The 252,751-nt window shown below is 32.1% G+C and overlaps 21 protein-coding genes, 3 long non-coding RNA genes, 1 other non-coding gene and 2 pseudogenes across 32 annotated transcripts; 6 read left to right on the top strand and 21 right to left on the bottom strand.

Moving 5' to 3' along the window:
• Positions 1–8,318: 8,318 nt before the first annotated feature.
• Positions 8,319–10,153, bottom strand: LOC146919966 (uncharacterized). The gene is made up of 4 exons (XR_015011639.1): positions 10,000–10,153; positions 9,861–9,907; positions 9,219–9,768; positions 8,319–8,771 (listed from the first exon to the last, which is right to left on the bottom strand). It is a non-coding gene; the product is annotated as an uncharacterized LOC146919966 (long non-coding RNA).
• Positions 10,154–15,934: 5,781 nt separating this feature from the next.
• LOC146919965 (uncharacterized) lies at positions 15,935–30,891 on the bottom strand. Its single transcript, XR_015011638.1, has 2 exons — positions 30,045–30,891; positions 15,935–19,546 (listed from the first exon to the last, which is right to left on the bottom strand). It is a non-coding gene; the product is annotated as an uncharacterized LOC146919965 (long non-coding RNA).
• Positions 30,892–43,737: 12,846 nt separating this feature from the next.
• Positions 43,738–45,429, top strand: LOC146919964 (late embryogenesis abundant protein). Its single transcript, XM_085713356.1, has 3 exons — positions 43,738–44,132; positions 44,672–44,796; positions 45,153–45,429. The coding sequence occupies exons 1-3, from the start codon at positions 43,951–43,953 to the stop codon at positions 45,224–45,226; spliced, it is 381 nt and encodes a 126-aa protein (XP_085569482.1). The 5' UTR covers positions 43,738–43,950; the 3' UTR covers positions 45,227–45,429.
• Positions 45,430–47,822: 2,393 nt separating this feature from the next.
• On the bottom strand, positions 47,823–56,184 carry LOC146919963 (succinate dehydrogenase [ubiquinone] flavoprotein subunit 1, mitochondrial). The gene is made up of 16 exons (XM_085713355.1): positions 56,002–56,184; positions 55,742–55,900; positions 54,306–54,393; positions 53,805–53,951; positions 53,578–53,718; positions 53,304–53,389; positions 53,125–53,217; positions 52,962–53,025; positions 52,699–52,842; positions 51,964–52,151; positions 51,061–51,235; positions 50,808–50,978; positions 50,643–50,712; positions 50,425–50,545; positions 50,303–50,340; positions 47,823–48,129 (listed from the first exon to the last, which is right to left on the bottom strand). The coding sequence occupies exons 1-16, from the start codon at positions 56,095–56,097 to the stop codon at positions 48,027–48,029; spliced, it is 1,884 nt and encodes a 627-aa protein (XP_085569481.1). The 5' UTR covers positions 56,098–56,184; the 3' UTR covers positions 47,823–48,026.
• A 5,665-nt stretch (positions 56,185–61,849) lies between these two features.
• Positions 61,850–67,708, top strand: LOC146919962 (uncharacterized). Its single transcript, XR_015011637.1, has 9 exons — positions 61,850–62,052; positions 62,263–62,411; positions 62,796–62,858; positions 63,215–64,161; positions 64,329–64,467; positions 65,613–65,752; positions 66,754–66,840; positions 66,953–66,968; positions 67,292–67,708. It is a non-coding gene; the product is annotated as an uncharacterized LOC146919962 (long non-coding RNA).
• Positions 67,709–73,950: 6,242 nt separating this feature from the next.
• LOC146919961 (cholesterol 22-monohydroxylase CYP90B51) lies at positions 73,951–79,726 on the bottom strand. 2 transcript variants are annotated; one of them, XR_015011634.1, is made up of 9 exons: positions 79,401–79,726; positions 78,988–79,312; positions 78,749–78,901; positions 78,293–78,544; positions 77,957–78,049; positions 77,655–77,733; positions 77,430–77,536; positions 74,120–74,831; positions 73,951–74,010 (listed from the first exon to the last, which is right to left on the bottom strand). XR_015011634.1 is itself a non-coding variant. In XM_085713347.1 (8 exons), exons 1-8 carry the CDS (start codon positions 79,610–79,612, stop codon positions 74,583–74,585), a joined length of 1,470 nt encoding a protein of 489 aa, XP_085569473.1. In that variant the 5' UTR covers positions 79,613–79,726; the 3' UTR covers positions 73,951–74,582. The 2 variants fall into 2 exon arrangements, 1 of the variants encoding a protein (XP_085569473.1); XM_085713347.1 differs by having other exon boundaries at positions 73,951–74,831.
• A 19,825-nt stretch (positions 79,727–99,551) lies between these two features.
• On the bottom strand, positions 99,552–106,662 carry CHR1 (chromatin remodeling 1). Of its 2 annotated transcripts, none has more exons than XM_085713354.1 (16): positions 106,644–106,662; positions 105,721–105,802; positions 105,349–105,585; positions 104,891–104,992; positions 104,279–104,625; positions 103,988–104,177; positions 103,697–103,872; positions 102,881–102,950; positions 102,605–102,794; positions 102,388–102,480; positions 102,101–102,195; positions 101,887–102,006; positions 101,086–101,205; positions 100,899–100,997; positions 100,691–100,801; positions 99,552–100,212 (listed from the first exon to the last, which is right to left on the bottom strand). In XM_085713354.1, the coding sequence occupies exons 2-16, from the start codon at positions 105,790–105,792 to the stop codon at positions 99,982–99,984; spliced, it is 2,253 nt and encodes a 750-aa protein (XP_085569480.1). In that variant the 5' UTR covers positions 105,793–105,802; positions 106,644–106,662; the 3' UTR covers positions 99,552–99,981. The 2 variants fall into 2 exon arrangements, with proteins under 2 accessions (XP_085569480.1, XP_085569479.1); XM_085713353.1 differs by lacking the exon at positions 106,644–106,662 and adding an exon at positions 105,903–105,966.
• A 4,482-nt stretch (positions 106,663–111,144) lies between these two features.
• On the bottom strand, positions 111,145–113,899 carry LOC146919959 (Transcriptional coactivator/pterin dehydratase). 2 transcript variants are annotated; one of them, XM_085713346.1, is made up of 6 exons: positions 113,741–113,899; positions 113,570–113,652; positions 113,391–113,476; positions 112,628–112,751; positions 112,481–112,549; positions 111,145–111,468 (listed from the first exon to the last, which is right to left on the bottom strand). In XM_085713346.1, the coding sequence occupies exons 1-6, from the start codon at positions 113,851–113,853 to the stop codon at positions 111,452–111,454; spliced, it is 492 nt and encodes a 163-aa protein (XP_085569472.1). In that variant the 5' UTR covers positions 113,854–113,899; the 3' UTR covers positions 111,145–111,451. The 2 variants fall into 2 exon arrangements, with proteins under 2 accessions (XP_085569472.1, XP_085569471.1); XM_085713345.1 differs by having other exon boundaries at positions 111,145–111,436.
• Positions 113,900–116,932: 3,033 nt separating this feature from the next.
• On the bottom strand, positions 116,933–121,164 carry LOC146919958 (sulfite exporter TauE/SafE family protein 3-like). Of its 2 annotated transcripts, none has more exons than XM_085713342.1 (12): positions 120,810–121,164; positions 120,537–120,696; positions 120,165–120,365; positions 119,708–119,772; positions 119,581–119,620; positions 119,240–119,289; positions 119,059–119,145; positions 118,725–118,775; positions 118,409–118,630; positions 117,700–117,793; positions 117,273–117,413; positions 116,933–117,163 (listed from the first exon to the last, which is right to left on the bottom strand). In XM_085713342.1, the coding sequence occupies exons 1-12, from the start codon at positions 121,011–121,013 to the stop codon at positions 117,084–117,086; spliced, it is 1,395 nt and encodes a 464-aa protein (XP_085569468.1). In that variant the 5' UTR covers positions 121,014–121,164; the 3' UTR covers positions 116,933–117,083. The 2 variants fall into 2 exon arrangements, with proteins under 2 accessions (XP_085569468.1, XP_085569469.1); XM_085713343.1 differs by having other exon boundaries at positions 119,240–119,286.
• Positions 121,165–123,116: 1,952 nt separating this feature from the next.
• Positions 123,117–128,873, bottom strand: LOC146919957 (proline-rich receptor-like protein kinase PERK15). Of its 3 annotated transcripts, none has more exons than XM_085713340.1 (8): positions 128,732–128,873; positions 126,357–126,989; positions 125,459–126,088; positions 125,295–125,365; positions 125,114–125,190; positions 124,855–124,999; positions 124,601–124,765; positions 123,117–123,676 (listed from the first exon to the last, which is right to left on the bottom strand). In XM_085713340.1, exons 2-8 carry the CDS (start codon positions 126,856–126,858, stop codon positions 123,434–123,436), a joined length of 1,833 nt encoding a protein of 610 aa, XP_085569466.1. In that variant the 5' UTR covers positions 126,859–126,989; positions 128,732–128,873; the 3' UTR covers positions 123,117–123,433. The 3 variants fall into 3 exon arrangements, with proteins under 3 accessions (XP_085569466.1, XP_085569464.1, XP_085569465.1); XM_085713338.1 differs by lacking the exon at positions 128,732–128,873 and adding an exon at positions 127,349–127,483; XM_085713339.1 differs by lacking the exon at positions 128,732–128,873 and adding an exon at positions 127,184–127,321.
• A 926-nt stretch (positions 128,874–129,799) lies between these two features.
• On the bottom strand, positions 129,800–130,513 carry LOC146919956 (anti-muellerian hormone type-2 receptor). Its single transcript, XM_085713344.1, has one exon. It carries the CDS (start codon positions 130,511–130,513, stop codon positions 130,007–130,009), a length of 507 nt encoding a protein of 168 aa, XP_085569470.1. The 3' UTR covers positions 129,800–130,006.
• On the bottom strand, positions 129,800–135,114 carry PBRP (plant-specific TFIIB-related protein). Its single transcript, XM_085713341.1, has 3 exons — positions 134,502–135,114; positions 132,693–132,851; positions 129,800–132,270 (listed from the first exon to the last, which is right to left on the bottom strand). The coding sequence occupies exons 1-3, from the start codon at positions 135,084–135,086 to the stop codon at positions 131,551–131,553; spliced, it is 1,464 nt and encodes a 487-aa protein (XP_085569467.1). The 5' UTR covers positions 135,087–135,114; the 3' UTR covers positions 129,800–131,550.
• A 1,080-nt stretch (positions 135,115–136,194) lies between these two features.
• LOC146919954 (uncharacterized) lies at positions 136,195–140,476 on the bottom strand. Its single transcript, XM_085713337.1, has 3 exons — positions 139,967–140,476; positions 139,641–139,856; positions 136,195–136,566 (listed from the first exon to the last, which is right to left on the bottom strand). Exons 1-3 carry the CDS (start codon positions 140,195–140,197, stop codon positions 136,498–136,500), a joined length of 516 nt encoding a protein of 171 aa, XP_085569463.1. The 5' UTR covers positions 140,198–140,476; the 3' UTR covers positions 136,195–136,497.
• Positions 140,477–144,356: 3,880 nt separating this feature from the next.
• Positions 144,357–147,761, bottom strand: LOC146919953 (spindle assembly abnormal protein (DUF620)). Its single transcript, XM_085713332.1, has 3 exons — positions 147,358–147,761; positions 145,581–145,922; positions 144,357–144,998 (listed from the first exon to the last, which is right to left on the bottom strand). The coding sequence occupies exons 1-3, from the start codon at positions 147,670–147,672 to the stop codon at positions 144,519–144,521; spliced, it is 1,137 nt and encodes a 378-aa protein (XP_085569458.1). The 5' UTR covers positions 147,673–147,761; the 3' UTR covers positions 144,357–144,518.
• Positions 147,762–149,444: 1,683 nt separating this feature from the next.
• On the bottom strand, positions 149,445–153,075 carry PMT6 (Major facilitator superfamily protein). The gene is made up of 2 exons (XM_085713336.1): positions 152,925–153,075; positions 149,445–151,261 (listed from the first exon to the last, which is right to left on the bottom strand). Exons 1-2 carry the CDS (start codon positions 153,052–153,054, stop codon positions 149,865–149,867), a joined length of 1,527 nt encoding a protein of 508 aa, XP_085569462.1. The 5' UTR covers positions 153,055–153,075; the 3' UTR covers positions 149,445–149,864.
• Positions 153,076–157,432: 4,357 nt separating this feature from the next.
• On the bottom strand, positions 157,433–159,180 carry LOC146919951 (uncharacterized). Of its 2 annotated transcripts, XM_085713331.1 has the most exons (3): positions 159,084–159,180; positions 158,441–158,909; positions 157,433–158,353 (listed from the first exon to the last, which is right to left on the bottom strand). In XM_085713331.1, the coding sequence occupies exons 2-3, from the start codon at positions 158,897–158,899 to the stop codon at positions 157,673–157,675; spliced, it is 1,140 nt and encodes a 379-aa protein (XP_085569457.1). In that variant the 5' UTR covers positions 158,900–158,909; positions 159,084–159,180; the 3' UTR covers positions 157,433–157,672. The 2 variants fall into 2 exon arrangements, with proteins under 2 accessions (XP_085569457.1, XP_085569456.1); XM_085713330.1 differs by having other exon boundaries at positions 157,433–158,909.
• Positions 159,181–162,511: 3,331 nt separating this feature from the next.
• Positions 162,512–162,707, bottom strand: LOC146919950 (U2 spliceosomal RNA). The gene has a single exon (XR_015013125.1). It is a non-coding gene; the product is annotated as a U2 spliceosomal RNA (small nuclear RNA).
• A 3,850-nt stretch (positions 162,708–166,557) lies between these two features.
• Positions 166,558–178,799, bottom strand: LOC146919949 (SIN-like family protein). Its single transcript, XM_085713329.1, has 14 exons — positions 178,701–178,799; positions 178,194–178,615; positions 177,532–177,600; positions 177,343–177,450; positions 175,856–175,924; positions 173,884–173,988; positions 172,621–172,698; positions 172,011–172,117; positions 171,857–171,925; positions 171,581–171,632; positions 170,138–170,766; positions 168,037–168,234; positions 167,780–167,900; positions 166,558–166,930 (listed from the first exon to the last, which is right to left on the bottom strand). The coding sequence occupies exons 2-14, from the start codon at positions 178,575–178,577 to the stop codon at positions 166,859–166,861; spliced, it is 2,061 nt and encodes a 686-aa protein (XP_085569455.1). The 5' UTR covers positions 178,578–178,615; positions 178,701–178,799; the 3' UTR covers positions 166,558–166,858.
• Positions 178,800–195,448: 16,649 nt separating this feature from the next.
• LOC146919948 (putative protein phosphatase 2C 80) lies at positions 195,449–198,964 on the top strand. The gene is made up of 5 exons (XM_085713335.1): positions 195,449–195,543; positions 195,712–196,413; positions 197,327–197,651; positions 198,164–198,316; positions 198,411–198,964. Exons 2-5 carry the CDS (start codon positions 195,836–195,838, stop codon positions 198,705–198,707), a joined length of 1,353 nt encoding a protein of 450 aa, XP_085569461.1. The 5' UTR covers positions 195,449–195,543; positions 195,712–195,835; the 3' UTR covers positions 198,708–198,964.
• Positions 198,965–199,539: 575 nt separating this feature from the next.
• Positions 199,540–204,334, bottom strand: LOC146919947 (RmlC-like cupins superfamily protein). The gene is made up of 5 exons (XM_085713334.1): positions 203,937–204,334; positions 202,095–202,270; positions 201,926–202,006; positions 201,359–201,643; positions 199,540–201,241 (listed from the first exon to the last, which is right to left on the bottom strand). Exons 1-5 carry the CDS (start codon positions 204,247–204,249, stop codon positions 199,853–199,855), a joined length of 2,244 nt encoding a protein of 747 aa, XP_085569460.1. The 5' UTR covers positions 204,250–204,334; the 3' UTR covers positions 199,540–199,852.
• A 4,202-nt stretch (positions 204,335–208,536) lies between these two features.
• Positions 208,537–209,514, bottom strand: LOC146919946 (uncharacterized). The gene is made up of 2 exons (XM_085711085.1): positions 209,400–209,514; positions 208,537–209,069 (listed from the first exon to the last, which is right to left on the bottom strand). The coding sequence occupies exons 1-2, from the start codon at positions 209,512–209,514 to the stop codon at positions 208,537–208,539; spliced, it is 648 nt and encodes a 215-aa protein (XP_085567211.1).
• Positions 209,515–217,774: 8,260 nt separating this feature from the next.
• Positions 217,775–221,891, top strand: HVA22K (HVA22-like protein K). The gene is made up of 8 exons (XM_085713328.1): positions 217,775–217,868; positions 218,103–218,161; positions 218,263–218,360; positions 219,224–219,275; positions 219,577–219,640; positions 220,956–221,051; positions 221,293–221,365; positions 221,457–221,891. The coding sequence occupies exons 1-8, from the start codon at positions 217,830–217,832 to the stop codon at positions 221,567–221,569; spliced, it is 594 nt and encodes a 197-aa protein (XP_085569454.1). The 5' UTR covers positions 217,775–217,829; the 3' UTR covers positions 221,570–221,891.
• Positions 221,892–223,868: 1,977 nt separating this feature from the next.
• Positions 223,869–228,084, bottom strand: LOC146919944 (serine/threonine-protein kinase STY17-like). The gene is made up of 6 exons (XM_085711084.1): positions 227,912–228,084; positions 226,034–226,169; positions 225,653–225,845; positions 225,405–225,526; positions 225,126–225,281; positions 223,869–224,652 (listed from the first exon to the last, which is right to left on the bottom strand). The coding sequence occupies exons 1-6, from the start codon at positions 228,082–228,084 to the stop codon at positions 224,185–224,187; spliced, it is 1,248 nt and encodes a 415-aa protein (XP_085567210.1). The 3' UTR covers positions 223,869–224,184.
• A 3,903-nt stretch (positions 228,085–231,987) lies between these two features.
• LOC146919943 (homeobox-leucine zipper protein ATHB-40-like) lies at positions 231,988–233,933 on the bottom strand. The gene is made up of 3 exons (XM_085713327.1): positions 233,757–233,933; positions 233,343–233,668; positions 231,988–232,425 (listed from the first exon to the last, which is right to left on the bottom strand). The coding sequence occupies exons 1-3, from the start codon at positions 233,833–233,835 to the stop codon at positions 232,198–232,200; spliced, it is 633 nt and encodes a 210-aa protein (XP_085569453.1). The 5' UTR covers positions 233,836–233,933; the 3' UTR covers positions 231,988–232,197.
• A 5,455-nt stretch (positions 233,934–239,388) lies between these two features.
• On the bottom strand, positions 239,389–241,484 carry LOC146919942 (uncharacterized; annotated as a pseudogene).
• A 3,382-nt stretch (positions 241,485–244,866) lies between these two features.
• On the top strand, positions 244,867–245,972 carry LOC146919941 (uncharacterized). Its single transcript, XM_085711082.1, has 4 exons — positions 244,867–244,915; positions 244,994–245,091; positions 245,174–245,365; positions 245,748–245,972. The coding sequence occupies exons 1-4, from the start codon at positions 244,867–244,869 to the stop codon at positions 245,970–245,972; spliced, it is 564 nt and encodes a 187-aa protein (XP_085567208.1).
• Positions 245,973–250,152: 4,180 nt separating this feature from the next.
• On the top strand, positions 250,153–252,544 carry LOC146919940 (uncharacterized; annotated as a pseudogene).
• Positions 252,545–252,751: the final 207 nt, after the last annotated feature.

Below are 252,751 nucleotides of genomic sequence, written 5' to 3'. Positions count from 1 at the left end.
AAGGAAGTGGAAGAAATAGAAGATTTTAAGAGGAGAAAGGTTTGAGGGATTCATTATTTTGTTTGTAGTACAAAATCTTGTTGATCTATGTTGTTATAATACTTTTAAAATAAAAAATATATTAATCATAAACATTAATTTATCATTCTCTAAACAAATACTCTTTCAAAAAATGTGAAAGATTTATCTTTCTTTTCTATGTTTCTCATCCCCCAAAGCACTCTCTTCTCCTCCAAACCGTCAAACAAAGCTTAAAGTGTTGGACCGTTGAAGTAAAAAACAAATGAATTGTTTCATTTATGTTGCAGTGCGAGCTCCCATGTCTATGATGATGTACCGTCATGCATCCAATCTTTGATTGATAATGAAATACAATCAATTTCTTCCTAAAAAAAATTATGTGGCAGTGCAGAGCTCAATTAAATCGTTTATAATGAGTTGTACTATTGGAAATGCATAAAGAAGTATACTCGCATTAGAGATTGTTACTTCTTCATTTTATATGAACTCGTGTATAAATAGGCCTATTATATTAATCAAGTTATCAATATATGTAGATTATTTTTTATACTTTTATCTCGTATATGTATGTATATGTCACAAATTAGTTATTACCAATCACAACTTTTATTCCTCTCATTTCTTATCTGAAAACGTATTTGATTTCCCTTTCATTGGTTATATTGCTACCACCTAACTACAAAATTAAAAGAATTGTTATCTAAAAGTGCTGAATGCAAAGGCACGCACTACCCCCAAATAATCTTCCTTAACTTGTCACGCAATATTTTCTTGACCATTGAATTATGCTAATGCGTAGAAAAGTCAAAAACATATCTCTAAGCAAATAAAACATGCATAGAGACAAACTAAAAAGAATAGACATCCAAAATTCTAAGTAGTATTTTATGTTTTTCCACATTCTTACGTCCTTCTCAATCAATCTCATCACGCATGATTTAACAAATTTAATTTAAAGTCATCAAAGACAGTTATTGAAAAATAATGTCTATATAGTAGTTGACCATCACTTCCTTCCTAATTTATAAAAAGAATATACTATACTATACTATAATATTATCATATCATTAACATTTCTTAACCAGCATTTTTAACAAAACATTTATCCTTGTTCTATTTATCTTGGTTGTTTCTAAATTTGAAGTTGATGGAATTTAGAAAAAGTGTTAGGTTGTCAAGATCAGAAGGTATATTACTATCATCAGAATCTGTAACTTCAGAATGTGCTAAAGTTGGTGGTTATGAAAGACTCTCACAAACCATGGAGATAAATGAAGAATATGAACACAAGAAGAATAAAAGGGGTATTGGATTTCTAAGTAAAGTCTTAAATTTAACGAGAATTTCCAGTCCCAACGAGGCGGAGGAGGTGGCGGTGAAGAAGGAGAAGAAACGTTCGTCTTGGCTTCCAGATCCACAAAAACGTTGGCCAGTTCAAGGGTGGTGACTGATTTTTTTGTTTTTTTATGTTGTGTTTCAATTTTCAAGTGACTAAATCCAAGATAAGAACGTGCTTGGGTTTTTGATCAAGTTGTTTTCTTAATTGTTTCTGGTTTTGTAATTAAATCGGTTTTGTTTAGATGTGAATATTCTTAAGATTGATGAACATTGAACTCTGATCTTGTTCAGAAAATTATCTACTAGAAGAATTTTGGTTGGCCTAATTCATTGTTATAAAATCAACTTGGTGAAGATGAATCTCACTTATAAATACATGATCGGAACATATCTCTATTTTATCAGAACTAGTTGTGTCTTTCTCAGTATTATTTAGGTTAACGCAATGGTATACCATCTAGTTTGATTGGGCATGTACCCCTCAATCAATCATTAAACATAATATCATATTTTTATATTAAATTATTTTAAAATAAATATAAATGTTAAACAAATTTTGCCTAGAGTTCTTTGAAAAGAGACTACTAGTCTTTTGTTGGCAATGTTTAATTTAGTGGCGCTTTTTTACTAAGTTTAAATTAGTAGTTGATGGATCACCAAAAGAAATTAGTAGTTAATGTATGTAAGGTTGTGTACAACTCATGATATGATATTAAAAACTATTCTCAACCTTTAAAAAAAAAAAAAAAAAACTTTATCCAAGTCGGTGGAATGACATGAACTGAGAAATAGGCACTTTTGTTTATTCTACCGAAGTTAAATATTCAATTTTCTCTCTTTTATGTAGTATTAGTTTTTTTAATAAGTGTTATTTGATTTTTATTCTTACAATTTAAGACGGAAGGAGTATATTGTAAAAAAAATTTAATTAAAATTAGTTTGTTATTCTTCATTTATGAAAACGTCATCATAAACACACAATATCATAAGAAAATAAAAAGTATTTGTTTTTTTTTTTAAGGAAAATAAAAAAGTACTTGTTATTCCCTAAAAAAACTACTCCCTACGTGTAACCATCCTTTGTTTTTTTCACATTTCTTAAGAAAAGCTGTCAGTGTAATTGTTATGTATGTTTTATGTGTTAATATTACCATATTGTCATTTGTTTGTATATTTATTAAATTTGACTTTTTAAATTTCAATATAAGTTAGTAGTATTAATTAGGGGTGTGTTTAGGAAAATAATAATAAATGCATCTAGTAATTTGAAAAGGGATTTAGATTTAGGGACAAAAATAAAGTCAAATGGGTGGTTAGATATAGGGACGGAGGGAGTATTTGTTAATTAATGGCATTACTATCATAGACTCTCAATTTCATGAGATTCTAAGCATTATTTTTTGGTTACCGAATTCCAAGTATTATTTGTAGCACAAGTTACCGATTCCTACACAAATTTAATCTAAAGCCATCTAAGACACAGTTATTGAATATTAATGTTCATATAGTAGTTGACTATCACTTCCTAAAGGGAATATGTCATGTAATGTGCTGTAACTACATAAATATATTATATTATCATTAACATTTCCGAACCAATAGAACCAGCATTCTTAACCAAACACGTATCCTTATACAGTTGTTCCATTTATCTTTGTTGTTTCTCACTTTGAAGCTGATGGAATTTAGAAGAAGTTTTAGATTATCAAGATCAGAACGCATATTACTTTCATCAGAATCTATAACTTCAGAATGTGATAAAATTTCTGGCTATGAAAGACTCTCACAATCCATGAGGCTAAGTGAAGAATATGAACACAAGAAGAATAATAAAAGAGGTATTGGATTTATAACTAAAGTCTTAAGTTTTAGAAGAATTTTTACTCCCCACGAAAGGAACGTGGTGGTGGAGATGGCGGCGAAGAAGGAGAAGAAACGTTCTTCTTGGCTTCCAGATCCAAACAAACGTTGGCCGATTCAAGGATGGTGATTGTTTTTATTTTTTCTGGTTTATGTGTTTGAATTTTCAAGTGACTAAATAGAAGACAAAAATGTGTTTGGGATTATGATCTACGTGTTCTCTTAAAAAAAATTATTATGTAAATTTGATTTTTTTTCTAAGATGTGAATATTCTTAAGATTGATGAATTAAAGGGTGATTCTAGTTCAGAAAATTATCTATTATGCTTTTGTGGTCGATTAATAACTATCAATGATTTGTGTTTTGATCAATTTTTTACTGACGGTTTTTTCAAAAGTTTGTTAATTCATGAACAATTTTACCCTGTCTTCTAATCCTCTTTAACTCGTATTTGTTTTCTTCGGGTAAGACTTTTTAACATGTTGTTATTTAGTTAACATGTAAAAAAAAATGACATTACTACAAAGAAGACTTGGATTGTTGCTTGAAAACTCATTTTCGAAATAAGGATTGTGCTCTATTTTGTCAAAAGGGCTAGAAAAGGTTCTTTCGAAGATAAACAAGGCAGTGTTGAAAGAAAATAATTTATGGCAATGCTCAAAAATGTAAATAACTCTCATTCAAAATAACTCTCATATCAAAAGTGTGTAGGAGAAGAAAATACAACTTCATCTCATAAGTGATCAAAGAGGTAGAGATTCAAAGACCAAGAAGAAATTTTAGAAGAAGTTTTTAGTTAGTTAAGAAGACGTGTGTCATAGATGTAAACTTAAGTTAGCTTCTTCTCTTTTCTATGAATAAGAGATTCATTTTTTCAGGTTAGAGAGTTCATTTCAGTTGTAAATTAGTCTATTACATTACACATCCATCCACCTAAGATAAAACATCTTATTGGTTTTTGATCAAACGACGTATGTAACTCAATCGTGTCTATAATTAAACCATTTTCGTTTACATTTATTCTTACTTTTTTGCACTTTTATGTTTTTATGATCTTTCTTTTGCATTGTTTACAACATTTGTCCACTATTATGTGTTTCTTACATTGTAAGTAAAGACTTGAGATATTAAACCTATCAACTAAGAGCCTTTATAAAATCTAACTTGAGTCTTCCATTAATCAAGAAATTTATTTGTAGAGAGAATATATTTTCCCATTAACAAATTGTTACGTCTAATAGAACATAATTTGAAATATTTTTTGTCAAAGTTTTTTTTGGAGTTCGAGTAAACCATGTAGGAACAAGTAATGATGGTTATATCATATATGCATGGATTCATGGGGAATAACATTTCTTCTCATATTACTAACACCATTTTGCAGTCATTCAGGTAGTAACTGGATGGTAGAAAGCATGAAATGATGAATATGATTACTCGCCAAATGGCAACAATCTTTAATTCAATCATTTAAAATAAAATTGTCTCATATCAGGCATTGGCGAAACAAATGAATCAAGTAACAAATGTATTCGAAACACCCAATGACGATAGTAATAACCATGAAGTAATAATAATGTGCTTAATTAATAACAAAAACATTTGTTTGGCTAATGTACAATATGTTTGAGTAACAGATAAAGATCCTCGAAATGAGACCTTAGTCAATCAAAACCAAAAGCAATTAACATGACGTACGAAATTAGACAAAATGTTAGGGGGCGTCATGTTAAAAACAAGGTAGAAATGACATCAAATATGATATACAAATAGACCATATATTGTATCTTCATTTTCTAATGTTGTATAACAATCCGAACTTCCCTGAGGGCATTATGACATGTCGCTAATGGTCCATATTTTCTAATGGTCAAATTTGTTGTTGAGTTTGGGAGTTAAGTTGGTCAAATTTGTTGGTGAGTTTGGGAGTCCATAGTGCAACATGTCGCTAGAACTTCCTCGATCATTCATTCAATGCAATTAACCACGATTTCCATGCGTTCAAATCTATCTATAAATTAAATATTGAGATCATTTTTTTTGTTACAATTAAATAATGACATCATTGTTAATAAAGTTTAAATTCATGATTAAAAAGCTAATGAATTATTCAATTATGAAGTGTGCATAATAACCACTTAGTAAAATGAAGAACTAATGACAGAGGTATACCCAAGAGCGTTTAGATGAGATGACGCAAATCTCTTTTAACTTAATCAAAATTGTTTGAATCCAACCTTAAACATGCAGCGACGTTAAAACTTTTAATGAGTTTTGAGTTTGGACTTAGACTAGCATGCGCAAGCTTGATATGTTGTGTACCGTGCATTATGACATATTGGCCAAGCTCACACTACACTTACTTGTACCAACATCTTTCATGTTCGTCACAACTTCTTTCATGTTCGTCACAGCTTCATTTTTCGACCGCCGCGTCCCACCGTCCATTCGACACTATTTCTGATTGCCTTTGTCGACACAACTCATCCCCATCTCTCTTTCCATATGTATTCTTCCATCTTGAAACAACAACATTTCTTTAATTCATCATCAAATCATCAATGAAAATATCACCACTCTCTTCTCAATTCACCTACCATTGCATGTTACTCGTCGTAAACATTCATTGCAAGATCGAACCCATTGACCCGTTTCACCGTCGACGCCACAATTGTTCTTTCTCAAGTTTATTTCTGTTCCAAAAGATGGTTGTTTTCGTTGCTTCCACTTCAATCTTTCTCGTACCATTGTCGTCCACGTTTAAGGTTGGATTTGATTAATGGTGGTGGGTACGGCACCGGCGTTGATACCAGTCTCGATGTGGCAGTGAGTGTGGTATCAATTTGTCATTCAGGTGATGAGACGAATTCAACTTGGAATCAAAATACATATCCTCCGCAATGATTGACTACCCTATATTTTCAACAAACCCACCACTTCACAATCTACATCTTGAAAAGGAGAGATATTTGTTGACTTCAATAAAACATTGATTCCATGAAGAATTAAAAAAATGAAAACTTTTTACAATCTCTCCTGGGTTCTTCCCGTGCATGATTCTTTGACGATGGGAAAGAGAGATTAGTGCAAGAGAACCAAAAGCAGTTGAAAGAGGGCGTGATAAGGGGCGTAAGCACTATGTTATCATAGAAGAGTATTTGATCTATGACTAAAAAAACATACTCATGCACCGCGCGATTCGCAAGTAGAAGACAGAAACATTCTCATGCACCGTGCAAACATACTCATGCACCGTGCGATTCGCACAGTAGAAGACAGAAACATTCTCATGCACCGTGCAAGACATGTCACGGTAGAAGGCATCTTAAGTTTGCAACGCAAAGAAGATACCTGATTTACTTGAAAAAAAATACAAAAAAGATAAAGATAAAAAATGATAACGCTAAAATATCACTCCCCGTGTTATCCCGTGTCATCTGCTTTTACATCCATCTCAACAACAATGTACATAAAACTAAAAAGATACAATACAAAGAATGATATACATAAAATTAATCTCAACAATGTACATAAAATATAACTTGGATAAAAAATACAACTGGAAAGAACTGAAATTTACTCCATCAGTTATAACAAAAGAAAGGAAGACAAACAAATTGCAGATCTGGGTGGATTCGAACCACCACATCTCAGACATTTTGACAAAATGCACTGAGCGCTCTTCCATTTGAGCTACAGATCTTTCATGTGAATTGAGAGAAGAGTTGACAAAACAACTTTAGCCTCATTTTGAGGGATCGAAAACGGAATGTTATTAAGAAACGTTTGTGTTCCAAAAATCGTAGAAAATTTTTATTTCGATAAATCCACTCAACAAAATTAAAAGCAATATTGCAATACTGAACACAGCGACATTCTGAATATAGTTGCAAACAGAGAGGCATGGAATCATCATGCAAGAGTACAATTGTTGCTCAAGCAGTACATAAATCACCTATAAATCACCTATATCTGACATTTTGGTTTTAGTCCATGTAAAAATATTATTTTGGTTTTAGTCTCCACAAATATAAAAAGTTTTGGTCCTTGGTATTTTGTTTTAGTCCTTGTAAAATTGATTCATATTGGATTTGTTTCTTGTAATATGTAGAATATTTGATTTTCGTCGAACAAAACGAGGACTGAAATGAATATTATAGGAACCAAACGAGGACTGAAATGAATATTATAGGAACCAATTTCAATATTTTACAAGGATTAAAACAAAATACCAAGAACGAAAACATTCTATATTTGCAGGGACTAAAACCAAAAAAATATTTTTAGAGACTAAAAACAAAAACGTCAGATTTTTGCAGGGACCATTTCCATATTTAAGCCTAAAGTTTATAAATAAAAGCCTAAGCCTAAAGTTTATAAATAAAAGCCTATGATAGCATAAACATTTGAATAAACCACCATCGGCAAAATTCTGAATTATTATTGGATAAAGAAGTTATAAAATTCAGAAAAACTGATTAAAATTCCAATAAACATGTGATAGCATAAACATTTATATTAGGGGTATCAGCAAATTCCAAATTTAAGTTATAAAATTTATAAACAGCATAGAAAATTATAAAAATAGAGACAGCAAATTTATGAAACAATTTTTGAAAAGCATAGCTTAGAAAGAGCATCCAAGTGTTAACATAAAAAAAAAAACATCAAAATAGTATCTAAATGCCATTTCAATGTCATTAAAAAAAAAGACGAGTAAATAATCATACGAACTTGTTATTTCTTTCAAAAATAATCGTTTTGATAAGACAAATCCATTAGTAAATCAATCAAACTACAAACGAAAAAATAAAAATAAATTTTCTGTCTCTATTTTTGCTGTCTCTATTTTAACATATTACACCTGAACTAAATTTAAAAACTAAACTAAGTACCGCTTGTGTATTTGTTCAACATGCAAATACAGGCTTTATTCTCCGGTAAAACATAGAATGCATTCAAATTCAAAAATTCAATCCCTCAAACTTCAATCCACAAAAAAAAAAAAAAACATGTAATCAAGGGAGGGGACCATACACACTATGAATAAAGAATATGTGTATAATAACAGCATCCATGTGCATAATAACAGCAATACTGAATAAAAAACTGAATAGACATTAATTCCTTAACTTGAACCAAGTGAAAAAAACCTAGTCATCTTCTCCTCAATGGATGAAGAGGATGACTCAATTGATGACATAACAACAACATCAAATAAAAACTTAAATAATTATGAATTGCGTATGATGTAAATAAATTGCTGAATAATAAACTGAATAAATTTCATTAAATTTGCTTAACATATGAGACCCGAAGTCATCTTCACCTTAGTATTAATCACAATAATGATTGAAGAGGATGGCACAGTAAAACAGAGAATCCCAGAATTGCTTCATTGCACTCTCTCCATTCCTCCCATTGGTGCTAGTCGATAAATCAATGCACTCAATTCTTAGCAACAATCTAGTTACAGTCCAAGTCCCTTGATGAATTTACAGAGCTATAATCCTGATATATGATCTACATATTTCTTGGCATAGAACTATAACTGCATTTACAAAGTACAACAGCCAAAGCAGAAACCATAGCTTACATTTGACAAGCATTTATGAACAAAAGGCAGCCATTAAGAATGATAGTGTACAAAGAATAAGCAATCCCCGATTACAACTTCTGCTTTAGATTCAATATACATAGTAAACTGACTAATAGTTCAAATTAGATTCAATATAATTTGGAAACGAACTACTAGTTCAAATTCAAGTGATTAAAATAACAGCGACCAAAGAAGAGTTTCTGAGATAATTTTCTGTGTAAACAAAACAATTTGATATTGATACTGCACTTAATTAGAACCACGATTCCTTATTAAAAAATATTGCAAAATAAATTAGATTTTAAGTTAATTTGTGACTTATTTTTATTATTTAATTAATAAAATATAAATTAAACTTGTTACTGAAAATTAATTCGACTGAAACATGATAGATAATACCTTGTTATTGAGTCTTGAGATTAGCTTCGATGAATCCGTCCGCGGGGCTATTGTGAGTAGAGCGAGATGCGTGGTAATAAATAAAAAGAATAAGGAAAGGAACAAGGCAAGGCAAGGCAACACCACACACACGAGAGAAGATCCCGGGCAAAAACCCCGTGCGATCTCTCTCAAAACCAACAAAACTTTTTTTATTATTATTTTTTGACCTGCCAAGCAAGCGCACCTGACATGGCAAAGGTCGGATGACAAGATCACTCTCTGGATTTAATCCTTCATACGCTCAGCGCATCAAGGCACTTAAATCCTAAAGTTATATCCTACATCCATTATATCCCACCCCCAAAGAACTTCCAATCTTCATCATATAAACATAATTACAATATCCGAGATCTGAAACATCTGAATCTGTACAACGAGAATCATCTGCCATAATTCACCGCTGAGATCTACAAATCGGAAGCTGATGCATCAATAATCATCATCAACAGTTGAATCGCCATGATTCAACACCGGATCTACGATCTTCCTCAAGGATCCACCACCATACCTGCAAAATATACCTCCAGAGCCTTGACTTAGGAAAAATCGAATGAATTATCTACGAAAGGGATCCAGAAACCAAGACGAACAAGTTCACACCTCTGGATCGTAGATCTGATGCACGAAGATTCAGATCTGTGAAATTTCTACAAGAAAACATCAAAAAAACAGAATCACTAACAATTCACGAATCAAAATCAACACATAACAAGAAAATATGATCGAAAACAGGTCATACCTGAACAAAACCACCATCAGCATGTAGATCTCCATCGGATCTATACGGATCTTGTATCAATCGAGGTTGGAAGGAGAAGTTTCAGACGAGATCTGAGATTGAAGGAAAGGAGGAAGAAGGGAATCGTGAAACCCTAGAAACGGTTGAACGATATGAATTGGTTTATCACAACCCTTTCTTTTATAATGGATTTGGGTAGAATGGACGGCTGAGATTAGTTGTGTTAACGGTGTGGATGATTTGGTGACGTGTAATGTTAGGTGCGCCATATTTAAGGGCATTATCTGCCACGTTTAATTTAAAATAATAAAAGGGACAATTTTGTCAAATTGTTGCGTCATGGCGGTTTGGTGTGTAGCACTACAAATAAGGCATTCATGCGCTGGCTATAGAACAATTCAACTTTTCGTGCTCTTCACGTGAATTGCATCCAAAGTTTCTTCTAGAATAGGGACCGTAATTGACTGCAGTTGATAATTTGCCTCATTAGTGCGTAGACTCATCCTCGGCCGTAGGATCAGTAATAGATGATCTGATTTAAGATCAATATTTTTGGAATATAAGATATTACCTCCGTCCCAATTTAATTGACACAATTTTGTTTTTCACACATATTAAGAAAAATGTATAAATAAAGGGGAAAGTGGAATATATTGTATTGAGAATGATAAAAGTAGTATTATTTAGTGTTATATTGTATTGGGAATGATGAAAGTTGTATTGAAAATTGAAATGGGTCAGTTATTTTGGGACACTTTTTTTTTAGAAAATGGGTCAGCTATTCCGGGACGGAGGGAGTATCAACTAAGCATGTGTCTTCATATAGTGGGTCAGTTATTTTGGGACACTTTACAAATTAGGTTTACTTTATTTTAGTCGTTTGATTAAGATCGGACGGCATATAATGTATTACCGCATTACGGCATTAAAGAAATGACTACATCAACTCTAATTTTATCTCTTTGTTTTTTTTTTTTTGTCTTGTTAGGCACAAATTAAGGAATCCAAAATTAGAAATTTTTTATAGAAAGGAACAAAACTTATACTTTAATAAATTGAATAAAGTTGAACATTCAACTTTTAAGACAATTATTTTTATTTTAAATTCTTTAACATATGTCCTTGAGGCATATGTCAACATTTGTCTTATTTTATCCTTCAAAAAAAAACATTTGTCTTATTTTAAGATGAAAGATGTTGTGCATATAAGATAATTGTCAAATTTCCCCGTCTTAGCTCAATTTTATTTTATTTTTTATCGGATGTAATTTTAATTTTATCATATTTCTGTTTTGTTCCCCGTTCAAAATCATAATTTGGTGCATTGTTTTGTTTAGAGCCCGTTTGTTATAGTTTTTTTTTAGGAAAAAATCACTTCTTTTTTTTAAAATAATCACTTTTAAAAATTTTGCACGTGTTTGTTACAGCTTTTTTTTTAAAAAAATCAGAATCTAAAAAAAATCTAAAAACAGCTTCAAATGAGAATCTGTTAAGAACAGCTTCTCAAAAAATATATTTTTTTTAGAGGAGAGAGAAAGGGCCCGTTTGTTACGGATTAAAATAAAAGTGATTTTCACATAAAATAATATAGAGATTATATTTTAGAGATTTTGTGAAAAATCAGAATCTATTTTATGTTTGTTTACCGTAACAAAAATCATTTTTTTTTAAACGAATAATCTAGTTTGTTTGGATACAACTATATAAAAGGGATTTTTTGTTACAAAATTAATTCAATCTTTTAAGGGCCCGTTTGTTACGGATTAAAATAAAAAGCGATTTTGATATAAAATAATTTAGAGATTATATTTTATAGATTATGGGTCCGTTTGTTACGGATTAAAATAAAAGTGATTTTGGCATAAAATAATTTAGAGATTATATTTTAGAGATTTTATGAAAAATCAGAATCTATTTTGTGTTTGTTTACTAACAAAAATCACTTTTTTTAAACAAATAATCTAGTTTGTTTGGATACAACTATATAAAAGGAATTTTTTGTTACAAAATTAGTTCAATCTTTTAAATCATATTTTCTCTCTCCTCTAAAAAAAATCTATTTTTTGAGAAGCTGCTCTTAACAGCTTCTCATTTCAAGCTGTTTTTAGATTTTTTTTAGATTCTATTTTTTTAAAAATCTGTAACAAACGGATGCAAAACTCTTAAAAGTGATTATTTGTTTAAAAAAAGTGATTTTTTTCTTAAAAAAGCTATAACAAACGGGCCCTATATGAAAAATCAGAATCTATTTTGCATTTGTTTACCGTAATAAAAATCACTTTTTTTAAAAAATAATTTAGTTTGTTTGGATACAGCTATATAAAAGCGATTTTTTTGTTACAAAATTAGTTCAATCTTTAAATTCATATTTTCTCGCTCATCTAAAAAAAATCTATTTTTTGAGAAGCTGCTCTCAACAGCTTCTCATTTGAAATTGTTTTTAGATTTTTTTTTAGATTTTAATTTTTTTAAAAATCTGTAACAAATTAAAAGTGATTATTTTCTTAAAAAAAGTGATTTTTTCGTAAAAAAATCTATAACAAACGGGCTCTTACAGTTTTTTAAAAAAATCAGAATCTAAAAATAATCTAAAAACAGCTTCAAATGAGAAGTTGTTAAGGGCCCGTTTGGTACGGATTAAAATAAAAGTGATTTTGACATAAAATAATTTAGAGATTATATTTTAGAGATTTTATGAAAAATCAGAATCTATTTTGCGTTTGTGTACTGTAATAAAAATCACTTTTTTTAAACAAATAATCTAGTTTGTTTGGATACAACTATATAAAAGGGATTTTTTTGTTACAAAATTAGTTCAATCTTTTAAATTATATTTTCTCTCTCCTCTAAAAAAAATCTATTTTATTTTAAGCTGCTCCTAACAGCTTCTCATTTGAAGTTGTTTTTAGATTATTTTTAGATTCTGATTTTTTTTAAAGGGCCCGTTTTTTACGGATTAAAATAAAAGTGATTTTGATATAAAATAATTTAGAGATTATATTTTAGAGATTATATGAAAAATTAGAATCTATTTTGTGTTTGTTTACTGTAGTAAAAATCACTTTTTTTAAACAAATAATCTAGTTTGTTTGGATACAACTATATAAAAGGAATTTTTTTGTTACAAAATTAGTTCAATCTTTTAAATTATATTTTCTCTCTCCTCTAAAAAAAATCTATTTTATTTTAAGCTGCTCCTAACAGCTTCTCATTTGAAGCTGTTTTTAGATTATTTTTAGATTCTGATTTTTTTAAAAATCTATAACAAACAGATACAATACTCTTAAAAGTGATTTTTTTTTTTAAAATAAGTGATTTTTTTCTTAAAAAAGCTATAACAAACAGGCTCAAAATCTGTAACAAACGGATACAATACTCTTAAAAATAATTATTTTTTAAAAATAAGTGATTTTTATCTTAAAAAAGCTATAACAAACGCGTCCTAGAACAAACGGATGCAAAACTCTTAAAAGTGATTATTTACTTAAAAAAAGTGATTATTTTCTTAAAAAAGCTATAACAAACGGGCTCATAATCTCTAAATTATTTTATGTCAAAATCACTTTTATTTTAATCTGTAACAAACGGGACCTTATTCTTATATGGATAAATACTTTTTTTTCATCATCATGTTTTTTAATACTTTTATTTTTTATAGAGTAACCATCCTCTCATCTAAAAATCTAATGCTCGTCCTCGTGAGCTTAGCTCAGTTGGCTGGACAATGCATAAAAATATGCAAGGTCCAGGGTTCAAACCCCGGCCACTACAAAAAAAAATCTAATACTCATTTTCTATGTCGTTTTCAATAATTTTATTAAGGGTTAATATATGTTTATCCCCTATAGTATTAGCAGTTTCTCAAAAAATATATTTTTTTTAGAGGAGAGAGAAAATATGGTTTAAAAGATTGAACTATTTTTGTAACAAAAAATCCCTTTTATATAGTTGTATCCAAACAAACTAAATTATTTGTTTTGAAAAAGTGATTTTTATTACGGCAAACTAGATTCTGATTTTTCAAAAAATCTCTAAAATATAGGGCCTGTTTGTTACGGGTTAAAATAAAAGTGATTTTGATATAAAACAATTTAGAGATTATATTTTAGAGATTATATGAAAAATCAGAATCTATTTTACGTTTGTTTACTGTAATAAAAATCACTTTTTTAAAACAAATAATCTAGTTTGTTTGATACAACTATATAAAAGGGATTTTTTGTTACAAAATTAGTTCAATCTTTTAAATTATATTTTCTCTCTTTTCTAAAAAAAATCTATTTTATTTTAAGCTGCTCCTAACAGCTTCTCATTTGAAACTGTTTTTAGATTATTTTTAGATTTTGATTTTTTTTTTTTAAATCTGTAACAAACGGATACAATACTCTTAAAAGTGATTATTATTTTAAAATAAGTGATTTTTTTCTTAAAAAAGCTATAACAAACGGGCTCATAATCTCTAAATTATTTTATGTCAAAATCACTTTTATTTTAATCTGTAACAAACGAGCTCTTATTCTTTTATGGATAAATACTTTTTTTTCATCAGCACGTTTTTTAATACTTTTATTTTTTTATAAAGTAACCATCCTCTCGTTTAAAAATCTAATACTCATTTTCTATGTCGTTTTCAATAATTTTATTAAGGGTTAATATATGTTTATCCCCTATAGTATTAGCAGTTTCTCATTTACTCCTTGTAAAAAAATAGATTTCAACCCTCTAATTTGAAGACTTTTGGTTTTGGATTTTCATGGTATTAAATTTCAAGATTTAAGGTATTTTTGCTCCCTGTGGTTTGGGCAAATTTTGGTTTAACCTCTACCATATCGTCGATTTTGTACAATCAAAATTCATAAAGGCCTAAAACCAAAGAATCTCCAAATTACAGAGTTGGAATCTAAAAAAAGTATATATTAACAAGGGGTAACCAGAAACCCCTAATAGACGAATTACCTGTTGGACGAATACATCATGGACTTTTCTCTCGAGAGATGGGCCCTTTTATTAATATTAAAACATAGTCGTGATCATTCCCCAAATATGTAAGACCAAACATCAACACCCAACTACTTAACTTTCTTCATCGATATAACTTGGATTCATGGTTGATCATTGTTGTTGTGTTTTGCATCATTCACGACGTTGCTATGTTTTGATCTCAGTTCGATCTTGTTGGTTGTTGTTCGATATTGTCGGTTTTTATTTGATCTTGTTGATAGAAATTTCATCCCTCTAGGTATAATTGTCAAAAATAGTATAGATGTATTGAACAATTCCAAAAAAAAACCATGGTTTTACCACATGAACTAGCCTTATCACACAACGCCAAATTAAGATAGTAAAAACAATTACAATTCTCCCACATAAAGAAAATTTCCTCTTTGAAGTTAAGAGGCTATTAGTTGCCGGTAACTAATAGGTACCCAATTTTTTCTTCCTCCGATGAGGGTACTTGATAGGTTGAAGTCTTTATCAAGTAAATGACTCACTATTGGAGATGCTCAATGGTAGTAAACTAAAAAGAGTCTATGTACACGTCATTTATTAATAATTTTTTTAAAAAAGTACCTATTAAGGATCCAATGACTTCAATGATACTAATCTAAAAATAGTCTTTAAATAAATCCACTACTATGTACTTTAACATTTGCATTTAAAAATATAAATAAAAAAATTGAAAAAAAGAAAGAATCGCATGAATTTGAGATGGTGTGACCAACTTTTATTTACTTTCTTTCCTATTGTAATCATGGAACCCATTAGTTGCAAGAGAGAGAGATAATCATTATATATTAGCCGACGACTAATAGAAACCCACTTTTTTCTTCCTCCAATGGAGGTCCTTAATAGGTTGAGATCTTTGTTAAGCGGGTACACCCGGACAAATGAGAAAAAACTAATCTACCAATTAACTACTAACATCTGAAAGGAAAAAAAAAAAAAACAAAAGGTGCTCTCCCCGTAAACTTTCCAGGTCTTTCTACAAGGAATATTTCTTGAGTGGGGCTAGCCGACTCAAGGTCTTTGTACAAGTTATATCCTACAAGGAATGCTCTCCATATCACTTGGCAATAAATTGTGAAGCTTACTGGGATAATCTCGTCTTACAACCAATCAAATACCAAATCAGACATTCCAAACAAATACGGATTACCTTGTAATTAGTTCTGTACCTCCCATCAACAGGTAAAGTCCTTGATCCTGTTAACAACCTATAAACATAAAGTTCTTGAATTATATACAGTGAATGTCATTTGCAAGCGCTAGATTGTGAAAGTAGATGTTATATGGTAACCTAGGAAGGCCATACAAAACAAGTCACTTCACATCCACGGGTCAGTCTATAAGGCTTGGTTACCATGTCTGCGACTCCCTATACTTGGTTTTCTTAAAATCTGGCATCACATTAAATATATAAAACTGTTAATAATACACGCATCTTTTATATCATAATTAAAAGTGTGTAAAGACTCGAATTTGGAAGCAGCCAATCCTTACGGTGGTTACAGTTTGTTTTTCTGACAAGCAGAATCCTCTAGTTTCAGGTAAACGGTGATGACCCTACATTCGATAGTAAAGCAAAGTAGCAACTCTAAGTTAGGATAACAGAAAGACAGGAGGGAAGGAAGTAACAGTACTCTGCAAATGAAAGTTTGACATATACATCCTCCATGGCCTCATTTAGTGCATAGGAACTTGCTGCTCCGCTTTCATATTTAAACCTTCATAAAATTATAGTATTTCAAGGTAGAGAGGTTGGCATTCATGACCGTCCATAATTGCTGAGTCTAGGCACTCAAAACATAGCTTTCCACTAGCGTCAAGCAAAAGATATGAAAAGACAAAAACTCTTTCTTAATTAGTAACAACAGGATGGAATGTTTTGGGGGATGATATAAGTATAACTGACCTCCATTCTTTCGCAGCTACAACATCGAGGAATGCTGTCGAGCTCATGTGTTCGATAGTATTTTTGTATCCAGAAATGATGAACTCTAAACTCAATGAAGCCAGCTGAATTAACAGGGATCTTTAATAATGTATGAATAAAAAATTGTCATTCACCATACACAACATATTGAATTATTGCCTGAAATTTTTTTCATCTATAAAGAAAGACCTAGTTTTTTTCTCCAATAAGGGGGAAAATGAGCATCACATCTTCAACCCAATGACTTGTGATGTTTTCACTTATACACTTGTGATATTTGTCATAAATAGCTGACCCATAATTTGTCATAAAGACTCAAAAACAGTTCAGCAGAACATATGAGTATTGTTCTGAATTCTGACCTTTCTGATAAATGAGAACAGCTCAATATCATTACTAGCCAAAGCATATGTACATTGTATCGAAATTTCAAATGCATGTCCATGATAAGAGGAAACTTTGATAGTAAAATGACTAACTCTAATGACAAATGCAAGTTAAAGACTCCTGCCGAGATACTTACAAAATTCTTGCAAACATCGCATCTTTGGTGATGCTTCTCCCTAAAGCAGGACTTATGGTAAGGACTATTGCTAGAAGTGGAAAACCGAAATGGAAAGAATGGATGTCAAAGTATTATTCATAATCATATTGGGATAGACTAAGAAACAACATAAATAATATTATTCATAATCATATTGTGATAAACTAAGAAACAACATAAATAATTCGACGACATTAACTTACGATTTTCTGAATAAAGTTTCAACTAGTTTTGATTAAACTCAGTTTTGTCGAGCAAACAGCATAGAAAAAGAAATTCTGATCTCACAATCAGTTATTGGCAGATGGCAAGCATCACAGACGAAGCATTGTGAATGCCAAACACCTCCCATGCAACTTAAAAATCTTCCATAGTCAATCTCAATATTACATTCACACATATTCTGCATACAAATTTTCCAGAACTACGTCATTTATTCTTTACCATATGCTCTTGATTGCAAATCAGGATGGATTCGAACCATCGCCTCTCAAAGATTCCAATAGGATATAACTCTGAGTGCTCTACCGAGTTGAGCTACAAATCTTTCATGGAGATGAGGTCAAAAATAATTATGTATCAAACCAGTCAAGATATCAGGAAATTTTCATTCCCCTAAACCAACTCAATCACATTTCAACTAGGTACACTTATGCGATTATCAATATTACATCCTGAACAAAGTTGCATCAGTTTATAGCCTTGAGGCATCAACAGAATGATGATTGGTGAGAACCACTAACTATTATTATGTGAAAAGGGTTTGTTTTTGCATTATTATACATGAAAAAAAAATTATATGGTATATTTACATAAAAATTATCCGTTCAGCACCCGGAGCTTTTGTAAAAGTTCAGTTTTTCAAAAAAGATGGGAAAACATGCCCAGATGAAATTTAAATTCTTTCAAAAAGCTCTTCTCTTTTTTTTTTTTTGGTACAAAAGAGGGCCAAAGGCCCCAAAAAGCTCTTCTCTAATGCAAGTAAAAAGGAGTTAAGAACTTCAAATAGTGGTGGCAACAAATGAATAAAGTTTTTTTTTTTTTGGACAAGAAATGAATGAAGTTATGTTTGCCACTACTTCAGCATATCCGTGTAACATAAAAAACTATAAAGTACAGCTTGAGATAGTCACGGATGACTAACAATTCATATAAAGTCCATTTTGGAGCATCTACAAAATACACTGCCTCCATAAATTTATCAAAATCAAAATTATCCTTAATCCAAACATTCACTAAAAAGCCATACTAGAACTAATAATGAATTCTAAAACATACTTTCCAGTTCAAAATTATCCTTAATCAAAATTATTTCCTAGTTTCCACGTCGTTTCCTTAAACAACGTGGAAACTAATGAAACATATAAAGATTTAATGAAACATATAAAAATGCACTACTGAACCATTGTGGAAACTAGGAAACAATGTCGTTTAGCTATATAACTTAACTACTGTTAAAGGATTGCATTGCCAAAGAAATAAGATACTAGGATATATTACATTGTTAACATGGGCAAAGGAACTTTAGTCATCTTCACCTTGATAATGAAGAGGAAGAGCATGAACGGAAACTTCTTAAATCAACAACACATTTTATTCAACTGTTGATGTTGCTTCATGTTCTCTCGATGCAACCACAACCCCCAAATTAGTATTGGTTGTTGTTAATTTGTAAATGAACAGCATCCAGCAAATCCAAGAATCCAATAAGATTGAAGTATTTACAAAGCACAATTCTTGACAGTAGATGCTTTAAAATTCTTGGCAAATGATCTATCATTACACATCATAAATGCCGACAGATGATGATGAATAACTCGTTTACCATCTCCAGTTTTGAATCAAGTTGAGTGAATAGAGACATGAAACAAGTTCAATATCTCCAAAGGTATACAACAGAACATAGCTACAGAATGTACATAAATAATCTAACTCAATAATTCTCTATCCAATTCAATACTTCAAATGAGATTAAAGAATATCAAATCTATTTTATTATAATTCAACACTTATTTATCCCAGCTTTGATGATAATTATATAGCACGAAATCATCTCCATGACGCAATTACTGCCATAAATATTAACAAAAATTTGATTAAATCTATGTTAAATTAAATCATAACTAGCATGGACACCCGTGCCAAGCACGGGCTAGAATTCCGTCAAACTTAAGGGAGATAATATTGTGATGTAGCAGAAGTCCGTTAAAGTTCAACATTAGATGAAAGAGTGCAGGTTGAACATCAAAAGAGTGAAAAACTCATACTTAAGCCTTAACGTTTTGGATGAAACTGTAGTCTCATTTTCACTGTGTTGTTGCCCTTTCTCCGATGTGTTGATCCACATTATTGTTGGCTCCACCAAAAAGTTCAACTGTGGTATGATATCCTGGTTCAATGTTGTAGGGGAGAGGGAGTGTTCTAGGTGGTGGATCACGAACACGGAGAATCTGAAACTTAATGGAGAGATGTTAATGTGTTAAGTGTAAGTTAAAATTTTATATTGTATGCAAGAGTAGATGTGAACAACATATAAATAATATGATCCATGTTGTAATGCCTTGAGACTTTGGATGAAGGTTTGATGTTAATCACACTCGTGTGATTGCTCTTAGCCTAATGTAAGGGTGTTCAAAACTGAACCAATCCAATACAAAAACCACAAACAGAACCAATCCAAACCGAAACTGCAAAAAACTGCATTTGATTTGGATGTATTCGGATCACTTTTTTACTCAACCACATGGTTTGGTTTGGTTTGCGGTTTTCATTTTACCAACCGAACCAAACCAAACCAAACTGCAACATAATAAAAACACTAATTAAAATCTATGTCACCTAGACCAATACTCATAGAAACTCAATGAAAACTTTTATAAATGACATATTTTTTCTCTTGTTAAGTTTCTTCTTTGCTTTTTTATTTCAAAAATGTATTTATGTTCTACTTGAACTTTTAGAGAATGATAAAATATAAGTATTTTACATTTTTTACATAATAGAATTAATTTTTGTCCACATTTTTAATTTGGTTTATGTTGTTTGGTGAAAATGAAAATTTAATGTGGAATGAAATTAAAAACATTGTCGGAACCTTGCTGAAAATATATTGTGTTACCTTTTTAACTCGATTTTAATGTTGTAAACAAAAAATTGTATTGTCTCAAAAAAACCGCACCAACCGATCCAACTCAAACCGTATTTGTTTGGTTTGGTTTGGTTCGGATTGTGCTTTAAAAGCCAACCGAACCAAACCAAACCACATGCTTTTTTATCTTGCGGTTCAGATGACTTTTAGCCTCAAAACCGAACCAAACTGCACCGCGAACACCCTAGCCTAATGTGATCATACAACTCAACTCAGACTCTCACAGAAGTTCCAACGTTGTGATAATTTTATTTGTTAGTTTTTGAATGTCGTTTTGTTTAATTTTTTATCTTAAATTTTAGTTTTCAAATGTCAAAAAATTATTCAACCTCTGTTATATTTGATTCATTCACTTTTGATCTTTGATAAGATCTGACAATAGTAAAATGTAGATGTATCTTGCTGACATAAAAAATACATACATGTTTATTAGACATTTTAAATTGTCGTGGCATTTTTTTTATGAGTCTAATATTTTGGTAAATTAATTGAACATTAATTCTTATCTCCTTCAATAATGTATAAAAGTACCAGTAACTCGTTATATACTTTATACTCTTAGAGAAAAACAATAACTCCTTACTTGTTTCTCTTTTCATTTCTCTCATGTTCAAATTCCTTTTTCGTCTTCTTTCTTTTTCTAATATACTTTCTTTTTTCTCATGAAAGAAAGGAACAAAAATATTTCTCTATAAAACCACTACCAACCCACATTTTTTAACATGTTATGCCTTTGATCTTTTTTGGCTCTCTCGCCAGATCAGAAATACGGATTGTCTCACACATAATAGTGATATGTTTATGTGTCATGTGTGAGTTAAACTTCTACATTCAAAGCAAAAGTATATATTGAGAAACATGAATGTGAGATGACCAATATATATAATGTCTTTCAGGTTTTGGTGAAGATGTAGTGTCAATCTCATTTTTGGGGTTTCTGTTAGTTAAATGTGATGATCAATCCATTATAAGCTCACTCAAAACTCCAAACACTATGATGAACTATTTTTTTAGTTTTTGGATTTCATTAGTTTAATTTTGTTATATTAAATATAAGTTTTTCAATGTTCACTTTCATGAAAGAAAAAAATTATCCAATCTCCACTATTTTAAATACCTTCACTTTTGGTTTTTGGTGGGATCTAGTAATAGAAAAATGTAGACGTGTTATGTTAAATTAACAAATTACATATTTATCAGACATTTAAAAATGATGTGATATTTTTTTAATTGATTCTCTTTTTGGGTGAAATAATTACTGATAAATCTTCAACTCCTTCAACTGTCCCATAAAATTATCAGTAACTCGCTCTATTCCTAACACTTCAATGGACAAAACACACACTACTTTTTTCCCTTATCATTTCTATTATCTTTAAATTTCTTTTTTATATTCTTTCTTTTTCTAATTTTCTTTCTCTTTTTTTATGAAAGATGATCATAAACCTCCATCCATCAAACCACTATCAACCCACATTTTTTACCATGTTGTGCCTCTGGTTGACCTTATTTGGCTATGTCACCAGACCTCATACGCAAGAGTCTCACACTTATGGGAGATATGTTAAAGTGTCAATTGTGACTTAAAGTTCCACAATAGATGCAAGTAGATCTTGAAAAACATATAAGTGAGATGACCAATATACATAATATTTTAAAGTTTTGGGTGATGATGTGGTGTCAATCTCAGTTGTGTGCTTTGTGATGATCTAACTCATTGTTGGCGGCCTTGAAACTCTAAACATTTTGATGAATTATTTCGTTCGTTTTTTCAACGTTGTTTGTATAATTTTTATATTAAATTGAAGTTTTTTGATGTTGTTCGCTTTCATGCAATATTTTATAATATCAATCTCTATTATTTCAACTTCCTTCAGTTTTGGTCTTCGTTGGGATTTCACGATAGAAAAACGTTGACGTGTTATGTTGAGTTAACAAAATACATCTTTATTGAACATTTTTAAATGTTGTGGCATATTTTTAATTGAGTTTAATTTTTTGGTAAATTAATTACCCAAATATCTCAAACTCCTTCAATAAACCGATAAAATTACTATAAAATCACTCTATTTGTTATAACCTTATGGACAAAACACACAATTCTTATTTTTTTTACCACTATCATATCTCTTAATCTGAAATTTATTTTTCATGATCTTCTTTCTTTTTTTAATTTTTCTATCTCTATTCTCATGAAAGATAGGAACATAAACCCCAATCCATTAAATTACATCAATCCACCTTTTTGACCATGTTGTGCCTCCGTGTGACCTTGTTTGACTATGTAGTATGTCACATAATTATGGACACATAGTCGCACATTGGAGAGAGAGAGAGAGAGAGAGAGAGAGAGAGAGAGTTAAAATTTTACATTAGATGGAAGAGTAGATGATGAATAACATAGAAGTGAAATGACTCATATACATGTATCTAAAGATTTTAGATAAAAATGTGGTGTCAATCTCATTTGTGAGGTTTCTCTTAGACAAATGTAATGATCCAATTCATTGTAGGCTTCCTCATAGCTCTGAACTCTATGATGTATTCTTTTGATTGTGGAGATATTCATTATCATTTTTCTCATGTTTAGATTTTTTTTTATCATCTTTCATTTCCTAATTTACTTTCTCTTTACTCATGAAAGAAATGAACATAAAGCTTCATCCATTAAATCACACTAAATAGAGTGATGTTAATGTGTCATATGTGAGTTAAAGTTCCATATTGAATGCATCAGTAGATGAAGAGAAACATATAAATGAGATGATCCATATATCTTATGTCTTAAGGATTTTGACGAAGATGTAGTGTCAATTAATGTGGTTGTTTTTAACCTAATGTGATTATACAACTTAGTTCATGTTAGCTCTTTTCTTGGATTCAATTTATGTCCCTAATTTTTTATCAGATTAGGTTTACGTCTTCTAGTTTTTTTTTTTTTGTTTTTTCTCCATAAAATTTTATCTTAAGAATAGTTATTAGAAACGATCCTTAAAATATCAATTATTTTCTATTTTTAATTTAAAAAATGTCTAGAATACTATTTAAAATGAAAGACATGAGATTTTATTGATCATCATAGGTTAAAAGTTATATATTTAATGTATTTAATTAAGAAAAAAGATATCCTATTTAACAAAGGCTTTTTTAATGGCAAATTTAATAATTAGTTGTTAGATTAATTTTTATTTCTTTCTCAAAACAAAATAAATTTTTTTCTTCTTCATCCGAGTTTGTACCAAGAACCTCTAACATCATCGGAAAAACACAATCAAGGAAAATCAATAAATACATTCAATTAGATAATTGATATTTCATTAAATGCTAAGATGATTTTGCATCTTTTGTAGAAAAAAAAATGATACTGTTCGTAACATTATAATTAAATCAACCATATAATCTGACATATTTTTAGGATCCGTTTTTTTTATCAAACAAATTGACCAAAAATAATTTGAATTAAATCAATTTTATAAGCAATTCAAAGGTCCTTGCAATGACATACACTCATACTCTCACCCATGTTTATTTCTATTTATCAGGTATAAGTAATTTTCAAAGTATCATCAGAGGCCGGATCACAGTAGAGTCTAGTTTAGGGTCTCATTATCCGCTATATTTTAAAAGGTGTCTTTTATGTAAATGTAAATATTTTGTAAATCTTTCTTCTAAATAAAGTTATTCAAAGTCATTTTTATGATGTTTTAAGTTCAAATCTTAAAGTAAAACTCCATTTGAGTTGAAAAGGTTTTAAATTCTTAATACTTAAACTGCGATGTTACACATACTTGTTATGTTATATCATATACTCGTACTCATTGGTCCTTGCATTTCAGAAGCAATTCAATGGTCCTTGTAATGACATCAATGATATGTTTCATGTTTGAGAAACGAAAAAAAAAAAAGGAAAAATTAAAGCCCAATAAAAAATGTCACGTCAACATGCTAGATGAAAGTTGAAGATTTTGCTTGTTAGTAAGTTATATTTGTTGTACCTACACACACACACACACACACACACACACACACACACACACACACACACACACACAACTTGTTAACAAATTCGTGTATGATTGAAACCTATGATGATTTAGTTACTCTAATTGGTAGAAAGTTAAGGCAAAGAGTACATGACTACATTTGATTGGTTGAGAAATCAAACAATGATGATAATTTGATGGTTGCCTTTGAAACATGATTAATAAGTGATAAAAAATTCAATTATTCTTTTGTCATTATAAGACTTTTACAGCTTTCTGCTTATAAATAAGGTAATTAATAAAAATATTAATGCATGTTTACATAGACACATTGTCTTGTCAAATAAATCACATGTGTAAACTTTTTTATGAGGTGAATTAGACTTTAACGGTCTTTAGAATATGAAGATGCAATGTGTACTTTCGATTTTTAGATGAGGTGAATTAGACTTTAATGGTCTTTAGAATATGAAGATGCAATGTGTACTTTTGATTTTTAGGAAGACATTTGTATATAATAGAGATGTCCTTATAGTACAAATAAAGAAATTAAACACATTAATGAAATCTTGGAAGTTGTGTATTTTTTAGTTTGAAAGTTCAAAATTTTATTTTTCAATACAAATTTAATTTTTTTAATTATAATTTTACCTTCTTAGCCCGTGTCTTCAAGGCACAATTTAGCAAGAACCTTATTCTTAGTTTCTTAAAAAGACATGTTCAAGTATATTTCTTTCTAAATATCATTTTTAAACAATTTTGTCGAACCATTGGTGTATGCTTTACACCTTGAAATGTGATCATCTCAAGGTATCAAATTTGAATCCTCTTATGCAAATTTGAGTAGGCTAGCCTGTACAGAGTTTGATTTGCCTTTAAATGGCCCCCTCTAGCGGATATGAGAATGGTTACCAGAATTAATCGGTCATGGGTCAGATACCGAATTTTTTAAAAAAATCATTTAGACACTTTCCTAATTTAATCTAGAGATTTAATTGAAAAAAATGAAGCTATTTTTTTATTTGTTTACAATAGTGAAATTTGCATCTAGCAATTTTTTTTTTAAGAAAAACAATTAAAAAAACTTTATATTTTGGTGTGTCTCACACAGATTCAATCCAAACGTGATTGTTACCATTTTTGGTAAATTTTTGTTTTTTTAGCAGAGTAAACTTGGTAATATTATACAAACAATAATCAACTCATAAATATTTTTTTCTTCACAATTTTTTTTTTTGGTAATATATGGGTATTTGTTTTTTTAGGAAATGGATCCTTAATCGGCTGTAAAGGGTTAACATCGTTTTTTTTACTATCTTAGTGAAATTAAAAATGAAAAAAGATTTGCATAGGTACCATTGCAATTATAAAATTATAAAATTTACACCGTAAAAAAGGACAATTGCTTTGGCACGTGAAAATCTTCTCATTCTCGATTTGATTTTGAATGTTCATAAAAATTAAAAATTACTACATTAATATGAGTAAGTAATAATAACAAAAAAGAAGTAATTAAAAATGAAAATTTAATCTTGCTAAATCACATTGGCTTTTTTTAAGGAAAATCACATTGGTTTTTTTTTTTTTTGAAGTAAGAAAATCACATTAGCTATTAATTAATGTTTTGCACTTCTTTTGATATTCACCATTTCGTTCACGCTTTTCTTTCGCCAGGCCTTTGGGATATGCTTGTTGCTGATGCAATATGAACCTTCTTGAGATTGTAGTCATTTTTTTTTCATTTCCTAGCCTTGCAAACAAAAAATCACATTAGTTTTTTTGAAGTAGGGAATAGTGACATACTTTTTTTTATCAAATAAATACCCTCAATCAATATATAAAAATGGGTTAGGATTAAATGACATTAAAGTGTCAAAGTTAATTTGATGCCAAATTTTAGCCATTGATTGATTTTAATCCAATGATAATATTGATTAAGTTAGTTAAAGGTGTCAATGTTAGTCTAAGTTTTGGTCTCCCTGTGGTATTTCCTCTTTCTCTCATATGCTCCCATATCCATGAGTTAGTGTGTTTTCGATTTGACCTTCCATATCCTCATTTATCTAAAAAAAAAAAATGAAGGTTATAGATTTGCTACTTGCTTAGTTTTTTAGGTACTATGTTCCAACATAGGTATATTGATATACGAAACATGGATTCCTCAAGTTCAAGGCATGATGTTTGGAAAAAGGTAAAAACTTTATGTTATACATGACCTTGATCATAGCTTTATAACAATAAAATATCAACAATCAATAAAATTGATAAACATCATTTCCAAAAACAAATACTACATAAAAATAAATACTTCATATATATTTTAATTGATATGTGATGCATTTCTTCTTTTCTCTTGATTGGCTTCCAAGTCCAAAATAAGAATCCGGTAAAAGACAAAGAACATATAAACACCAATTTTGAATAAGAAATCACAATATTCTTCACACACACAAAATCACAATAAAAAGTAACATAAGAATAAGAAATGTTAATCAAACAATAAAAAAAATAGGAAATAAACAAATAAAAGAAAAGATAATGTGGTTGAAAGTGGTTTTTTTTTTATGAGAGGAAGAGGTAGATGAAAATAATGAAAAACAATTTGTCTATATATAAGAAAAAAATCATGTCATGATCAATTTTGATTGGCTAATGAAAAATAAATGAGTCATGATCCATTTTGATTGGCTAATAAAAAATAAATGAGTCATGATCCATTTTGATTGGTTGATAAAAAAAATTAAATGAGATGAGAAATTTGAAGATGCCATGTGTACTTTTCAAAAAAATTAAGGCAAATGTTTATAATAGAGATAGAGATTCAAAATTTACAATATAAAGTTAATTTTAAAATGAATATATTAAAACATTAAAAAAAATTGGCTCACTCCCTTAAAAAAGAATTTGCTAACTGAGTAGAGTAAGTTTTTTATTTTTCTTGAATGACAATAAACTATTAAACGATTCTGACTTTTTAGCATTTATTAATTGAGATTTTTAATGATAGAATAAAAAAATAGTTAAATAAGAGTGTTTTAGCATTTATTAAATGTGCATAATTGTAATTAAGAAAATGCTTGTGACATTTTTTTATTTTTTTTTGGTAGTTCTTCTTTTTTTTTGGTAGTGGGCGGGGTTTGAACCCTGGATGGTAGTGGCCGGGGTTTGGACCCTGGACCTTGCATATTTTATGCATTGTCCCAACAGACTGAGCTAAGCGACATTTAATTATTCATAATGAGTTACAGACCTTTATGTTCACTTTATTCATTTGGCAGGCTTACCACAATGTACTCATTATTATCTTAAGGTCATTTGGTTGGCTTGTTGTTGGGTAATTTGGAAGGAAAGAAACAACTGTGTCTTCAAAAATGCGGTATTTGATCCTTCTAGTATTGTTGATAAAGTGAAGCAAACTTCCTTTTTGTGGCTTTCTTCGCATCTGGTACCTATTGCGTTTGGTTTTCATGATTGGTGGAGATACCCACTACTTTGTATGGGTGTCATGTAATTATTCTTTGTATTTCTTTTTTAGATGGTGACTTTCTTGTTAGGTGATTGTGGTTTGTAACAGACTTTGGGTGTTTCATCACTTTAGCACACCTTGTGCGGGGTGATTCACTCTCTTTTGAGCAATATATTCCATTTTGATTTGTTAAAAAAAAAAATTATTCATAATGAGTGTTTTAAATCATATATATTTTGGACGAAATTAATTCATATATTTTATTATTAGAGAATAACGACATTCGCAGGGTCCTAAAACATGTCATGTCAGTCGGTCTTGTTAGGATGTTTGAGAGAAGTTAAATCAGTCCTTAATATGCAATTTATTATAATGCTTTGAAAAAAAAAACGGAAGTCAGAAAATTAGAAGAACAGATGCGAGAAAAAATAAATATTATTCAAATCCTTTAACACATGCCTTAGGTAGAAATTTCAAATTGAAATGCATTCCTTATTTTTGAATGTATGAGCCTTCTACATATATTTGTATATTGTAAAAAGATAGTGCAATAACAATAAAAGACTTTATCAATGAAATGAATAATAAATTTTCACGAATTTCATAATAAGAAACGATGTATATATGACATACATTCAAATCTTGCTTAAATTCTTGAAAAACAGTGTCAATTTCACGTCACTCGCATCAATCATTTATAGTCTTTCTTCACATGAAATAATTGAACATCTGAAAAAAGGCAAAATAAATTGATTCAATACACACAAAAAATTGAACGAAAATATAAGAGAGAAAGAAATATATGGACTTAAGAATCAAGCACAACATGAAGCAAAACAAACATAAGAAGCTGATATGTGGTTGCAGTAAGATGAAGAAAGAAGAATATAAGAGAGAAAGAAATATATGGACTTAAGAATCAAGCACAACATGAAGCAAAACAAACATAAGAAGCTGATATGTGGTTGCAGTAAGATGAAGAAAGAAGAAAGCAGATGAAAGAGTCGAATAAAACATCTGATATATATAGTCTAAGAGCTTAAATATAATATTATTTGAAGCAATATGAAGAAAAAAAATATATGACACAATAAAACCAAAATCAAGCAATATGATTGGTTCAACAAAACAAAATTGACACATGTTAAACCACCATTGGAGAAACTCTTTTTAATGACGTGATTAACACCTTTAGTCAATTAGAAAGTTGTTGTATCATCACTTTTTCAGGTACATAAATATTACATTGGCTTAGAATCTTCTTAATAAAGGCAAATTAATACTTTCGATTACATGAATCATATCGTAGCTTAGAAATTTCCATGATTAGACAAATTAATCCTTTTTTTAAAAGATAGACAAATTCATACATGATTAGCGAAAATGAGTGCGGCAAATAATCAACTCTTCAGTTAAGGTAATAAAATTGTTCGTGGTAGAGTAAAAAAAATACATTTTGCGTAGTTAAACTTTGTTGACCAAATAAAATTAAAGATTGATCATTTCATACCTTTTTTTGGAAAAACAAAATTTGGAATATAAAAAAAGTATAAACAAAATTTGAAGCACTAAAAAACCAAAAAATAAGATGTAACAATGATGCGATATAATTGGCTCAACAACATAATAATGACACATGTTAAAATATCATTCGATATAAAATTTTAACTGATGTATTGAGAAATAATTTAGAAATTTGACTACTAACTATAATTATTCAATAACAAAACAATAAATTTTTAAACTAATTTTAGGCTACTAATTTTCGCTTACCAACTAATTAAGCATATATAACATTAAATGATATCACATTAAATGATTCTTAGAATAGAGAGGTGACATGTGTACTTTAGAAAAAAAATAACGCAAATATATATAATAGAGATTATAATAACCAGTTTATTGCATCGACTATCAACTAGTATTTGAGAACTGAAACCAGTTTAGACCGAAAATTGATTAGACAATACCTTTTTACCGAGTAAGAGAATTCCTTCGATGAATACGTCTTATGCTATGGAGAGTAGAGCGAAATAATAAAGAGGAATAAGGAAAAGGAACAAGGCAAGGCAACACCACGCACGAGAGAAGATCCCGGGTAAAAACCCTGTGCGATCTCTCTCAAAAACCAATAATTGTTTTTTTATTATTATTTTTGACCTGCCAAGCAAGCGCACCTGACATGGCAAAGGTCGGATGACAAGATCACTCTCAGAATTCAATCCTCAACACGCTCAGCGCATTAAGGTACATAAATCCTGAAGATACATCCTACATCCAATTATATTTCCCTCTCATATACATAATTACAATATCTGCAATCTGCTACATATTTGTATTTGATCAAACTTCACAACAACAAAGGTGATAGCATCAACGCAATAATTCAGAACTGGATTTGAGATCTGCACGACGATTGATCGTCATACCTGCAAAAAATCACCTCGACCGCCTTGATTTCTGACGGAACATGTACTTCTCTATGAAGTGTTCCAGATACCGAATCGAAAGTGAAGATCACACCCATCCACCGTAAATCTGAGACTAGAAGATTCAGATCTGTATAAAAAAAAGAACAGCATACATGAATAATGCAATCACCATCGGCATACATGAATAATGCAATCACCATCGGCGTGTAGATCTCCATCGGATCTATACAATTCCGGTATCGATCAACGTAATAGAGATGTAGGAGAAGGACAGTATCGGAAATTGAAGGAGGATTGAAGCACCAAAAACGTGTGAAATTCTAGAAGCGGTTGAACGATATAATATAAGTTAGTTTCAACCTTTTTGTGTGACGGGTAGATTGGGTGACGTGTAATGTTTGGCGCGACATGTTTAACGGTAGGTAGGTATCGATTATGAAAATTGCTCTTGACACATTGCATAAGGCTGTGACACACATGTAAAAGACGGTTTTGCCTCCTCGGCAGTTAACTGTCGAGGAATTCAAAATCCAGCTGCAGTTAACTGCCGAGGAAAACATTAATGCAGGCAGCAGGTTCTGCATAAATGCTAATCACTTCCAAGCCATTTTTTGACCAGTTTTTACCTGTAATTAAACCAGAGCATTTCCAAAGGCAATACAAATCATACAACATTGAAACTCGATCATGAACAAGAAAAATACAATATCTTTTACAATTGTCGATAATTAAATCAAACCGATATTTGGTTCAAACTACACAAAAGTTTAAAATTCATCAAAACGGTACAAAGTGTCTATAATTAAACAACACATTACAACTCATTACACATCATTAAATTAACTCCTTACTTACATTCATCACAATTGCATATGGAACGAACATACATATATAATATATCATTTTCCACCATATTCCGAAACATAAATCCGACGTCGCTATCCTCTTTAATAAGCCAAGGCATATATCTTGCCGTTTTCCATGCGAATTCATCTCTATCTTCTCCTAGGTCTATGCATGGCATTAGAGCAGACAAGTGACGTGTATATTGATTTTCACCAAGATGCTCAAAATAAGTGTTAAGTTGTGTCTTCAAATCATCAAGACGGTTCGTCGGCGTTATCATAACCTTAACCATCTTTTTAAACGCGGAGTACCTAACACGCCCTTCAATTCTTGCAACCTCAGACATGTTTCACTTGACAAAAGCTTTAACAAAATAATCATAGATTAGAACAAAATTAAATGGAATGTAATAACGAATAAATCAAATGCGTAAAAATTAATAAGCTATAAATAAGTATTGCACTAGTTTCAAGTAAATAAAAGTCATATTATCATATATATCAATATAAATTACATAATGTTACTTATATATTGGCCACAAAAAATTGGCATTACAATTTGGACCCCAAAATATACGTCGGTGTAATTTCTACAAAAAAAAGGACTAACACCGACAAAAAAATCACTCGTTAAAGGCCAAGTGATTGGAGAAGATCAAGTGACATAAAATCTTCCTCATCTTCCGCAATAACTTCAAATTGTTGCTTTGGTTTTTCGGAAGTGTCCAACAAAATAGGCGCCGCTTTGTTTGACTCCTTTTGTGGTTTCGGCGGTTTGTTTCCATTTTCAATAGCCATGAGCTTTCGGAACAACTCATGTTGATCCAAATACCCATCTTCCCAAGTCACGGCATCTTGTTTCTTGTGATTGTGCCACTCCGTAGATGATGGAGGTAGTGGTGATGTTGTTGGTGATGGCGACGGTTGACTTTCCGAATTTTGAGAATCAACAACCTCCTAAGAAGAAGGGATCCGACTAGTCGATGTAATTTTTCCTTTAGACCTCGCAATGGCCACTTTTTTCTTGGCTACCTTGGTTGTTGCTTTTTGTGGTGGTGGAGACATCATGGTGGTTTCAGGAAATGCCAATTGCCGCAAAGCCTCTTTGACTTCAAGCTTCATTTGGAAAGGGAGTTTCTTGAGACGTTCTACAATACCCTTCAACTCATCATCGACAGAAAAACCAACTTCATTACTTTCTTCGCCCATGCGTAACCTTTGCCAATGGTGGTGTATCTCATCCAATAAAATTGGCTTTTGTTCACGGAGTTCAGTAGCAATTTCGCATGCACATGGTAGGTCGTAAGATGTCCTTTGAACACAACCACAAATTTCCTTGTCCATGCACAATGTTTCCCTACAACGTGACTCTTCCATAGCAATGTTGTCCAAAGCATATCTAGACACATGACCACCTAAGCCGGAGTACAAAGTGACATCTTTGAATCTATGTTCCAACACGGTAACGCTCTGACCAAAGGTTGTTTGTATTGCAGTGAATTGAAGCAACAACATGTCATGTATTTTCTCCCAACAAGTACCCAAATCACCCACACTATTGTCCAAATATTTCTTCACCAAAGCATAAGCCGATTCTACCCTATTGGTGGATCTACAACCAAGATGCAACACACAGTCTGTCCATGCCCTCACTATTTTCTCCTTCACTTCATTCAAGGTGGTCATGGCATAGGCTAGGAAAGGTGGGAAATCACTACAAGCATCTTGGAACTCCACTAATGCATTTGCATATAACTCTTGAGTGGGCGATTCAACCATAGCTTTCCATGCCCTCATGATCTTCTTGACAACATCGCGATTACTCACCTCTTTCCCATCCTTTTTTCCCAAAGGATATTTACAATCTAAGACGCACCTTTGTTTAACATTTGCTTGCACATGAAAGTAATAATTCATTGCATAACTTTCCGGGAAAACAATTCCAACCGCTTTCATCAAAGACCCATCCCTGTCGGTAACAATCACCTTAGGCATATTCATCTTTGACGTAAGAAGTTTACGCAACATTTTTAAAACCCAAACAAAGTTTTCCTCTTTCTCATGCATCAAGAATCCAAACCCAACCGAATATGTCAAATCGATCGAAGTTACCCCAACTACCTCAAACATTGGCATCTTATACATGTTGGTTTTGTAGGTGGAGTCCATAACCAAAACCGTTGGAAAATTGTTAAACAACTTAACGGATGTTGGATGAGCCCAAAAGATATCTTCGATTGTAGTACTTTCAATACGTGTTCTTGAGTAATAAGTATAGTTGTGCTCCTCCAACTTCGAGATTAAATATTGCAACAGCTTCTTGTCACCTCTATTTGCCTTCCACATTTTTTGACGTTCATTGTACACTTGCTTCACATTTGTCATGCAATGTGGTCTTTTGTTCTTCAAGTGTATCAAAATATTTCTTGGAAGCATCTTGCTCTTGGTCAAGTCACGTACAATCTTCTTGTCGTCCTCCTTTAATCTACCGGCAAGAATGTGTCCTTCTAAAGCCGGCTCCATCGCATGGTTGTGAACTCCATTAAGAATGTTCAATCCCCATTCCTTTGTTTGCGTACTTTGATATCCACTAATCATGAACAAACACCCGCATTTTCTTGAGCCTGTTGTCGCATGCTTCGGTTTTTTTTAGGCACTTTGTGAGCTCCATTCCTTTCACACACTAGGCGCAACATTGGATGGATCAAGCTTAATCTTTGTGTAACAATTGTAAATCCTGTCTTATTTGCTTGACAACGTACCCACCCAAGCAATTCTTCTCTATCTTGAAACTTAACGTCGTCAGAAAAAAACCTAGTCGTGTCAGCTTCGTGGGCTTGAAGTGGGAGGACATCGGGGCTAACATATTTAGAAGCTTCAACATGGACGGAAGCTCCATCAATGTTTGGTTTGGCTTCAACCTTAGGCGGTTTGACATCTCCGGAAATTTGGACAAAATTTCGTTTTGTCTCTCCCGGAACATCTTCCGCGTTCTCGACCATTACTATAATTAAACAACACAAAAATATAAATTAACAACTAACTAATGCATAAACATCAATGCCATAATGAACTAAAATAAAAAAAACAAAGAAAAAAACAAAGAAAATTTTTTTGAAAAAATGGCAGTAGCTGCCATTTTTTCGTTGTGGAAATTTTTCCCAAGTATTCCTCGGCAGTAAGGTACCGAGGTTTTCCTCGGCAGTAAACTACCGAGATTCCCCATGACAGGGTTCTACGTAACTGACGTAGAAACCCATTACATAACCAAAAAATCAACCGAAAAAATGCACAATACCTGTTTTTTTACGTCAAAAGTGTGTTGATACATCCTATGTTTGATGCTTGAATCATTTTGGAGCAATATTTGATAAAATTTTTTTTTTAAGATTTAGGGGGGATTGGATGAAGTTTATGGAAGTTGATGAGAAAATAATGTGTAGGGGGAGCAGGTGACTGTTTCATCTGATGAAACATATTTTCTCGGCAGTTAACTACCGAGGAAATCCTCGGCAGTTAACTGCAGCCAGATTTTGAATTCCTCGGCAGTTAACTGTCGAGGGGGCAAAACCGTCTTTTACATATGTGCCACAGCCTTATGCAATGTATCAACATCAATTTTCATCGATTATTATATGTCCCCTTTTAAACGATATAAAAGGATACTTTGGTAAAATGGTATTGTTATAGTGGTTTGGTGGGTACAGCTACAAATTTGTTAGTTTGATGCGGTAGGTATGACCAGACTTTTTTAAAACAGAGAAGGCCTATACTTTTTTAGAAGTTTATTTAGCTTAAAAAGTCAAGTCATAAGCTATTTAAAAAACCTCTTAGGCATATTAGATCGGTCTATTTAAGTAAATATGAATAATATTATTTATTATTATATTATATTTTAGTACTTTGAATTAAAATAAAAATTTGTTAACTTTTTTAGTAATGTATTTTTTTTTAGTAATGTATTATTATAAACTAATTTTTTTTGCACATTATGCCTCTTAATTTTTTGCATATTTAAATGTATTATTATTATAAACTAGAATTGAAATATGGTACAATATATAGTCAACTTCTCTAAAAACTCATGTTGATTATCAAAAAAGAGTTTAATCTAATTGATGTATTAGTTGGCTATCCAAAACCGCATATTTATGTATCTTGCAGTTCGGATAACTTTTAGCTTGAAAATCGAACCAAACCGCATTGCAAACACCCCTAATTGACATGCCTTATCCTCTTTTTTTTTCTTCTTGTGGTGTCCGGGGTTCGAGCTCCAGACCTTGCATATATTATGCATTGTCCTTACCAACCGAGTTAAGCTCACGGGACACATGCCTTATACTCTATCCGATCACTATTATATGCAAAAATTCATTTTTATAGGTTTATTTAATAAATGACGTATTTGGTCAATAATATAGACCAAATACATCATTCATATCAACCTAAAAAATTGATTTTTCTTATAATAACGATGGGGGAAGTTTATTTTAAGGATTTAGTTTCTTCTAAATTTAAACTCTTTATATCTTTTAAGAATTTAAATTTTCACATTATTTTTTCTCATATTTTTTTCAACATGAAAGATCTTGATCGTGCTACACGAGTTTAAGAGTTCGTTTGACCTGTTTTCTTTTTTTCTTTTCAACTTGTCATCTGCTCCCAAGCAATATTGAGAAAAAGTTCTTTAAACAAAAAGTTAGTTATTTTATTAGAAATGATATTTGTACAATTTTTAGATAACTTTTTCTCTCATTTTTATTTTCTCTCCCCCTTGTTATCTTTTCATTGTTTTATTTTTTTTCTCTTTCTTTTTTTCCCTCTGCTGTTTTTGATCAATAAAAAGAGAAAATATAAAGTTTGTCTCAAAATTGTCATAAAATGGTTATACAAATATTCTTACTCTACCTTTTTCGACAAAGAAAAACACCGTTAAATGAGCTTCTTTCAAAGTTGTTGAAATAAACTTTATGACAACTTTTTCGGATGTACTCTATTAGATTCTCATTTGATACATTATATTATTATTTTACTATGAGTTTTTCTTTCATGAACAAATTTGCATGACAAGATAAAATATATTGAAAGAAATCGACATTTCATCAAAGAGAAGCTAAATAGTGGATTGATAACTGCTATCTAAATTTCTTTTGGGTATCAGCTGGTGTGTTAACAAAGAGTTTATCAATAGAACTATTCAACCAACTTACTTGTAAAAGAATGATTGAAATTTCTTTATTAGCTTGAGGGGGAATGTAAGAAATAGATAGCAAATAGTAACATTTGTAACTACTTTTTAGTCCGTTAAGTAAGCTCGTTAGGCCTAGATTTTTCTCAAATAGAATAATTGTCGCATTCCAATTTGTATCATTGAAATATACTAGACTATTCACCCGTGCTGCCGCACGGGTCATAGAAATTGAAGATGTAGTAGGCAAAAGCAAATTTAAACATGTCATTAATATATTAAGGTGTTCATTGCATTTACTTTGGTGCATAAATACATATGAGATTTTAGCATACTATAAATTACGGAAAACTTCTTTAAACACGACATTAGACGTAGTATCAATGCACATACTATCTTCATCCAATAGCAAGATTTTTAGACCATCACTTGAAGTAACTCTCGATATGGCGACATAAAGTTGTCCATGCGAGAAAACCGGTTGTGGAAGATATATGCCAACTTTTTTGAGTGATTGTCCCTGACTTTTGTTAATAGTCATCGCAAAACATACAAATATAGGAAATTGTCTGTGTTGAAATTTGAATGGAATTCTTGGATCTGATCGTTCTAATGATAGTCGAGGTATGTACACCTTATCTCCAATGTTGTTGCCTGTTATGACCTATCCTTCAATTAAGGCATGAGAAATTTTTTTTGGCATCTGCAACTAAAGCCGAGATAGTTCCAAGTAGATCATTGGAAAGACAACATTAGATATTTAATGAGACAGTTAAACATTAATGTAAGCCACATCACTACGGTGCTCAATGTAGTTTGTGTTTTCCACCATTTATATGTCCAAACCACTGGGAACTGGTTATCATTAATTACACATATATCCTACCAAATAGCTATTTTATTCTCACTCATGGCCAACTCCGTATGCAAATCGATATTGATTTTATGGTGCCCTCTTCCAAGTGTGTATTACAATATTTTCAAAAAATTTAACAGTGCAGGTAATTTTAAAAGGGTTATGATAGAAGACACCTTTTGTGAAGGTGTCTTTTATCAAGTTACTCTATGAGCATTTGTTAAAAGACACCAACTACTTTTTATGAAGGTGTCTTTTATCAAAGTTATAACTAAAAAAGTGAAAATCACACCTTGAGGTGTGACTTGATAAAAGACACCACACTACTTTTTATGAAGGTGTCTTGTAACATAACCCATTTTAAAATTACCAACTACTTGTTCTTTTAAAATTACCATCAATTTGTTAGATTATTAGTAACTTTTTTGGCGTAAACAAAATTTTCAAAAATTTTCAAAATTCTCCAACATTCTAAAGATGAAGCCTATTAGACAATTACCAAGTACTTATTCCATTATGTCTCATACCATTATTAATAAAAAAAGTGGGCAACAAAAATTGTCCAATATCACTAACATGAGACAGACGACATCTTTTACATCATTAGTAATATACTTAGCATCATGAACTTGCAATTTATTTTAAAATTACCAACTAAGGTATCCTTTATCTCTTAGACCATTTGTAAAGGATTTGGCATAAACAAAAAGTTACAATGTTCTAAAATTACTCCCAACATTTTAAACGTGAATGCCTTGGACAATTACCAAGTTTATTCCATTCTCTATTATGCCATTGGTAATAAAAATGTGTGATGTAAAACTGTCCAATATCACTAACATGAGACTGATACCTCTTAGACCAATTAGTAATAGACTTGGCATAATAAAACTTTTCCAACAAATTCTCTCAAGAAAAAAAAAATTCCAACAAATAAAATCCATGAAAATATATAATTTGAAACAAAAAATTAAACTGATGTTAGACCAGTTGGTAATCAAAATTATAGTGAATAGACATTCCCAAAAAAGATATCCTTAGCAAATGCCACAAAGAACAACCAAGCAGAAAATAAATTAGAGTACTTCACACCGATAAACTGGATACTAAGGGTGTGTTTGGGAAGAGGGTTTAGGAGGGGAAGGGAGGGGAGGGCTCACTTTTATTTTTTAAATTACGAACAATGTAAAATGTCTTTTTAAGATAAATTAAGTGTTTTTGAAGTATTATATGATCATTTATCATGTTGTTAATTCAATTTTTTAAAAATCATTTTATAATGTCTTTACATTAAAAAAGAAATGTAAGCCCTCCCCTCCCTTCCCCTCCTAAACCCTCTTCCCAAACACACCCTAAGACAAAGCTTAAAATTTGATCAAAATTTTAAAGTGATATAATAATAAATTGTTTCCACCACTCGGTGCCCCAATCATTATCCTGAACCAACAGCCAGTCCCCTAGCACGTGCATATTGTTGCCATCCACCGCCTATCCTGTACTGTTTGTCTTTTTGATCAACAAAGGTATTGGTGCACTTCCAAATATGACATGTATCATTGGTCTGATAAAACTCGAATAGGGTCTTGGTATAATGGACTCCATGAATCAATGGTATGAAAATGTCTGAGACATAAAACAAATACAAAAAAAATATATAAGATGTACGTTGATCAGTCTGATAGAATCAATTATATTTAACTAAAAAACTTCAATATTTATATGCAGTTCATTACCAAAAACCCACTGTTAACATCGGCCAGATCCAACAACTTGGCTGCACACGAAATATGAAGTTCCTTTCTATTAGAATATAGAGAAGATAACTAGGAGAGCAAGTTATCTAGATAGCTTGGAGAGCAAGCAAGTTAGTTAGGAGTTAGTTCTATAAATAAGCCTCAACTATTGTACTCTCAATATCTTTTGATCAAATATTTCTCTGTAATCTTTCTCAATCAAAGCCTTATGGCTCTTTTTCATTCCAATTCTCCAAATTCTCAGAAATCCAACATGGTATCAGAGCGATACCATTCGCCTCAGTTGCGATCTTCGAGATATCTTTTTTCTTCCGCTGCCGCATCGGAAATTTTTACCGTTCTTTTCGATCCTCCGTCGTTTCTAATGACATACTCCATTGTTTGTCATCTATGGAAGATATCAAAGGCTGAAAAGAAGTTTTCGCCATTACCGCCACTTCGGAAATCACCGCAAGAATCTGCAGTTTTATCATCCGAAGCTGTTTCTTTCAATTTTGGCAGTTTTAATTCAGAAATTGTTCCTATCAAGCCGATCGAATCTGTTGCACCACCGATTGAAGGTTGCAGCATCAAGATTGGTGACATCTCATGTGTTTTGAATGATCCTGTTTCTGCATCATCAGTATTGAATGCAAGTGATTCTTCTAATTCGTTCGATTTCGTATTTGAATCTGTAGCGAATTCAACAAAGATTGTTACGGAAGATCAAGAACCACAGAGATTTCGAGATCCTTCCGCTGTTTTCAGTTTCGTCATCGTAAATCAATTCTGCGGTGATAATTTCTCCAAGGCTCTAATTAATCTTTTCATGAAGTTTGTTAACATTTTCAGAATTGTAATTTCAGCACTGCCTTGGTTCGCCGGTGGTGATGGTTATTCTCCATTGATTTTCGATCCCGATGGAAGTGTTGGCTCGTGTTCGGTTTTCTCTGTTTTCGCAATTCTCCGTCAAATTCGTTTCCGGTTGTGGTGGATACCGAGGGATCGAGGCAAGAAAGTTTTGTCTTCATTCAAATAAATACACGCCATTACAGAATCTCGCTTCTTCTTCTTCCGTAATTTTGCATCTTGTTGCTTCTGTAAATTGCAAAATTGCTTCCATAAATTGCAAATTGCTTCCATAAATTGCAAATTGCTTCCGTAATTGCAATTTTCCTCTGTTTCAAGAATCACGTTTTGAGTTTTACATGTTTGGAATCACATTTACAACAAGCTTTTCTGTTTGAAGAAAGTGCATTCCAGAAGCGCGTTTCGAAATAAGTTGCTTTGCAAAGGCACTTATTGAGTGACTGATTGAAGAAGTTGTTTTGAATCAGATTCTGCAAAAGTGTTTTTTTGAAGAACTGGTTTGGTATAATATGTGCTGGTTATGTTCAGAGTCTTTTCCTTACAAACGCGTGGTGGAGAAGTGTTTTTGGAAAAGCGCTTATTGAAAAGCATGTTTGGTACCAGCTATTTTGCAGCACGCTTCAGCAGTTACAATACTCCAAGGAAGAAAACTGGTGTGTCCAGATTCTTCTCCTTAGAATTGGGAGTCCTCATTTGGACATGGGCCTGATCACTTTGTTGGACTACATTCTGGGCTTGCTTATCATTTTCTACCAATTTTATTTTACTTAGTTTACTCCTAGTTTTCTTAGTTAATCTAGTATGAATAATCATTGTACTTTCCTTGTATTTCAAACTCAAATTGGTAAAATTCCCACTTTGAGTTTGAGGGGGACTATTAGAATATAGTGAGAAGATAACTTGGAGAGCAAGTTATCTAGATAGCTTGGAGAGCAAGCAAATTAGTTAGGAGTTAGTTCTATAAATAAGTCTCAACTACTGTACTCTCAATATCTTTTGATCAAATATTTCTCTGTAATCTTTCTCAATCAAAGCCTTATGGCTCTTTTTCATTCCAATTCTCCAAATTCTCAGAAATCCAACACTTTCGTCATGCTTGTAAGGAATTGAGCAGTTAATAATGAATTTTGAACCAATTTGAGGTGGAAAGAGATCTTGGTTCAGCTGCATGAACAATGGAGGTGAATGTCTTGGATACTTAATTTCGTCACCGTAACGGTCCTTCACCTGAATAACCCACCTAGTTGGCTGAACGTTAATCATCGTAACAGAAGCACCATGTGTCAATTTATATGCAGTATTTAATTCAAGTCATCCATGAGAGAAGCACATGTACTCGCCTTTCTTCTCAACCAACACCTCAAATTGGTTGTGCGCAGGATCATTGAGAATAGCAAACCTTCTTAACTCACTCCCTAATGTGTGACCAAAAGAGTGGGAAGAATCACGACATTCTTATGCAAATCACAAATAACAAAATTAGTGTCTGACGGTTTTGCTCCAAACAATTGTTACTGAATATAAAAACATCATCAATTCATAAGATGTATACCTGTTTAACTGTTTTGGATTAAACTTAATGGTGAATGTATGCCATTTAAGCCGAGCAACTTTAAGGAGGCTGTCATCGTCAAAAAGGTTTAACCAATCAATATTGGCTGCACACAACAAAAACAAAAACAAAAGAACAATGTTATGGTATGAAAAATAAAACCATGGAGCGTTTGGAGTAACCATGGAAACAACTAACTAAAGTAATAAAATATCAAAGAAGTTGTCAAGCTTTCGAGAGCAGATGCAGTATTGCGCACCATGTCGTATTCCATTGCAGCTGGAACGAAACTTGAGTATTCTCTTTCGAGAGCAGACTTACTTGAGAGATTTGTGATATGAATAAAGCTGAGCCATAATGTAGTATATATACACAAAACTGATACGTAGAAATGCTGAAACTGCATGGGTAGTTGTTGTGTATAGGGAATAACACATAATTTATTACAGCATGGGATTGTGCACTTGGGGGATTGGAAGAGTTTGGAGGGAAAAAATTTGAATTTCTTCCTATGTCTAACAATAAGGTTAACTACACGTAGGTTAGCATTTATTATGGATTAGTGGCGCCATTAGGTTTAGAATTAGGTTAAGGAATTAAGTTAGCAAATGTACCTTAGGATTAGATATAAAGTAGATTATAACTTTTTTCCGCACTTATGTTGTTTAATTTCAACTGTGTCAGTTAAATATTAATTTAGATTTTTTAAATTAATGGAAATATTTTGCGAACGCTTAACATAACAACGGTATTTATCTTAGTGGATATCTACTGATCCACTGCTAAACTGCATATGCAGCGCAAGTAAAAATGGAACTAGTGTGGAAGGGGAGACATTATGGTAAAGAAAAATGTGATTTGGACATCCATATATACAAACTATATATTTTGAGAGAGGAAAAATAGTGTGATGTTTTTGATGTGAGATGATACGTTAAAAATAGAGATAGAGAAGAATTGGTGTTGAATAAATATTACTTCCTTGATCTCAAAATGACCGACATTATTTGATTTTGTGTACTATTTATACAAAATATTTTGGTCATTTTTTCGTCTAATATATACAAAAATGATAGCATATAAAATGTAGTTAAATTTATTTCGGTGAATATCTTCAAAATATCAACTTTTACAATTTTTTTTTACTAATAAATAATTAAAGATATTCAAGATTAAATTTATGCACAGTTTAGTTATTTTGGGGTAGAAAAGAAATTAGAAGTGTCCGTACATGACTGATGGAACACAAATGTTTGATTCGGTATCAACAAAACTGTGAGATACCGGAGAGGGGAAAAGTAGGAGATGGAGTGCACTAGACTCAATTGGTTTTATATTTAGAGACCCACCGGCACTAAACTTTAATCTCATCCCTTCAAGACAAGTACGTGGCAATGGTTGGGTTGTTCCAGCACAAGCATAAATGTGCCTTCAAGGTTGAATTGAATGAATAAATAAATAGAAAAGAATTGTTAACAAGCAACACTCTCTCAAACACTTATTTTGTTTATTGAATGAATTCATTGTGGGTCTTACCATTTATAGGGTCATACCTACTTCCAAATTTTTGTTTTTAAGTGGATTAATGACTATTGGGTTAAGCCAAATATAAAGAAGGCTAAAATATGGTTTTAGTCCCTGCAAATATGCCTCGTTTTGATTTTAGTCCCTGCAAAAAAAAAAATTGTTTTTGGTCCCTGCAAAATTTTTTGTTTTTGAAAATAGTCCCTACAGGGACTATTTTCAAAAACAAAAAATTTTGCAGGGACCTTTTTAAAAAACAAAATATTTTGCAGGGACCAAAAACTACAAAATGGGTTCACTCATCATGTGACACGTATGCAAATCATCACAAAAATGGGGTCAGGGACTATTTTCAAAAACAAAAAATTTTGCAGGGACCAAAAACAAAACTTTTTTTTTGCAGGGACTAAAACCAAAACGAGGCATATTTGCAGGGACTAAAACCATATTTTAGCCTATAAAGAAAGTATTGATTGAGCCCGAGCGAGTGTCCGGATTCGCTAGGTGGTGGCTCCGCCCCTGGTCACACCGTTTATATAAGACTTATTTTTAAAGTATAAGACGTTTAAATTTCATTCGATTAGAGTACCAATATTAAAAGAGAACGTTGTTAGCATTATTCGATTACCTATTATTTTATGTTCAATAGCCTTGATGTGTGACACGCACGGTTTTATGAGAAGGACACGAGTCGCATGAACATGTACTAGATTGTCCTAAGCATGTTAACAAGTGACCCGTGGAATAAGATGTCAATATGTAGTTGTATTATTACAGATCCTAATTAACCTCTGTTGTTTCCTTAGCGATATTGTAGGAGTCCCACTGATCTGACTCTAGCTATAAGTTTGCAACATCTTAACATAGAAAAAAAAGATGCTTCACACAATAAAGACTGTTTTAACCTCTCCACAAGCTTCATTTCCACGTTCACTATCTTCAAACCTTTGTCGGGAAACTTCCACCGTTAAATTTTGCTCCAAAGCTGATTCTGCACATAAGATGGACAAGGCTCAACAAAAGCCTAGTAGTGAGAAAAAGGAAACTACTGAACATGAGTGAGCTCAAATCACGTAACTTATAATCTTCATGTGATTGATTTATCTGTTTACTATCCTATTAGGGAATGATTTATCGTGTTTGTTTTTAGCTTCTTCCATTTCTCTATTCAAAAATAAAATCTTCAATTTTGATTAATTAATTTTTTTTTTTGTCTTGAATAAGAATCAAATTTGAGTTATATCTTAGTTGATAGAGATATTCTATTTAGTTGATAGAAATATTGTATATATATAATATCCAAGGGAGTTGGGTTATCCCCACTTAAATGAGTTTAGAGATGAAATTCTACAAAGACTACTTGATAAAAAAAATCAAATTTGCTATCATGATTTACAACACTTATACACGAACTATTTGTGCTAGGCATCAACGATAAATAAATTAACTGATGTGTTATTTTTAATTTAATCGAAGTAGCCAACTTATTGATTCATATGATCATTTCTATGTTTTTGTAATTAATTTTACTTTTAATTTTTTTTTCTTTCAATTTCTATGTGTTCTGATACGGGTTAATATATACAATATTGTGAAGGGATGTGATGTCTCATTCCTTTGGAGAGGGGTATGCTACGAGATCTGATGATGAAGGATTTGGAGGGATATATAGTGGAAACCAATCCCTTCAGAAAGACAAGTCCGTCCATGAAAATCACCCAGGTTATAATTAATTAATTTGCTTATGATCATACATGGACCATTAGCTTGTTTTTTTATTTTTTTTATTTTTTATTTCTGATTTTTTTGTCAAAATCTTACAGCAAACTCACAATTAAAGTCAAACATTTTAATGATCTACTTCTCCTATAAACAATATATTTTAGTTTTTAGATTTATTGAATTGAATAAATGATACATACATGTAGTCTAATGATCGTAAGATGTAAAACTTCTTTACACCGAAGTTTAAAACATTTTCCACCGTCATTTTCCACCAAAAGTTTAAACTTCTTTACTTTTGTAGAGGAAATTAATTATCGAGCCTAATGAAGACTTGTTTGTTTTTGTGCATGAAGATTATGACAAGACGCAGGGAAGCGAGGTGAAAGAGAAGGAAAAATCTAGGCACCAGAGCAGCGCCAATGCTTAGGTTTTTCTTGTTTAATGTAGTGGTTTATGCAATAAACACATGTATTTGCAGTTAGAGTTTCTTTTTAATAGTCATCGTCGTTTAGTTTTTCCTTCTTGGTTTTAAATTTTTACTCTTGAGTGATAAAATGGACAATTATTATGTATAAGTATTATGAGGTTACCGATTTAATAATCAATACTACAGTAGGGAATCCACTTTAAGATGCTGCCGAAATTTTGCACCAAATAATAGAGTTGACCTTGTTCCAACGGATGATTATCCCAGGATCATACTTTTCCCACATTATAATGATAATAACCATGGAACAACAAGAATATTCTTTGTAAATCAATGACAATACAAAAATTGTTATTACAATCTCAAATAAAAATGGTTAAACACTTTTGGTTTTTTTCGCTCAGATGATTATAGAAATGAACAACACAAGGAATAATTTATAGCCAATTCATGCAAAAATAGGTGGGTATATGATATAAGAAGAAATTTTCTCTTTTTCCTTCCATAAGTTCACTAAAAATTCTCCGTACTTTAATTTCATTCGCTATTTGTTATAGTGTTTACTCGTTCTTTTTTTCTCCTTCGAAAGAGGAAAACCTATCGATATGTACTTTCAAAGTGATATATAATGAGTATGTGACGTGACAAATGCATGTTTAAATAAGAAATATTCATTTTTTATTGTCTCTTATTTGTATAAGATTAGTTTTAGGTGAACACTCCAATTTGTATAAGAATAGTTTGGTTGAGTTTGATCCATCATTCTATTATTCAATCTCGTGCCATGTTTATATTAATTTATTTTAAAATAAATTTAAATTTTGAATGACTTTTGCATACAAATATGTATATCTAACCAAATTTCAACGCAGTTAATGTTGGTGATTTCCAAAATAATGGAATCACTTTAAATCAAAAGTTGTAACTCTTCATGGGAATCATTCATATACATTGGAACTTTTCGCAAAGAGATGCTTAATGAACATTTGCATTGATTCAAATGTATATGATTATAACCTTTGGCAAAAGGGTGCTTAATGAACATTTGCATTGATTCAAGTGTATATGATTATAACCTTTGACAAAGGGATGTTTAATGAACCATAACATTGTTTCAAGTCAAAGTGGTGTCTTCTCTCATGTGAAGAGTCATATAATGCACTATAAATGTTTGGCATTTGGGCATTAGTTGAATAGAGAGAAAGAACAACAACACACAACTTTGGACAGAATTTTGTTGCATTAACAACATAGTTCTCCCTCATTCTCTTACTCTAAATCATCCATCAATTCTCTAATGCATGAGTGAATTGCTGGAACCATAAATCTGTAAAATACTGTTAGGAGATACGCTTGGTGTGGTTGTGCAATACACGTCAAGGAACTCATAGTATCCTGAAGGGGATTCGCGTGTCATTCCTTATTGCATCCAATATACAGTTATTGGTGGGGGCGAATCGAACCTAAAGGTTAGTATGGCAACCCCATACGCTTTGAGTTTGCATGCATAACCATTAATCTTTTCAGGTTTCAAGTACATCAGCATCTTCCCAACAATCAAGATATACAACAAATCTTTGGAATTTATGTGCACACTTCATCATAGTCATCTTCATCATCTTCTTGGTCAAGTTATTGCAGCAGACCCCCAACACAAGTTCCAACAGTTAATAATTTCTCTTAATTTTTAATTGAGAGGAACATATGACAAAAAAATGCCGAACACATTATTTCAAATTGAATAGCCAAAGTAGCCAACTGTACCTTGTTACGTATGCAAAGTTTGAGGGAGTATTCGATAGTCACGAACATGTTGAGCTTGAGAAAGATATGCCTAATGAGGTAACATGATCATTGCAACCAAGTTTTTGAATTCAATTTATACTAATCCCTCCAATTTTGAGCTGATTAATTTGGATTCAAATCCTGCCGATGAGATTATTGTCGTGGTGATATACCACATGCAGTTAATAACACTCCTTTTGTAAATTTTCAAGATGATAGCTTCCGCTTTAAAGCAAAATCAACTTGTTTGCAGAGTTTGAGGGACTATCTGATGGTCAAAGATATGAGTCTAAGCAAGATATATATCTAATGTAAGTGACACGTGCCTTACAACCAAGTTTGTGAATTCAATTCCATTCGATACTAACCACTGAATTTTGAGCTGATTAATTTGAAACTAAATCTTAATGCCATTCATTATATAAAATACTGGTCAAATTATTTCAAGGTAGGAATGAGATTAATTTAGATGACACTATTTCAATTCAAGACAATACTGCGGAAGATGAGTTTACTATCTGCTGAAGATGTGTTTACTATGATTACATCTGAAAAACGGGTACACAATGAAGAAACACAACTTTATCTAGAAGTTGGGTAATACATCGCCAGTGATCTTAAATCTATTTGGCATGAATAATTGTCCCCATATTTGTGTTATTTTGTTCCGATTCTTTTTCAACCTTTTCAATTGGTAACTTCTATTTTGGTTGTGGAAAAAAACATCGATCCCACTTGAAATGAGACGAATCAATCCTGAACATACAGTGTAAAATAACTACAAGTAACAATTTACCAACATACAAACCGATGAAAAAATTGTTTTGCTATTATTCTCTGCTGCAAAGACAGAGTATTATTTGAAGATGCTATGAACATTCGTTAACATTGATGACGAATGCAACAATTATCATCAAATCAAAATCATATATCTAAGACATTTTATTGTGTCTTTTCCCACTTGTGCACAAGTGGAAACAATATGCCCGAGCCGTCGATAAGTAACTATATCACATTAATACACACGAGCCTTAGGAGGGAATGATTCAACCTCATCATCCAATGTATTCAAATGCACAGGCCTGTAATCCAATCGGACCTTCTCGTTCTCCCAGAATCTGCAAATTAACACACAAAAGCTCAGCTAATACATTCAACTTGCACAACTATTATCTCATCAATTGAGTCATTGAAACACCTCAGTCAAATTCATGTTTTTTGTGTTAACACCACAACAGATTAACCATCTTAATGATTGGAACAGTTGGCTTCTTTATGTTGAATCAAAGCCTATATGGGTCAAGCTTATTGAAGACCTGTAAGCATATTTATAATAATTGGCTGCTGAAATGTATATCAAGCTTATTGTGGGAAATACAAACGAAGTATCTCCCTCTCGCCAAATGATGGAGCTAAGCTTTTCAACATTTGCTTATAGGTCCAAATCAGCCATCATCTGTTATGATATACTAGTGATATGAAAAGTGAATTGCAAGGACAAGTAAACAAGTCACAAGAGGCAGACCACATCAGCAAGGAAATGAGGGCAAAGTTATATCATAATGGAGTTTAGGAAAATGGGTGTGAAGAATTATGATGATGCTCTGACTTCTCCCTCTGAAATTTCTTCTCAACCACTGCTTCTGATATCAGTAGTAGTACTACCATTCCTCTCCAAATGGACTAGTTCCATAAGTTGCCTTTTCCCCCATTTGCTTAAGCAATTATCTTGTACTATTTCATTGAAGTCAATAAAACAACAACCAAACCTTATCCCTCTAAGTGGAGTCGCCTAACATGGATCAAAAGACACCAACCAATACAAAGAGAGATTTTCTCCGTTCATATTTTTGCGCATTCAACTGTTACAAAGGGTTTAGGGATAAACCCTTACATTGTCATTGAGTAAAGTATCAGTGTCAAATTGCAGAAACAATATTGGTAATTTGCCAAACAAAGAACTTGTGTTTCATGATTTTTTTTTTTTTTTGGTGGTGTCCAGGGTTCGAACCCCGGACCTTGCATATATTATGCATTGTCCTTACCAACTAAGCTAAGCTCACGGGGACTTGTGTTTCATGATTTCATCACACCACTTGAAAATTCGGTGGTGATAACTAGAAAACTGCAGAAAGCAAGAACTACACAAAGACTCATGTCTCTTACTGAATAAATTCAAGCAAGGAGTGGTTGGACGGACCAAATCACTGAATGTGATCTTGATAGAAAAATATGAGAAATATCTTATGTGATCTCGATTATATCTCGGAATAATTCAGTGCAACTTAGATTATTTCTTAGGATAGGTTTTCATATTTCCTTCCATAACAAGATTTGTTACCTTATTTCCATACTTCTGGATTAAACAGTAGCAGATAAGTAAATATTAGTGTTTTAACTTTTGTAACAATATCTAACACATCCTTCACAGCAATATCGAAATATTATCTTTATTCTGACTATTCGTTTCCCAGGACATGCCATGGCTGAGTTTTAACTTTATAGCATCATCAGACAATGTCAATATGCTTTTCTTCATTAGCACAGTAACTTGAGAAGCAATAGGCTTACATACACTAAAGCTCATGCTTGGTAAGATGGAAGGGAGAGGGAAAGGGAGAGGGAAAGGGAATAGGCCATTTCCTTCCATGTTTGGTAGATGATTGCAGATGGAAACTTGGAATGAGCATTTCTAAGGGTATGAGCATTCTTACAATTTTGAGAATAGTTATTCTATCAAAAATATAATAAAATGAGAATCCATATTCCATTTCCCCAATCCATTATTTCAGCTTCAAAGTTGTGTTTTTTAGTTACAACCTGCACCAATTCAGGCTCCTCTGAGACCAGCCAAAACATTGGTTGGCACAAAATTGGGTCAAACCATAACTATTTAATCTTAAAATAAAAAACCTGGTAAGAGTAACCATTTCATCTATCTACACCAAACGAAAAATAGTTATGAGAACATTCATTATCATTTCATTCCTACTTCCATATTCCATTCAATCAAACAAAACCAGGACCTAAAGGGGTCAATTTTCTCGCTAGAAATAAGCAACTCAATTTCAGCACAACACTTAAGTGACTACTTTTGTAAAAGGAAGAGGATATAAAGTTAGCTTGGTGGTTGGAATGGAGGAGTTAAGGAGTGGAGTGATAACAAAGTCAAAGGTTCGATCTCCACACCCAGGATAATACTAACTATACCAATATTTGTCATTAAAAAAAAGGAAATTTATAATAGGCAAACTTGAAAAGTAGTAACTGTATTATTTGAACATGACTTACCCCAAAGTGTGTTTCATCCACTTCTCATCATCTCTTGTCTGTAGCATCAACACAGCATATTCAATAACCTTGTTCGAATAAAAGGTATGAAATTTGCACATTAAGGGGCAGTAAAAACTAACCGTGAAGTCCTCACGGGCATGAGCTCCTCTACTCTCTTTCCTAGCTTCTGCAGAGTGCATTGTGACGCAGGCATTTATCAAAAGATTTTCCAACTCAATAGTCTCGATCAAGTCGGAGTTCCTGTAAATATACATATTAATGCCAATACACTTTTAAAATGAACAAGCAGATTCCTTCAAATATTAGGGACATTCAACAATTGTTAAAAGGGATTTACCATATCAAACTTCTGTCTTCAACCTTGACATCATGGAAACTCTCCCACGTTTTATCAATTAATTGACAACCTGTTACAAATCAGCAAAGGTAAAACAAACACACACCTAGTAACAGAAAAGCACATGGTTGCAAAGTAAAGTAATATTGGCAAAAAATAGATTACCTTCTTCTAATGTTTCTTGTGTACGGAATACAGCAGCATTACTTTGCATTACTTTTTGCATATTCAACCGAATTTTTGAAGTAGGCAATGAACCATTTGAATTTCTCAATTTGTCCAGCCATGCAATCGTTTTCTGGCCAGCATCCTTCTCTAAAGGCTTTTGTTTCTCTCCTATAACATGGATAATAGAAGCATTTTTATCGCACTAATTTCAGTGGTAACAGTCCATTTCATTAACTGGAAAGAATCTTGCCTGGCTTATGAATTTCTGCAACTCTATTTGCACAAGCTCTACCGAAAACAACAATATCCAAAAGTGAATTTGCACCAAGTCTGTTGGCACCATGAACTGATGCACAGGCTGCTTCCCCAGCAGCCATCAATCCAGGAACTAATGCATCTGGATCGTCTCCTTTAATGGTAACCACCTGCATAACGATGCACATTAGTTCATAGTTTTTTTTTGTTTTTTCCCAATGAAAAATGAAAAAAAAGTATATAAAGAACAAGATTGCAATTTCTGCGTTTACTGAAACATTACAGGATAAAACTTCCAACCAATTAATCCAAAAAACTAGTCATATTTTTGCTATTTGTGATGTGATGTGTATGATTACAGAGAACATCCATTTCCAATGATGCTGTAAATTTGGGGCAGTAACTGACACTACCACCAACTTATATTTGCAGCTTACTGACACAAAATTCTTTTCTAGTTAAAATCCAAAATGTGCCCATGTCTTGTCATCATGGTAAATTTGTTTGTAGAGTAATATTAAATAATATTCGATGATCGTATAAACAAATTCAATCTAGTTTAGCTCCATATTATTCATATAGGGGTGCCAGTGTGCAACTGCAAAATGAAATGACTATTTTGGTTTGAAAACAAACCCAAAAAATTACTATTGCTGATGTTTGCTCATATATTATGCATGTCAGAGCTGTGCAGTGCAATAGAGATGAGTAAAAAGTAAGCGTAAAGCACTAATTCATCAAATGATCAATAGCAGTGAACGTTTTGATATAAGAAAATTTATCTTGCACAGATGGTGTGATTAATCATACTAGGTTTTTGTTCTTATTTGCTTCATTACTTTATATTTTTTTTTTCAATTGGAAGCTTTACTTCAGAGTGCATGTTTAAACTTGATACCTCTCCATGATGATTTGTGGGAATGCCACCCATGTTATAATGCACAGTTGGCAAAACAGGAATGGGTTCCTTTGTAACATCCACACCAGCAAAAATAGCAGCAGTTTCAGAGATACCAGGAAGTCTCTCCTTGAGCACATCTGGGGGTAGATGATTCAAGTGTAGATAGATGTGATCTTTCTCAGGTCCTGTGAATGATACCCACTTAATAACAGCTTACATAAAAATAAAGAGTGGGAAAACAGTATTTTTATTTATTTCCAATGTACAAAATATGGTTTATGGTAGAACACTAAGGCGTAATTTGATCCATGTAGCCGATCCCACTTAGTGGAATAAGGCTCGGTTGTTGTCGTCGTCGTTGTTGTACAAAATAGACAGTTCATCACTCTCAACGACAACAACAACAAGCATCAAAGTTTTTCCTTCCCTCCAGGGGTGCACACTACCATATGAACAAAATGACTATCATAAATCAAGTACCATTTAATTCCAAAACCTTCTTAAACGACGCCATATCTTTAAGATTGGAAGAAACACTCATTTTTAGGATTAAAAAAATAATCAAGATCTCTATAAAAGAAAACTTGAAAATACAAGTTACATAACTTAAACGCCGGTCTACCATTAAGCAATTCTGCAACAATTACCAACAATCTAGTAGCATTCTAACTTCTTATACATACACTTTTTATTCATACTTGGATTGGATAGATCAATGAAAAGCCCACATACCTACACCACGTCCTTCCCGGATCTCCATAGTCATCGATCTTGAAACTACATCTCGGGATGCAAGATCCTTTGCTGTAGGAGCATATCGTTCCATAAACCGCTCCCCCTCGCTATTCCTAAGAATTCCACCTTCACCACGAGAACCTAAAAGGTCCAAAATAGAAATGAGAAAAACATTATATTCCAATTTTACTAGACAAAGCGCCTTGTGAGGTGCAACCAAAGGCAAGGCTAGATTTGCAAATAAAACTTAAACTACCAACCTTCTGTTATAAGGCAACCTGCTCCATATATACCCGTTGGGTGAAATTGCACAAACTCTAAATCCTACATAATTTACGATAACAGCATGTAAATATAAAAGGCTCACTCCATAGGATATCATCTTGTTATTAAAAAAGCACCAAACTTCAAAGAATAGAAAACCTCAAGTCCGATCCCAGCACGGGCAGCCATGGCATTGCCATCTCCAGTGCATGTATGTGCTGAGGTTGCTGAGAAGTACGCTCTACCATAACCCTGGTGCAGAATAAAAGATCTCACTAATCCATAAAGGAAGTACAAGAAAAACTTCAATGACAAACATCCACAGAAAATCAAGTTACCCCAGTGGCCAAAATTGTTGAAGCAGCTTGGAAACGATGCAGGGTTCCATCCTCCATGTTTAAGGCAATCACTCCTTGGCAACTACCTACACATCCAGTATGGAAATTAGTTAACATAATCATTATCTATGACACAAAAATATGTCTTTTCCTCTTTTTCACCACTGTAACATGTTTGATAAAGCAATTGGCATACAAAAAACTGAGACCCTGTTAAGAGTAGTAACATATTGCAAATTAAGTGAAAGCAGGTTGTTTTGTGCAACTTACTTACCATCACTATTCATTATAAGATCTAAGGCAAAATATTCCACAAAAAACTGTGTATTGTGTCTCATAGCCTGGCCATAGAGAGTGTGCAATAAAGCATGCCCAGTTCGATCAGCAGCGCATGCGCAACGGTAAGCTTGACCACCTGTATTGTAGCCACAAATGGAGATCCAGATCAGAACTCTTCTCAAAAGAAAAAACAGACAACCCTACTCCAAAACCTGGATATACCTTTTCCAAAGTTTAAGCTCTGACCACCAAATGCACGCTGATATATTCTTCCATCCTCTGTTCGAGAAAAAGGCAATCCATAATTCTCTAGTTCAATAACCGCTTTTGGTGCTTCCCTACACATATATTGGATGGCATCCTGGTCTCCTGTAGATTATAGAGCATGCATCAAGAACATGAAAGACAAAAACATTCCAAAAGAAAATCCTAGTTCATATGTGCTCAACTGCTCAAGGTTTCACAAGCACCAAAAGATTTTTTAGATTCTCGATGAATAATCAAAGTATCAATTCAGATAGAAAAGTGACATGCGGTATTTTTATTTTTAGGTAAACAACCACCATCCACCGGTCATATTTTGTTTGTTGGAGGTAAATAATTTTAAAGGAAAACAAATCTCTACATGCAAGGATATTTGTAACAATGAACACTTTACTTACAATTAATTAGTATTGTTGGATATATAATGAAAAATAATTCAAAAATTGACTGAGTTCATACCTAGCCAATCACTTCCTTTGACAGTGTCGTACATGTGCCACCTCCAGTCATCTTCAGTCATATTTCCCAATGCAGCATTTATGCCACCCTATACAGAATTTTGATTCTCATGAGTGTGCTTTGCCAGAATATTCACCCTCACGAAAAGAAGAAAGTTTAACTCATTATGTCTACTTAATATAATTTACTTTTTATATCACAACTAACGGTATGAACAGACAAAAACTAGAGTCTATAGGAGAATATCTGGCTTAATATTTGTTCAAAACATAAAGTCGACAGCGAGTTGATTAAATCCTTATCTTCATATCTCACAAAGTGATGGAATGTCAAACAAGGATGAGTGATGAGGTAAATTCGAGCCTAAGATGGTGTCAAGGGAACCCAAGTCTGAATTGATAGGATATTTGGGGCCCAGCTTTATTCACCCCATGTTTCTTAAAAAGCACACTTGATTCCGGAAAGACACTTTTAAATGAAGGGAAAACCATATTTTTGTCCAGAACTACACATCCAAACGGGAGAAAAGTGTTATTTCTGGATGTATACTTCTAAAGTACTTGTTAGGAGTGGCAAAAGCTGGGCCCGATATTTGCACCAACAACCAAATCCTTTTCCCGTAAGATGGGATCTTTGTTTATACGTTTGTCTACTGCAACAAAACAAAGACTCCTATATATTATAAACTTTAAAACAAAACCTAGGTTTTTTCCAAAATAATAAAAATGTACTGAATAGCATCAGCAGAGAGAAAAATTGAAAAAAAATATTGACAGCTCAACTAGATAATTTATCTCTATACAATCATACTAAAAGAATACATAAAAGCAACCAAAAGAAAACATAACAAACATCCAAAAGAATACATAACAAACATCCATATTGCAAAAGTACCAATTCAGTTATCCATAATTGATTCCGGATGTGTAAAATAGATTTTGACATGTTTGATTGCACTCAAAGTTAAAATTGATTTTGTCTCCAAAATTGACTTTAGCTTGAAATTACAATTTATAGCATTTGAGTTTAAACATGATTTTTACACTGAAGTTTACTATTCATCTCACTTTCACCCAAATATATCCAAACATAAACCACTTTACATTTAACTCGCATTTAAGCAAAATCAACTTTACAAAATCAATTCATTCAAGACTTAATTATTCAAAAGATCCTGCAAATAGGGGTCACTTGAATTTTAGTCCCTGTAACTCCAAATTAAAAGTGATTAGAAATTGCAGTGTCAAATTAATTTGGAATTACAAGGACTGAAATTCAAGCTACCCCTCTTTACAGAGAGCATTTGCATAATTAAGCCTTGGTTCAAAATCAATTTTTGTCACCGCAAAACCAAACATGCACATAGTTTTGAGTTTTCCTATACGCATGCATAAGAAACAAACCAAAAAAATGTTAAATTCTAATATCTTGTATACCTGAGCTGCAACAGTGTGTGAACGAGTTGGGAAAAGCTTGGTAATACAAGCAGTATTGAATCCATGTTCAGAAAGTCCAATAGCAGCTCTTAATCCAGCACCACCAGCACCTACCACAACTGCATCATATTTATGATCCACGACGGTGTAAGACTCGCTCTGCACAACAACACCAAAAACGATTTGGCATCAACAAAATCGATTCAATTCAAATAAATCAAATTCAATTCAACGAATCGGATTCAAGAAAAGAGGCTTACGGAGAAGAATCTAGAAAGATGAGATCCGAGAGAGTTATTGGAGGATCTGTTAGAAGAACGTGGAACGCGAAGTCCACGAGCGACGCAACGCCACATTTTTGCACACAAGGTAGGTGTTTGATGAAATGTTTCTTTGAGCTAGTTTTTCTGTGTTTTGATTTTGGTGAACGGTGAATCAAAACTCTTTTTTGTGTGTGTGCGTTCTTTTTATTTATGTTGTGAGGGTTGGTATCGTGGCTTCGGGAAAATGGAAGGGAAATGATGGTTTAATTCGAAACACGTCACTAGGAGTATATAATTTCACTTTGATTTAATTAATGGTTGGTTAATAATGATGGTTTAAACAGCATTTTATTTTGACGGGTTGTTAATCACTCACTCCATTTTGTATGCTTGGATGGACATTTCTCCACCATTGAGAGGTTAAACAATTTTCTCAACTTACTAAAAGGCAGCATATTTTGCGTCCAAACATGCTTTTCGTGAAGGGAAAAAAAAACTTTTTGAACATGAGAAAAGGAAAATGGAGACTTTGAACCAATGATGTATGAAGTGAATTTTGTTTCCCAACAAGCCTCTCATGTCTTATAGTTGACCATTTTATCCCGTTTGAAATCTAAAATCCGAACCGAGTTTTGTGATTTCGGATTCTAGAAACTAAATTCTTCATGTATATAATTTCAATGTGTCCACCTCAAAAAAAGAAGATTAATACATGAGGTGCACAAAAAATGGATGGTGTTGGACGACACGGATCATTTTGAACGTTGAACTGAGTGTTCACCATCTTTGTCTAAGTGTGTTAACTTTTTGCGTCTAGATACGGGTTTCACAATCTAAGTCATCATGTTCAAATAGAAGGGCTGAGAATGTGTGTCTAAGTTATTAGTCTCGTAATCCTCCTTCAGTTCAACGTGACTTCCCTGACATGAAACAATTGCCTCTGCTCATGCATGATTTTTTTTAAGATATTGTGGATGTCGTTGGTGATGGTCATTGTGGATCCCATATGGTTTCTAAGCTACTTGGGCGATCTATTGAGTCTTACTCCATTGTCTATATTGATCTTACAGTAAACGTAAACAATAAGTACGAGGGTTATATTCTGTTGTTTGGGTCTGAAAGACAATTCACACATGTCAAATACTTTGACTCTTGATGGATTCAGCTGAACTCATAGGGTAAATGATTGATTATGTTAGACGCAACATTTTTTATTGGACAAAATTGGAAGCATGCAATAGTTCAACTGATAAAAAATGGGATCTCAAACATTTTTTCCTTTGCATGGTGCACCACCTGAAAGTAACTGACCCATGCCCCTTAGATATGTGGATGGAAATCATTTTACGCGAGTACAATTTTCTCTGTTTTTAGTTTGTAGTTAATGTTATTGTTGTTTGTGTGAATCATAACCTATATTGCAAGTATACATGAAGGACAGGTGTTCAATACCTCCCATGTATCAACTACGAGAACGACGGTGTCAGTATGATGCATTAAACTGAGAGTCTGGGTATTTTTTTAGAATAGTTAGTTATATTGAACACACTCGTACACAAGGTGATGTGATAAGTGAGAATGATGAGAATCCACAACATGATGTGACAAGTGAAGACCTTGAAAAGGATGAAGATTATAAAAAAGTTAAAGATTCTAAGAAGGTTGAAGATGATAATAAGGTCGAAGATGTTGCGAAATTTAAAATAGATAGTCTTGACAATGTTGATCATGATACCGTAGATCTTGCCCATGATTAGTTAAAAAGTACATCATTAAAGAACTACACATTTCTTGTATATAAATGATTTTTTGTTGTAATTATTGATTTTTTTAAAACATAAGAGTGTGCAAATGTTTTTTAGTTAGATGATTTCTCAATTTACTCTGTTATATGTTCAAATATATCAAAAAGGTACTATTAGAAGAATTCTTCTGGTAAGTTATGAGACCAAATTGAGACATCGTATTTATATATGTACATGTTCCTGTATAAAATGAGGAAGTATTTGTGTATGCGTAATGATATTTATACAATTATTTTGTGACAACTTTTGAAACAAATAGAGGATACGGATACAATGTGAGTATGTGAGAGATTTCTTTTCAAAACTTATCACAGAATGGTTTGTACAAATATCATTTCTTGTGTATCACAGAGGGGTGTCATTACAAATCATTATTAGGTGTAGGTAACAACTTCTCTCTGCTTCAAACTAAATTTAGAAGCCCAAGGAGTTTTAAAAGGAAACCAGGCTTTGTAAGGTGTCGCCCATGATGCTAAGTTATGGTTGTCCAAAAGTAATTTTGTAGGATGCTAAGTCATACCCCATACTCTCACTCAGTTTTACCAAATTATCTCAACTTCTTCACCTTATACATATCTCAAGTTTCATGGAATACTAGTAAGGGGCTAAGTTTATTTTCAATTTATTTACTATTATCAACGTAGTATCTAGAATTAAATAATTTTTCCCCCATTCAATTTTGGTTTAAATCTGTCATTAATCCCTGCAGTTTCACCATATTTTGGTATTGGTCCCTGCACTTTTTTTTGTTTGGTTTCAGTCCCTGCACTTTGTAAAAGAATTGACATTGGTCCCTCTGTTAACTTTCTGTTAAAAAAAAAAAAGCAAAACTAACGGAGTGCCACGTGGACCAATCATTTCATGCCACGTGGCACACAAAAAACATAATTTCATAATTAAAATAAATCAAATAAAAGAATTGATTTTTAATTAGTTTTATTAATAAAACGCCAGTTTTAAGAAACAGATTTTCGTGATTCAACTTGAACTCTAACATTGCGATCAGATTTCAACTTTCATCCATCACGTTTCGATTTTGTCTTTCATCAATAAAATTGATTTCGACCTCCATCATTCAACTCATGTTTAGTTTTTGTTTCCGTTTCCATTACCGTTCGCGATTTCTATCTCTGATGTAGCCTTCATTTTTGTTTTGAGCTGCGTTTCCATCATCGATGGAAAAGCATTACAACCACTGAATTGTCGTTTTTGCAAAAAAAATCGTTTTTGTTCTTCTTTTGTTATTTAATGTTTCAATTTATGTTTGTTTTTTGTATCTGTAGTTGTAACTTTCACCTTTCTGCTATTTCAATTTTTGTTCTGTTAAATGTTTTAATTTTTGTTCTGGTTTGGAAGCATTCCTACCACTGAATTTTCCGATTTAGAAGAAAGGGAACAAAAGAAAGGTGAAACCTACAATTGAACCATTAACTCAGGTGACACAACCATGCTTGGTTAGATTCGAATAAGAAGAAATTACAATAGTGAAATCTATAAATACCTAACAGTTTATGAAGAAGAAGAATGTGAAATTGGAGATGGGTATTGATGGAGATCGGTGAAGAAGAAGAATAGAAATGGTCTTAACGGTGGTGATGATGGGTTTTAGAGGAAGATGTCTCACGAGCAATCATTCTTTGTAGTGGATTTTTATTAATTAAATAATGATAATATCAATAAAACTAATTAATAATTATTTATTTATTTTAATTCTGAAATTTTGTTTTTTATGTGCCACGTGGCGTGAAATGATTGGGCCACGTGGCATTCCGTTAGTTTTGCTTCTTTTTTTTTTAACAGAAAGTTAACAGAAGGACCAATGTCAATATCTTTACAAAGTGCAGGGACTGAAACCAAACAAAAAAAAATGCATGGACCAATATCAAAATATGGTAAAAGTGCAGGGACCAATAACACATTTAAGCCTTCAATTTTTTCATCATTAATTTGAAATAGAATGATATATATATATATATATATTATCGAAAATTGCACATGAGCCGAAGACAAATGGGTAAAAACTTGCCCTGTTAGTCTTTTTATTTAGCAAAATCAATCGTTTTAAACACACAATTTCCATAGACCTAGAATTTAATACTTTTTAGCAAACCGATTCCTCATCCCAGTAACAAACCTCATCCTTCTATACATGCATGTAGGACGTGTGATGTTGCCTAACTAGTAGCTTTTCGAAAGGAAGATAAACAACACCAAGCATCACAAGGAGCCTCTTGATGAGACATCATTTCCTAGAGGATCGTATGACCCATCATTATTTTGCCATCACATTACTACTAGGCTTTTGTTTAATTAGTATTCAAGATCTACATTGTATAAGAATTACACCCTCCGGTCACTATTATAAACAAAAATTAATATTTTAGATTCATTCATTAAATGATGTATGTAGTCTATAATTAAAACTACATACATCATTAATTGAATAAATGTATATGATTTTTATCATAGAACTCAAAAGCAAAGTAATAGAATGACCTATGATACATGTTAAAGCACAACACTTTTCATTTGTTAATTGTTTGTGGTCAATAAGATACAATAATTTTGAAGAGAAAACGAGAAGAGAGGATGTAAGTGCGTGTACATGGATAGGAATAAAATGAGTATGGGCATAAAAATGAAGAAAATATCAATTAGGTCTTTTCAGTTTTATATATTGTGCGAATAAAACCTTTAGATACGACTTCATAAATATAGCTCAGTCAATAGAGAAATTCATTATTATATACAAGGATCGGGGTTTGAACCCGAAACATCCCACTTATTCACATCAAAAATTGAATTTTAGTCACTAGGATGTCTGACAAAAAAAAAACCTTTGGATAACAAATATTAGAATCTTGTATTTTTTCTTAAAAAAAAAAAAAAACATAGGATCAAACTCCTCTAATACGAGCAACGTAACTCACCACCTTATAGAATAAAATGAACAATATTAGCCATTGAGAAACAAATTAATGATTGATATTACTTACACATACATAACCACTTTGAGTGATTAAAATATAGAATAAAATGAACAATATTAGCCATTGAGAAACAAATTAATGATTGATATTACTTACACATACATAACCACTTTGAGTGATTAAAATGTCGATGCTTATTTAACACTTTATTTTCTCTCTCACCTTTTAAAAAATACTTTATTGTCTCTCTATATCTATTCTTATCACATTACCAATATATCACACCTCTCACACTACTATGTCTATTTCGTTATCTTTTATGGTTCGATTGAGGTGTTTCGATGTCCACCAAACACATCTATTAAAGCGTTAAATAAGTTTTTCGTCTCTATATAGATATCAAATTTTGATTTTAGTCCCTAAAAAATAAAATGAGATGTTTTCATCCTCACAATTTTTTTTCCTTGATGGATATAATTTTGACATATTTTTGAACATAATATGAATATATAAAGGTTGAACATAATAAACAGATATTAAAAAAAAATAAACAGACATGAGGTGACTATAATTTGAACATAAAAGAGTTATAATCTTGACATGTACATGAACATAAAGTGGCCATTAAGGACCAATAACAAAATAATTTTTTTTTGTGAGGATGAAAACATTTAGTTTAAATTTTTAAGGACTAAAATCAAAATTCGTTATATTTATAAGGACGAAAAACTTATTTAAACTTTTTTAAAAATATCAATGTTTGATTTTCTTAGGTTACTAACTACCAAAAAAAAACTACTCTCATAACAGGAGCCAAATCCCCAAACATTAAAATGTTTATTCTTAATTTTTTAAATCAAATATAAATAAATAATTATATTGTTCAATAGTATTTAATTTTTAACAAATTAGACTCACCCAAAATTAACGTCAGTTTGGCTACAATTGACTTTGTGGGCGATTTGATTTTTCCTATTCTAAGTTTCAAGAATCAACCAATAGAAGTATATCTATCTATCTATATATATCTATATATAAAAGCTAACCCATGCCAATTTTGAAGCCCTAATTTTTCCTAAGCCCTAATCAATATAATTACTGTTTTACCCTAACCAAAACAATTAAACCGATAAACATAATAAAAAAAAACCGCATAACACACAACACAAACGCCATTCTTCTTCTTCTTCAACGCGATTCTTCTTCTTTTTCACGTGATTCTTCTTCTTCTTCCCCTAAAAAAGTCGCTGAACTGTGCTTTCTCTCAAACAATCTCCTCCTCACAATTTCATCTTCTTCTCGATCTCACCACTGTTAGTCTTCAACTCCTATTCTCTAACCCTAATTTCTCTTCTATCCCTAATTTGATTCCGAATATATGCATGCTATTCACATAATCGATTATTTTTCTTCTTTTCGTTTTAATCGATTGAGATTTCTGTTCTGTTATTGTTGCCGAATCGGTTTTGATTTTTTTTTTCTTTGATTGATAATTTTTTTCTTGCTCAATCGGTTTATCGCAGGTAGTTGCCGATAAACAGATACTATGGCCGATCCACAGCCGGTGTTGATTCCGCCGCAGCCAGTTCTGATTCCAACCCCAACCCTTTCTTCTTGCCGATAAACAGATACTATGCACCTTTCATTGACATTTATGCCTCTTTGATGAAGGGTAAATCCTACCTCCGTATTTTTGGTGCGCCATGACAATTTTAAGTTTTCAAATGTGTTTTCAATTGCAAATATTGTTCATATTGTTTCTGCCTTAGTGACTAATCACAATTGATGCATAGCTTCAATTGGGATATGTAGGGTGTGATTTTCATTTGTACACTTTACAGATACATACTCTCTTCTCTATCAATGATTTATTAGTTGGGATTGTTCCAATAATATTATTTTTTCTACCCTGTCAAATGTTTTTAGTTTATGAACTTTGATTTTGCGCGATTGATGTACTCAATTTTATAATTTTACCATTCAATTTTTTGGTCTTTTTTTTATGTTAATTTTATTGTAACTTGGTTTATTTATGTTTTTGGTTTATTTGACTTAGAAGTGCAATAAATTGGAAGCTGCTGTGGTGATTGATCAATTGTTATAAACAGACTTTTAACCGGTGAGACGTGTGAAATGCATTTTCTAATTAAGTGAATGAAAATTTGTTATTGATGTTCTAATTTAAGGGTATGACAATTAGGGTTTGAGTTTTTAGCTTCCATGTCTTGAAAATAGTTTATAAATGTTTTATCAAATCAATATATTCCATTCTTTCAAAAAAAAATCAATATATTTCATGCTCAGAAGTTATAACTGACTGATCCTCTTCAAAAACATAAATAGTTATAACAGACTGATCAACGTTATTCTAACAGGTCCAAATCATATATAGATATCATTTGTGTTTTTTTCTATACATGATATCAGCTAATCGATTGTCCGTTTTCTACTTCAATACTTTTACCCTATATAAAGGTCGCAGACATTGGTCGTGGCAAAATAGAGGCCTTATATAAAGGTTTTTTTGTCCTCTTAATTATGGACTGGCTGGGTAAGTTTATCGATTTTCATGTTTATTTTTGTCCATTTAATTATTGACTGGATGGAAATGTGATATTTTTTTTGTTAGAAAAATAAACCCACCCGCAAATTAGCCAACTCTCCATTGGCGCTGCCTCCATCACTCCCATCTTGCCACAAATTTTTTCGGAGGCAAGGCAGTAGCATAGAAGGAGAGAATTGGAAGTTTTGTTGTTCTTGCCGTACAAAATTGACGAGAGTGGCACCGACGTTCGTGAGTGAAACGCGCGAATGATTATGAATTTGTGGTTTTGAAATTAACTCACTATTTTGGAGTTTCAATTTAGATTTTGATTTGATTTCGATTTGGCTTTCAATCATGTACTTCTGTTTTTCTTTCCAATGCCGCAATTATTGCATAAATCATTCTCCATTGTTGTTGCTATAGTTTTATTTTCTTTTTCATGTTTTTATTGCAATCTCACAAAGTAAATAAAAGAATCATGTTTGGTTAGTTCTTTGGTAGTCAATGAGGATGCTCTATAAGCTATAAAGCAGTGCAAATTTATAGCAATTAGGTAGCTTAAAAGTCAAAATTTACTTTGATATGCAATTTAAAAAGTCGTTTAATCGTTTTTTTTTATGTTGATTTGGTACATTTGGTTCTTATAATGAATGATTGTTGTCCATTTTGAGGAATTGGATGGAATCAGACTTGATTCTCTTCTGCTCTTTATTTGTTGTGTTTATGTCTTCCCTCTATAAGTCCCCTCTCAATTTTTTATCAGTTTGTGTTTTTGAGATTTTCTAATTGAGGCTTTTGATTTTACCACTTCTGATTGCAAGTTTGGAAGATAGTGCAGAAAATTGTGTATACCTAGATGGTAGAGATTCATGTCAAGGTATTTGGTGTTAGATGATTTTTTTTTTTGTATGTGGGTTTATCTTACTATAATTGACTCATAACTCTCAATATTAATAATCATTCCAAATCTTATAGTTTTCACATTTGTTACATGAGAGGTCAAACTCTCTTTTCGTAATTGTCATGTTTTGTTTTGTTATGTAGGGCTCAAATTCACATTGAAAGTGGAAATTACGCTACGTGAATGGGACCAACAAGAATTATTTATGCAGGTCTTTGTTGCAAAAGAGACATTTTGATGAAGTGGCTTAAGAAAAACAAGTGGAGCATGATTAAGAATGAGGTATGCTTAATCAAAATATAAGTACTGTAAATGGTTTTTAAGCATATTTATTTTTATGTCTATTTTGTGGAAGTGAATGGTTCATGAGGAAATTTCTGCATAAGTGTTTTATATTTTATCATTGGTGCTATGGTTATGACATTAGATATTTGTATCTTTTGTGACATGTCTAATAAAATAGTGTAAAAGATATTGCTGCTTTTTGGGGTTTATAAGCATCAGTATGTTTAACTTTCAACTTATATGAAGTAAGCATTCATGTTTCTCTACTATTTGCATTTTAATAAAACTTTAATTTGTGTTTCACTTAAAATGTGGAGTGTTCAACTTGATCCAAAAGAATAGATAATTTATCAAGAAAAGAATGTTCAACTTAAGAATGTTTTAAATTTTTATCTTTTTCTTTTTGTAGAAGTCTATTTTGACTCATTGTTGCTATATTGATGTGAGAATTGAATACATATTCCATGCGAAAGATTTGTTTTGGTAATTAAGCGCTTTGATTTGGTCATGTTGTGAGCTCTGATATGTGATGGCCGATTCTGTAAAGTATTTTAAAACTCAAGTGTTCATATAAAAGTTTTCAGTTAAAGATCTTTAGAAATGGACATTGACTAACTTCTAACATTTTAATGAATAAAAAAATCTGTTCACTTTCAAAATATTAGGTTGTTGATTATCTACTCTTTAAATGCTTATGACTCTCGATTCCCCACTTTATCGTTTGGTGTAGTCCTCTTCATTTACATTTATGGGGAAACTACAATCATTCATGCTTTGCTTCTCACAATTTTCTTCAATTTCTTTTTTCATTGAACTATTTTGGAATTGTTACTATCATAATTTATGGGCAGGTATAGTTATGATAAGTCATTATGATCTTTTACTCCATTGAATTAATTTTAAGTTAGTTCCAATATGTACTCTTGGTGAAAGTATGATATTTGATAAGCCTCCTTCCCACATGCTAACAAATGTTTTCTGAATGTAGTGCATTACTAATGTGTTAGGATTCATTCATATTCATATTGCTCTCTGCTTTTAAAGATATGCATCACCTAAAAGTTTTGAAAGTGTGCATCTGTTTTATATCCTGTCCTAATTCACCAAAAAATTGAAGAAGTCTTTTGTTTTCTTTTGTTCAGTATCTATTTATGGAAAGTCATGTTTCTTCATCAATATGGCAGAGGCACAAAAATGCACGATGGAGGTTGTCCTGTAGCATCACTATCACATGTGGAGCTTAGTAAGTGGTGCTGCTATAGAGCCATAACTTGCAATCATGGTAATTTTCGTGATGTGTGTGGTAATTTTCTTCAAGTTAAATCTATTAGACTCCGATCCAAAATAAGTGTAACAAAAGGGGAAGCATATGGTTTATACTATGCTATAAAGCAGATTCATGAGTTGAATACTGATAACATCATTTTGGAGTTAGATTTTACGATAGTAGATGATCATGTTAATTCCACGTCCCACAACACCTGATTTATCTGAGTTGAACTGTATTTACAAACTCTGTGGTAGAGCTTACTAGGAGGCAAGTTGATGGAGTGGCTTGAGTGGATACACAACTAATCCTCAAGTTTATGAGATTGTACCAAATTGTATTCATGATTTTATTCTTAATGAAATGATGAGTTTTCTTGCCTAAAAAATAAATATTCAATTTCTCCAAGTAGCATAAATCTCTATTCTTACTTCATATTCAATACTTCTCTTACATTCATGAACACATCTTATATCATTCCGATAGAGTCTATAGAAGAAATTGAATATATCTTTAATTTGATCCAAAACATAAAAAAATGACTCCTACCATCATATCATTGATGTGGATCAATGCTTTTTTTTTTTGTAATACAAGAAAGGATGTGGATTATTTCAAAAAAAAAAGACGTGGATCAATGTTTATCATGTTATTTTTATTAAAGTGAATCTTCTATTATCTTTATATTATCATGTTGGTATTTATAATTACATCAAGAAACAGACTGAAAATTATATTGATTGATGAAGAGGGTAATTACATCAACACTACATCAAATGTGGTATATACAGAAGTTTTCTGCAATGTGTAATTTTAGTGTGAAATTAAATCAGTTTTGCTGTTGTGGCTGAGATCCTACTTTTGCATGGAGACAGGTAAAGTGTGACTTGAGATTTAACAAAATTGTATATAGTATAATGATATTGTATTGTGAGTGATTCCTTTGTTTGTTCCTGTATTTGTGCCGGAGAATTCAGTCTGTGTGTGATGTTATTAGCCATGTACGCTTCGTACAGATGAAACCAGGTGACATTGTAGACCCACTGATCTGCGATACATGCTGCTCAATCCGTTTGTTCACTTGAAAGACATAACGTTTATTGGTATGTTCGAGTTTAATAGGCATATTCCAGGATGGAACATTTAAATGTTTACTTATATATGTTAATATAAACACTCATGCTTCTCAAATTGTATTTTTTTGAATGTTGGCAGGTGAATTGGGAGCTAGGTGAGCAGATTTTGATGCCATTATTGTTTCAAGACCCATCGGTCAATATATGCATTGGAAGTCAATCTAATGACATTGTAAATGCATTATGTTATATTCTTCAGTGTGAAAGGCATACATTTAGTATTACTAAGTGCCTTATTGAGATAATGTATTTCTAAGGTACCCTATTAAAAAACTGTGTATCCAATCCTATGGCGGAGTCAACGTAATTTTTCAAACTCACATTAACTCAATTGTATTGTTTTTTCAAAGAATTTGTGGGTATTTTATATCTATTCAAGTTATGTTTTAAACAAATTTTTTTACGCAAATGTCTGCAGGATGTACAGGAGGTTGAAGACTCATGCAGCAATACCTCTGTGATTGACACACCAACCAGCAAGACAAGTCTTAAGAGGTCCTCTGATGGCATTAACTCTGTGGCTGTTGAACATGGTGAAGCTGGTCAGGCATCGGTTACAAAACCTATCAGGGTTGTTCGTGTCAAGATTGAGCCTACCGACACTAAAGCTGTTTAACTTGCTCGAATGATGGGACTATCTGCTTTGTTATCGAATTTCTTCAATCTCCATGAATCAGACATTTAGGATTCAGTGTTTTTCCTTTCTGTAACAGGGTCGATGCCATGGAAATTGTTTAATATGGTACATTAAAAACGTTTGTGGCAATTTATTTTATGAGTTGAATTATACTATTTTTCCGATTCAAGGTAAGTATTTACTTTCATATTTGCACTATATTTGTTCTTTTGTATGACCCGTGCGTTAGCACGGGTCGATGGTCTAGTTTTGATGAAATGTTCCAGGTTAGGTCAAAACACGTGACATAGGAGTAATTTATAAAGACAAACTTATTTTGTTCAAGTTTGGAGCATTCACTTCATCTCCCGATTCAGGTATCCTTTGTAGGCACCGTATCTAGATTTTGTTTGTGTCATCGTCATAATATAGATCAATAATGCTCTAGAATTCAATTTTGTTGGGGCCAGGCCAGGTGTCCCCTTAAAGTATATGAAGTCCATGAAATATTTGAAAAAATACTACAACTTTACTACAACTTGTTCCATGTCAATTCATTAATGTTTATTCGGATTTGAGTAGAATCAAACATGCTTATCCGAAAAAAAAAAAAAAAAAAAAAAAACATGCTTATCCGGTCATGTCTTGCAATTGCATTATTATGGACCTTTGTCCTTGCTTTATTTCTTTCTTCTCTCATGTCAATAATTTCATTCAGTTTGCAGTAAATGTAGGAATGTGTTGTTATTTACTCCCTCCGTTTCAAAATGAGTGTCGTTTTAGCCAATTACACACAAATTAAGGAATGAAATAAAGTAGTCAAATGTCATAGCAATTTTACCAAATTATCCTAATCAACTATTAGTTTGTTTTTCATTAAAGAAAAAAATAATACTTTGGAAGTAGTGTAACATAATATTAATTGAAGGGTACAATTGAAAAGAAAAAGTTATTATTGCATTGGAAATCGAAAACGACATTCATTTTGAAACATTTTTTTTGGCTAAAACGACATTCATTTTGAAACGGATGGAGTATAATAGAAGTGATATAGGCTAAAATTGTACGCAAATCACTACTAAATCAACAAACAAATTGCATAAATTGTGAGCAATACGAGTTGGTTTCAATTGGTTGCAACTAAGTAATCCAACTTATAAATTATAACAATATGTCAATAGACTCATAAACCTAGCCAACTGAAAATAACTAATTCATAACTAATAGAAAATGCAAGCATGTGTCCTAATGATAATAAATTAATATATTAAATATAAATTTTAAGAGACAACTAATTGAATATTTTTTTTAATTCAACTAGCTGAATACGGTTCCGGATTTCATTCACTAAACATACTTGATCGCCTCAAGCCCATGTCGCACACGCATACCATACCATGGAGTTGCCCTAAATTCGTTAGATCAAGGTTGCATAAGCAGACTCGACTTTTGGGGAGTGCAAACAACTCAATCAAGCCGGGCCTCCAAAAGGCATGGACCTATAAAAAAAAAAATTATAGCCTAATACCCCCACCTCTCACTCAAATAAAAAAACATGTTTTTTCTTGTTATTTTTTCAGTACGCGTCTGAGTTTCTTCTTCTCACTCAACACCTCTCTTTCTCTTAATTTTTTTATTTCATTTCATGTTTAGAAGTTCTTCTTATTCTGATTTTTTAATGAAGTTTAACTACACGAATTTTGTTACACGTTGCATAACATATAAGAAAAAAAAGCAATTATATCTTATATTATTCATATTTATTTATTTATCTCGAATCTTGAGGTTGAATATGTCGGTTCCATTTTTGTTTGATTAGAGCGAAGCTGTGGCCGTTTTCCATCAATAATTGACTCATCCCCATCCTCATTCTTGTTAGGTTGGATATTTTGTAAACCTTGTAAAAATTCAGTTGGCATTGTCGATCTTTTCTGAACATGACTCGACAATGAAAAACTATAACACAGACCCACCAAATATCACACTAATATTGATGTATTAACATCAGCAATGATTAAAAAATGAAAATAATTGAATATAATTATAATTTATATCGTATCGTATGATCATATGATTCGTGCGATCAATATAACGCGTGTTGGATACCAGACACACTTTCAATCGGGGTAGGATTGAAGCAAGAATCAGCCAAGATTAGGATTTGTTGTGATTGAAGAGAACGCACGTACTGTTAGTGCTGTCCTAATAAAGTCCTAGACCTACTTTTAGGGCTGGGCAAAATTAACGGTTAACCGAACCGAACCGAACCATATCAAAATTAACTGAACCATTTCACAAATTTATGAACTGAACCATTATTTTGATAACAGTTAATTAACCGAACCGAACCATTAATAACCACAGTTATCCAAACCGAACCGAACCATTAAGCATATCTATTTAAAACCAACTTATTTTAAAAAAAAAAAAACTTATTTTAAAAAAACTTATTTTATGCAAAACAACTTATTTTAAAATCAACTTATTCAAAACAGCTTATTTATGCAAAACAGCTTATTAGGATCTCATTTTTCAAAATAACTTATTCAAAATAGCTTATTTATGTAAAACAGCTTATTAGGATCTCTTTTTTCAAAATAACTTATTCAAAACAGCTTATTTATACAAAACGGCTTATCAAGATCTCTTTTTTCAAAACTACTTATTCAAAATAGCTTATTTATGCAAAACAGATTATTAGGATCTCATTTTTCAAAATAACTTATTCAAAACAACTTATTTATACGAAACACCTTATTAGGATCTCATTTTAAAAAAAACTTATTCAAAACTGCTTATTTATACAAAACGGCTTATCAAGATCTCTTTTTTCAAAACTACTTATTCAAAACAGCTTATTTATGCAAAACAGCTTATTAGGATCTCTTTTTTCAAAATAACTTGTTCAAAATAGCTTATTTATGTAAAACAGCTTTTTAGGATCTCTTTTTTCAAAATAACTTATTCAAAACAGCTTATTTATACAAAACAGCTTATCAAGATCTCTTTTTTCAAAACTACTTATTCAAAACAGCTTATTTATGCAAAACAACTTATTAGGATATCTTTTTTCGAAATAACTTATTCAAAATCGCTTATTTATGTAAAACAACTTATTAGGATCTCTTTTTTCAAAATAACTTATTCAAAACAGCTTATTTATACAAAACGACTTATCAAGATCTCTTTTTTCAAAACTACTTATTCAAAACAACTTATTTATGCAAAATAACTTATTCAAAAGAGCTTATTTATGCAAAACAACTTATTAGGATCTCTTTTTTTTCAAAATAACCTATTCAAAACAGCTTATTTATGCAAAACAGCTTATTAGGATCTATTTTTTCAAAATAACTTATTCAAAACAACTTATTTATGCAAATAAGTAATTTTGAAAAATGAGATCCTAATAAGTTGTTTTGCATAAATAAGTTGTTTCAAATATAAAAAAAGAGATCTTAATAATTTTTTGCATAAATAAGTTGTTTTGAATAAGTTATTTCGAAAAAATAGATCCTAAAAAGTTGTTTTGCATAAATAAGCTGTTTTGAATAAGTTATTTTGAAAAAAGAGATCTTAATAAGCTGTTTTGCATAAATAAGTTGTTTCAAATAAATTATTTTGAAAAATGAGATCCTAATAAGCTGTTTTGCATAAATAAGTTGTTTCGAATATAAAAAAAGAGATCTTAATAATTTTTTTGCATAAATAAGTTGTTTTGAATAAGATATTTTGAAAAAATAGATCCTAATAAGCTATTTTGCATAAATAAGCTGTTTTGAATAAGTTATTTTGAAAAAAGAAATCCTAATAAGCTGTTTTGCATAAATAAGTTGTTTTGAATAAGTTATTTTGAAAAAAGAGATCCTAATAAGCTGTTTTGCATAATTAAGCTGTTTTGAATAAGTTGTTTTTAAAAAGAGATCCTAATAAGCTATTTCGTATAAATAAGTTGTTTTGAATAAGTTATTTTGAAAAAAGAGATCCTAATAAGCTGTTTTGCATAAATAAGCTGTTTTGAATAAGTAGTTTTGAAAAAAGAGATCTTGATAAGCCGTTTTGTATAAATAAGTTGTTTTGAATAAGTTGTTTCTTAAAAAGAGATCCTAATAAGTTGTTTCGTATAAATAAGTTGTTTTGAATAAGTTATTTTGAAAAATGAGATCCTAATAAGCTGTTTTGCATAAATAAGCTGTTTTGAATAAGTTGATTTTAAAATAAGTTGTTTTGCATAAAATAAGTTATTTTTTTTTTAAAATAAGTTGGTTTTAAATAGATATGCTTAATGGTTTGGTTCGATTCGGTTAATAGGCAAGCAAACGGTTAACCGAACCATAATTTTGGTTCGGTTCAGTTACTTCCAAAACTTAAACGGTTCGGTTATTCCGAACCATTTCACCAATTCGGTTCGATTCGGTTCGGTTAATATGGATAACCGAACCATGCCCAGCCCTACCTACCTTACACAAACGTGCGTCTATGTAGACCATAGATATTGAGAGGACGAAGGAGCATCAAAAGGAATACAAAGAAGATCAGAAAGTGAAAGTTAGCCTAACAAGGAAGCTAGCTATATAAATGGCAAATATAAGCTGACAAAAATTTCATGATCCGGCGCTATTCACGGTTCAAGCATGCATATATTTGCCAAATCAGTAAATATACTTTTGTACGCAACTTATATGTTAATCTCATCTATATATATATATATACGACTTTAACGTTGACATCAATAATTGATATTTTTTGACTAAGCTTCAATAATTGAAATTTATTCAATTCAGAATACGTATATACTGTATGCATGGCCACAGCCACTGCCCACTGTATATATATAGCTATCAAATGAAAACAACACTTAACAAACTAGTACTATTTGACTATTTTAGTTGATATGTTTATGCAAAATTTAAACGGAAATTAATTATGCACATGTGCTGAATAATATCATGTGTACTTGCAAATTAAGCCGAAAGGATTCGTGAATATCCTCATCCATGTGAACATAAACAAATTTAAATATTGTATTTTAGGTTTCACATATAAGCCTGCCAAAATTAATAAATTAAATTTAGATGTGTATAATTAGTTTTGACATTTTAGGATGTTTTATCGTAGCATTATATTGATTCCGTATTGGAATTGATTCTGACTTAAAACTAAAACTTTTTATGGGATAAATTGATATATCGGGCATCCAGCCCACCAAGCAAAACCTGTAGTTTCTTGGTCACGGACAATTAAAGCTAAAGTTCTATTAAAGAGTGTTTCCACGTGGTAGAACCTCCTCAGGGAATATAAGATTTTCACGAGACTGATCTTGAGCCGCCATCCACGCATGAATACCTTCATTTAAGAGAATATTTTTAGTGTAGAAAGTCTCAAATCCAGGATCTTAATTTTTTATTCTAAAAGTCGTTTTTACATACATCATTATTGCGAAGAGATTCCGGGCTTCCAGATTGATCAACAATGTGTCTATAAAAAACTACAAGAACAAATTTTTAGGTCAGTAAGGGACGCAAATGATAACAACAATCGTATAGTAGCAAATATAAGTTGTCTCAAGTTACGAAATTATAACAGCAAATATCAATTTTTTTTTTTAGGAAAGCAAATATCAATGTTAAAATTGGAGTTATATATATATATATATATTTAATTTACATTTTACCATCAACGTAGTCAGTGGCGAAGCCAGGATTTATATAGAGCCTGGGCGAAAATTTTATCGCAAATTTTACCTCGGATTATTGGACTATCTTCCATTCGGTCTAACCACCTTATGCTACTTCTATACATGGACTAACTACCTTATGCTACTTTTATTTAGTTTTTTCATCCTTTTTTTTTATTAATTGACAATAAAATTATAAGATTAACATAACTTTGCCCTTTTTTTATGAACCAAACATGTACTTCAGCTGAAACATCTAGCATTTTCCTTAAAAATACACAACTTTGCCCTTTTTTTAAAAAAAAAAAAATAGGAATTGGGCTATTGGATTGGGCTGTTAGGAAGCAAGGTAGTGGCAGAGCCCGGGCACCAGCCCAGGCTAGCTGGGGGGTGCTGTCGCCACTGAACGTAGTGATCAACATTTACCCAAATAAATTGGGTTAGGATGAAGGGTAATTTTTATTTTTATTTTATAAACAGGACGAAGTTTCTTATATATAATCGAATCCACACATTCACACTCATGTGAGTCTGTTTCTGATTTCATGGTTTTAGGGATTGAAAAACCAATTAATTCATGTGCACTTGTTCATTCTTGAGCTGCCTTCAGTTAACCAAAAATCTTATGGGCATGTTCAATGATTTACTTCCAGAATACTATGAAGAGTGTTGAGTTTGTGAAGTAATAAGTGTCGTAATAGCTGTTTCTGACTGAATAAATCATTAATAGAACGCAGTATATATTGTACACATGATTATACCCAAAAAAAAAAAAAAAAAAAGATTGTACACAATAGATAACTGGATTATTACATATAGTAATAGTAGATTACAGTCCTGGGATGTACCAAAAAAAAAAAAAAAAAAAAAAAGATTACAGTCCTGGGATAATAATACAAATGAATAAAATATTCACTCGTCGTCCTAGCCTTTTGGAAATGCAGTACTGGGATAATAATACAAATAAATATATAAAATGTACAATGTGGGTGGGGTAGTGGACATTGAAATCTAATAGAGCCTAGAGGGAGAAGAAAACGGATAATGAAAGTGGTCCTATTGACATGCCCTTGTACTTCAATTGATTGGTTCATATGTGATGCCCTAAAAGTATCTTCAAATCATACCCGAATCGTTTTCCTAAAAAACATATGCGGTTACACCCAATTTTGAATTTTGGCTGCTAATCGGATTTGAAATTGTTGATTACACAATCAATAGCTTAATTATAGACAATCGATCAGGAAAATTGATTTGAGATCAGACGACACATCTAGTATAACATGAAATCCAAAATCCCTCGTAATTCAACACGAAAGGCTATATATATAGCTAGTAGGTAGCATGGCATGCGGTCTTTTTCTTAGTTATAAGAATGGGAGATCTAACTAATTGGACTTTTAATTGATGATATGATCATATTATAGAGTGGGCTTGAACTCTTATTTGTAGGCCTTTAGGAAAATCAACAAAAGGATATGCAAAAGCTTGATCGTTATTATCAGTTAATTCCCAATTGTAGTTGAGAATGAGATGATGAATGAAAACAGCCATTTCAAGCTTTGCTAATTCTGATCCTGCGCATAATCTTGGTCCTCCTCCAAACGGTAAGAAAATATTACTATTGCCAGATGCACTTGAGTTTGGTCCATTATTACCATTGTTCTGCACCACCAACCCAACATTAACATCAATATAATATTCAAATGGTAGTTAGCATATACTATTTATTTGAAAACAAAAATGTTATGCAATCTTGAGCATAACATATGTATGCAGTCTTGAGCATTTCCGACCATCCGATCAAAAGCAAACACTTCAGATTTTAGTATAGGTTTTTAAAATTTAATAAAAAAAAAGAATAAAAATGATTGAAATCAAAATCATCCGATCTTAATTAGACAACCAAGATTACTCCAACTATAAAACCCGATGTGGTTTTTACTGCATGAGATATGGAACCTTCCCTAACATTATTATTAGAATGTATAGATACAACATCCAATCATGACACATGAAGGCGTGACTACATATGACAACTCGAGGCTAAGGATAAATAATAGTATTAAGATTGATGATTTCTGGTGCTGGAGTGGACTATGATACTTTGTCACACTCATAATTGTGTTATCTAGAAACTTATCACTTTTCCCACTTGGCTACATATGTACATGTTCGATATTCCGCACTAATCTTATGTAATCAAGTGATACTCCTAATAAATAAATGTGTGTGAGAAGTGAGTTTTTATGTTAGGGGAGTCTAAAATATCAGTAGAAGATATCATATTAGAGCACAAAGTGGTTAGTGCGGAAAATCAATCAACATATTCAAATAATCTCACCTAATTAACTGACTTAAACTCATTTATGATATCAAAATCTCAAATACTACTAAATTCACACTTGACACGTATTGACCAAGTTAGGACCATGATGGAAAAAATAAAAGAGAAAAGGTAGATATGCACGTGCAAGTGAGAGGCCCACTTTCCACATGGGCATTAATTAATGACCTGGAAACTCAGGGCCTGCTGCCCACACGTTCACACAAGGGCCATGCTTGCTCATCATCATAATAACATCTTTTGGGACCTACATACATCCGTAGTACTACTGTTCACAACATACCCATCGTTGATTATGACACTTCATCATCATCTCTGAAGGCCAATGCAATGCCTGCTAACCACTAAAGATCCTATCTACATGCGCATGTTTCAAATTAGGGTAAATTTGATAAAATTACAATGCCAAAGTTACACTATTCATTGTAATTTTAACAAACTTACTATAAATACAAATGATAGCTTTGTTATTTTGCCATTTTTATACTTTAACTGTTATTGTAAATGTTCGCTTTTCATACTTTTTTGTAACTTAGTTTCATGTCCGTACACAAGCTTGTTGGGTTGCACGTTAATGAATTTTTGTTAGGATAGATTAGAGTTGATCCATCTAGACTGATTTAACACAATATATTTCTCTTTGGGTTATTCCCGAGTCAAGTCCATTCTCATTATTTGTATCCCTTTATTTTTTATATAATTTTTCTTTGCTTAAAAAAAAATAGCTTTGTACGCCCCAGGTATTGTAAAAGAGGGTTTAATTTTTGGGTTGAGTTACAATTAAATCCAAAAATCTCGATTGAGATATAGACTTGTGTAAGCTTCAACTTTTGAACTAATTTTTGTAGTTAAGTTAAGCCTAATAGTAATAACCCAGATTCTAAATTGAAACTTTGGCACATGCATGGAAAGGGATGGACGGACCCATGTACTTGATCCTCTATTGTGAGATATAGTTGACTTCTAACCTAGTCACTAATTACTATCACTAAATGAAAATTAAATATTAATTCATAGAACAATAAAATAATTTATTCTATATCAATATTTTTAAAGCATATCGTATTTAAATTGCAAAAGATTAATAATTGAAGAAAATTATTATATACTTTAATCATTCCTTGAGCCATAAGCATTGGTTGAGAGAGATGTATTAAATTAATTACTTTAACTAACCAAATGAATGTTGACCCAACACTGAATAATTTATAGTTAGCTAGGGGACTACCACTAAAGATTTAGAGCTTTAGAGCATGTGCATTGGTGATGAATAAAAGTGTGGTATAGCTATAGGACCAAGTCAACATTAACAGTAATCAAATATCAAAAGCATTCGTTCAAAAAAAAAAAAAAATATCAAAAGCATTGTTTTTTCAATTTTTTGTTAATATTTTGTCAAAGCCGTGCAGCGTGTGTACGTTATGTTTGGTCTGATTCTGAATCGCCAAACGTAAAAACTTGTTGTGTTCTTTCAAAGTAGGAAGATAATAACTCAAGAAGCTAAATGACCCTATACGAAGTTACATTTTTGGCAAAAATCTCAACCCTTAAAAGTGAACCAAATTTTGTTCACAACCACACCTTCAAAGGAAAGCCCAAGTAGGGATCCACACCACAATAACAAATTTAAGTGCTTGGGGACCCCTATTACTTATTATTTTTATTCTTTTCCCCCCTTTTCCTAATAATTACATAATGTTTATTAATATTTCAAAGACATGCTTTAGAATCAAAATAATTATCTACATTCACATAGTCGACACATCAGTGATTCTTGAATCAAAATCAAATGATTCATATTCCAATATCAAAATCAAAATATGGGACGTCTGACTTTAATCGAACGATCACCAATGTATCGGTTTGCGCGCTTTATATCTAGACTAGATGTTACTTATCAAGTAGAAAGGACTAACCTGCCATCTCCATGGATTAAAGTGTTGAGGTTGGTCAAAAAGTAAAGGATCCAAATGCACGGCTGCAATGACCGGAAGGACTTTCCACCCACATGGAATATCATAACCTTTCACAAACACAAAAAGAATTTCCCCTTTACTATAACTATTCTCTATTTCCTTTTTCTCACAAAAGAGATTTTGATCTTACTACTAAAAAAGAATTTATTTATAGTACTAATGTACCTTTGTACCGAACATCTTTAAGAGCCTTCCTATGAAGGAACCTCACAACATTACCCAGCCTAAGTGTCTCGTTCACAACCTGTACAAATATGAGCAACTAATAATGTTATGCATAAAATATAATATACTTTACGTAAAGATTATAGATTTTTCTTCTTTGTTTAAACAAATAATTATGTTCTGTTGTGAACACTTTAAAGGGCATTTGTCATCTAATATAATAATGCATATGCTTATTTATATTTTATATTAAAAAAAAGGACAAGAAGACCCCTCCAATTTATTTATCATTTATGACTTACACAGTGAGTAAATTCCATTTTTTTGTAGTCTTCCCAAGTCAGTTCTGTTTCCCCTGCCAGTTTTTTGGCTCTGGCGATTTCTCTGTGTTCTTCCTATTGTTTTTCCACAGTAAAAAACAAAACATAATTATTACTACAGTAAAATTCTCAATATTTTATAAGCTAGAAGCTGAAGTGAGAAAGAACGTGTATATATTCTATAGAAAACCGAAGCACAACATCGACAAATATAATTAGTGGTGTTGACGTGTCGGTGTTGGTGTCTGTGTCGTGTCTGGTGTTTGTGTCTGTGTTCATACTTCATGGAATAATAATAGCATCACTAAAATTGCTTACCCTCAATTGTAGTATAGCTTGAGGACAACCAGGAAGAAAGTAAATAGCTAGAGCTATGGAAACAGATGAAGTTTCATGACCAGCAAAGAGCAAGCTGAGAATCAAGTCAAGAATTTGCTCTGTTGAAAGATTTGAATGTTTCAAAACCCAGTTCAAAAGATCATTTTCCTCCGAATTTTCATTTCCCTCTTGCATTCTTTTGATTCTTTCTTCCATTTTTCCCTCTATGAACTTCAATATTGTGCATCTTGACTGTAAAATACAAACAAACATATGTCAGAATCACCGTAGGTTATCGTAATTCTGACATATCTACCGTGATAGCAAACATAGACCCAAGCTCTTTTGCTAAAATCATGGCAACTCAGCCATGTAATTAAACATGCACTAAATATAATAACAAAATGGGGTTATCTAGATTAAATAAAAAAATATATTCATCATTATCATCAATACCTTTAATGCTCTCCAGTAAGCAGTTCCAGGAAAATTCAATGGTGCTGATACAACACCTTTCATAAAAGTAACATACTCTTTCTTTAAGTTCTCTGTCTCTATTTTCCCAGGTTGAAGACTCATAATGTGTTCTGCCATCAAATTAAATGTGAACTGCAATTTAAACCAAACAAACTTTAGTTTATCTTTATCTATTAAATATAAAAAAAATATTCCATTAAAATATAAAATCATGTTACCTTTTTAGCTTCATCTTGAGCAGCAAATGTGGTTTTTTCCTTCCAAGAGCTTATAACAAGACGGCTATGTTTCTCAACCTCTTTCAATAGATGTGTTCTAAGTCTAGCATGACACAAAAAATTGAGGGATATATTACGCATGTCTCTATGCATGTCACCAACCAAAACCAACATAGACCATTTCCCAAGTATTCCACCAATGCTACTTGGATAACTACACTCAAATAATTTCCCTTCATTTTGTAATATGAACCTATTCAATCCTGCATCTGCTGAAACTATTGTTGGTCCACCAAACAAATTTGATTTGTAAATTTTACCATACCTGCATATAATTTTGTAGTTAGATTAAAAGGGTCATTTTTGTTTCTCTAAAAAATTATTTATTTATTTATTTATTATAAATTTTTTACCTTGCTATGTGTTGTTCCATGAATTTTCCTATAGTTGTAGCAGAATAAGGCTTCAAGTAACCAATAGTTTCACCAATGAAAGGCCAGCCCATTCTTCCTGGTGGAAGATTAAACTTGGGTTTGGCTTGTTTTGTTTTGATGAGAAAGAAAATGAAGATGAGAAGAGAAAGAATTGAAGAAAGAAAATAGAAAGTTATATCTGAGTCAGACATGGTGCTTAACCTTAAAAATTGTCTGGTCTTAATTTATGTTTGTACTTTGTTGTTCAAAGCAAAACAAAAAAATGGTAATTGTTATGTGAAATCAATGATGCATGTGATTTCAATGAATGTGTGAAGCCAATAGGGTGTGCTTTTATAAGCTTCTGTTCTGCCTTTAAAGTGAAAAAAACCGAAAAGTAGCAGCGAAATTGGCTTTACACTATGGAAAAACAGTGCGCTTTGCGAAATAAAATTTAATTTATGCTTAAAAATAAATTAACTAACTTTTCTTTTTTATTTTAATTTTATTTACCTCAAATGATTAATAAATACCCACGAATAGTTTTGAAGAACACAAGTTTAATATTTGAATGAAACAATTTTTTGTTAGATTTATGAGAATTGTTAACATGTGTCTAGTGTCTTAGAACACATGTTACAATACTAAAGATGAAAATTATACAATACATCGAAATTGTACTAATTTATTTCTTAAACTTTTGATTATTACTTTTTTTCTCCAATAAATACTAACTATATTTTGAAATCTTATCATGTGTCCTTATGAAAGACACATGTTAACATAACCTTAGATTTATTTATCTTTGATCGAACTCTAGATTAGAAGGTTTTTCCCTTAAAATAGTTAACAAAAAAAAATCTATGTGGTGTACACTTTTTCTGTTTCCCCTGTTCTGATCTTCATAGAGCAGTTCAATTATATTCAACGCATGCAAAGATTAATATGAGACACTTTGTCACTTTCTTTATGTATATTTCTTTCTTACTTCGTTTAATTGGTGTTTTTTCTTTTCTTCTTTCTGAAATGACCTAGTGAATGGATATAATTAGACAATTAGAAAGTGATATATATGGAACTAAGTTTACATGTTTGTGGAATGAAGGCAGAAAATATCGCCGCCCTTTTGGAGATATCCACACAAGGATCCAAATGGCTATAATCAAATCTTCAATTTTATCTAGTTTCTAAAAACTTCATATAATTGATTGAAAGTGATGGAATTAAGATTTAACTTATTAAAAATATTAAAAATATTATTTTTCTATTGTTTGTTTTATATATTAATCTCTTTGAGAATCTAACGTGTATTTAGAAGTTGCTATTTTAATCCTTGTGAGCTTAGCTCAGTTGGTATGGGACAACGCATGATAATATACAAGGTCTGGGGTTCAAACCCCGGCCACCACCAAAAAAAGAAGTTGCTATTTTTAAATAGTGAACTTTTATTGAGTAGAGTTTTTCTTCGTTTTTCTTCTTAGTTCCCGTGAAAATATCATTAATCTTTTGAGAGAAAAAAAATGAAACGAGCCATTTTTATGAAATCTTTAAATAGCTAAGTTGGAGGTAGTCTAAGAGGAAAATTCATATTAACATCTTCTGAAGCCAACTTAGGAATCTTAAGTGGCATGTATAACCATGTTGTCAACTTGAGTTGTTCCTTTGCAACCAAAGATACAAGTGGTTTGGATTTCTTTTTTCTTTCATTGAATTCATTGGGTGCCAGAATGCTAACATATTTTTAACTTCATCCTTCACAAAAGTGTAAGTATTGACATGACACTTGTATAAGGCGTGAATATCATAATGCCAATGTCTCACAAATGCAAGTAATTGATTATAGCCTTATTTGTCTAGTTCATATGACTAGAAAAATCCAAAGGTATTATAGTCGTTTTAATTCTTGTTGAAGTGTCTCGTATCGGATAAAAGATGGTCTAGAAATGTGTTAATAAGTAGGGGTAATTCTCAACTCGCAAATCAATTTTGCGTGGCTATGTATGTTTCAACCACGATTTCAAAGATGGCATGAGAGTCTCCATTAATATCCATTGAATCACATGTTATCAAGTTTCTGCTATCGGGTCATCCACCATTTATGCTTACAAACCAAGTCCAATTGTGTTGGTCGTGAGGGAGTGTGTTAAATAGTCTTACATCATATAAGTTGAGGCAATCCTCACTTAAGACCGATTGTGTTAGGTTGGGTTAGGTTCTACCACTATTTAGTAATATTTCTTGAAAGTTGAATGATATTTTTCATTACTTGAATCGTGTCATTCTTCGTCACTTTATATAGACTAACAAATTAGTTATGGAACTAACTACTAATTTCTAAATATTTTTTTTAAGGAAATTTCTAAATAATTATACTTCTAACAATTTTTTGTAAAAAAAATATTTATCTCTATTAAATATTATTCTATTTATTCAATCTATTCCACTATTACTTAGTAAAATTTAGTTTTTTGTCTTCTTCTAACGATTGTAAAGTTTAGTTTATCATCCAATCTATTCCACTATTTATAGAAATAAAAATTATTTTTTTGTTTACAAGGCTGAGCTGAAGAGTAAAAAAGGACAGAAAAAGCCGAGAGATTATTCTCTCAATTTTATTTTATTTTTAGAGAAAATAAATATTTAGTTATAAGCACATATATTTAGTTATACACACATTTTTTTTATAAGCCATTATCTTTACACTAAATTGAATGTGTAAAAGCACATGATCATTGATATCAATGAACATCTGAGAATAAAATGCCGTGTTCGTATGGTGATCACTTCTTGTGCTTGCAAACTTATAGATGTTGCACAGTAGCTTTCAAATATAATTTCTTTAACTTAATCAGAAATTAAATTACCACTACATCTTGCTCCTTTCTCATGACGATAAACTCTGTGTAAACTCATTCATAAGTTCAACGGAAGAGAGAAGTATGAGAAATTTTAATGGAGAGGGGAGGAAAAGGGAGAGAATGGGAGGACAAATATTTTAATTAAATATATATTTGGTTTAAATGAGGGGAGAGAATAAATCTAAAGGTGAGAAAAACATAGGAGTTGAATTGTGTTAGTTTTTTCTTCTTTTTAACTAAGTTCGGAGTTCAGCTTCTCATAAAGTTCAGAACCTGAAGCAATGTTCAGAGTTAAGTGCAGAGGATAACAAAGAGACAGAAAGAGACACAAATAATTATCATGGATCCTTCCACAAGCTAGAAGTAGCTAGACCCCTTGTCACTTACAATAGATTTTTCACTATAATCACACATGATTACATTTGTTCAAGCACACAAGCAATAAATTTCTAACAAACAAGAATTACAAAGAAACAATTGTTTGGTTGAACACTTGATATACAATCAGATGTATTCACAAATACAAAACAGTTCAGACTGTAGACTTAAGAATTTCTAAGATATGAAAGTTTATAAGAAATTCAAAGTGATTGATGCATAATGATTTTGACAGAGTTTTGACACTTGTAAAATATTGCAGAGTCTTGTAAATTCTTCAAATCTTCAATTCTTTATATAGAGGTAGAAAAGAGACGTTAAAGCGTGCCAACACATCAAAGATTCATTTGAGAAGCTTGATCATTCAACATTGATTTGTTGCTTCATTTGTGTAATGTCCTATAAATGAATGAATCTGAATCATTTCCTTGATGAGGAATTAACCGTTCTTGTAGTTTTGTACAATGCACATGAGAATGTTGGAGGTAGTGGAGTAGTGGGCGTACACTGTTATCCTTCATGTACCTTCACTAAAAATGACATCCATTGGCCATTTGATAGCTTTAGAACCATTGTGCATGATATTCATAATAATTCAGGCTTGATCTTCAAAGCTTCAGCTACTTTATCCTTTAGCTTGTCCAGATCCTGATCCTCAGAGTCTGACTGCTTCCAGATTTTGACTTTCTTTAGAGTCTGACTTGCAACGTAGCTTCTCATGAAAATATTTGCTCTTCAATTTGTTCTTCCAAAACCAATACTTTGATTAAGACGTAATAAATTTTAGTCTATGGTCCTGCACACTTGAACAAATATTAGCATATCCAATTGAAATTTTAATACATTGCTATCATCAAAACTTAAGAGGCATTGTTTAAATCTATTTTGTTCCAACAAAATCTTAGTTAAATATATGTTTGGTTCAAAAGGGGGTGAGAGAGATTTTAAAACTATTTTATACTTTTACCTTTAAAATCCTAAAACACTCATGAAAACAAAACATAAGACGCGAAAAATGTTATGCAAGACAGATGCAGGTATGACACGATACAAATACTCAGATATGCAAAAGTTTTAAAATTTAAGAAACGATACAGTTAAGATATGTTTTAAAAAATTATACTATTACATGCATGTAAAATACTTGAAAAAAATGAGCATTAATTACACTTCATTAATAAATAATTACAACAGCATAAATTTACGAAAAATAATACGTGTAATCAAAATAAAAAATGTAAATTTTTCATATAAATTATACTATATTTTCATTCTTATGATATGATATCAACAAAAGTATCATTACACGAACTCGAAACCAATTTTGCCTAATGTTGATTGATTGAATATCCTCTTTCGTTACCTTCATCTACTAAACACATATTTTTTAAGTGGGTAACCGAGAAACAATTATAGTGATTTATATCTTAAATTGAATCATATAAATCCCTACTAAATTTTCACAGCACTGTTGCACATTTTTACCCTTAATCTTTTATGAGATATGTATATGTGAAGTATCTTACCTATAAGTCTATGTGTGTATCTCGAGTGTGTCATAAAAGTATCCGATAAAATACTTTTTTTAAATTAAAATAATAAATTTTGATACTTCGTGATACTTATGTGCGAGTATCAACAGAGTATCGGTATCTGATACGGTTACGACTCCTTGTTTGGAGTATTTGGACTTCATAGAGAGCAAATACGCAAAAAACATAAGAGAAGGAAAAAAATGAATCGTAGTACAAAACAGGAAAAATGATTTGGATATGATGTAGTCTATGTTGTAGGCTCTTATCGATTGGGTAGACCTATTTTCACCCTTATACATAGGAAACCCGAAGAGGGAGGAGGCATCTTTAGAAAAATTAAATAAAATAAATTATCAATTACACTTTTTTCTTCTGAAAAATGATATTTGTACAACTATTCTATAATAACTTTTGGGACAACCTTATTTTTCCAGCAACTATAGTATGTGTATTTTAAAAAAGAGAATGTTAATGAGTGTCTTTGGGACATTGGTTAAAGTATTAAAATAAATAACTTTGCTAGAATTATTTAATTACTCTTAAGACAAAAGTAAAAATTTATATTTTTAAGATAAAGTTTCTATTAATGAATTCCTTAACTAATTCCCTTAAAACACCAATTAGCAAACGAGTTTAGAAAATTATGGTGAGTTAAGAGGTCAGGGGTGGAAGAAGAAAATGGGTGGTGTATATGACATAGTCCATTTTTATTTTCAATGATGAAAATAAACAAGTAATGAGAATAAAAGGCCCATAAGCATAATAAACGACCATCCACTCGTGCGGGTGGCCAGCATGGCCAATCATTGCTACCACGAGGCTATCATAAAGAATCAACATGGCGGGACCGCACGTGTGAATGATGTGACGTTTACGAATACGAATACAATCTTATTTAATTTTGCCAACCAACCATTGATTTCCTTCAAAAAAAACCATTGATTAATGTGTAGGCCTTAGTTTCATTTACAGCAAGCACGATTTGATTTGAAGACTGGATTTTGCTAAGAAACATCCACAAAAGCCAAATAAATCATCTCCAATTCTATACAAGAAATAATATTTATACAATTATTTTGTGGCTATTTTTAAAACAATTTTTAATGTTTTTGTTGTGTACTTCCCTTTTTTTTATTTGTTTTGATTTTTATATCAATATCTATATTTTTTATCTTTATTGTTTTTTGACAAAATCTATATTTTTTATCTTTAATTGTTTTGTAAGTTTTTCAAAAATAGTTTATCAAATAATGAGCAATGCTATATATCAAGAAAGATTTTATCAAGAAATATTCAAGAATGACATGGCAGAATAATCACCCTTAGATTTTATCAAGAAATTGTCCCGAAATTAATGTTAGCCAATAAAATTTCTGTCTGGCCGGAAATCATGAGGTGGTGGGTGTTATGTATTTTTTCTTTTATGAAAGGTTAATAAATAATACTGAAATCTAAGGGTGATTATTCTGCCGTCATTCTTGAATCTTTGTTGATAAAATCATTCTTGATATCTAACATTTTCCTCTAATAATTTATCTTATTTCACTTAGGTCCCAAGTTTACCACAGTAAACATTAAATAACATATATTATTTTATAAACTATTTTTGGGATAATAACTTATATGATCATCCTTTCAAAGAAAAACTTATATGATTAGAACGATAAATCCAACTCATTTTGACATACTCATAAAAATACACATTGACCAAATATTTTCAATGATATTAATAATAAATTAAATTATTTTTATATATTTATTTACGAATGAATTTGTGGTCTTGACCGCACAACAAGCATCACTCCTAGACATCACATTTCCGTTTTCATCATTCCACGTATTTGGTTCCACTTTCAATTCAACGTGTGTTGTTACTAATGGATAATTGAATTACTAATGGATAAAACTCTTAAATTTTATTATACAAAAAAAAAAAAAACTTAGATGCTCATTTGATGATATTTTTAGTCCAACAACGAAACTCAAAACGTATCGTGTAGAGACAAATTATTGGTTCAAACTCAAAGTCCTGATCCAATGTATTGAAAGTTATCACTTAGAAGTAATCTTATTCAAAATACCGTTGAATAATGATATTAACATCTCTTTGTATCTGATTCAAATAATAATTCATCTTGTTGTGAAAGTCTAACTCTTTCTATTAGGCTTAACCCATAAAATTCTAATCTTTCTATTTTTAATCATGTTTCTTTGCGTCTCACTCAACCAATTAACTTTCACATCTACTTGATTTGCCACATTTTGAGATTTTGTTATTCTTTAACATTACTATTATCTTTAGGGAAATGTTAACCAGTGCCCCGGGGAACTGGTTAAGGGAGCAAATATAGTAATTTTTGCATTGAAAGTTGTGTAATCAATGCATTAAAAGCTTAAAAAGCCTCTTTTTAGACTTGCAATTTCTTCTTTTGGCTTCCTTAACGAGTGCCCCGGGGTACTGGTTAACATAACCCTTATCTTTAAAACCTAAATTTAGTCTATAATCTTGAGGCGGGTATCTTGAGTTTTGTTTTTTTTATTGAGCATTAAATTGACTAACTTATAACTTCGTCTAAAATTTTTGAGTAACTGATAAATGTGCAAAGCAAAATGAAATTCAATTTTCAACAAAAATGTACTCCCTCCGTCCCTTAATGTCACCCCCTTTGCTTTTTTCACATTTCTTAAGAAAAGTTATCCGTGTAATTAATGTGTCTGTTTTGTGTATTAATATTACCAAATTGTCCTTTGTTTGTATGTGTAATAAATTTGACTATTCATATTTCAAGACAAATTAGTAGTATTAATTAGGTGTATGTTTAGGAAAAAAGTAATAAATGCATCTAGTAATTTGAAAATGAGTTTACATTTAAGGACAAAAATAAAATCAAACTAGTATGGACACCCGTGCCAAGCACGGGCTAGAACTTCGTCGTACTTGAGAGAGAGAGAGAGAGAGAGAGAGAGAGAGAGAGAGAGAGAGAGAGAGAGAGAGAGAGAGAGAGAGAGAATATTATGATATATAAAGTGTTAGCTAAAATTACGAAGGTGGGTAAAACATAAGAAGGTGGTTTGAATTGTGTTGCTTTTTTCTGGTTTCTTTTTCTTGGTGTTAAAAACCTGATTAGAATATGAGGTATGCAAATTTTGACTTAGAGTCTGAATGCAGCAGATAAATACAGAACACAAAGATAGAGAGAGAGAGAGAGAGAGAGAGAGAGAGAGAGAGAGAGAGAGAGAGGAGACACAAAGCAATTTTATATTGGTTCTTCTCATAACACAGGAGTAGTCCAGTCCCCTTGCAATTCCAAGAGATTTCACTATAATCACTCTGGATTACAAATTGCTCAAGGACCCTTCCAAGAGACTTCCTTGTTCAAGCACAACTGCTCAAGGATTCCTTGCTCTAGGACACTATCTAAAGACTTTTTTGCTCTAGGACACTACCTAAAGACTTTTTTGCTCAAGGACAACTCCAAGAGACTTCCTAGTTGCTCAAGGTTTCACCAAGAGACTTATTTGCTCAAGCACGTAGGCAAGAGACTTTCTAAATGTTTACAATAGTAAACAAATCAATTTGTTCTTATATTGGATTTAACAATGGTAGTGTAAACTGAACAAATGAACAAACTCTTTAAGATTTCTAAGATATGAAATTGAATACAAAAATCCTAAGTATTTTGTGTTATTTGATTTAACAGAGTAATTGCACAGTAAAATAGCAGAGTCTTGTTAATTCTTCATTAGATCTTCAGCTCCTTATATATGCAGTCATTTGAGAGATGTTGAAGAAGAGTGTCAGTGTAAATAGAGTCTTTGAGAAGCTTCAATCAAGAATGTTGGGCCTTTGTCTGATATGAATAATTCTGTTAAATAGTCCTGTGAATTTTCTTTGCTGAAAGTAGAATTATCTTTTGCATTCCTTTTGTTCTTGAGGTCCTTTGTCCGTTTGTACACGTAGACAGAAGAAGACAAAAGAATTGCTCTATCAGATACTATGATAGGGACAATTCACAAAAGAAGACAAAACCTACGTGGATTCTAAGTCACTTAGGATTTTATCAAATCTGAGGGTCATCCAAGTTTGGTCGTCAGCTTCTGAGTCTGATGACCTTCACATAATCTATTGAGGTAACTCTCAAGCTTCTATGAGGTATCCTTTTTCTAAGGACATTGACTTATGGTTGATCTTTGTTTAGATCTTCTACCATAGTCTTCTAGGCTTCTCTTGGTCCTTCTGATGCTCTTCATATGTTCATCCTTCAATGATAAATTCATTCTTTGATTCTGTACACTTGAATATATGTTAGTATTACAATTGTTCTTTAATACTTTGTTATCATCAAAACCCTAGAGGAATTATATGAACCACTCTTGTTTCAACAAATTAAATGTTGGATAAAATAGCAGAGGTTGAACAACAAATAAGAGGAAAAAAAAATTCATCTTTAAGCCTTCAAATTTTAGAAGAAGATGTGATATCATTCTTATTAGCGTGGTTGTTTTTTCTCCAATGTGTTGATCCACACCACTATTGACACCCAAAGGCCTCAATGATGGCATCTTGTCCCAATTCAATATTGTGGGAGAGCAGTTCTTGATGGTGGATCACATACATATGTTATGACACTTAACGAAGAGATGTTAATTTGTCAAGTATGATTAAAAATTTGATTATTCATATTTCAAGACAAATTAGTAGTATTAATTAGGTGTATGTTTAGGAAAAAAGTAATAAATGCATCTAGTAATTTGAAAATGAGTTTACATTTAAGGACAAAAATAAAATCAAATGGGTGTTTAGATATAGGGACGGATGGAGTATTTGATAAATAAAGTTTAAGAAACCTATGTTTGCTTTAAATTTTGGCACATGACAGAAACAATAATTGATTTCTCAAGGTCACAGAGAGTAAGAAGACCATTTCAAGTATCAATAGTAACACGACCCCGTTGTTTTCTTACCCTTCTTGCATTTTTCTCTCTTTAGGCTTTTACCACACAAAAAAATAAAATAATTTCTTTATATGTTTTACCTCATCGATCAAAATGTCTTAAAAATCACTCATGTGATCGAGATAGAATTCACTCCTTGTACTTCGGATTATGAAGCTACTCAACAAGAACAATTTACTATTTTCGTACTTCGGATTATGAAGCTACTCAACAAGAACAATTTACTATTTTCTAATTTAGAAACATACAAGAACTCTATATCTTCCAACAAACTTTTGTGTTTTTCTTACTAACAACATGATTGTTAACATTATCCTCTACATACCGCCGAACAAAACCCTACGTTTTTTTATGTTCAAACTCTCATTCTTCATTAGACCTAGAATTTGGCTTTTTGGTACTCTTTATATTTGTATTAACCAACATCATTCAAACAAGTCAAACGCCTCCTAATCAAGAGCTATGATCAATGTCACTATGATGAAGAATAGATATTATAAACAAAATAACAAAAAATATGCAATAGGGAAAGAAAAAAAAACCCCCCCAACCATTTACCCTCCATTTTGTCGTTTTTAAATTAAATATCATACAACTGGAATTGTGATATCTAATCATTGATTTTTTCGCAAATCAAACGCTCATTAAAGAATAATAGATAGAAGAACAAGTTTTGGCAAATATTTTTAAAATCGAAATGAATTAGACGATTCAACTGATTGAGAATCCTAACCAGCATTGTCTATCATTAAGTTATTTGAACAATTTAACCATGGTTTTATCATGATTTGAGTCGTTTAAATCCCCGAATATCCCATGAGATCAATGTCCAGTTCAGGTTTTAAAACATTGAATTTGGCTGCATTGTAAGAATCTAGGAGGAGTATATTGCATAAGGCTGTATAATAGGAGTAGCTATTTGAATAGAATAATTTGAAGGCAGTAGCTAGCATGCAGGACAGAAAGAAGGAAAGAAACCCATATCTCACACAGTGCAGGCACAGTATTTTGATTGTAATCTACCATGGGATGCTTAAACTCCAATAATAACAATCTGGTCCACAAGCTACATATGCACAGCACAGCTAGCAACACCAACCAACTACCAACTTTTTTATGAGTCTTTGACACAAACGAGGTGTGTTGTTGTACTTCCTCCGGTCTCAAATATAAGAAAATATTCCCTTTTTAGGTTCATTGAGTAGTTAATGTATCTGGACTACATTGTAAAGCAGATACATTAATTATTCAATGAATCTAAAAAAGGAATCTTTTCTTATATTTGAGACCGGAGGGAGTATGTTATGTACTGACACAAAGAGTGGTATATATTCAATTGAAAGAACAAAACAAAAACAAACAAATTAACCTTCAAAGTTCAGAATTCAAAGTGCAGTAAGTGATACACTGATACTGCATACTATATGTTGGGAACAGTTGCATGCAGGTGAGTTAGGTTCATTTGAATGTGTAAAAATAGTTGAGTTCATAAATCCTTAAATAAAAAATTCAATGGAAAAAAGGGTCGTATGCATGATTGAGTTGAGAAAATCAATTAAGAGGGGCCCTCAATCATTGCCCACGCGCGGTTCTGAATGAAAACATGGCCGCACGATGCTCCAAGTATGTCTGTTACCTCTATTAATCATAGCTTTCCAAGGGCACTGTTTTATAAGTCTATACCTTTGACCAATTCAACTCAATGTGACCACAGTATGTGCAAGTGCATTTTGTTTCGGTCTCATAAATCAGAATTTTATTTTTAATACTCATATTGTATTTTTATTTTTTTTCTCTATTGTTTTAATTTGTATGTTAGTACTTACGACCTCCGGTCACTATTATAAGCAAAAATTAACATTTTGAATTTATTTATTAAATGATGTATATGATCACAAACATCATTTAATGAATAGTGACAATGTGTATCTTTTTTTTTTTTTATAAATATATTTTTTGATTGTCACGCAAATTGTTTAATAAAATGGTTGGTCAAATAACTTTTCTCACCTCAAGTTATCCTGTGATTTTTGTTCTTCCAATTTTTTTAGGATCTATTATATATTTAATTTAAAGAAAATGCTAACATGTGTCCTTGAAACATAAGTTAAGAAATTAAATGTGGAAGTTTTTTTTTTAAATTGTACATTCAATGCCTTAAAGGTTTCAAAAGTTATATTTTTAATATAAAATTTATTACTTAATTCTATTTTAAGTTCCTTAACTTGTGTCCTAAGGGTTTAGGTTATCAAAATAATTAGTTACAAGACCACTTTTTATATTTGTAGTTTCTTAATACTTCCGCAGTTCTTAAATACAGTTCACATTTTTACGATGTACAATATTCATATAAATTAGTTTGACTGTACTTAAATGTATAAATACAAATATTAACATGTAAAATGTTGTTAGATTTGTCTCAATGAATACTTTCTATATATCAGGTTTTTATATTAAACGTATTAATGTGGTTGACTACGACATATATTTAAGAATGAAAGGAGCATTATAAAGTTATTTTCAAACATTCACATGTATAAATGACTTATTTACAAAGATACCCCTATTATAGTTAGGGAAATGATAACAAGTGCTTTCGTGACATTCTTTAAAAACATTTACAAAAACCTTGAAGTTTTTATGAAAATAGTAAAGTTTTTTATTAAAATAGGTGTATTCAATGCACTTGTATTTGTAATATTTGATTTATAAAAAAAAAAATCTAAACTTAAGTTTCTAAAAGAGTACCTCTAAAAACACTAGTTAGTACAAAAACTACATGTATACTTTTTACATGATCAAACCATGTTAGTCGGGTTTCCACCATCTTTTCTATGATATACACCATCCTCTCTCTCTCTCTCTCTCTCTCTCTCTCTCTCTCTCTCTCTCTCTCTCTCTCTCTCTCTCTCTCTCTCTCTCTCTCTCTCTCTCTCTCTCTCGTGTTGTCATTTCTAATTCTTCCATGTCTAGTCTTACCATACATCCAACACAACATTTGCATCACTACTACATTTATTTTATTCTCGTTATTTCTTTATCGTCCAACACCCCTTCCAATACAAACATCGTCAGTCTTATAGTTGTAAGATAAAAATTTCCCTCTATTTGAGTGATACTTTTGCATCACATATAATACTCGGGACACTACTTCATTTCAATCACTCCATTGAATTTGATGGTTTACATATCTTTTTATTTCTTGGTCGATTTAAATTATCGATCCAAAATATTTAAATTGTGTAATTTATGGTATGACATGATCTACAACTATATATCATCTGTAAGGTAGAAATGTTTCGGCTTTTGCTAAAACTCAATTACATATAATTTATCTTGATTCTACTCACGTGGAAGTCGCACTCTTCTAATGATTGTCTTTGAGTCTCCAACTTCTCATTTAATTATACCTCGACTCTCTAAGACTATATAATTTGTGAAAAACATGCATCTCGATGATGGGTCTTTGATGTGTTCCTTAAGTACGTTCAAAACTAAAGTAAAAATATAAGAGCTTAGAGTTCGCGCTTGGTGTAGTCCTATTGTCATGGGAAATCTTATTTGACCCCATGGTGTGTCCTAACACTAGTCAAAGCCTCCCTCATACATATCATTGATGGCTCAAATGTCCTGCTTGGTTTTTTTTTCTTCTAGGAATTTCCATAAAATATCTCTAGAGACTCTATAACACACGTTCTCTAAATGAATGAAAAGTAAGTGCAAATGCTTTTTAACTATCTAATATTGTTCAATCACAAGTCGTAGTAAGTAGATATCATCCATGGTTGATCTCCCAAACATAAAATAAAATTGATTTTTGAGTCTCTTTTCTTAGTCTCACACTTCCTCATAACTTTATGTTATGACTCATAAATTTAACCACTTATAATTTGCGCAATTTGGTAGGTTTCTCTTGTACTTATGAAATGGAATTTGTGTTTCTTCTCTACTTGTCCGTCATTTTCTTTCGCCTCATATTCTCTTTAAAAATCTTTCTGTGCCATCCCTTTGTCTCCAAGATTTTCCCATACCTCAGTAGGAGTGTTGTCTCACCAAACTGCCTTATCATTACCCATCTTTGTTACAGTTTTTTGACCTTTTGTTCTTTGATCCGACGATAGAATCAATGAGTGTATTGATTTATGTGATAAATATTAAAGCACTCTAATTAACTTAAACGAGTACGTTTTAAATAAAAGGAAAATATTGAAGTGGTGAAAAATGATGAATTTAACTTTTTAAAAATTAAAAAATTTATTTTTCTGAATGCAAAATTACTACTTTTTTTTAAGCGAAACGAAAATATATTAAATAAAAGTGATTTCCTTAACAAGTGATTTTAAGACACTTAGACCATCCACAATGGTGGGTGCTTCACCTGTTTAGCACCACATTAAATAAGCACCCCCATTGTGGAGTATAATATATGGGTGACTATGGACAAGGGTGGTTATGGAAGCACCCTCTCTCTCTTCATTTTTCACGGGTCCCATTTAATAAATCTTAATAAAATAATTAAGTTTTGTTGAAATGTAATGATATAAAATTATTTGTGGGACCTATTTAATAATTTATTTTAAGGTGCTGGATTGGAGAAAATTGATGTTTATTAAGTATTAAGGTAAAATGAGTGATGTGGGCATATGAATTCAATTTAAACACCAAATTTAGGGTCCTCTGTTGTGGATGGTCTTATAATCTTATTAACATGACCCAAAATTAAAATAATATATTAATGAGAAAATTTAAGTCTTATTGAACGTTAAAAACAAGTACGTATATATTTCAAATCTCTCTCCGGTCACATTTATAAGCAAAAAACAACTTTTTAGATACATTGAATAGTTAATGTATCAAGTCACATTTATATTCAATGTATCTAAAAAGTTGTTTTTTTTCTTATAAATGACAACTCGTAATTATTAACCTTTGAAATTGGAAGACATCCCTTTTTCTATGAAGTACCCAATGTTGCCATAACAAAGGACGACATGTTTAAACACCGTAATTACTTACGTGCACCGATTGGATTCAAATTAGACATGCAACAAAAAGATAAAGAAAGGAATGATACAAGATTACCCATCGTAGTAGTTAAGACAAGACAAGACTTAACGGCCTTATTTTCACTTTGCCAAACACCTTTTAATCATGCAATGTTTTCATTCTTTCATATTACTCCTACTGCTTCGGTTGAGACACCATAATATGCAGACAAGTAGACAAAGTTTTTATGATAGAAAAAAGAAAAGCACATAACACATTAAACTATGGAAATTCAACTCATACTTTAATTACAACAATTAATGGTGCCGGCAGTGGCATTGACTATAGTGTGAATTGTTAGGCATGAAAACATGCATGGTCATCTAATTTGTGGTCCATACTACTCAACTCTTCGGTTATTTCTATTTTAATCTAGTGAGTACCTCTACAAGTGCATGGTCCCTTTTTGTTTATAAAGAACAATTTTGATGAACAATTTAAAAACAACCTTAGACTTAATTCCTGTTTTGGTTCCCCTATTTTCACCCTTCCGCAGAATTGGTCCCCTATTTTAAAATTCGACAGTTTTGGTTCCTCCATCATATTTTTGAACTATAAAAATGTGATGTGATAAATTTTATATGTCGTGGAATATGATCTGAAGATGGAAAAAGATTAACATCGATTAAATAGTAACAAAATTCCTTTGAAAACTTCTTTAAAAACATATCATATTTAAATATTGGGTCTTGTTAACCAGTGCCCCCGAGGCACTGGTTAAGGAATCCAAAAGTAGAAAAATTGTCTTGGAAATATAAACTGTTACTTTTGACTAACTAATTATTACATCACTTTTTAATAAAATCTTACCTCTTTTAACTGCTTAACCAATGCCCCGGGGGCACTGGTTAACATTCTCCTTAAATATTTTAGACAAAATATATGATAGAGGGACCAAAACTATAGAATTTTAAAATAGGGGGACCAATTCTGCAGAATGGTGAAAATAGGGAGATCAAAACTGTAATTAAGCCAAAAATTTATATTGTTAATATATACTCTATCCGGTCACATTTATAAGCAATTTTTTTTTAAGTCATTGAATACCTAATGTATTCAATCTATATTACATATCAAATACATTAGGTATTCAATGAACCATAAAAGTAGCTTTTTGCTTATAAATGTGATCGAATTGAGTAGATCACAAATGATCGTATATATGACTTTTAAATTAAATATGATGAAAGACGATTTTTTTTTCAAATGCCCGAACAGTTTTGATTAATCGATTGTGTGAATAAGAATTACATTGCGTATAAATTTAATTTTTGTTTATATATAGGCATGTTTGGTGCAAATATGCAAATTAAAGGGTCAATGTTTGTTGCATAATATAAAGGCCTAATATGTGTGCATGCAAATAGAAATTAGGTATACTGGCTTTCCTTCCCTCAAAAAGTATACCAGCTTTCCTTTATTTTTCTTAATTTCTTCAACCGATATTTTTTTTTTGACGTTTTCTTCAACCGATATTTACCACAAAAAAAAAAAGACATAATTAACGAAGTTCCAGTCCAAATGATTCTTTTTAACACAATTTCACTCCAAATGATAAACCATAATTTTTTTTTGATGAACAATATGGTCACTTTTTGTTTATAGAGAACAATTTTGATGAACATAAAAAAAGAAAAAAATATTGTCAATGAATCACTAGCAATCATATGTACATATAACTTTTAAATTAGATATGATGAAAGACGAACTTGTAAATGGTTGAGCGGTTGTGATTAACTTATTGTGTAAAAATAAAACCTTGTTCAAAAAAACTTATTGTGTAAAAAACAATTACACTGCATATAAATTAAATTTTTGTTTATACATTGGTATGCTTGATGCAAACCTATATGCAAATTAAAGGGTTAATTGAATGTTTGTTGGCCTGATATTTGTGCATGAAAACAGAATTTAGTATACTAGCTTTCCTTTATTTTACTTATTAATTTCTTAAACCGATAACTATATACTTGGTCCGATCACTGGTAGAAACAGTACCATGTTTACCTAAAAAAAGACAAATAATTTGATGACATGTATAACACACTAATAAGTTTCGATCTAATTGTGCGGTATCATGTACATCAGCAACTTACTTGTCATGCTATAATAAATGTGATAGGTTGATGATGTGATAGAAAAATAAAGATGGAGATAAAATGAAATGTTAAATCGGTGTATAAAAAGATAAAAGTGTTCAAATACCATCATCCATCAATATATTGTCAAAATCCTACTAAAACTAAAAACCAACTTTCAATTTCATTGATTAGAGAACACTAACTAGGTAAAAATATATATGGTGTCAGTTATTGAAGATATTTGCTTCTTCCAGTACACTTAATTACATTTCGGTTTACATTTCACCAATCATATGTAGCTAGTTAGTGGAGATACTTCCCTCTCATACCTCTAAGTTTTATTGGTTATAAATTTTAAATTAATTTTGAGTTTATGGTAAAGAACCCACCTATTTTTATGGATATATACTAAAGAATTATTTCTCTTTTATATATTATGATCCATCCTAACTCCAAACATTGTTTTAAAAGAAAGGAAGATGGCATGAAAGTAGAGAGCAGACCATAAAATATAGTATATTTTTTGGATTTTGGGTCAACAACAAAAGTACACACACGTGAATCATGGTATAAACACCAAACCCGCATGCAACTTATGAACTATATTGAAGGTTGGATTTCAGCCTCAAGAAGAATATATTCAAATTGGATTCGTAAACAAGCATGATATGACAAAAAAAAATTGAGGGCGGATCCGACCTTTCAAAAAGAAAAGAATTGTAAATGAAAAAACAAAGCTTCCATTATTTATGTTATTATGTGTGAATTGTAAACAGATCATAACTCTCAATATCCACTTTTGCTTTCGGCCACGTCTCATCAAATATATAGTCCCCACTCATGCATTCATACCTCAATCTAATATTTCCAATACATATGTATATTGAAAATAATAAAATGTATATTTTTTTAAACTAATCATTTTGAATTTGTTTAAACTTAAACCTTAGTGGGATTGCAAGTTGGCCAAGAATTTCGCCTTAAATTAATCCTTTGATTTCATCACTCAAAAGCAAGCATAAAGAATTAATATGGCCAATTATCCCATGAATATGACATGATTCCATTTTTATTTTTGAATTTGCACTCACAATGACCGATTAAATTGAAAGAGACTTGAACTATCTCTCATTCAAACGTTTTCTGGGATAAGAAGAAAGCTATTTTGATTTAACCATCCTCAATTCTTGTTGCTTTAAGTATAATATCATTTTTTTTATAAACAAAATTACATGGACTAGATTTAAAATGAGTAAATCAAACATATTATATATTTCAATCATAAGCGTGAAAATTCTTAGAATTTGAGTTGGACATAAATTCAATTATACTAAACTGTCTTGTAAAGTCAGGACTACGCGTCACTTATAAATATATTTGAAGCCATATCTCATTTAATATAAGATTTTTAACATACAACTTCATAATTTGGAGATCTAAATTGTGGTTCGATAATAGTAACTTGATAGGAGATGACCTAACATATCTTAAATATGCTTTAATACCATTTTAAAATTTTAGTTTGACTAATTTGACCCTTACGAAACAGTCTAGTAAAATATTGAGGACTACCTATCAATTATAAACATATTTTCAGATCATGTGTTATCAAATGAAGAACTCTTAACAACAATCACTATTAATTAATTTATGTATTTCACAACAAATCCATACCACTGTTACGAGCATAAAAAACATGTTCCAGAGGTAGGAACAACATAAAAAATGAGGTGTCATGCACATAGAACAAAATTATATTTTACACTAACACCAGTAGCATACAGGCAGGATTCTTCCCCCTTTAACCTACTTTCCCTAAACAAACAGTAACTCTGTTACAGTATCTCAAACATAGATCTCAAATGCGCATATTTGACAAAACACCACTTGTAGATTCTGTTACAGTATCTTAATTTATCAGGTTGAATCAAAGATTAAAAGAAAATATATGCAATGGGTGTGACTTTAAATTATTATAAGTTATATGCAATGAAATAATTCTCTATCCCCTCCCCCAAATGTGGCCTAAAGAAAAGAATCACTGTGATTAAGCTATGATAATTTTTTTTTTTTGAGAGAAAATTAAGCTATGATAATTGTTGAGCATATTGTTTATACTTATCTAAAAGGAGGCCTGAAGCACATTTGGAAGACCTCATGGAGGGCCACTTATATACTCATTATTTAAGATTAATAATAATGTCACCTTTTGAGCCACCTCACACAACCAGCTTTAATGATATTTTCATTAATTGTTCTTCTCTTGCTGATAATATTCGATACCATGCGCAATGTCTTAAAGGTATCACGAGAAGTTGGAGCTATGGGGGACCATGACAGCATTTAGCAACTTAAAATCCATGAAAATGCATTAATTCAACAACCATGGATTCATTTACTTTAGATTTTGCTATGTTGGCCAACACCTTTTTTATTTTACAAGGAATGTTGGCCAGCACCCACTTCAAGAATTTATTCAACCAACTGAATTTATTTTATTATAAAAAATTATTATTTTAAGAGATGTAAAATTAGCAATGCAACAAATAGAGAATAAGTAGACCAAGTAATGAGAATTAGAGCCAACTTGATGAAATGGATAACACATTTGAGGACCATTACGAAGCAACAGTGGACTCAACTCCACATGTACATGCCAAAGGGATAAGAGTATCTCGCTCTTCTCCCATATGGTTTTGCTCATTCCCGTTAAATAGCCAAGCGTGAGTTAACTCATGCATGTATATTTTCAGCGTGAGGTAACTCATGTAAGGCAGGAATAAGCAAAACATACGGGAGAAGAGCAATTCTCAAGGGATAAAAGTTAGGCCCGATTGAATGAATGATTTTGGACTATTTATTTTCCCACCCTATAAGTTTTCGCGCGTCATATACAATTCAAATTGTAGAATCCAAACGGCATTAACACCTTATAAAAACCTCCAAAAACACGTTGAAATATTTCAGATTTTAGAATCCGTACAGGACACGAGAAGATTTTGTGAACCCAAAGATATTTGCCATATCCCCTTTCATACATTGAAATTAATAGAATATAATGCATAATATCCTATTTCACAGCAGTACTTTCTGTTTTGGTTCTCAATTTGTTAGAATGAGTCCCAGCTTCTAGCCTAGTTTGTAAGTTATATATAAAATGCATTAAGAATTAACATCAGTTCCAGCAAATATAAGTAATCATGCTTACCATGGGAAAAATCCATCAAGCAAATAGATTGAACGGAGATGATTAGGTAGAATCCCTGTAAATCAACAGTTTAAAATACTCCAGCAGACTGCATAGCAAGGTCTTAAGTGCTTTTTCATTTATAGATCAATAAGATGATCTTTTTAATATGCCAGAATATGATGATTTACTAAACCAGCGGCCACAAAAATCAAAACATAGCCTTTGAATCAATGCAGTCCCACCATATCCAACAAACTAAGGAGCAGCTTAGTAACAAGCAAATATGAATTGAGTGGATACCACACACTGGATTTGTGAATAGTTCCAAAAAAAAACATGACCACAAGTTGCTTCATTTCTACATCTAGTTCCGTTAGTAGGCTTTACAAAAATGAATGCCCTCCAGGACATTACCTCTGACAATTGACATCACTGGCTGAGATAGTCTCAAAATTAAAGTCAATTACATCTCAAACCACAAAAGGCAAATTTTTTAAAATATCCAGCCCTCAAAAAGTTCTGTTGCAGATTGGGAAATTAGCTGTTGAGAGTGGAAAGCATGCCCCCTGCCGCAGTTGGCATCACCACTTCCCATCCAGGCCCTTTAAGAGAAAAGGTACTAACTGCAGCTTTATCATCAGTTGAGCTATTGATAACAAGATCGCTGCGATCCAAGAGCTTCTCCAGGTCTTCATCACTAATATCTTTCTGTATCATTTTGTCCTCAGCGGTTTCTTCATCTCGAAGCAATGCCAAAACATCCTCTTCCTAATATCACAAATAAGGCACAAACTCCATGTTAAAACATGGTAAAAAATGTAACTCTCAACCAAATCTCAATAATCAAAATTATGTTAGTGCAACTTTGGATTGTCCTCTTCGTATTTCAGTAAATCTTGGAGTTAGGCTGATCCATTCACCCTAAATAAATAAAAATACAATACTATCTTACAAATTGACAATGACCATACCAGCTAATCCTCCATAGAATTTTAACAATTTGTAGTATGAGGTGTATAAGCTTTGAATATGAGACTAATTAAGGATTAAAAGGATTGCCTGTTCATCTAGTTAAGCCAATCCAAAACAGTTAGGCAAAATTTCTAGGCAAGTTAAAAATTATCTGGCCATGTAAATAACCAAAACAACACTTTCCCCACCAATGGCATGTTGGAACATTTTGAAACAAATCCATTCATAAAAAACACAGAAGAGAAGGAAAAAAAAAATCAATTACAATACAAACCTCCATTTCATCCATAAGGGAAGGCTTTGTGCGCTCCTGATGAAATTGTCCTTTCTCTATCACCACATGCTCAAGCTTCAACTTGCTGAAAGCTCTTTTCAACATCCGACCCTGTAAAAGGACCATATCATGTTCATCTAAGTATAACATGCCCCCAGTCACATGTTGTACAAATTATACTTACTATAAAATATTGCCAAGTACGTACCTCTACTGATTGTGCAGTAGCGAGCCTGTAAACATGAACAGGCTTTGTTTGACCGATTCTGTGACATCTATCCATGGCCTGTAAATCCATTTGAGGATTCTGGAGTACAACGAAGTCATAGGCAGATTGTAAGTCAAATACTGTAAATCAATAGATAAACGCCCAGCAGGAAAAAGTCAAAACATACCCAGTCACTGTCATAAAGAATACAAGTGTCAGCTGCAGTGAGGTTTATTCCCAACCCACCAGCCCTGGTGGAAAGAAGAAAGATTCTGCAGTTGCTGGTTGTATCATTGAAGTCCTGGATCTGCTCGTTGGCGGAATAATAACCAACAAAAAAACCTCAATTTAGCCTCTTCAATTTGTGACATGTGACAGAGATCGACTAACTCAAAGAGAACAACTAATCATAACAGAAGAGTGTTGCAACACAAATCCATGGTTTAAACAGAGATATGGCTTTTAAAACCAGAGTTTGTCTACATATATTATGCTACATATAATTAGAGCTTCCCCCCGCCAATTGCCACTAATGCTTCAGTTTCAATGGAATAATTTAATGCATAGAGGAAGAAGACAGCAAAAACTATCACGCATAGCTTTAAGGTATCAAGAATTGCAAACTACTACAAAAATCTCCTCTTAGCCTTTAGGTGTTGTACAAGCTTCAAAAAAAGTACTTTTAGGATATAGTTTCTTGGTCAAGCAACTTGTAAACATGCTTCAGGGGATTTTTCAGAAACCTTATCAAATTATCATAAAAACCTTTGAGCATTTTTAATAACAGAATACCATTTTTGAATTTTCTTTAAAAAAAAAACACAACCAAACAGATCCGTAAATTATCATTTATGACAGAATTCTTAATAATGAAGATCATGAAAGGTTGTGCATTATTGATTTCATATTAGAAACCAACAAAACATATTAACAAAAGTAATTTGAGGTGTATGATTAAAAGTTGTGTTATACAAGCATTGGTACAGACCTGCCGTTTCCTATCATCCAGCTTCACCGAACCATCAATCCTGCAAACTTCGAAACCCTTTTCACTAAAATAATAATCCATTATATCTAGCACTTTGGTCCACTGACTGAAGATCAGAACCTGATAGCAATTAGCAAAGGCAAGTGCACATGAGTAGCAGCTTGGCCACAAAAAAGGAAGTAGAAAGGCACAAGCACAGAACTCTAAAGCATACCTTGTGATTCCGTGCAAATAGCCGCTCCAGCAATCGGTCGAGCAATTGAAATTTTCCACATTTTTCAATTATCTCATTCACAGGAGGATAAAAATCTATACGAAAGCAAAATATAGCTCAGTTTAAGTATAACTGATAATGAAATTAGCTAAACCATCCAATCGGACATTACTTACATGAACCATCAAAGACTGATTCTAAGACTAAGAGGTCAGGATGGTTACAGACTTTTTTTAAGTATAACTGATAATGAAATTAGCTAAACCATCCAATCGGACATTACTTACATGAACCATCAAAGACTGATTCTAAGAGGTCAGGATGGTTACAGACTTTTCTTAGCTGAATAACCAAATTATTAAGACTTGTTGGAGCACGTCCTGCATCAAATCGGCACAGTACATAATACAATTTCTTAGAAACCCACATAGCTGACAGTGAGCGCGTAAGTTGCAAGAGCACTTTCCCTTTCTTTCAAATGAAAAATTGAGAAAAAAGAATTACCAACTGATCGTTTCTTGTCCAAATATTTCTCCAGTGTCTCATTAATTAAATGATCCTGCAAGTTCTTCTGATGCTCAGTCATGTTGGCATAAACAATGATCTCTTTTTTCCGTGGCAACATTAGCTCAACATCAGACTTCATCCTACGCAACAGAAATGGCCTAAGAATTGAATGAAGCTTGGCCACAACCTGCATGAGACAGTCATTTAGCCTTCTAGTTCATTTGAAGAATGGGCAACTAGCATAAAATCAATCATCAATCAAAGAACACATACTTGGGTTCTTCTTTTCTCTTCCAACTCTTCCATTGTTGCTCCAGTAGTGCTCTTTCCCGACAGGTTAAACCTACAAAAAAAATTGAATGCATAAAATAAGAAAAATAAAGGCACACATGGTTTTCCCTTTTGTATTAAACCGATCAATATTGCCAAAAGATGTACATAACAAAAGGGAAAAGGGATCAATATCTTATGAGCATAACCTGGTTGTTGCTTGTACCTTGTTAGAATATAAACCATGAACAACCATTGACCATGTTAGAAGAGCACATAACAAGGTACAAGCAACAACCAGGTTTGAAAGAAACTGACCTTGTATATGAAGAATTGATACAATGGGGGAGGGGGGAGGGGGGAGGATTGAGGGTGGGGGGGACGCCACAGATTCAAATGAAAAGGAAATTAAAGTTGAAGACACATTTAACAATCTTTGAAAAATTAAGTTTCATTTAAGTAAATTCATTGGCTAAATTTAAAAAACATTTATTGAAATGTAATGACAATGGGCCAAATAGCTTCCCTTTGATATGATAAAAGACATTGATTCAGATCACACCATAACAAAGCACTACATTGTTCTCTATGTTATCTACTTTGTTAATTAGGTCAAGTTACTTGTTAATTAGGTCTATAATCATCCTTTTTTGGAAATTGCACTAATAATTTATCTTGCCGAACAATATAGTAGGAAATAATCAAAAGAACAGCACATCACACAATCCAAGACATTATATTTCAAACAGTCACATATCACCACATGACAGTAGAAAGAAGAAAAGTGTGATCAATAACCAATAGGAAAAGAACACTAACCATGACTCAAATTCTTCAAGAGATGAGAATATATCAGGTAAGATGAAGTGCAGCAGTGACCATAGCTCAGCCAAGTTATTCTGGAGCGGTGTACCAGTCAAAAGAAGCTTATTTTCAACACTGATGTATTTCAACATCCTCACTAATTTGCAGTTGGCATTTTTCAGCCTGTGTCCCTGAGGTTACAAAAAATAAAATTAGAACAAGATAAACAAACAAACTTAATTATGTAAGTATCACTGACTGTTGAGTAAACACGTACAACATCGAAACATAGAATGATTTATGTACCTCATCAACAACAAGATACTTCCAACTGTATGACCTTAAACACTTCTTAGCATCATTCATAGCAATCTCATAAGAAGTTATTACTAGAGGGAATTTTGGGCCAACTGTTCTAGGCATATGTTTCCTTCTGATTTCATCTCTCTGATATTTGTTACCATGGTAGATAACAGCAGGGAGCGTTGGTGTAAACCTATTTACATTTATTAAGGAAATAATTATCACAATGAAGAAGCACAGCACAGCAATATAATACTTATAAATATTCAAAAAAAAAAAAAACATTAAATCTACCTATTAATCTCATTCATCCAATTGGAGAGGGTTGATAGAGGAGCAATTATCATATATGGCCCATCCAATCCTTTTGATTTTAGATGAGAAAGAAACCCAATTGTTTGGATTGTCTTCCCAAGACCCATTTGATCAGCAAGAATCCCATTCAATCCATTTTGCCACAAGGAAATCAACCACTTAACACCCTTCAGTTGATAAGATTTCAATTTTCCACCAGTTAGTAAAGGCATCAGCTCCCTCTGCTCTTTCTCAGTTCTTTCTTCCTCGGTCAAATCCACATCCTCAGTCTTCACATTTTCTTTAGATCTTGTAATCATGGCTTCAACTGCCTTTTTGGCTTTTCCCTGAAGCAATTTCAAACATAATCACAAACTACTGATTAAAACAACTCAAACTACATGCAAGCATAACAAATTCACAGGAGTTAGGAAAAAATACATAAAATGTGCAAGCTTATAATCAAATTACGTGTACACTAACATATGAGAATATGTGCCTCAAACTTACATCTTTCACTAATTGCAACAAAAAAAAAAAAAAGCTTTACAATGTTGTTATTTCTGTAACAACTCCTAGACAAAATAATACGGTACACAGCAATGTACTCACAGTATTGCATTGTGAGGCTGCCTTTCTTTTTGATCCACGGCCCTTCTTTTTTGCAACCAGTTTACTCTCTTCTTCATCCGGTTTCTCTTGTTCACCCGCAGCCTAGCAAAACAATGATAACAAACAATATAACAAAACCAACAACCTAAGGACCCCTTTACTTTCTGAAAAATTTTCTATTTTCATTTCCAAAAATTGGTGTTATTTTAAGTTATTAACAATGAAAAACGAGACACTGGAAGGCAGAAGCGAACAATTGCCTTGCATTTCCAGAAACACATGGATCAAATTACGTCATTATGTCCTGTCATAAACTATATTTTAGTCCAACTCATGAATTTCGAAATCATTCCTAATAGTTTCTCTGAGAGCTTTTCTAATATTCCAAAAACATGTATAATATTCCGGAAAAAAGTAAAAACAAAACAAAAACACAAAAGGGTTAAAAGGGAATATACCATTGTAATATCATCCATTTTCTCCAAAAGAAACTCTGAGTAGAGTTTAGTCTGTGTCAAAAGCTCATCCAACTTATTAAACTGTGAATCATTCAGATTCGGCGCAACTTCAATCTTTTCCTCTTCTTCCTTTGCACGAGCTTTCAGCAACTTCTCTTCTTCCTCAGCCATTGTTTTCGGTACAAGCGATGACACATCATCTGCAATCACCTCTTCCTCCGATTTCACCTCCACTTCCTTCACATACACATTATTCCCATTTTAGAAACACATCAAAATCAACATAAACAAAAAAAAAATCGCAAAAATCATTAAAAAAATACAAAAATCACAAAAAATAATCGAACAAGAACAATAGAAAATCACAGATACCTCTTCTTCTAGGACTGAAGTTGGTGATTCCACTGCAGGATCGTCGTTCTTCACATTGTTCTTGGAATCCATTTTTCAAACCCTAAAAATGATAAAAAAAATAAAAAAATTAGCAGAAAAATTAAAACAGATTAAAAATATAAAGAACATTTTTAGGGTTTTGAAGTTGCAATGAAACTTACGAAGAAGAGAAAATGAGATTCTGGAAGAGAAGATGAAAGGAGCGCGAAAAAAAATGAGAATGTTAATAGTGTTGTGTGAGTGGAGAAATAGATATAAAAGAAAAATGTACGATTTTTATTTATTTTAATTTATTTAATATTTATTACATGATGGAGGAGGATGTGATTGGGCGGGAAAGTATGTGATTACATATTGCCCTTGGATGAAGATTTATTTACAGAAAAGCTTTGATGTTGATGTGAGTTTGAAGAATAGAGTGAGGGTATCTGTGGAACTACGCTTGTACGGACGTGACTGTTTGACTGGACAGCGAGTGTGTATCAAACGCCGGGATTTCAGGATGGTGTTCTGTTCATTCCCATTTATCAATGTAATTTTTTTATTTTTTTTAACAACGGTGATGTATTTCATAGTAGGTGGAGCATCGGGCGGGTTCGATCGATTTCGGACCAAAAATCTTAAAACTGAACAAAACCGATGAGGAGAATACCTCAATCATTCTCGACCGTTTATAGTATCGGATCGGTCAGGTGGCGGTTGGCGGTTTTTACGGGCGGTTTTGCACGGTTGGTGGCAAGTAATAAAAAATAATCAACAAAATTGAAAAGCAAACTGAGAACAAGTGAAAAAGAAATCGAAAAGCAAATCCAAACAAAATGAGACAATATTCGATTCTAGAACAATAAAATCGAACAATAACTTATGCGTAAAAACATAAGCAAAAAAAAAAAAAAACATACCTAGTAAAATGAGACAGAATCTTGTGACAGCAAAGCCATCCTAATATGGGATGAATCTTCAGTAGAACTTGTGAGCAAATCCAAAGCAAACCTAGAATTTGATTGTCTTTTTAGTAGATCAAAATAAATAGTAAAATAAGATGAAATATTTGCAAGAGGTAGAAATTGTAGTGTTCTTTATTTCCATAAATGAATGAAGGGAGGACGAAAAGGATTTTGATCTGGGTTTGATTGAGTAGAAATCGATGGAGATCGGAGGTTTTGGTGATTTAGTAAGTCTCGTGAATGGAGAAAGAGAGAGTAGAGAATGAGAACAATGATGGAGTGGAGCGGCGGTTAGGAGTGATTTAGGGTTTGATTGATTTTGAGAGAAGAGATTAATATTAGGCTAATAACTTGGGCTTTGTATGAAGCTAGTGTATATATGTTATTGGGCCTGATTCTAAAACCAATGTAATAAGTAATGTATAACGGGCAGGTTCGGATAAGCCGGGTGTTTTATTTCGAAAATTGGGCCCGACCGTGATAACCCACACAAACCCAATTCTTCCTCTTTTTTCACCCGAGACACGTTTGAATCTGCCCGATGGACCCACAGGTGACTCGGTTTTTTCGGGTGCTGGGCGGGTTCGGGTTTCATGTTCACCCATATTTCATAGACGTTTGTGGTGTGGTTTGATTCAATTTTAAGCATAAAAGTATGTAATTGCGAGATAAAAAACATGCGGTTTAGTTTAGTTTGGTTGGCTTTTAAAAAGTCATCCGAACCAAACCAAGCCAATGCGACTTGGATTGGTTCGGTTTGTGCGGTTATTTTTGAGACAATATAATTTTTTGTTTTCAACAATAAAATAAGTTTTTTTTTGAAGAGGCTAAAATGAAATTGCATTACCACTTCTAAAAGATCTTCCTAGCACAAGATGTGCTAAGGAAGAGCCACCAAAATCCAGAAAGTAACAAGAATTGCGGAAGAAAGCTAAAAAGAAACTAACAATTAACCAATGCCTAGAGTGGTGAACGGACTAAGCCACCAACCATGATAATTGAGGGGAAGATTGATGTATTTTCCTTTCAACCACATGAACGTTGTCGACTTAATCTTGTCAACCACCTGTTGTATTGAACATTTTTTTATCATTGAAGACCCTGTTGTTTCTTTCTTTCCAAATTTCCCACACAGTTGCAAACCAAATAGCCTGTAAAATATATTGCTTTGACTTGGAAGCACCACCAATAAAACTAAACTGATTAAAATGACTTGATACTTTAGAAGCCATAACGGAAAAAATACCTAACCACTTGAGAATAAAATTCCAAACAGATCCAAAGAAATCACAGTGTAAAAATAGATGGGAAGATGTTTCCATTTCCCCACACTCTCCAACGCAAGACTGAGCATCTAAAGCAATAACATGTCGACGGAAAAGGTTGTTTTTAGTAGGAAGCCTATCTCGAAACAACCGCCAAGCAAAAACCACCACTTTCAAAGGAACATTCTTGTGCCACAGAGAAGACACAAAATAAGTTAAAAGTTAAAACACAACATATTTTCAACAATGTTTTATATTTCATCCGACAATAAAATTTCATTTTCACCCAACAAAATAGACCAAATTTAAAACATGGATAAAAAATATTCATATTATGTAAGAAATGTAAAAGACTAAGATTTTATAAAGGGCACGGTGCACTAAAGCTCCCACGTACGCAGGGTCCGGGAAGGAGTTTCACTATTTGGTGTATTGTAAAAGACTAAGATTTTATCATTATCTAAAAGTTCAAGTAACACATAAATACATTTTTGAAATAAAAAACAAAGAAGAAACTTAACAAGAAAAAACATCTCATGTTTTTGATGTTTCCATTGAATTTCCATGAGTATTTGTATGGGACATATATTTAATTAGTATTTTTTTTAAGTTGCGGTTTGGTTCGGTTGGTAAAAAAAATGCAAACCAAACCATATAGTTGAGAAAAAAAATGATCAGAGTATATCCAAACCAAATGTAGTTTTTTGCGGTTTCGGTTTAGGTTTGTTTGGTTTGCAGTTTTTCTATTGGATTGATTCGGTTTTGAACACCCCTTTCATTCATAAAGTACAAAGTATGTGGTACATTATGAAAAGGGAAATGGTAACAAGTGTGTCACAAAGACATTCGATAAAAGTCTAATAGAGAAATTTTATTTTAGAAATTGTATATTTATTACATTGAAACTTTAAAAAAATTACTTTTATTTCATTAAACTCATCAATTATTTTTATTTTAGTCTCCTTATTAAATGTCCCAAAGACACTCGTTAACGTAACCCTTATAAAAAAATACATAGGTTAGTATGAGATAAGAACACTTGAGATGTGTTGTGAGCGGCCATAATTGTTGTGTCCCACAAAGTTACAAAAGCACATACCCTAATCCACCATGGTGTTAATATTGATGGTTGTTAAATGTTTACATTTGTAATAAACTGAGGATATAAAACAAATTGATTGTAAAATTAATGTTGGTTGAAACAAATAGATTGCAAAATTAATTATTTTTATTTTTTAACCTAAACGTGCAAGATTGTAATTTTGTTATGAGTAAACATATACTCACGAGTAGAATTTCGTTTCCTATTTTTATAAGAATATTCGCCATGAAATTTTAAAGTTTTTAAACGAGAGATGAATTAATTATGAATTGATTAAGAAATTCATAATTATGGGAACGAAAATTCACTGATTTTCTATAAACCGGGCCATTACTTGGGAGATTCTCATCTACTTTTGTAGTCCTTTATCATGTAGGTGGGATTCTCAACGTTGAAGTTGTAGCACATATTGGTGTCATATAATATGCATTCCTCATTGTTCGGAGGTGAACTTGAATACAATTTTACATGTTAAAAAGAAAGCTGCAACCATTGCGATTTCCAAAATCATCTTTCCATTGGTGATGGACTAGCTTTATACACTTTACATCAAAATTTTATGGCAATGGTGATGGACCTAAATTGAAGAAAGTATAATGAATGCTTATGTATTACTGACTTTCGTTCTCGCTGTGACAGGTTTTCCAATTTATAGCTCACACCCTTTATGGGCTCATACTTGACTATACTGATCTTGGTAAGACTGCATTAACAGTAACTATGATCACTAACGTACATATGCTTGGATTTTATTCACATTATTTCTTCCATTTTCAATTAATCATATAAAAGGAGTTTACTCAGTGTTAATCGTCATTATATTTATTTTAATTTGCATCTTTGTTTTTTTTTTTTTGAAGAAAAAAAAAGAGATTAATGGAATGATAACCAATCTCTCTTTGTAGTCATGGGGATTTTTTATCGCTCCCACATAACATATATTATCGGCACACGTAACATTGTTGGTGGTTTTGTGTACGGGTTGATTTTACCACACGGTAATTTGCTGACATTGTCACGTCAATGACCGATGATTTTGGTGGTGTGTTTCTAGTGCCATTTTAGTGGCAACAAAATGCGACTCTTGGTGACTACCATTTTCGACCAGTCAAATTGGCATGTTACATCTATTGTTATAGTCTTATTGTATGTTCAAAAGATTCTAAACACTTTGTTTGCCATTTTCTTTTTTGGCGTGCGTGTTCAAGATGGTTTTGCTTTAGGCTTGCTTCTTAATACTAAAGGTGTCGCTGCGGTGATAATGCTCAACATTGATTGGGATAGAACAATATTTGTCCATTATTGTTTACTCTACTAATTTTTTAATTACTCAAATCAAAATCATAGTTGCCTGTAATGGTATAGATAGCTCCATTTGTATCTTATAACATGAAAATAATATGGCTTCTATGGTGAGGGCTCTAATAAGTCCCTCACCAGTAGACCATTATGAACACATATCAAGAGACATTTGATTGATCAAACTCACACTTCTTATTATACATCATATACACTAGATCACACATTTGATGGTTCACGTGAGAAAAATACACCTTTTATTTATTTATTTCATATAGATCTTCGATTATCTTTTAAAAAGATCTGATGGCGTATAAAAGCGGTCCACCGATGAACCATCCATTTGATGGTTCACCCTAGACACTACTTGAAAAGAAAAACATACCTGTTTGATTTGAAAAATATATATTTGTTTAAGAGTGGTAAAGTTCTCTCTTCAATAAGAATGTATATATAAATTAAACTTAATTACAATTTTGGTCTTCTTATTTTTACCTCCAATTCATAGATTGGCCTCTCTTTTTAAAATCCCCCAGGTCCAGTCCCTTCCTGATACTTTTTGACTAAAAAACTGTGATGTGACATTAATTAAATTACAAAAGGATTTTTTAGGGGGTTTTCTTGCTAAGCAATTTAAAACATACCACATCACAATTTTTTAGTTCAGAAAGCTAGAGGATTGGCATTTCTCGTGTCAATCCTATATGCGGAGAGCTAGGTTTTTTACAATTTTGCTGTGCTCAAACTTGTGAGCATTGGGTACTAGGGTTTTATCAAACAATAAAAAAAATAAGCGGAAGAATCTTTCATTTTAAACCATTTTCACATGAAAAATACATTTGTATAGTTCAACTAGGATGGAAAAAAAAGTGAAAAACAATATAATTGGAACTAAAGATAATAATTCTAGACGATACTTGTTTTATAAATGAAAAGATGGAGGAAAAAACTTGCTAACTAGAATATTTACACTTTCCTCTTCATATTGATGATTCAGTCATTAGCTTTCCTTCTTAGTAAGCCATGCACATTGAGCTCATTGATCTTAGCAGCAAGTATGAAGTCATTCTCAGTCAGCCCACCTACATGCACATGGATCACTTCAAATGATGCCCTATTGTGGATATAATAATATATACAAATGAAATATCAGGTTTGACCAAAAAAGAACAAGTATTCGGTAGAAAAACTAGAAAAATACATTAAATAACAACAAAGGAATTCCTGGGTAGAATTTAAGCAAAGAGTTGGAAAGACTGTCAAGGCTGAATCAACCAGAAAATCACCATTAATCACAAATGGTTAACCTATATTAATAAAATGTAATATATACTATAATACTACAACTATTACCAGTGCAATTAAGTTTAATACGTAGCTAAGTTCGCATTTTGTAAGATAAGCTCATAGAAACCGGATCAAGACACTGTAAATTGGGTATACAATGTATTATTCTTCAAAAAATATTGTTGTTTCTAATTATTAGCATGTAGTGCCAATGTGGTAGATTTACATGTAATGATAATGTCTGAAATTGAAAAAGATAACTGAGAGTATTCAAGAGACCCTTCACTCCCCCTTACTATCCTCTATCGTTTCCCCATCTCCTTTCTATAACCAAAATGGAACAACTTTATCTCCTGAGACCCCCTTTTATTTCCTTCACATAAATAACTCAAATTCCCTTGATTGCTTCACAGCAATCTGTTCCATCAGTTTATTCAGTTTTCCTTGATTTCCTCTATCCCATTCCTAGTACAGACTTTAGTAATAGGTGGTTTCATAACATAATCGTGTGTGTGTGTGTGTGTGTGTGTAAGATACAAAAAAAGATATTGCAATAGCTATGGCATGAAGCAACAATATGACTATGTGGTTAAAACAAAACCTACACACAGCTTCTTTCCTAGTAGTTTCCCTCAAGTAAACCATATTTTCATAAATGAAAAGATGATGACTAAGACAATCATTCCTATTATGCATTCCTTTTCTTTGCAGTACTAATACCACAAAGTAGTGTTCATAAGAAAACTTCAAAATCTAATAGAAACTCATGATATTTTTAAATTTTTAATAGAGCAACATCAGATAAAATAACTTGAATGTGAAAAATGAATAATACATACCAACAGAATGAGTCCAAATCTCTATAGTAACATTATTCCAGCCAACAAGGTGAAGATCAGGATGATGACCTGCATCATAATATTTTCTAATGTTCACTGTAATATCAAATCAATACATAGAGGAATAACAAAAGAGCATAAAAATACCTTCAGCTTCAGCAAGATCAGCTATAATTCTGAAAAATTCCAATCCTTTGTTAAAAGATTTAACTTTCCATGACCTGCTCAATTTCAAAGTACCACCTTCGTTTACCAAATTCCAGTCGGAAACCTGATCACTTAATGTCAACATCAAATAACAAAAATAATGATACTCATTGTCATTGACAACAATACTATTTCATGGACACCCACTTTTTGTACACCCGTGTAACGCCTTGTTAATCATGTTAAAAATTATAGTTAATTCATTTGAATAGATGATTAATTTAATTCAGGCTTAAATATGCAAATGATCTCTGCAAATATCAAGCGTTCTGGTTTTAGTCCTTGCAAATATCTATTTTTTTTTTTTTTTTTTGCTTTTGATCCTTGTCGTTTTGTTTTAGACTTTCGGCCTTGCAAAATTGATTCATATTGGGATTGGTCCTTATAATATGTAGAATATTGATTTTAGTCTCTCAAAGTGTGGACTAAAACGAATATTATAAGGATTAATTTTCAATATGAATAGATTTTACCGGTGCTAAAACCAAAATGTTTGATATTTGCGGGGATCATTTGCATATTTAAGTCTTCTTTCAGTTTACCTTTAAAACTGTGGTTAATTAACCACACTTTTCAACTCGGATTAAATTAACAATCTACTCAACCAAATTAACCACATTTTTACACTTGATTAACCTGTTATGGCATGTGTACGAAAATTGAACGTCTGTGAAACATTTTTATTATTGATAGTAACAAGAACCTGTGAAATCAAAGCATTGGCTGCATCTTGGGTCATAGGTTGCAAATCCTTTGCATTACAAGGTACACATGTCTTTGTTGAAAGATCTAAATAAACAAAATCAAAAGAAAAGAAAACAAGAAAAGTGATGTCAATTACAAGTGTTGTGGTTTGTGAAAGAAAGAAAAAGCAAAACGCACCGTTTGAATCTTGGTTGGAAGTGGAAAATGTTGTAAGTGATGAAACTGGGATTTGATTGTGATGCGTATTGGAATCCATGAATCTGAAATGTGATACAGAAAATGGATGGGGTTTAGAGAACAGTGATGAATGAAAAGCGGAGAAAGAAAGAGAATTTGAAGAAATTTTACCGTTTTGGTGGGAATTGGGAAAAGAGTGATGGTGATGGAAGTGTGGTTGAGAGGGGAAGTAGAGGGTGGCGAAGATTGTGAAGAATTCGATTCATTGCTTTGAAGCTGCGCATGTTTATTTCTCTCTTCTATCTCCCATAAATAAATTTGGCTTATAAATTGTGTTTGTAATTTCATTTTTTATTTTTTTTTGTTTATTTGTAATTTCATTTTGCAGAATAAAAAATTTCATCAGCATTTTTAATCTTTGTAATAAATTTTCGTCAATATTTTTTAGACTCTTTCTAGTCTAGTCCCATCTAATCCTAGTTACACCCAAATTTATTTAAAATCTTACAATAATACAAAAATTGTTCTCTTCTAAAAACTCTTCTTTCATTATCATACTGAACCTTTACCCTCTTTCATCCACAAATCACCATAGATGTGCAACCAAGATCAAAGATTGAATCAACATCTTTTTCATTAATGTGTACTCTATTCATAAATGTTAGTGAATTTCATGAATTTAATTTTCTAAGAGTTTCTATTTGTTTATTGTTTATTTTGGTATGAGATATGTCTCTGTTAACGGTAATTTGAATTACGTATGTATATAAGAGGTTATTGTAAACTCAATTTACGTAGTTAATGTAAATTCAGTTTACGTATGTATATAAGAGGTTAGTGTCAACTCAGTTTACGTAGTTAATGTAAATTCAGTTTACGTATGTATATAAAAGGTTAGTGTAACTCAGTTTACGTAGTTAATGTAAATTCAGTTTACGAATGTATATAAAAGGTTTACGTAAAATGAGTTTAGGTATGTATATGAGGGAGTTTAGGTATGTATATGAGGGATTGGTGTAAATTCAGTTTTTTTTTGGGTAGTGGCCAGGGTTTGAACCCCGGACCTTGCATATTTTATGCATTGTCCCAACCAACTGAGCTAAGTTCACCAGGACGGTGTAAATTCAGTTTACGTATGTATATAAGAGGTTAGGTTAGTGTAAACTCAGTTTACGTAATTAATGTAAATTTAGTTTACGTATGTATATAAGAGGTTAGTGTAAACTCAGTTTAAGTTAATGTAAACTCAATTTACGTATGTATATAAGAGGTTAGTGTAAACTCAATTTACGTAAGTACAATTAGGTTATTGTAAATTCAGTTTACATATATAAGAGGTTACTGTAAATTTAGTTAACGTATGTATATAAGAGAATGTTAAAGGATGTGTTAGTCATTCTGGGGTGTAACTTGAGTTTTTTGGGGTGTGAGTAGTATCTGTCTATTTTTTATCCCTAAAATACTAAAGAAAAATGTCACAAAGATTAACAAATGTGATTTTATTTTGTAGGTACTAAAGACAAAATTCTGAATATTTATAACGATCATTTACTTAATTAACCCTAATGTTTATACTTTCTCTTATTCTTTATTAAAAACATAAGTATTTGCGACGCGGTTTGGATCAGTTTTGAGGTAAAAACTCATTCAATCTAAAGATAAACTTATATGCGGTTAGATTCGGTTTTGGATGATTAGTTTAAAAAAACTGATCCGATATGATCCAATTTAATGTGGTTTAATTTGGATCGGTTTTTAGATATCCAAAATACAAATTTTAATTTTTTTTATTAATAAAAATCAATAGTACGGAATAACAATGATTGATTATCTTTGAAAAATAAACTAAAAAGTAGTATTAAAATAATTAAAAAGAAAAAAAATAAACATATGCGGTTGGGTTTGATTTGATTTGGTTTTGAAAAATCAATCCAAAATATGTCCAATATGAGCCGTTTTCATAAAATTGCATCCAAACAAATCTAACAATATTCGATTTTTTTTTTTGAATAAATCTAACAATATTCGATTTTGCGCGGTTTTCAGTTTAATTGGACTGTTTTGCGAATTTAATTTGGAACGGTTTAGATTTAAACACCCCCTAATCAAAAACATATTCCTCTTTATATTTGTTGAATAACCGATATATTTGGTCTATATTATAAACCATATTTATCAATTATTCATACATCACATACATCATTTTTTTTTACACATACATCAGTTATTTGATGAATTTAAGAAAAAAAATAAATTGTTTCCTGTAATAAGAATCGGAGGAAATATTTGTTTCACGAACTTAATTTGCTCCAACTCAGACTCAATTTAATCTCAAAAATATTATCTAAATTGATCATTGACATTTTTATATGGAAGACGAATTAGGCGTACTGTTTATTTTAACTTTTTATTATATTTTTGTTTATTTTAACTTTTTATTATATTTTTTTTTGTTTTTTGTTTTTGAATAAATTATATTTTTTTTGTTGGTAAACAACTTTTAAATAGTCACATATTCAAAGCAATACTAGTATAATCGAAGGCGAAATATATACAAGCAGGTTGTGGTGGTCTTGTACATGGAGATAATGGAGAGTGGATAAGTGTTTTTATTTTATTTTAAGGAAATTGTTGCTTACAACGAAAAGCAATACACGAAACTTTCACGAGCCCGTATTTAAGTTGATATTTGCCCTAAATTACATCCATGCTATCCCTTATTTTCCGGCCAGGAAGCACTTGTATTGGCTAAATGATTGATCGTGATCTGCTTGAGACAAATTCCCTCGGGATAAATAGCATTGTTCTTTTTTAAATTCTTGGAAAACTGCAATGTTTATTTGGTGAAGCTTTCAGGGTTTATAAAGGTTTGAAGTATGTGTGGAATTAGCTGGAAGTTGATTTCTTGGCGGTGTCTAATGTACTTGGCAAGGGAGGAATAAATTGTTGGAAAATTGCAATATTTATTTGGTGAAACTTTCGGGGTTTATGAAGGTTTGAAGTATGTGTGGAATTTCGGTGTGAGGTGGTTAAGCTGCAAGTTTATTCCTTGGTGGTGTTTAATGTTTACTTAATTCAACGAAGATGTCGTTTGCTCGAAATGGATTGAAAAGTGAAGGCAAACAATTGAGAGGATGTTTTTACTAATATTGTAATTTGGGCTCTCAATCGATTATTTACGAGTTGTGTTCGGCTCAAATTACATGTTTATTGTTAGCTTAAACGAGGGGTTTCACCACTCGTTTGATTTCGTTGTAGTTCTTTTTCTTTGGGATAAGGAAGAAAAACATGATTTGTCCTTAGTATTCAAAGTGAAAATTTTAACATAAATTGAGATGCGAAACAATATATTGCAGCCAGCCATTGCAAAATATAAAATAAATTAAGGAATACAATACTTAACACAATCTTTTCAAATTTGCTTGAATGAAAATGGAATAGGTGACCATATCACAAATGTTTGAAAAATGTTATTATCTCAATCGTGATAGAGCTCATAATAACACACCTAAGCTTATTGAGTGCAAAGATTTTCAAACCCCATATACTCATGATTTTCCAACTTCACAATCATGTTCTCTATTCCTACTCCACCTGTGATACACAAAAGAAAGAAAAAATACCTCAAATAATTATATTTCAAAGTAACAAAAATAATAAAACAGAATGTTATACATTTCCAATTAAAAATCATAGAAAGTACCTAAACTGATTGCACTTATGAAGATGGTCGATGCTAGTATGAAGATAATAATTGATGCACGACCAAGGATTGCAATTATCCTTCTCACCACATGCTGGCCAGCAAATGCAGCTATGGTTGCAACCAAAACAAAGTATGAAGCTGCAACAAAGTGTCAAAATAAAATATCAATAGCCAATAGTAACAAGTTTTACAATTGTTGATGTCAAATTAACATCAAGAGGAGTGTTATAGACACCTTTTTTTTTTTTTTTTTTTTTTAACATTATCTCTTATTAGGTAAAACGCATCTGGGTCTCGCACTTTGAAAACATATCTTATGTAAAGTGATGAAACTCATGAATTTTTACCTAATAAGAAAATGAGTGCTAGAAAGAGAGTGTTACTAACATTTCTCTTAGTCACAAATAATTAGAAAACTACTTACCATAAGGTACGGGGAAGCGATCTAAATAGTAATATTGGACTACTGACATGGAGGATGAAAAAAGCATGGAAAATGTTGATGTAGCACTTGCTACCTGCAGCAGAGAACAAATTTGTTATTAGTTATTAGAATTTGAATTTTGACTTAACTCAACCCCAAAAGCTAAAGCTCTATGAGGTGATAATTATCCTTAATAAATTTTGAAAGTTTTGAAATAAAAGTTTAAATATATAATGAAAATTGATCTAAAATGAGAAATTTTAAAGTTTTGGATCGAATTTGTAGTTTCAAAAAGTTGAAGGCTAATCTTTAAATTTTTAAAATTTAAGGAGCAATTTGCAAATTATGAAAAAATAATTAAGGGCTACTTTACAGATTTAAAAATACAGGGACCAATTTGAAAAAAAGGAAAGATAAATTTAGACTAATGTGTAATTTTTGAAACTTGTAGCAACCAATTTGTGATTAACATTTTACAGAGTAGAAGAAATTTCGAATCCTAAATTTATAGGTGGTATTTAAAACCCCTTAAAATTAGTGTTGACAATTTTTTTGTTTAAGTTCATTCGTTGTAAAAAAAGTCATTAAGTTTATCATCGAGACGATGAAATATTAAAATTTACACTAAAGAAGTTTGAATTACTATCTAAAACTACATTATTTCGTAAAATTCTCTAATCCGAACACACAAGAGATATGAAGAGTGTACCTGCGGAGGAATTCCCATTTCTAGAAACAGTGGCCCCAAAATGAAGCCACCTCCTAGACCAAGCAACCCTCCAACCATACCAGCCATTACTCCACATAAACAATATAGCAATATTTGATAAATCTTCCAATTTTTAACTTCCTTTCCCTTTGATTTAATCACTCTTGTTCCTTTGTATATGCATACAGCTTCAAAAACTGTAACAGAGATAGCAATAGGAACCTAGAATTGGAAAATCATATGCCATTAGATAATTCAAAAACTAATTAAACATGTGCTTGGTAAGGATATTCAAATATGTTAGAAATTACTTTACCTGCAAGAAATTAAGAATCCAATACTCAATGGAGCAAGTCTTAGTGTATGTCTGCATAGTAACACATAAAAGGCATATATAAAAAATTTAAAAAATGGAAAATTCAAACATTGAATGATTAATTGATTATAATGAACCGAACAATCAGGCTAAGTGGTTAATGAGCTCCACCTAAAACGAATTGTTAAGGCAAACCTGAGTTCGATTTCTAGATTGAACAATTTTTTGTCAGACTTTATTTACTTTTCAACTGAACTTCGGATTATAAGGACCCCTTTCCCCAAAGAATCGAAAGGTTAATACATTTTTTTTTTATTATAGTGTAATATATTACCTTAACAATCTGAACAATTAGAAAGGCCACCCAAACATAGACAAGAAGTGATAATTCTTTCCAATAAATGTTCTTTAGCAAAGGCACCTGCATGGATAAGTGATACATTTTAATAGTTGATAAAGCAAGATAAATTAGTAATAAAATATTAAAATTGATTTTGAAAAACTGTTGCCATTACCACTTCATCTTGTATTTCACCTGGACCCTTTGGTAGGGGCTTGTAGTCTTCTGCATAAGCATCTCAAATAATTGTTATAACTTGAAGCAATACAGTTCTAAGTTCCAACAATAAATATTGGAGATGTTTTCTATAATATACCGATGTGTATCAAAGAATTTATTTACCGGCTTACAACTTATTTTAGCTTATATTATAACAAATATGTCAACATTCGAGACAACTTATGAAAATATCTTATGACACGTCTATAAATTGTTTTTCATGTATAAGTTACGATGTATATGAATCCTTTCACTCTATTTTCCTAAGGTGTTTTTAATTTGCTTATAAGGACTTACCACCAGTTTTTGGTTCTTCTTCCAACTGCTTGGCTGCTTCCTGCATGTCAAAGTAGCTTTCTCATCACCAGAGGATGAAGGAATGAGACTCAACTTCAAAAAATTTAGGTGTCTAAGGTAAATTTACCTTTTTCAACATTGTTTCCTTTTTCCATGTATTTATGCCTTTGAATAATGCTTTTGTTGATGTACCTATAACCAATTAATTATTTCATGTTAACAAACCAACACAATAATAGATAAGCCAAACCATAATAGGTTATCACTTCATCTACAACATCGTTGATCTAGATCGACTGCAGGCACTGCAAGTCGAGCCGTTAGATAAAAGATCAAACAGTTTGTGTTTCAACTTTTAAAATCTGATTTACAATACAACTTAAAATCGTAAGTATCTGATCTTGAACATATGACCGAGAATAAAACTCCAGGAAATTTTAACAGCACGCTATTCATTTTCGATCATTTTTTTTCTTTTAGAATTAAGGTTCGGCCTAACTCAATTAGCTCACAACCGTCAAACACTTGTAACTACTAATTTGGCGATATCACTGGTCGGCGTGGAATCTCAACATTAATATTACCTATGAATAAGATGATGAGTAAAACTGTGACCATCCAATCAGCAAACATGACATTACAAACAACTCCAATACTTATTCCAAGCATCAGCATAGGCTGGAAAAGCAAAGCCAAATCGTAATCTATAAGTGGCATGTCTAGTGTTGGGTTTCTAAGCCTCATATTGTAGTAAACAGTTGATAATGCTGCACCCATAATCATACCTGCAATTATCAAATCAAAGATATATATGATTATTAATCAAGAATATAAGCAGGACTAACGCAATTAGTTGGTGAGCAGCGTCAGTGTGAGTGTTGTAAATTCTGGAGTATCGAGTTCAGATTCCTACCGATAAAAAAGCATAATAATAATATACACACAAACACACTTACACTTGGAAATGGCTGTAGAAGACTTGGGATCAAAGCCAATGATCAAAGCAAGCATAGGGACAAAAATTCCACCACCTCCTACACCTCCAACACTTCCCAAAGCTGCTCCCAAGAATCCAACGATTGATCCCACTATAATTTTCCAATCAAATTTCATTTCCTGCTCAGCCAGCCAGTAAATATAATGCATTTCAGATATATATACTATAAAAAGAAATACCAATTAACCAAAACACATAATATGAAAATTAATGCATAATATTATGAACTCACAGGCCAAACAGGTTCATAAGAAGACTTTCCACTTTCCCATAAGAAATCAACCATTGCTTTTAGAAATCCTTTCGTTTGTTTCTCAACAAACTTTGCCGGTTCTTTTTCTTTCAAAACTCTTTCAGCTAAACTGACATTGCAGATCACAACAAGGATACACATGATCAGCCATGTTGCTGCAGTAACCAAAGATTTTGTTGCCATGTGTGGAATGTGAGAAACTAGGGATGGAAATCTAGGATAAATGTTATGATGATTTAAGAACAATGTTGTATTCCACTTTCCTCAACTTTTTTTTTTATTGTTTTTATTTGCTTCTACGAAGTATATAGTCGAGGAAGGAAATCATGAAACTGAGAAGTGCATTTCTAACCTACATCTTGTTTTTATATAACTCTTAGCAAATAATAACAAATGCACACTTCTTAATCAATCCATCTCCACTATTAAGATAGCATATAAGGTTAGTAACACATTCTTTAACACACATATTGGTTAAAATATGGCCTCTAATATGGTCGTGGTCCCAATGGTGGACCTCATGAAATGACTTGCTACAACAGGTTTTGTTTGTGTTGTTACCAGTTTACAATGATAATAAAAAAGTTGGATTAACTTGCTATACCAAGTTAACCTCAAATGTCCACCTTTAAACTCGTTTCATTAAACCACATTAATTTGTGAGATCAATTTGAATTTCAACCAAAATAAGATGTTGTGATGTTGACACTCTTCCAATTCAAATTTGGCTTCTACTCTCAAAATCCATAGCAAGGAATGGCACCTCCAACTGCACAACATTATCTTTTTTTTAGGGGAATTGCACAAAATTTATAAACATTAGTATCAATTTTCACACCATTTCTTATCGAATATACACGAGACCGGCAACATTTTTTTTTGTCATGAAATGACAAACCACCTAAAACTCACATATACAAACTGCAATATTCTAGGTTTGAATCTAAGTAAAGACATTCAACCTAACAATATCGACATTGTCAATTGAGCTGTGTCTTATTTACTAAAATAAATGTTTTTCTTACAAAACTATCAACAATGACGTTATTTCCTATAGAAAAAGAATATATTTATTTTCTAAATGAAATAGTATTAGATTAATTTAAGGGTGCTAATTAGTCTCTTATAACCACAATTATTGCTTCAAATGCTGTTTCAAAGCTTTATTTTTGTTTTAACATAGTATCCATTTCAGATGTTTCCTACTGGTGTTTGCATGTACTTCTAACCGTTACTTATAAGAAACTCATGGCTAGTGTCAAGAAAAAGCCAACGGTTCTGGAGGAAGTTTCATGGAAGAAGCATTTTGCATTTTTATGGCAATGTCGTCGTTTACACTATTTTGGAATGATGGAATCTGGTAAGGATATGAAATGCAACTATATACTCCTACATCCCTTAAAATAGAGTGACTCATTAGTAAAAGTAAAATTGTGTATTAATTTCCTTTTTCAAAGAAATATTAATTATTTTTTCAATTATATCATTTAACGACTATTATTTGCATCACTCTCAAGTTATATATTATTAAAGATAAATATTTAATGTCAATGTTTTATATACACACGAACTTTATAATCGAGGTGGGAAGCTTCATGGTAATTGCATTTGTTTCTGTCTTTTCTCCATCTCAAATTTTAGGAAAGTTTCATGCTGCATGTACTTTTTTTCTCCCCTTCTTTATTTGGATTTGTGCAAAATGAATCTTTCTGTAAGCTGTGTATGTTTGCATTTTATTTAAGTCATTTTCACAAGTGAAAGTTCCTCAAATTAACAAAAAAAAAAAAAAAAAACTACTCAAGTATTAATAAAAAATAAAGTAACCATTTTTTACTGTTGATTGGATATAAGTTAGCAATGAAACAAAAATTTACTTTGCTGTTCAAAAATAAATCATTAAATCAAAAACCAAGTAGTTAATCAGCATTGCGGATTCAAGTTTTAGTTAATAACGAAAATATCCTCTTCAATAAAGTTGTACATTCTTTAACTAAGGCATGACATATCGTTAAATTATACTACATTTTTTTTTTATATGAATCATACATCAAACTCAACATAAAATGCGCAAAGATATAGGAAAAAAATATTCAACAATGATACATGTACACTCCTTATTTTCAAACATTAATTCAACACTTCATTTTCTCTCTATCTCTCTCTTCCTATCATATCATCAACCTATCAAATGACTCCCTCTACCTCTATGGGTGTCCACCAAACATTTTTCAAGAAAATACCCTAACTTCAAGACCTTTTTCACTAGTGAAAGAAACACAAAATACGTATAGAAAGAAACTTGATTCAATAATACAGAGTAGTTAATCATGTCTATGCACTCCATTCCAAGGTATGCCTATGAATATCTGAGCACACATGTATAATCATTATTACATTACATAATAACCAATGAACAAATTAAAGAAACAAGTCACGTTGGCATAAACTTACACCTCAAATACACCCCGAAACAGAGCCTCAAACTCAAATTCTCCACAGAATGATATATTACTTCCCATCACAAGGAAACAATAAACATCAAACAAAAGCAACCCCTTTGAATTTTTGTCCCTCTAATCCCTTCCACATGTATGATTCACAGCTTAAGGCAATTGTTGTGGAGACTTCAGTTTTGGTGGAGTTTGGCCCATCTCGCCACTACTGGAGAAGCTGCTGGTGTTAGATTCATGGCTGGAAAACACCGTCTTTCTGATCTTCGGCATATCACTGTTGTACTGCACTGTGTCATACTCGCTACCAGATGAGGTATTAACAGTGGCGTGCCCTGGCTTAATTCCCTCCTTCAAGTCATCCAGTGAGACATCTCCTTCCAATGTTCTTACAATCTACATATGAAGTCATAAACAAAAATTTAGGAAGAACTTACACTATATGTCATACTAGCATGTAGACAGGCACTGATGGATGTGTCCGTAGTATTTAAGCTTGAAGTTATTGACGGAATTCTATCATTTGGCATTGTTATTTATATTTAAATTTAAATTACTATATTTTTAATCCCATTTTGAATCAGAATTATTTTAGAATTTGATTTACTATGATTGATTTAAGGATTAGATAAGATTTGATCATAAGTTAAAATTAAGATTAGATCATATATTATTTGATTTTAATTTGATCATAAGTTAAATTAAGATTTTATTTAAAAATTAAATTAATATTAGATCAAATATTAATTGATTAGGTAAAGAAGGATAAAATTGTAAATAAAAGAGTTTAAATGAAAGGTAAAATTGGAAGAACAAAGTTAGACAAAATTTTGATATTTCCTTTATATACAGGTATAGATGTATAAATATTTATGCAAGTGTTTGAAAGAGCTTGTGATAATAGTGGATGATAAGTCGATAAACTACTTTTAACTTACTTTTCCATGCTCAGTTAACAGAGAAATAAATTATGTAAAATTTATATGTAGAGTTTCACTTCATTCTCATTTTAATTATTAATAACATCTTGCATCACCTATACCATAAGTGCTTAATACATAAACGCTTAATTAAATAGGCATAAGCATGAAATTAAATTATGTATCTTAAACATTGACGTTGATTGATAAGACTTGGTCTTTATATGAATCATACGTTAATAAGCCTTGATTAATAAGCATATGCATTCAGTATATATTTGGTTCCTTGCGGGAGGGACACAAGAGTTGGAGTGATAAAGAAGTCACAGTTTGAACTTTGAGTCCCTCCATTAACATATCAGGTAAACTATTAATATTTGCTCTTTAAAAATATACATACCTGACTCATTTTAGAACGCTTCCTGGCAGAGTGACGAATGCTAGCAGCAGCGCAAGCTGCCATTCTTGCGAGTTCTTGAGGATCATAGTTTCCTTCCAAAAATGGATCCACCAACTCGCTAAAGTTTCCATCCTCCTCGAGTCCACGAGTCAATAGTGGTCGAGCCTGCTCATATCACAGTTAAGTAATTCCCAAAAATTAATTGAGAAAAAGAAGTCATAAGATAAGTGATAGACTTAAAATCAAATACCAACCCAGTCGACTAAGCTATCGTCCATGGTAATTGTGGCATCCACAGGTCGCTTCCCAGTTATAAGTTCCAATAGCATGACCCCAAATGAGAAAACGTCAGACTTCTCTGTCAATTTTCCACTTGATGCATATTCAGGGGCTAGATACCTAAGTTAACATGAAAAAAAATACATATTAATTGGTATATATGAAGCAAACCATATTATACATATATAAGTTTACACAATTAATAACAAAAAAAGTGGAAAAAACAAAAATTACCCGAAAGTTCCCATTACACGAGTTGATACGTGAGTATTATTATCAGATGTCAACTTAGCCAATCCAAAATCAGCAACCTACATTTCAAAATGCAATTAATAAGTAATAAAACTTCTTTAACATGAAGGGTAAAAATTAAATAGTTGAGATAGATAAAAATAAATAAGTAAATAGGAAGAACCTTTGCTTCAAAGCTATCATCAATAAGGACATTTGCAGCTTTTATATCACGATGGATAATGCGTGGATGACCTGAATGCATATACAAATATATATAATGAGAGAAGAAATAAATATAAATATAAAGACAGAGATTATATTAATTAAGGGAAGCAAGAATCTCACAATCCTCATGAAGATAAGCAAGCCCTTTAGCAGAACCAATTGCAATCCTCATTCTCGTTGGCCAATCCATGGTAGGACGACCCTTTCCGTGGAGATGATACTCCAATGTGTTATTGGAAATAAATTCATAGACCAACATTCTTTGGCCACCAGAAATACAATATCCAACAAGTGAAACAAGATGGCGATGATGAACACGACTAATGATGTCAATCTCAGCTTGGAACTCCCGTTCTCCTTGTCCGCTACCCGATTTTAAACTCTTGACAGCTATTTCCTTTCCACTCGGCAACACACCCTTATGGACATAGCCAAAACCACCTTGTCCTATCAAATTTGAATCAATGAATCCGTCGGTTGCAGCTGCCAATTCCTCATAAGTGAATGTGCCTTTAAGCCCTAAAGCAAGGCTTGGTGAGGGAGGAGGAAGAGGTGGTGGTCCGCCTGAATAATTCGAGCTCATGTCTGTACTGTTCATTCCCATAGGAGGAGGTGGTGGTGCACCCCATCCACCACCACCACCACCACCACCATTTGGACCCATTCCATTTTGAACCCTAACAACATGTTCCCCATGCGGATCTCCATAGTAATTTGAGTGATGCCCACTAGTGTAATAGTTACTTTTCCCTGCATTATATATTGAAATGTTAAAAGTAGAAGAGAGAAAAGGGATATTAGTGATACAAATTAACTTCTATTAGAAAGAAAAAAAAAATTGAGCGTGTATTATAATTTATAAATTCAATGGTAAGAGTTTGACTTGTAATCTCAAGGGGCATAGTTCAAGTCTCCCAAGGGAGGTTGCGAAATGGCAGTGCCACTTCAATTAATAATAAATATATACAACACCTATATATAAAGAAAAAGGGCATTACGAAGGTTATGATTTTGGCACCTTTTCCAGGAGGTGGACGTTCTCCATAATAGTACATTTCCTTTCTTTTCTTCTTCCTGCAGCAGACAAAGCAAGCGATGACCAAAATGATAAGAGCAACTGCCACCCCAATCACTACTCCAACTATTGCCTTAGTGGCATCATCATTGTTATTGTTATTGTTATTGTTGTTGTGATTACCATTTGAGTGTCCGGTTGGTGGTAATTTGTGTGGAGGTGATTGTGAATTTCCGGATCTATTGGCGGCTGGTGGAGGACGTCCCGCTACCGGAGTTGGTGAATTTCCGGATCCATTGGGGGATGGTGGGGATGGTTTGTTTGATGTAGGTGGTGGAGGAGAAGGTTGTGATTGTGAAGGTGGCGGCGGTGGCGGTGGCGGTGATTCTGAAGGAGATGGTTGGGAATCTGAAGGCGGTGATGGTGGTGGTGATTGTGGTGACTCTTCTGGTGGAGAATCTGAAGGCGTCGAAGAAGAGTTATCAGCATCAGGAGGGGAAGACATTGTTCCTATTCCTTTATTTTCTTCTCACAAATACATGTATGAATAAGATCCTTTAGGGTTCCGGCCAAAAGTTCTATGTCCAGAATGAACACGCCGCCGGAAACACCGCTTTTGATCAATGGTTGGGACCCCTGAAAATAAAAACATATGCATGTAAATGCATGTTATGGTAAACATCAAGTGTCAAATAAAGGGGCATGCATTTGCAATCAACCTACGTACTAAACTTAAAACATAAAATCTAAATACCAAGTTACTAATCTTCTATGATACTTTTTTTATTAAGATCATCAAGTTCATCATCATTAGTATACATTCTCCCCACCTTCTATGAAGGGTTGAAGAAGATGTCCAATGATTGAGAAATTTGGTAATTTCTTCTTAGATGTTGGTAATTAAGTGTTTGTTTTGATGTTGTAAAGGAAATTGAAAGCAAGAGAAATGTTTTTTTAATTTATTTTTTGATTGATGATGAATGGAGAAAAGATACCTGAGATGACGGATAACAGGGGTTCTCAACAAAAAGAAAAGGAAAACATGGTCAGACTAAAAAGTACGTAATACCAAAGGAACCAATTGTTGTCTTTCCTCAATGATCTCCTACAAAGGAGGACCTCTATCTTTCTCAATCAATGCCTTTGTTTCTGCCACCTTTTACTTCGTTTTAGTTTGTTATAGTTTTTACCATTTTTTGACAGGATATAATTAGATCATCTATTGTTTGGCCATAGTTTACTACAAGTTAAATTATTCTAGCACACAACACATATTACCTGAAATAGGAATACCAACCAAAACTTACACACAAATTTTAGCTAAAAATAACACATTAAAAACTTCATTTAAAAGGCTTTATTTTCAATGAGATGAAATATAATTCTGTACTGGTTTTTCACAAGAACAGCTCATTTTGTCTAATAATTTCTGGAAACTTACATGATTATACACAATAATTCTTAATTTAAAAACAAAAGATGATAATGAATCGAGCTAAAATCAAATATCACACAATCTCGTGCATAGCTAGGTAAATATAGTTTATGCCAATTCTTTATCATATTATATAGAAATGAATGGAGCGTACAGAAAGAGTTATGAAGTACAATTTGAAATAATTTAAACTATTATGTAAATAGTATATTGATAGCAAACCCTAATAGGAATGAAAGATAAACTTGATGTCTAACAACTACAAACAAGAAATTAGTTTAACAACTCTATTTTCACCCACTAGGAGTTCTATGTTTGAAAAACTAAGACACTCCATGTTTCCAAATCAGTGTTGTTAAATAGAGGCCAAGATGCCGCAATGGTGGAATGCTGCGGCGGATTTTTTGACAACAGACATATGGATTTTGTTAAGGGATGTCTGCCATTCGGCGCCATAAGCCGCAATAGCATGTTTGATATGGCGACGGATTTTTGGCATTCCACCATAAACAACAATGTTTCAAAAGCGACCTTTTTGCTAGTCATAAGTTTACCAAAATAAAAGAGTGCTACTACAATTCAAATTGCAATATAAACATAAAGATGTTGAGTTTGGTGAACTCAAAAGGGGCCAACTGATAATTAGTGACACAATGAGTAGAAAAGGAAGTTCAGTGTGTTACTTAAGTCATGAATGAGACCCTCCCACCTAAACTAATGGATTGGTCTTTTAGATTGAGTTCTCCTCGTTGAGAGCTTAAGCCATGATGAGGCGACATGTCGCGCTAAACTGGGGATTTGCTTCCCCCAAAATGCCAAAATTTGTCTTTTAATTAATTATCAATCAACCCCATCCCATCATTGCATAATTGTCATTGACATTGTAACCCATAGGCATGCATCATGCAAGAGCGAAAATGCAAATAAACTTGTACATACATACCATGGCGGGATGAGCATGCAGTGGAATCGGGGTTAGTTGGATAGGGAGGTTGAGAACCCCTTGCTTGGTAAACAGCGAAAACTCCTTCATCTGTTGCCAATAATATTCGTTGGGGTTTGTGACTTGTGTGCGACTCGTTGAGCTGGTGAAGAAAATTTAGAGTAAAAACAAAATATATATTTAATGTTTTTTCTTTTTTTTTTTTTAAAAAATCGTATTACATAGAATCATTTAATCCTTCGTCCTAAATTATAATTCACTTTGATAATTTCACAGTTATTAGATTAGATAATATAATTGATTTTTGTATGAAAAATTATAAATTATTTCATAAAATTACTTTTTATTAATTATATGATAAAGATAAATTAAAAGAATTGAAAGGAAAATAAACTCTAATGTGTTATTTTATTGTAAAATGATTTATAATTTAAAACAATTTATTTTATAAATCAACTTATAATTTAGAACGGCGGAGGCATTTTTTTTTGTTTTTTGTTTTTTATAGTTTTCAATATGAAAATAACGAATGTCTTGAAACAACAAAAAATTAAACATCATTTTCCCTCAAAAAAAAAAAATTAAACATCATTTGTTGGTGGATGCGGCTTGGAGAAAAGTGTTAATCATCTTTTTCTAAGTTGTAAGTGTTAATCAAATTCCTCGTCTAGTTGGTTTATAACAACCTTGTCTCTTCTGAACCATCGGAATCTTGCAACTTATGCCCTCATTGCTTTTTATTTTATTTAAGGAATCCTTTCAACATTGCATTAGAGACCGCATAACCTCAACTCATTTATGGCACGCTTTGTGCTTCACCTCTGTTTTGTTTTTCTCCGATCTTGATGTGCTCACCTGACTCAAAAAAGGTCTCACTTCTGATAATGCCAACATCTTCGCCGTTGGGGTGTGGCTGTGTTGGAAAAATCGAAACTATAGTTGTTTTTCTAATACTACGACCCCCAACATATCGACTGATCTCACTTAAACTGATGAATCAATGAATCATGCTAAAACCATTGAATGTGATCTCAATTAAATTGGACATACCACAAATTAAAACTAATGTAGACACAGAATAAATTTCCATTTACCATCACAACATTTTACACACAAAATATGTTAATCACTCTATATAATAACAACAAGAGGCAGTGGAAAATGATAGTACTAAGATACATGCATGGAGCAACCACGTCCACAAGTGCGCAATGATAGAACAGTAGTGGCTCATATCACATTATCCTAATGAAAATTTAAGGAAAAACAGAAAATCTATCCAAAACACTGATCAGCAGGGAGAGGACCAGGAATGTAACCTTGTTGAAAATACTGCAAACCAAAAACAACAACAATAGCAACCAATGCCAAATATGACAACCCTTCAACAGCACCTAATAACCCAAAAGGACCATTAGGAAGACCAGAACCAGTTTTATTTTTGGTATATAAAGACCAAGCAACAATTCCCACAACTACAAGATAACTTACACCTTCTAATGCACCAATTGATCCACCTGGTCCTGGTGGAAGACCACAACCAGTTGTTTTGAGAGTGTAGAGAGACCAACCTATAACAGGAATTGAGATTAACCCACCTGCTATTGCTGCTATCTCTGTTGGGCTGGTGTTAGTGTCGCTTCCTTCCTTTGCCATGTTTGTTATCTTGAGTTTGAGTCTCACATGATGAGATTTTTGCTTTCTAAGTGGTTTTTTTGAATGGTTTGTGAATGTCTTTGGTGTTGATATTGGGGAGAATAGTAAGATCTTTGAGGCTTCCATGGTTAGAGAACTTGCTATGAGAGTGAGAGCTTTTGAGAGTGTGCTTTGAGAGGTGGTGGTTGTCGTTTTACAGTGAGGATAAGATATTCGCAAATAGATAATTTTAGAATAAATAATTGATTTATATTTGGTGTATATTTTGTAAGAAATTGAATTTTACAAAGTTATATTATAGTTTTAAATGTCAATGTTATAGTCAAGTCAATTATCAATTGATGTGCTAAGAGACACGGGAAGAGTTCAAACTCTAGATACTAACATAAAGTGTCCAAGAATAATAAGAATAATTTATGCTATTGTTTATGTACCCCAAGTATGATTGATAAAAAGTTGTAGCAACATTTGATGTATTGAGCCGTGAGTACAAATTTCCAATTCTCTACTTTTCAACACTTGTGTATGTTTGTTTCGTCGCTAGACTCTTGAGATAAAAAATGTATTGCTAATTTTAAACTCAATTTGGGCATCAAAATGTGGTTAAATCCTACTCCAAATAATTAGTCCCTGCATATAATGCAGAGTAAAATAACATAATGAATTACTTTTTAAAACTAAAAGTTTTTTCACAATTGAATGAAGAGTAACTTTTGCCTTGTGTAAAATAGGTTATTTTTTGACACAATCTAAAATACACTTTAAAAACTTAAACATACAGATCAAAAGTGAAATGTTTTATTTACCGTTAATTCTGCAAACTTGCACTCATAATTACAAATGTGAAAGACATGCAAAAACCAAATATGACTAAACTAATTTCAGAAAAATAAAAAAAATAAAACAATGTTCCAACATTCAGAACAAATCTTCCTTAAAAAAAAAAAGTACATTCAGAACAAATCTATCTACCTTGAGTTGAATAATGAAATCCAATGCAATATGAAACAAGTTAGTGTTACGTAAAAATTCCAGCAGTCAACAAAATTCACACCCAAGAAACAAGCCAAATGACACAATACATATATACAATAGTATACTCCTTAAGAAACCTACTGATTTCATTTATCTGAGTGATGTTAGTAACATACAAGGAATTCATTTCAGTATTCTGGAAAACCAGGCATTGTCTTAGACGATTGCAAGTGTCGAATATTTGGAGGAGCAGATGAAGGAGGAGCCGAAAGCGACCTCATAACAGAGCTTGAACTTGAAGCAGGAGGACTGTAAAGTTGGTTGGAGTTTAGAGAACTACCGATACCAGCACCATTTGTGACCTCTACCATGGGTTCAGGTTGTTGGTGGTTGCGCTGCAACCCATCAATATCCATTGAATCTAAAACATTCGGATTTTGATGATTTTGGGTCGCACTGGGAAGTTGGGATTGCCAAAACGTTGACTGCTGAATAGCCGATGATTGGCTTGCACGAGCATTACTTTTACCTTCGGCCTCATTAGGTTTGTTTGGTTTAAATTCCGGCAAATTTTCTGAATCCAAAGAAGAAGTAACCTCTATAGCATCAACCTTAGTTGTTGAAGAACGTCCAGAAGCAATTAAGGTTGTGGGAAATGCCCGCTCCGGAGGAACAGCTGGGGTGTAATTAGAGGGAAGTAAATCATCCCAATTCTCCAGTAATTCTTTATACACTTTACGGAGAGTGACTTCAGTTAGACCAGTTACTTTGCAAATTTCGGCCTGGGTTTTGCGTTTGTCTTCTAGTTGGCAAGCCAAATATATGGCGGCAGCTGAGATGCTAATTGGATTCCTGCGAGTGCAGAAGCATTTGTTGATCACAACGTCTCCTATGTGAGTAGCCAGTTCCTGAAATGCAATGTAGGAGCCATTCTCAGACTTTTGTATTTGTAATATAAAGGAACAGAGTAAAAGAAAGCACCCTAAGAAAAGTTATTTTAGGGAGAATATATTGCAAATTCACTACCACAAAGTGATCATTGGACATCCAGCCAGCCAGGTCTAACTGATTGTCCATTACACAACCCTTTGGTTGAGAAAAGAACAAAGACAGCAATAGAAAATTCAGAACCTTGTAAAAGCAGAGCAGATATGCGGTGCCCCAATAGAAAAATCATAGAGAAGTGTTTATACAAAATCTATTACTAATTGTATCATGGCATGATTCACAGATTCTGTTTTTACTTTATGGACACATTGCAACCGTTTCAAGATTTTCAAACAAAATAAGGTTAACTCTAGAAGTCACATTTTGGTGCAATTCCAGGTACCTGAGCAGATTTATTGAGCTGAAGAAGGGTGCAAAATCTTGGCATATGAACTGATATAGAATTGCTGTTAATAGGTTGACTTAGCTGCAAAGCTTCTCCCAGTATCTTGATGTATTTCCCGATTTCCTTTTGTGCCACATTGGCGGCAATTGAAATTTCCTGTCATTTCACAAGAGTTACAAATACGGTAGTCAATATCGAGATTTTACTTGGGATCACAAAGGGGAGAAAAGCCTGTAAATTTTGGGATCCTAACATGAATTGTAAGATCCAAAGTATTATCAATAGCAAATTGTGGAAATCAGCAGAATGCCAAAAATCTGCTATATGAAATAGCAGATAGTGGTGCGGGCAAATAACAGAAGCCGCATAGCAATTGAAATAAGACAATTATACTAAAAAAAAAAAAATGCTGAATATAAATAATAGAGGAAATGAAGGCAGAGCATAGGTTATATAAATCATTGGATTGTAATTAGTGTATATATAAATCCATACATGTGCATAAAAAAGAAGAAAAAAAAATCCATCACAAAAAACACTTCAGCAAACTGAAATTCAAAATCCTTAAGGTCATACACAACTCATAATTAAGAACTTAAGCTAAAGTAGTAACAAACAAGTACAACAACTGTAAAACTAAGCAGCGATAAATAGGTAAATAGAAAGGCAGATATGCATGTCAGAGAGAACACCAAGTAGGAGAAGAGAAAAGGGAGAGTGTGTAAGATAAAGGAAATGCGTGCAACAGAGGAGGCTTAGAATCAAGAGAGAGATGCATGAGAAGGGAGACAGCAAGGAGAAATATGTTTGGTTGAATGAATGCTCATAATTCGGCAAGGGATTCCATTTTCATAGACAAAAATAAGCTTTTTAGTAACTGGGTCGCAAAACCTAATCCAAGAAACCGAGTGGTGATCGAGCCCTAGGATTGCCGAAAAATTGTCCAATATTAACGATTCTACGTGCAGACACTGTGATCCAACTAAATCACTTACAAGACTGAGATATGGATTGCAAGGGGCTACAAAGATCATAAAATAATATGATCTTATTAGTAAATAAGATCACAATTTTGAAAGCCATTTGCAATATTAGACTATTAGAAACGATCCATGATATGGTAATGGTATTTTACTATTTTTATAAACTACGCGCAGATTTAGTTTCAAATGCTGCTCGTCTACATAGTTGGGGTAGATGATACTTCATAAATCCCTAGAAGTGGACCACAGAAGAATGAGTTCACATTTATTCTATGAAGCACCAATGCTTACATCATATCAAATACATTCCTCTTTGTCAAAAAAAAATTAAATACATTCCTCGTATCTAATGCCGATACTTTGGATGCTTCCCTGATACTTATTATAGGTATCCAATTCAGCTTTTAACAAAAAAAAGTTGCCCAGTCCTGATGTTTAAAGATAAGTTCAATGTGGCTTGCCTAAGATCTAAACACACTACTCTTTGAATCCTTTGGCTTGAGAGTTACAAGTTCAACTCACAACTCTTCATCTTTTGCGCTCTACTCAAGTGTTAATGTGAACACAGCATTTTCATTTCAATCAATCACATTTATCATCTTTAGGTTGTTTACATATTCGTAGCTTTAAAGTTTGCTGCATATTTTCCTAACGAAAATCACATACTAGCTAATATGTTCGGCTTAATTCTACAAGCTAGACAGGTGTTTATGAAAACAGCTTATAACTTATATGATAAATGTTTATGCTATATGCGTTTAATTAAGCTATTTATCCTAAGTTTAACCAATTGAAAGGAGGAAAAAAAAGGTTAGAATATAACCTGAAGGGTTCTAGGTTCTTGAGCTTCACGAATAGCCTGAACAAGAGCAGCAGTAGCAAGAGCTTCAACACTCCGATTTCTCAAACAAGTAGCAGAACAACAATCCCTAAACAACTGAAAAGCATGATCAGAAATATCACAATCCAATCCAAGTATCGACGAAACATCTATAATCTGCATATAAGCCCTAAGATTATCAACAACAACACTCGATGAAGAATTCGTAGAAGATGATTCAAGAGTACGTTCAAGTTCCGCAAGGTATCCCGAAAAGGAGAGGGAAGATTGAAGGTAAAGCGGGCTGGGCTCTAAGGACCATGTTGAGAAAGCGGTTATGAAGCCCGTGGGCTCGAATGGGTCTTCTTCTTCGTTGGTTTCGGTGTTGGTTTGGGTGAGAGTGGGGGGAGGGAGATCTGGTGTGACGAGACATAGGGGATTATCTTGGGCGCGCAGGTGGAAGATGTGGTGAGGATGGGATTGTCTTTCTTCTACGACGCGGCCGCATGATGTGCATTCTGTGATTGATTTTCCGGTGGTTGTTGTTGTGCAACGGCCTTGCGCCGCTGAACAGTATGGGCACTTCATTTTTTTTCTTTTGTTTCTCTGTACTTGTGTTCTCAATGGTGTTTGTTAAACTCTACTTAAAATGCTGAAAAGTCAATACATACTTCTTAGGCAAAATTATGTCCATATCTTTTTATTCATTTTATGTCGATGAATAAACTAGTTTAACGGTTTATTTGATGCTATTAATCATTAGTTATAAGTTCCTCCTATGCTATAAAATAGTTTATGAATTACACTATACATTGTATTTATTACCAAATAGAGTCTTAAAAAAGAGGTGGAGAAGGAGATAAATGAACTTAACATGTCTAAATGCGTGTTTGGTAGTGCGGCACGTCAAGAGGAATCGCAGCAAAGAACAACGTTAATGTAGAAGCTACTATTTATAGTTTCTAACTTTTCACATCGATATCACTTCAGGACGCGAAATTGAAGCTCCAACTGCCGATCCAAACAAGTGTTAAGTGAGTTTTTTCAAATATTAAAATGTTGCGCGTGCAAACATAGTGTGACATAAGTGATAGATACTTGGATCTCTTAACCATTTGATCCATTGTTTGATTCAGTGCGTATGGAAAAACATTTGTTGGAAGAGGACACTATTTTAAATGGATCTCGACACTTTGAGAGGATTAGTCTCCGCAATTGTATGTAGAAAATACCTTTAGTTTACTTAAAAAAAATGTTGTGCGTGTTTTTTTTAATGGAACTTGGCAGAAATAAGCTAGTAGTGAAACAGTGTAACACAAAGGATCAATTTAGTCAAATAAAAAGTTAAAAAACTAAATCGGGGAAATCATCAAACCTAAAGAACCACAAACATGGTGTTTGATTAAAGGACTTCAAATTTTTCTTCTAGAGTTATAATATTGTTGCATTCTCGTAGTTTGATTCAAATTAAAAAAACCTCTAGTTTAGTACATACTTTTTTTTAGACCTCTAGTTTAGTAGACTCTATATAATTAAAACTCTATATAAACTATGGTATATATGTTTGATTTTATTCCTTAAAAAAAATGTTTGATTTTTATTCATAAGGTTCTATATGGGGTTTGGAGGAGAAGAGATGACATTTATTTATATATGTAAACCACACATAAATTCAATTTATACACCCAATAAAATATTTGTTTACCAAATAATAATTAAAATATAATTAAATAAACTTGTGCATTTAGCATAGTTGGATGTGCCTACAAGAACATATAGTCAGTTGAATTTGTACGACAACAAACGTGGTTTTAATTTACTACTGCTTTTGAACTTGACTGCAAAATTTGAAAGAACCACAACCTATTAAAATACATAATCATCTTGCTTATGGAAGCATGAAAATCTGAGTAGGGCTTTGCCCACCACTGTTTCTTCGCAATCTTTTGATAGCACTTCCAAGCACAAGCCAGACCCTTGACTGCTCCTAGAGTGGTCTTTAAGCACGCCGCATCGCTTCTTTTCCTTTGTCAGCTTGCTTAAGGCTTTTACTAAATTCCTGTGCTCTCTGAAATATGATGCAGTAAATACATCAGGCCATAATATATACTCTAGTATGAACATATTTGAATTTAAGACTGAGCTAAGGCTTCTTCGCATATGTTACTGGCAATATATTTGTCAACCAACTCGTTTTTTTCACATAAGAAAAACATGTTGAATATATAAACCCTTCAAATAATTGAGCTTAGAAAATGTTGATCAGATTATATAAATAAACTATCATGATATGCAAGCTACCTACATTTCTTTTTTGACAAAAAAGCTACTCTACATTTAAAACTACTATTGCCTCTCTACTTTCGCTAAATTCCCTTGAGAGTCAAGTGATTATCTTTTAATCTAAATTAACTGAGAATGGCACAAAATTGAAAGACTAATTAAAACAACAGGAATGCAAATGTGAAGAGGCTCAGATGCGGCACCCGGCAACACTAGGTCTAGGACCAATAACATCTCTTTCTACTTTTTGACAGTTGTCCCTTAAAATGTTTCCAAAATGATGACAAAGTGGACACATGCTTGATGAGTGACATTAGACATCATCATCAAAAACTTAATTTTAAAATGAATGTTTGAATAGAGGACTCAGGTGTCCCAGTTTATTTTTCTTGAAGACTAGATGTTTAGTTTTGTTTTCTAAGGGACCAAACTGGTTCCCAGGTTTTTTTCTCAAGGAGCAGAATATATTTTCACTTCAATGAAGTAAATCAGCCAATACAAAAATGCCAAGTTTAGAAACTATTCTCAAGGACCAGAATAGGTCTTGAACACCAGTTCTCCAAGGTCCTTCAATAACGTCCAGGACGAAGAAAGGCGTTTCAGGAAGAAGATGCAATCTAGGAATTTAAAGGAACAATTTTTTTATTTTTATTTTTAATAAAGGGAACAAAATGTCAGTCTGTAGTCATTGTCAGGTCCCTTAAAATCATTGACATAAACATAAAATGTTGAATAACATTACACATCAGCACAAAAAATCAATTTTAGATGGAGGTTGGGAGAGGGACTAAATGTCCTAGTTTATTTGTTGCGAGGACTAAAAGTTGAGCCTTTTTTAGGGACCAAACTAGAACCTGTATTTTCTTCCTCAGTGACCATAATGGATCTTCACCAATTATTATTTAACTTTTAAAGACCTCCTAACCACACTATTTCTGCATTATCGGTTCAACAATCTACCAGACAGACAGCTTTGCTTCATTCAAGTATATACAGTGTAGAGCACAACAATAACAAATCCATACTTATGACTTGACATGACTAAATTTTTTATCCATCTAATTCGTCACAAGTTTGATTATGAACTGTTAGCTTCGTCTTGGATCAATTAAAGGATAGAACCTTAAAAGTATAGTTAGAGAGGGTAGTTCGTAAGTTGAATTTCCTGTACTAAATAGAGGAAACCTTCTAATTCTTGTTCACTTAAGTTCAATTATGACCTTAGCATCTTGGATCAATTAAAGGACACTCTGGGATTCTCTTCTTCTTTCCTTGAATCTTTGGGTGATTGTAGCCACCAGGAACTTCCAGTTAAACTATCAAATATGAAGAACATTGCAACAGGGCCTTTTATCTAACTAACAATATCTATAACTAACGAGAATCTGTCAACATGTGACAATTTCTTTTAACAAAACATAATTTTCAACCATCTTCCTAAAAGTTTATGCAAATTGGATCCTCTCTGTTTGCTGACACAGCCATTATTTCTACCATGTAATTGAGTCGTGTCATCACGAGTTAGTAAAGGTGACAAGTCAAACAAGAGAACCAACAGTGTAAGTAAATAGACAAAAAAGGAAAAAGTTTATAAGTGTGTGTAGGCAACTAATCTCCAATTCAACTTTAAAAGTGATGTGGATGCATAAAGAGGGACACCTTTCAAAGAAAACAAGATCTCAGTTTGAGCATAACTCAAAGCAAACAAGATCTCAGTTTGAGCATAATAGAGTAAATTGACAAACAGAGTTGTCAACACCTTGTAATGTAAACTGATTTCAAACTGATCTGACCGTATTATGCAAACAACAAAGATATTTAGTACAAAAAACTTGTACCAAAAAACATACAAATTGTAAACCAACGAATCTCGGGAAGCATGACAAAAAAAATGAGCGATATAAAGTAAAAGATATTTTCCTACATAAGTCTCACAGGCGAATTTATATGAGTTTCGTTTCAAACTGTTTATATACATAATTGCATGAGACTTCTTACCCAGGAAATGCTTTAAATAATGCTATGATAAGTTATCCCCAACCAAACAACCCCATTTGCAAATTGCAAACATAGAATTAAACGCTTTGACAGATACCACATTCAAAATAAAACCAATCAACAAGACTCAGGTTGGATTAGCTTCTAGTTTATGAAAGCTTCTCAATTAAAATATGTTTGTTTCTTTGTTTAAAAAAATAAATAAATCTTTATATGTTTATAGGTGTTTATGGAGAAGCCAAACGAAACAACATTTAAAAAATAAAAACACAGACTAATTTCAACTAATACGGAAAACTTTTGTTTAACAAACTCATAATGTTAATTACAAAAACAAAAATCTTTTAATATTTATTTTTTGTCAAGTCTTTTTGTGGAGAAATTTAACTCATGTTTGGATAAAAGACTTAATTGAACGCTTATGGCATAAGCACTGTTATATAAGTGTGCTTGCGTAAAAGCTATTTTTAGAACAAAAGATAAATTAAAGTGGTTTCATAAGCTATCTCAGAGAGCTTACGAAAATAAGCTGAAAACAGCTTACAAACATTTCCATAAGCTCTCTCAAAGAGTCTCACAAGTAGTTAGTTATGTCAGTGGATAAGCTCGTATAACCCAATCCAAACAGGACCATTGAGTTTGATCAGCAATATGAACTTGTCTTTTTTAAAAAGTTGTAGACTTTAAACAAAATAGTGATCCAAATTTCTAGTGCAATATTATGAAGTTGAAACATTGAAGCAATATTCCAGACCAATAACAAATTAACAATGAGTTCCGAGCTTCATCATTTCAAGTAAGTATGAAAACAGTAATATAACATTAACTAACAAAACCATGGATCGAGAAAGGAAAACGAACCGTGGATTGGATAGGAGGTGGATCATAATTAACAGAACGCACAGACATCTTAGCGATCTCAGTAATAGCATCATCTCTAACACCAGGAACATCACTTGTCAATTCTTCATAAGCAGCCTCAAAAGCCTCTTGCCAAAACCTCGGCAACCTGATCCTACGGCTGTTGGTGTACACATCCCACATATGCCTCACCACTTTCTCCCTCTCCTCCATTTCCTACACACACAAATTACATCTAACATCATAAATATTTAAGTAATATCTTGGATCAAAATCTAGAATGTTACATTTAAATATGAATGAGATTAAAGGAAAATGGAACTTACGAGAACATCGAGATCGTCGTGAATCGGAGTATCGAGGTCACTGGATAAGGTATTAAGATTACCAGACCAACGAAGAGAAACGGTACCAGTAAACATGGACCAAAAAGCGAGAAGCAAAATCGCAGCTAATGCCCAAAATTTGTACCTTCCTTTCCCAAACAAACCTGAATCCATGTTTTCCTTTTTGTTAATCGCCGCCGTCGTCGTTGGAAGCCCATCGTCATCCTTCATTTCCGATCTAATAATCTACAATAATCGACGTGCGTGTTTCAATTCTTCTTCTTCACACACAATCAATCAAAATAAAAGATTATAGATAATGTGAATGAATCTAATCTATTATTATTGTTGTGGTAGATGAACAGGTTTTAATTTCATCGTTTTTCCGATCCGATTGTGTAAATGAAGGAATGTGAATGTGAATGTGAGACACCACCGGCACCGCGTTATTGATTTATTATCAGATACAAGACACTCTGCTGTGATGCAAAATGAAGATGGTGAAATGACGGATTTGGTGTTTGTGGGGTATTGCCTATTTAATATTTTTACTTGACTTTGGTCTAATATTATGTGGCATTATCGTCACCGTCAATTATGCTTGACTATTTGTTGTGTTTTTTTGTGTATGCTCAAATCTATTGTTTGAGCCAACCGACACTCAACGACACCGTTTTCGATGCCTTTTAGAATAAATGATTGGGAAAAATCGTCTACTTATGTGCATAGTAGTGATGCGATACAAAGAAAGATGTAAATAGAAAATTAGACGTTGATTGAAGGTAAAAAAATTAAATGTGTCTAAATATTATAAGTACTCCATTCAAAATAAAATATAAATAAAAACTTTAGTTTTTTTTTTAAAACAAAATAAAAATACTAGTTGTAAAGTTAATGTATATAAACTAAATTTTAAGCACAACATCAAATTTTCAACTTATTCAACTACAAGTAGATTTCCTAAAAAAATGGAAAAATATAGATAAACACCCTTTTTCCTATACCACTCTCGTCCACACTTTATGTGGGAGGGTATTTTGGTGATGTGCAAGTGCAACAAATGGTATGTGGTTATTTTGGACCCACATTGCCACATGTTGCATTTATGTATGGGGTTTAAGAGGTGTATGCCACGTAAGTGTGTCTATGTATAAGCACTCGTAAACAAAAACTACAAATAGATGAAGTACTTTTTTTTTTTAATACATTGGCTTAAAAAACTTATTGATACAAGCAAGTTAACTTAATTTAGTGTGTGTCATATTGATACCCTCAATTGATTTCGTAAAGTTTGTTTTGATCAAAAGTGTTTAAATGTGGAGTGATTTATGTCTGCAATTATTTATATAAAAATGATTGAGTAATAAACTCGAGTATAAAAATCACTTATACAAACAAAAACTTTAATTTATAGCTTCAATCTACTTTAAAACAATGTAAAATGTCAATCAATTTTGACTCATCTAAAAGTGGAATCAAAGTTGCACTTAGTAACTTGTTACTAAATAGGTCATTTATTTAATTTTCATGTCAAGTTTTTTTTTTTTTTTTTACCAAAACAAATTTAATTGATGTAATTAATCGGTTAGAATTCAATACATGGAGGGGAAATATAGAAACAACAATGCTATATTTTCTGAGGAAAAAAATTCACGAATTGGTTGCGAAACACCATTCAACTAGTTAAATTTGTTCCTTTTCATAAATCACGAGAGGTCTTGTTTTAATTATTTTTGGTTAAGAAGCGGTCTCTCAAATAAATGTCAAATCCAAAGGATATTGTAATGTCACTCGAAAAACCTTCACGATGCAAGGTTTTGCTATGATAAACATTTTCGTATAGAAAATATGGTGTCTAGCTCAAGAAATTATCATCCATGTAAAGATATGAGCAAACCATATTTAAATGTCGTTTAACAAAAAATTAACCTCAAAGTCAGAAAAAGAAGACATACAAGATAAAATATTAGAAATTAAGGTAGTACTAAATTTTGAAACACCAGTTGATAATGGACGACTTCCACTAGGACTTGTGAGACACATTCAAAAAGCAGATTGTCGTATCCCCTTTGGCTCACCAACTGAACTGTCGCGAGTAAAGTTGCAGCTTCACCTTCAATTATAGACATTCGAGCATGTTTCCACCTCGTTTGGGCAACTACGAAATTTCTTCTACTATCACGAACAAAGAGTGTTGCACTTGTGATGCCTGCACGATCATGGAATCATGCGTTGACATTGCACTTTATCCACACTTGTCTCAGTTTCTCTCATCTAGCCTTATACAATTTGTTCTTGTTACTATTGTTCCGGGTCTATAGTTAATTCACAGTATCCCAGTCCTTACACATATTTGCCATAGATATACAAAAGAAAGTCCACTATTGATTGAAAATTTTGCAGTAGTGGTTGAATTACTTATGCAGGTTCGTTGTCCTCCAACAGTCAATAAATGTCTGCCTCTCATCCTCAATTTCATCGGAACATAATCGTAAATCACCGAGCATTGAATGTTACATTGAAGAAATCTCTTCCGAGTTGGAACATTGTCCCTTTAACCCGACTATTAACATTATGTGGCAAATTCTATATTTCTATTATAACCGAATTTCATCAAATAGCTTTTGGTCGTCTTGCCAAATTAATTTATACTCATGCATGGACCGAATCAAATAAAGGGAAAACCAAGATTGCTTTAGCTTGGTTTTAAAAGATAGAATCCATTTACTGAATCGATGCATACACGCTAGAAAACTTTTTCAAGACATTTTCAAAGAGGTGAATCGATTTACTTGGTACGGTGAATCAATAACTTTATGCAAAAACTTAAAACATGAATGTTTGAAAGATTTCTTGGGTGAAAAGGATATGACTATTGAGGGATACTTATATACATTCAATTTAAATTAATCCTAGCTAGTTTTGACATCTAATCAAAACCACCTAACCAATCTCTCAAAAAGGTTCACATGCACTTACATATGCATCACCACAGCAGACCTAAGCAAATTCGTGCAACTCATCATCACCACATGAATGATATCAAACGATGACAAATAAATCATGCAGGGAGTCTCACAACAAGTTTTCAGCTGATTCTCTTATGCTCTCATCTATAAATAAGCACTTACACCAAGAGATAAGTTCAAGTTCTTACGGCCTTTTAGCTTGCATTTGAAATTTCTCAAATTTTGTTTTGACACAATACTTCATGATATCTCTTCATTTTGAAATTATCTAAATTTAACATCAAAGTAGTGGAATTTTTAATACCTTACCTTATTATTTCATCCAAACACACTTTTAGTGTATAGCTAATTTTTTTATTTAAAAATGGTGTATAACTAACTAATTTATATTTACACTTACACTTTAGGAGCATATCATTTAAATCTGCTACTAAATGTGTAAACCCTTCTATATAATATGAACTATTTCATTTCTCAAATCATCGAAAGCATAGTCTCTTGTATACGTGTTAGGGCATCATTGCTAAACAAAGTAGAAATGATAAACCTTTAGATTAGCGGCAATAAAAAAAAGTGAGGATTTTCTCCATTTTTTAAGAAATGAAGGTTTTTATTAATACAATTTTTAGTCTATGAAAGATGAATAAATATTGCTATTATTGTATTAAACCCCCCTTTTTTTTAAAAATAGAGAGAGAAACTCTTTCATAAAAAAATCACACATTCATATGAAATCGTATTTTTAGTTTCTTAGACGAAGTGACAAACACCATCTAAAATTGACACTCACAATATCAAACTCATGTGAAGGTGTCTAACCTATCAATATCGACAATGTCGGGAGAGACATGCCTTGGATATGATTTCTTCATCTTGGGTTCCTTCTTTTATCAATGAAGATTTTTTGTCTAAATCTATTTTGATTATCCGTTTGAAGTTTATCACCATTTGCCTACTAGGCAAGTCAACTAAAACTCAATTCTTGTTTTTTTCTTTCAAGAAACTGTATATCTTCATTAATTTCTTCTAACCAATTTTGACATGAAGTGTCTCAATATTCTCATAATGTTATCGGATCTCTCTAATCTTTTCACGATGTAGAGAGTTTACTTAGACATGTTTCACTTCGCATCCCTAAAAAAATGTTTCACTTCTGCATTCCTTAGATTTCTAAGATTACCTACAATATCTGATATATTTTATTTATAGATCTCTAAATACAAACAACAAAAGTCAAAAACATAATTAACAAAAGTATGTTACATTTGTAACATATTTTGAGGCGCTTCAACATATAGTACATATAAAATATACAATTTCCTCTATCATAAGTGGAATAATAATAATAATAAAAAGTCCTAAATAAATACTATTTTGTTTTGGAAAAAATAAATAAGCACTTTGAAAAATACAAGGGTGTATGTGCACATTTCAAAAATTAGTACCCTTACAGTCATATTCTTTACCATTGTATCAAATATTAAGTTTGTGCTCTTCATTACAAAATAAATATCTGATGCTTATTACTATCTTTTTTTTTTGTTGGAAAAATACATAATATGAGTCTATTACAAAGTATTTTTTTATGTCTTTCCTAAATTTGATGGAGGCAAAAAGCTTTCAGCAGTCAAACCCCATATATTAAAATCTACCTCTTCAAGCTTCCATCTTTCTTCCAATTCCCTTTTATGGTTTGCAGATTGTTCTCCATATCTAGAAACAGTAACTCGAGTTGTGCCACTGTGTGACACATTTATTCCATCTACATATTTATAATCATCAATTACTGACTCTAGACTTGTTTCCCAAAAAATGTCATTATCATCTTTGGTTCGCATTGTTAGTAATCTAGAATCTTCAAATTGAACTAGGAGACCTGATCTTTGGCTGAAATATCCCCATATGGTATGGTGAATGACCTCAAAATTTGGACCACTTTGCAACTCACGAATGGCTGGACTTGTTTCTAATTTTAGTATGAAACATTCTTCATCGTTGATTATTTTCTCTCCTATACATGCAGCATCTAAAAATAAGTTTGCTGTAGCCCTAGGATCCAATCCCTGTCAAAGAAATTGTTTAGTCGCATTCAATAACAAGAACAAGTAAAAACAACTTTTTTTAATATAAAAATAAAAGCATATCAAAATATGTTACTACTATCATGTATCTATATATCATCCAAGCACCAAGTGAAAAATAGAACATTTTCTTCAATTTAAGTTACATATTTTTTTGTAGATGAGTTTAAATTATTTTTTCCTCATACTTTATTTAAAGAGTTTAGGGTTTAGGGTCTTGTTCAAAAAAATGAGTAGGGTTTAGGGTTCATAACTTATGTCATTCCGGGTTTGAGTTTTGTTTTTGTTTTCGGGCTGCCACTTCCTTTTTGCTTTGTGAGTGGCAGTCGAGATTTTTCGTCTATATATGGTTTTAATAATATTTGTTGTTTAAGAATATAAGGAGTGTTACATTGCATGTCTTATAAATGAAAAATAACTATAATTTGCAAAATTACTAGCTTGTTTAACAACATATTTAGGTTGATTTTTTATCTTTGAATTTGAATGCAAACACAATTATATGAATTAATCAAAAATTTATATTTTATGCAAATATGAAAGTTACACGTGAACTAATTATACCTGAAGAAATCGACGAAGAGGTCTAGGAGCACCTTTAGCAATAGGTGATTGTTGATTAGAAGAATGACGCCACGAAACCTTACCATTGCTACCACAACTAACCTTGCAACCAGACACAATGAGTTCTAAACACCACAAATCTGGATCCTTTTGCCATAAAACAAATCCTCCACTCTCTTCAGAGGTTTTTTTCACCTCAATGGTTTCACCAGTATGATGAAAATCTGAAGCAGTAATTTTGACTTGCCCCATTACACACATACTTTCAACCACATTCAATGCTGGTTGTCCTCCTGTTGCTGCTATATATTGTTGCACTATATACTTGGCCGTTGATGCTTCCTACCATACAATCAACCATCATTTTAGTCATAATCAAAATAAAATCAATGGAAAAAATCCAAGAACACGACAAAGTTTTAAATAAAGTTCGCAATCACAATTTCGTATGAAACGAGCACTACTAGAAAAAGCAAAATTAGAGAGGGAAATTAGTGACGAAATTTGAGAGGGATTTCGTGTTTTCCCTCACTAATTTTTGTTTTTTTAGTAGTGGAGTGACGTATAAATTTTTTTTACTAGTGGTGGCAAAGAGCATATACTATAATTTTTTATATCAATATACATCAATGAATAGACAATAAAATAACGTCGTCGTTATAAATAAGCAAAAACTGGTATAAGTGAGTAAAAAAATAAAAAACATACAATTATCTATTTCTCTACGAATCTAATCAACAAACTTACCAATTCATTGAATACGGTGGGACATTTGATTCTTGATCAAATTCATCGGAGATAATCTACTTTCAACCGATAGTTGTCAAAAGCAAATCAAAACTAGCTTCAAAAGTAAATATATCATTGGTTACACAATATTTTTGAAAAAACGTTAATTTAGTGGGGATAACATTTAATATATAATTTTTAGTAGAACTCAGGATTACTCATGTGTATCATTCAAAATTTTGAATTTTCTTTGCACTCATGTTTTGGTAAAAAATAAATAAATTTTTTGGGAGAGATTCTTCTAATATTTTTAATATTCGTGCAAAAATCATTCAAAAATCTAAAGAGTACACATGAGTTAATTTAAAAGAAGATCTCAAAAGTGATGACGAAAAATATTTGGAGTACCAAAAATTGAAGAAAATATTTTGAGGGAGTAAAAGCAAAATTTAAAAATTTGATAGGGACCAAAAACTTATTTAATCCTAATTATAGTTACTCCCTCTATAGACTATACTTAATTATAACTCTCATCGAAAAAAAAAAGACCCTCAATAGAAGCATCTTTGCATGTTATTAGCTCCATTTTTTTAAAACATACCACTTATTAAAACTATTAATTCATCATCATAAAATATAAAAAAAATTGTTCAAAAAAAAATCATAAAATATAAAAAAGATAAATTTAGATACATTAATACGTAGGTAGTACGTATTTTTCTTACATCTTCACACAAAATAGACATATTAAATTCATAGTTTAAATTTTTTAACATATGTGAAAATAAATATATAGCACCCATAATTTAATTACACATGAGACTCAAAGATTAAAAAGGATAAATTTTTTTAATCACATTTTATAATATATTTTGTGTTTTTCTCTTATGAGAGTATGATATGTGAAGATAATATTCCTTGTATGCTTGTCTAATAAGAGAATAACACAACAACAACATAACAACTGTGCTCTCAAAAAAAAAAAAAAAAACATAACAATTGCTAATAAATTTGTAAACAAAAAAAAAAAACATGTATATGTTCTTACAATTGAGGAATCTCTGACAGGACGATGAACGGAATGTCCTAATTGAACTTGAAGAGGGATAAGAGGAGAGCCAACAAGGTAAAGCAAAAATCGAAGTTCATTTAAACGTGCTGAAACTGTAGGGGAAGACAATTTATCCTCAGTTTGAGCCTTCATCCATGTTAACATATTTTGCCATCTTAATGTCACATTACTTCCCATATTTGAAAACATTTCTTCAGGTATAGGTATTTCAAGAACAGTTTCCAATCCATCTTCTTTATCTATGTTTGGACATAACCTCCTTAATGATGATTTTGCAGCAGGTTGTTTCATTTGATTAGTGTGAGATTGAGACAAGTGAAGAATTTGATGAGAGAAAATTAAGGAAGAGGGTTATAGTCAAAAGGCTAAATCATCTTTAATTAATGTATGAACATTGAGAGGGTGAGGTTAACTAGAAGGTTGTCCTTGTTTATAGGTGTTGTGTGGGCACAAATTATGGGTTGTTATGTTTTATTGTTTAAGTTTCTATTTAAAGATTTAAATTTCAATCCATGATTTTTTCTTATAGCTAGTATATGCTCTGACCCGAGTTTGCATTTAGGCATATTTCTTTTGCTATATTTTGCAATTTTAAGATTCTCTTGATGTAAAAAGAGAAATTTATAAGCTTGACAATGGCAATTGGTATAAGATTGTGCGTGTCCATTAACAATTAGCTTTATGTAACAATATAATAATTAAGCATGCACATGAGAATTTTATATAACTAATTTATTTGTCAATCAATGTATATCATAGTGATTTATTTGTTGGGTTGATTTTGGATCATCTTGATTTTGTAAAATTTATTTGTCAATCAAAGTTATTTTGACAATTTAAAAGTTGTCCGACATAGTATTTTTTTTTAGGGTTATCAATTTAATAATAGTTTTGTTTTTCTTCTTCAATCAAACTAACACTTTTACTCCACATGCATTTTTTTTTAGACAAAATGACAACTCAAACATACAAAGTGAAAGTGTGGGGGTTAGAACCCTCGTCATGACGTCCGGCTAATAATTTCGGTATTTTTGTCACTTAAGTTATGGCTTATGAGACTCCATGTGTATTTTTGTACCACGTCCCAAAATTCATCATGTTATGTTTGTTCGAATATCATTGCTATTGAAATGTGAATTTCAAACTTAATAAATGTTATTGGACCATTAATATAAGCATGTTTATCATAAACAAAATAGCAAAGAAATATTAATATGTACTTTTGAGTTACAGGGAGACACTTGTGTATACAATTGATTAATCAACATCATAGCATGTATTTTAGTGTTTTATAAAGTTTTGATGTTTTTTATTTTAGGTTTTTATAGAGGATTAGAGCAAGTTATTGATAGTTTGAGAAGAAAAATGTAATGTTTTGAATTGAGTCATTGTGTATCTTATAATTTCCTAATCATGAAACTTTATAGGGTGTCATAGCCTTTTGGTGTATGTCATTTAATTTATCCGATCAGAAGACATCTCTTAGAAGTTGTGCAAGCATGAAGACCAATCACAAAATCTAAACAACTTGAGGAAATTTTGTCCCATGTCCCAAACACATTTAAGAGATGAAAAATTCATTAAGAGTGAAAAATGTCATGGTTCGCACACCTCACGCACAAACTACGAGTCCCACGTGGCTTGAAGGGTGAAAGTTGGAGAATCACACTTGGAGAATCACACTGTCGTGTGCGCCCACACACACTGACCGAAAAACAATGCCATATGTTTAAAAGAAGCATGTGGGCATGCGTAGACCCCTACACGGCACACATAAAATAACATAAAAAAATACATATTTAAGTGATTTTGCATCCAGAAGTAAGGGTTCGAAATCCTAACGGTCAAGAGACATAAGGGTGTGATCCCAATATATCAAATAAGTCATTTTTTTAAAAGGATCACATAAGTCTCTTATACATAAAAAAAAAAAATTAAAAATGATTTTTTTTTTTTATATTTTTTACAAAATTATTAAAAGTGAGGTTAAGCCAACAGTCTTTATGTTTACAACATACATGATTAACTTGACCAAAAACAAAATAAAAAGGACTAACAACAAATTAAGATAAAAAAGATTGGAACTGCAAATTTTCATTTTGTAACATTGATTTTCTTTGAATGCAAAAAAATCCTTTTGGTTTGGGTAAGTTTGTCAAACAAGCACCCAAAAAACAAGATTTTAATACTTCAAACTAAACCAAGTGTTAAACTGTTTGCACTTATTTTCTTCAAAGCTAAGCTAAATATATACAAAGAACCCTTAATTATCTCAATAACTCAAAGGAGTTAGCCCAGTAGAGAATGATTTGGTTTGTATTCAACATGAAGCTAAGTTCCCATTAGTTATTATATACAGTGAGGTAAATGTAATTTTCTTCGTAAGTACTCACTGAGTCCCAAGGTTTTTTCTGCCTTGGACCGGAGCAATATCCCTTCACCTTAATTTTTTATTTAAAAGGAAAAAGTGTGATTATCCAAAACTATGCATTGTTGCTTCCATACTTCATTGGTACCTCAGAGTTGGAATCTTTACCAAAGATAGTCTCCATATCTTCTAATGATCTTCCTTTAGTTTCAGGCAAGAAAGAATAGTAAAACCACCAACCTAAAACATTTGTACCAACAAATAAAAAGAAAGTCCCACCCAATGTTATGGTTTTATAAATTGAAATAAAACTAGTAACCACTGCCACATTGGTAATTCTATTCATAATCACACAAACCCCAAGTCCTTGTGCTCTCAACCTTAGTGGAAATATCTCTGTGCTATAAACCCATGTCACAGCCCCAATTCCAATAGCATTAAAACCTGCCATAATGTATATAACAATAATAGTAAATATTATGGCCCATAATGGTTCTTCTCCTAATTTAGAATTCTCCACTATAGCTGAACAAACACATAACCCTAACATAGAAAAAATCACACCTCCTGAACTGACCAATAATAGAATCCTTCTCCCAATTTTATCCAACAAAAAACATGATAATAATGTGAATAAAGTTTGGCTTATCCCAATACCAACTGTAGCTAAAAGAAGTGTACCCTTATCGGTGATTCCCATTCTTGCAAATATTCTTGGACTATATAAAAATATACCCTCAACTCCACAAATATTTTGAAACATATGAACACCAATAGCTGCAATAAGTATCCTATATACATGTGGTGAAGGTTTATAAAACATTTCTTTTAAAGCTCCTCCACCACTACGAGTTTTCTTTGAAACATGAACAATGTTTTGGGTGCAATTTTCATCAATTCCAACAGCATTTTTTATTTCCTTCATCCTTTGTTCAGCTTCTTGTTTTGAATTAGAGATTAATAATAGAACTTTCTTAGCATCACCTAATCTTCCTTGCATTACTAACCATCTTGGTGACTCTACCAATTGCAACATTAATATTACCAAACCAATTGAAGGTATTGAAGGAATAGCTAGCATTATTCTCCATCCAAGTCTTAAAGATAATTTTCCAAGGAAAAAATTTGAGACATAACCAAGTAAGAAACCTATGTTAATGGAAAGATCTGGTAGAGAAGTTAGAAAACCTCTATAAGAAGGAGATGAAATTTCTGCACTGTAAACAGATACTATGATAAGTGCAAAACCAACACCAAATCCTGCAATGCATCTTCCAAACATTAAGATTGGAAAAGATGAACCATACCCCATTAAAATTGAACCTAAGAAGAAGAATATCGACGATAACATGATTGTGTAGCGTCGACCTATGTAATCGGATAATCTTCCTGCAATCATGCATGCTGGTAATGCACATGCATTTAAGATTCCTGCTAGAAGCTGCACTTGCATGTCACTGATTTCAAGTTCTTCCTTTATGAATAAGAGTGCTCCAGCCATCACTGTTGTAACTAAAAAAATATATTTACTTGTTAGTTAATTTTGCATAGCTTTTTTATGCTAAAAATTCTACATTGGTTAATTTGCACTAATTCTTTAGTACACATCCGATAAATGTAAGCTCTGACTTTGTAATTTTAAAGATCGAAGATTAAATTCCTTGTAAAATGACAATTTTTTTTTTGACAAATTGTAAAATGACAATTATCATGTCACTTTAATTAATGTTAATTTCCACATTTCCCAATTTATTTAAAAAAATAGTATATCATCAATTAGAAAATAACACACCAATTAATAAATCTAGTTAATTTTGTTGATTTTATTAAAAATTATATCAAAATAACCCCCCATTAATGTTCCGACAAGCTTTGCTCTAGCTTGAAGGGAAACATTATTCTTGTATTTTGTGTTTATATACTCTCTTCGTCTCAAAATATAAGAAAAAATTGTTCAATAAAAATTAATGTATTTGGTTCAAAATTTGTACCAAATACACGAATTTAAGTTGACCCATCTTCACTTATATTTTGGAACGGAGAGAGTACACGATTAAAAAGTCTGTTAATGAATAACTTTTTACTACAGATTGCTGGTAAGGTAGAATAATTTTTTTTTTTCAAATCAAACATGAAATCGATATTTTCATCATCTCTTGTACTTATATTTTATTTTTGCAAACTAGACGAACTCTGTATTTCATGAATTTTTTTTGTTATTAGCACTCTCTATTTTCCCTTTCTCCCTTTTGTGAGCCGTCACAAAAACCCTAACTCGTTTTTCTCTTTCCCTTAAATTGAAATAAGTGATTTTCATATCTATTTCGTTTTTTATGTTGTGATTTCGTCGTCTTAATTTGACGTTGGTTTGTTCGTAGTCTTTGTGAGGCATTATCTTTCTTTTTTTCTTTCTTTCGTTCAGATATTTGTTCGGTTCAGATTGTCAGATCAACTTCGATCTACTGCAGATCCAATCAATGACTTTGACGCCGTCCACGTTGCAGATATGGAGATATGAGTATTCCAGAGTATAGTTATATGTGTAGGTTTTTGTACTTTATCGTTTTATACGATTAACAAAGATGTTTTAGTTTGTTCGCATATTCTTCATTTTGTTTTTAACGAATTTGCAGTGTATGATGTCCTCTGTCAATTTGTAAAAAAAAGAAGATGTATTTCATGAAAAGACAACCGTAAAAATTGCATTTTAGACATATCATATCAGACTTTGTATTGAAAATTATAATTTTCCAACATTTTCAACAATTTAAGTATGTTAATCTACAAAAACTTTTTGCAAACTATAATTGAAATATGATATCCTATTAAGTCATATTATCTACAATATCATGTTAAATATCAAAATAAAGGACAATTTCGTTAGTCTATTAATTCATTAGTCTATTTAAGGATATATCATATTACTTATTTAAAGAATTTGTTAGTTTTAAAAAGGTATGGTCTATTAATTCATTAGTCTATTTAAGGATATATCATATTACTTATTTAAAGAATTTGTTAGTTTTAAAAATGTAAGATGCAAATCTAAAAATAAGTCTATGATAGATTTTTTCTGACAATATAAGTCTATGATAGATAACATGTCAGGTTATGAGACAGTAGAAAATAAAATATAAGTAAAAAAAGACAGTAAAAAAAATAGAAAGTCACTCACCATAACCAAATATGGCAGAGATAATAGTGGCAGCTAACACACAAGCACAGGCATGCTTGTTGAGATGGTTTACATCCCCACTAGTGCTTTCCAGGTTGTGCCCATTTGTTTCTTTTCCACTGGACAACATTCTTTAACCCAACTTGTATATGATTTTTAAAGAATTTAGTGATGTCCTTTATATATAGAAAGAGTGAGTCTTTATTTTGTAAACAGTCAATACACTATTCCAACATGTAGCATTCATCAATTTATATAATTTAAATTTGTTGACTGTTGAAGTGAGCAAATGTTGTTTAACTTATAGAATTAAATTGTCTCTACCGTCACTTCAAAAAAAAAAGAAATTATAAGATACTTAAACATATATTTTTTCATTTCAACATAAAGCCTCTATAACCGTAGTTTTTTTAAATACTCATTAGAAAATAGAAATTACCTTTTGGATTAATGTATAGATAATTAATTAGTATATACATATTTCTTTTATGCTAAATTAATTTGCAAACTCTATCAACCATCCATTTAATAAAAACTAATCCATGTACACTATAGTTATCTTCCAAACCGAAAGTGAAATATTTGTCTTATGTCTTACGTGTTTTACTCTTGTTATGTACGATGGAATTTAAGGATTATAAAATTGAGGAATAATAACATCAAAGGTTTTTCCCTTTAAGTAATAAAAACATCAAAATTAGTTTACCAACTGAGGTCCCCTTCTTCGATGGCTATGTCATGAATAGTCTCCGTTCGATTCGCCACAAACAAGGCTGCATGCATATACGTATAGGCATGGCAATGGGTTTTTCACCTTAATAATAATATAATAATGTGCATAAAACTTATTACTCAAAACCCCAATAAATTTTGTCAAGAAACCCTAATAAAATTTAAGAATATTGACAAATTTTATAGGTGGTTCTATTACTCGAAATATTTTAACAAAGAACGATATCACCCAAGTATAAGTTCACAATCAGCCTTGCTCTTTTAAGAAATATTTGTTTCCCCCGTTTTCTTCGAACTTACAACAATTATGTCATCGGCTCACCCATTAAAACGAAATAATCATAAACTTATACTTCTGATAAATATCGTAAGTCGTCGTTGAAGTTTCACATAATATTCACATGTTTATCATCTATGAACCAGAACCACATATCAATAGAATTTGCATATCTTTATACTCTATCAGTTTTAAAATAAGTATCGTTTAAGGTTATTTTCCATTAAGAAAAACAATAAATAAATTAGCATGTGTAACAATTTTTTAAAATTATCATCGTTAACTATTGACAATTAAAGTAACAATTGTTATAAATGCATAGTGAGATATAAGGACTTGAAGATGATGAACACTGTATTAATTTGGAGGTATACAATAGAAACTCTTTAATTTAATACTCGGTAAATTAATAAACCCTCTAAAATAATAAATGTGTCCGGTCCCGACATGGGCCAATGTAAAAAATTGAAAAACTCAATAAAATAATAAGATAATAATTTTTCGGAAGATCCCTTTATAATTTTCGGTCCCAAGAAAAATCATAAATTAATAATTCATAGAAACTGAAAAAAATATATTAAGAATACATTGAACACATTTGTTCCTCTTGTTTACATTTACTGTACTTCAAAAGTCATTATTGATTTCCAATGCATATGAACACAGTAGTTACTAATTTACGTTGAGTCTCAAGGTTCGCTGCAACGTAATTCTAAGAGGCATAAACTAATTTGCCTTTTTGTTTGGTATGTACAATATAATTACTTAAAAACTCTTTAAATTAATAATTATTATTTATCGATAAATTAATAACTCTCTAAATTAATAAATTTCTCCGGTCCTGACATTATTAATTTATAGAGTTTTAACTGTAATTGAAATAAATTAATTAATGTTGCATTGATAAAATACAATGACACTTATTTTGGATTTTTTGCGCAAAAACGACAATTGTTTTAGAATTAGTGGAGTAATATTAGTTGAAAAGAGATTTTTATGTTGTCTTAACTTTCTAATTCTCATAGGAAAGAATGAGAAATATTATAGACCGTTTCTAAAACATAAAACACTTTGATAAATGGACTATAGCAAAACAATACTTAAAATTACTTAATATTATCAACAACAGTTCATATTGCAACTTCATCGTGTCGGTTCAATAAAAACAAAGATCAATGAATTAGGAGTTGCATTTTGAGGTATTCATATTGGTTTTCTCTTATTTATTTTAATCTCACACCAATTATGTCACCATCTCACTCTTTAGGGTGAAATGATCATAAACTTCCACTTCTAACCAATACTGGAAGCCATTGGTCGAGTTTCACTTAATTTTCGAGTGTTAATGAACTGTGGACCACATATAAACACAATTTGCATTTTGTACTCTGTGTTTTAAAATAAGTGTCATTTAAGGTTATTTCACCTAAATTAATATAAACAATAGAAAAATAGATGTAATCATTTAATAAAACTGCCTCAATTAACTATTGACTATTAGCAATTGTCATATGCATAGTCAAATATAATGTCATTAAAATGATGGACAAAACATAAATTTGGGGTAAAATTGGAATAAATTAACTAACGTTGTATTATTTTTTTAGATGTTGCATTAAGAAAGTAAAATGACACGTATTTAAAGAAAAAATGTTTTGCTGAATTGACACTCATTTTAAAGCAAATGGAGTAATATAAAAGTTGAGAAGAAATATTTTTGTCTTAGCCCTCTCATTCTCAAAGGCTGGGCGAACCAATTTAGGTAGGGGTTGAATGTATTGACTTTTAGGTTAGTTGAGGACTTGAGGCTTAAAAGAAAATGAACTTCAAAGGTAGTTCATTAAATTCAACTTAATCAAACAATCAAAGGTAGTTCAACTTAAAATTCAATGATTGGTGGCGACATCCACTCCTTTGTATGGGTGTCATGTAATCTTTTTATTTATATTTGGTTGGAGGCGACCTCTTGGTAGGTACCATGACATTGTAACAGAGTTTGTGTGATTTCACCACTTTTAGCACACCTTGTGCAGGGTGAATCACTTTCCGTTTGAGCAATATATTTCATTTTGATTTGTTAAAAAAAAAAATCAAACAATCATTACACAAGCAATAAACTTAAGAGTTTTATTGGTATGTAAAGCGAAAATATGTTAATGGCTGCAGAAAATATATAATCGACCCAATAAATAAACAATTAAAAAAAAGAAAGATTTTTTATATTGACCCAACAAGACGGTACATAACGACAAATGGTAGGATCCAAAACCTCAACTCGTTCAATTTCTCAAACTTTCTGTTTGTTTCTTTGAAGTTTCTCAATGACAACTGTAAAAATTTCTAATTCTTCAATGAAAAAGAATAACCAGATCAATGAGAAAAATTAAAAGACTAAGACTAAAATTTCATTTTATGATGATTTAGAAATCCTATAGCAACATCAAATGAGTAGATGCAAAATGATGGAATGGAAATGTGGTAATGTACATCAACTATTTTTGAAACTAAACAAGTGGGGAGAAGTTTATTAAAACTTCAGAGAACTATACTTTTTTGTTAGTTGTGCAAGTACACTACCAGAAGGAATTCACAAAGTCCAAGATCAGAGATTATGCATGAAAATGAATATACATCATACCTCTGGATCCAGAAAAATGAATATACATCATAACCAGAACAGCGAGAGAAATTAAAGGACCAAGACAAAGACTAAGACCAATGAACAGAGTGTAATTAGCCATCCCTTGTTCCATATAAATAAGTGGCATCTGAGACTATTGCTTGTAATTGGTTCCATCAAACAACTAGATCTTGGAAATGGTTAAGTAGCATTGCTTTGTTGAGTAAGACAGAATCAACATATTTATGCTTTTAAGTTGTTTGAGTAGAAGAAAGAATTCAATGATTGTGTCATAGATAGTCCAAAATCTCAAAAGCCTAAATTCTGGAAAGTGTTTTTGTGAATTTAGGAGAGAAAATTATAAAAGATAAGAGAAAAATATAGTAGAATTTGGAGACCGGATTTGCAATTTGCATTCTAAATAGTGTGCTCAATTGGATAATATACACAAACATCTAACTGCTAAAACAACTGTCATAACTACCTTACCCATATACCCAACAAGCTTAATAAACTGTAAAGCAGGGGTGGCCTCAGGTATGAATAAAAAATCAAGCAACCCAAACCAATTCAATTTGAAAAAAGATTATATTGGTTTTGGTAATTAATTCAGTTTGATCTGCATTTTTCCAAACTCAGATGTAATCGGTTATTACTCAATGAACTTCAACCAACCCGAATGTTATGTGTAATTCTAATTTTTACACTGAAATATCCTATGAAGTTTTAGGGTACAAGCTTTAAAGTTCTAAACAAAGTTAACCATTACAATTTCATGTTGTGCACTTCTAAGACAAACACTAAATAATTTGGGAGCAGTACATTTAAAAACGAAAACAAGGCTTGTATCAGCAAGTAAACAGCAAACTAGTCAGAGGATTTAAACGAGTTGAATGAATTAAAGAACCGAGGTTCAAACTCTTATGAAGGAGACAATACTAACATAACAACTAATATCATTTGCCTATTTAAAAAGCAGGCAAACTAGTTGGACCTTCTTTAGAAAATTTAAATAGGTGCACCTATAGTAATCATACATTACACAATGACATAAAAATAGTCTGGCAAAAGAGTACACGAATCAAGAAGAAGAAAAACTTACATAGTCTGCAAATATATTTAAAATGGCCTCTGTGGAGCTTTCTTCCCAAAGATGGCCTCCCAAATGGAGGGTGAAAATGGTGCTTTCTTGTCCAAAAACACCCTAACAGCTTTCTCATCAAAAGCAAAACCCTTTCCTGTTAATGTCTTGATAACACCTTTTGCTTCTTCAATACCATTTTCCTTGCAGAAACCATCTACCAAGCCAACGAAAGTCGTCACATTTGGAGAATGACCTGCTTCTAACATCTCTACACAAAATTCAACAGCATCGTGTAATCTGCTACATTTGTACAGTCCTTGTATAAGAACAGTGTAACTAAAAGCATTTGGTGAAATGCCATTACTCTGCATTTTCCTGAAAATCCTTATAGCATCATCAGCCTTGTGTGCCTTTGTGTATCCGTCCACTACAGCAGTGTAAATGACAATATCCGGAATCGTTCCCTTTTCCCGCATCAAACCAAAAAGCTTCAAAGCTTCTTGAAAATTACCATCTTTACATAAACCATCAAGCATAGCCACTGCATTTGGGATAAGACCAGTTTCCTTCATCTTCTTGAAAATCGTATCAGCATCTTGAGGCATAGACTCTTGTGCTGGTTGGTTGAAATTTGACGAATTCAATGTCCTCGCTTCTTCCAATTGGCTGCTTCCTTCAACATCTGATTGACTCCCTGTTTTATCATCAAAATCAAACTTAAACTTATCAAGGAAACTATCTCCTGATTGACCACCATCTCTACCAGTTTCATCAACATGTTTGCCCTGAAATCCAAGATCAACTTGTGAAGATTTATTGCCACGATGACCACCATCTCTACCAGTTTCATCGGCATTTCTACCCTGAAATCCAATATCAATTTGCGAAGATTTATTTCCACGATTTCCATCAAATCTCGGACGACGGTCACTTCGATTAAATTCCTGGGAATTCAAATGAGGTTGATTAATTGGCTTCTGACCTCTTAAAACCCTAGCTTGACTCAATTCCTCCCAACGCTGTCGAACATCAAACTCTTCCTCATTTCTATTGCCACCATTCTCATTCGTGTCACCCCGATGACGAAAAAATTCATCGTCAGATTCTCCGGAGGCTGCTTGTTTGATGTTAGCGACGCGGCGATTATCATTAAAGCTAAAATGGCGCATAGCAATAAGCCATGGTGGTAAAAATAGTTTAGAATTTAAAAGGGAAACCAACCCTTCAATTTTATTAACCCTACGCCCTAACAATGGTGTCATGTGGATGAACCTGTTAATCAGTTGCATCAAGCAAACATAAAATCAACAATTTATCTCAAAATCAAAAGAATACAAAAAAATTACCAAAAGAAAAGAAAATGAAGCAGGATTAATTATGAGAGAATAATCAATTAAGAAATTATTTAACCAGCAAAAGAAAGGAAAAGATGAAAGAGTTTCTTACCGTTTCTGGTTGCCGGCGACGAAGGCCGTTTGCGTTATCCGGCGAGGTTTAGCTTTTTCCGGGCTGTTGAGCAAAGGGTTTTATTTGATGGAGCTCTGAGTTTTGTTGGTTTAGGGTTTTAATTTTTTTTTTTTTTTTTTTTTTTACATAGGAAGATAAATGATTTTTTTACTTGAGTATTTTACCCACCAGAAATTACATACTCCGTAGTGGTAACTTTCGAATTGAAATTCTTAAAAAAAAAAGAAAAAAAAACTTTCGAATTGAAACAATTTTTTTTTTCTCGTGTCAAAAAAAAAAACAATTTTTTTCTCTCATATTTTTCGTTGTGATCTTACTTTTTTTTTTTCTTCTTTCTATTGTTTTAGTTTTTATATCAATATATTTCTTTGTGTATTTTTTGTTGTTCCGTAAATTGTTATTAAAATAATTGCTTAAATAACATACCTCTTTAATAACTAAGCCAATTTGCCCTTAAAATTCTAAAGGTGGGAAATTTACACTCTAGAATTTGTGAATAAACAAAAAGATTTCGATTTTGAATTATATCAAGTGATTTTGTCATTCTATTAGTTATATATATTTCAAATTCAAAATTGGAACAACAGAACCTGCAAAATTTTTACATCTTAAATTATATCACTCACTAACAAATTATTCTCTAAATTATATCCTTATATAACTCATGTGATCATCAACTCACTTATATATATATATATATATATATATATATATATATATATATATATGGGTTATGATAGAAGACACCTTTTATGAAGGTGTCTTTTATCAAGTTACTCTATGAGCATTTGCGAAAAGACACCAACTTACTTTTATGAAGGTGTCTTTTAGCAAAGTTATAACTAAAAAGTGAAAATCACACCTTAAGGTGTGACTTGTTAAAAGACACCACCAAAGGGTGGCTTGTAACAAAACCCTATATATATATATATTTTCAATACTGATTGTGTCACCTTCTAAATGGATTCCATTTGTGTGACATTGTGGTGGGAATGTCATGTGACATTGCTCAATTACAATGTGATACGTGAATTTTTTTTCATTTTTAAATAAAACAAAAAATGTCTTGTAAAAGAGAGAGAAGAAAACTAAAAAAAAAAAAAAAAAAAAAAAAAAAAAAAAAAAAACATATGTCTCACAGTGTGGTTGGACAATGTCATGTGGCATTTCCATCACAATGTCACATAAGTGGGATCCCTAAATTAAAGGACTGTGAAAGAATAACACTTCATCGTTTCAATATATCTTATCAATTATACCAAACGTTACTTAAGAAAATTGTAGAAATAACACTCACCTTATTCATATTTTTAATTAATGGACATTAAATATTTAAACTTAACATTTGGAAATACTTAGAACCTGTCTCTTTATTATTTGTTGCGACAATGTATAACAGGGATCCACGTCGAGCCATCCTGACGGACGAGCAGCATCAATTGAATCGGCAGACACAAAGACGAAGACAGAGACGAGCTAACATGTAAAGTAGTGGAATGGAAAAGGATGGTAGCCCACCCAGAACAGCACATAGAGTAAGGTTCATCTTGCATACAATTTATGGGGGTCCCAGGTCCTGCATCCACCAATAACATTTCTTCCCCTAAGCGTAAAACTTCAGATTGTAAGGCCTTTCCACTACATTCCAAATTCAAGAATACGACCGATACGATTGATTGGTCTGTGTGCCTCTCTTATTACTTTTTTGTATTCCCCTGTTCCTCGGATACAATTCGATCCTTCTACGGCCAAATCTCAATTTGTGGAAAGCCTTCGATGGCTTCCTTATGAATTTCATTTGGGTATAGACGGTCTCTCTTTTTTCTTCGTGATATTGACCACATTCTGATCTCTATTTGTTACTCTATTTACTCTTTATTATTTGTTGCAACAATGTATACACTTGCACATGTATTGAAAAATTTACAACTATTTTCGGAGCATCAGATACCAAAATATCTCAATTTCATGGTGTATTAAGCCACTTTGTAAAACAATGGCTTAATTCAATATTTGGTCCCCTAACTAATTTGATGTTTTCATTTTGGTCCCATAAGTTCTAAAATGAACGATTTGGTCCTTCAATTTTTGCTTCAGTTTTCAAAAAGGTCTTTTCCGTCCAAAAAGTAACAGCCGTTACTATTTCCGTCAAATTCCATTTTTCTTATTTTCAAAATAAATAAAATAATAATAATAATAATAATAATAATAATAGTAATAATAAATTGTTCTTCTTCTCTCCTCAAACACCACCACCCATGCCAGCCACCACCACCAGATTCCACCACCGCCACCCTCAACGGCACCATCACACCGGATCATAACCCAGAACCACCGCCACCATCATTTGTGCTTCCTTGAATGATTTTCGTCCAGAGTGACACTCAATTTCTGGATTTCCCGTCGCGACTGCAACAACAACACCGAGGGGGAAATCAACGATGGTAATGGTAATTACAATGATGGCTGCAAGAACGGCGACGACAACCGCAACGATGGCGACAACAAGTTCAGATCTGGCATAGAGACAGAGATGTGAGCAACAGAGGGAGAGAAGTGCGGTGGCGGAGGAGAGAAAAGCGGCGGTGATACTGAATGTAACTATTGGTACTGACAACCCTAAAAGCTTTTACATCTTCATTTTGCGGTTCTGTTCCTCAATTCCAGAATTGATGGTGATTCCTGCATCTAATTTGTTGATAGTAATTGAAGTTAAAAAGTTTCATTTTTAGATGAAAGAATAAAAAGAGAAAAATTTAATGAGTTCTTTGGGTGCTTTGATTTGAGACAATGACAAAATTTGATGTCCAGATGAAAGAAAAAGGGGAAAAGTTTGAATTTAGGTTTAATATGAGTTTTAATCTGAAGAAGATAATGAAGATAGTGGAAAATGAGAGGATTTTAATTTATTTTTTCTGGTTTTTTTTTCCTTCTTCTGGGTAAGTTTGAGGTTTTTATGAATATGAAATATGAAGGTGATGAAAAAGGGAAGGAAGAAGATGAAGAAAGAGGGAATTTTTTTTTGGTGATGGTGGTCCACCGTTACATAAAATGGACCAGCAATCTAATGCCTGAAATCTAACTGTCCTCTTTTAAAAAAAATCAAACGGTTTAAATTTAAAAATTAATAGGATCTATGGTGGACCAACATTGTTTGTGTTCCACTTTAGACATTTAAAGTTAAAGTTAACGGTCCGGGACCTTTTTGAAAACTGAAGCAAAAATTGAAGGACCAAATCGTTCATTTTAGAACTTATGGGACCAAAATGAAAACATCAAATTAGTTAGGGGACCAAATATTGAATTAAGCCTAAAACAATCTATGGGTGGGGATTACATCAATCAACTTAATATTTCTCTTAGAGTGAAAGAAAATATTAAAAATTAGAAAAATTAAACTAGAATTGGTGGGGTGCGCCTAGCCCATGCAATAGTGCAACGCATGAGCGACACATGAAAAGCCTAGTAGCAAGCTACTGAGGTGGCCTCTCCCCCTCAAAAAAGTAATTTAATATCGTGTGATCCATTGGACCACATATCAGATATTAAACTGATAAGAACAGATACTACACTTGATCTTAGCCAAAAGGCCGAGAAAGGTATGAATTGTACTGAAGCCTTGCATTGCTTTTATATCCACTGTCTACTCAATTCTTTTCTTTATTACCCGATGTGGGACTTTTACGCAGTACCACCTTACACACCACTTTCGTTTATCTGCTGCTAAGTTTCGTTTCCCTTAAATTTTTAACGTGATGCCTCCAGTATCAAAATGGTAAATAAATATCATATCTAAAATTAAAATCAATCATACAAATTATGAGGCCACACACACAATTTTAAAAACTATGCAATCAATCATATCTCAGAAGTTGAAGGCTATGTTCACAATCAGGTAACACTTGATAACTTATGACTCTTCCCAAGCATTATCATCAGAAGGATTTTCACCTGTTACCAATTCAGATATTATTACTTCAAAGCTACAAACACTGCCCTAAATATGATGAAGATCACCCCTTAATTCAGGTAAGAGGAACTGAGTTTTGCTTCCACCAATATCAGCTATTGTGTCTATGCAATATCTTATAACTGTTGGGAACAAATATCTTACAACTATTGTTTCAAATTGCTCTCCACAACCACGCAACATAACAATTATAGAGGTTTTTGCAACAGTATTTTTTAATATTGGCCGCATCACTGCATAGTAAGAAAAACCTTGGCCCTTAAGACAAGAAATTAATTTAGTATATATATATATATATATATATATATATATATATATATATATATATATATATATATATATATATATATATATATATATTTAGAGTCAGGATCCGTTGACACCAGGTGTCAACGGATTTGTTAACACCAAATCTCAACCGTCGATTTCATTTAATCTAAGGTTAATAATAGTGTCACGTTTTCATTTATTGTGTATCCTTTTTTTCAATCATACACTATTATTGTTTTTTTCTCTATCTATTTAATGCAGTAAAGGCAATCACAATTACAGACCTGGATTTTTTTCTTGTACACATAAGCAATTCGAACTCTCAATTGTTTGTGTTCAACTGTTCATCCCTCAGTTGAATCTTCATATGTGGTTGTGTTTAACCTCTCTCATGAATCTTTTATTTGCTCTCTCTCATGAATCTTTGTATAGAATTAGGATCCTCTGTACAGCTCAATTGATCGATGGACACAAACAATCATTATGATATTGATGCAACGCCACAAATTTGATCAAACTCGAGACTCACAAATTTCCACTTGATTTATAATTTCATCACATGATTAAAGGTTCACCATTACGATTATGATTACGGCAAAAAAAAAAAAATCTCAACAAAGTCACCGCAAACGTAGGAGAAGAGATCATAGAGGGAATTGCATTTAACAACTAATATTTCCAATAATTCCTATTTTAATTATTTAGTTATGGAGTATTTTAATTTTACAGACAAGGGAATAAGAAGAATTATGATATGATCATGTTTCCAATTTGGGTTTTGTAATCATTAAAAACAATAATAGTGTGTGATTGAAAAAAAGGATACACAATAAATGAAAATGTGACACTGTTATTAACCTTTGATTAAATGAAATCGACGGTTGAGATTTGGTGTCAACGAATCCGTTGACACCTGGTGTTAACGGATCCTGACTCATATATTTATATATATATAATGAACATGGAAGCTTAATTAATTTCATGTAATGCCAACTAAGATGAAATCAAACTGTTTAATATGGACTTTTGGGAATTTATCAATGAAAATAAAAGTGTTAGCAAATTCGTAGATTCTTTTCCAAGAAACTGATAAAATGATAGATATATACGTTTTGTTGTGAACTTTGGTACAAAAGGTCAGGATGATGTATTTACTCTGCTGTGAACAAGTTCAACACTTTCAATTCTTAAAAAACAAAGTCAAGGGATCTCAAGTTCAGCAAATCAACTAAAGCATGCTGATTACAGATGCCAAAAGTACATGTAATTAAGATTAAGATGCAATAATTAACAACAAAAAAACAAGTAATTAATTTCTAGTTTCTTGAATCATGACACATAGTAAGAAAAAACCTTGGCCCTTAAGACAAGAAATTAATTTCCTCTATCTTGAATACACTATTAGTAGTAGTTGGTGTTCTATCCACCTCTAATTCTCTATATCTCATGTGTAAGGTTGATATCCTTTTGCTTGATCAGTTATTAATTGATTTAAAATAATTTTATTGTTCTTGGTTTTGTCTGGAATTATGTCTGTGTGGTTGAAAAATGACTTTCTCATTGTTCTTTTAAGTTGCATATATACTATTCTTCTTGGTAATGCAATTTGGTAATGTAATTTTGAACAACTTTAGCTAATTGATATATTGCATATATGCCACCACATTAGCATGATAATGCAATTTGGTTAAAAATATGCAGCCATTAAAAGGAATTTCATTTCAATTGTCTTTGTTATTACCGTAAAAACTTCTTAATGGCTGAAGACTTTTAGAGTTGCTGGTTTTGTGTCTTTTTCTACCATGTCAAGAGTAATTTTTTCTCCATTTTTCCGGCGAGGTGCCCATTTCACCACATCTAACAAGTTAGGAAGTGGATCTAAAGGAAGATGATTTTGATACCCAAAGAGTCGAAATTGGCTAGGAAGAGTTAGAGAAATAGGACATGATAAACTTACGTCCACTCAACGCGCAGGTCTATATCTAGTTGTATACTTTATTTTCTTTTCTAACAACAAACAATAGCCGTTGTACCACACAAGTCAAACCACTGTTCCCTCATATCCTTCCTCATGGAAGAACCAGGGTGCCACGGGGACTGGATCCTTTCATGTGACTGGAGAGTACAGTGTAATCATAATCATTAAATAATAAATACAAGTGAGGAATTAAATATCAAAATGAAGAGAGATTGTGTACGTAATGGTTTAGATTTTAAACTGTCTGGAGAAAGTTTTCACAGGAGGGAATGCACTCCTAGTGCCAAGCATACATACAACAATGAAGAGTGGGAAGGCTGCCACAAAGTTACAACAATCAAACGTGACATATAATACTTAGTTTTAATTCATATGGACAGACAGTGTAAAGATATTTTACATTGTTAGTTAATTACAATCGTTTGATCAATAAAAACATTTGATTTTTTACCTTAGCCACTTCTAAAATTATACATGTATATGATTGGTTATGATGGACCGATAGTGTAAAACTTTTTAAACTAACATTGCATAGAAATTTTACTCATTATTCAATGTAATTTGGTCTTGTAAAAATTATTTATATGAAATAGTTTTAACATAAAGTGTGTTTAGATAATATTAACAAAAATTTAGATGTGAAATATTGATATAATTGTACAACCATATTTTTTTGGTCAACTTTTTAAAGTGAATAAGTGAAGAATCCGCAATTCAATTTCCAACCCCTGGAATATATGATGCCCCTATCAATTGAATTATGCTTATAGACATTTATCCCTCTCGCATGTGTTTATTTGAGTATGCGTCAATAGCAAAATAAAATAATTTTTTTATTATACTAAAATAAAAATTTAATATGTGTGTAAATATTGAAGTTTAATATAAATCAATTTAATTTAAATCAATTAATTTTATTTTATTTTACATAAATTTTACAAGACCAAATCACACAAATAATACGCTTAGTTTGAACAATCCAATACAATAAAATCGCATGACAATGATAATTACAACGACCAAACTTTAGCCTACTAAATAAAGTTAGCTGCAAAGACCACAATGTTCCACAATATATATACACACTCTTGTTAATTGATCAATATTAAATTTCTTCTCAAAACGAAAACAAACTCGTGCAATTGCCAACGTTCCTTGGTGGAATTCGGCGTCCTCCGTAATTTTTGTCTTAAAGGAACTACACAACAATGAAAGAAAAAGATACACAGTTCACATGACTAATTAGCATATATGATTTCGATTAGATGTTAACAAGTTTGTTGAAAGAGTAGATAACAAAGGACACCCTTGCGTTTTATGCGGGACAGTACGTGTTTGGAAAAGCTTATTTTTTCTAAAAAAATAAATAAATAAATAACTCTTTAAAAATTAAAAAAAAAAAAAAAAAAATCACACCAAAGGCTAAGAAAATTTCCTTATCAAACAAAATGAGTCAATCCAACAGAAATTTAGAACACCCACAAAATTTTGTTAGTACGATAATTAAAGTTATGCTGAAGCAAGTTGGCCTTTGTATCATTGCTTACTTCCATCCCCGCTTTTCAAGACCCAGAAAGAACCTTTTGAGACACATAACTCGCTCACAGCCTGAAAATTTGTTCAGAACAAGAAAAGCAAAACAAATATTAGCATGATAAGCAATATTTCTTGACACAAGGGAGAAAAATGATACAACTGATGAATGATTTTGAAACATTTATTTGTGCTTGCTGTGTTAAAATCATTTATCGGACATTTCACTTTATATGGCTTTGCAGGGCAACATTCATTTAATTTTACTTTAGCAATTGATCAATTCATGAAGCAACTGCTACTTTTGGTTGTTTTTATTTAATTTAGTTAAACCGTTTTGGATACTATTGGTTAGTTAATTTAGTTAAACCATTTTGGTTGTGCACCGTCATTTGTATCTATACTTTCCTAACATCATTTCCATGTTAGAGTACACAATCTTTCAATGTTAACGAATAAGCCATAAAGAAAAAAAATTCACACACCTAGTCACCACCAGCCAAAGCGAACTAGAGAAGCCGTTTACAAACACGTTATAGTACACATACATGGATAAAACTTGTTAGTTTTATACATGCCAGTGACTTATTTGTTAGATTTTTATAAGCGACGAAAAGCCTATAACGTTATAATCATGCTACTCAAGTACATAGTTTTATTTCTCCTGTTTTGGCTGCTGAAATATTAAATTCAACTTTATCAACAGCGCATACTAAAGAAATAATTGAGCAGATATTCAGCATAAAAGAATGTCATTATATGAGCTATTAGTCTAATGAGGAATTTGTAAAACAGAACATTCGATGGGAAGTCATATGTCCCTAGTGTAAAACCATTGAGACCACAAAATGTTAATATCCTATGACTTCAACAGTGTCAAGATGCCTTGATAAAAGAATCTTGTTAAACTAGAAGAAAGCTAACCTTGATATATTCATTGTTGGGGACATCCCTACCGAGTTTTCTCCTTGCAGCTTCAAGTATCTCAGCCTTCTTTAGCTTGCCATTGGGTCCACTTCCACGAAGCATATCAATTACAACATCTCTGCAAGTGTTGTGAACAAATGGAATGTGTTACTTTTCTGAAAACCATTTGAACTCTTGTAGAGATAGTTATTTTTATTTTCCTTCTGGAGAGAGAGAGAGAGAGAGAGAGAGAGAGAGAGAGAGAGAGAGAGAACCTGAATGGATCATTTTGTGCTGATTTTAACACATAACAACCATGGATATCACATGCAACTTCACCCAAGATAGCCTTCAGCTCGTCTTGTGGAACATCAAGACTATTAGCTGCATCGACAGACATTTTAGAACCTCCCTTTGGGAGCATAGTTTGGGCAAGTGCCAATCCACGCAATTCTTGGCATATCAATTGGAAGCTGCAGATATATAAATAAAAGCTACATGAGACAACAGCCAGCCAAACAAGAAAATAAAAAATATAGAACTTCTGCAAAGCCAAATTAAATTTAAAACAGCTAGTAGAGATTTTCCCCATATGTGATTGTCGTTACCCAGACCAAGAGTTATAAATTGGTTGGAAAATGCATATCCCTGAGATAAATTTCCAAGGATTGGCATTCCCACTCATCCCAATCTAACTAAACTAGACTCAATCCAAAAAAGCCCTATTCTGCCAATCTCTTCAGATCTCCCTCACATGACCACATGAAGTCCCTCGTTAAATTCTCTGATTCTCTCTCTCATGAGACAAACTCTTCACACCTCAAATTTCAACAGTGTCACAGTATGGGTTTTTGACAGGTCAGCCGAGCTTTCCACGTCAAACAACAATGATATTTGCTTGTTGGAAATTGAAGAAGCCCCACACAGGAGGGATTAAGAAAAGGGGTTTATGAGTGGTGGAGAGTTTGAGTCCATTGGTTCAAACTTTTGGATCATGGGCCTCCATACTATGAACGCAAATTATGCCACACTTGACACTCCAATTGGGCCTGTGCCATAGTGCAACCCATGGGCGCTGCAGCGCCAGTGAGAGAATCAAGGAAGAAAGAGGCTGCTACTCGACTACACAATACCGCCAGTGCAGTTCATGAGATATGATGGGCAAGATGGGAACTAAAATAATGAGATATGATAGGCAAGATGGGAACTAAAATAATAAATTTCTAGTATCGTGGGCCAAGCTTGTTTCAGCAAAAACAAAAGTAAAGGAATAACGGATGGGTTCAAGGATGTTAAACTCTCGAGTTAACTCTTGAACTCTTATAAGTTTATGATGTTAAGCCATGAAACGAGTCAACTCACATATAAACAATATTTTTAGTGAACTCTTATGAGTTCACAAAAACTTGATAAAATTGGTAAGCTATCGGTTTTACTAGTGGTTAACGAGTTTACGATTCTACATTAGTTTAGTATTAAAACATAAAATTTTGGTAAATATTAGCCAATATTTGATTTAATTATTTGTGTTTCAATAACTATTGGTTTTAGAAAGTAAATTTACGTTTGTAGTGTTGTTGTGAGGGACAACTACCATGCCTCCATATGAGTTTGTTGTTTTTCTAGCATTTCATTTGTTTTATTTCACCATTTCTTTTTGGTCTATCATAAATATTTATCTATTTAAAATTATTTTTGCTTTATTATAGAAATGAAATGTTAAATTATTATTATTTTAATGGTATTATATTATCTATGTATGTTATTTTAATATTAGGTAATCACTTGCAAGTTTAAAGAGGCTACACGAGTTTACCTAGACTCTCGAGTTTGACAACCTTGGATAGGTTCCCTCGAAAGCGGCACGATCTTTCAACAAGTTTAAAGAGGCTACACGAGTTTACCTAGACTCTCGAGTTTGACAACCTTGGATAGGTTCCCTCGAAAGCGGCACGATCTTTCAAAACACAAGAATTGGGGAAAGAGGAATAGCCTCATAGGTGTGCGCCCACCAAGCACCGCCAATTTTCATACCCATCGTTGTTCATCAGTCAACAAATACACATCCCACTAGACATATTGACCAATACAAAGCATAGCTATTGAAACATGAGAGAGTTGAAGTGCACTATGGACTAACCTACAAATGTTGGGCTTCCAAAAATAACTAAGGTGTATAAACTTTGTGTAAATAATGAGATTGCACACCTTGTATTTATAATGATTTTACAATAAATGCATTGAAAGCTTAATAAGTAAGCACTAGCCTAGGAAGTTGTATACTCTAGGAGTAATAACAGTCAATCTAGGAAGTTGTACAGTTAAAGGAATATCTAAAGATGCTTAATTTTATCATTTATAAATGGGAAAACATACCTGCAAACTTTGTGAGTTTGAAAAAGCTTCTTGAGGGCAATTGGCAGAGCATGACGAGTTTCACTTGACATGGTCATGCTCCTAGGAGGATCTTCACCCAAACTTGTTGCCCGTGGATCAGAATTTGTTGATGTAACAAAAGCATTGTTGACACCACTGTTTGTTATAGCACTTTTAAGTTTTCTTTTTCCTCCAAGAGTACCGATAATACTATTTACCTCATTTTCCAAGATCTTAAAAATTTCTTCTTGACTTTTAACAACAATTGGAAATTCTTTTATGAAGGACTCATCAGGAAGCTCTTTGAACTTCCAATAATTTTCTTTGGATTTTAGATCAAACTTTTCCAAAGCAAATTGCATCACAAAGTGTTTCATGCGATTACCAAGTTCACCGCCGCCGAGCCTTCTCAGCTCATCAGACCTAACTGTTAAACTCTTGTGAAACCTTACAAGGATATAATTTCTTGCCAGACTTTCTATACCGCCCGTAGGATACAGCAAGCTACTTTTTGGAACCCAATAACCCCGCAGCAATTGTGCTTGCTTCTGCAGAACACTCAGCAGTTCGTCATCAGAGCATTCAGGAGCAAAGTGCTTGATAGCACTAAAACGGTGAAGTGGAGGGCCCTATCATAAAGTGTTCTGTTATTAGATACATTAAAAAAAAATACAAAATAGATGGAATGTTACTCTATTCGATCTTGAGGGTATTACAAAATGAATTTAGTTCATATATATATATATATATATATATATATATATATATATATATATATATATATATATATATATATATATATATATATATATATATATTGTAGTGTGAAGAGTCTTTACACTGTCAATCAATCATAACTGTTAGATCATAAAAAATGTTTGACTTTTATCATAACCACTCTTAAAGTCACACACATAAAAAATGTATGAAAATTAAACTTGTAAAAGATACCAAAATAAGAACTCTCCCTCCCTCTTGATATTTCAATTATACTTGGAAAGAGGCAAGAAAACCAAAAAAAAAAAACTTAAATAATTAATTTAAAAGGAAAACCATTACCAACAGAATCATATTCTAAAACATAAATTGTTAAAAAATAAAAAAATATCAATGACATGTTGCCCATAAACCTAGTATCAGCTTTACAAAATGCAAATGCCTTTTGAACAGAAAGGAGAAACTTCAGTTCTTGATATCTTGTGAACGGAGAACATTGGCACATGTTAAGATATTTGCTGAGAAATGTGTCTAAGCTAAACAGTTAAAACACACACACAAGGCATAGTTGAATCAGGGATGGAATATATGCCAAGTGAAAAGAAAGAAAAAAATAGATGCAATCAACAATAGACAAGCATAAAAAGCAAGATGCAGAGTGTTGGCTATAAATATCCTCTCGCAATAACAACAAGAAATCAAGGTCAAACTAATGATGCTACAAACCTCAATCAGCAATGTCTGAAGACGTTTTTCCACCGGCAATGATAGAAGATACCTGAACAAAATCAATATGGCATTGTAAGAAAAATAAAACATATAATTGACGAGACAAAACCAAGGAGAGGAATACAACAAAAAGAGGAGAGAGAGAGAGAGAGAGAGAGAGAGAGAGAGAGAGTGTGTGTGTGTGTGTGTGGTACAACAGAGAGTGGGCAAATTTTTAATTAGAAATAAGGGCAAAAAATAAAGACGACCGCTTCTATTAAAGGAAGACATTACCTTTTAGAAGGACCTTTAGCTAACGTGTTGCTGCTCACTCCAGGACATAGTGTAGCAATGTAGTCATACCTTGAACCATTCAAATATTGACAAGAATAATAAATTTACACATTCATACAGAAGAGTACAAAAGAATATAAGGGCATATTCTTACGTGCTCATTTCAAAGTTTATGGGAGAACTTTCGTGTGTAACCATTTGCTGAAAATATCTAGATGAGATATCACTCTTGCAACCATGGTACTCGAGAGGAACCCAGCACTGCACAAGATAAAGAAAAAGACCAATTAAAAAGGGAGGGAAAATAAAAAGTAAAAACAGGAGAGCTCCCTCTTACTTTCTTAAAATATTTCCAATTTCATTTTATGAAATTTATGTTCATTTTAATTTGCTAACAAGGAGATGGAAGACTCGTGTTGCGAGAAGATGGAAGACATGTTAGGAAGAATGCACGTTTAGAAACACTGAAACCAATGTTTTGGCATTTTCATAGTTTCTTAAAATGCTAAATCTGTTTTCAAAATTTGTAATAGAAAATGGTTTCATATTCTCTCATGATTATTAGTTGAAGTGAAAATGACAACAGAATATACAAGAGTAAACTGCCATATGCATATTGGTATAACAAGACTACTAGTAGACATAGTTATATCCAGTTCACAAATCATAATGCATACCATGATCATTTAAAAATACAGCATAACCCCATTATGACCAAAAACTGCTATATTTAAATTAGATTATTGTTTTAACAACTGTTACACCTGATTACTGTCGCTCTTTTGCTCAATTGAAGGCGCACCATCACTCTTTTGCTCCATTGACGGCGTTGTCTGGTTATTCTGCAACAAAGAAACAAAATCAATTAGCTAAATGGATGCCCATGTGTTGACAAATTGCAGATCGACGACGGCAACAACAAAAACAACAACAACATCAACAACAAATGCCTTTTCCCACTAGGTTGGGTCGGCTCCGAAAATCAATCGATGGCATAATATCACGGCACACATTAGGTTTGAAGAAAACAACAACTTGAATAGTAAGAAAGAAAATAATACAAAATTAAACTGAGGAAGAGTTTGGTGGTCGTAAACTATCCCTATGATGAGATAACAAAACATGTAATTAGAGATGGCACAGATGGAAAAAAGATACTAATGACTGAATAATTAAATTGAAAATATGAACAGAAAAGGCAATGTTCCTACAAGCATGCAACAGCAATTGAACATTTTTGGCTTCTCATATTCTTATGAGGGGGGAGTACAATCACCCAGCATGTGAATATAAGGGGTTTGTTAAACTACATTTCACAACTTGTATTTGAATCTCTATGAAGAATCATACACGTTGGACGAGTCGAACACAACATTTAACCAAATTAAGGAAGATTTAGAGGACAACAGTTTGCATATCAACATGATTGATGATAGATGGTGTCATTTGATCCATGATAGTGGGTGGGTAAGACTTAGTTATTGTTGTTGTAAAAGGTGTGTAGAAAAATATTTCAAGATTATCAAGACATTAGTGCTATCCGGCAAAAATTACAACTGCAGCTCATTCATCCAAAAAAAAAAAATGAATGGTTTCTATAATTCTATACATATTACTTAATATGTAATAGCGATATATATTTCGCAATATTTACGGCTAAGTCCCTTATATAGTTCAGTGAACTAGCCAAGGGTCAAAGTACCACAGCAATCGAGAATCAAAGGTCGGACATGTATTTGGATATTTCCCTTCAACTTAACAAAATAAATTGCATTCTTTATTTGATATACACGAATAGTTGAAGGGAACGTCTTAGTAGAGTCTTTCAGTGGCATGTTTCGGTCCTCTTTCCCATTACTTAGAAAAAGTGAGCCACCGGTTCAGGTACAAGATACTATCATTACCGCCTGGACAATTAGACATCCAACCCGTTATCGCAACGACCCAATTGCAAGAGCGGAGCTCTACCAACTGAGCTATATCCTGTGCAGTCTTTTCTACTTAGCTGTAAGTAACTAACACAATACCTGCTTATTTGACGTAGCAACATTTTTCTTTTCTGAGCCCCCAGAATCGAGATAATGTCGTGATGGCCGGAGCTGCACAACTGCATGAATTGGATGAAGGTGCAACTGCAACCAAGACAGAGACAGTCAAATTTACAAATTTCTCAAAAATAAAAATCAACAAGTATCACCATGATGCAATTCATATATCTTGCATGTTAATAGAAGAAATAAGAAGACATAAATCATAAAATAAAATTGAAGATAATAATAGTGGGTTAGAACTCTGAAATATTCTATACAAGCAACTTGAGTATAACAATGATAAAATCCATGAAACCTTCAAGTTATCAGAATTCAGAAGAGAAAAGAAGACACAAGACATAAATGAATCACAAAGTTGAAGATAAGAGAAATATGATGGGTCACAATTCTGAAGTATTTTAAATGCTACATGTAATTATATATAAATAATGAGTGGATAAGCAAGAGTAAGTCAAGCTAGCTGGGTTGTTCGTGCGAAAATCCAACACATATAACCTGTTAAGAATCTTTACAAGATCAGGTTCTATCTTTTATTTTCTAAGGTGACATTCCATTGTTTTCTTTCAACTTTTTATATTACTAGTTTAGAGACCCGGCGTTGCCCGGGTTAGATATTAAATAAGTTTCATAAGTTTGTGTGCACGAATACACGTGTAAGTATATTAGATTGACTTTATTTAAATTTACAATTATAATAATATCTTAAAAATAAATATAAATGATGAGATGAATGACCAATGCAAGAATAAAAAGTGTAACAAAAACAATAATGAATTAGTCCAAGTGGTAAGAGTTTTGGGTCCCTTTAAACATGTGGTCATGAGTTTGTTTCGTGACCCATGCGTATGAGAGAAAAAAAATCGATTGAAAGGGAAGAAAGTAGCTGAAATATATATATACATATATCAAAGTATATGTATGAGAAATAATAAAATTGGTGTTTGGCAAACCTGAAGAAGGAAAAATGTTAGATGAAAAGAAGGTTTGGGGTTTCTGCTTGTGCTCAAAATATGTAAATATGTGATTAACGAAAATTTATTTATTTATAGTTAATATTTGCATTAGAATATGCTGCTAAAAGATAACATAATAACTAATCGAACCCTTTTTTATCAAAAATAAAAACGAATCGAACCTTTTTTTTCCTCAAACATAAAAACTAATTGAATGATACGGTGCTAAAAGATTAGTAATAACTAATTGAAGCTTCTTTTCCTAAAAACAAATAAACAAATTGGAGTCTTTTAATCATAAAATGAGATCATATATGTAAACTTTGTTGAAAGTGTTATGTGTAGTTTGTTGAAATATTTCTGCTACATAAAATATTAGAAATTCAATAAAAATTTAAAGAAAATATTGAGTGGATAAGATCAAAATGTTGTTGAGATATTTATGTTAAATAAAATATTGGTTTTTAAAAATAGAAAAAATAATAAAAAACCTTACTTTATATATATATATATATATATATATATATATATATATATATATATATATATATATATATATATATATATACACTATTGATGTTTTGAGGAGTTGTACGATGTAGGAAAAGTACCCAAGAATGCTCACTCTCCTCATAAACCTAAAGTGCTCCTTTAGGCACAGAGCGCTCCTTCGATTCAAATCTAGATACTCTTAATTGATAATTGTATATCAATCATCAAAAGCCTCTGAACTTTAACACTGAAGGCCTATTAACAGGCCCAATAAAGCTAAACAACCTAATACATATTCCTGATCTAAAGCTTGAAAAAGATAATCCAATTTATACCAAAATATCTAAATACCAGAGTAACAATACAATAATCCCAAATCAAAAACCTAAAGTGAAATTAAAAATCCTAGACAAACTACATCTCTGGAGGAAGTTGATTTCAAGGCATGATTGTATTTAAATCTTCCTCAGAAGACATTGCAGAATAGAATGAGATACAAGTACCTTATCTCCCATAAGAAGCCCAACAGCACAGCCATTTGCAGGAGGCGGCTTCCACGTAGTTGACAGAGTCTGGGGAGAATTAAAAATATGATAGCAAATTCGTAAGTTACAGTATATAATACCTTTCTGAGACAACTTCACAAACAAAGCACACAATTATATTCAACTTTGACATATATATCAAAAGTATTTCCAGCAATTCGATGAACGAAGAAAAGGGTTATATTTAGAAAATATAATGAAAAATTAGAAACAAAGAAAGAATACAGCAACAGTGCAAATGTGCAACCAATCATTACCCCTCTAGATGGTAGTAAGTATCAACGACATGAATCAAAGTTCAAACAATGCATGGTGGTCTGTAAAATTAGCACAGTTGTATCATTGATTCAAGGTCATAAAGATTTGACAGAATTTCATGTGCATATGTTGATTGCGGTGCATTAGTAATCTGTCGTGGAAGCTTTTCACATTTTTAAAAGCAGGCATATATTCTGCTAGTGAGTGAAGCAAGCATTCCACAAGACCTAAAATTTCATTGTAAATCCAATCAAACTCACGATACACATCAAATTCTACAACTGAACCGCAACAACAAAATATAGGTAAAGAATACATCATAAACCTATGCTCAGAAGCAGAAAGTAAACGATGACACACTACACTAACATAAGTGTCAACTTGTTAAAAATTTAAGTGCATCGATTATTTTAAATAATTTATACCAATTCTGATCTTGGATACCTCCTTTTAATTATTAAATATTCTATTATAAACCATTGTGTGGGATCAATCATGGAGCTAGATATGGTGGAATTCGATCTAAGGTGAAAGTGACAAGTAGAGTTGCCCATGAGAGAGTCCTCCTAGAGAAACAAAGATTTTTCCTAAAAAATGACTGTTTGCTTGTTTATTCCAATACCAAACTACCTTTTCAAAGGCTACAAATAATGAAGATATCTTAATCAAACTTTCACAGATAAGGATTATGTTATGCATGTTAAGTTAAAAGAGATAGAGTCATCCTAATCAGCAAATCCTAATTAATATAAATTTAAAAAAGATAAAATAATCATAATCAGTAATTCAAGATTTCAGCTGTCTTCTTCTTTATCAGGTGCTACATCCTATATTTTATCATATTATCACCAAAGCTAGCAAATGTAACCAGCCCTAACCTATTTCAAGGATGCATATATCATCATGGAGCATTGATATATTCTACTGAGTGTACAGCTATTGATTCTAAATAATCGAGTAATCAACAAGATGCTTGCAATCCCTCTCATCAAAATACAAAAAAGAAATACACAGCTATTACTAATTTCAGTTCCAATAAAACATGGAGCCTTCTTTGTCAAATATTTAACAATTAATATGTTAATTATTTACTTATTAAAACATACAACACATCTTGGTGGCAATGGGTGCGGTAACTTTTATAGCATCATTCAATCAAAGATTGTAATAAGATATAATGAAAATACCTGCTTTGTATATTTCAATTTATCGGCAGTGGCTTTTTCAACATTATATGACTCCAAATCAATAGATAAATCAACCTCTACTTCTGAAGTCCCAGGTTTCAACCTAACCTACAGAATCAAAACGCACAATAGTTAGTCAATAGAATCACAAGTAATTTCCTAAAAGAAAGAAAAAAACAATAAACCCACCTCTTCACATTGTTCATCAAGATCATAAGGCCGCCAAGATGGTCTCAAAGGATATTGCATGACATACAACTAAAAAAACCAAAAAAACAAAAATTAGACTACCACAGTAAAATGTAGAATCCATTATCCAACACTAGCGCATCACTGACACTTCTGGTCAAAGGTGTGTCCGGCATCCAACACACTCATCTGATTACATTCAAGAATGTCATTTTCTCAAATTACTACCAGTATCGACGTTTCAGTGTCTGTGTCCGGTGGCCAACACACGTATGATTCCATTCAATAATGCTATTTTCTCAAACACTAACAGTATCAATGTGTCCTTGTCTGTGTCCAGTGTCCAACACATGTCTGATTGCATTCAGTAATGTCATTTTCTCAAATTACTACATCAAGGTATCAGCGTAAGTGTCCCGTGTCCAACACACATCTGATTACATTCAATAATGTCATTTTCTCAAATTACTACCACTATCGACGTTCAATGTCCGTGTTGACACATGTATGATTACATTCAATAATGTCATTTTCTCAAATTACTACCAGTATCTGACACACACATCTGATTGCTTACAATAATTTCATTTTCTCAGATTACTACAGGCATCAGTGTTTGTGTCAGTGGTTTATAAACACTCAAGAGCAAAGCAGTAACAAACCTTAGTGTCATTATCAATAGAAGGCGAAAAATACACATCAATTTCACGAACAACTGTATCCTCTTGATTATCTTCATCCATAGGATTAACTTCTCTTGAATCATCAACCGCCTCAGTCATTTCCACGTCAACATTTCTCGAAACATCTTTACCTTCAATCTTTGATTCAGCGTCAATTTTAACCGCGGCATTAGGTTCAGGCTTCACCGGAGTTGGCGCAGTTAAATCAATTTCCTGTGGTTCGGTTTTGGCAGAAGCAAGTGGTGGTGGTTCGGATTTGGGAACGAGTGATGGTTCTTCCTTTTTAGGTTTGAATTTTGATGATTTTGGTGCGAACCGCGAGACTCGAGGTTTTACCGGTGCATCTAGGTCGTCGAAATCCATAACGAACTTTTGTGTGATAGTGTTTGTTTTATGTTTCACTGAAATGAAAAAAAGCGTGAGTGTTCAGAGAGAATATGGCGGTAAAATGAGTGAAAGAAGTTTGAAGAGAAAGAAAATGCGTACCTGATTGTGAGGGTGATGATGACGGTGTTGACGGAAGTGAGAAAGGAAGGGTTTACGGGTAGAAGAGAATTTTGCAGACCCTAATACCGCGAGAAAGACGGAATAACTGATTGTTGAACTTGGGCTTTAAGCTCGGAATCGGATTCTCTAGCTAACACGCCAAAGCCAGGGTGAACTTTCACCTGTTCGTGTCCGTCAGATCAGTCTCACGCTTCAAAATCTGACACATGTCCAATTTAAATAAAGGGTTTGCTAGGATACACCCACTGGTTTTTATTAAGGTGTGTTTTAGCAAAGATATAACTAAAAAGTTGTTAAATACACCTTAAGATGAATGGTGCTAAAACACTCCTTTTAAAAAATAAATGGATGTACGTTAGCAAATCTTATAGACATTTGTTATATGCTAAAATATGTTTTTGGTCCCTGCAAATATAGCCAATTTGGGTTTTGGTCCCTGTAAAAAAAAAATTTAAAATCAGTCCTTGCAAAATTTTTTGTTTTTTAAAATGGTCCCTGGGCCCACTTTTTTGCTGATTTGTCACATTTTTACTTATGTGTCAGTTGCTGACTGTGCAAAAACGTACATATGGCACACAGATGGCAATTGCCTTATTTTAAATATTTAAAAATCATTTTAATTAAAATTAAATTTGGTTTTCAAAATTAAAAAAAGGTTTAATTAAATTAAAAATTAAAGAATCAGCATCTTTCTCTTCCTCTCTTCTTCTTCTCCAACCCTTTTCTTCTTCTTCTTCCACGACAACATGTTTCAACATCTTCACCATTTTTTCCTTCATCCTCATCCATCCACTTATACTCACACCATTTCTCCATTTCTTCATGTGTCACCTTCCATTAACATAAAAACAGCAACAACACACTTCTTGCAACTTACAAACAAACAACAACACTAAGATAAACACCAAAATTTTCCCTGTTGATCGAATGAGAAAAATAAGATGTAGAAGATTGGCAGATGAATGAAGAAGATTGAGGATGGATTGAAGATGTAGATCGAAGAAGAGGAAGAAAGGGGAAAAATATAAAACCCTAAAATTTTCCCCCTTTTTAGATTTTGGGTTTGGGATGAACTTGGCAGTCAGATTCAGACTATCGAATCTCCGGTTCGGGTTCAGGACGGAACAAGGTGGTTGCGGTTTCTACAAGGAGAAACATAGCTGGAACTGATCAGAAACCGAATTACTTTCCGGCGAAGCTTTACCAGACAGCGGCGACTACAGCAGAGACTGCGGAGGAAGGTGGAGGAGTGTTGGAGTATGAATTAAACGTGGATGCTAAGCTGGATTATCTTGTGTGGCTGCATTTCGCAGAGATCGAAGATTGAGTGAGGAAAGCAGGGGAGAGGGTGTTTGATGTGTTCATCAATGGTGATAATTTGACTAGAGTAGATATTTACAAACAAGTTGGGGGTTTAGCTGCGTTTACTTGGCATCATACAGTGAAGAACTTGAGTAGCAGTTCGTTGAGTGTGAAGCTTGTTGGGGTTGTTGGTGCACCCATAATTTGTGGGATTGAGAATTATGCTTTGGTTCCTGGTGCACCAATTCTTCAATTATATATATATATATATATATATATATATATATATATATATTGTTTTAATTTTATTAAGTAAAAATGTTTTTTGTTTTTTAAAAATTGAAATTAATTGATTAAATGTTTAAACTAGTATGGACACCCGTGCCAAGCACGGGCTAGAATTTCGTCATATTTGAGGGATAAAATATCGTGATATTAAGTGTCGGTTAAAGCCAGTGTTGAATTAAAAAGTAGAGGTTGAACAACAAATAAATGAAAAAACTAATTCAGATTTTGGATTAAGATGTGGTATCATTACCACTTTTGTGGTTGCTCTTTATGCAATGAGTTGATTCACATTAGTGCTGACTCCCCTAGAAGACCCAACAGTGATATCGTATCCTGATTCATAATTGTGGGGGAGAGGGAGTGGTTTTTGGTGGTGGATCACGGTCACAGAGAGTCTTATATTTAATAGAGAGATGTTAATGTGTCAAGTATGAGTTAAAATTCGACATTAGATGCAAGGGTAGTTGCTGAGCAACATATAAAGGAGATTATCCATATACTTGATGCCTAAGGACTTTGTGTAAAGATGTGATGTCAATCTCACTTTTGTGGTTGCTCTTAGCATAATATGATGATACAACCCAATATAGGTTCTCACGGAAGTTGCAACATTATAATGATTCGTTTTGTCAGTTCTTGGGTGTCATTTATTTAATTTTTTATCTTAAATGTTAGTTATTAATTGTCATTCGCTTTCATATTTTTTTATATTCAACCTCTATTATTTCAAATTCTTTCGCTTTTAGTCTTTTGTGGGATTTGACAATGGAAAAATACAAAAATGTTATGCTGAGTTGAAAAAATATATGCATATTATACATTTTAAATTGATGTGATATTTTTTGATTTAGCCTATTTTTTTGGTAACATAATTATCCGGTAATTTCTAACTCTTTCAACAAATTCATAAAATTTCCAACAACTCAATCTATTTGATATACTCTCACGGATAAAACACATTTTCCTTAGTTTTTCCTCTTATCATTCTCTCATGTTCAAATTCATTTTTTTCAGCTCTTTTCTTTTTCTATTTTACTTTCTATATTCTAATGAAATAAAGGAACAAAAGACATCTCCCTATTAAACAACCACCAACCTGCATATTTTACCATGTGGTATCTCTGATCTTTTTTGGCTATATCACTATATCATAGATACAGAGAGTCTCAGACTTGGAGGAGAGAGGCTAATGTGTCATGTATGAGTTAAATTTCTACTTTGGATGCAAGAGTATATATTGAGCAACATATAAGTGAGATGACTAATATACCTATTGTCTTAAAGTATTTGATGAGAATGTGGTGTAAATCTCATTTATGAAGTTTCTTTTAGTCAAATATGATGATCCAAGTCATTGTAAGCTTCCTCGGAACTCCGAACGTTATGATAAATTATTTTGTTAATTTTTGGATGTCATTTGCTCAACTTTTTATAGAGGAAAGATTTTTGAAGAACCATTTTTTGGGACAACTTACGTTACAACAAAAAATACAAAGAAATATAGACATTGATATTAAAATCAAAATAATAGAGAGAGAAAAAAAGAGTAAAAACACAATGTGAGTATAAGAGAAGATGTTGTGTCAATCTCACCTTTATGATTGCTCTTAGCCTAATATGACGATCAAACTAAGTGTAGGTTCCCCCCATAATCACAACATTATGATGAACTTTTTTTTGAGTAAATTACGATAAACTACTTTGTTATTGTTAGGATGTTATTTGTTTATTTTTTTATCTTAAAATTTAATTTTTGATGTCGTTCGCTTTCATTTTTTTTTATTCAACCTCTCTTAATTTAAACTCTTTCACATTTGGACTTTGATGGAATGTGATAGAAAAAAATACACGTCGAGTTGACAAATTATATGTTTGTTACATACTTTAAAATGATTTGACGCTTTTTTGATTAAGTCTATTTTTGTTGTAAAAATACCAAAAATCTTCATATTATTCAACAAACCCATGAAATTAGCAGCAACTGAATCTATTATGTATACTCGCACAAAAAAAAAATACATTGCATGTTTTTTTTCCTTATCGTTTCTTTCATATTTAAATTCATTTTTCATATTTCTTTTTTCTTTCTAATTTCCTTTCTCTCTTCTTATGAAACAAAGGAACATAAATTTCTCTCTTGAAACTACTTTCAACCTACCTTTTTGAACATGTCGTTACTATGTTTGACATTATTTGACTATGTCACATGATTACTGATGTGAATAGTCACACACTTGATTAAGAGATGTTAATGTGTCATGTGTGAATTAACATTCTACATTGAAAGGAAAAATAGATTTTAAACAACATAAAAGTGAGATGGATCATATACCTAATGTCTTACGATTTTGTGTGAAGAAATGGTGTCATTTTCACCTGTATAGTTGCTATTGACATAATATGATGCTCTAATTTAGTGTAGGCTCATCTTAAAGTCACGATATTATTCCAACATTGTGATAAACTGTTTGAGGATTGCTAGAAACACATTTTAACATACATTTTTCAACACATTCTCTTTGATTTGATAAAATTCACATGAATCCCACCAAATCATGTGGGTCCCATATAAATTTTGTGAGTCCCATGCGAATTTTAACCAATCAAAGAGAGTATGTGTTAAAATGTGTGTTCCTAACATTTCTCGTATTGTTTTGTTAGTTTTTGGATGTCGTTTGTTAATTTTTTTATCTTAAATTTTAGCTATTGGATGTCATTCACATTCATGCTATGTTTTTTATTCAACCTCTATTGTTTCAAATTTCCTACAGTTTTGACCTTTGGTGGTATTAGACAATGGAAAACTATATATGTAATATGTTGAGTTGATAAAATACATGCATATTAAACAAATATTTACACAAAAATCCGCAACTCCTTCAACAAATTGGAAAGATTATTAACAATTCACTTTATTCCTTATAATCTCATAGACAAATTGCGCACACTCCGTTTTTTTTCCTTATCATTCCTCTCATGTTAAAATTCAATTTTTACCTTTTTTCCCTATCGAATTTATGTTCTTTCTGTTGAAAGAAATGAACAAAAACCTCCCTCCATTAAATCACCATTATCCCACCTTTTTACCATGTTATGCCTTCTCGGGTCTAATTTGGTAATTTGACTATGTTATCAAATAACATATGTAGAGAGTCTCACACTTAAGAGAAATATGTTAACATGTCGTGTGTGAGTTAGAGTTCCATATTAGATCATATACCTAATTTCTTTAAGACTTGGATGAAAATGTGATGCCAAACTTATTTGTGTGGCTGCTTTTAACATAACGTGATTATCCAACCCATTTTAACCCTCGGGAAGTCCCAACATTATGTAATTTTTTTTTTGCATTTGGATGTCATTTGTCTTAGATGTTATTTTTTTTTCAACCTTTATCATTCAAATTATTTCACTTTTGTTCTTTAGTCGGATCTGACAATGGCAAACTATAGAAGTGTTATGACGTGTTAACAAAATTCATGCTTATTACTTATTAGACATTTTAAGTTAAGATGTTGTATCAAATACATTTGTGTGGTTGTTCTTAACCTTTTGTGAATTTTTTTTTGTGCTAACCCTCTAGTTTCTAGAGGATAGGGTCCTAGTGTAAAGAGGGAAAACTAACAAATTATGTTTGAAACCCTAATACTAATACAAAATATAAAAAAGTTAAAATGACAATGTTAGAATCAAGATGACTTAAAAATATCAATTGATATGTGTTATGATCTTATTAGTTTATAAATTAAAAGGCGACGTATGCTACAATTAGATTGACCGAAGTAATAAACATTTTTTAGTATAAGAAATCAATGTCACATGATTCATGCAAATGTTGATTACATGATATTGTTTTCATTAGTTATTTTCTTTTAACATTTTGATGATGGATAAACCATGTGAATTGAAATTCTTATGTCTACCAAAAGAAAAAAAAATGGAGAAAATGGATGAGGGAGATTTGAAATTCTTATGAAAGCAAATAAATAATAATCAATAATAATAAATGGAGATTTGAAAAATCAAATTATATTTGAACTGTGTTAATAACGTATAAATAATAATCAATATATGTATATATTTGAATTACATTTGAAACCGTGTTGCATACATATAAATTTGTCATCGTAAATTAATTTTATTCCATGTTCATTATCCTAATATTGTTGTGGGTAAAGTTAATTTGGTTAAATGCTATAATATTTTCAAATGAAATTTAAGATGACAATAAAGATAATTGAGACAAAGACAATCATTAAAATTAACGGAAAAGATTATGATGTCTCCTCTTTTGATTTTTTTTATGGGCGAAACAATGAAACATAATGAAAAGACACGACCCTAATGAAAATAATGATCAACTTTTATTGGCTGATAAAAAACATTAAATGAGATGAGAAATGTGAAGATGCCGCATGTAGTTTTGATGATCTTTCTTATAAAAATTCTTGATGATATTTCTCTAGTTCTAAGAAGTGACCAGTTAAGAGGTTCATAGAGCACTTTTCTCATCCCTTTTGCCACCACAGAGTGTGATGTATGTTGATGTGTAGCTGGTCGATCAAGATTGTATTATGTGGTATGTGAAATATAAGTAGAAAGAATATTATGTAATCTCTAGCAGAATGAACTATCAGAGAGATGAGGATGATTATTAAAGAAACAAATTTGAAATACATTCTATAAGACATTTATAAGTCCTTTTTTTAATTTTAACTAACCATCACGATCAAGTAACAAATGATTAAATCAAACTGATAATATTAAATTACTCAAATCAAACTCTATGTTTGAAAATTTATGTATGTTGATCAATCAAAAAGATATAAATAAATATAGATCAGTAATTAAGTTCATTCTTATATCCTTAAAAAAAAGTTAATTCTTGTCACCTCCTTGGTAAATAAATTCATTCTTATCATTATATCCTTAAAAAAAAGTTAATTCTTGTCACCTCCTTGGTAAATAAATTCATTCTTATCACAATTGTTTTGACTTTTCTTCCGATGAATTATACGAACTTTTTTAAAGCACTAAATAAGTTTTTTTGACCAATTTAAGCATTAAAGGATATGAAATTAATTAGTACCTTTTATGCACCATTAAGTTATTCCAAATACCACCACCCCAAAAAAAAAATCATTCCTTATATATATAAACGTCTTGCTTTGACTAATATGTATGAATGCTGCAATTCATTATTCATTTAATGACTGTCTAATGAAAATTAAAATCAATTTGACCCAAATCAAAATATGGCCTACGTTTGATTGGAATATTTGTCTTTGATACAAATCAAAATATGGCCTAATAATCTAATGAAAATTAAAATCAATTTGATACAAATCAAAATATGGCCTAAGTTTGATTGGAATATTTGTCTTTGATATAAATCAAAATATGGCCTAATAAGTTTGATTAGAAAATTTCCTACTTTGATATATTTTTCCGAAAATTAAAACTAATATTTGAAAAAGTATATTTTTTAATTTTCATAGGATATTAAATTTTATTGAAAAAGAAATAATCATTTTCGTATTATGTCAATTTTTTTTTCTATTTACATAAAGATTACAAACGTATATACACATCAAAACATGAATAAACAATAGTCATAGATAGAAAAATAATTGATATCCACAAAAAAAAATCAAAATCTTTCATGGAATAAGTACAAATGGGAAGCAGACACAAACACTAAATAAATCTTCCAAAAATATTCAAATAGGACTAACCAACAATCTAAAGGCAAAAATTCAATAAAATATGAAACCGAACATACATATATTATAGATGAAAAAGAACCCAACAAATGGACATTCTCTACACACAAAAACAATTTACATTATCTAATTTTCTCTTGGCACATAAACATTCAAAAAGTTGCATGGGTAGATCTATGATGTCCATGCCATAAACCGTTAGAACTTGAAATTATCATAGGGTGAATATGTGTATTTGGACAAAATACATGGATATCCACAACATTTAGTGGATTGATATCATAAATTGAATCATATTTTGAAGTTAGAGTGATGGAAAAAAAATATGCTTTGAAGAAAAGTGTTTCAATAAAATGAAAGAGAGATTTCGAGAAGAATTCCAAAATTGAATTCCGAATGTCGTGAAAATGTTGAGACTCACCAACAATATTTATAGAAAAAAGAAGCAAGTAAATTGCATCAATTATGCCCTTAATATAGTAATGAAATTAGTATGACATTAAATAGCAAAAACAATTTGAATAAAATTGAATAAAAAAAATATGAAATGCACTAAATCAGAACAACATTAAATGCACCTTAGAATTCTAAGACGACACACAAAAAAAAAGGTAAATGTTTATAATAGAGATAGAGATTTCGATAAAGAAATAAAACATAAATGATTACTGAGTTTATTATTTTTTAAAATGCACTTAAAATTTTAGGATGGCACCTTGCTCCCTTTTAGTTAAAGAAAAATGAACTTTTTACCGAAAAAAATAAATTAAAGATGCCATAAAAACGATTTTCTTTTTTGACATATACAAAAAAGTATCATTTTCCTCTCAAAAAAAGATCATTTGGAAGATGTCACTCCAAAGTTATCAATTCAATCTGTTTTGTGAAAATGAGATGCATTTCTTCTTGTCTATCTGGTTTCCATCTCAAGTATAAAGTAGGAAAAATAGAGAAAAATCAAATATAATCACCAAAGTAAAATATAAAAGAGCAAATTAAAAACATAAAAAATATAAGAAAAGTTAAACAAAGAAAAATAAATAGATAGTAAAGGTTGCGAGTATCGAGAGATTAAAATAAAACAAAAGGGTTATAGAAATCCTTGATATATTTTTTGATATATATTTTTTGATTGATATGTGATGCATTTCTTCTTTTCTCTTGATTGACTTCCATGTCCAAACTAAAGATCCGGTCAAAAATAAAAAACTTATAAACACAACAAAATTTTTTTTGAAAAGAGATAATATGAATAAGAAAACAACAACATAAGAAATCACAGTATAAAGTAACATAAGAATAAGAAATGTTAAATAAATTAAACAATAAAACCATAAAAAAAATAAGAAAGAAATAAATAAATAAAATAAAAAAGAATGGGGTTGAAAGCAATGTTTTTTTTTTTTATGGAAGAAAAAGGTAGATGAAAATAATGAAAATCAAATTGTCTATATATATAGGAAAGAATATGTCTCTCTCAAAAAAAAAATGAAAGAATATGTCATAATCAACATTTGATTGGTTGATGAAAAATAAATGAGTCATATGATTCATTTTGATTGGCTAATAGAAAATGAATGAGTAAAGATCCATTTTGATTGGTTAATGAAAAAACATTAAATGAGATGGAGAATATGAAAACGCCACGTGTACTATTGCTTATAGATGTATGCTTTTGTATTATATAAAGATAAAGATATGTTTTAATTTAACACGTGGCAGCCACATGTGCAAAAGTGAACAGTCAGCAAGTGACAAGTAGGCAAAAATCTGACACATAGGCAAGAAAGTGGGGCCAAGGACCTTTTTAAAAAACAAAAAATTTTGCAGGGACTGATTTCAAAAAAAAAAATTTACAGGGACCAAAACCCAAATTGGTTATATTTGCAGGGACCAAAAACATATTTTAGCCTTTGTTATAATACACCCACTTATTTTTTAGAAGGTGTGTTTTAGCAAGTTATAACTAAAAAGTAGTTAAATACACCCTAAGGTGTAGCTTGCTAAAACACTCCCACGTAAAAATTAGTGGGTGTGTTCTAGCAAATCCCTTTAAATAAAACTTAAAACAGATAATAAACCGAGAGCTATTGTAATTTGAACAATTTTACTTTGGCTATGATCGGTAAAAAATAGTTGATGGTTGATAAGTTAGTTGATAATTGATAGCTGATGACTGATTAGTTATAACTTCTAGTCGATGGTTGTTGAACGATAACTGATAAGCTAATTAAAATGTTTGGTAAAATTAGCGGTTCAATTAGTTAATAAATATAAAATGAAAAAAATTAGAATTTTTCTGCTTGACCAAAATATCACTGTTTGGATTTATGAACATTTTTGGATTATGAAATCAAAAGCGGATAGCTCTCCATTTTGAACATCTCCTCTAGTCCTATATCAGAACTGAATTCTTTCGGGTTAAAGGATATGTTTCTCGTTGCTATGAAACAATTGGGAAATTTTCTAGAAGAAAGACGAGGTTCGGCTTATAGCAGCTCATTTTTTGGGAAAAATCTCACTTTAGATTATATAATCTGAAGTGTGTTTTTTTGCCTTCAAATTATATAATCTAAAAACCATGTGTGTAATTTTGAAACCTCGCGACTTTTCTCGTCGTCAACTCCATACACTTCCACAAACATGTATTGACAAGCATACAATAGATTTCATACTCGTGATTTTCATCTAAATGCAAAGGTAATATGACTATAAAACATTCCACATTCCATTTCTGTGTTTTTCTTTCAATCAAGTCAATAAATATGCATTGACGGCGTTTAAGTCATACTAGATTTTCGACCCGTGCTCCGCTCGGGTTTATTGTAAAAGAATTGACATACGAATAATAAAATGCAATATATAATTGATAACGGTGAAAAAAATAACACGTGATAATCCATAGTAGACAAAATAAAACACTTCATAAAATGTATGAAATCTGAAAATATTATAAAAGAAAATTCGGTAATCCTAACAATAATTCCGTAAAAGAAATATGGAATTTTTAGTTCATTGAAATGTAGTTTCATCACACATTGCGAAATACTTCCTCATATGCGACATTAGACGTTACATTGGTATCTTCACCATCTTCATCAGTGATCAATATATTTAGTCCTTCTCTGGATGTAACTCTTGAAACAGCAACATACAACTGTCCGTGAGAAAATACAGGTGTTGGTAGATATACACCAACATGTTTAAGCGACTGCACTTGACTTTTGTTAATTGTCATTGCACATTCCCAAATGTTCCCACAATCATCAACCATGTTAACTTGTGGAAGCTCTGTGAAATATCTGCTCACATCGTCCCTCATACCTCAGCTTCTACATGAGTAAAAAACAGTTAATAGAACACTCATTAGAATATGGAAAAAAAAATTCAGAATTGAATCAAAATTAATAAAAAACATATGTATATTCATACCAAAAACCCCTTGTTCGCATCATTTTCAGTCAACTTTTTCACAAAATCAATTTGAAGATTGGTGAAACTGTGGCGATAAGATAGAGCATATGTAACGGGGGGGGGGGGGGGGGGGGAGATCTTTGTCAAAAACTGGATTGACATTAGACATATCAATCACAAAACGCATGGGAGGATCAAAATAGGGACACCTAATAGCCTTCCCAAACCGGTCCTTTACAACCATTTCGAACCGACCTGAAGCAACAAACACCAAAGTCACCCATGCACCTAATCCTAGCCCATAAAATCATTGATTGCCTTCCATCCTTTGGTGAGAAAAAAAGAACCAGAAATCCTATCAACCAAAACTTCAAACTTATTTTTCTTTTGGTCGACCAGGGTGACCAAACGATTGATTTTGTCTCCAAAATCAGCTGCAAACATGTTTGGTAACTTGACAGCACCCTAAAATAAAAATAAATGACAATTTAGGAAGGAAAACGACAACTTAACATGTTTTGTGTTCTAAAAAATAACATATTGGGAAGAAGTTAGGAGAATGATAGTTTTCGTAAAAAACAAAAAAAGAGCAAGAAGTTAGGAAGGAAAACGACAAATTACATCTTCTGTGTCGTACTCGACTATGTATGTTCTGTACTTCAATAGAAGTTTGGTGACAGTCTCGTCCATCTCAGTAACAGGATGAGTCATCAAAGGACCTACCAAATCAATGGAAAACAACATGTTACAAAAAGTATGACAATTGTATAATTCAAAAAACACTAATAACAACAATCTTAAAAATGGAAGAAAAAAAATTCAGAATTGAATCAAAGTTACCAGTTAAGCAGTGGTATGAGAGGAAAGTTGTAAGGTCACGTCTTTCCATTTGCAAACCTCTAAATATCAAAATATATGATTCTTGTGTTGTGTGTGAAATTTACCACGGTTTAGGTTTTTTTTTTTAGAGAAACACGTCTAGGGCTTGGTATATATAACCAAGTTTACATGGAAATTAGGGTAGCTGAGTTTGCATGGAAATTAGAGTATTCTGTTTGTAAACATATTAAATAAGTGTAGAAAATATTGTTAAAAAAAAAACGCAACAGGATATGAATGAAATAAAGGCATGCAATTGGTTAAAAAAAAAAGTGTACAAAGTACGAAAAATTGTTAAAAAAAAAATAAGCATACAAACGTGATAAGTGTAGAAAATATCAATTGATTAAAAAAAAAGTGTACAAAGTACAAAAACATGTCAAAATAAAAAAGTATAAAAACGTGATAAGTGTAGAAAATATCAATTGGTTCAAAAAAAAAAAGTGTACAAAGTACAAAAAATTGTCAAAAAAAATATATAAAATACAAGGCATCAAACGTGATAATTGTAGAAAATATTTCTTAAAAAAAAAAGCAAGAGGATAGGAAAGAAATTGGTGCGATGCATTTTTTTAGATGGAATTTGTTAGGTTAAATAATTGCAAACCTAATATAGCAAATGGTGCAATGCATTTTTTTAGATGGAATTTGTTAGGTTAAATAATTCCAAACCTAAAATAGCAAATGGGCGGGAAAAATTAGGTTAAGTTGCTGCAGACGTAACAAAATTAATAAATAAGGATAATCTGAAAATTTGAATGTCTCGGTTCAAATTATAAAATATGAATCTTTGCGATACAAAAACATATCAGTTTCCATTACTATAGTTTACATTGTTTCATATATAGATGCTCTCATTGATGCCCTTTGTTCTTTCTCTTCTTCTTCTTTTGACGCCCGAATTGGGAGAAGAGTTATGGACGAAGAGGTAGAGCCGCATAGAGAAAAGACAATGGATGGAGAGTAAATAAGATGAAAGAGAGGGTGTGGGGAATGACTAAGGGAAAGATAAGGATTCTAGTTGTTAATCCTCATAGAATAATTCTAATAGAGTCAAAACTTATGATATACTCCCTCCGGTCTATTTATAAGAAAAACTTGACTTTTTAGATTCGTTGAGAAATTGATGTATCTTGTCTAGAATATAGACCAAATACATCATTTATGCAATGAATCAATAAAGTTAAATGTTTCTTATAAATAGGACCGGAGGAAGTACAACATTATTTATAGCTACAATATAAATAGTAACATAAACTAAATACCTATAGCCCCTTCAGTCAATTATTATAAGCAAAAATCAACATTTTAAATTCATTTATTAAATGATGTACGTGGTATATAATAAAGACCATATTCATCTTTAATTGAATGAATCTAAAATATAGTTTTTTACTTATAATAGTGATCAGATGGTGTAAATCACAAAGAAGTAACATGATATGATAAACAATTGAAATAGTTTATTGTATGTCATCGGTGCATCAAACAACATTACAATAGAATATGATATATTTATCATATCCTGACTCTCTGTTGTAGCCATCAAGCAGATCCTTAATTTTCTAATGATCATCTCTTTTGGTAAATCTTAGTTTGATTCAATCCCACATCATGTTTGAACTGAAAACCAACGACTTGTATGTACATACACCACCCAATTTGTCATGCGCTTCAATAAACAACCTTGTAAACTACAAGACTTGTCAAACAAAAACATAAACAAGTGAAACAACCATCTTACTTGTCTTACACAGTAGACTGTCGAAAAAATCGTCATATATTTACGCAATCTTGAAAAATAAGTAGCTTGAGGTTACTCTTAGGCTATGTTTGGAGAGTGGGATGGAGCTATATTCCGTTGTTTGGTTTTGTAAAATAGGAATGGAATGGAATGGAGTGTGATGGAACTCATTCCATCAAATACTAGTCATTCAATCAATTTTTCATTCCCCCCAATTTGGGATGTATCCAATAGAATGGAATGGAATACATTATAAAACAATTACTACCTCCGTCCCTAATTATAGGACCCTTTTGAAAAAATAACGGGAATTAAGATAGTGGATATTTGTATTAAATATGTTTGTAATTACTATTGGTTTTACAATTTTATCCTTTAAGAGAGAGGGTTGGTTTATGTTTTCAACATGTTATTTATTGCTTATTGAAGAAAAAGATGTATAATAAATAGGGGCATGTATGTAAAGAAATAATTAATGTAGTTGGAAATAGCAAAGAGGTCTTATAAAAAGGGACAAAAAAAATTCTCAAAAGGGTCATATAATTAGAGACGGAGGTAGTATAATTTTGTCCTTATTTTTTTCTATTTCTGTACACTTGCCTGGTTTCCTCGTTTTTTTTTTCTGTCTCTGACCTTTCTTATTCGTTCATTGTTCTCTTCATCTTCTACAAGTCTTCGGTGTTCTCTTTTCCTCTCTAATAGCTTTTCCTTTTTATAACTCTCATGTTATTATATCCCGAAAGCTTGTTACTTGCAAACCTCGTTTTATTATATTTGCACCCAAAAATGTTTGGAGGCTTCTATCAAAATAATATAGGCTTGTTACAAGAAACAAATTAGGCTTGTTCTCATGTTAGTATATCCTGAAAGGCTTAATTGCATTTTTAGCCCCTTAACTTTCTCAAAGTTGCGATTTTGGCCTCCTAAGAAGAAAAAAACTACAAAACCGCCCCTAAGTTTTGCAACTGTAGCAGTTTTGGCCCCCCAAGGCCAAAAAATAATAATAAATTGACATGTGGCACCTCACTTAGGGTGCCACGTCAGCGTTGACCGAGTCAAAATTGGCCTTGGGGGCCAAAACTGCCAAAGATCCAATATTTAGGGGGATGTTTTGTATTTAAATTAGTCAGGGACCAAAATCGCAACTTTTAGAAAGATAGGGGGCCAAAAGTGCAATTAAGTCATCCTGAAATGGTTGCTATGAAAATGTGTTGGTTTGAGGACTCATGAAAGAATATACTTGTTTAAAAGAAACGTGTATGTGGTCCTACTCATGAAGATGTTAAAATACCCATATATTAATTGAATTGGAATAAAAAAATTATAACTCATTTTTTTCCGTCGACTTTCCAAACAACGGAACGGAAAATTAGCTCCATTTCGTCGTAAAATATCCAAACAGTGGAATGAAGTTTTTATTCCATTTCATTCCGTTCCGTTCCATTTCGATCCGTTAATTTTAGGTTACCTAAACAGAGCCTTAAAAAAATTGCTCGAGATTAAAATAAGGGTTAATAGGCTTTTACCCCCTGTAATATAGATGACTTTTGGTTTTGCCCCCTAGGAAATTTTTTTTTTTAGATTCCGTCCTTGTAAAATGAAGATTCTTCGGTTTTGCACCCTGAGCCAGTTGAGTCAGCAGAATCTCCTACGTGGCACGCGACGTCAGCAGATTCTGCTGACGTGGCGCGCTGACTGTATAATTATTTTTATTTTTTATTTTTTTATTGGGGTACACGTGGCATTTTTGATTTTTTTTTTAAAAATGCTGGAAAATTGAAAAATTAATAAAAATTCTGGAAAAATGAAAAATTAATAAAATAATTTAAAAAAATATTGAAAATTGAAAAATTAATAAAAATGAAAAAAATTGAAAAAAACGGAAAAAATTTAAAAAATCTGGAAAAATTAATAAAAATCAGAAAAAATTTAAAAATTCTGGAAAAATTAATAAAAATAAAAAATGATTAAAAAAATAAAATAATCTAATAAAATGAAAAATAATGAAAAAAATTAAAAAATTCTGGAAAAAATAATATTTTGAAATTTTCTAAAAAAATTAAAATTATGGAAAAATGAAATTTTCGAAATTTTAATGAAATTCTGGAAAAATGAAATTTTAATTTTTCGAAATTTTTGAAATTTTCATTAGTATTTCTCAAAAAATTTCCGAGAATTTTTGTGTATTTATAAACCGAGAATAAGGGAAAAAATATGTGTATTTATAAACTGAGCTTAGGTTTTTTGTGTATTTTTCGAAATTTCGAAATTTTCATTAGTATTTTTTCGGGAATTTTTGTGTATTTATAAACCGGAAACTTTTGTGTATTTATAAACCGAGAATAAGGGAAAAAATACACTGAAAAAACCTAAGCTCGACATATATACTAATCAAAATTTCGAAAAATACGAATGAAAATTTCAAAAATTTCATTTTTTTTTAAAATGATTAATCTTTTTAATTTTTCTTGAAAATTTCGAATTTTTTTGAAATATTTTCCAGAATTTTTTCATTATTTTTCATTTTATTAGATTATTTTATTTTTTTGAATCATTTTTTATTTTTATTAATTTTTCTAGAATTTTTCAATTTTTTCAGATTTTTTTTATTTTTATTAATTTTTCCAGATTTTTTTAAATTTTTTCCGTTTTTTTCAATTTTTATTAATTTTTCAATTTTTCAGAATTTTTTAATATTTTTTTCAATTTTTTTATTAATTTTTCATTTTTCCAGAATTTTTAAAATTTTTTATTAATTTTTCAATTTTCCAGAATTTTTTAATTTTTCTTTAATTTTTTTTTAAAAAAATCAAAAATGCCACGTGTACCCCAATAAAAAAATAAAAATAAAAATAATTATACAGTCAGCGTGCCACGTCAGCAGAATCTGCTGACGTCGCGTGCCACGTAGGAGATTCTGCTGACTCAATTGGCTCATGGGGCAAAACCGAAGAATCTTCATTTTACAAGGACGGAATCTAAAAAAAAAATTTCCTAGGGGGCAAAACCAAAAGTCACCTATATTACAGGGGGTAAAAGCCTATTAACCCTTAAAATAATTTTGAGTCACGCATATGGTTTTCTTTTAGGGGAAGTGTTTTTAGTTTTGGATATGAAACGAAAAAACAGAATTATCGAATAGTAGAAGATATCTCTAAGAAAAAGAGTGTACGAAGATAAACAAATAATCATAATCATATCATATAAGATAATAAATCCAAATACCTTTCCTCAAAAAAAAAAAAAAATCCAAATACCAACCAATAAAAGAGATAAATCCAAATAAAACTAAAACACTAGGTTGTACCAAAAAAAAAAAAAAAAAAAAACTGAAACACTAGGTGTATAAATTTAAACTTTGAAAAACACAAATCCCTAATCCAAACCGAATTAGGTTTTTGTGGTTGCAGCGTAATTCTCTCAAAACCTCTCAAACTTTTCAACCTTAATCGATTCCTCGTCTTCACAATCGGTATGAATTCTCATTCTTCTCTTCCCTCTTTCTCCCATTAACTCTATTTCAGTTTTCTATTATTGTTAATTAGAGTTAATCAACGACTTATTTTCTACATAATGATGTTTTTTTTCTTCATGAAGTTGCAAATTTTGAATAATAAACGTTAAAATTTCAATGTTTCAGAATCTGGGTATAGTTCAATTCTGCTGAAGCAAGTGCTGGTGTTAAAAAGGAATGCACTTTTTCATCCAAGGTTTAAATTTCACATTACTTGGGACTATTTTGCATACAAGGTTAATTAATTAAGATGCTATGTGTTACAAATCTCTCAAAGCTGAATGCTTCAATTTTCGGTTGCATTCGCGAAACAATAGTAACAAGGAAACAACATAGTGTGCCAGTAACAAGGTTTAATACTCCTGTTTTGTCTCTTTCTTCCTTGTGTTCGAGTTCTTTTTTATCCAATTCAAGTAATTGCTATTCAAGCTATAACGTTGGTGCAAGAAAATCAATGGCTTCTTCACCTTCCAATGCTATTCTGGGAGATGTTTATGTCGATGATCTGATCTCGAGTTATAGCAGTGTTCAAGATTTCACAAAGCATGCTGGTGTGTACTTCAAGGGAAGAACTCATAAAGGGTTTGTGCGAGGTAGTTTGAGTTTGAGAAGACCGCAACAGGTTTTGTATGGTCCTTTGAATTTCGGGCGTTCCACTTTTGATGCTAGTTGGAGGATTCAGAATTCGGGTTTGCTTCATGGACCGTGGACAAAGAATTTCTCGACATCTTATTCTGCTTGCTGCTTGGCTGGTGCTGCACACGATCTTTCGTATGATACCAGCCCTCCTGATGAACAACTGGAAAACTCCTCCACTTTGGCTAACATGTACGTGATTATTGTTCTTTTATTTTATGCTTCAATCGTTGTTAGATAAGATAATTTAGATGTCAATTCCAATACCAATAAGCCTATCCTATTTATGTTGTTGAAATAGAGGCTTATGATTCTGCATTAAGCTCAAAAGTGAGTCTTACTATTTCTAACAAGATTTTAAAATGCAGTATGTAGTTGTAGTGGTGGTTGTGCTTGCAATGTTTAATATTACAGAAATTTTAGGACTAATAACAAAGTTTTCAATTGCACTATGCGGCTACAGTTGCGGCCGTGATGTGGTTGCAGGGCTCCAAAACCTTTATATTACTGATGCGGGTTTTAGCCATAATTTAAAACCATGATTTATATTCTCCTCACCATTACTGATTTCCAGTGAGATACCAAGTTTCCTGTCACGAATTAATTAAATAACAACTTGGCAGCGGAAGAATATGCTTAAAATATTATTAATTATACTACTACGTGTTGTATGGTACGGAGTGTTGGGCGGTTAAGAGCCAACACGAGAGTCAAGTAAGTGTAGCGGAGATGAGGATGTTGCGCTGGATGAGTGGTAAGACTAGACAGGATAGGATTAGGAATGACACCATTAGAGAGAGAGTGGGGGTAGCACCTATAGTAGAGAAGTTGGTAGAAAATAGGCTTAGATGGTTTGGACATGTAGAGAGAAGACCCCGTAGATGCCGTTGTAAGAAGAGTAGATCAAATGGAGGAGAGTCAGGTTAAAAGAGGTAAAGAAAGACCTAGGAAAACTATTAGAGAAACCATTAGAAAGGATTTAGAGGTCAATGAGTTGGATCCAAGTAGCCGATCCCACTTAGTGGGGTAAGGCTTGGTTGTTGTTGTTGTACTACGTGTTACAGCCCATTTACTTATCCTGAGCATTGAATACTTGTATTTTCAGAACTACTCTTCATCGCAAGCCCTTGAAGATGTTATCAGGATCATGTTACCTACCACATCCAGATAAGGTGGCGACTGGGGGAGAGGATGCTCATTTTATTTGTGAAGATGAACAAGCAATTGGTGTTGCAGATGGTGTTGGTGGCTGGGCAGATGTTGGTGTTAATGCAGGACTGTATGCCCAGGAACTTGTAGCCAATTCCGCAAGAGCAATTCGAGAGGAACCCAAAGGTTCTTTTAATCCAGTAAGGGTGTTAGAGAAGGCTCACTCAAAAACAAAGGCGCTGGGTTCCTCAACTGTTTGTATCATTGCTCTTATCGATGAGGTATTACATATTTTATTCTTCACTTTGACAGTCAAAAAGTCAGTTTTGTCGATTGCAGGTTAAGGTGAACTTAATTCTAATAGCATGCTTCATGCATACTGAACACTGGATTCTTTGTTTTCTTTTCATCAACATGGAAATTTTGTACAATTCATGTCTGGCATAATGAAAATCATGAATCCATGAGTCTTGATATGCATTCTTCTCCAAACTTCTTGTTTTGGGGATACTTTTCTCTACAGTCTACAAAACTGGCCTGTACCACAAACAAGTGTCTAGTTTGTCTTACCTGTTACTCAATCAATTAAATACTGCGAAAAAGAAGTTTGATCAGTTTTTAAATATCCGAGTCCTAAGTTTTTAAGTACAATGTTCGATTGGTATTTTAGCTGTATCTCGATTCACTGAAGGCAGCACAATGCAGCCTTTCTCGATTCACTGAAGGCAGCACAAGGCAGCACATAAACTCCACTGATTAATTTTCATTCTTTGTGGTTGTTTACTTGGTCCAGGCACTAAATGCTATTAATTTGGGTGATAGTGGATTCATTGTGATAAGAAATGGGAGCGTGATTTTCAAGTCCCCTGTTCAACAACACGGGTTCAATTTCCCATATCAATTGGCGAGGAGCGGTACTGAAGGTGATCTACCTAGCTCTGGCGAGGTAAAGTTCACTCATTAAAACCACAATCCTAGCAATGGAGATTGAAGTTTATTGTGTACTTTTCTTTTAAACAAGTTTATCAATTTATGTGCAGGTTTTTACAGTACCTGTTGCTCCAGGAGATATCATTGTTGCTGGAACAGATGGTTTATTTGACAACATGTACAACAATGATATTGTTGGAGTGGTTGTAGGTGCAACTAGAGCTAGATTAGGACCACAAGCAACTGCTCAGAAGATAGCAGCATTGGCTCGTCAGCGAGCTCTTGACACGAAAAGGCAGTCACCATTTTCAGCTGCTGCTCTCGAGTATGGATACCGGTTTGATGGAGGCAAACTTGACGACCTAACAGTTGTCGTGTCTTACATATCCAGCTCAGTCAATGAGTGATATTTTTGCCAATTTCATTGTGTATATTAAGATGCTATGCGGCTAAGCCTCTCCTTAGCATTATTTTTTTTTATTTTAATTCGAATTCATTCATATTTCTTCTAGTAGTTAATCATCTCAAACATTAGCTGCCATTCTACACTTAGGAATACTTGTATTTTTTTTCTCTAGAAAAAGGTTATTATGGCTTCCTTATTTGCATTATTATACAACAACCCTCCAAAGAAAGACAATAGATATTTAGTTTTATTTTGTCACGTATTGAATGTGAAGAACGAAGAACTAAGGCAGTTATCAGTTATCACACGTAATCATCTAAAACTAAATTTGATAATACCACGGATGGAAGTTAGATAAAATATTACCTGTATTTTAGATGATGCTCTTTGTTACTCAACATAGAGATATGATTGGAGGTGTTAGAATTTGAAAACATTTTAGTAAACCCTGTTTTGATTTCAATCCCAATTTTTTTAAAAAAAAATTTCTTCAAAGAACCCTTTGAATAATTTTTTACATTAACTGTTAACTTTGCTATGGCATTTCTGATATGAAAATAGATTATCTTATCAGCATTGTCATTCATGTGTGTTTTTGGTCTTAATTGTTAATTTTAAACTCTTATTTTTATTTTAATGTTTTTAATTTTTAGCAGTTATGCTCAACAATCCAAGTCATATGCATCTGCTATATAGTGTGTCAAACACTAGGTTTGTGATAAACTCAGTACTGTTAATCGTCAATTACACTATGTTTCCTTTTATAAAGAACAAAATAAAAACTGCACTATGTTACAGTCCTATGTTACATTGTAGCAAATACAAACTTATACTATCCAATAAACTCCATAAAACATAGTCATAGATCTTCAACTTTGTTACAAGCTAGCAGAGAACAGAGATTACATAGCATAACAAAAAGATTGAAGATTGAAGGTTCTTATTAAAATACACATGAGTGCCTAACAGTAGTTCTTATTCTAATTAATACCAGCTACATTAGTGCTAAGCAAACTTCATGAAACATAAACCTTCAACTTCTGTACCAAACAAGCAGAAAACATAGAAACATATGCATAAAAAACAACTTATTATTTTAATACACAACATACAAGTAGTGAACCCTCTTGAAAGTTAAGACACAAATCACACACTCCTAGGCATCTTCAGAACTCTCCTTCCTTCAAAGCTGCTCCAACCGCCTTGTTTTCTTCTCCTCTCCCTTTCTTCTTGCTGTCTTCTGGCTGCTTCTTCTTCTTCCCATTCTGTTTCTCCTCTGCTTCTTCTTCCCCTGTCTCCCCTCTTCGGTTGCCTCCATCCTCCTTTTGACTCGCTCTCGGTCTCGCCCTCTTCTTCGCGCCCTTCTCTTTCCCTCCTTTCTTCCTCAGTCCTAGCTTCACCCTTTTCTCTCCTCCTTTCTCTCTTCTCTTGTTGTCTTCTTGCTGCTTCTTCCTCCCCCTCTGCTTCTTCTTGTTCTTCACTTCTCCCTTCTTGCCCTCTTTCTTCTCTTTCTTTTCTTCTCCTCCCTTCCTCTCTCCTAGCTTCTTCCCTCTCTTCTCGTTTTCTTTCCCTCTCCTCCTGTTGCCTTCTAGCAGCTTCTTCCTCACTCTCTGCCTCTTGCCTTTTCCTTTCTTTCTCCCTCTCGACTTCCTCTTCTCTTCTTTTTCTTTCCCTTTCTCTCCTAGCTTCCTCCTCTTCCCTTTCCCTCTTCTCTTGTTGCCTTCTAGCTTCCTCTTCCATTTCTCTCATAGCTTCCTCTTTTTCCCTCTCCCTTTCTCTCCTAGCTGCCTCCTCTTTCCTTTCCCTCTCCTCTTGTTGCCTTCTAGCTGCTTCTTCCTCCCTCTCTGCTTCTTCTTCTCTTTCCTTTTCTCTCTCACCTTCCTTCTCTCTCTCCTTTTCTTCTTGTTCCCTCCTTGCCTCCTCCTCTCTCCTCTTCCTTTCCCTCTCTTCTTGTTGTCTTCTAGCTGCTTCTTCCTCTCTTTTCCTTTCTTCCTCCCTTCTTCTAACTTCCTCCTCTTCTTCTCTTTTTCTCTCTCTTTCCCTCTTCCTTTCTTCTTTCTCTCTCTTTTCATCTTCCTCTTTTTCCTCCTCCTCCTCCTCCTTTCCCTTCTCCTTTTCTTCCTCCATCAACCTTTCCTCTTCCTCCGCACAAGAATTACACTCGAAAATGATTGAATCATCCGGTTTCTCCAAAAGCTTGTCGACCGTTGTATTGCTTACACCTAAAGAGGCAGCAACTATCTTTTTGTCTAGAATTTGTAGCACCGATTCTTTACCAGCCAAAAACTGAGGATGATTTTTCTTTGCAGCAGTGCTGAATCCCATAAAAACAAGTGGCTGATTAACAAATGACATTTGAGCCATTGGATGAAACCTAGGCACCACAAAAACATCTCCTTGCTGAACTCTAAACCTCTTGTTTTTGCATTTATCATCATTGTTGCTTCCACATACCACTCTTACCATTCCTTCTCCTTCCAACACCACTGCTACTTCTGTTGCCAATGGATTCCAATGTGGCCCCAACATTGATGCCTTTCACAAAACAAATTTATATCAATATAACTTTATTATAAATATATACCACAAACATACAATACATTATAAAGTTATAACTTTAACTAATAATGAAGTTATGATATGGTCACTGACCCTGGTCAAATTCACCATGAGAAATCCAATGTTGTTACTCTTCAATCGTTTTAGTTGCTTTTTGGTGACTGTTGAGGTCCAACCATAACAATTTTCGAAGTCATGGTCACTATCAAAGATGTTGTATGTTTTCAGCTTCTTGGAGTTGTATTGAATGCCGGTAAAGTATTTAAGAAATGAAGCCTCCAATTCCTTGACAGTGCTATGTTTCTTCTCTGAAACTGCATGCACTATAGGTGGTGTCTCAGTCTTGTTTGTGATTGCCTCAATCAAATCTTCAGGCACCTTCAAAAGAAATAATCGAAGTTTATTGAATTGAATGATGTTAAGTGATTTATCTTGGAACAAATGTACAAGTGTGTTGAAGTGTAAAACAATATATTGAAGACGAAAATCAATTGTAGATACAAAATTTCCAAATTTTAACTTCAAGTTAGAACAAAATAAATTTAATATTACTAGAGAATATCCAAACATGTCAAAATCGCTCTAAAAACAATTTTGCCTCAAAGTGGAACCAAATATACATTTATTGTTTCACACATTGTGAATGAACATATTATATACCTTAAAAGCTGCTTGGATGATTTTCTTATCAAAACCTTTGACTAGTTCATTGATTCTTGAGTAAGCACCAATTGATGGATCCTGCATTTTTTGTTAACATAAACAATTGCAAACAAACAAGGCTTTGAAACTTCAATTTAAGAAAATAATACACGTGCAAGAAGCTTACAAAAGTGCTATCATCAGTATTGGTAAACATTGCATAAATCCTTAGTTTCTTCCTTTGTGCATCCAAGTTGTTGTGTATATAGAAAACAGATCCTTCTGTGAGGCTTCCTACATCTCCTTCACGTATATCGATTGTGCTAGTACCATCTTCATTTGCCCAACTCAATTTTCCACTGCCTGAAACCCCATTAAGTTGCAATTTGTTTTTGAGATGAAGTGCAAAAAGGAATTCAATCATATATGGTAGCATAAGTTTTATAAAAACAATGCATAGGAACTAACATGTACACCCTCCGGTCACTAATATAAGCAAAAATCCAATTTTTAGATACATTCAATTAATGATGTATATACCGGTCACTAATATAAGCAAAAATCCAATTTTTAGATACATTCAATTAATGATGTATATAGTCTTTATTATATGTCATATACATCATTAATTGAATGTATCTAAAAAGTGGATTTTTGCTTATATTAGTGACCGGAGGGTATAATAATTTTTGAGATTTTTGGTTGAAAAGCTGTTTAATGTGTACTAATTTCTAAGTCATTAGAGATAATAAGAGTTTAATGAATCTGAAGTGTCAACAGTACTCAAAATTAGGAGTGGTCCCTTTTCTTAAGGGAATCCAAATTTTAGTCCTCCATTTTTTGTTGTCCTACATGAAGTGGTAAAGACTACATGAAACACACAACTGTACAACTGCAAGGTCCTAAATTTGAACTAGGTGAAGGTGTCTAGCCTAAGAATAGTGATCTTACTATGAAGCCTGGATACGTGATACGGTGCAAAATACTTGAAGAAAATCAACATTGATTACTCTTCATTATTATATAGGTCATGTTAACTTGTGCCCTTGGAGCATAAGTTAAGAAGGCAAATATAGAAAGTTTTTCTTGGAACTTGCGCATTCAATGTCTTAAAAATTGCAAAAGTTATATTTTCAATATAAAATTTATTTTTAATTTCCTTTTTAAACTCCTTAACTTATGCCCCAAGGGCACAAATTAACATTTCCCTTATTATATTATTATAGAAGTCACAATTTTTTAAAAATAATACATGTGATCAAAATAAAAAATATGCAAAGTTTTCTTATAAAATTGAATCATATAACATTCCACTAAATTTTCACAACCTTCTCACTTTTTTACTCTTCATCTTTTATAGAATACGTATCTTTGAAGTATAGTATAAGTATCCTTGTGTATATGTGGAGTATCCTATAAGTGTTCGATAAAAAAAAATTAAAAATTAAAAAAATTAATTTTGATACTTCGTGGGTACGTATCCGCGAGTATACGTGAAGTATATCTGATACGTATCAGATACAGATATGTCTCTATTTTAAAGTATCCGGGCTTCCTATGATCTTAGGCTTTAGAGAGACTAGTCCTCTATTTTTAAATCCAGCATTTTAGTCGCTGTTATACAAAGTTTTATGATTATGACGCGTTATTTTTAAGGAAAATGCTAGTAGATACTCTAAGACGATTTTAGATAGTAAATTTTTATGAAAACTTGTATATTCAATGTATCAGAAATTGAACTATTAAATTTTTTTAATAAAAAACTTCTTAATTTAGAATCATTAAAGAGGGTCATTGGGCACTCGTCAGTAAAACTCTATTTTTTATCGGTGATGTAAAGTTACATATGATAATGTCACGTGACATTGCTGAATCGACTAGAAACAATTACAATAAATGAATAAAAATATATAAACATTTAATAATATCTCACTACACTATATATGCTGAAATATATTTAACAAGTGAAATAACAAAGTGTTATAGTAAATTTCCTCAGTTAAAATAATTTTATAAATTCCAAGGATACCTGTATGAACATAAAAGACCATAGCTGCACGTAGAAGCACAGGAAGAAACACAGTGTTAGGTTCCAATGTAAAGAACTCAATATGATAGTGTTGTGTGTTATGTCCATCTTTGACATCAGTGGCAGAGATCTCTCCATATTCAGTCTCAAACAATGTCTTCCTTTGACCCCTCTCCACCACAGGTCCCTTGTGAGCTTTCACACTGTGCTCATCGCTTGATAATGCATTTAATTCACACAAGAAAGTGATAATAAGGAAGAAAATCAACAAGGACGAAAATTTGGAAGCTACGAAACATTTTTGAGTCTCCATTATCAAAAGAGTGAGAGTGGAAAAGTTGGATAGACCTATTGAAGTGATTTTGCACTTAGCAAAGGTGTCTATAATATATAGAGCGGTGGTGACTAGCATTTTTTAAGGCTGCATGTCTTGTTTTTTGGACACGTTAATAGCTTGAACAGGTGGCAGTTTAGTAGGTACAATATGTGTGTGTGTGCAAGTGAATTCCAAACGGATGAGAATGAGTGAGTGGGATCAGTATGAAATATGTTATTGTCAGATTAGTGAGTTTTACCTTTTTATTTTGAAACTGAATTTCAAAATATAACTCACATAAGCTCCAATATATTTTTAGTAACATAATATTATATAGATATATTTTTAAATTTGAGTTTTTTTAATGGATTTTCTCTAATCTTATTTGAGATATTGTTGAAGATTAAATATGAACACATCATCTAGTTAAAACTCAAACTCTTGTTCACCATATTACGTTAGATCTAACCTTTATTGATGTATTTTAATCTTTGGTGGTACGATATATTTTTAGATGATACAATTGTTATGTTCGTATTTTTGCATCTGAGTTTGAAACTCAATCTTTTATCTCTTTTATTTTTTACACTTTAGACCTTTAGCTTAAACTAGAGGTTCACATTCCTCTATCCTAGGATAGACTAAAAGTTGTTCTACTAAAGTCATCATTCTGACTTATATTATTAACGAATTAAGATTTTGGATGGACATGTGATACAAAGTTTTATGGTCTTAAAAAATTTGTTTATTTTTTTTTTTAAACGGAAAATATTATTAAGCAAGATTAGCGCAATACGCACTAATCCAGAAAGGAGGAATTTGTCTATTATTGCTTTAGACTTTCCCCTTGACTTTCCTAACAAAAATAAGCAAGGTTAACTAGCGGAGGTCAATAGTCTAACCTATATCAGATCCTGATTAGCTATATCAATATTTGTAATAGACAAGGTCAATATTTTGTTATTTAGATAAAATGATTAGGACACGTGCCATATGAAGAAAAAAAATTAGACATGCAAAATTGTTATAAATTTTTTGTCTGAACTTGATATCTTCTGCATGCAACTATAAAAATTAATATTTCGAATCAGATGTGGTCACAATGGATGATAAAGAAACTGTTGTGATTAACATAGTGACTAGAAATTCATTTTAAAGTGAATAAGTGAAATTTCTGAAGTTCAATTTTTTTTTTTTTTGAGGTAAACATGCTTATAGCATTTCATTAATGATAAGAGATTCAATACAATCGGGTATATCAAAATAAACGGCGGGACTAGCTAAAGACGTGGCTTCTCTTGCAAGAGCATGAGCAACCGCGTTGGCTTGTCGCCTAACAAACTCCACCCTAGAGTTAGAAAAGAAATTACGGAACAGCAAACGACAGGAAGAGATAATACAACCAAATTCGGACAAGTCGTTCCTGCTAGAAAGGAAAGCATCAGCTGTCAACTTTGAGTCTGTTTCAAAATCCACATTATCAAACTGCATGTCACTCAACCATTGTACAGCAGAATGCAACCCTAAGGCTTCACCTACATCCACCGGAACATTGCAAGGATATGTAAAAGCTTTAGCCAACACAAACGTACCTTCTGCATCCCGAACACAAATACCGATACTTGTACGGTTGACGTGAGAAGAGAAAGCTGCATCAACGTTACATTTATAACGACCTACCCCAGGAGGCTGCCATGTAATTCGATGTTGGTGAGAGGAGGAAACCATGGCTTGTTGATGAGTCGAACCTGATGCTAGAATGGCTGGTGCATTCGCCAACTGCCAGTCTTCAACCAAATGCCTGGCACGCTCGACTACCGTGGCGCTTGTTTCTGTAACGTCTTCCCATACTCTCAGATTACGGTGTTTCCATAAACTCCACAAAACAGATGCCAGGCGCTGTGTCAAATCAACAGATAAGTTTTCTAACAAATGAAAAATAGCAAACATGGCTGAGTCAGTGACGGACTTTGCATGCTGTACCGAGCCCCAAAGACCCGTTCTATTCCAAACCTGTATGGCAAAAGGACAATCAAAGAAAACATGCATAAGATCTTCATGATCAGAAATACAACTAGCGCAATTTGTCGGGCAATTAACTCCTTTATCTAACAACCGGACACGTGTCGGCAGACACCCACGACACATACGCCATATTAAATTCTTGACCTTTGGAGGAACCTTGAGGATCCAAATGCCGGACCAGTGTCCCGGACACCAGTTATAAGAGGAGTCGATTAACTCTGAGACACATAACCGATAAGCACTCCTAACAGAGTAACATCCGTTCCTTTCTGCTTTCCAAATTATGCGATCCTCTTCTACCTGAGAAATAAGAGATGTATGGAGTATTTTATCTGCAATATCCTCGCTAAAAACCTGTCTAACCACCTGTTCATTCCAACTTTTATCATATAAATTCATCAGACTATTAACAGTAAAATTTTGAACAAAGTGAGCGCCCTGAATATCGCTTCTAATAACCTCCCCATTTGACAACCAAGGTTCATTTAGAATAGAAATATTTGCACCAGAACCTATACTCCACCTAGCACCCCCACGCACAAGGAATCTAGCGCGCATAATGCTGCACCAAACGTAGCTGGGGTTATGTCCCACTGTTGCCGTGAGAAAGGACCCAGTCGGGAAGTAACGGGCCTTAAAAATGCGAGCAACCAGTGAGTCCAGTTCAGTGATAAACTTCCATCCCTATTTACCCAACATAGATAGATTAAAGGTAGATAGGTCTTTGAAACCCATACCTCCATGTAGTTTTGGTGTTGAAAGTTTCTCCCAATTCATCCAATGGATTCCTCTTTGTGACGTTTTACCATGGCCCCACCAGAAAGAGTTCATCATCTTTTCAATTGAGTCTAATAAAGTGTTGGGGAGATGAAAGACACTCATCACATAAGAAGGAATAGCCTGCAAAACAGATTTTATCATTACCTCGCGACCGGCTTTGGAAAGACATTTTCCACTCCAAGAGTTAATTTTTTGCCAGACTCGATCCTTTATATAAGCAAAAGTAGCATTGCGGTCTCGCCCTATCATAGAAGGTAAACCCAAATATTTACCTGTGCCCAACACAATTTGAACGCCGAGAATATCTGTAATATTAGTTTTGAGAGCATCAGGGACATTACGACTACAATAAATTTCCGACTTAGGTAGACTGATCGTTTGACCAGAAGCTAATTCATAAGTGGACAAAATATTTTTCATGACATGAATTTGATCCTCAACAGCTTTGAAAAATAGAAAACAATCATCAGCGAACAGAAGATGTGAAACAGATGGAGCATAACGACACACTTTTGTACCTGTGAGAATACCTTTTGTCTCGGCATCCCTAATGAGCGCGGATAAACCTTCTGCACAAATAATAAACAAATAAGGAGACAGAGGGTCCCCTTGTCGGAGGCCGCGGCCGGGAATAATAGGACCAACCTGGTTACCATTAACAAGTACAGAGTAGTCTACTGATTCAACACACATACACATCCAGTGAATCCAACGTGAATTGAAACCCATTTTATACAAAACAGCCCTCAAGTAATTCCAATTCATACGATCATATGCTTTACTAATATCAAGTTTTAGAGCGACATACCTATCCTCCCCTCGCGTCTTGGCTTTCATGAAATGTAACACCTCAATTGCAACCATAGCGTTATCGAGTATAGAGCGTCCCGGGATAAAAGCAGACTGGTTGTCAGAGATACATTGAGGCAACACTTTTTTCAGCCTATTTGCTAGCACTTTTGAGATAATTTTGTAGAGCACGTTGCAAAGTGCGATAGGCCGCCAATCTTTCATGTTTACCTGCTTAGAACCTTTTGGAATAAGTGCAATGTTAGTAAAATTTAAGTCAGGGGGAATTGACCCGTGTCAAGCCAACCACAACACTCTTTAAATATATCATCACTACATAAGTTCCAAAAATGCTGGTAAAAACCCGGATTGTACCCATCAGGACCTGAACACTTGTCCGGATGCATAGAGAAAATTGCATCCTTAAATTCGGCCTTGGTGAAGGCAGCCGTGAGTATGGAGTTGTCATTATCAGATACAGACGGGTTAATAACATCAATAACTGCGGAGAAATCACTACGTTGTTGCTGAAAAATATTTACAAAATAATTTCTTGCAACATTTTGCATATCTTGCTCATTAGTAAATTTGTTACCAGCATCATCATCAAGAGAGGTTATTCGATTTACCTTTTTTTCGAGTTGTAGCCGATGCGTGGAAAAACTTGGTATTTCGGTCACCATCTTTATATCAATGCGTCTTTGCACGTTGTCGCCAATATGCCTCCTCTTGGGCCAGCAACCGCTGCATACGTTTCCGTAATTCAAACATGCGAGTTTGATCCTCACCAGTGGAACCGACACGAGTCTCCTGCAATTGTTTTCGACAATCCTCAATATCAATTTTTAATTTGTGACAATGAGATTTTCTCCAAACTGACATGTCGTCTGCGCATGCAGATAGCCTCATAATAAGATCATGGTTGGGATTTTCCTGCCACGAGTTAGTAACAAGTTCCTTAAAACCTGGTTCAAGATACCATGCATTTTCATACCTAAATCGATGTTTAGATACGCAAGGCCGTGGTGTGGGAGCAACATTAACATAAATAGGATAGTGATCAGAAGCAGGTGCCACTAAAGTTTCAACAATAGCATTCGGAAAAATATTAAACCACATATTATTTGCAAGAGCACGGTCTAATTTTTCTTCGACGGCACGTGGAGTACCAAGACTTTTGAACCAAGTAAACGGATAACCAACAGTTGGGACATCAGACAAACCTGAATCAATAACAGCTTGACGAAAACCATTGATAAGCCACGTTGGTCTAATGGTGCGCCCCCTTTTTTCGCTAGCATCAAGATGTTAGAATTTCTTCTAATATTTGGTGGGCTACAATCAATTGTTGGTTTTGGTTTTAATAAAAACGGACTGATGTTGTGATCCATTTGATGATGCTTAGGCCCTAATAAAAGTGATCAATTAATAATGGGCTTTTGGGCACTTAATCTGATTTGTGTAGAAACATAGTGTAGGCCCAAACGTTAGGCCCATGATGGGTGGTGCCTAGGGTTGCACGGTTATAAATAGAAAGGCTAGGTCCCCTTTGCCATCACTTTGACTATTCTGCTCATTAGTGGTTTGCCCCATTGAAAACCCTAAGTTTGGAGCATGTGAAAGGCAAAGGAAGACTATGTCTTCAATCTCGGCGAATCCGGTCACCATGGTTTCCAAGTAAGTGTGTTCTAATTTCATATAATAACTCGATCTTGATAATTAAATTGTTTACATGTGGTATCAGAGCCTAATATTATATGATTTAGAACCCTAATTCCAAATTTTATCTTTCGGTTGTGATATTTAATTTGGGTTTTCGGCAAACATAAGGTTAATTTATTTTTCCTTTCTACCGTGAAGTTTCTTCGGTTCGGTTTTGTTTTCCGGAGAATGATCATGTCATTTTCGGTTCATATATGTATCGCACCTAATCAATTTTCGGGGATTGATCTCTTCTTTCTTATTTTTTATGCTGCATGCTGCGATTTTTTAATTTTATATATGGGATGCCGTTTGATCTCAAATTCCATGTGAATTAATGTTGATTTTTTTTTTACTGCTTTTGAGCGGTGCACTTCATATATTCAAATCTTGTTTCAATAAAGTTTTTTTATATAATTATTACATATATGGATCGATGCATGGTTGTTGCATATTATTCAAAGCTTTTTCTCTGATAGTTAGTTGATTTGGTCACGAAAGGAGTGAAAACAATTATTCATACAAAGAAAGATTTTTTTTTTTTCAATGTTTATGCAAATAACCTTTTCAGTTGATATATTTGCTCCACTTTCTTTGTATTCGAGACTTGTTGATTGAAATTGTTTGGTATGTGTAATACATAAACTTTTTTTTTTCTCGATAAATTATTGATCAAAATCACATTAATTGTGTTTTGTTTGAAACTGTTTTGATATTTTTGTGGATAATTGGTTTACTTTATAAAAGTGACCGGAAAAGAGATATATTTTTTTTTCATCGTAGATTTCAATTCAAGTTCCTAAAGTGCATATGGATATCGATTAATTTTTGAGTCATTTGTTTTTAAAGATTTAGAATTAAATCCTTTTTATTTAGGATCATTTTTCTTTTAATATCGATGTCATATCTTGGAATTTGATATTCTTTTCACCTTAGTATTTTTTTGGGCTGATATATTTATATATATGGTCTGTATTTCATGGTGAATTTGCATATTTGTTTAAAAGGTTCAACTTTATTTTCAAGAATTTGCATACAATCTGAAGCTTTGAATTAAAAAATTTGTTTGTTAGTATTCAATTTGAATCATTGAAATTATTTTAATTTTCAAAACCATATGGCTGATAGGAAAATTAAATATTTCCTATTGTATGTGCTTGACCTTTGATTATTCGACAAAATATTTTCAATCAAAATAATTACTTGAACAAATGTTATGATTGCTATCTTTGTGGAATTATGATAAATTTTCTTAATTTATATGAATGATAGTTTGTGTTTAATAATTGTTTGCTCAATTATTATATTATTTTTATATGTGCCGTTTATGTATTAATACGTGTGAAATTGGTAAATTGATCCAATTTTGTGTGACTCTTTGTGTTAAGTTTATGGATAGTTTCGTTTATGCATGGCTATCATTTGTACTCTATTAAAATGAAGTGGATTTGAGATTTGGTTTATTCATAGGTTGAATTGTTTTAAGACTATGTTTATCATGATTGAATTACAATTGCATGTGTGGATCCAAAAACAATTTTGAGTAGTCATGTTCAAATTAAAATCATGTATTTTTGTGCTACTCTTTTTGATGTTGTATTTGTCACTGCAAATTGATTTTACATTTGTTTTTTGTTGCCACAAGGTTTGCGTTTTTTGAAACAAATTTCACGTATTGTGATTCATTGTGTATGTGCATCTAATGTGTATAAATATTGGCATGATTATTATATGAATATTCCATCATGCATAATTTTATTTTATCTCAAATCCGGAAGGAAACACCATGATTAATATTTTATGGATCAAATTTTGCATTTTCAAAAGGATTTGATTTGATTTTGGTGGATTGATTTGTTTTTAAAATTGAGTAATTTGATTGGAAATAATTTCCAAACATTGTTTTCACATTTTTTATTTATGGGAATAAATTTTATTTTGTGAAATATGTAAAAAAAAAAAAAATTGTGAGATATATATTCCCAAGGATGAGTCTAAAATATTATTTGTGAAATTCTCTTTTATAAGAAGTGAATTATTCTATTAAAGTGTTGTATTTGTGAAATTATTTACACTCAATTTTATCAATCATAACACCAAATATCAATGTATATGATTTTATAATTATTAAATTATATGTTGCCTTGTTCTTATTTGAATGCTCAATTGTGGAATATCATAAAAGATAATTTTCGAGCAATTCTGAAGGCAATCAAAAACTGTTATCCTTGTATTTTATTGATGTATTATGAGAGTCTTTCTTATAGTTTTTTCTTAAATATTTTTTTTATGACTATTTTGTCTTTTATCCTCAATGGTGGTGAAATTTAAGTCTCAAATATTTCCGCTGCGTTGGTAATTGATTTAAATATTTACTTGTTGATGAGATTATGAGTTTAGCGGTAATAGTTACTCTTCCAAAAGATAGCACATGATTACATGTTGATTTTCTTTTATGTGCTTTTAACGTACTTTTCTACCGCATTGTATCAAACAAAATTATGATGAATGCAAATTGAGACGATATTGACCAGTTTAGATGCATTTAAATAATGCATATTTTTTTTCTATGTCGTATTTTGACAAGAGTTGTTGATTCCTATGCAAAAAGAATTTCTTGCGTTAATATAGGTAGTTACCACCAAAGTGGGACCACCTTTATTGATTGATTGATGAAATTTCTTTTTGTAGCTTGAGGAATGTTTTTAATCGTAACATGTAGTTTCCTGCCCAAAGGTGGTTATTGCATTTTACAATTAAAAATTTATTTGGGATAAGTTATTGGAGAATGTTTTGAACTAAGGAATTTGTCTGCACAAAGGTGACAAATTTCTGAATTCAATACATGCTCATTGATTAACTTACCTGAGGTTTTGACTGGGGTTATAACCTTAGTTTGTACATTCTGCCCAAAGGTGATTGTACAATTATATTGGCCTCATTATGATAGCTTGTTTATTTTGAGCTATATCTTGTCAATTGATATATTTTAATGCATTCATGTTTTGTCTCATATATTTCCTCAATGGATAATTATTGTGCTTTTATTATGCATGCTTATTGATTAACTTATACAAGATGGCGTTATTGGAGTATATGTCGAACCAAAGAATTTGTCTGCCCAAAGGTGACAATTTCCCAAGTTCAATGTATCCTCATTGATTAACTCATTTGAGGTTTTGGCTAAGGTTTTGACCTTGGTTTGTGCATTCTGCCCAAAGGTGATTGTACAATTATATTGGCCTCGTTATAATAACTTGTTTATTTTAAGCTATATCTTGTCTTATGACATATTTTAATTCATTCATTTTTTTCCCTTATCAATGAATGATTGTTTTGCTTCCATCGAGATCTTAACCGAGTCAAACTGTAAGAAATGGAAGTAAGATTTGAAGTTGCCTCTAGGAGAACATGCATGAACTGAAATAACCTTTTGGTAAGTGGGAGATGACTCACAAGTTAAAGTACCTTACCATATTGGTCTCCATGTGTCTAATGAAAAGTTATTGGACGTGAAAATATAACAATGTTGTAATTTAGGAGTAAATGTGAAGTCAGTGGGAGATGTCAACTTAATTTCAGATTAATATGATCTAGGAGTAATTGTGAAGTCAGTGGGAGTTGTCACCATGATTTAACATTCTAGTTTTGAACTTGTTTTGAAAAATATTTTTCCCTTACCTTCATTTAGGATGAATCTTGTTTGTTTTTCTTTGTTGGAGCAACTTTGTTTTAGTTTTACTCTTGGAGGTAGAAAACTAAAGTTTGGGATTAAACTCACATAACCTTGCTTCATCCTTTGTTCATCTATATAAACGGTCTCTAGTAGATATAAGTTGTTTTTGACTTCACATAACATTGCTTCATCTTTCGTTGTCAAAACTTTTGTTGCTATAAAGTCTAATGTTGAGGAAGACATCCTTTACTTCATGACATAAGCACTTGGATCATATTCATTGGGGAAAGGGCTGAGAAATTAATCAAAGTAAATATTCTACCTTTCTTAATGTTTGATGATCCAGGTACTTGTGTAGATTACATTAGAAGCAAATTTACTAAAATCAAAGGTTACAACTAGCATTTCTGAACCCTTAGAAATTGTCGAAATTGAAATTAGTGGCTCCCAACTCCTATATTTTATGGTAATAAATTATTTATTACATTGGTTGGCTCCCTAACTTTGACATTAATTGTTCTTTTAACCAAATGACTTAGGTTCATTGTTTTCAAGCGTCATTTTGAATAACATGAATACTGTGAATTCTTTTGATGCATTTGATGATGAATTTTTCTTTCACTTATTTTCTGTGATATATTGATGTGAATTTCCATTCAATTTAATTATTGATGATGAGATGAATTCTTGTATATATCAAATATCAAATGTGAAAAATTATAGCTCAGTGTTGAAGGGATCACTATGCCGGTGATCGACACTATTTTGGAGCTGAGGCATTACATGTGAAAAATTTGAGCTCAATGTTGACAGGATCTTTATGCCAGCTGTTAACATTATTTTGGAGCTGATGTATTATGTGTGAAAATTAGAGCTCAGTGTCGTTGGGATCACTATGCCGGTGATTGACACTATTTTGGAGCTAAGACAATGTGGTTTTCCGTGGACCACATAATTTCTCTGGCTTTAAGGCATTTGAGAGAAATCACATAATTTCTTTGGCTTTAAGGCATTTGAGAGAAATCGCATAATTTCTTTGGCTTTAAGCATTTGAGAGAAATCACATAATTTCTCTGGCTTTAAGGCATTGAGAGAAACTGAGGACCGACAATGAAAATGATAGTATGGTCGATGATCACGTTGACATATCATTTCTTGCTACACTCTACACAGATGACTAGTCGACGGAATTAGTGATATTTGTAACCATGGAAGGTGTTGTATCAATTAAGGATATAACTACCGCCATGATTCGATATCATTCAGTTCTTAGTTGGACGGAGTCTTTATTAAGTGTTGCATCATGGGATCATGTAGTGGCCACGTTAGGAAGTTTGTTATCAGTCCGAGAGTCGTTTTCAAAAATTATTTTTTAAATTTTTATTTTTATTTTATTTTTAAAATACACAATTGATTTTGCCCAAGTGGGAGAATGTTAGAATTTCTTCTAATATTTGGTGGGCTACAATCAATTGTTGGTTTTGGTTTTAATAAAAACGGACTGATGTTGTGATCCATTTGATGATGCTTAGGCCCTAATAAAAGTGATCAATTAATAATGGGCTTTTGGGCACTTAATCTGATTTGTGTAGAAACATAGTGTAGGCCCAAACGTTAGGCCCATGATGGGTGGTGCCTAGGGTTGCACGGTTATAAATAGAAAGGCTAGGTCCCCTTTGCCATCACTTTGACTATTCTGCTCATTAGTGGTTTGCCCCATTGAAAACCCTAAGTTTGGAGCATGTGAAAGGCAAAGGAAGACTATGTCTTCAATCTCGGCGAATCCGGTCACCATGGTTTCCAAGTAAGTGTGTTCTAATTTCATATAATAACTCGATCTTGATAATTAAATTGTTTACACAAGAATATCGTTGAAATCTCCGAAAATGCACCAGGGACCTGTAAATTGGTTAGATAATTGTCGAAGAAAATTCCAAGCGGCTGTTCTACGACCTCCATTAGGATAGCCATAATAACCAGTAAGTCTCCATACACCAAGAACACTATCAATAATTTCAACAGTAATATGGTTGCTAGAAAAATCAACAAGTTTGCAATGTAAAGAGTTACGCCAAAATAAAGCAAGACCCCCGCCTCTACCGGTGCGGTCTACAGGAAAACAACAGTCATAACCAAGCAAAAAACGAAGTTCAAATTCTGATTTTTGTATATATTATGCAATGTCTCTTATGAACTTAGTTAAGTTGATGGTTAAAATTAATTGTATTATCATGTGATAATATAATATTTTTTATTTTATGCATGCATATTATTTTTAGGGATTGTTATTTGTGTGATTTGATGTAGATGCAAAATAAAGTGCACATTTCAAATTACTCCAGGTACGCAACTAGGTTAAGCAGAATAGGAGCAATTTTTTTTTTTTTTTGAAAGACAGAATAAGAGCCGTTGTCACGTAACCAAAAAATACTTCCAAATCTACATTTTTTATTATTACCGGATACAAATATCAACACTTTTTTTTTTAAAATACAAATATCAACACTTAAATGTTATGTTATTCGTACCCCTTATTTATGTTAATTGACACAGTGCAAAAATGTACACCCCTTATCCGTTTTGGATTGGGCCAAGACTTAATTCAGATTAGGCCCGAGCCTAATTCGAGACCTTAAGTCAACCAAGTTCATACAATGGATACATCCTAAATTCTATTAGATAATGGCTGGATCAACTGATCATGATCGTGCAATCTGATCTGATGTTGCAGTACCTCTCATATGGTAACACATGTCCCTTAGGGACACTTGTCCAGGTGAAGGCTTATCATCTAATACACGTCTTATCAGGGCTGAGCAAAAAAGTATCACCCGTCAGGAACTCGATAAATTCAAACCTAGATGGGTGGTAGGATGACATCATTGCGAATCCTGAATAGATGGGGTGGCTTCCCCTCGTTGTAGTAAACTGCAGCTAGATTGGTGTTCAGATCAAAGACAAAGTTTTTCATTTTTTTTTTGTGTGTGTGGTTTCTAGTTATGAACACAGGGACACCTATTTATAGAGGTCCCTGGGCGTCCTGGACCACAGAAACTGTCGGTGCAATGTGGACCACATAAAAAAAAACATGTTTCAGATTGTATAATCTGAAATGTCCCTCACCCCACAGATCCTTCAATTTGGCCCAACATCGTAAAAATTCAGATTGCATAATTCGGAAACCATGGGAGGTTTTCTGGATTATATAATTCGAACTGTGTATGTTTCTTTTGGACAGTGGTCTGCACCAGAAGAAACATGTTTTCAAAAGTTTTTACCAGCATTAATGGCTGGTAAAACCCATTTGAACACGTTTTTTGACCAACATAATGGGGAGTTATAATCTAGGCATGTTTTTTTTTTCTCCCTATAAATAGCCTCCAAAACTTTCACATTTCTCACACTCTCTCCTCATCTTCCTTCTATGCACAACGTGTCTCCATCGTCGGCCTTTCATAAAAATAGGTCTCTTTGGAAACTCAGAGATTATATGAACGAACAATGGGGAAGGCACCACGCTGCAAAGAAGCACGGTTTGTTTGGGTGTCATGTTGGTCTGTTTCGGTGCAAGGTTGACCATCAAGGTCTCTTTCGCCCTGGAAACAAACCTTACCCTAATAGCCTACCCCCCCCCCCCCCCCCCCCCCCCCCCCCCCCACCCCCCGAAAATCTCTTTCCCCTCCCCAACCCCCCAACATCTCTTTCTCCTTCCCCTCCCCATCCCCATCCATCTTCTACTAGTAATAAGCTTTAGGTTTAGGTGGAGATTATATTAATAATTCTAGTGCTGCAGATTTAGTTTTACCCCATTAGCTTTAGGTGTTTTAATAATTCAATGTAATAAGCTTTAAGTTTCAACTTTATTGTAAACGTATCAATTATATTAATAAAATGAGATTTTGTGTATTATTTTTGTTCGTATATTTGTGTTTATATTTGCATTTATTTTATGAATTTGGCATCTAAATAATATAAAATAAAGCAAAGAGTGTTGAAATTCTGGTAAAAGAGATTTCCGTATTATATACTTTGGAAATTTCTGGGAAATTAAATCCGAATTATGAAATCCAACGGCCTTTTTTGTAAATTTACAGGGCTCGCTAGAACTTAAGAGGGTGGAAAAAGTAATAGTTTTAAGGATAAACGATTGAACTTAAGTGATTAATAAACTTTAAAAAAAAAATTCATTCACCCATTGATGAGTCAAACAATTATTTTCTAGACCTTACTTTTCCTGACCAATGATACTACAATTTTTTTTTTTTTTTTGGTCTAGTAGCCTAGTAACTGGAGCTCACACAATTAAACGTGGAGAAGTTAAGTGTTCGGGGTTCGAACCCCAACCCCAGCATAAATTATGCAATGTCCCTACCAACTGAGCTAAGTTGACAATATTACTACAATTCTATCCCTAAAACAAGAGGATTAACACAATTTTTTTTTAAATTTTTTTTTATCGAGTTTAATTGAGTGGGACATGAATTACACATTAAAGTTTAAACCTTAATTTTGTACCGTAAACTTAAAAAAAAATGGACAATATAAATAGACAATAAATGTCGGAAAAGAAAGAAGACAATGATCCTCTGCGCTTTGAAACTTTAGAATGGCTCTCCCTCTCCTCGGATCAAACATAGCAAGCGAGGTTCCCATTCATTCTTCTCCTTTTTCTCAGATTTATTTGTATTTCCACCATTAATTATTCTTCAACTAGGTTTTGAATTTTAATTCCGCATATTTTATATTCCTATTACTATGATCTTGTTCTTAATTTCTAGGGCACAACCAAATTCCCCAATTTTAAAGCTTCTTAGTCTTAATTTCCTTCTTATATCAAATAATTACGCAATTTAGGGTTGGACTCAACTATTTGATGCAGGTTGGACTCCGTTTACTTCTTTGTCCTCTTGGTTCTCACGTTGTAATTCGAACAGCATGGTAACCTATTTTTCATTTATGATTTTAATGTTGTTTTTAAGGTTAAAAAATGCTTTTTTTAAGTGCTAAGTTGGTGATATTTTAATTTTTTTTTTTTGTAGTTGTTCTGTGGGAATTGGTTTGCCTGTATATTCAACATTCAAGGCAATAGAAAGTAAAAATCAAGATGCTCAACAAAGGTGTCTTGTCTACTGGGCAGGTTTCAATTTCATTAACCCTTATCGGCCCCGAAATAGAGATTGATATATAGATGAAAAAAGAAACTTTGCTAATGACTTCATGCTATGAAGCACGGACACAGACACTGGACACGACAATGACACTCACAATGCGACAAATGAAAAGCAATTGGGGAGCTGTTTCGTGAAAATCTTGCTTAGGCTAGAATAACATTGATGCTTTTATTTTAGTGGGACTTGATCATATTAGTAATCTCTACACAATGTTTTCAAATAGAGGCTATGTCATAGTGGAATTTTAATAAATCGCTACTGTTCTGGGATTTACTATTTAGTACAAAGTGTTGTCAAATAATCGATACAGCGCATTAGCATAGCGGAATTTGAATGAAACGCTATTTTCCATGATCCGCGATTGACGACACTGTCTCTACATATATTTGACTGTTCATTATTTCTTCGTTCTAGATGGAGGGAATTTATATTCCCTCCATTTTTATACATTATTCTGTTCTCCATACTGGTAATTGCATGTCATTAGAATTGTTGTTGATAAACATTTATTCCTGAGCATCTTTCTGTTGTAATTGAAGTATGAAGGAACCAAATGCGTCTAATAAACCCATTGATTTATCAATTAATGAAATTACATCACAAAACTGAGCTGCACTTTCTATCCTTCAGGAAAACTGTTTTCCAGAACCAATAACACGTTCTATTCTGATATCTGATTTAAAGATCCCAAAGTTATCAGTTCTAACACGTTCACACCTGCCATTGTGATAATTTAATTCAACCTCTGTTACTGTGTGTAAATGCAACCCTTATTCTATTATATTTATCATGATCATGATATATTTTTCTCCACTTTTGATATTTACAGCCTTCGGCTCATTCAGCCTCATTGAAGTATTCACGGACAAGCTTATTTCTTGGTATAGTTTGATCCATTTAAGTTGGTTGTATTGTTTTGTTCCAGTTTAATTTACTTAAGTTGGTTGTATTGTGTTGTTCCACTTTAATTTACAAAAGTCAATCTTTTTCTTTCTTCTGAATATATGTTGCACTACATTCTTGATAACAAGATTCTATCTCTTATATGGTTGATAGTATTTTTTCATCGGGATTATTGGTTATGTGACTTGCAATTGAATATGGTTGATAGTATTTTCTCATCCGGATTATTGGTTATGTGACTTGCAATTGAACTAAATTACTTTTTTCCTAATTTTTCAGGGTTCCCATGTACTATCACGTCAAGTTTGCATTTCTAGTTTGGCTTCAACTTCCACCTACCAATGTGAGTTTCATAAACATTCAGAGTTAGGTTGATTCTTTGATGATGTTTTGAGCCTAACTGAAATAGATTTTATTACATTCTCCTTTGCCTTTTTCTTTCTGTGAAACTGCAAGCATCGTGATTTAGACAATGCTATCTGGGAAAATATTTAGAAGACAAAAAGGGGTAGCTAAAACATTTAGGTTGCATTTGGATTTTTGCAGAGAAATCTGATATGACGTTACTCTGCACATATCTGGTTGCAAATCTATTTTAATAAAATAATGTGTGATTTTAGTACCTGTGAAAGGTTCAGCGTCTACCCATTTATTTATTATAGTTCAGTAACATTTTATCAGAATATCAGTGCGTTTTGTTGCAATACTCTTGTTTTCACAAACATGGTTCTCAAATTTCCAAGTTAAACTTGTATAATATACGAGTTTACAACTGTAGTTATCAAAATTGAGTTGAATCTCTTGCAAAATTGTTCACGGATCAACTCAAGTAGCTCGCTTTGACCTGTGAGTATGAGACTGGTTGAAGTTGAACCGAGTCGACAATATATTGATTATTTTTTTCAAAGTATATCTAAAAGGTTAAATATATGTTTGGTTTCTGCAAATATAGGATCAGGGTTTAAATATTCCCCAATCATCTCTTTGGGCATTTGCTCTTCCCCTAAATCCACCCTCTCCTCTCTCACACTATCACCACTTTCTGTAATAGCTAACTCTCATCACTTGGATCAGAAAGTAGAAGTTTAGTTCCTACTTCACAGTTTTCGCGGCTACCCCTTGACCCTACCACAATTTGTTGCCCTTTTAGTTTCCACCCACGTTTCCAAGCTCGAGTGAAACAAGTGACATTCAGAAGTCGGAACCTTGATGGATTTCCAAGCCTAAACCTTATATTGAGAAAACTGTGTTCATGCAATGAGGATGAGGAGAGATGGTGATTGGGAGTGCACGTTGGGGAGGGGGAGATGCGGAATATGGTTGGGGGCTTTACAATGACGTTTGTGTGTGCGCGGGTGGGGGGGGGGGGGGGGGGGGGGGGTCCGATGCATGTGTGCAAGAGATTGGCAGCATTTGCCGCCACTCATTTAAATAATCTTCAATAAATAATTCACTTAAAAATCATTTATGTATTTTCTGGAAGTGTATTTTTTTAGAATTAGGATTGTCTTCTAGAGTGATTTGTTGCTGTCATTTACAAAATTACAACACTATATTTAATCGTTTAAGTTGAACATGTTCTATTGTTGAAAATTTGTCTCTTCAATGCCTCAACTCTGTAATGTTATTTTGCTAACCAACTTCTTGCATTCAAGCAGGGAGCCAAACAGTTATACATGAAACACATTCGCCCGTTCTTGTTGAAGCATCAAGAGAGTGCTGATCGCGTTTTAGGCCTTGCATCTTGTGAAGTGGTCTGTCCCATACTGTTTATTTATTTTATTTTATTTTTCAAACTATAGCAATAAAAATCTAGTGTTCCCATCAACAATGAAAAAAAAAAATCCAGTGATGATCGCGTAACTTGTTTATATTGAGTATCAAAAGAGCTTGCATAATGAAAATTTCTCGGACCCCTGTTTCAAATGCAGAGTTCGTTTATATTCTTGCAAGGACAAGTGTATTTAACAGTGGAATTTGACTAAACACTTGCAGATCAAACTTGTCAACTCATATCAAAAAGAGATCCAGTCAGTCAAGACCATGGTAGGAAAGATAACCGAATCAGGTGAAACACTGTTTCTGTGCTTAGCAATAGCTTTTTCCCATTATGTAAGTTACTAAACTGTAAATTGAATTTCTCTATCTGTATGGACCAGCTGATAAAATGTTGAGAAGCCCCCCTACTGCATCAGATAGATCACAGCAGCATAGTCCAGTTGATGAATCTGCCACACCGTCCGATGCCGAGCGTGACCAGAACAGTAGCTAATCAACCAGAAAGGTTCGGCGAACTGAGACTCCGCGAGTTGATGAGAGCTGTCCCCAACAGTTCCTGTTAGACTTGAAAAAACAGATACTAGACTTGCATTTATTAGTATTTTCTTGAATTTTGAAATCTATCTCTGAAAAAAAAAAAAAAAAAACTTGAAGCTTTCTCTTGATAGGATACTGGTAGATAAATTTTCTGAGATTTGCTGCTTTTGCATAGATTAGAAGCCGTCTATATTCTTGATGATACAGACTAAATACTCCACATGTCTCTAAATTTTGCTGTTGATGTTATAGATTCACTTTTAATGCTTGGTTTAAAATTTTGTATGTTCGTTTGATTTTATGGATTCACTTTTAATGAATGGTTCATAGTCGGATTCATACTTATAATACACGTGACTTCGCACATTTTATACGACGGATAATACGAGGTTCTATTAAACGTGTCAGCATTCCTAAAAATAAATTGAGTTGAAATTATGCAGATTCACGAATGATGTGTGTGAATTAGTCAATGTCAGCAATCATTGTTAAGGTTCTCACATTCTTTAGATACTCTCTGAAGTTCATCCCTCAAAGTTTGATTCCCAGTTTCTCCACCCTCTTTTGTAACTCTTCACACGCATCGGAGTTGAAACAATAAAATAAATCCAAAACATTTCCGATGTTGTGAAATGGTTACTAGACTACTAGAATTGAATATAGTCAAACAAATATTGTCAAATACAATAATGCAATAAAAAAAAACATAGCCTCCGTTGTTACAGTCCAGTGGTTTGACTGTGAAGATGTTTTATGCGGAATCTTGGTCACCACATTTCTCCTCTTGCTGTGTTTTTATTTGAGTATGTGTTGGTCACTAAGCCAATAACTGAAAGAAAACAAATCAACTTACTAACATTTGCGTATACATTTTATCGTCGAATGCAATAATACAATGTCTTCCAACTTCCAAATATCAAACAAATATGGATCACTTCACCCAGCTTTGACTTGCACTTGCAACATTTTACAGGAAGTTGAATATGTTTATTCCAGGTACGCATGTAGCACCGACATCTCATATCGGAGGCGTGTCCTACATCTAACACACGTCAATATCCAACCTCGACACGTCGTTGACATGTGATTACAAGATTTACTTTTACATTTTTTTTTCTTCACATTATTACCAATATTGACTTGTCGGTGTTAGCTCAACCGGGAAGACAGACAATGTTAGCTATCCCAATCCAGAATAACTTTACAAACAACTAACTTGGACATCATACTTTTATCAAGTGATCATCATTGTGTCGAATTTTTGTGGCTTCAACACAAGCAGAAGATGCATTCCACAAATCCATTCCAATATTAACACTGAATAAACGATTAATTAGAAGCTAATTAAACTAACTTAAAATATGTCAACTTTATATACCAGAAAATCATTGCAATGAGCAATTAGTATAACAAAGACAATCAGAGTAATTTTCAACCATACAAAGTATTATATGAAGCATCTTTTTAAAATACAAGTAAAGTAAAATAAAAAAAGCTGGAATCCTCTATAATTTGTAATTTTGAGCCTCACTTGAAGTGGTTACCCGTATCTATGATTGTTTGTTTTCACATATTTAAGTGTAATATTACTAGTGATGCGTTTTTAGCTTTGTTCTGTGTAGTTGATAGTATCTTAATCTTAGGATTGAATATACCGTTATGCTTTAAAATCACAAGTAATAATATTAAAAGTGATTGTGCTCAATTTAGAGAGACTATTCACATAATAAAACCTAAAAAAAAATTACGATCTTTCATTATGATACCATGAGGTTAATATCATATCGCCTTATATAAAACACTTACAACAATATCATGGTGTCTACTCATTTTTTTTATTAAATAAATTTCAAGGATGGTGTCTTAGTCCAAGACAAAGAAGTCATTCGGCCTCAAAAAAACTTATAAAATGATTTACATTTATCTCTATACAGAAAGACTATTTGAGCTCGTACCAGAAACATCTGGATCAAAGACATATTTTTTACGACTAAACCAAACTCTTTGAGTTAACTACTATGTCTGACTTGCTATAAGAAGTTAATCAAATTATTTCTACTTTAATATAATCGTACAAGTTGGTACATGCTTACATTCAAAATTGGCTTCTCTTTACTTTCGACGTTTTGGGGATTTAAGCGTTTATGTTTTTTTCTCCAGAATGAACTTTGATTATTTCAAAAAAACAATAATAATTAAGCTATAGTAATAGTTATGTAGTAGCAAGGTAGTAAGAATTGAGACCCTCTTGAAACCCTATATAATGACTCACTCGATAAATAAATTAAAAATATGAAGTTCACCAAAACATACATATATAAATATAAAAACTTGAGTTTTTTCTGCCATAAAAAATAAACTTGAGTTTGATATGCTTGCATCAACCACAAAAGAAAATAAAAAATAAACTTGAGTTTGATATGCTTGCATCAACCACAAAAGAAAATAAAAAATAAACTTGAGTTTTGATGCTCTTGCATCAACGACAACAATGCCAAATCCTTGGATGAATCCTTTAAAAGCTAATCCAACAATCCATACTTGATGTATGCAGAATTCTGGAATGCCCTATCAAAAGGCAATGCAACCAAGAAAGTAGGAAAATAAATGCTTGATCTTACTCTTTTGTTTTGGTTTCTTTTCAACCAAGTCATGGAATGGTGTTTGTGTTCCACTCTGAGATTCAGCTTGAGATCCAGATTGATCTCGACTTTCATCCAATGCGAGACTGTTAACAACTTCTGCTCCTCCATCGGGTCCTAGAGTCTCATTCTCAATCTCAGCAGTGGACAATAAGCTAGCTGCAATATGTTGTGCATTTGGACTTTCTTCTTCAATTTCGAAATCAACGCGATCAGTACTGATCGGTTTTATGCTAGCAAGTGCATTAATCTTGGCTGTGTATAGATCAAAGAGAATCCTTATCAGTATTTCAGTGATTTCCTTGAATTCTGGTCTCAGTTTTGGGTTTTTGTCCCAACAGGATTCCAGCAGGGTGATTACATCTTCTGGAAATTCAGCCAAACTTGGCCTGATATTCTGCAACCATTATCAACAACTTCATGCGTTAAGACCATGTTTGAGTAAACAAGTCGCTTATAGTATAAAAAGTAAAAACAATTTCTATGAGAAAAGATAAAAAAAAAAAAAGTCAAATTGTTTTCCTATAAGTTATAAGCATGTCTTGGAGGGCTTACGAAAATAAGTTGAAAATAACTTATAGATATGTCATAAGCAGTTTTCTTAAACCCTCCCAACATTCTCACACTTGCCTATGTGAATAAATAGGTTCAAATAAATCAATAAAAAAGTCCTAACTGTAGTTAGGTACATATTGCAAAATCTATATACTAAATTTCTAATACTTAAGATGTTGAATATATATAAAACAAAAAGCTTTTAAGATACAAGATTTAATTGAAATCTATTAAAAGATTATGTAAAGAAACATATAAAAGGAGTAAAAATTTATAACTATAATAGAAATTAGTCAGAAGTAATGAATTGCATACCCTTCTTATTGCACCATATGCTGCTATGATTCCTTGCTTATCTTTAAATGGAGTTTCATTTTTAATCAAAGACCAAAGAGTTATTGCAAAACTGTACACGTCTGCCTTATGATCATAGCCTATCTTTGCACCCCTTGGAAGATCTATGCCCGTTAGCTTGTTCATGCACATATATGAAGAATCAATTAAACATATAGTATAATAAAATGTACAATATATATTATTTTGTATTGTTATGCAAAGTTGACAAATTATAAATTAGTAAATTAATATATTCACCTCAGGAGCCATATATCGGTAAGTACCGATTTCAGAAGTCATAAGATCACATAAATTCTCTCTAGCTAACCCAAGATCAGCAACTTTAACATGATCATTGTTTTTGGTAAGCAGTAAATTATCTACAAATAACATAATTGAAACAGACTTTAACATTATATTATAAGATATCATTTGAAGCTAAAATATCTCATTAAATTACATGCATGGATAAAAAAAAACAATAGAAAAATAAGTAAAAGGATTACCAGGCTTGAGATCACGATGAATTATTCCATTTGCATGTAGATATTCCATTGCTTGTGAAATATCAAGAGCATAACTTAGACATTGTTCCAAACTAAAAGTTATTGGATGAATTCTCTTCATGTTTTTATAAAGAGAACCACCTTCTAAAAGTTCAGTAATTATCATCATTGGTTCCACAGAGGCTCCAACAAACTGCGTAACAAACTTAAATCACCAACTTTGAAATGTAAAGCAAAAAAATATATTGATCAACTTTAATTTGAAAAAAAAAAGAATTGTATAGGAGAAAATTATTATTAATCACCTCATGGCCATGTTGAATCCTAGATAAAAGGTTTGTTTTCAACAAATATATACACTCACTTAAAAAAAAAAAATACCTTGATAACATTTTCATGTTGAATCCTAGATAAAAGATTCACCTCCTTCTGAAAGCTGGCCTTACATTCTTCTGGTGTAGCATCATTTGTTTTTTCTGGGAGTATAACCTTAATAGCTACAGGACAATTTTCATACCTGAAATAATCATTTGTTATATAAATCTTTTAATACTTCTTCAAAGAATCGGTAAAAAATAAAATAAAATTAATACTAGAGTTTAATTTGGATTTGGATTCTCTCTATTGAAAATGTTCTCAAGTTTTCTCCCTTTTCAATCTTCACCATTAAAACCCACTATCCACTTTTCTTTATAATTTAACTCTCATTCTCTCTCTCTTGTTTGATATGGTTGATATTTCACTTAAGAAAACTTTCAACCGAGAAAATCCAAACACTTTTTATGATTTGAAGGTTATAATAGATCGACGGTTAAAAAACATCTTTACCGTGAACATTAATATACATTAAATCTTTAACATTATAGGTTTTATCAAAACTATTGGTATATTTTATTAAACTACCTACTCTTTTTTTCTTCATATGTTTCCTTCACATGAGATAATTTTATATAAAACACTAAAATGTCAGCTTCTCCACTACCATAATTAGAAAATTAATTTGTCACGATGTAAAAGACTAGCATCTTCCACTAAACTAACTCCTATTGGTTAAAATAACCTACCTTTACTCTTTTCAATCAATTACAAGAATGAAAGAAAAAACATTAATAATCATTAGTGATATAATAAGAAAAATATCCATTAGTTATTTATTCCTATTATAAATAATTATTACTTAATTAATATTGTAAAAATAACTTACAATAAAATAATTTGTTTTACCTCAAAAAAAATAATAATTTATTTTGTATCAGAGTAGTGGTGACCAAATATCGGGTGAGCCAATAGATCTTGAATATAATATGGTAGTACTCCTTACAAAATTTGGGTTAGATCTAATTCAATCCTTACAAAATTGACTTGTTAGGTGGGGATTATCTACCACTTATAAACATAATTAGATCTTGTATCATCCAATCTTAAACTCTTAACACATCCCACTATGCCGATGATTGGACATATGGAGCATAGCGGTGCGTTCCCTTGCGACGACCTGATAGGTGGCCCAACACACTTTTGAATAGGCTCTTATATCATCTTAGAGCATAAGTTGAGTCCATCAATTGGCAAAAAAAAAAAAAAAGTTGAGTCCATCAAAATTTTTACGAGACTAGTTTAACAACAACAAAAACTAATTTATAAGTGGGGGTGGACGGTCCTAGAGTTGTAATCCAGTTTTATAAAAGTTTAATTAGAACCAACTCAAACTCTAAAATAATATAAGAGAATATTCAAGATTCAGTGAGCTATCTGCTATCAGATCACACGAGTTACACTCTAAATCTTCAATCCTATGCACGAGGGTGTGTGATAAGATACAACGAATGAGATAAGATCTAAAAATAAGTTATAAGTGATGACAATTATTACCTTACAACTCAATATTATAGGAGTTAATTTAGATCCAACTCAAATTTTAATATAATATCACAACCAATCAAGATCTATTGAGCAACTAATTATCAATTCATATGCTATCAGCTATTTGAGACACATATAAATTTTTTTTTCTTCCAAATCTTATCTCATTCAGTGAGGACTCTTAACACCCCTTCACACGCAAGACTAGATATCTAGAGCGTGATCCGAGTAGTTTGATAACATGTGGTCAAACAGATAAACGATAAATTGTGATATATAACATGTATAAATTTTTATAGTGTACCATTACACGAAAATGATATGCTCACAAGTATGAAAAAGTCTAATCATAATTAAAACTAATAGCATAACTCATAGTAAGCAATAAGTACTAACCATCCTTTGTATACAGAAGAGAATCCTCCTTCGCCGATCTTTTCACCAATGATTAGTTTACGACAATCCACAAGCAAACTAGGATGAATATCAAAGACAAAACCATCATCAAGCTCTGAAGCATTGTCGAGTGAGAGTTGGAAAAGGAGCATAGTGTTTGGGAGTGACGTCATTTTGCAAGATTAGTTGAGACAAATGCATAAATTACTAGGTTATATAGTATTTAAATTGTAAAACTTTCCATGTTTTATATTTTCCATATAGTACGATTAATTTTTTATTTTTTTATAAAATGTAATTAATATTTTTTTTATTAATTGATTATTTATTGTCCATATAGTACAATTAATTTATTTGATAGCGTGTGACAGCCAAAATATTTCTTTTACCAAAAAAATATATTTTCCATATAGTACAATTAATTATTTATTGTCTCATTTTACGTTCTTTTCTTTCCTCTGTAAAATTATTTGACAAAAACAACTATTAAAAATGAGAGACAATATTGTTTACTGTACTAAAGTAAATATCCCATTAATTACAACAATTGAAAAGTAGACATTAATAGTGATTAAAAGTATAATGAAAAAAAATAATTAATTAGTAAAATATTTGTTTTATTTTATTTTATATTATTTATTTATTTTTTTGTGATGTCTGAGGTTCGAACTTCGGACCTTGCATATATTATGTTTTGACCTTACCAACTGAGCTAAGCTCACGAAGACTTATTTTATATTATTTCATTCATATGAATGAAATAATATAAAATAAAACCAATATTCTACTAATTAAATGACTTATATAAAATCTTACAACTGCTTTAGATAAATTTGGTTGGAGGTGAGAATTATATTCATATTATGTGCCTCATACGTTCTCGAACAATGATTAGTGTTTGCTAAACAACATTGTAAACTTTACACCTGTAATAAGGTAACCCAACTAAATAATAAAAAATAAATGACTTTTTTTTTTTTTAGGGAAAAAGATAAATGACTTAAAATGACAACCCGAGTATTAATTAATTTCCATTATAATGTCGTCAACTTATTGAATTTATTTGGAATCCAATATTAATATATATATATATATATATATATATATATATATATATATATATATAACCAAATAATAAAAAATAAATGACATTTTTTTTTAGCGAAAAAGATAAATGACTTAAAATGACAACCCGAGTATTAATTAATTTCCATTATAATGTCGTCAACTTATTGAATTTATTTGGAATCCAATATTAATATATATATATATATTAATAATTTCTTTTAAACAATATAATTTAGAATTACCTTATAAATTATTGGCTCTAATTAGAAAAGTGAACATACAATTTATGTGATAGCCTATAAACCTACATTATAAAAAAAATATAGGATTCTATCGAGAAAATAATATTGGATAATTATTTGCCACCATAAGGCTAAATTAGCCGTCTTTCAACCAAAAAAAAAGGCTAAATTGGCGTAAGATGATTGGATTTTTTTTTTTGACGTTAAAAAACAATTTCATTAACGATAGTCTGACAATAAATCAGATGCCAAAACTGCAAAAATACAAGGCGGAGTTTCTTCAATCCATATGCAATCTAAATTCTTAAGAGCATATTCAGCTAAATAATGAGCAGTTTGGTTGGCTTCACGCCTAACATGCAGAAAATTTAAACTACGCAAGTTACCCTTAAAGCTAATAAGATGATTGGATGTTGGGTATGATATCTAACAAAACTTTTGGATACGGAAAACAATTTAACAAATATATAATAAATATATTGAAATTATAACTATAGGTAATAATAAGTTAAAAACAACACCTTGAAAAAAATAAAAAAATAAATTAAAATCAACAATTAGAATTGGGTTGAACAAAATAATGTATTGTACAGAACTTGATACATATTAATTCTTATTTTTTGAATGGTAAAGATATATTAACAATTAATTACATTTTTTTAACTTATGTAAAAAGAAAACAATTTTTTTAACTTATAAATATAAAATAATATAAAAACCAATTATTTAACAATAATAGAATTTACTAATTATCATTTAAGTAATTGATTATAATATTTTAATAATTATAATAATTATTTAAATACTGAAATTTCAATTTTTTAATCTATAACCAAGGGAGGATTTAGATATAATATTTTGGTGTGCCTAAATTATAAAGTATATTATACTAAAAACTAGAAATCATACTTTGCCAATAATCAGGTGCAAGTTTTGAACCAGGTGCAAGTTTTGAAATCATGCTACGAACCAACCAACTGCTTGGAAATCAATCATAAAAAATAATATTATTTATTTTTAGAAAACACAAAAAAATATTTCTTCATCTAAAGAATAAAAGTGACTTCGTAAGATCGTATTTACTAAAACTTTGTCTTTCAGGTGAAATTTCGATTGACAAAATTACACTCATATATAAGAGGAAAAACTATGAACACACAGAAAGAAGACGGGAACAACGATTATGACATTGTGTTGGTCTCTGTCGCACTCTGCTTTCTCTCTGAGACATACACCCAAGACATCTCTTCTCACACAAACTAGTGTTAAAAGTCACACACATTCACAATCAATCACTCAGTAAGAGAATAAGAGAGGGGTTTATATATGATTTTTTTAGTTTGATCCATTTATTTTTAAAACATGATTGTTTAAAGGGAAATACTAAAAAGGGCCCCTGGTGCATTTAGAAAATTTAAAAAGAAATAATACCTTAAAAATTGTGTATTCTACTTTTTGAAAATTAAAAAAATATTTTTTTCAATGCAACACTTTCTTATCTTTCTACTTTTAGTTCTTCAACTAGTGCATCAAGTTGCATTAGTTAACAAAACCCTTGTTTAACTATGTTTTTCATATATTTATGGGCCGACTCAAAGTCCCGTGGACCTTCCCAGTCCTTGTAAAATATATCACCCGTAGGATGACCCAAAAATATATGATGGTTTTATCATGCTTTTTCTACGTACAACACTAATATCATCTAAAAAGATAATAGAAGATCATAATTTTCATGAAAATTTAGAATGAAATATTAAAGGAGATAAATTAAGTGATAGCATGATAAAAGTTGAGGAAGAGTTTGCCGCTTATTTAATCTCATATGGCTCAAGTGATTATAGTCTTTGCAGTTACATACGGATTATTCTCAATTTACACCAAAAAGCGATAAAAGTTGAGGGAGAGAAAATTCGTAGTTTGTTTTTAACGTTTGAACATGGCCATAATTAAGGAGAAACAAATAATTAAAGCTTTTATCTATGATATCTCTCTGCAATTTTTTAAATTTCTCTTTCTCATCATCATATCGTTAACGAATAGTTTTTTAAAATACTCCTATTACCAACTAACAACTATATTATTTCCACACAAAAAAAATTCCACGTCAACTATTTAATTGGTCTTTATCAATTACAGCTATAGGACTAAAAGCAAGACTGCACCGGAAAAGACCAATTAAAAACGTAGTTACGTTTATATTAGATTACATGTTCAGATAGTTAAGCATATTATCTTATAAAAAAAAGATAACTAATCATTTTTTTTAGGGGAAAGATAATTTATCATCTTTTAGAGAGGGAAAGATAATTAGTGACACTACCTAGCATTTGAGAAAAACAAATAATTCTTATATGTACTGAGGTCTGAGGCTAGGAATGAATATTACAGTCACATGATAACTTAAACGTGTTCATGCATATAGACATAAACGTATGCAAATTTAGCGTAAGGAAATATTCTACTATTTTTAAAATACATTCACAAACAATAGCTCAGAAGAATATGCATATATTTCCAAAGATAAAACAAACAAAAAAAATACGGTGACCCGCTTGGTTAGAATTCAATCTCATTGCCATATTTAGCCCAACTTATCCAAATGAATAGTTTGACTTAATCTTAGCATTCAATTTGTATGCATATGCATTGCTTCCCCTTAAAAATAATCCATGTGAAAGATAGCACATTGAAGATGAGATGGAAACACACGGCACATTATATATGTGACAAAAGCATAGTTAGTGCAACGACAAAAAAACACTACCATTTATAGGTCAAAATAAAAATCATAATTATGTCAATGGATAAATATTCCACAATCCATAGTCATATAATAAACACACTTTTTTTTTTTTTGACGTTATATAATAAACACACTAATTAAGTACCTATGAACAATTAATTTACATATTGAGGGATATCCTTTACATTATCTACAAATGCTAAGTTAATTAGTTCTTATTGTTTTACTATTTTTTAGATATAAAGATTAATCCATTCCTGGCCGTTGAAGTAATATGTCGCATCCGGCATGAAAAACACATCATCATTATATATATGATTAACTTCAAATTCATCAAGTAATTGTGGGTCCACTACTTCCATGGATTGTGAAATTGATGAAGTACTAGAGCTACTATTTGGCTCTCGAAGGCGTTGAATTTCCTTCTCTGCCTCAGAAAGCTGCTCTGTTAGCTTCAACATCTACAAAATATTAATTGAACATATAAGGTAATTAGGAGTTAAGATGATGAGATCTAATCTAAGCAAAGATTATTAAAAGGTTAAGATAATGAAAGAGACATGCACGTGGTGTAGGACATTGATTAGAGGGTAATGGGGTTTCACTTGGGAACATATGTATGTCACGTTTCTACTTCATGATAACAAGTTGGCCTTGAGAAAGGTCCAAAATGAAGAAAATATTGTACGGAATTAGGAAACAAATTGAAAGAAACAGTGTTGTTTGTTGTCTTTAAGGTGATATTTTTTTGCTGTTCCTTGTTTTTGTTTTTATATATTTCTTTTAGTTTTATGTATCATTAGCATTTTTTTAAAGAAAATCTACATAACATGAATGATCATGTGGCTGAGAAGTGAGAACTTTAATAATGTGAACGGCTTGGATTAATTTCTTCGAGCCCAGAGCTCATATGCACGTTCATATGTGGTGGGTCTAAGTTTCTACTTTATCATTTTTCATTTAAGGGGTTTCTTTTCTTTTTGCTTTGTCCTGAAGAACCGGTTGCATGCCAGTGCTTATTCTCTCTTTCAACATTTAGGGGATTAAACTATGCAAACAACTTTTTTAAACAAAGTTATAACAACAATATAGTGAATAAACAAAATATCAAGACCACCAGAGAAGAAACATGGTAGCATGCTTGCCCTAAATTGACGTTACTAGTGTTGCGTTGAGACAAATAAAAACAAAACACTAGTAATATAATATTGTTGGAGAAATGATGATTGGAAATTAAAATTTTGATGTCAAGTTATAATTCAATCCACTGATTTTAATTTTTAATAATAGTTAATTAAAAAACATGTTAACATAGTTTAATAAAATTGTATCTAGTTGCAATAATAAATTAAATAAGAAGATGAAGCAAGAGGTATACCTTGGTTTCAAGGAGACACTTCTCAAGAATGGTGGATTCATGAATTTTTTTAAGAGTTAAGTACTCTTCTTCAAGTTTCTTGTTCTTCCACCTAGCCCTTCGATTCTGGAACCAAACTGCAACTTGTCTGGGATCTAAACCAAGCTCCATTGCAAGTCTATCCTTCTTCTCTGACTCAAGTTTATGTTCATTTCCAAAATTTTCTTCCAAAATTTTCATTTGTTCATCACTCAATTTCCTCTTTTTGTTCAATATTTGGTTAGCACTGTTTTCTCCACCTTTGTTCTTCTTACTACGCTTGCGTCTTGGCTTTAGCTTCTTCTCCCCTAAAAAAACATAACAAAAATATTATAACTTCATAGAAATTTTTATGATACAATAAAATGTTATGTATTAATTTAATATGATACTAACCTTGTTGAGAAATTATTTGGGTGTATTCACAAGCTGGGAATAACTGAGACATAAGCATCATTTGGTCTTGATGATTCATTGTTGTATTTTTGTGTCTTATGTTACTAATTAACTGTCTCTCTTTGTTTCTAATAACTCACTCTCTTGCTTTCCTAAAAGATTAGGAACTTTGTTTTTGGAGACAACATAAGGGCTTGTATGTATTTATAGTAGGGTAAAATGTTGCGTGTCGTCTTAGCCTTTGCGATGAAGGCTATGAAAGTGCCTCATATTGTGTTCTAATTTGCAGATGGTGCCATTCTTATTTTTTTTATTAAGTAGTATTATTTTGCTGTTAATACTCAATACATGATGTACGTACGGAAAAGCACATGCAATGTATCATACTCCTACTATATATACTGAAAATGTGATTATACGTATAATCTTTACACCATTTTATTTTATGAAGTGCTTTATTTAGACACAAAAAGTTTGAGAGTCGATAGGATCCCATTTAAAATACAATTGAAATGTGTGTGGTGAGACCAAAACATATGTCTACACCGTTGAAATTTGTGTTCAAAAAACATTTTTGTTAATTATTTTTCTCTCGCAAATAGAATATTTAAATCAAAGTTTGATATAATAATTTGTACATCGAAAATCTAATCATGTTTGCTACATCCGCTCTATACTTGAGATGTAGATAAAATTGACCGAACTTATGTTTGTTTTTTTTTTCTTTTCGTTTTCATATCTTTACTCTCTTAAAGGAATTGATGATATTCTAACTATATATAAACTTTTTAACTTAAATTTTGATTTTAAAAATGTATGTGGATTAATTTCTTCATATATATATATATATAAATATATAACATAAGTGAACATTCCAATATCATTGAAGTTTGGTTGGATATGTACCCATAATCTAATCATTCAATGTCATATATCATATTTTTAGATTAATTTATTTCAAAGTAAATTCAAATTTTATATGAATTTTGCCTATTAAGTGTTGGTATATAACCAAACTTCAATTTACCTAAGAATTTAGCAAATATAAATGATATAATATCAACAATGTATGCGTGGCGATTATATATAAGTCACACAAAAGCACATATATAACCATCTTATGTTTTTTTCTTTTCAATATTGCATACAAAATGGTAACATTGCAAGATAAGTACGCTATAATGCTGGTGTTTGTGCATAAGCAGAAAGTCATCAACAAGTTATGCTTTCCCAAATAAGTTATTTAGAAAGAAAAAAAAAAGAGGGGTCATAAATTTATAATGGTGTAGAAAGAATGACCCCCGACCCAAACGAATTCACACATTATAAATTTTAATATGATGCATAAATTAAATTAAATGGGGATGGGTTGTGATCCCAAAGTTAAGCATTATGTGAGTGTGACCTAAATAAACAATGAAGAGCAGTTGGCATATGGATTTGGAAAATGTAAGACACTTTGATTTGTTGTCCAATTGGATGGCACTATACTCATGTGTTTCACCTAAGCCACACTCATATGGCTTAGCTTTTCTAATTCTAGCATTGTTTTATGGTTAAAGGCATGCGTGACTTGAGATGAGTGAAGATTTGAGACTTCCATGCGTGGCAAATTACAAATCACAAAATCAATTTCTTTCTATAGGTCCCTCCATCCAGCATCTATTAGGCTTGTCGTCATTGTTGACGCATAGTTACAATTTTTAATTTTACTATTGAAATTGATAGTAAAATATTTTAATTGATTAGTGTATGTTCACACTCTCCCATTTATTTTATAGGTTTGTATTTGATCTTGTGTTCTTCTCTTCAAAATTCGAACTCTTTAAAGCTTTTGATAGTTTTCAATTGAAAAAATTTGGTACCACCAACAACTTGACATTTTGTTCCATAACAAAATAGAGCAAGTAACCACTATGGCTCTGTTTGGTAAGGCCATAAAAAGAGCTTATAGCTTATAGCGGATAGCTTATAAGCTCGTCTGACAAAATAAGCTCTGTTTGGTAATATTTTTTTACAACGAGCTTATAGCTTATTTCACGAATTTCCACGAGCTTATAAGCTATTTTTCAGACGCTATTCCAAGTAGCGTTTGAGCTTATAGCTTATAGCTTATTAATATTTCTTCCACTTCTACCCTTATTATTTTTATCAAAACCCACTTTTACCCTTATGTTGTTTATTTCATTGCCTGTGTAATAGTCCAGCTGCACATATCTTTTTCACTGCGTGCGTGCCTTCCGTTATTTCATTCAATTATAAATATACATTCCATTATTTTTTTTCAGCACGTCAACTTTTAATAAGTTTTTTCATTCAAATATACCTTCTGTTTTTTTTTTGAAGGATCAAATATACCTTCCGTTGTTAATAATATAGTACATGTAACATTCAAAAAAAAAAATTCAAAAGATAATATTCATTATAAGCATCTATTATTACCGAAAAACAATAATTTAATAAAATACAAACATTTATTAAATTTAAAATATTTAAATTATCAAATATCTTAGTATAAATTTTATATGAATTAATAATGTCCTTTTATGTAATTTTACATTTATCAGCTAGTTCAACCGCTAATTTTACCAAACACTTCAATTAGCTTATCAGTCATCAGTCATCAGCTAGCTTATCAGCTAAAAGCTATCAGCTAGCTTATCAGCTATCCGCTATTTTTACCAAACAGAGCCTATATATCATCATCACATTGAAAATATTTTTTTTTGCATTATATATAATCTGATTGAGTATGTATTGTGTTAAATGGGCTAAGAATTCTTCTTCAAAGTTAGATTAAAGGAAAAGAGTACTCAAACAATATTTATACGTCCAACAACTCGGAAACTTGAGTAATGTGGACTTTAAACAAACTTTAATACCCACTTTAAACCTAATGTGGATCTTAGTCCAATTTTCAGAATGCAATATTAATCTTACTCTGATACCATGTTAAATAGGTTGAAATCTCATTGCAAAAGTTACTTCAAACAATGAGGGTGTTCAAACACATTTATACATTCAACAGTCCTAATCTTAAACAATGTGTGACTCCACCTAATCTTAAACAACGTGTATTTTGGTGGGTGTGGTCCCCATCGGTGTTTATTTTCAAGTGTTCCGCTTATATACGACGCCTTTTGTTTGTATTCTCAGTTTCACCGGTCTCTGTTCGTCCTGAGCAGAGATCTGGTTGTTTAATAAAATTTGTTGTTCAAAAAAAATGTGTGACTCCAAACAAACATCTATTGATTAATAATGGGATAGCTCAGGGTGTAGAGTTTTTTGCTCATAAACGAGTTTTAACATGGGTTATTTCTTAGGTAGTAGGGACAAAAGGTTGTCTCAAACTTTTGTGCTCTCAAACTTTTGTGCACCGATCTACTAATGTGCCCTAAACTCACTCTTGTTATGTTTGTTTGATGTTTAGGGTTGGTGTACCCCCTACAATTACCAACATCGGTCCGTTTAGACTTTCTCAACGCAAAAATCAAAGTTTAAATCTCAACTAAAACAAACGTCAAGATTTAATTTCCAACAACATCTCAATCAAAATAATATTAAGAAGGAAGTTATAAAGAAAACATATCAGGTAGGGTTTCTTTTTTGGTGTTATGTACATTGTATTTGAGTTATTACTTCCTGGAATAAAAAAACAAAAGTTATACTGTTGTTTGTTGACCTTACTTAATTGCTGTCAATCTTTTAAGGGAAATGTTAACTTGTGCCCTTAAGGCACAAGTTAAGGAATCAAATATAGAAATATAATGTATTGTAATGTGTGTATTTCATTTAATCTTAAACTTTTTAATGAATTCAATGCACAAAATTTTATAGAATATTTCTTCTTTTAGAGTTCTTAACATGTGCCCTAAGGGCACAAGTTAACACTACCCATCTTTTAAAGCCAACCAATGAATTGGGACCAGTAGCATTATACTAGGCTCAATCCTATATAGGAAAAGAAAAAGAAAAACTTGGCATTATGTTTATTTGGAATTGTGTGCACCCCTCTCTTGCACACAAACAGCAGAACTAAGCAACATGAACCGTCCAACATTTTTCTACTTTCACTTTTCATTTTTCCAACTTTGATCTTTTTATAAAAATAGATCAAACGTGGCAATATTCTAGTCAATTTAATGAGGAATATCCAGTTAATCCTGGACAAGAAAGAAATAAAGTGTGACCACTTTTAATTTGTCTGTCCTTCTAAAAGTTCTCTCAAGCTAATGTCTTGAATTTGATTGCTTAATGGTGAGAACGTGGGATCAATTAATTGGCCACAAAAATTGGAAGAAAAAAGAGCATGGTACTACTAGGTGATATTTTCTCACTCCCTAACCCTAACCAATGAGAGACATCTTTTTCATCAGCTCTCACTCAAATCAAGTCTAGTCTTTCTTTGTTCTTGTAAGCAATGATCAAAATTAGCTTATCTTTGGTTCCCTAAAGAGACAAGGGTTGTTGGTGTTTGCAGATGATGACTTTTTCCTCTTTTTAATTCTGGTATCTGTTCTATCCACGCTATTCATTGCACATCTTTTGGTGTATGGTAGTACATGCAAATTGCACCCTTTCCAATCAATCATGGAGTTTTTTTCCTAACGAATCAAATCAATTTTTTTCTTGGTTAATTATGTCCGAACTATTTTTTGAATATGATCAAAAGAAGGGAACATATATAATTGAAAATATGGTTATTAGCGGTGACGGATTCATGATTTTTGAATAGTGGGAACACTATATATAAAAATTTGTAACATTAGTAATTGTCTTCTACGATTATTCATATTTATGGAAACTTTGAATGATTTTCTCATTTTCAATATCAATAAAAAAAAAACTTTTCTCTGTATAAATAACGAAGCAATCATTTAAAAAGTCATCCCCGACTTGATTTCGTATCCAATTTTTCAGAATAGTTTGAGATATATGATGATAAGTGTGGACCAAGAGAGAAATGATTTGTGATAAGTGTGGTTCATGTGATTAAAATGTCAACTATTAGTACATTATACTACCAAAAAATTGTTTTTATAACTTTGGGCGGGTTCAAGCCCGCAAACTCTACAACATGCATCCGTCCCTGGTTATTAGTAACACTTATCTCAATATTTAAAAAAGGTATTAATACACCCTCATTTTAATTTGGATATCCTCACGTCTTCAACCAAGTAGACTAGTGTGAAGGTAGGTTGTTAGCAAATATCTAAATATTATGTGTTGGTGCGAAAGAGTTGGCAAGTAAGAGTACGTGATATGGTAGTACAATTGAATTTGTTGCTAGAGAGGGCACGCTTAGGCCAAAGGGTTTGCTATACAATATTAATAGTACTACTAGTATTTAGATCCGTGCGATGCACGGGAGGTTAGATATGACATTGATTAATAAATAAGGTAATCGTAAATGAAACAATAATAGTTGTAAGTGAGCATGAATTAACGTGTCCAAAATAAAACCAATAAAAACCTGAAGTAATTTAGAATTCTCGTTATCACATTGGATAGACAAATAAAAATAACCAAATGCAACTACTAATATAATAAGTTTGTCTTGAGTAATAATATACAAATTTGTGGATAATAAAGACGTATCAATTCTCAACAATTGAATCGGTAAAACTCAGTTTTATGTCCATGACTTTTGCTGATTCCAAATCAAAAATTCATCATAAAGATGATGATCAACCTGCATGAAATAAAATAAATTTGTATGATTATACACGATTATTTTAAATGGCATAAGCTATAAAGAGAAATACAAATTACATAACCATATAAAAAAGTATAAGAAAAATGCATAACATATTGTTAATTTGTGAAACAAATTTAGTTGATAAGTTTTGACTTTTTTGTCAACAACAAAATTCTAAATATTATTTTTTACACACGTGTGTGCGCCCACACACACACATATATAGTTCGAAAGAAAGGCATTATTTTAAATAAAAGTGCTTTGAAAAACATAGCTAGATGCACGCAACAATAAACAAATAGAAAATATATACGAATATGTATATGTGTAAATTACCTATCTTAAATTCTGAAAGACTTCTTTGTAGACAACATTATTAGTTTTGTTGGAGACGCGTCCTTCGTCATCGCAAATCAGCATCTTCAGCCCAGCATATGAAGTAACGCGTGAAAGAGCAACATATAACTGTCCGTGTGAAAATATGGGTTTTGAAAGATATATTCCAACATTTTTAAGAGATTGTCCTTGGCTCTTATTGATAGTCATCGCAAATGAGACCATAATAGGAAACTGTTTACGTTGAAACGTGAAAGAAAGTTTTGTATCAGATGGACATGGAGACAAAGTCAATCTTGGGATATATACCTTTTGTCCAATATTGTTCCCTGATATTATCTTTGCCTCAAGTACGAAATTCCCCATTTGCATAATTATAAGGCGCGTACCATTGCATAATCCTAACGGTTGATCAATATTTCTCAATAACATAATTGGAACTCCAACCTTGAGATTTAACTCATGGTTTGGCAAACCTGAAGAGTTGACGGTGTTCAAAAATTCTGGAGTGAGAATCTGATCAGGACCATTAATATTTTCATCCTGTGTAGACGGACTATCAGCACTTAGGTATGTTTTTTTCTCACCAGGAATCATCGATAAAATGTAATTGTTCAGTGAATCAACAATATCATTGGTAGGTGCTAAAATTGCCCTATCTTGAAAAAATGAAATATCACTCATATTCTCCAAAAGTGATGGATATGTGCTATTAACAATTGAAGAAATTAGGTCACCTGAGTTCTTGATCAACATGTCATCTGGTATTTCAATTTCAACTTCCCCATCATTGTTGTCTCTAATATTTCCATCTCCAACATTTAAAATCCAGTCAGAGAACTCTTTGAGTTCATTGACATCAAAACATGAAGATCCAGTTTGAAGCCTCATGTTTTTGGTCAATTTTAGGACTCGACAATGTTTCCAAAGGCGCGATGAATTAATGCTAGCATCAACAACATTATGTCTTGGTGCTCTTGGAATGACCGGAAGAATTTGCCTGAAATCACCACCCAAGACGACCACTTTTCCTCCAAAAGGAATATCCACACTTCCAGGATTAGAGACACGAAGTATATCCCTAAAAGTCTTATCAACTGCTTCAAAGCAATGCCTATGAAGCATCGGGACTTCATCCCAAATAATAAGTTTTGACTCAACGATTAGTTGTGCTAAAGGATCCTCTGGCTTGATAGGGCAAAGTCGAATTCTCGAATATCTGTATGGGTATGCCAAATCTAGAATGTGTTGTCCTGCCACCTGGAATAAGTAATGCTGCTATCCCACTTGATGCTATCGTCAAAAAAATTTCTCCTCTGGATCTAATTGCTGCAGATATCGCTCTCCAAATGAAGGTTTTACCGGTTCCGCCATACCCATCAATGAAGAAAAAACCACCGATGTTTGCATCCACAGAACTCATGATTGTGTCGTATATGCTCCTTTGTTCTTCAGTCATTGTGGAAGTTAATTTTTTGTGTTCCAGAATTAGATCACGATGATTATAGTTAAGCTCGTCAGAAATAAGTTGATTGTAAGATTCAGGATTCAAAGGCATGTTCACTTGAGGCATGGTTTCAAAAAAAAATTAGACTTTTGTTCCTTCTCCGCAACAATTTTTCTATTTCCACCAAAGTTAAATTTTTCAATTCATCTTCGGTCAAAACCAAATCTATTATATAGAGTGAAAACATAAGTTAAATATGATAATAGTAAAATTCAATATTATAAACAATGAAGCAAAAGAAATAATGAGAATTGAATATACCTGGAATTTTCAGGTGTCTTCGTTGCCTATATAAAATGTCATCACTTAAATACTTCCGGGTATTTATCCAAACACAATCTGGACTTGGAATTTCATTTAACAGCAATAAAGTTGTAAATAAGATCCTTAGAAAACTACCTGTGCCCCACTGAGCTGCTTCTTTAATTACATCAACATGCTCTTTGTCATCAAACAAAAAACAAATAAGATTATGAAAGGAAAAAAAAAACTAAGATTATGGAAGAAAAAAAACATATTTAGTAGTTTATGGCACAAATTTAACAAAAGTTTATTCAATTGCTTAAATATATATTATTAAATAGTAATGTAAAAGAAAAACAAAATAAAATTATGAAAGAAAAAAATAAGAAAAAAAACAAACTAAGAGTATGGAAGGAAAAAAAAAATGTATTTAGTAGTTTATGGCACAAATTTAGCAAAAGTTTGTTCAATTGCTTAAAATTTTTTTAGCAAAAGTTTGTTTAGAAAAACATAGTTAACAAAAACAAAAAAACATATGGGGATCGGTGTTTATATTGCCAAATACTCCCTTCGTCCTGAATTATAAGCAAAAAAATCACATTTTCTTTGTCCCAAAATATAAGCAAAAAAGACCAACTTTTATGCTATTATTATGTTTTTTCAACAAAATCTTCTTTTTCAAAGTAAAATTAAATGTAAATTGCATTCAATTTGTCCTCCTTTTTATTTTTCTCCATAATCATTATCCAATGAGAATTGGTTTTGCTTCTTTCCAAGAAACTTATTCCAAGGAAAATACAAAAAATTATAACTCAAATAACCATGTTTTACCTTTCTTAATAAGTGTGAATTGGTGTTTTTTTGCTTATAAATTGGGACGGAGGGAGTAAATAGAGAAAATAGCTCTACCAAAAAAATAGTGAAAATAGAATAAAACAAACTATGATGTCCATCAAACAAAAAACAAAATAAGATTATGAAAGAAAAAAAAACAAAAAAAACAAACTAAGATTATGGAAGAAAAAAACGTATTTAGTAGTTTATGGCACAAATTTAACAAATGTTTGTTCAATTGCTTAAATATATATTATTAAATAGTAAAGTGAAAGAAAAACAAAATAAAATTATGAAAGAAAAAAAAGAAACTAAGATTATGGAAGAAAAAAAAACGTATTTAGTAGTTTATGGCACAAATTTAGCAAAAGTTTGTTCAATTGCTTAATTTTTTTTAGCAAAAGTTTGTTTAGAAAAACATAGTTAACAAAAACAAAAAAACATATGGGGGTCGGTGTTTATATTGCCAAATAAATAGAGAAAATAGCACTACCAAAAAAATAGAGAAAATAGAAAACAAACTATGATGTCCATCAAACAAATAACAAAATAAGATTATGAAAGGAAAAAAAAAACAAACTAAGATTATGGAAGAAAAAAAACGTATTTAGTAGTTTATGGCACAAATTTAGCAAAAGTTTGTTCAATTGCTTAAATATATATTAAATAATAATAATAATGAGATGTCAATATTAAATTTAGCAAAAGTTTGTTCAATTCAATTGCTTAAATATATATTAAATATTAAATAATAATAATAATGAGATTTCAATATTAAAATGACAAAATTAACCTCAATTTTTGGCTCCAAAAAGCTGTTTAAGACAACTTAAGACCTTTTATAAATAAGATGAACAAAAACATTGTTTTTTTTGGTTATCTTACTTACTAAAGCTTGTCAGGTCAAACTAACTTTAACCCACCTTAAAGCTTGCATTTTCCCGCTCATTCTAAAGCATTTATGTCGACGCTTGACCTCCTCACCTTTAATACACGCCATAAAGTCATTTCATTACAGGTTGTAGTAACTGCCATTTATAACACGATTGCATATTATTTTAATTTTTGAAATAGAATAACACACGATTGCTGTATTAATTGCCATCCCAAATTAGACCCGTGAATTACGTACAAAATTGTATAATGAAAATAAAATAAGACAAAATCAATTGTATATTGATTAGCATTAAAACCACACGGTTGAAAATTTCTTTTAAAAACAAAAGAGGTCACATGGTTGCATATTAAAAAAAAACTAACACCTTTTGCATATTAAAAGAAGGAAAATGCTACTTCTCAAGAAAAATAGCTTCAAGAATTTTCAAGACACAGTTGGCAAATTTTAATTGGATGATTTATTTGTCCACTTCCTATTTTTCAGCCACACCTCCTTGAATTGTGGCAAATAGTGCATTGTGATTGGCTACTCTTTATTCTTGAAGAATTCTTGATGTTATTTTTCTAGAGATATAGCATTGCTCTTAAAAGAAAACCACACGGTTCTTCAAAAAAAAAAAAACCACACGGTTTGCATAATGGAGATTGTATAATGGAATTAAAATAAGACACAATCAATTGTATATTGATTAGCATTAAAACAACACGGTTGAAAATTTCTTTTAAAAACAAAAGAGGCCACACGGTTGCATATTAAAAAAAACAACACCTTTTGCATATTACAAGAAAATCACACGGTTTGCATAATGGAGATTGTATAATGGAAATAAAATAAGACACAATCAATTGTATATTAATTAGCATTAAAACCACACGGTTGAAAATTTCTTTTAAAAACAAAAGAGACCACACGATTGCATATAAAAAAAACAGTACCTTTTGCATATTAAAAGAAAACCACACGGTTTGCATAATGGAAATAAAATAACACACAATCAATTGTACATTAACTAGCATTATTGTATAATGGAAATAGAATAACACACAATCAATTGTATATTAACTAGCATTAAAACCACATGGTTGAAAATTTCTTTAAAAAAAAAAGGGAGGCCACACAGTTGCGTATAAAAAAAAACCAGCATCTTTTGCTTATTAAAAGAAAACCACACGGTTTGCATAATGGAAATAAAATAACACCCAATCAATTGTACATTAACTAGCATTATTGTATAATGGAAATAAAATAACACACAATCAATTGTATATTAACTAGCATTAAAACCACACGGTTGAAAATTTCTTAAAAAAAAAGGAGGCCACAAGGTTGCATATATAAAAAAAAGAACCTTTTGCATATTAAAAGAAAACCACACGGTTTGCATAATGAAATAAAATAACACCCAATCAATTGTACATTAACTAGCATTAAAACCACATGGTTGAAATTTTCTTTAAAAAAAAGGGTCACACGGTTGCATATTAAAAAAAAACAGCACCGTTTGCAAGTTAAAAAAAACCACACGATTTGCATATTAAAATCAGTCTATAAAATCAGCCTCCTTTCTCCTTCCATTATTCTATCGTTGATTCCAATGGAGGGTCGTGGTATTGAAACTCTGCTGTCCTATCACTGCTTGACAGGTGCTACAATTATTTTTTCTCACAATTACGACATGTTTTAATATCTTTCCTATTTTTTAAACTTTTATGATGTTGCAGGTCCTTTGCTCAAAAATCCAGCTTCATCCTTTGAAAGTGTTGTCAACAAGTATTGTGTGAAGTTTAGGACGTACATAGTCGAGTATGATGTTGAAGAGGTGAAGATGATTTTGTCTGACATGTTTCATTTTTTTTTTTTGTTATCTGTAATGGTTCTAATCGTTTTTTTTGTTGCATCAGGGGGTTGTTATGCTACCGAACATGTTCACGAACGACTTTGGGAAACAAGTTCAACGATTTGCGACTTTGATTGATGCAAAGAGCAATCAGTTCGAGGTGTTGGTTGAAGGAATTGATGGGTCTGTGTTTTTCTCCAAGGGATGGAAATCCTTCCTTAGATCAAATCAAATGAAGTTCATGGGATCAGATTGGGTGCTTGGGTTTCTCTTATATTTGTGGATCAAATGAAGTTCATGATTAAACTGAAAGATAGGTTTGGCAAAGTGATTAAGCCTCCCGTATTTGATCATCCTATGCATTTTATGATTGACAAAACAAATGTCCAGACAACTTTTGATCCTAATCTCCCTTCTTTCACTCCTTTGATTTCTTATCATCACGATGTCAACAACTTTCAGATAGAGTGTGTGAAGAAGTTAACTGAATTTGATGTATCCAATGGTTTTTTGGTATGAACAATGTTTGTTGCGAGAATATTTATATTTACCAACGCCTGTCTTTTTTTTGTTAGGTTGTTGACATGTTGATTTATTTTCCGTGTTAGGTGCTGATTTATGAAGGATAAGTTGCGCAGATGATGGATATCAGAACTACTTCTATCAAGTTGGTGGATGATTGTGGAAATGGCTGGGATTGCGTGTTGATTTTTGGATCTACTCCATACCAACACGACATGATTGGTGGGCAGTGGAAGCGTTTTGTGGATGCTCGCAGACTTCGTGAAGGGGTTCAGATCAGACTTGGTGTGCCAATGGCTGGAGAGAATGATACAATCTATTTAACTGTCATTGCTGGTTAGGATTGGAGGGTGCGGATGGTTTATTTTTTATGGAATTTTCCAGTTTATTTTTATGTTTTCCCTTTGTTTTTTTTCCTTTGCATTTTCTTTTTATGGAGTGTAGTATGCTCCATCTTTTATGATTTCTTTTTGTTTTGTCAATCAAAAACTATGATGCTTTAGTTCTTGACTATCATTGTGACGAAGTATCATCTTGCCTTCTTATATACGCTAATTTAAATTAAAGAGATCTTTTCATATTTTACCTTGCATCCTTCTCTCATTGTTGTTATATATATTACAACAAAAACCTTAGCAAGTAATTTCAGATTCACATGAATTCGAAAACATGTTGGCGTATATTTGCCATCGCCTATCTTCTCTCATGGTCAATTGTATGTGGCTTTGTCAAGGGTTACTTCAAGAGAAGGTTTGAAGATATTAATATCTGATGATGATGGTGAAGACACTGATGTAACTTCTAATGTAGCAAATATAAAGATATTTGAAGATATTTGAAGATATTAATATCTGATGATGATGGTTTGAGATATTTGAAGATATTGTATGTGACACTTATCGCAATGGATCCTAAATTGTGTACTTGGAAGGATTGACCGAAATTAAACTTCTTCATTGTTAATTGTTTATGCCTGACAATTTTCCCTAGGTTGTGTACTTTCTATTATTTAACAGAATTAAAGTTCTTCTATACCTATGATTCATGGCTTGGAATGTATCATAAATTTTGTACTCTCTATGTTTTACGACTTATTGTTATAATTATTATGACTTATTCTGCTATGGTATAATATTGGCTTAGGTAACATTGTGAGTTTTTACATGAAAATAAGACCCATGCGTCAGCAGGGGTCATGGTTCTAGTTGATATAAAATATATACACGAGGGATTTAGATTTATATATAGAAATCAGTTTTTGCTATAAATTAGTTTGCTGGTCAGCTCTTAATCCACAACTATAAACTTTGATTTGCGATATCCTTATTTATTAATTTTGTTGTGTCTTTAGCAATTTAACCTAATATTTTCCAGCTCATTTGCTGTATTAGGTTAGTAGTAATTTAACCTAACAAATTCCATCTAAAAAAATGCATCGCACCAATTTCATTCATATCCTCTTGCCTTTTTTTTTGACAATATTTTGTACATTTATGCCCTTTTTTTGACAATATTTTGTACACTTATTTAATACTAAAAAAATGCATCGCACCAATTTCATTCCTATCCGGTTGCCTTTTTTTCTTTGACAATATTTTGTACACTTATTTAATACGTTTACAAACAGAATACCCTAATTTCCATGTAAACTCGGCTACCCTAATTTCCATGTAAACTTGGCTATATCCTTGTCCTTATCCTTATTATTCATTAATTTTATTAGGTCTGCAGCAACTTAACCTAATAATTTCCCTCTAAAATGCTGCATTAGGTTAGCAGCAATTTAACCTAACAAATTTCATCTAAAATGCAGCGCACCAATTTAACCTAACAAATTCCCTCTAAAATGCAGCAATCCCTAATATTTCTTCTCACTGATGAGCTTTTCATTCCTATCATGATGTGTCATCGTTTGTATATATCTATTGCTTCTGTAGACTTTTTTTTTTTTTTGCAAGTTGTTGTACACTTATTTAATACGTTTACAAACAGAATACCCTAATTTCCATGCAAACTCGGCTACCCTAATTTTCATGCAAACTTTGCTATATATAGCAAACCCTAAACCGTGTTTCTCTCCAAAAAAAAACCCTAAACCGTGGTAAATTACACAGACAGCAGAAGAATCATATATTTTGATTTTTGCAAATGGAAGGACGTGACCTTACAACCATCCTTTCATACCACTGCTTTACTGATATTCTAATTTAACATGCATTTTATCGATATGCATATTTTTTTGAGAAATGGAATATCCTTTTTGCGTTTTTTGTTTTTAGTTTGAGATGTTTACACCAATTTTGACAGTCTTCCTTTTACAGCAAAGTAACAATGCCCATTATTTAAGAGACTCAACATCAAAATTGGAATGAAGGTAGTCAATGGATTCTATATTATGTATCTTTTTTGTTAATCGTATTCTACTATTGTTTTTTTTTTGTTGAAAAATTTAATCGCATTCTAATTGATAACTAAATAAAACTAATTCCATTAAATGCTAACTCTTGGAGCAGAAAGGATGAGCAGGAAAGAAACAATAAGTACAATGAAGTAGTAATTTATGTTAATTTTTCTTTTAGATTTTTCTATTCTATTTTATTTTTGAACCATGTATTTGCTTTTTGTTTTGCTAATTTTTTTTCTTTGTTTTAATTAATTTTCTTGCATTCTTTTTGTAACAGTGCACTTTTGAAAGATGCTAACATTGGGTAACATCTATAGGGAAATATGTAAGGTTAAACTTTATATTGGACTGGAATGACATGATTTACTGATGGGCTTAAATATGCAAACCGTCCCTGTAATTTGAGCGCATTTTGATTTTCGCCCCTGTAAAAAAAAAATTAAATACATCCCTGAAAAAAAAATTTGTTTTAAAAAAGTATCTAGCCCCACTTCGTTGGTGATTTGGCAAGGTTTTGGGCCACGTGGCAGTTGCTGACTGTGCAACTTATGCCACGTGGCGCTGATGAGGCATAAAAAATAATTAAATTCTTTTTAATTGAATATATATATATATATATATATATATATATATATTTTAATTATATTTATTTAATTTTCGTTTTTAAAAACAATAAAATAAATATATAAATGTTTTATAAAAGGAGAAAGGGAGGGAAAATTGGATCTAGGGTTTCAGAGTTCAACATCGATTGATCTCCTTCTTCTGTCCAACAACATCGATACTCTTGAACATTCATCTTCCTGCATCGCGTGTGGTCCGATCGACGGTTTCGATTTCCTCTGCGAAAGTAGTGGAGTTTGACGGTTGGGATTGCGCCGTTCGAAGCTTAATCGACGGCTGGGAGTGATTTGAGTCTGACGTCCTTGAAAGGTAAGAATATTTATGCACCTTTTTGGTTTTATACTGTAGTTGTGTATATCTATGTACTGATTTTGTCGTTTACCATTTTCTCATTTTGTGGGGACCAAATCGATAGCGATGAATGTTGTTTAAATGTGTATTTTTGTTTTTTTTGCATGTAGCATGTCTATTACCGTAGCTTTTCATCATGGAGGGTTATTTGTTAGGGACTGGTTGATATGTTACAAAGGTGGTGAAGAATTAGTGTTTGATTTAGATGTTGATAAGTGGTGTTATTTTGAACTAGAAGGGTATGCAAATGATTTACATAAACAGTATAATTATGGGAAAAGGTATAGGATGTGGTGGAAGGTTGAAGAAAAGGTTGATTTCAAGTTAGTTAGGTTAGATGAAGATGCTGTAGTAATAAAGGAGTATGCTAGTAAGAAGAAATGTAAGCTTGATGTATTCATTGAGCATGATGTTGTTGAAAGTGATGGTGGTGTTGTTAATGTTCCTAAGTGTATAGAAGAATATGAACCTGTTAAGAATAACAGTTGTAAGGGGAAGGAAAAAGTGGTTGAAAGTGAAGGTTCTGAGGATGAGGAAGTTGATGCTGGTGGATATAGTTGTGATGAATATTCTGATGTTAGAGGAGACAGGTTTGATGACAGTGAAGAAGAGAGAGGTTTAGGAATGGAGGATGGGTTTGGTTTAGCTGATTCTAATTATCTCATGATTGAAGGTCCAAGTACTACTCACCCTGATCAAAGAAATGGAGATGAGAAGTTTGTGATGGGGTTGAAATAGATGTTGATTATGAAAGTGATTCATTGGCCAGCTCTGACCCTGATGATTCTGATGAGGAAAAAGGTCCAAGATATGAAAAGTTTAGGATGGAACAGCTTAACAAAAAATTCAAGTTCAAGGTTGGCATGGAGTTTAAGTCCTTAGCTGAGTTCAAGGAAGCCCTTGCTGAGTGGAATGTAATAAATGGGTGGGAGTTTAAGATGGTGAAAAATGACAATGTAAGGATTAGGGCAGTTTGCAATCATAAATTGAATAAATGTGATTTTGTTGCTTTATGTAGTCAAGTGGGTGACCAACACACGTATAAGATTAAAACATGGAGTGGGGACCACACATGTGCCAAGGACACATATAATAGATCTGCTACTTCCAAGTGAGTTACAAAAGTACAACTTCCAAATATAATGTGTACTGAGAAAATAAGTGTAAAAGACATCATGAAAGACATGAGAAGGAACCATGGAGTGCGAATCACCTTTGGAAAGGCCTGGAGAGCAAAGAAGAGGGCAAATGAGATTATTGAAGGTGAGGCTGCAAAACAGTATACCCTGTTATGGAGGTATGCAGCTGAGTTAAAGAGGGTTTCAGAAGGTAACTTTATCCTAATTAACACTGAAAGACCAGCACCAACACTTCAACCCAAATTTGGAACATTTTACTTCTGTTTTGAAGGACTTAAACAAGGGTTTTTAAGTGGGTGCAGACCATTCATAGGAGTAGATGGGTGTCACTTGAAGACTTAGTATGGTGGTATACTTTTGATAGCAGTTGGTAGGGATGCAAATGACCAATATTACCCTTTAGCTTTTGGGGTAGTTGAAGTGGAGAATAAGGAATCTTGGAGATGGTTTCTGACACTGTTACTTGAAGATATTGGAACTGATAAGAGATAGGTCTTCATCTCTGATCAACAAAAGGTACATAGCTATTATTGTTTTTTGATTTATTTTGGTTATGGGTTTTCCATATTATTGATTTTTAATTTGTTGTTTGTTGCGTATGTGTTTGTTTGATGAAGGGTTTAATGTCTGTGTTTGATGACTTGCTGGAGGTAGTTGAACACAGATTGTGTCTCAGGCATCTGTATGCAAATTTCAAGAAAAAATATGGTGGAGGTGCTGCAATCAGGGACTTGATGATGGGGGCAGCTAAAGCAACATACTATCAGGCATGGGAATAGAAGATGCTGCAACTTAAGGCAATTGATGAAGGAGCATGGGATTGGCTTATGAAAGTTGATAGAAAGCTTTGGTGTAAGCATGCCTTTAGTTTTTACCCTAAATGTGATGTATTGATGAACAATTTGTCTGAAGCATTTAATTCAACAATATTGATTGCAAGAGATAAAGACATAATAGCTATGTCTGAATGGATTAGAAATTATTTGATCAATAGAATATCAACTATTAGGTCTAAGATTGGAAATTGGCAACATAAAATAATGCTTATGCCTTTAAAAAAACTTAATAGAGAGATTGAACTTAGTGGTGAATGGATATCAACTTGGAGAGATGCTGATGAATTTGAAGTTGCTAAGATGTATGGTGGTTTCCAATACATAGCTGATCTTGGAAAGAGACATTGTAGTTGCAATTTCTGGGAACTAGTTGGCATCCCATGTAGGCATGCCATAGCTGCTATGGGTAGAAGGTCTCTGATACCTGAGAATTTGGTTGATGAATGCTATTCAAAAGCCACATATGAAAGGTGTTACTCTTATAATGTTAGTGCAATCAATGGGCAAGACATGTGGCCAGTTGTTGATGCTGAGGAAATGTTGCCACCAACATACAAGAAAGGTCCAGGAAGACCAAAAAAACTTAGAAGAAGGGGACCTGATGAACCAGAGCCCAAACAGAATAAGAGGCAAGTCAGTAAGTACAGATGTAAAAAATGTAATGAGTTTGGCCATAACAACCGATCCTGCAAAAGTACTACCATTAATCCAGAAGCTCAAAAAAGAAAGGTATGAGAATCAGTATAATTTTAATATGTTTGAAGCTTTTATATTGATTTAAATATGTTTAACAACCTGCATATCTTATATTGTTGCAGAGGAAACCACCAAGAAATGCACCTGAACCTACTGGTAATGTGAATGATGTGCCTGCACCTGAACCTGCTGTTAATGTGAATGATGCACCTGTGCCTGCACCTACACAAGTTAATGCAACTGCTCCTGCTACTGGTATAAGGTCTCAACCAAAGAAGTCTAAACCTGCTAAGAGGTCCCAACCTGCATCTGCTTCTGCACCAAAAGTTGTCAATGGTTCATCAATTGTTGTCCATGGTGCACCAAATGCAAATGCACCTGCTACTGCACCTGCACCAACTGCTGTCAATGATGCACCAAAAGCAAATGCACCATTTAAACCACCAAACAAGGTACATTCCTGCATCAACATCAATTTAGATATTTTGGACTACAAATTTTTTTATACATTGAAATGACCTTTTTTTTTCATTGATTAGAAAAAACATGCTGAGATGGTGTATGATGTTACACACCTGCAAAAGAGAGCAAAGACCACAATGACATGGCATGGGGTAAGGTTTGAGACATCTACACAAATATCATCTGCTGGGGTACCAAAGCTCAACCTAAGCAGACTTAGAAGAAGTGGAAGAACCTGCTACTTTGGTCCTCAGCCAAAGTTTGGAGCACCAGGAACAATGGAGAAAAATCCTATTGACATAGACATAGACAATGGACCTGGTGAGCTAACTCAGGAAACTGCTGTAACAGATAACAAGAAGAAGAAGAAGAAGAAGAAGAAAGCTTTATGGAAGCCTTAGATCAACCATTATTAATTCTGTCTTTTTTTGCTATTAGTGGCTGAGAAATGCCTTTTATCTGGTTTGTAATGTGGCTTAAACAATGCCCTTTTTGCTATTAATGGGTTATAAATCCCTTTACAGTGGTCTGTAATGGCTTGAGCAATAGCCTTTTTGATAAGTATGTAATGGCTTGAACAATAGCCTTCTATTTTGCTAGTAATGCCA

The sequence above is a fragment of the Medicago sativa genome, chromosome 5 (genome assembly GCF_051527215.1).
Source record: "Medicago sativa cultivar Bolivia chromosome 5, Bolivia_mono, whole genome shotgun sequence".
Classification (NCBI taxonomy): Eukaryota; Viridiplantae; Streptophyta; class Magnoliopsida; order Fabales; family Fabaceae; genus Medicago; species Medicago sativa.
This window is presented reverse-complemented; position numbering and strand designations above follow the sequence as displayed.

What these genes read in the sequence shown, in the direction of transcription:
- LOC146919959 (XM_085713345.1), bottom strand. Translation starts at nt 113,853, where the DNA reads ATGCGCAGCTTCAAAGCAATGAATCGAATTCTTCACAATCTTCGCCAC. An exon ending in TCCCAATTCCCACCAAAACG is followed by an intron (nt 113,653 to 113,740) that starts GTAAAATTTCTT and finishes ATCACATTTCAG; the next exon opens with ATTCATGGATTCCAATACGC. An exon ending in TTCCAACCAAGATTCAAACG is followed by an intron (nt 113,477 to 113,569) that starts GTGCGTTTTGCT and finishes TTGTTTATTTAG; the next exon opens with ATCTTTCAACAAAGACATGT.
- HVA22K (XM_085713328.1), top strand. Translation starts at nt 217,830, where the DNA reads ATGGCTCTCCCTCTCCTCGGATCAAACATAGCAAGCGAG. An exon ending in GATCAAACATAGCAAGCGAG is followed by an intron (nt 217,869 to 218,102) that starts GTTCCCATTCAT and finishes TATTTGATGCAG; the next exon opens with GTTGGACTCCGTTTACTTCT. An exon ending in TTCAACTTCCACCTACCAAT is followed by an intron (nt 219,641 to 220,955) that starts GTGAGTTTCATA and finishes GCATTCAAGCAG; the next exon opens with GGAGCCAAACAGTTATACAT.
- LOC146919963 (XM_085713355.1), bottom strand. Translation starts at nt 56,097, where the DNA reads ATGTGGCGTTGCGTCGCTCGTGGACTTCGCGTTCCACGTTCTTCTAAC. An exon ending in GAGCTTAAACTTTGGAAAAG is followed by an intron (nt 53,719 to 53,804) that starts GTATATCCAGGT and finishes GCTACAATACAG; the next exon opens with GTGGTCAAGCTTACCGTTGC. An exon ending in CAACAATTTTGGCCACTGGG is followed by an intron (nt 53,218 to 53,303) that starts GTAACTTGATTT and finishes ATTCTGCACCAG; the next exon opens with GGTTATGGTAGAGCGTACTT.
- LOC146919958 (XM_085713342.1), bottom strand. Translation starts at nt 121,013, where the DNA reads ATGGCAACAAAATCTTTGGTTACTGCAGCAACATGGCTGATCATGTGT. An exon ending in ACTCATCATCTTATTCATAG is followed by an intron (nt 119,773 to 120,164) that starts GTAATATTAATG and finishes AATTGGTTATAG; the next exon opens with GTACATCAACAAAAGCATTA. An exon ending in TCGCTTCCCCGTACCTTATG is followed by an intron (nt 117,414 to 117,699) that starts GTAAGTAGTTTT and finishes ACTTTGTTGCAG; the next exon opens with CTTCATACTTTGTTTTGGTT.
- LOC146919953 (XM_085713332.1), bottom strand. Translation starts at nt 147,672, where the DNA reads ATGAAACAACCTGCTGCAAAATCATCATTAAGGAGGTTATGTCCAAAC. An exon ending in CTGTCAGAGATTCCTCAATT is followed by an intron (nt 145,923 to 147,357) that starts GTAAGAACATAT and finishes ATTGTATGGTAG; the next exon opens with GAAGCATCAACGGCCAAGTA. An exon ending in CTCTTCGTCGATTTCTTCAG is followed by an intron (nt 144,999 to 145,580) that starts GTATAATTAGTT and finishes TTTCTTTGACAG; the next exon opens with GGATTGGATCCTAGGGCTAC.
- LOC146919964 (XM_085713356.1), top strand. Translation starts at nt 43,951, where the DNA reads ATGCTTCACACAATAAAGACTGTTTTAACCTCTCCACAAGCTTCATTT. An exon ending in AAGGAAACTACTGAACATGA is followed by an intron (nt 44,133 to 44,671) that starts GTGAGCTCAAAT and finishes AATATTGTGAAG; the next exon opens with GGATGTGATGTCTCATTCCT. An exon ending in CGTCCATGAAAATCACCCAG is followed by an intron (nt 44,797 to 45,152) that starts GTTATAATTAAT and finishes TTGTGCATGAAG; the next exon opens with ATTATGACAAGACGCAGGGA.
- LOC146919941 (XM_085711082.1), top strand. Translation starts at nt 244,867, where the DNA reads ATGGAGGGTCGTGGTATTGAAACTCTGCTGTCCTATCACTGCTTGACA. An exon ending in TCGAGTATGATGTTGAAGAG is followed by an intron (nt 245,092 to 245,173) that starts GTGAAGATGATT and finishes TTGTTGCATCAG; the next exon opens with GGGGTTGTTATGCTACCGAA. An exon ending in AGTTCATGGGATCAGATTGG is followed by an intron (nt 245,366 to 245,747) that starts GTGCTTGGGTTT and finishes TAAGTTGCGCAG; the next exon opens with ATGATGGATATCAGAACTAC.
- LOC146919946 (XM_085711085.1), bottom strand. Translation starts at nt 209,514, where the DNA reads ATGGTGACCGGATTCGCCGAGATTGAAGACATAGTCTTCCTTTGCCTT. An exon ending in GCAGAATAGTCAAAGTGATG is followed by an intron (nt 209,070 to 209,399) that starts GCAAAGGGGACC and finishes TTATTGATTCAG; the next exon opens with GTTTGTCTGATGTCCCAACT.
- LOC146919943 (XM_085713327.1), bottom strand. Translation starts at nt 233,835, where the DNA reads ATGAATCATCAAGACCAAATGATGCTTATGTCTCAGTTATTCCCAGCT. An exon ending in CCAAATAATTTCTCAACAAG is followed by an intron (nt 233,669 to 233,756) that starts GTTAGTATCATA and finishes ATGTTTTTTTAG; the next exon opens with GGGAGAAGAAGCTAAAGCCA. An exon ending in AGTGTCTCCTTGAAACCAAG is followed by an intron (nt 232,426 to 233,342) that starts GTATACCTCTTG and finishes AATATTTTGTAG; the next exon opens with ATGTTGAAGCTAACAGAGCA.
- LOC146919951 (XM_085713330.1), bottom strand. Translation starts at nt 158,899, where the DNA reads ATGACACCATTGTTAGGGCGTAGGGTTAATAAAATTGAAGGGTTGGTT.
- LOC146919944 (XM_085711084.1), bottom strand. Translation starts at nt 228,084, where the DNA reads ATGACGTCACTCCCAAACACTATGCTCCTTTTCCAACTCTCACTCGAC. An exon ending in TCTTCTGTATACAAAGGATG is followed by an intron (nt 226,170 to 227,911) that starts GTTAGTACTTAT and finishes TGATTATTTCAG; the next exon opens with GTATGAAAATTGTCCTGTAG. An exon ending in CATATGGTGCAATAAGAAGG is followed by an intron (nt 224,653 to 225,125) that starts GTATGCAATTCA and finishes TAATGGTTGCAG; the next exon opens with AATATCAGGCCAAGTTTGGC.
- LOC146919957 (XM_085713340.1), bottom strand. Translation starts at nt 126,858, where the DNA reads ATGTCTTCCCCTCCTGATGCTGATAACTCTTCTTCGACGCCTTCAGAT. An exon ending in ATGATAGCTTTGAAGCAAAG is followed by an intron (nt 125,191 to 125,294) that starts GTTCTTCCTATT and finishes TTTGAAATGTAG; the next exon opens with GTTGCTGATTTTGGATTGGC. An exon ending in AGCGTTCTAAAATGAGTCAG is followed by an intron (nt 123,677 to 124,600) that starts GTATGTATATTT and finishes CTTCATATGTAG; the next exon opens with ATTGTAAGAACATTGGAAGG.
- LOC146919954 (XM_085713337.1), bottom strand. Translation starts at nt 140,197, where the DNA reads ATGAAGGATGACGATGGGCTTCCAACGACGACGGCGGCGATTAACAAA. An exon ending in ACGACGATCTCGATGTTCTC is followed by an intron (nt 139,857 to 139,966) that starts GTAAGTTCCATT and finishes TTGTGTGTGTAG; the next exon opens with GAAATGGAGGAGAGGGAGAA. An exon ending in CACCTCCTATCCAATCCACG is followed by an intron (nt 136,567 to 139,640) that starts GTTCGTTTTCCT and finishes ATCATATTTCAG; the next exon opens with AGAGCACAGGAATTTAGTAA.
- LOC146919947 (XM_085713334.1), bottom strand. Translation starts at nt 204,249, where the DNA reads ATGGAGACTCAAAAATGTTTCGTAGCTTCCAAATTTTCGTCCTTGTTG. An exon ending in GGTCTTTTATGTTCATACAG is followed by an intron (nt 202,271 to 203,936) that starts GTATCCTTGGAA and finishes ATGGGGTTTCAG; the next exon opens with GCAGTGGAAAATTGAGTTGG. An exon ending in ATACTGATGATAGCACTTTT is followed by an intron (nt 202,007 to 202,094) that starts GTAAGCTTCTTG and finishes CAAAAAATGCAG; the next exon opens with GATCCATCAATTGGTGCTTA.
- CHR1 (XM_085713354.1), bottom strand. Translation starts at nt 105,792, where the DNA reads ATGGATTCCAAGAACAATGTGAAGAACGACGATCCTGCAGTGGAATCA. An exon ending in AAATGGATGATATTACAATG is followed by an intron (nt 104,993 to 105,348) that starts GTATATTCCCTT and finishes TTGTTTTGCTAG; the next exon opens with GCTGCGGGTGAACAAGAGAA. An exon ending in CTTGAAGAATTTGAGTCATG is followed by an intron (nt 102,951 to 103,696) that starts GTTAGTGTTCTT and finishes TTTTTTTTGTAG; the next exon opens with GTTTAACCTGTCGGGAAAGA.
- LOC146919961 (XM_085713347.1), bottom strand. Translation starts at nt 79,612, where the DNA reads ATGTCTGACTCAGATATAACTTTCTATTTTCTTTCTTCAATTCTTTCT. An exon ending in AAATGGAATTTACTCACTGT is followed by an intron (nt 77,734 to 77,956) that starts GTAAGTCATAAA and finishes ATATTTGTACAG; the next exon opens with GTTGTGAACGAGACACTTAG. An exon ending in TAAAGATGTTCGGTACAAAG is followed by an intron (nt 77,537 to 77,654) that starts GTACATTAGTAC and finishes TGTTTGTGAAAG; the next exon opens with GTTATGATATTCCATGTGGG.
- LOC146919949 (XM_085713329.1), bottom strand. Translation starts at nt 178,577, where the DNA reads ATGGATTTCGACGACCTAGATGCACCGGTAAAACCTCGAGTCTCGCGG. An exon ending in ATAAACTTTGAAATGAGCAC is followed by an intron (nt 171,926 to 172,010) that starts GTAAGAATATGC and finishes GAATGGTTCAAG; the next exon opens with GTATGACTACATTGCTACAC. An exon ending in CCAACAATGAATATATCAAG is followed by an intron (nt 166,931 to 167,779) that starts GTTAGCTTTCTT and finishes ACAAATTTTCAG; the next exon opens with GCTGTGAGCGAGTTATGTGT.
- PBRP (XM_085713341.1), bottom strand. Translation starts at nt 135,086, where the DNA reads ATGAAGTGCCCATACTGTTCAGCGGCGCAAGGCCGTTGCACAACAACA. An exon ending in AAGAACCTAGAACCCTTCAG is followed by an intron (nt 132,852 to 134,501) that starts GTTATATTCTAA and finishes GTGAAATGACAG; the next exon opens with GAAATTTCAATTGCCGCCAA. An exon ending in AGCTCAATAAATCTGCTCAG is followed by an intron (nt 132,271 to 132,692) that starts GTACCTGGAATT and finishes ATTGCATTTCAG; the next exon opens with GAACTGGCTACTCACATAGG.
- LOC146919948 (XM_085713335.1), top strand. Translation starts at nt 195,836, where the DNA reads ATGCTATGTGTTACAAATCTCTCAAAGCTGAATGCTTCAATTTTCGGT. An exon ending in TCCTCCACTTTGGCTAACAT is followed by an intron (nt 196,414 to 197,326) that starts GTACGTGATTAT and finishes TTGTATTTTCAG; the next exon opens with AACTACTCTTCATCGCAAGC. An exon ending in TCATTGCTCTTATCGATGAG is followed by an intron (nt 197,652 to 198,163) that starts GTATTACATATT and finishes TACTTGGTCCAG; the next exon opens with GCACTAAATGCTATTAATTT.
- PMT6 (XM_085713336.1), bottom strand. Translation starts at nt 153,054, where the DNA reads ATGTTGTCCAGTGGAAAAGAAACAAATGGGCACAACCTGGAAAGCACT. An exon ending in CTCTGCCATATTTGGTTATG is followed by an intron (nt 151,262 to 152,924) that starts GTGAGTGACTTT and finishes ATATTTTTTTAG; the next exon opens with TTACAACAGTGATGGCTGGA.
- LOC146919956 (XM_085713344.1), bottom strand. Translation starts at nt 130,513, where the DNA reads ATGGAAGCCTCAAAGATCTTACTATTCTCCCCAATATCAACACCAAAG.